A 258,966-nucleotide genomic window follows, 5' to 3' on the forward strand; every position below is an offset into this window, starting at 1 on the left:
CCAAATTCTAAGTAATTTATTTTATTTATTTATTTATTTATTTTCTTGTGTACATGTTTATATATTTAAAAAATATTTGATATTAAAACTTGAGAAGTTCTACAATAGTCTATATAATATTTAAATTTTTATAAGGCGTCAACAAATTTGAGTTTAGCGTCGATTTTATGATTTTGTTTTATGATATTCTGAATTTATATTTCGATTAATTTTAGTTCTAATTTATTTAAAATAATGTATATACATATATATAAACCATACTATTTTATATGTATATTAAAGTAATATGTAATATAAATGTATTTTTTTTTCTTCTTTATTTTTCCTTTTTTTGTAAGTCATCAATATAACATATATAAACGCTGATTTACTTATTTTCACACGCTCCACTTGTCAAATAAACCCAAAGCAATTTGAAAGGGTTAATGAACCATTAAGTATATCTGCAATATGTGACCCAAATGTGCCTTTTGACTAATTTCATTATGACAGTTATAAAGAAAACTCATGCGTCTCACACACACTCACATAGTGATAGATACGTGCTGTGGCATACTCGCTTTACGCAATACATTAAGGGACAAGGAACTGCCATCGGCATTGACTGTATCCTGTAGACAGTGACGACAACTTTGTGATATGTGAAATTGCGGCCTGGGCAAACATTTTATAATTTTGGTGCACGGCGCATAACATAAGTCAGCAGCAGCTGCAGCAGTAGCTACAGGCAGCGAGAGGCAGAGTGAGAGAGAGAGGGAGAGTGAAAGAGAGAGCTCTAAAGTGGCAGCACTTTGAGCTGCCATGTAAGCGGGCCCTGCAACATGTCAGGACACTGGGCACAACAGTCAGCCGCATCAGACAAGTCTGTCACTCAGCATGCTAGTCGCTTTACCCCCTCATCCCTCGCTCCTCTCTCTCTCTCTCTCTCTCTCTCTCTCTCACTCGATGACTGTTTCTCTAACTGTGACACTCGGACCGACCGCAAATGATTTTGCAGTTGACAGTTGTCTGTTGCCATTTGGGGAATTTAGTGTTAATTATGGTTGTAATAAACTATACAGCGTAAAGCCAGACACATGCCAGGCCATATCGAATGCCATTCCCTTTTCTGAATGGACTTCAAAATTGGAGAATTTGTCGCAACCATTCAAATAAGGCAGCATGATGTAAATTATGCCCTGTAGCTAATGTAATAGGGAATGCCTATAATAAGAGTCGAATTGACTATGCAAGTGTGATGTCATTTTTGATAAATGTTCTTAATATAATTATAAATAATTTGTATTAATTTGCTCAGGATTTTAAGAATATTTAGGTATTGAAATATTTAATTGGTTTTGATAGGTAATTAAAAATTATTTATATTTTTATATATATATAAAAGAAAAATAAAAAAAACAAAAAAATAAAAACAAAAAAACAAATATTAATTCCGATTAATATTATATAAACAAATAAAATTTAATTATATACAGTCGACTCGTTATTTCGAAATTCAAGGGACTCTTAAAATATTTCGAACTATCGAATGTTTGAAATATTAAATGGTTCGAAATTTTAAGAGAAAATAAATAAAGCTTCGAATTATCAAGGGTTTTTATTTAACGTAATGTACAAATGCTCAAATTAATTAAGCTTTATAAAGAACGCATTTATACAGGTTTGCTTCGAAGCACATTTCTTCTGCTTAGACTTTTCAATAATTTTGTTAAAGACAAAAAGTGCCTGATATGCTTTGTAAGTTATCCAATGAGGCTCTTGCTACCTTAACTGACACCGTTGCCAAAGGCTCTGATGTATCGTCTTCATCTTCATCGATGCTCTTTTCATTCGTATCTGTCGCAGATAAAATTTCATCATCGATTAGGGATCCTGAAATATCCACTTGAACATAGTCTTTTGCAACTTCGCTTTTCTTCTCACCTCCTTCTACTTTTCCAATCAGTTTGTTCTTTTCAGCAATCGTCAAACTTTTATACTTTTTAGGACTCATTTAATTAAAAATTTTAATATGTATACTAACGAAGCGATTCGTGCGGAAGCGAGCATCAAAATGTGCCTATGTTTTATGCGTAACACGCAACCACGCACAGTAAAGTTAGTTTCAGGGGAATCCCAAAATTCAAATTCAAAGTTCTTACTTCGAATTGTCGAGTGTTTAACCATATGAGTACGAATTACTGCGACTTAGCAATGATTTTTTAGTTTGAATTACTGAGTGCATAAAAATGTATGGACTTAATTCGAAATATAAAGAGATTTTGTAGGGGACTCGTGATAACTTTGAATTAATAAGAGGTTCGAAATACCGCAGGTTTGAAATAACAAGAGTCGACTGTATTTATATATTGTTAATATCTACATCAGATTAATATATTTTTTTTTTATGTGAGCAGGGGAAATATATATTAAAAAATATATTTTTAAATTATTTTCCAATATAAATATAAATATGTAAATATAAAAATAGAATTTTTTTTTCCATTTATTTTCCATTTTATTTCGCTTTGATTGTGCAAAGAAGCCTTAGGCATAAGAAATGGTAATATCTATGGCATCTTCCAGTCTGGTATGCTTTTCTATCACATTCCGAGTTGTTAATTAACTTATATGTAAATTACAAATAGCAGCTATTGAGAATATCAAAGCATTTCCAGTTGCCCTTCGCATGTAATGTTAATGAGTGAAATTTTGAGGCAAGCCAACTTGTATGGAACGCAAGGAGTTTTTCAATTATTTTTAAATGATTTTTTGACGAACAATTACATGTGGCAGAAGTTAATTAACATGTACATATGAAAAAGCACAATGAATCAGAGGAAATAATTTGTTAAATGTTTTCTCATTACTTTGAATATTGTTCAAATATTTTTAATTAGTGAATTTATGTATAAAAAATTTATATTTTAAAAAATAATTTAAGTATTCGAAAACAAATGTTAAGATTATTAAAATGTATATAATAATATTACTTAACAAAATTTAATATTTATTAAAAATTAATTGTTTTTCCGTAAGGTCGGAAACTATATATATATATATATATATATATATATATATATAATTTTCCCATAACTGTCTGCATAGTCTTTTCTATCTTTTTCTATTCCCTTTTCCTTGTATTCTTATTATCACATATTTACCCCTTTCTGTCTGCATTCCATTCTCCCTCTGCTTCTCCATCTCCTTCTGCTTCTACTTCTCTTCATGTCTATCCCAGCCTATTCATATTCCTATCCTATCACGCAATAGCTAATAGCCATTACACATTTACTCACTTTTCTAAATGCTCCACTCCATTATCTTCTCTAACCAGTTTTTCCTGATTCTTCATCTTCTCCTTCGGCCTTTAGGCCAACAATTATCACACAAAGCTCTAACAATTAACAATAGCTTTCGATTGCTTTACTACATAGTCTGGGAATGCGCTCTTATTCCACATTTAATGAGCAATAGCAATCAATAAATGTCTGGCAATGGACTGAACTACATTATCAATTGCAAATGTGTGTGTGTGTGTGTGTGTGTGAGTGTATACCAGGACAACGGACAAATGTTTTGCATCGTAATTATCAATTTCAAGTGCAGTCATCGTAGCTTTTGTTTGCAGCAATCATAAACGTCAGACAGTTTGTGAGTTTCCTTCGGCTTGCTGCTTGCAGCCTATTTGAAGTCCTGTTGCCACATCCTTGCCACATCTCCAGCTGCTTCTTAGCAGCTTGATGACTCAACCGGCTCCTGCTGCTGCTGCTGCTGTCTATTTGCGGTTACGTAACTCAAACTCAATTGCAATCTAAGCGTGTGTGTTGTCTGTGTGCACAGCACATGAAATTGGGCAATCCTTAGTTACCATTTCCTAGTCCCTTACTCACTCTCGCCCTCTCTCTGCCTCTCTCTCTCTCTCGCTCTCTCTCTCTCTCTCTTTCTCTTATACTTTGTCCACTTGTGCTGCTCAAGGAGCTCTGCGTAGCTGTCCCAGTTGCATTATTATTGATTTAGGAAACGTGAGTCATGGTATCCCCATTCCGTTTATACCCTTGTCATATCGTTATGCAATGCAGATTTGTGCCTTTAATTAGGACTGAATCGTGTTTACAAATGCTAGACTCGTAAATACATATACATACGTGTGCATATAGGACTAAGCACACACACACATACAAATATCTATGTGCTCTCAAAGACAAGCAATTAATGGAACGTCTTAGTTTCGGTTGGCTGTTGAGATGTAAACACAACCTGAATAACTGAGGCCATTTAAGAAAATTAGTTTTTGTAAAATAATTTAACTATTAAATGGAGAATACAAAAAAATGAAAGTTTTTATGGAACAATAATATAAATTATATAAAGTTAAATAAAATATCAATTACAAATTCTCTCCCTTAACTTTATGAGGTCAAACACGCCTCCTTTTGCCAGTTACATACATTTTATTAAAATCCATTGACCATGATATATATAAAAAAAAATATATATATATATCAATTATCAACACAATAATCAAGACGTTTCCAGTTATTAAAAAAATAGATAATCTCTACGATTATAATGTCTAATATTAGGTCTATGTATAAAACATTTATTAAAATTTTATTTCCTTGTAAAATATTTACAATTATTATTTTTCTTTTATTTACCAACATATTATTATTTATTAAATACAAGAAAATGATTTCCGATAGTCTAAGTAAATATTATATCATTTTATAATTGTTTAGTATAAATACGAAATAGTCATTCGTAATTCCTTTTATGTTTTCATATGAATATTTAATCCAGAAAAATAGACTAATTAAAAAAAAAATACTTTATTTCACAAATGATAAGGCAGTATTTTTAAGCTCGTACTGTACAGCTTTTACAACTGGTTATTTTTCACATCTTTTTTTTTTTTTTTTTTTTTTTTTAAACATAGTTTTATTGCAGCTTTTGTCTTAAACTCTGTAGCGCATTTATAAGGATACCTACGTTTACTAATTTAGGTCACTTCTCGGGTCCAGGGGGTGTAATCTTTTGGCTTATAAAATGCTCCACTTTAAGCTAAAAGTTTATATAAGTAATCCTCAATCATGTGAGCATTCATTGTAAACATTTTGCCAGACTTTGTAAAGATTTTTTCTCTGCTTGGGTTTTATGCTTAGCAGACTACCTTGAAAATACTTGCCAGTTACAATCTTGGTATATATAGATATAAAGTACAATATATTCGCCACTTTTGCTCCCTCTCTTTCTGTCTCTCTCTCTCTCTCTCTCTCTCTCTATCGCTCTGTCTCTTTCTTTCGTTTTTACTCTCTCAGTTTGTTTGCTAAATGCAAAGTTTTCAATATGCAACGGTTTGTCGCTATCTCAGTTCAGTTTCCCTGTATCTTTCTCTCTCTCTCTCTATCTCTCTCTATCCCACTCTCTCTGTTGTTTTGCTGTGGCCAGGTGTTTTATGGAGAAAAATATTTTCATACATAAAAGTTTTACGACAACAGCGACTACAACAACAACAACAACAACAACAACAGGAACAACTAGAATAGTTACATTGTCTACTTGGGCGCATTTTGTGACTTATGTGCTAGTTGCTTAAAGTAGAAGTATACGCAATGTTGCAAAGTTTCGTTTTTTGGCATTAAGTGGGCCTTGTAAATTGCTGCATTTTGCAGCACTGTAGACCACTTTATTTCAGAGCTATTCACTTTAACTAAGTGAAAAATGATGTGTGCCTGAAGCCAAGGAAAAAGTCAATTGTGAAAGCAAGCTTAATATATTTAGTGTTAAGTATTACGTATTATGCAACACAGGTTAAAAATAGTATTTTAAAAAATTTATGCAAATACAAATATTTATATTGCGTCGGCTAATGAAAGACAGATACCAAAATAAGTGAAGTAGTTTTATCTAAAAATCAAATATATTTTCCAATACTGATTGTTACAGCTTTTATAAGAATATGCCATAAATATATAAAATAGTATCAAATTTTCAAGACAAACCATTGGCGACTAAAAAAAATGTATTAGAATATATGAAATAGTAGAGTATATATAAAATAGTAGAATAGTCAATATTCGTTTTAAAACACTGAATTTTTTACAGCTGTTTTTAAACAAATATTAAATTTTGTTTAACAGCTAATAAGACGTCCGTATAATTGTTCATGATGCTACAGGAGGTTACTTGGAAATAATTATTTAAAAAAAAAAACAACGAACTTAGCGCTCAGAGTCGAAAGCATTTTACAACACTACGAGCTAATGTACTTTACAGCTATTCATTTACCCCACGAATTAGACATGCAAATTTCACACTAAGTGTAAGAAAGAGGCAGAGCGAGAGCGTAGGTATGTCTGAGCGAGCGCATATTGCAGTTGCTGTTCTCTTTGGTGCATTTTGCAGCACTTTCAAAAAATGCTCTTTAATTTAATGGCTATTCATTTAACAAATTGCACACCAAAAAGATGACAGTTCAGTCCAGTTCAGCTCAGCATTGTTCCGCCCATATACACCCCACCCCCTGCTGCCCCGCACCTTATGTTGCTCTCCTTTTTTCTGGCTATGGCGCCTCTCGCTTGTTAACTGAAACTAAACAGTACAAACACGACTGTCAACAACTGTAACGTTTACCGCATGTTACCGCTGCGCAACGTCCTGTGCTGCATGACAGGACATGTTGTGGCTTCTCGGGCTACCACACACACACACACGGGCATGGTAAGAGTATGCGAGAGATAGAGAGAGAAAGGGCACAGCAGCTTTTGCTTGGTTTTGTATGTTTGTTCCATGTGAGTGATAATGCATGTGTCCATATGGGACGCTCCTATCTGGGTTTGTCGTCGGTCAGCAGGCTCGGCTACGCCCTAGCTTCAATACCCTTCCCCCTCTCTGCCCGCCTTCTCAGCTGTCTAATTGTGGAAATGCATTTTGTATGCGCTGCATTCGTAACTGGGCCTTCGAATTGGCCTATTGCTAAATAGAACTCGAAGAATTTTGTATTTTTGTCTGTTTTTGTTTTTGTTTTTTTTTTTTTTTTTTTTTTGATTTCGGGTTTACTGCACGTGTCGTGCATATTTTTGGACTGCAATGGAATTTCATTGTTATCATTGAAGCATTCAAAATTGAGCTAGCTTATTTGAGGTGGCTGAAGACATGAATGTATGAAATATATGAAGGAAAATTAATTTATACTAAACTCTAGGCATTCTTATTGCATTAGTTAATAATTCGATTAAACTGAGGTCATAGTTCAATATACTTTAGACTTTTATTATTTTTTTGGTATTTTTGAAAACACTTAATAATACTAATTAAAAATAAAATAATGTTCACCCTACCAACTTTGCACAATCTTTCGCACACCCAAACTTCTACCAAGTTGACCTCTAGCAATTCAATTGCTGCCCCAAAAATGTGCCCAAAAGATAACTTCATATATCATGTGTTAAATGCCTTGGGTTACACCTCTCCGACTGCTAGTTGAACCATTAAATACATAAATTAGACTTTATATGCAACTCAACAATTTCTCTCTATCTCTCTCTCTCTCTCTCTCTCTCTCTCTCTCTCTCTCTCTCTCTCTCTCTCTCTCTGCCACTCACCTCTCATTCTCCCTCTCGTTTCCTTTCAGTGTGTTTGTCAGTTCTGCCGCATTGAGCACGCAATTTATGAGCGCCCAAATTTCATTTGGCACTAAAAAAAAATTTTTTTTTTAAATATTTCTATATATGAGAGAAGAGAAGATAAAAATATAACCTAGAGCATTACAAAAAATATAAGTCATATATGTTTTGGCAAATTTCTGGACGATTATCAAAAACGTACGCCATCTGAGTATGTGGGGCAATTTTTTTTTTGCTTTCCTCTCACAATTCATATTATTTTTGTCTGACTTTATAGAGCTGCATCAATAAATTCAATAATTTATGAGCGAACAATTTGTTGCAGTTGCTGCGATAACAGCTGCTAACAAATATTTAAATAAATGAAATAAAATGCCTTAATTTAAAGTTGAAATGAATGCAAAATAAAAAAAATTACAAAAAATGTTTGTAAAGTTGAATAATTGTCTGACTGCTGCTGCTGCTGCAGAAAAACGAAAAAAATGAAAACAAGTTCGACGAACGACGGGCAGACACAGACCCTCAGCCACGCCCCCTCAAAAGGGCATGCAAACTGTATTATCACCTCAAATATGTGTAATAAACTCCCCAGGGTTCCTGGCAGTGGCACAAAGCACAAAACACACACACACACACATGCAACTATACAAACATGACACAAAAAAAGAGAGAGAGAGAGAAATAAATAAAGAAAGGAGAGCCTTAAAAAACGCAGACGACTCTGTGTGGCATATGGCAACTGGGTAGCTGCCCGTGCCCCCGCCAATCCCTGAGCTCTCGAGTCCAAAGTCCCCTTTCGCTCGGGCCTAAACAGACTGCAACAAAAGGCGCTGCCAATGAAGTTATCAGCGTGTGCCAGACGGAGCTTGGGGAGCAGCCAAAAGCCAAGTAAACATTGAGACAAATAAATAAATTACATTTAAAGGGCCAACCAAAGGCAGCAGCAGCAGCCTGAAGCAGCTGATAGAGAGCAGTAGCATTCTAAGAGTTGAATGGCAGATAAATACGTGAAGTCTATATCAGAGATTTGAATACCGTGTTATATAACAGCAATTAACTGCTGCACATTAGCTGGGCCACGAAGAATAGAAGGGAGAATGTGGCCGGAGCTGCTCGTAGTCATAAAGTCATTCTTACTAGACTTACCCAGAGCAGGTATATCATTGGTGTATTGCACGTGCTTAGGCTTTCTCACTCTCTCTCTCTCTCTCTCGCTCTCTCCCTCTAAGCTTATGCTTTGCAAAAGTAAGCAGAGTAAAACTAAAGTGAACAATGAATGCCTTGAACTATTAAGACAGATGAGAAATATCGATAGCTCAACAATAGAGATAATAAAAAAAAAAAAAAAAAAAAAAAAAAAAAACAATTTCGTTATAAATTATATTCTGTTGAATTTTTATTTTATTTTATTTTATTTTTTATTTGTCTTAAATAATACTTGCATATACAAAAATATACACATTAAATATTCCTATTAAATGAACTATAATAAAATTCAAAATGATATATGACATAGGTAATTAAATCAAAAGAATGATAACTTTTTACTTTAGTTTCATTAAAACCATTTTCAATAATAAACCAAATAAAGTTCAATAATACATATTTATTTTTCATAATTATGTAACAGAAAAGATGCCAAAGAAAGGCCAGTAATTTAATATTTTTACAGTTGCATAAAAAGTAATATAAAAAGACATAATAACACAATATTACATGATATATATATATATATATATATATATATATATATATATATATATATATATATATAAACTTAATATAAATAATGTAAGCAAAATACATAAAATTACAGTAGAATTCCGACAATTCGAAATATCTTTGTTTTTCGATTTACACAGAAATTTAAATTATCGAGAATTATTGAAAACAAATTTCTTTCAAGCGGAAAGGATACAAATTTGTTCGATTTATCAGGAATTTTAACGGGGTACGAGTTGTCGACGCTCGACTGTTATTATATAAGTAATGGATAAAATAATATCATTGGGTAAATAGCTCAAGTTTTATTTTTGTAATGAGCGTACATTGATATACGTGTTTTATATTCATAAATAATATTATATTTTCAGTAAATTATTTTATTGATTAAAATTATTTAATTGAATTTTAACTTTTTAAATTTTAACTTTTTAAAAACAAAACCAATTGAAATTCAAATTTCATTTACTAAGTTAACATTTCATTTATAAATATATGATAAACTCCCGTAAGCCTTGACTTTTTTGTCCAAAAACTAGACTTGAAATTTCGATTCGACACTCGAAAAAACATTTCAATGAACATTTTAGAATTCAAGTATGTCCAAGCCGACAACAATTAAGGATGCCCTGGCGCGCTGGGAGGATCGCACCAAGATGGAGGCCGTAACGGCCCTGGATATTGGCCTGCAATTCCAGTATCCACCCATTGAGAAAATGGATGCGACTCTGAGTACCTTGGTGGAGTGCCAGAAGCTCAGTCTCTCCTCGAATATGATTGAGAAAATTGCTGGCATATCGGGAATGAAGAATTTACGTGTGCTCAGCCTCTCGCGCAATTATCTCAAAAATCTGAATGGCATCGAGGCGCTGGCCGAGACGCTGGAAGAGCTATGGGTTAGCTACAACAATATCGAGAAAATCAAACAGATCGAGCTGATGAAGGCCCTCAAGGTGTTCTACATATCGCACAATCTGGTCAAGGATTGGGCTGAGTTTGCGCGCATTGGCGTGCCGCCGAATCTATCGGACATAACTTTCATTGGCAATCCATTGAACGAGAACATGGATCCGGCTGCATTTGTAGCTGAGGCCATACGCCGTTTGCCCAATCTCAAGAAACTGGATGGCGAGCCCGTCATACGTTAGTTGGGATGTTTTTTCATTAATTTTCATTTTGTTGCATGCACACACAAAGAAGGCGAAAAATAAAAGCAGCAAACCACAGCAGCAGCAGCAGCAGCAGTAGAAGCAGTAGGAGCAGCAACATCACCTGCCACGCCCACACTGTGAACAATGAGCTATGGCAGGTGAGCTATTAGGTATTTGTCTGCTGTAGCAGGCATTGATTTCTGCCCTCTGTTTACGTGTGTGCGTGTGTTTGCTAGAACATTTTCTTTTCAATTCAATATTGCCATTTCTTTTGCATTGCTGAGCACTGAAGTTGCACGAGTGAAAGAGAGAGAGAGAGAGTGAGTGAGTGAAAGAGACGACGTCGGCACAGTTTGAGCATTTTCCAATTTTCATTGCGGTTCTGCTGATGAGCGCCATTGTTTTGCTGTGAGTATTGCCCCATACGGAGCCGGAGCAGGAGTCGGAGCCGCAGCCAGAGCCTCAGCTATGTTGTAGGTGAAAGGTTTTCGCCTTTGTTCTTGCCCATCTTGCTCAACTCGAACCCCATTCACAACTTTTCGTACAAGACAAGCAGAGATCCAATTTTTGTCTAGCATTGTTTGCATATTTTTAGCCTAGTCCAATGTAATGAGCACAGATTTTTGCATACACAAGGAAGGCGTGCCATGTTAACCGAAACACACACAAAAAAATCACACACACACATACAAAAAGTGTTCTCCTTTTGCCTGGCAAATGTCTACCTGTCGTTCACTGGTATTTAGCTGCAAGGGGTAGAGTGCATTACGACCCGAAGTCAATGAGGATTTGTTTAAAATATCCACTTTGTACTCGTACTCTAAAATACACATATACGCCAACAGGGAAACAATTTTAGCAGGCACTGTATGATGGGAACTTTTAAAACAATTTTTGAAGAATTTTAAATTTGCAAATCTTTAAATATTTGTACCTAAATATCTCTTTGCTACATATTTACATATTTATTTATTATTATTTTAATACACAATTGCTCCTGCTTTAAAATCAATATTTAGTGAACAGAAAAGAAGAGAAAAAAAAAAAAAAAACGAATCAATTCAAATCCAAAACAAATTTTTCTGTAAACACATAAAGAAAACATTAAATTTTCTGCTGTCTGATAATTTATGCCATTTCTTGTTTATTTTCATTCATTCTCCTTTTTTTATTTGTGTGTCGGCTGGCAGTGCTTTTATGTTTTTATTAAACGTTATTATCTATTGTACAGATTCACATGGCTATATAAAAGTATTTTAGTTTCGGTTTTGTTTGCCAAGTTGTCTGCTCTTTGCCAACAGCCCTTGGTTTGACCCACCCTTCCGCTGTCTGTGTTTCTTTGATTATTTATGCGCCAAAAACAAATAAAATTCTGGCTTATTGGCCATAGGCAGACAGTCTGAACGATCTGCAGATAGACGCTTGTTCAATGAAGCTGAAGTTTGGCAATTTTCTTTTTTTTTTATTACAAATCTGTCTAAAATATTTTTACTCCTTGCATGCAAACTAATTTCAGGCTATATTCTAAGGAATTAATAGAAATTCATATTTGTATATATGCATGTATAATAGACGGAGCGAAGTATATATACCCCAGCCTTTTTCTCCGGGAAAACTTTGAAATAGGGGAAAAAAATATTTATTTCTATGAATCAATATATTAGTTTATTAATAAAAATAAAAAAATAAAATAAAGTAAAAGAATATATAGATAATAAGCAGAACTATGTAAATTTGAATAAAAAATAAAATATGTTAAGCAAAAATATATACTTACTCGCTGAACAATAAATATACATGTAGAAAATTAAAATAAAATATTCAAAACAATTCTTTTCATTTTTCGTTTTTAAGCTGAATTCCTAAATTTATTACTCAAATTGCTTAGCAAAATATTCATATATATATATAAAATGCTGCTGCAGAGAGTTTATTTGCTTAGCTAAATAAACTGCTATGGAAAATATCTCAATTTATTTATTTATTACATTATTGTTAAGTAAATATTGTTTTCAGCTAGTCAAAATAAATTTGTTTGCAAGCAAAATTTTTGAGAAAAAATAAAGATAGATCTGGTATTTTTGGATATTTATTTTTTTAACACATCCTTTTAGTTTGTTACCTTTAAGCTCTGTTTCATTTGCGGCTGCCTGCTCTTATCATAGCTGCGGCATAAATCACGCGTTTAGCTGCCAAGTGGTTTTTAGAGCCCCGTTTTAGCCGCTTTTGCGTTTAACTGTCGTTTGGGCCACTTTCATGTGGACTGAGCTGCCAGCCAGCTTGGCTAGCCTGAATAGCCTGGGTAGCCTGGATAGCTGGGTCAGAGCGGGCAGCATGGCCAGCAAAGTGGCCGAAGCCAACTGGACAAGCTGCCGGCCAACATGTTTAGAATATATGGCAACACTTTGGCAACACCAGCACAACCCTTGACCACAGCATGTGCAGACATGGACATGGAAAAATAATAAAAACAAAAAGCAAAATAGTAAGCGTAAAACAAAACGAAAGAAGAAGCAAGCACAAACACAGACGATTGCGGGACCACAGCGCAAAAACCACTTCAGCTTGCATTGGGTGCACGCTCGCACGGCAAGTGTTTGTCGGGGCCTTGCCGTTGTCACGGCCAGAGAGTTGCCAGAGTATTGCCAGCAACAGCAACAACAGCAGCAACAACAACAGCAAGAGCACCAATGTTACAAGAGCTTCCAGCCGGCCACTACAAACTTGTAGTATACAATTTCTATAAGCCTTTACATACAATTTGGCATTTGGCATTTGGCATTTTTTAGATTTGTGCCACAATAATTTGTGCAGCTGCTCCTTGGTGTTAGGTGTGCCTGATAAGAGTTGACACTGCAGCAGCAAAAGGTGTTATTGACACGCTTTTGAGAGTCTATTGATTTTACAAGGGGCTGATATAGTTTAGATAAATGATATACTATAAATTGCTATTGAGGTATAGAGTATAATGGCATTGATATCGGTTAGGGATGTCCTATATACGAAAATAATACAAAGATTAACTTTAGAGTACACTATGCAAATTTATTTTGTTTATACATATTTATCAATAATATACATATATTAGTTAAATGAAAAGTCTGGTATGCATCTAACTAAAAATTCATTAAATATACCCAAATTTTAATCAATTACATACTGAATTACATACACAGCTTCAATAATTGTAATAAAAAAATAAAATAATAAATAAAATAAATTGAAAAAAAAAAAAAAAAAAAAATTATTCATCTTTATGCCTATTTTTATAAAAATTGTATCCAATGTATTTTATACATAAATATCTTTATAATAGACAATATTACAACAATATTATTACAGGTTATTCAATGTTTTGACCAGATTTTTTTTTTTTTCAAAGGTATTAGTGTTATTTTATGTATAATGATTTCTTTATTTATTAAATATATATGAATGGTGTTTATGTACGTTATATTACTTTAAATTCATTAAAAGTCTTTAGATTTTCTTTAACATAATGCTATTATGTAAATAGAACAAAAAATAATAATTCATTTAAAAAAATAATAAAAACATCTGTTCCATACAATAAATTTGTTAATTTTATATATTTATTTTTACCATAATTTTTTATTTATTTATTTTTATTTTACTGTTTCCATAATTTTTTATTTATTTATTTATATTTTATTTTTATTTTTTTAAATTTATTTAATTAGTTTTTTTTTTTTTTTTTTAATTTGTTTTTTGTTTTTGTTTTTTTTTTTTTTTTTTTGTTTGTTTTTTTTTTTTTTTTTTTTTTTTTTTTTTTGTTTTACAGAGCACTCTGAAGTCGTTTCCTATTATTTCGAGCATCTTCAGTTGGCCTTCTGAGGTCAAGAGAAACATCGTTTGAAGTTTTGAGCGTATCGCTAGCTAAGTTTTTGGCAGTGGCCGTATCTTTAAGATGCTTTAAGCTCAAACGAGCTAACACGAGTAACAAGCGGCACACATCTTGTGCCTGTCAAAGGCGCATAAATCTATTCAAAGACTTTACGAAAAATCCAGACAAATGCCAGAGATTACAAAAAGATTTTGGCCGCATGATGCATGAGCCTCAACCGAGCGCGTGTGACTGCCTCTCTATCTCCCCTCTCGCTCACTCTCACTCTCTCTATTTATCTGTCTGACTGTTTGCCCCACATACAAATGTAAGCAACAACACACACGTACACACACAGACACACATACACGCAAAACAATTAAAGCCTGATTAATAGTTGCAGGCGGGTCCAAATTCACATTTCTCGCTACCTTTCGCCAAAGTCTTGGCCCAGAGCTTCACTCCTCTCTCTCTCTTACTCTTACTCTTTCTCTTCCACTTACAGCAATTCGCTCCGTCTCGCTCTAGCTGAATTATGACTTTTGCTGGCTTCATTTGGGCTGTTTAGCATACTTTTGGGCGCAGCTATTGTGGGCTCCTTGGGAATGTGTATGTGAGTGTGCATGTCTGTGTCTGTTTGTGTGTGTGTGTGTGTCTGTATTTGTGTGTGTTGGCATTTACGCCCGCGCATAAGTCAAATTGTTGTTAATTTCGCAATGTTAACCCCTTAAAGCATAACGCAGCAGAGACATTACATAAATTCATTTGGCAAGCGGCTTTGCCCCAACGGTTTTCATAATATAAATCATTAAATTTTAATGCTTCCCAGGAGATCAATGAACATGACCGCAAATTATACTGAAGCGTGCTTTCAGCCGCATAAAAGATTTCGCTCTTCTGTACTTTTTTTTTTTTTTTTTTTACATACATATATATAAATATATATATATTTTTGCGCTCGCGTTTGAATATATACATATGTATATATATATTGCATGCATATATACTTTTATACATATGTATATTTAAATGCATTTATGTAGAGAATACACATATGCAAAGTGTTTGGTTTGAAGTTGCGTTTTATGAGTGTTGGCGCCTCGTTGGGCTTTGGCGGTATCGGGAGGGGAGGGCTTTAAGCGAGAGCTTGTTTAATGCAACTGCATGCCACAAAGTGTGTCTGTGCGCGGGCGTACATATGTGTGTGTGTGTGTGTGTGCATTTGTGTGTGTGTGTGTGCATTTGTGTTTGTGTATTTTGGTTGTTCGTCTGCAACGGTTCGAAATAAAAGCACATCAAACTCTTTAAATGCAATTGTAAACTCAAGCAGAATTTTATTGTAGTTTAATGTAGCTTAATACAACATTAGATAAGTTTAGTTTAGTGATATTTGTAAATATATATTTGTAAGTCCTTCTGGGTACATCAGAAGGTTAGGTTCTATATAAATAATCTAATTGTGTTGTTAAGGTATTATACTTGCATTGTACATATTCAGCGCTTAAAATAAATATAAATAAAAAAAAAAGCTTAATACAAAATAAATAATAAATTTAGCCTACTATATAGCCTATGCTACAATAGATATAGTTTTTAGTAATCCTTAGACATACTTAAATTTTCTATTTGAGCTGTCTTAATATATTAAATTGAGAGCGTAAAATCCGACCCCGAAAGGCCAATGCAAAGTGCTCTAATCTTTTCTCCCACGAGCAACTCACTGCAATTACAAAGTCGGTTTGACATACAACTGCATTGGCAATGCCATCTCTCACTCATTTCATTCATTTTCTCTCGCTTGATTGTTGTGCGTCTGAGTGCCCTCACTCAGACCAGCTCAATAAGCTGAATTAGTTTCGCATTCAATTTTCTTCGCTTTAATTTGAATGTGCTTTTTTTTAGCTATTCATGCAGCACCTCTAATGTATATAACTAAGACCCAATACAGCTTTCATATATTCTTAAAATTTTCTGAAAATATTCAGCAATATATGTAACTTTACTCTTGAAGAAATTCTTTCTCAAAATTTATAAGCATGCCAAGAAATGTTTTATGAAATGTATTTCAGCTCAAATATTGTAAAATAATTAAGCTAAATTAGGGGAAATTCCGACTTCCGCTTTATCACAATTTCTCGTACATGGCACACACATTCAAGTTTCAACATAAACAGTCAACACAAACACACTTGGCGCAATGTTTTAATAATCAACAAGAAGTTGCATATCCTTTGCATAAAATGCAGCATAAACTTGCACTTCCGGTTGGCCTTAAGGCGTGCAGCACACACACACACGCGCACTCACACATACATATAGACACGTATAACTGGAAGGGCGCACACAATGCCCAACACATACTCGCAGTAAATCAAAAAAGTTTTCTAGTGCCAAATAGGGGCGTGTCGCACTTGTAGATATTTCAACGGCTTCGGCAGTCGGACCCATTCGACAGCCGTGCCACGCCCACCCTGCCAAAAGGGAGGAGCATTCGCTGGCTGGCTTCAGTCGGCCACTTCTACACGTATTTGACATGAAATCATAAACAAGTTGTGCAAACTTTTCGCCATCTGCGCAACGCCAAGCATTCTGCAGCACAGGAAGTCACATAATCAGAGACACTAAAAAAAGATTTGTATAAATTAAAATATTCGCAGCGAGGCGACGCTTCTCGCATAGATTATGAATGCGACGAAGAGTTGAAGCTCGAGACGGAATGCAGTTGAAGAGAACTATTGTTATGATGCTAGGCGAAGGAGAGAAGTAAGAATAGGTATAGAAATATGAAGAGATATAGGGAGAGAAATAGAGAGAGAAAGACAGTGAGATGGAGAGAGAGAGAAAGGGTGAGACTTGAAGACAAGGAAAAATATAGGAAGAGAAGGATAGGGAGAGAGAGAGAGCGACTTGAAGACAAGGAGATGGAGAGATAGAGGGATAAGAGAGAAGAAGAAGAGAGTCAAGTCAGAAGTGAGGTAAAAGAGAGACAAACACATTAATAGGAAAAAGACACGGAAGAGAATAATAAAATAATAAATGCTGGCAGAGAAAAAGAGATAATGGCGATGTAGAAAGAGAAAGTGAGAGAGGGAGAGAGAGAGAGAGAGTGCGGGAAATCGCAATGAACAAATAAATTTGCGTTTTACTTATTCTTACTCAATCTGAATCTATATTAATTATAGCTCAATAATTACAGGGTATTCATAGGGATTCTCATTCTTCAATCTACAAACCATACCTCTTTTACAGGGTATTTCTGTGGCCACTCAAACACTTATCAACTCGCATGTTATTTTTGCTTGGCAATTATTTACTTCTTATTAAGCGTGAAGATCATATGTTGTTGTTGTTCTTTGAGCTGCTGCCGCTGCCGCTGCCGCTGTTGTTGTTGCTGTTGCTGTTGCCATCCTCATAAGCAGTTTTTCGCATTTAAATATTAAAATTTTGTTTTTCTGCCGAAAGGAGGAGCGTTCATCGTCTCAGCTGCCTGCCTCAGCTTTTACATTTGCTGCATAATAATAAACTTCCGTCTTGCTGTTGGCCTACATGGCGTATGTTTAATTTCCGGCATTGCGTATACGCAGCGCCCATGCCTCCAGTCTCAGGACCTGCCCATGCCCATGCCCATGGCTAGGGCCATCTAGACTACATTTAAATCTGGCAACAATAATTAATGCGCTCTCTGATTAATTGCGCTGCGACTGCGACGACAACAACAACAACAACAGCAGCAGCAGCGACTGTCGTCGAGCTAATAAATTTGAGAACTGAAGAAGCTTGAAATTAATTTGTTTGGGTTCGCTCAATTTTTTGTCTTTTGCTGTGGGAAAAAGGCTTAGACAATATTTGTGTTTGACTCTGCCTGCCGCAAAGTAAATACGGCTCAAGAGTAAGAAGAAGCAGATGTTGAGCTGGCTAAAGATGAACCAGCATCAGCTGGCTGGCAAACTCACTTAGCTCCCCGACACGCTTGCCACACAAATCTTTTGGAATAACAATCTTTTTGGGGGCTATCAAATTCAATTATGCATAGGGCAGGCACACACATATCTCTATCTTTCTCTCTCACTCTATCTCTCTTACACACATATGCACAGCTGTGCGCCATTTTGTTGGCTCGTTCGCCTTGCGGCTGGCCTTTGTGATTAGTGGGCAAGTTGCTTGATTTGCTTGTCTTGGCGTTTATGGCACGACTCACATAGCACAAAATATGTCCAGAATTCGCTCGCCTGAGCTGCACTTGATTTGCTTAGACGTTCACTTATGTAAGTGCAAGCGCACTGGCTCAACTTTACTTTGCTTTGTTGTTGCAGTTGGCAGCTCCCTCTCTCCCTCTCTCTCTCTCTCTCCCTCAATACTCTTGCATACTTGATTGCAAAAATAAAGGCTTTGTAGGCTTCCTTGTTCTCTCGTTAAGACTCTGTTGCTTAGGCCATATATAATCTTAGGACTTAGCTCCCAAGCGCTCTCTTGGTCCTTCATATATGTAAAATGAGGACCTGGCAAGGACTGTCCAAACAAGAGTAATACTATTTTCGTTAATTATAGTAAGGCAGCTGTTTATCATATCGATTGTCTGCATCTATTGGAGTGGCTACGAGGTTTTGCCATTTGATAATAAATTGTTATAAATGTGCTGAGCGTGTGGAAATATTTTGAAAATATTTTGAAAATATTTTGTATACAGCAAAACTTAATACATTTTAAATTTATTTTGCATATAAATAATAAAAAATAAAATAAATAATAATAACTAATAAAAAAATAATAAATAATAATAATAAGTAAATAATTTACGTATTTGTGCTCAGCTTACACTTAACAGTTTTAGGCGTAATCTCCAATAAAAAATATTATTTATTTGATTTTTATTTTCTGGACTTTTGTATTTTTATACTCTTCGCACTATTTTATTAACCTCCCTGAACTTTACATAAGCCATATCTAAACATTTTCTATTACATATAAAATATTTTATCTAAAATTATTTTATTTTTTATGAAAATGGGTATTCATGGTATAATGTTTTCTTATTATTTTTTTATTCTATTATTATTTTTAAATTAATTATAATATTTCTCATATTTGTTCTAATCTCCTTTCCTTGGCTTTTTCTATTTCACATATTCTTTTAGCATTATTCTACAATCTCTTTGTTACTTTGCGGCATTTTTCTTAAAAGCTCTAAATTTTATTATCTTTTCTTTTTTAGATACTTTTATTTAGTTAATATATATCTTATGGCCAGCCCCTCTTTTTATGACCCTTTTTATGCGCTTTGTCATCCGATCAGTCGCGCAGAGTGTCCTGCTGCGGTGTTCCCCATTCGCCTGCCTTCAAGTCCCGCAGGACTCGGTCGTCCTTTTGCGCTTCGCTGATGTGTAAATTAATGTCATTTTGTGCGGCTCGTTGAGAGTTTTGGGTCAGTTCTTTTTGTTGTCATTTTACTTGATTTTTTTTCCTACTGTTTTTATTTTATTTTATTTATTTTTGTTTTGGCTCGTCTGCTTTCTTCTCTTTTGGCGCTGTTTTTATTTTGTGTACTGATTGAATTTTTATTATGCCGCGCATATTCAAATTGCTTGCGGTGTGGCAGCAGAGTGCGGGAATGCGGTGAACGGATGTTAAGCGTAATTAAGGTGATTTTATGCATACTTTTTCATTATTATCGTTAGGCCAACTTCCGGTTTGTTGCCCAAATTGATTTAAATTAATTTTTTATGCGCCTCGACCAAAAAGTGAAGCAAAACCAGACCAAAAATGTTTGTGCATTAGCTGCTTGAGCTGCGAGTGTGTGCTGTATGTGTGTGTGTGTGCCACTCTCTCTCTCTCTCTCTGTGTCTGTGTGTGTGTGTTGTATATTTTCATGTTAATTGCGAAAACTTTGCCCATTCGGCAACGATGATGGCAGAAACTATTCAAGTACAATGAGCAGTGCCAATGCCACGCCCACAGAGCAGCATCCCAGTTGTTGTTGTTGCTGTTGTTGGAAATGCTGTGAGCGCACTCGAAAAACAATGAAATAAAATTTGTATACTCAAGTTTTACTGCGCAGACAAACAAGCGAAAATTTTCGTACACCAGAAACTCATTTAGTTGGAATAAAACAAAAGGAGGGCGGGTCACACTCCCACCCACAGTTGGTGTGCCTATAGGTGGAGCAGTGGGCTAGCGCGCTGCAGACGAGACGACGCCGAGGTGTTCGCAGAGGGGCTTGGGCAAAACTTAATAACCTACTAACAAACACACTAATTTGCACTTGAGCCTAATAATGAGTACGCTGACGAGTGTGCTATGCGAATGAATTGCAGATACTAAACAGAAACAGCGCGAGAGAAAGGGAAGAGGAGAGAGTGAGAGAGAGATGGAGAGAGAGTCGAGTGCATGACAGAGCTGGGCAGCTGCTGTATGGAAACGAGCTGCCTTGGCTAGAGCGTGCTCTGGGATCGGGGCTGGGTAAGAGCTAAGAGCCTAACCTCAAGTGGCTGCTCTAGATGAGTTGAGTCTGGAGAGCACTCGAATCTCGGACGCACTGGGCTGCTGTGCCTCTCTGTCTTTGGCTAATTTCTAATTTGAATGGTGATTTATGCAGTTTGAATGGCATTGTTAATGCGGTTTGTCTGTCAGTTAAGACCTGAGCAGACACAGACAACGACACCGAGACAGAGGAGCACATTAAACTTTGCGCTGCTTCAACAAGTGTTACCAGCCACTCAACTCGCCTCAGCTGAAGGCTCAAAAGGTAACTCTTTTTATAATTAAAATAAAGCAGACTAAAGCCCAAAGTCTATAAATGTATGGAGCCGATATTTATCGTTGGCCTCACAGTTGGGCATTAGAAAGGTGGCCAAGGTTAGTTGAAAGGGACTGCTGAGACTGAATATAGGCAATAGATGACGGCGGAATATGCTGTACATATACAGATACATATATTCTCTACTTGAGTTCTATATAAAGACAAACCGACTTCTGTCAAGGAAATATTTTAAAATTTATCAAATTTATTTTTAATATTTTTAATTGTATTTTTCTATCAAGAATTTTATAATTTATAAAATTTGCTTTATTTGTACTATTTTATTATTTTTATTTTTTGTTTTTATTATTTTTTATATCTTATTATATTTATTATTTTAATCATTTTATTTTATTTATATTATTATAATTATTATAGTTGTATTTTACCTTCAAAAATGCTTATAGTTTGTATGCATGTATATTTTATTAATTTAATTATTTTATTTTATTTATATTATTATTATTATTATTATAGCTGTATAAATAGTATTTTACCTTCAAAAAGTTTATAAATTAGTTGTATGTATATACGAATGCTCTTGAACAATATACCCATTCATAATCTAACCTTTTGCAACCTATAGGGTATTCAAGCAAGCCCATAGAATCTCAGTCAGTCGAATCGCATTTCAACCTTGAATGAATGCTATTCAAACTATATTCATGCCTGTGCATATATATACATATTTCATATACACACACATATATATATATATTTTTGATATACATTTATATGTATGTATATATATAATTTCGCATTGAGGGTGCGGCAGATTGCTTGGATTTTAAGCTTACCTCAAAATTAAATGATATACAGCTGAGCGACGTTGAAGGTTAATCTCTGACTCTGCCCGACTCAGCTACTACAGCTGCATTAAATATCCTTTTCCCCATATAAAACAAAAATTATGAAAGCAAGAAAATAAAGAGGAAAAAAAACAGAAACAACAAAAATTCTAACTCAAACCAACGTTTCCAAGCCGAGAGCTTGAATGTATATTATAAACGTAAGCCGTCAGGAATTAGTTGCATTTTCATCATTTTCATTTTCATTTAAGTTTTTTTTCTTTGGATTTTTGAAATGAAATGAAAGCGAAATGTGTTTTGTGGTTGGTTGAAAATGAAAAGGATAAAGGATACTCGCACAGGTTCCTTTTTGTGCTGCCGCAAGATTTTCATGGATAAATGAGATGGTTTTTGTGGTCATGCGCTGAAGGCGAAACTGAGACACAAAAACCAAGAGGCTCAACAGCCCGGCAGTCCGACAGCAGACCAAATGGCATGAAACTGGCAGCTGCTATGCTAAATTAGAAATTTTATGCCACAATCTACACAAGAATTCAAACAAAACTTAACCGCTCAGGATTCTTGATTCACATCGCCCCCAGAAATATTTGTGCGCACATTTAACTGGACATGAATGTTGGCAAAGGTAAAGGCAATTCGGACAGCTTCTTAAGTTGACAACTCATTTAAATAAATTCGAAAGTAAATAATAAAAATAAATATATAATAAAAATATGAAATGGTATATGTTTATATGTATATGTCATGTTTCAAGATCTAAGAACATTTTAAAAATTTAAATTAAATAAAATGAAAGATGCGAGATAATGATAAAGGTTTCAGCTTTGTATATTTGAAGCTTAGCGTTATTTGAGCTATATATAAAAAATATTCAAATTGCTGTTTCGAGCTAAGCTGAACTAGCCTCACTCGCCTCTATGTCTCTCTGATAGATCAGTGTATGTATAAATGCATTATGTGAACCTTTATGAGCTATAAACTTTACAAGTCGTTGACGCCAAACAGGTGAACATTCCTTATTTCCATGGATATGATAGACAATTCTTTACATTTGAGAATTTTAACTTCTTATGTGTTGTTTAATATTTAAAAATTGTTTGTTTCTTTGTGTTATATACGAGCCATAAATATTTATATCATACTCTGTATTTATTTGTTACTCACATATTTTTACATTTTTGTAAGAAAATACCCTGTATTTATTTGTTACTCATATATTTTTACATTTTTGTAAGAAAATATTTTTTCTATCATATTTTATTAAATTGAAATATTATTTTTATTTATTTATTTTTTTTTTTTATTTATATCTAAATTTTTTATACTTTTTATTAATATATAATTAATTCAATAATTAATATCGCATGAAATATGACCATACTAAACTAATTTTTATATAATTTTTACAGTTATATAAAATAAATATCAAAAACTTAGTTTTTATAATATATAAACAACAAACATGAATAAGGCAGATATGCAAGCCAATTAAAAATTGTACTTAAATATAAAAACATTTTATTTTGTCATAATTTTTATGCCGTTCACTGTCTTGTCTAAAATGCATTTCAAAAATTGATATACCTTAGTTTACTTAACGTTACGCTCAGATGCAATTACAAAATTATTTTAAATATACAAAATCAACTTGTTTATATACATATATGTATATACTTTAGTTATTCAAATTATATTTATTCTTTTCGCTTTAATTTATAGTTTCAAAAGCAAAAGAAACTGTCGCTTCTTCTGTTGCATGCAAATGAAACTTTAAACACAATTGTTGAGCAACAATTGCAATGGCAACTAGAGACATGAGATATATTAGTTACAAAAGTGCTCAAAAACAAAAGGTAAACAATATAATTTAGCTTCATGTTAAGTTTTTTGACTCATTTGAGTCTACAGCAAGCATCTTTTTTTTTTTTTTTTTTTTTTGTGTCTAGCCAGATAGCTTTCCAATTGGATATTCCATAGCTGTGGCTGCCCCGCAAATGACAGGATGCGTTACACCGCATGGAGTGCCGGCCCCTGCTCGTATGATCTCCATTTGCTCATTCCATTTGCTCTTGTATTTTGCACTGCAATTTAACAAATCGATTTGTTTTGCGTTCAGCGCCGTCATTCGATTTTTATGGCTTTCAAAAAGCCAACAGAGCAAATGACCCCGTTACGACGCTTGCCACGCCCCCAAAGTCCACGATGCTCTGCCCCTGCCCCAGACTCCATCTTCATGGTGGAGTGCAATGCAATAAAATGCGCAGACGACAGGCGGCCTATAGTGCAGAGTGCGGGCCATAAAAAAAAGAGAAGCTAAACGGCCATAATAAAGCCGGCGTTGGCAATAAAAATGCGATATGAATGTTTATCTATTGTAGGTGAAATTTAAAATACACTGAAATGCGATAGGAATATCATTTTCTAAGCACTTAAAAATGAAATACGATAGAGTATTAGTCGAATTAAAAGTGATTTAATTGGGCTTTGGGTTTTATTTGGATTGAAACTGAAAACTGCGAAATATTTGATATATTTGATGAAATGGCTTAGTGATTTGAAATTAGGCAGACAATTGAAACCTTAATCACATTTTGAATGGGTGTTTTTAGGGTTCTAATGAACAAATAATATAATATTCAAAACTCTTTGACTTAACTATATGTTAGCTTCATTTAAAATTATATTATATTTTATAATGTTTTATTATATAACAAACCATGCATATATTTTAAATTAAGCCGTATTTTCTTATATTTTTGTCCGTTTGTTAACACATTTTTTTATATGTTGTTAAAATCTTAAATTAATTTTTATCCTTGAAATATAATATAATTTCATACCAAATAAATTTATTACAATTTTTCAGATATAATAGAATATTATTTTTTTAAATTTAATTTTTTCTCATTTTTATTTACCTGCTACAAAAAAACATAAAGCCAACCACCCACTCCACAGGTTAGGCTATTACAAATTATCCGCCATGTTTGCTTGCGGTATCCTTTTCACGGCTTTGATGGCTAAAATTCACTTGTTGGCCAAAGCATTGCGTTCAATTGAAAGCGGTCGTGAATGGGAGGGGAAGCGAGCTAAACAGGGGTAAAAGAAGTTCAAGAGAAGCGCGAAGCGTGAAGAGACATGTCGCAAATTTGTGTGCGTGTGTGTGTGTGTGTGTGTGGGTGAATGAGCATTATTGTGTGTGTCTATGTGCGTGCGTGTGTGTGTGTGCCTTCCGTAACGAAACGAAGCATTGCATACTTTTTGGCGTCACCAGACACGTACGTTGAAAAGTTTGCCGGCTCTCATTTTGGCTGCAGATCAAAAGGCATTAATGCGAGAGTGTGTTTGAGGAGTGTGTGGGGCTGTGGGCACATAGACGGGTAGGGGGCTGCCTTGCCGCTTGAGGTGCTGCTTGAAGCGGGCGTCAAGGGTTCCGGGGCTGTTTGCACATTAGCGTCAGCCATTTTAAGCTAATTTCGCATGTGAAACAGGTAGAAACAGTTCCAGTTTGCAGCCAACGACACGCGCAATTATTGCCCGGCCATTTTCGTGATTGCAACCAAAACAGTTTCTGTGTGTGAATATATGTATGTATATGCATGTGTGTATATATATTTGCAGGTATATGTGCGTGTGTGTGTGTTTGTGTGTGTGTGTGTGTGCGGTAGTTTCGAACGTGGCTAGCATTTAGTTCGTTTGATCTAAACGCGGTGCCAATCAAACAAATTGAATTGAAATCGATTTTCGTGGTAATGCTTAAGTTGTGCAATTGCAAAATCATGTAGAGAATATTCAGCATTCAAAGTCTGCGTTTGAGATAGCTGCAGAATTAGCTCACGATATACTGATTAAATGATGTATATAAGATCTCAATTTAAAGCTCAAATATTATCAAAGAAATTAAGTATATAAAAATGGAAGAACTGCTTAAATTATATATATATATATATATAATTATATATATATATATAATTATATATATATATATATATATATATATATATATATATATATTTATTTATTAATATTAATAATTATTATTATGTAATAAAATAATTTAAGCAGTTCTTCCATTTTTATATACGTAATTTCTTTGATATATTTTTTTTTATAATGTATTAAAATTAAAAAAAAAAAAAATAAATTTGATATGATAGTCAGATTTAAAATCTTAATTTCAAAATTTTTATATTTATAAAAATCATTAATAAGTAAAAAGTTGGATTAAAATACATGAACAAAAATATAATCAAATTGTTAATTTAATTCAAAAGATTTTTTTTAAATATTCAGTTATTATTTTTCATTATTCTATTTTAATGTAATGTTGAAGCCAAAATTTTTTCTGTAGATAAATTTAATAAAATTAAATGCAATGTAAATATAAATAAAATTTTTTAATTTTAGACAAAAATTTATTGTATTGAATTTTTCATTAATTTATATTCCGGTTGTTGATTTAGATATATTAAATGTTATAAATAATTATAAAGAATTTGAAACGTTTAAATTAACAACGTACATATGTAAGTATTTAAGTATGAAATTACAGTTAAATTCAATTGAATTATTTTTATATTTGATATTGTTTTAACAATTTGAAGTTTTTTAAGTGACAAAATATTTGCACAATTTTTTATTTTTAAAAACCAAGCGTAGATATTATGATTAATTTATAAAAGTACATTTTGTTTATTTTTGCATATATGACTTTTTTATTTTATTTAATTATTTATTTTATTTTTTTCAATATTTTAAATGTCTCAAATTATTGACTTACAACGCTTCAGGCAAGAGCAGCTTTTATATAACAACACAAATTCATATTAATATTAATGAGTATTCAGGTTTATTTATATATAAGTAGATGCACATACACATAGCACATTTCCAACTCGTTAACCTCAGCTCTAATCACACTTGTCCTTCCCGCAATTCCCATTGGGCGCATTCTTGTCGAAGTGTAGGTTGATAGATAGGAACTATGACAACTGTTCCACATGACAGCTAACTGTCGCTTGGCCCAAATACACTGCAAATTAATCAACAGTCGAAACGAAGCCAAGCAAATTAGTTGAAAGCAAATGCAAATGTAGATGAAAAGTTGAGCATGAGCCGAGTCTGAATCTCTGAAGCTGAAGCTGAGCTGCGCCCGCCCAGTGGCACAGTTTGCATTCTGTTGAGGCTGACAGGCTGACAACTGACAGCTGACTTGCCTAATTAGAAGGCAAGTGTAATAAAAATATTACACATACGCCATGTATGTCAGATGCACACACATTTTTTTTCTAATTTCGCTGTGCGACAAACTTTGCCTGTTGCGGCCAACCTGCCCCCGTCTGCTCCTGCCCACCATGCTCGTTCTTCTAGCTGATTCTGTTGCATTTCAATTGACATAACAAACTGAAAAACTTGCTGTTGTTGTTGTTGTTGTTGTAATGCACATTCAAAACGAGCACACGCATATGGTAAGAATTGAGGGCGCATTAATGCACAAATCCTGGGCGCGAACGAATGTTAATTTAGACAGATCCGACCATACGACCGACCGACCAAAAACCGCCACCCGCGCACCACGCACCCCACCCCTCGCTGTACGGCCTCTCGCTGACCCGACCCTTCTTTAACCATTTTCCATAGAAATTTAGACTCGAAATGTGCATGCAACTGAGGCCTGGCTGGCAACCGCAGTATCTCTCAAAAGCCCTCGCGCGCATAAAAGCGAAAGCGGCTGCCGACTTTAGTCAGCGCCAGAGTCCGGGTCCGGGTCCGGGTTTGGGTCTGGGTCCTCATCAGTGCTGTGAAAATGCGCTGTAACTCTTTTCAAATAATAATTAACAATTTATTCCCCAAACAGAATACACACAGTGAATGTACATACACATACACACACACACACACGCACACACACACACACACACACACACACACATTATAACACCCCCGCTAACAGGCAATCTGAATGCGAATGACGTGCTGTCAACGTTAGTCATATCATTAGAGGCAACGTGTTGCTGACTTTTTGGGGTTTCGACGGCTCAACTGGAGAATCAACTCATACACTGCAAGAAACCAGGCGTATGCAAAGCAGATTTGAGAGATGCATTAAATCAAGAGATCTTTGAGTAATAACTTGAATTTTTTTCTTAATAAGCAAATAATTTATTTCAAATTTGTAATCAACATTTATTGCAATTCATTAGAATCTTATAAATTACCAGTTATTTATATACAATATTTTAATTGCAAAAGTCAATATGAAATGATTATATTTAAATTTAACACAAGTCAAAAATACCTATAATTAATCAAATTTTTTATATTATATAAATAATTATATTTAAAAGAAATTAAAAATATGTAGAAAATATAATTATTTATATATATAAAAAAAATTTGAAAGAATATATGAAAGGAAATATTTATTTTTGTATAAAATATGTTAAAAACATCTATAAAATATGTAGTAATTTATATAAATAAGAAAAGTTGAAAGTATGTATGAAATGAAAATGAAAATTATATAACTAAATATATATTATATATTTACACAAATTTAAGTTGAAAAGAAACCATTTTCTCTATTATATATTTTATATAATCTCTTATAATTATTTATTTAATCGAGACTTTCATTAAAAGCTATCAACTTTTGACAGCTACTCAGCCCTATCCCAGACTTTCATTGTTGAGCTGCCAAGTCGACAGAGCTACGTATACAATTGATTTGTCAAGCATGCTTAATGCCAAAATATTTACTTTTGTTTTTTTTTTTTTTTTTATTTATTTCAATTTTTTTCAATTTTAATGCAGCTTTTGTCGTTAAATCTATAGCGCATTAATATAATTACTTTTACACTATTTACTTTATGTTACACAAAATAATTAGCAATAAATATTTATTCACTCATATTGGCTTTTCTTCATATTTCCCACTCAATTTATTACCCATATACAATTGTCACTGATTTCAAATTTAAAGTAACATCTACTTTTTGCACAGTGTAAGTTTTAGAATAAATATTAGCAGTAGCTTTTGCCGCTGCCGTTGCCTTCGCTGTTGCTGCTATTGCTGATGCGCTGCCACTCGAGTTCATCTCGTTTTTCGCTGGGCTCGACTCGAATGCATTTGTGTGCAGGCGCTCGAAAGTATGCAACTATATTTGTGTTTTTGCGGTTTGCTTTTATATTTGTGCAGCGCGCGCACATACTCACACACACAGACAAACACACTCGCCTACACTCACACAAGCAGATGCATGTTCAGAACATTCCACAGCATGTCAAGCGGAAGTGAGTGTCTTTCATTTTTGTTTGCCCTGTCCCCACAGTTGGAGCATAATTCTTGCTCAGCTACCTCAATGCTCGTGTCCTTTCCTTTACCCTCCCGCTGTCCCCCTCCTCTATCCCGCTCGGCTTCTGCTGGTTGTCTTTTATTTTGCTGGCACTCATCGCTGGTCGCTTACTGTTAATTAAAAATGGGCGCCTGCGAGCAGCAGCTATGGCGAATGAGCGTGAGCATGGGCGTGGGCGTGCCCATGGGCGTAGCAGAAGATGCTGAGGAAGCAACAACAGCACTGAGATATCCAGGCGAACGCATCGTATGAGCATTTTAATTAGTTTGCATAATTATGTGCGCCTCATGCGCCTGCTCCACCCGCCCCCGCAATCCCTCATCCCCCAAACCCCTTCAGCTCGTGCGGCTTCCCTTTGACAGTTACACACACATAAATTTACAACAATTTCTTTAAGCTTTAACAACCGTCTGATACAAACCGAGTGCGTGAGTATTTGTGTGTGTCTGTCCTTCCGCTTTTTGCGTCCAAGGACATTGCGTTTTATGCATGCGTCTTCTCCATGTTGCAACTTCTTCATCTTCCTGCTGGCACGGGCCATGCATTTTATTGTTGAGTTTATTGATGTTTGTCATATAATTTCGACTTCCCACACTCCCTTCCATTGCATTTCCCCCTTTTTATTGCAGCTTTATGCGCACAGCTTCTCTCTCTCCCTCTCTCTGTCTCTCTCTCTTTCTCTCTCTCGCACTACTTTTCCTCAACTTGCCTTGCTGCATGCGTGCTCAATGGGGCATATGCATAACCTCGCTGCTTCGATACTTTCTTACAATTTTAGTAGCACAGCTCCCGCTCAGGCGCCTTACCCCCTCTCTCTATACTAAAGCCTTGGCAGCTGCAAGCCTCAGCAGCAAATGCAACAAATTGAATTTGAATAACGCGCCATAAAAAACGTTTTGCAATGCGAAACGTTGCGATTTGTCTGCCTCGCCGCTTGCCACATTACAAAGATGTAGATTATAAGAATGTTGGCGACTTTATAAGCGAAGGCGAACAACACTGAGATTTAAACAGGTATTGCAAATATTAAAATGAATAAATATTAAATATTTGGAAAAAAAAAAATTAATATTTATATCTTAAGGAACAGTAAATCGACAACTTTGAATCTTACCAGGCTCAGCCCGAGTCAGAAGCAGAAGCTGAGAGTAAGGTCGAGCCTGCTTCGGCTTCCGCTGAGTCAAAGGTAAAGGCAAGAATAGAGTCTGATGCTGAGCCAGAGTTAGAGACTACAGCTTAGGGACTATTTTGAACAAACAGTCTCGAATTCTAACACTTCTCGTTGCAATCCAAGCTTAGTTTATTATTCTTTTTATTTATTTATTTTTTTTTTTAATTTTTTTTTTTTTTGCGAATGAGCATTATATAATCCAAACACTGCAGTCATAAATAAGGGCATTTTATAGTCGCTAAATGTAACTAGTGAACATACGCCCACATTTTTATTATTCTACTGCTTTTATATGCAAACACATAATTTGTCAATATTATAAATTTAATGGCCATTTTTTTTACTAGCTAGATGACAACAAAGAGCTGATAAATATGTCTAAAACTCCCACATATGCCGCGCCACATAACACATGGCTTGTCAAGGGCCAACGACAACAGCAGCATTTGACAGCATATTAAATTTTCAAAGATTAAAAATAAAAAAAAATTAAAAAAACAAAAAAATCACAATGTTCAATACACACGAATGTAAAGAGAAAAAGTTATAGAGTGAAAAAATTAGATATTTACAATTTCAAATAGATAACGCTATGCAATCTGTTTTAATTATGCACAGCTCGATATGCCTGCGTGTGTATATATATTTATCGCAGGCAGTGTTAATAGAGCGCGCTGCAAATCTGTTTGTCTGTGTGCCACATAATTAATAGAGCATAAACAATGAAAATGGCGAAAAAACACGCGCAAAAAGAGTGGCACGCTTTAACATATCAATTGAGAGTGGATTAAAAACTAAGCAACAATTTGCATGATAAAATAATGTGTAATCAATATTTCAGCATTGTTAAGATTAATTGCAAAGCTCCCTGGAAATGACAGTGAATTCATTGTGTGGACGAATTGAATACTGAGAGGGTATTTACATATAAAAATATTTATGGATAAAATTATTATGAAAAAAAAAAAAAATTTATATATATATAAAATTAAAAAAAAATAAATAAAAAAAAAATACAAATATATATAATTAAATTTTAAAACATATTTCTAATTTAAGGACTAAATCTAAGAAATGATTTTTATTTATTTATTTTTTTTTGTATATATTATTATTAAATAGATCAGCTACCCCCCATTATCCAAAAATTATAGAAATATGCTGTAAATATGAAATTATAAAACCTCTCTAAGAATAAATAGCAAAAGCCGTGCTATTATTTATCCTGTTGCTTTAGTTTTTTATATAGGATACTTTGTGATTCTCAAAGATCTCTGCATTTGCTTAAAACACTAAACATATTATGTATATCATATAAAATATACTATATAATACTATATATTTAATCAGATAGATATATTATAGCTTAATGCAGTAATAATTATATTTTCGGTAATATTTTTATGCCCTGAACCCATTTTCAATGGGAAATCAGGGTATAATGGTTTTGTTGAAATGTATGTAACGGGCAGAAGGAGGCGTGGCAGACCCCACAAAGTATATGTATTCTTGATCGAGCTGAGTCGATTAGGCCCTGTCCGTCTGTCTGTCCGTCCGCCTGTCCGTATGTATGAACGCGTCGATTTCAGAAGATATAAGAGCTAGAGACTTCAAAATGTTTTTTGGAATGTGCGCATATTATGGTTCTAATTATGAAGGCTTCAGGGGATCTCGTAGTCGAGCACACTCGACTTGTTATACTAATCTTAATCAATTGAATAGCGAACTTGAACTTAACTTGAAAAATTAAAAATATTACTGAGCTGTATTTAGCTACCATCTATCTACTATCTTATTTCAGTCACATAGAAGAAACATGCAAGTAATAATTGAAATTTTTTCTATTGCTGGAAATTGAAAACTCTTCAATATGCATCTCAGCAAATAGCTACCTATTCAAGACTGTTGCATGCATATCCAGTCATCAATATCCATTCACTCTGCTAGTTGGTCAAAAATATCCAACAGCAAAAGAAAAGTTCATACTGAACTCACTCACAGCATTTGCCCACAATTTACAATCGAATTTCTCTCAAATATTTGCATTTTTAGCATTTCAATTTACAGCTGTTGCGAAACTATCACCGGACGTATGATAAATATTTGCTGTTGAAACATATTCACAATTTTCCTTTGCATATCTAATTCAATTCCACTCAGAATACACCCACACACACACACACATAAAATTCTTTTCATTAGATGCCAATCGACAAATTCACACAATCAACGAGCATTTTTGGTTACTTCGAGTTGATTATCAATTGTCAGGTGAATCGTCAATCGATTCCGCCTGGACAGAGACCGGCACTCGCTTTAGCACTGTGAATATGAATGATGCACAAGACATATTGAATGTGCCACAATGCGAACGAAATGAAAAATAATCAAAAATATATTACACAATAAAAAAAAAAATATAAAGTTGAAATAGAAATAGAAATAGATAAAGTGCAAAGAGAAAAGTTTGCCGCAAAACAATTTCTTCACATTTTTCTACTCGATTGCTGTCAATATTAAATGTATTGTCATTGCAACAATATTACTCAGTATATATACATACATACATATAGATATTTTGTGAGCAACTGGGCGTGGCATGTGCGTGCTTCACAGCTAAGCCAGCCAGTCGCCTTTGATCCCGATGACGTTGTCAATGTTGTTGATGCGCAATTTCTGTACAACATTTTTCGAACATCATCAATTTTTCTACTTTATTCATATATATATATATATATATATTTTTTTTTTTTATAGATATATTGTTGTCAACTGCTGCTGTTGCTTTTGTTATCATGGCCATCTATTTGTCAATTTTGCTGTAAGTATGTGCAAACACCCCAACACTCACAAGTACACACAAATTTGTCAATAGCTCAATGATGATAAAGGCATTTCATAGCTGTAGACAATACATTTTGATATAATAAAAGAGCAAAAATTTGTTATATACCTGAAAAAGATTGATGAAATTTGCTGTTGCTGAGTGTAAAATATTCCAATGGCATAATCCAATAAGAAATAAATAAATAAAAATTAAGCTTTAACAATGATTTAATTTGGAATCAAAATTAATGGCAATCATTTTATTTTCGCTTCTTTGAAATTTGAATTTGAATATAATATTGTATGTATGTAATACATACATACCTGAATGCATTATTATCTGTTACAAAATAAACTCGCTGAAGTGACACAAACATATCACATTCTCCTATGAACCAAATGTATAAGTCATGGCAATAAGAGCAAATGTTAATATATAAATAACACACAGTATTAAATATTTTAGCTTTGATCTCTTGAGCAAGCAAAAGGAATTTCTGCAATAAAGCAATGTCAAGCCAAAAAAAAAAAAAAAAATAAATAAAAATAAAAATAAAAATGAAAGACATATTATTTTACAAAATTATTAAATTCAATTTATAATTTTATTAAATTGAATTAATTTATTTAAATGGCTTTTATAGTTAATCTTGACTTATATGAAACCTATACAAACACATTTTTTGTAGTTTTTTTTTTCAGCCTCTTTACATACAATTCATGTCTTTAATATATTAATATTAATATATTCAATATATTTAGAGCAAAAACTAAAATTTTAGGAGAGGCGTTTTTATATATTATTGTAAGAATTCATTCATATAAATTTGTTTGTAAATTATTTAAGAACATTCTCTTTACTCTAAAATTTATTAATATTTTTAATATTATACTCTAATTAATAATAACTGTAATTATTAATTTTATGATTTTGTATTTAATCGAAATACTCACGCTAGGAAAATGGCCATAGTTAAAATGCAACTGGAACTAGATTTCAGTTATTTACATATTAAATTCAAAATACATATTACTATATAACTTAAAGTATCTAAATAAACTATAAACTGCTCTTATAGAACTTCTGTAACAAGCGGCCTTGATAGAAATTGCGTCCTAAGCAGCTCTTCTCTGTGACATATTTGAATAATTCAATTAAAAATATTAATTAACCATATCTGGTCTCAGTTAGCTAGTTAAACCTGCTATCCATATATGGGTATGCCTAGGTAACAGTAGCTTCGTTTCCATGGCCATGCCAACGCCCACGCCCACGCCCAAGTCGACGCCACTTCAAGTTGGTTAAAAACTTGCAGCGCGCATAAAAGTATGCAACATGTTTGCAGTTTTGTTGCAAGTGCTGCGACGATGTCGACGCGCAGAGAAGTTGCTCGTTTTAAGTTTCACTTTCGGGCCCAAGTGAATTTATGCGAATGTGTATATGTGTGCGAGGGCGTGTGTATGTGCGCGTGTGTATGCGTGTGCTGCCTTAAGGTGCACATAACAGTTAAGTAATGGTTAAAAACTTTGTCGGCTGCGTGGCAAGCGCGCCTTCCCACCAGGTAGACTTAATGTAGCACGCATATAACAAGCTATGCGATATAGAAAACTTACACGCACACACACACACACACGTACTTGCACTCTCGCCCAGCAATGTGCAAGCTGTGCATTTTGTGGGCGTGGCCTAAGCTGCTCGTTGCGCAACTTTATTAGTGGGAGCCACCTTTTGGCTTTGCTTAAAGCCCTGGGACTGAATGTTTCACCGAGTTGCGGCCCGACTTTTCTCTTCTTGATTATGAAAGCCCTCCGCCACATAACTGTAATCAATTTTCTTGCCACGGCCAGCAATTTAAATATTTAATGCTGCACGCTGCGAACTTTGCCAAGTTCTCTTCCTCGTCGTCTCCATTTTTATTTTTTATTTTTATCTTTTTCAACTACTTGTAATTAGCCAAAAAACTAAGCACTTAATTCTTTGGTCGACATAACAAAAAGTGAAAAGAAAATAAAGAACAAAAAAGCTATAGTCGAAAAATTTAATGAATGCAATTTGTAATAAAACGCATAAGAAACGAAAAGTCGAAAAGTTTTTTACTTACTTCATTAATGAGCTAATAAAAAAAAAAAAATTATAAAATAAAAATGGAGAGTCAAACTATTTGAAAGTGGAGCGCGAGCTGCGTAGCCGGCTAATAAAATAAATGTTCTGCACTTTCGGACACTACCAAACTTCGCTTTTTAAATAAAATAGGGTGTGAATAAATGAAGTGCCGACGAGACAGCACCCTACAGTACCCTACCAGTAGTAAATTCCATCGTGTAGAAAATGATTGAAAGGCCTATTATTTTTTTTTTTTTTATTTATTTTTTTTTTATGTATATTCCATTAGCTATACCATTGATGACATTTTGATTACTGCATAAAGTCTAGGTTATATTATTTTACACAGTTGATCAAGATTAGGCTTCCAAACTACTTTTTACAGGGTATACTTGCTTAAAGAAACTACTACTCATTTGCCTTTGACATACTGGAAGTTAACTTCTTCCTTTTTTGGCTAAAAAAAAAAAAAAAAAAAAATGTCGTGCGTGCTGCGAGAGCCAGCAAAAATAAATAATAGCGACGCAACTGGCAAACTTCTTTTCTAAGCAAAAGGTAACTAAAAAAATATATAAATAAATAATATATATTTAAAGATATGCTTAAAAAATGTGCGAGATGCTTATATTTTTGAGTTCGTTTTTTGTGCTCTGCTCTTAAAAAAAAAAAAACAACAAAAGTTACATATAAATAATATATATATATAAGTAACTATATATAACATAAAGAAAGTTGCAAAGGAAACAACTTTTGTTATAAAGCGTGTCCTGTGGCAAATTCTTCCTTTTCGCTCCGACCCAAACATACAGAAACAGAAAGAGAGGGTCAGCGAGCTAGAGAGAGAGAGAGAGGGAGAGAGAGCCGCGCCCCCTTTTTTTTTTTTTTTTTTTTTTGTTTTTGCATGGCTTCATCTTGGCATTTTCTTTCTATCTTCTTTTACTTTTTTTTTTTTGTATTACTTTTCATTCCTTTCCGCTTTCAGCGAATTAAATGGCATGAAATTAAAAGTTACTACGAGAATTTTTGTGCTGCATTTGCAGGAAAACGTGCGAAATTATAAGCACAAAAGGCGTAAAGGGGGCGTGTCATAGAGGGGACAGAAAAATGTTAAAAACGAAGCTGAAAAGGAAGCGCCAACATGCGAAAAAATGATAAAATATGAAGGGATATAGGGAATGCGAGGGCCGAGCAAGAGCGAGTTGTGTTGGAGCAAAAGGAAAAAAATAAAATAAAATAAAAATACAACAGTCAAATCTGCTTAACTGTCCTCGCCAAATGTAAGCCTTTCATTTGCCTTCCTTTGGCATAGCCATTCAGTGCTTGATGCTTGGCAGAATTCTTTTAAGTAACTGCTCTTTGTTTACTTGTAGCTCAACTGCCCTCTGTTAATATATATCTTTGTATACATACCTATTCCTAACCTTGTTGGCCGAAGTAGGAAAACAACAACAAATTGTGCTGCAAAATAAATTTATGACTTATTATTGTCGAGTAATGGCCAGCAATGGACTTTGGATTTAGGAATTGCAAAATTGTTTGGGGATTTGCCGAGGAACTCAGCCATTAAAGCTGACTGAAAATAGGAAAAACACAATGAAGAAACAAAATGCTTTGTTGGGCTTAAATTTATTTAAGTTGGTCGAAATTTGTGGTATTTAAATTAGATTGTGCTTTACTTAAAATCATTTTATTTATCGAAGGTTTCAAATGCTTAAAATAAATACAGATATTAGTTTGAATTGTTTTTATAATAAGTATAGTTATAATAAATAATAACTTTAAATATTCAAATGCTTGTGTAGCTCTGAATTTTTATATGAAATCATTGATACGAATTTCCTATTCAAATTAGGTGAGCAGCTTAAAAAGATTTCATCACAAGTAATATTTGCTCTTAAATTAATATCAATTGAATGTATATTCAGCTGTTTATTACTTAACTTAAGTCAGCGACTGCCAGTCAAATTTATCCATACTTCAACAACATTGACAGCTCCACAACCAGCCCCAACTCCCACGAACTTGCCCAGCCACTTTAAAAGAGCTCTAGGCTAACATTTGAAACTCCATTGACCGATTAACACCGCGCATATTGAGCCGAATCAGTCAAATTTGAACATTATGCTTGAAGCACCGATAGCACTTCAACATGCTGTCAATCCATTCGCAATATGATGCCAAATACAATGAGAAACAATGTAATATCAGAAATTGGTATGGGCTCTAGTGCAATAGCTTCATCTATTGTGGCTACTAGATATATGAGTGTTAAATATATGAATTATATATAAACTTTACTTATTACTAATATTTTATTATTATTTATATATAGATTTTATTTTATTTATTTAATAGTTTACAAGTACAATAAATTTAAAATTTTATATTTTAGTTAAAATCAGCTTTTTGTATTATTATGACTAACAATTATTTTCCACATTATATACTTTATATCTGTAATTTATAAACACATGTTCCTTATAAATAAAATTAATAAAATTAAACTTTTAATTTTAAATATTTTACTTATAAAATAAAATAAAAATAAAATTTTTTACATTATTAATAAATTCTTAATATATATATATATATATATATATTATAATAATTTATTTTTATTTTTATTTTTAGATAATACCTTAAAATCTCAAATAATTATATTCTTTATAAATTCGTAGTTGAATTCAACTATATTTATATTTAATAAAATAATATGTCACCCATATAAAAAATGTAACGCTTTAATCCACAACGATTTCCCTTTAAATATTCTCCATAATATTTTTCAAATTGTATTTGGGGCAAATGCAACATTTTATTGTCACGCGTTATGCCATTGTTTGGCAACTTCTTTTTAATCTGCCATTTTTTTGGATTTTGGTATTGTGTTTGTTTTTTGCCCCATCCCAAATCCTTTGGCAACTAAACGCTCCATGTAATATCCTGCATGATGTTCTTTTATTGTTTATTTTTTATCTATTGCGCGGGCCGAAAAATACATTTTTTTCAATCATTTACTGATAGATTTTTCGTTGTGGTTCTATTGCCGGATACTGGTCGAATGAGCTTGGACAGAGGTAGGCGTGAGGCGTGGCACACACACGCTCACTAGCTCACATCTATAGTTCAAAGTGTTGTAAATATTTGCTTTACAACGTTGTTTGCACTTGGTGAAATTTGCAACCATTTTTTATGCTCCAAAACTGACGTTCGTTCGAAATGCGTTTGAGTTGTGGCGCCGGGTTAGGGGTAAGAGATAATAGGGTTCGGGGATCGGGGTCAGGGGCTTTGATGCTCCGCTTGAATATAGGTCTGGCAACTGTTATTGAACTGGTTGGACGTCACGGGGGCTTGTTTATTTATTTTCGGCTGCATTTTGACGTGGATTTAGTGCGAGCTATTCTGTTAGCCATCTCACTAACATTTGATGAGCCTCGAACTGTCTATTTTCAGCTACTCTGTATGTATCCTAAGGGCGCTTGGAGGGTATAGTTGATATGGGAAGTGAAGCTGCTGCATCATAAGGAAAAGAGAGTATGAAGCGTAAGTGAACGATCCAAGAAAAGAAATTATTGTTTTAATAAAAAAGTTTACGTAAGAAAATGTTGCATAAAATATAAATTTTTCATTTCCTAAATATATATTAAATATTACATGAACATAAATATATTTTTAATCTATTTTAAGTTTTTAATTGTACATATAAAAATAATATAAAAATAGGAAATATTTAAAATAAATATATAATTTATTATTTTTTTAAAGGAAGAATTGTTTAAAATTAGCATTAAAACATTAATAGCAAAACTTAATAAATTGCAATTAAAATCAATAATTCAGATGTAAATAAAGAGGTATTATCACGTAAAATTATTTAGAAATTAAAAATAAAGAAATGAAGTTAATGTAAAACAGGGATGTAATATGTTTTTCTTTTTTTTTTTTAATTTTCTTTTTATTATTATTCCTATTCTTGTTGTTATTATTATTTTTAGCTATAAAAAAGGCCTGGCAAGAGTTTGATTTGTTGTATTTTTTTTATTTATTTTTTTTTTATTATTATTATATTTATTATTATTATTATTATTTTTTTTTTAACTCCATTTGAAATTGTCAATGGCATTATATAATTTTTTTCTTGGTTATATTTCTACAATACATTATTATTGTTAAATTAATTTATTTTTTAAATTAAATTTGATTTTATAACACATATTTTTTATCTTATTATAATTTTTATTTTATTTGAATGTATGCAATAAATTTCTACATTTACAATTTACAGAACATTTCCTAGCCGTGCATTATAAAACAAATCGAGAAATCATTCGCAACTATCTTTTTAAAATTCATTTATTTGATTGGCGAACATTTCAAAAGTAATTGAACTCAAATGCATACAGCATGGTAATGTTGTAAAGGTTAAAGCTGGCCCCCGACTAAAGTGTGCAGAGCCGGGCTAGCCACGCCCACCTTGGGCTGAGCTCGTCAAAAACCCCTTGCTCACTGCTAATGGTTGCTGGGGCAATTTGATAATGCGCTGAGTCCACACAGTTTAATTGAGTTGGGGGTGCAGCAGCACAGATGGCAAGCACCGAGCTGGCTAAGCGAGTGAGTGAGTGAGTAGGTAGACTGTCTTAGTGCCCTGGCCAAGAGCTGTCAGGCGAGCAAGGCTAAGGCAACGTTTGCCTGCGCCTAATTGCATTTACGCTAATCCAATAGATTAAGACGCAGCTGGGCTCGTCGACTGTAGCCAGTTGCCTGTTGCCTGTTGCAGCCCAGCTTGTTGACTGTTGCCTTTTGCTGCTGCCTCCACTACAGCTGCTGATGCTGTAATGCAATGCAAAACAATAACAAAATTATGCTACCAGCAGCTGACAAGCTGCCACTCGCATTGAACTTCAAAAGGAGCGAAAACTAAATGAAAATCCTGTCCGTCTTGATATTTGTCTTAACAGTTTCCAGCAAAGTTTTCGTCCGTTGTTTTCTTTTTTCTCTTCTTTTTTATTATTCATACATTTTTGCTTTTAATTTTCTCATTTAATTAGCGTCATGCATAAATTATTAAATGCATATCATCTGGGCTGACTGGCCGCCCATTTTCACCACTCAGCTTCATTCACGGCGCTCGTATTCTCACATTTTGGCCAACTAATTATATGTTGACATGACATTTATTTGACTTGCATAAATTAGCCAATTAGTTGAGTGCCGCAAATGAAGTTGGCTCACAGCTCTCCGCCAGGTGTGTGTAAGTCAAGTATATGAGTGTGTGAGTGTCTGCATATGTGTGTGTAAGTCATAAGTTATACGCTCAAGTCCTAAAGCAGCTTTGACGGAGTTCTACGTTCTGGGGCATAGCCAAAGTTCAAGTTTGTTTTGAATAATTTGCGCGGCTTGAGTTTAGAAGAAGATATATGTATGTATGTATATATATAAAGCTATGTGTACTTGCCACTCCCAATCAGGCAAAGCTTTCTATTTACTATGCCTGCGGAGTTGCACATATTCAACTATTCAGTCTAAATTGCTGTAGATAAAGCAGCTACTTTAAAATTATTAAATTAAATATATAATTAAAAAACCCTAACTGCCAGCTAGAGCAGCTAGGGGATTCACTATAAGTTTATGGCTTATGGTTCAAACAACAATTGATTCTATCGGCCGATTTATCAGTTAATGCTATTTGTTGTTAAGCATTTTTATATTGAAGAATAAATTAAAATCTAAAAACAACATATCAAAAATAATAAATAAATAAAATAAAAAATTCAACAATAAAAAATAAATATAAATAAAATAAATATACATATATAAGTATAATTGCTTAGCTTAAGGGATTCGAGTCATTTAAGTAATTTGGAATATCAGTTTACATTTTATCATTATCGAAATTTAAGCTGCATAATAATAATAAATAAGTAAATATAATTGATTAGTTTTAGTATATTGTCATTTAAATAATTTATTTAAATTTTATTCAATATTTTATATTGAATTTAGATATTAAACAATATTAAATATAAAAAAAATAAAAAAATAAATATAATTTATTAGTTTTAAAAAAATATGCCATTTAAATAGTTGTATTAGTTTTTCATTTACATAACTTAAAATTTTATTACTATCTGAAATTAAGCTACATAATATTTTAATGTAAAAAAATAAATATATATATATATATATATATATATATATATAGAACTATAAATATATAAGAACATTAAGGCACTTAAATAATTTATTGAAATGTTATTCAACTAAGTTTTATTTCTTATTACTATGTAAAATAGAGCTACTTAATGCCATTGTTTCCTTAAATAATTATTATTATTATTTTTTTTTTTTCTATTCTATGTATCTGTATTCTATATACACCAAACACTTCAAACATTTTTCAATAGGCATACACGCCTAAGTTATACCCACTTGGCCCCCACCTATATTATAGCCCATCTCCTCCACTAGGCCTTTTCACATTGCCTGCTTGGCTTGGCTGGCTGTCAACCGTCTGTCATGGCCTGACAAACAAGCTGGCAGTCTTTAACTGATGCGACGCCTACACACGCACACCCACACCCAGACCAACACCCACATCCACACATCTGCACCCACGCACACCCTCGCTCACACATATAAGTCGTTAGCTGGGGCGTTAGCTGGCAAGGTGGATGGCAGCAAACATTTTGGACACAAGTGCAACGCGGCGTATACGCAATGTAGCTGCCACGGCTGAGTGCAATAGCTAAGCGCACAGCCACGCCCACACAATTGCCAGACGACGCTTGTCATCATTAGATTAGAGTGCACACACACACACACACACATACTGAGACAAAAATTAAACTGTTGGGCAACTGCGTTTTGCTTGTCAGGATGTGCGTTAAATTGTAAAACAACACAAAACGATTGGTCTACTGTGGGTGTGGGTGTGGGTGTGGCTGGGGCGGGCTAGGGCTATGGCAGACAGTGTGCAGAGCTGATGGCTCACCTCCTCCCACCCCCTCTGCATCTCACCCTCTCTGTGTTGCTTTTGCTGTCATGCTGTGGCCGGCTTTCGTTTATTTTTGCGTATTAGACGCTGCTATTTTGTGCTTATTGTTTCCCAGCGTCCAACAACAGAGCACAGAACAGCACAGAGCAGAACTGAACGGAGCTGAGAGCAGACCAGTCTCACCACCTGCCCCTCTGTGATGCCTTTGCCAGTGCTCCTCTAAATATGCCACGCCCACCATGCGCCTTGGTGGCAATCCTCAAATTGTTAGCCCTGTTATTTTTCGGTTGTTTGGGCTCTTGGTTGTGTTCGCATTGTCAGCTCATTTGTAATTTTTGCGCAACGATTTCAAATTAAGCAACCGGAAATGAGCTGACATTTTGCCAGTGTTCTGTTGTTGTTGTTGCTGTTGCTGTTATTCTGGCATTGGTTTAACGACGCTTCGAGCTGCATTTAAAGCTGCTCAAAAGCACATTTGCTCTGTTTACATATTGTCCATTATGACAATATTAATATTTACATTCTGCCAGCCATTGTCCTGTCATAGAAACATATCCTTATGCATATGCTACTGTGCGTGTGAATGTCTGTGTTTTTACTGCACACATCTTCACTTCTCTTCTTGTCGCTTGTATTTTGTATTTTCTTGTTTATTATTGCTTCATTCCATGTGGCCTACTCTTTGCACCCACCATCGGCCCCTTGCCGCAATGTGTCAATATGCTTGCCATAATTATGCATCCATCTTTGGATCCTGCATACTTTAAGTTGCTTTCCTTATTGTTCTCAGCATTTCTTGATTAGGCATCTTCTCTCAAGTTTAAGTCGTTTACAAGCCAAGTTATTACTAATTTGTTTATTTACTTTGGTGTCGAGGATTATTAGAATTGATATGTGGATGCTTAAAATGTAATAAAGAGCTAATATGCAACTCAAATGAATTGACGCACTCATACGCAAATACCTAGTTTTGAATTTAGACAAATACCCAATTAAATTTAATCCAAACTCAATCATCTTCAAAGAGCAATCGATTTAAATTGGAAGCAATTTTCCGACAATTCGTAAGAATTGAACTGTAATAAACACACTCTAAGATAATAATTGATTTAATTAATTAATTGATCAATTTAAACGAGCAACAATTGAGTGAAAATTGCATACAAACGTGCTTATTTAAGAATTAAAAAAAAAAAAATGTAATATATATATATATATTATACATATATTATATTTGAGTTGAAAATAAAAAAGTTACACAATAAAATCTAACATAATTTGATTTGGAAATAATTTAATATGATATATTTAATCATTTTATATCTTATGTAATATAGTAGTAAATTAATGATAAATTAATACAGCTCGATAATAAATAATATAGTCAAATTATTTATAACTATAATATATTTAAAGTTTATTTTCTCTTTATTTGGTTTAACCATCATTTTTTCAAAAATGTAATTAACATGCACTCTCGCTGTTAACTTAACAGCTGCTTACACATAAAATTTCCCCAAAAGAAGCACAAATTCGAACTAGAGAGCTTTCGCCAATTTACACTACACAAACCTGACTGCTCTCTCGCACACAGTCACACAGAGTCAGCTGTTGGGACGCTCACCAAGCTATAAGAAATACCAGCACACACGAAGCGCGAGCTGAGTGGCGGCCGACAGTGAAGAGCCATCGGCAACGGCTTTCGTTAAGTGCCGAAGTGAGCGGGCGAGCGTGCGAGCGAACATCGCCAGGCTTCGTGAGAGCAGCACGAAGAGCAGCAATAGGGCGAGACAACAGCGTTGGCAACAGCGGCCCGCTGCCGGCGACTGAGACAGGCAGAGGACGACAGCTTCCTGCTGCTGCTGCTTCAGTTACGTTGATAATGTCAAAACGTTTGGTTCGCTGTGCTGCTGCTGCTCATGCTGTTGCTGCTGTCGCCGCCGCCGATGCTGCTGCTGCTGCCGCTGCTGCTACCAACGACGACGTCGTCAATACGCTAGGACAACAACACGAAAATAACATCAAAACAACAACAACAACAAAACAAACCGATGCACTGGTCGCTCCAGCAGCATAAATAAATAACAATAAACGAACCACAAGCACAACAATTGATAAACAATGCATAAAAAATAATTTATACACCAATAAAGTTTAACAACAAAATGCAGCCAATGGCAAAGTGTCAGAAATTTTGAGAATTAATATTTCACTAGAGATTTGTGTGCCAAAAAGCGAAACATTTTATGTTTTTTTTTCCCACAACTTTTGTGTGTTTTCGGAGCAAACACAGTTCTCATTGGTTATTCTTTACATTTTTTGCGTTGCGCGTAAAATGATGAAAAATATGTGAAAAATGCGCTACAACAACATTTGAGGCACTCACGTAGGTGAAACACGGTCCGGTCTCGCTCTCAATAACGTTCTGGCTCTGGATGCCGGTTCCCGGTCTCAAACCACAATCTCAAAGTTCAAATCCCACAACGACGTCAACGCTGTGTTTAACCCGTGTGTGCGAGTTTACAAGTGTGTGTGTGTATGTGCGGACTGTGTGTGTATTTTTATACAAGACTTCAACGTTGTGTAACACTGTAACGTGCTAAATTTATTAATTTATTGCCACTGACTGCAAATAAACAAAAGCAACAACAACAACTACAAAGAGCAACATAACATCTACAATTTGTTATGCCCCAAAGGTGAGCCACAATCAGAATAAGTTTCTTTTCCTCTTTTTTTTTTATTTGCTTTTGCTTTCTAGTTGGAATAGCATTGAACAAAAAGCAAATGAAAGCTTCAGGAAATAGTAACTGATTCGTAAATGATTCGAGCAAAACTGCACAACTTCTTGAAGTTTCCTAAGCTTCATTTAGTGCTGCGTTAGTTGAACTTTTTATTTAAAGAAGAAATGGGCAAGAAATAAAAGTTTATTTGATGTATATTTTTATTCCGAGAAAGAGTTTGCGGAATTAAAAAACTTTATATTTATTATTTGATCTTAACTAAATTAATTTTTCTTATCTTATTTTTTTAAATTTACATTTATAAGAGGGTGTATGTTAAAAAGTTTACTTTACTGAAGTTATGGAAATCTTATTAAAATGAAATGCAAAAGTTGTTCAAAATCTATGTACCTAGAAAAGACTTTGAGAATGAGCTCAGAAATCAATCAATCAATCAATGCTAAAGCACATACAAAATCCTTTGAAATTTATAAATTATGATATGCAAAATAAAAATTTCCAAATAGTAATTAATGTGAATTTGAAAAATGTATTTATAAATTATAAATAATATTAGTTAAACAGTTTAATTCACAAGTTTTCAAGCAATAATTAACTTTTCAAAATCGTGCTAATTCCTAAATAAAATTCACCGTTTCTTAAGAATCATAAAATATCTGTATATAAAATTAGTAAGTCCTTTCAAAATTTGTCAATCGATTATGGTGAATTCAATATTATTCCTAATGGAATAAAATAATTACGTTGCAGCTAAATACCAGCTCCTGGAGATCTCTGTGTGTCTGTGTGCGTGTCAAAGTGCTTAAATTAGATGCCAGAAACAGTGCGTATGAGTGATAAACAATGAGTGTGATTAATCTAAGCTGAATTGATTTGCAGTCCGAAATAGAGACCAACTTGTCGTATGCGTAATATGCAAGAAATTAATTTGATTAAATAATCATGCACAATCATTTGACAATTTCAGGCAAATTGAAATCATTTGTAGTAGAAAGAGAAATCAGACAATGATTATAGAATAATGTGTAGATGGACATTTGGACTTGGAGATTTATAGAGTGCTGTAGAATACAGTAAGATGGAGAAGTAATATGTGGTAGATATATAAATATGTATTTATATAAATTTTAGCTAAGAAGTGATGGAATGAAAATAATAATTAAATTTCTGAAGTAATTGTTTATTATACATTTAAAAATAAGTATTAAAACTAACATGACATGAAATAAAATTAAATTTGCATAATAAAAATACTCGAATTATTCTAAATATTTTTATGTTTTTTCTTTATTTATATTTATATTTATTATTTGTTTTTAGGATATTTTTACAACTTTTCTTTATTATTCAAACTTGTTTCAAAATATTTTATAATTTTGTTGACCTCTTATCAAATTGTGAGTAACGCTGCAATTTAATTTTTATATAATATTTTTATTCATTTTTAATAAAAACTTGTCAGCTTCCTCCATAGTGTGATTCAATCGATGCTTGGATTTTTAATCCATTCCTCTGCAAATGCCAGAAAGATCTTACAGGCCTCTTTACAGGCCGCCAGACTCTCGTAGACCTTTGGAAAACAAATGTCGCCAGGTCGCAGAGGCTCACAGGCGCCGTCGCCATAAATGAACTTCATTACGTTTTTATCATAGTCATGACAGACAGCTGGACGTGCATCATCGACTTCCGTAAAGCAGAAGCATTCATTGCACTCATAGTGGCCAAACACTTGAAATTTTCCAAAAACAAAATAAAACCAAAATTTGAATTATTTCTATTTATTGCAGTAATTTTGTATTGTAATTCACCCCTGGGCAAAGCAAACAGCAGCAACACTCTGAACATATTCAAATAGGCAACTGAGCGAGCGTAAGAGATGCCAATTACAACTGCATATAATCCAATTAGTTATGCATATAATAGAAGCTTAAATGTTTGTGTTACAGAGAATTTAGTTAGAAAAGTTCCCTGTTGAACTGCAGGTGTTTCAAATCTCGTACTATTGCGATAAATAGAAAAATTAGACAAATTATTAGTTGTTAACTATTAAAATTCAAATTTTACATATCAAACACTTGTCATGGGAATGAAATCAATATGACAGCTTAACTAAAAGCATGGAGACTATTTAAATAGTGCTTTTCAGAGCTAAAAGTCTTCAAGCTGAAAGTCGTAAAGAAATCTGTATATGCATAAAGGAAAAGGCAAGCATTTTCTCAGATGAATGTAATGTAATAACAGTTTGTTTGAGCAAAAAAAAAAAAAAATAATAATAATAATAATGAAAAATACATTTTAAATTGATATTAAAATGCACAAGCAAGACAAAGGCTTATCATTTATAATAAAGTTTGTATTAGTTTCAGGCATTTTATTTACATCAAATATTAGTAAATCAATTTAAAAGCTAGATAAAGCACAGCTTTACCTTTATTAAATTTCATTTCATCTGTAAACTTACCGTGCTGATATGTTAGTTATATAGCTAACACGTTGTTTCTTTCGAAAAAATTACATTGCATAAAATGCACCGACTGAAGCTCCTGACCCAGTTTAAACTACAAAATATTTTTCTGTCCATTTGAAAAAGAAAACAAATGCGTTTACAGTTCATTTGATATCCTATATATATACCTATATATATATATATATATATATGCGTGTTTATACATATATATCAAATTTTTTTACACATATATTTATATAATTTGAATAGCCGCTCTTTGCTTTCGCATAGTTTTTTCCTATTATCCTCCCAGTGTTTGCTTTTCATTTTATTTTATTTTATTTTATTTATTTATTTATTTATTTATTTTTTGTATTTCGGGGTTAACCTGAAAATAATCAATTTATGCTTCAACAGCGTTTGGAATTGTTTTTGCTCGTTATATGTATAGCTTTCTATTATGCTCGAAACAAAGTTCATAGACTGAAAAATTTTTTACTTTACAATATTGGCACAGGGCTGCCAAAACGCCGTAAAAATAAAACTAGAAAATTTATCCGAATCTAAATTACCATGACACAATATACAAATTTATTGAACTCAAAAGAAATTGTTGTCAAAATGCTGATTGAACTTCACGAAGAAACCAAACGCTGCAATTTCGTTCCGCCCGGATCTAATAGTACGGACCGCAGCAGCCCCACTCCCAGCAGCAGGCGCACCTGTTGGCCACAAAATAAAATGGCGGATAGCAGCCGCACTGGCAGCACCCGCACCGATCCAGGCTGGGCAGCACTGGGCCACAGGGGCTGCTTGTCAGGCGATAGGAGACCATGCCGCAGGGCTTTTGGCCGCAGCTGCACGATCCGCTGGGACAGCAGCAGTTGCCACATGGCCCGCATGGTCCGCATAGTCCGCATGGTCCGCAGCAGCTGCCACAGGATCCACACGGACCACCCGAACCACACGGACCACATGACCCGCAAGGTCCACAAGGTCCGCAGCCAGGTCTGCATGTGTTGGGGCAAGGCATTAATAGGTATTCTTCTATATGCTTCTCTCTATCCCTCGATCTCTACACTTTTTGCTAATAAGCCACGCAAAAAATGTGCCAAATAGGCCAAGCAGTTGTGGCAACTGCCTTTGGTATTATTTAGCACCTTTTTTGGTCTCGATTGGCAAAACACTTGGATTTTGGGTACGATATTATTATTTTTTTTTCCAGCAATTCGAAAATTTATAGATATGACACCAGACACCTGACACTTGACACCAGGTTAACTTGAGCAAGACTTTCACCTGCCGCAGCCGCAGAGGTAGACGACAAACCTTAATAGCTGTCATCCGAAACCTCAAAAGCTGCAGGCAGTCAGCTAGGCAACCTCAAAAGCTGCTGCATTCGCTAGCAAACTGTTAAATTTGATTTAAATTTCTATTTGCCTTGCGGTCGCCTATTTGGCTGTGTCAAGACAACTGCCACGCCCTTAACTACTGTATCCACACCAGCCCTCCTAGGCCAACGGCAACCACACGAGTGGGTCGTGCGAGCCGCATTCAAAGGTGCCCAACTCGGTTTTGGGGCATGCCGCTGCGGTTGGTTGGGTCAGTGGGGCTAATGTAATTGATTGTCTGGGCTCGGCTGAGCACCACCTGAAAGTGCACTGCACGAGTGTAGTGCGAAAAAGAAGAAAAGAAGAAATGTAACATAGATTGTCTAGTGGTGGTTCTGAGTGCAGGTGCATGTGTGTGTGTGTGTGTGTGTGTTAGGGATTTTTGCATGCCAACTGCGTGCAGACTGCACAGTGGTTGCTAATCGATTTATTCAGAGCAGATTTTCATTGCTTCTAATATGAAGACGTATAGATAAGCGGCTAAAGGAGTCTTTAGATATAATATAATATCTATATTATTTTAATTAATATTAAAATTTTTTATATGCATCACAGTATTTTAGTTTAGTTCTAGAAACCATTTGTTTTTTTATTTTTATTTATTTATTTTTATTTATATTAAAGGAATATAAATGTTTAAACAATTCATTTTCTCAATTTTTATTTTTTATTTTTTAAATTCATTTAAATATTTACGTATTTTTAATAGTTAAATTTTTTTAAAGAAATTCATTAAAAATCATATTTTTTATATTGTTTTATTTGAATTAAATGTGATAGATATATAGTTTTACCTTTAAACTTTTAAATTTTAATAAAACAAAAAACAAAACAAAATTCAATAAAATAAATACAAAAAATAAATGAAATACAAATATAGCATGCCTCAAAATCATTTACATAAACCCAAAAAAAAAAATAAAAAAAAAAAAAAACTGCATCAAAAGAACTTGTGAGATTCCAAAGGCAATCAATCAATATCTCACAAGCTTCTTGAGCGCAAATCAACACTAAATAATCCTCAAATTTCTGCTCAATAATCTATAATTGCAACCACTGTGCGTATGGCTGTAGCTGTTGGATTAATTTCACTTTAGCTGCCACTGTTTTTAGCATATTTTTCCGTTTTTTTCCTCCGAGATTTTCGTGGATTTCAACAGGACTTGGCAAGATTTACGAAATGGTCTGTCCCAGCCTGTCCGGCCCTTTGCTGGCCCGGCCTGCCTGCTTCAGTGCTCGCTCGGCCGGATCGGCCTGCTCTCGACCTGTCGCTGAGATTTCAATTGTCCAAGTTGGCGGCGCTGGACATGTCAACAGCTGTCAGTCGGAGTTACGCTGCCGGCAACGGCAACGAGCTCTGTCTATGAAAATGGATGCTCATTCGTATTCCCCATTCGGTGCGGGCAACACCAAAACTTTAGCTAGACTCAAATTTTTTTCGGCACACGCTTTAGCTCCGTGTTCGTTAGCTTTTCAAACAAAATTTCCGAAAACGAAAAAAAATCGTCAGCTCTTAAGTTTCACAGCTTAAAATAATAACACGCGAGAATATCAACCAGACCAACGAGACTCCAGCAATTACAGAGATGTGCGGCGGTTGGGCGTGTGCTTCATATGCGATTGCCTGCAACACTCATCGTTTGTCCAATGTGCGGTATACGGGCCGCTGCTTTGCGCCCACGCCCTGCGGCATCTGTGACAATTGCTCCGCATGCGGCTGTGGCGGCGGCTGCTGCGGTGGCGGTTGCTGCGGTGGTTGCGGCTGGTAACAAATGTACAAGCTAACGCCAGAACTAACATGGACGGCTAGCCGCCAACTGATAACTGGGTAAGAAGATGCTCAACTCCTTTAGAGTGTGAATGAGAATACTACACATTCAATGCCCACACAGATGCTGTAAAAATTTGAACAAAGCTGGCCTTGAATTTATTGGAATATGATTCAAGTCAACAAAATGTTGTCAGGCCTACAAAAATGAGCAGTCTGGTCTTGTGTTGTGGGCCGAACGCTCACTTCAAAATTTTTAAGTTTCAAGAGTAAGCATATATAAATATATACATATAAAAAAAAGTGTTTATTCATAACACTTCCTTCACCCAGCTAGAACAAAAATCTATTGACCAGGATGTGTGGCGGCTGGGCTTGTGCCTCGTACTGTCTGGCATGTAATAATCCGCCCTTGTCCACTTTGCGGTTTACGGGTCGTGATTTTATACCCACGCCGTGTGGCCCGCACGACAAATGCTATGCCAAGGACACGAGCTGCAGTCGAGGCAATTGCATGCGTCACCAGAAGATCACAATTGAAGTGACGCCATGCATGGACCTGGCCACATTAACTAAGTCGAAGTCCGACCACTTCCAGCACGCCAAGGAAAATTGGCAAATGGTGTACGACAAAGTGAAGTGTACGTCGGAACTAGCTGCCAAAAAGGATTGATCAAACACACGCCACACATCCCAAGCAATAAACAATAGATTTCAATGTTTTATTATAGAATATAAGTAAAACATTTTAAAGCATGCGTGTTTCACTCTAATTTCAGTATTCTAGGAAAAACAAAGGATAATTTCAGTACAGCTCCATCTATATATTTTTATTCTAAATCTCTGAGATTTCCATGAAAAATTGCATATTTCTGTAATTCTATTTGTATGCATTCTTATAAATATTTGTAAAAATTTTTAAGATGATTCTAGATTTTCTTTATTTTATTTTATTTTATTTTTTTAATTTTATTTTTTAATACTAGTTGCTTTTATGAATTTACTTTATATATCAGTTATTTATATAAAAAAAATTTCACTACACATATTTACAAAATGGACATTTTTTATTAACAAAAAAAATAAATAAAAATGCAATTGTAAAACCTAATCATTTCTGCTTTCGAGCATGAAGAAATTACAACCGCACAAGTTACGTACTATAAAATATATAAAAAACATAGCCAACTTTTTTTTTCTTTTTTTTTTCTATTTATTGACGAAACATTGAACTTGTTAAAGTTTTACAATATGCCAAAAACTTGTTACAAACTTCCGTCGCCCTCTCACGCAAGCACAGGCAATAATTTGATGTGAACGATTCATTCGATTCGGGGTTAGATGGGGCCAGAAGCGGATTAGTAGAATGGTCCAAAACAACCACATTCACCGCAACAGCAGCATCTATTGGGCGGACAGGTCCAAGGACCACACGGCGGGCAAGGGCCGCAGCAGCAATTATTGTAGTTCATGGCAGGCAGAGCTGGACCAACCGGGCCATAGGCCAGAGCATAGGAAACGCTTCCACAGGGACCACAGCACATCTTCCTTCAAAAGAAAATTCAACTGAAACTATATCGGGGAAACAATTAAAGAATATATAAAGCCGGAAAAACAGCTTCGACCTACCCGAATAAAATTGCTTGCGTGAGTAAAACGACCGAAATTTTTAGTTTCGGATCGAAAAAGTTTTTCGATGGTGCTGTTAAGGCGAGAGACGAAAATGGAATAGCTTATGTAGCTAGCACATAGCTCAATCACACATTCCTATAAGGAGTTTCAATTCAATGCCAACCTGATTTCCGCTTAACACAAACCAAAAACTTACTAAAAAAAAAAAGAAAATATATATATATATTCTAAGAGCAAATGCAACGAAATATCGATCAAAAGTTTCACATGTCGAAGACCTTCCTTTTTTCGTTTTTTGCACAAATTTCACACATCAATGATTTAACACCGAGACAAGCGACAAATAAAAAAATTGAGAAAAAACAACAACAAAAGTGGGTAAAAAACATGACAGCAAAGAAATGTGGTAAAGTGTTGGCAGTTGAAATACCCTCTGGAAAATAAATAGAGAAAAAATAAATAGAAAAAGAATACTTAGACTGATAGTGATTGATACTTCTCTTAGAAATATGATATATACATAAATATAATAATTAATTAATGACTTGATTTGATTTGCTTAAATAATAAATTTTCTTAAAAATCTGCTCTTATGCAGAAATAACTTTTTGTCGTTAATCCATGGTTATACATATATATGTGAGCATATTATATATATATTATTTTTTTTTTATATTTATATAAAATGTTTTAAAAATTTATAAAACATTAATTACATATTAACTATTTTCATTTTTGTCATTTTTATATTACATATTTTTTTATATTATATATTATGTATTAGTTATTACATATTATTATATGTTATATGTTTAATATATTTTTTTTTTTTTTTTTTATACTTATATTGTAAAAGTAGATATAGTTTACAGTTACACTTTTCATATTATATTTTTCATATTATATCTTTATTATTATTATTACAAAACCACTCACTTAATTTTTATATATATATATTTTTTACTTATAGCATTCGAAAGCCAAAATACCCTTTTGTTTAGTATAGTGTATAGAAATTGAATTTCTCTAAACGAGAAAATGGCGCAACAGTTTCATCCCATGGCAAAAATAAGAAATCATTGAAACATGTCTGCGAAAAATAAAAGCAAGTAAAAAAGGCAAAGGCGAGCAGAGCAAGCTCTATAAAATGCCGGAGCAAAGTGGATGGCAAAAGGATTTCGCTTACCGTGCGCCTGCAGCTTAGTGAGCCACAGGACCTCGCCCTGAGGCGTCTCTAAAACTGGTTGAAACTGGGGCAAAGTCGAAGTCAACTCACACAGTTGGCTGCCATGAAAGTCTATTAGACTCAACGAAGCAACCTTAACGTCATTTCAGCTCGATGGGAGTTAATGTCTATGTGTGAGTGTCTGTGTGTGTGTGTGTGTGTGTGTGTGTGTGTGTGTGGACACGACAAGCTACCTAACTTGTCTGTGTGTGAGTGTGCGAGTGTCTGTGTGGGTATGTTGTGATTCACAAAAGCTGACAAGCTCATCGATGCCTGAACATTAGCTAAACATAAATTACACAGATGACTGCACAACAATTGAGGCGTTTATTATAATGTGTGTTCACACTTGAAGCTTTCCGTTGCGGAGCATAGGTAAATTAAGAGCGTGAAGGGTATGTGACGAAGTGAACGTGGGATGGAATGGGATGGGATGGAAAAGGATGGGAAAGGGAAAGTGCTACCCCAAAAATTGCAGACTACAGATAAAAAAATATTTTACTTTGCCTTCAATCAAAGAAAACAATATGTCTGGGCGCGTAGATAAGGTAAGGGCAGGTTTAAGTGGAAGAAACAGGCATTGCTATGAGGAGGAGTGGGGTTCGAAGAATGTTAATGTGTGTGTGGGAAAGTATAGTGAAAATATAAAACAATCGAATTTAATTCGAGGAACTAGTAGAGGTATTTAAAAATCAAAATTGGACCCTGCTCTTTTAATATTTAAAAATTAAATTTCACGAACTTTTTCTTTATTATTTAAAAATTCATATTTTTTTTATAATTTTATGACTTTATTTAATTAAGATTGTTTATATCGAAATCGCTTAAATGAATTATACAAATTTACTTTAAATACATTACGTTAATTTCAATGTTTGCAAGGCAGCGCTAATTTAAGACTTATATATAAAGAGAATTTTATGTACTTAGTCGGGAGATCAGCTGGGCTTCTTTACTGTTAATTCTTACGGATTAGTTCATTGATTAACAATGAACAATTTTATAAATATTTATTTACCTATTTTTTCTCAATTTTAAAACATTGTCAATCCTTACTAAATATTATAAATGTACTTATTTTCTAAATTTCTTTGAATCAAATCCCTATTTTGTACCTCTCTCTCTCTCTCTCTCTCTCTCTCTCTCTCTCTCTCTCTCATTCTCACTCTCACTCTTTTGTTGATTTTTTTGGTTTCGCTGCTGTCCGTAGAAAAATGGTTGCCCACTTAAGATAATCTCATTGGTGGCATGCCAAAAAGTTTGCGGCGCGCCGAGTGAAAACACACAAACCATATAAAAATGTCACCAAAGCGAAGAAAAATATACAACAACAAAAAATAATATGAGACCACAAAAAGGTAAATGAAATACCAGCAGAAGCAACAACTGCTGCTACTTCTCTAAAAGAAAAAGGTATTTCGTTTTAAATCAAATAGATGTACAAAAATTTGAGCTCAACTTTTTTCGTATTTGTTGCCTTTTTGCTCCCTCTGGTCGTGTTCTTCAGAAGTGGCCACAGAATCCGCAGCAGCAGCAGGAGCCGCAGGAGCCGCATGAGCCGCAGCATTTTGGACACTTCATTTCATAGCAGAAACATATTGAGCCACTGGTAGTTGAGTGTGCGCCAAGAGATAAGCGCAATTATAGGGATTCAAGTGGATACGACTGATGACCGCACACACACACAAACACAGACACCCACACACATACAGCTGTATAAATTAGGTAAAAATGGTAACTTATGTGACGTTTGGCTTCATCGAGACAAATGATTGGGGCAAAGCTTTAAGTGGACTCTCTCTCTCTCTTTCGCTCTATGGTCGAGTAGTTTAAATCTATATATATATACTACATACATATATATATACCTAGCGCTGCTATTGAAAAGGTATCCTTCCAAAATGCCTCTGAACTTTCTGCCATGTCACATTTGTCTTCAAGTGCTCGTTATGGGCAATTTTTGGCAACTGCCTTTGAGCTTTTGGCTTTTGTTTTCTCACCGCATGCTGTGAGTGTGCGTGTGTGTGTGTGTGGACGTAGTTTGTTGTGTGCGCTGCCTCAGATTCAAGTGCTCTTTGAGTTAGCCAGCGGCCATGTCGAGCCCTGAGCCATGTCAAGCAAATTATAGCCAAGAAGTGAAACGTTGACAAGTGCCCATTGAAAATGAGACACTCAAGCGCTCAATATTGTGGCTGAAATGTTACAGAGGACGGGCTCACGGTCTGTGACTGGATTAAGAAATTTAGGCAGAAAAATCGCCAGAAATGACCAACCCAAAAAAATAAATAAATAAATAAATAAATTAAGGCAATGGAATGAAACACGCGCCGCTTTTATTAAGTGAAAGTTTCAAGCACTTTGACTACGTAAAAAAAAGTTTTAGAGGGAAAAGTTATTGTTGAACTATTTTTAGCTTAAATATATTTGTATGATATGGTCATCCCATTGTATGATATGGTCATCCCATAATTATTTAACTATGGTAAATATTCATCAAATCAATTCAATAAAAATTTCGTATATTTATTGAAATTTTATATTATGATGTTTATACATATATTTTTTGTAAAATGTGTGTTATTATTATAATTTTTTTTCTATTTATTTCGTATTTTATTGAAACTATTATAAGCTGAACTAAATTAATATGATATGAAATATGTATATTATTTTCTATTTATTTTTTATTTTTATTGAAATCTCATAGTATCATGTTATTTAGTTATTAGTTATTATGTTATTTATTAAATCTATATTATTTTCTATTTATTATCTTTCACATATTTGAAGCACCCAGCTCAAAGAGCACTCACAGTTACCTCTAGCCGTAATCCTTTGACCACGTCAAATCCAGTTCATATTAGCTCAAGCGTTTTTCATTTTGATTTTATTTTTGTATTTTTCATTATTATTTTCAGCACTTTGTGATTTATCAGACCATTCTAAAATTATGAAGTATTTTATTTTATTTATTTTTTTATTTTACCTTTACAATATTTTCCATACTGCACGTTGAATTGTCGGCGTTTTCTTCTTCTACTATGCAAATCAAATATATAGCATTCCCTTCGATTTTGTTTTTTTTTTGCTCACAATATATTCGAGGCCCAGAAATATTATTCGTTTATTTGCACAGCCCTCGCCTTGTCGTCTACTTGGCACCGGCGTCGTCTGTCCCACGTCCCAGCGTCCCGCCCCGCTCAGCATCCGTCCACCATTTGCTACTTGGTTAGTTCGTCTAGATTCCATTTGGTTTTCGGGGTCTTTTTTTGTGCGTTTGCCAGACGCGCCACGCTTCTCGCTTCTGCCCTTTGTGCGTGGGTGCGTATGAGTGATATTTTTTTCTATCGTTTTCGTTTTTTTTTTCTGTCTTCTTTTTTTTCGTAAATGCTGGCAAACATAAAACATCAAATGTAAATTGAAAGTCGTTCGTGTGTGAAACTGAATGTGTCATCAGTTGAAGCGTTTATCATTTTTTACAGCTTTTGACTTCGGCTCGCTTTAAGAAGTTCCCGTTTTTCTCTCGCGCTCCCTTAAAAAAAAAAAAGGCGTATCTAAGCTGTTTGCTGTGCTGCTCTTGCTCAAGCATTGACTGTGCAATGTTTTGTAAAATCTTTTATTTCCGCACCAGCCTCCGCATCACATGTGGCAGGAGCAGCAGCAGGAGCCGTAGCTTTCTTTTGCTGTTTGAGTTTGGAGTTTTCTTGCTGCCATGTAAATATGAATCCAAAGTACTTGAGCGTAAACAACAGCGAAATTTCAAGATTCACATATGGCTCATTGAAATTGTAAACAAGAGTACAAAAAGTGAAAGTTGACTCCAGAAATTGGCAAATAGAATTCTACAAATAAGTAAATATGTTGACAACGGCTTTGAAGAAGTTGCATAAATGAAACTCTTTTAGTAGAAAGAATGTTGTATAAAAAATAATTTATGCATTCAGAATATAGCGAAAGTTTAATTCATTTAGCTAATACTCAAATATCTCCATTGAACACTTATAAATTACAAATTTATTTCTAATCTTTAATCTCTTTCATCAAAATCCAAAATTTAAAATGCATTTCGAATAATCGCATTTATGCTTGCCACAGCAGCAAACTTTTGAGTTTATTTTATCAAAAATCTAAAATCGAATATATAAAATATTATATTGAAATTGCTTCTATATTGTCATTTACTAATTAGACGGCGCGCCAGCAATAAATGCAAATGCCAAATTTCATTAATTTGCTGCATTTGCAACATAAACAAACACAAATGAAACAGTGACAGTTTGATAGTTGAAAACTGACAAGCATATACTATATAGTATATGTATATATGTATATTTATATAAATGCGTGTGTCTAGCAATTTGATGTTGTATTTGTTGTTGTTGTCAAGTGTTTACAAATTATTTACAAATTAATTGAAAATTACGCAATTAACAGACGTTCTCTCACTCTACCTCTCTCTAGCACCCACTCAGCTGCTCTCTCACTCTGTCTTTAGTCCTTCCTCTGTCTCACACTCTTTCAATATTTGTTTGTGCTGCAAATGTCAAACTTAAATGCAAACAATAACAAAAATTCTAAAATGCATTGCAGCTGTCAACTGCAGCAGTAAAAGCTGCTGCTGCTGCTGCTATTGCTGCTGCTGCTGCTACAGTGCCTGCTAAAACAGCTCTTGTTGTTGTTGTTGTTGTTGTTATAGCTTCTGGCTGCTGGCTGCTGGCTGCCGTGGCACTAACTTCATGTCAATCCTTTGCGGCTTTGCCAGTCGTTTAATTTGAATTTTAAATGTTACTTTTACGTTTGTTGTTTAGCACATGCCACGCCCACTCGCCCGCCGCCGCCGTTGCTGCCCGCACTCATTTTCCACCTATTTACAATTACCACATTTTATTATCCCCACTTGCACCTCGTTCTGCATCCGCTCCCCTCTCGCTCTCGCACCGTCATTTACATTTAGCCATTTTATTTACACTCCTGTTTATATTTGTCACACTTTTGTCTTTCGCTGTGCCCCTCTGTCCATTGTCCTTCCCCCTTCTGCCACATTTTTAACTGCATTTTTGTGTATTTGTCAAGGCCCTGAACCTTTAACCACAATGTTCTCGCCCCCCTCTCTTTCTCTCTCTCTCTAGCGTTCAGTCTCCTGCTGCCCTGCAAGTAGATTTTGATTGTATTTTTGTTGATTTTGTTGCAATTTTAATTACTTTAATGAAAGTTTTAATTGCAAAATAGCAAAAACTCAGATACAGCGCGTGAAAGAGAGCGCATGAAGAGAGCGAAAGAGAACGCGTTCAGGTTCGTAATGAGATTCTGTGGTCTAAGAAAGGTTGGCAGCTCCGACAGCTACGACAAGGACAACGACAACGACAACGACAGCGCCAGCGACAACTAACTACAACAGCAGAGAAAACACCGAAACATGCCACGCACACAAAATCACTTCAGTTTTCGAAATTGTTAATGAAAGGTATTTTTGAAAAAATGCAATTGATTAATAGAGAAATCTGTATAATGACATTCGTCAGCTAAGAAAAATCTTGAAAAGTCGGAGTGAAATTTGAAATGCTTTAAATTAAAACTCCAGGCAATGAGAATATCTATTGAACAGATTTTGCTGAGACAATCAAGAAGAAATTTACATGAGTGAGAGAGAGAGAGAGAGAGAGAGAGAGAGACAGGGAAAGAGAGAGAGAGAGAGAGAGAGATAGAGAGGGAGAGGGAGAGAAACCTCAAAATAAGCAAGGAACGTTTAGACAACATCAATAAATAATTTTAAATTTATATTGTTTAAAAAAAGTCTGCAACTATTATAGTTGACTGCAAATTCCTTTGAATAAAAAGATGCATTTTTTTTTAAATAAAAATAAAAAAATAATATAAAAAAATATGTATATAAAATATCAAATATAGTTCAAGCGAAAAGAAATATATATACTCTAATGTGCTTCACTTTCATTGGACGCATTTAATATGCAGCTAGTCTAGCCTATCGTACTAGAAGAAAATCAAATTGAATCTATTTTGTATACATCGATGGCAATTCCACTCTGAATGCCTTGAAATGTGCATATGGAATAATCTGGGTAAAAAGCTTAATTTAAATGTTATCCAAATCAATTTGCAAACATATTTGCTATAAATAAAATCCCTCACGTTCAGCCAGATACAGCTGAATGTTCACTCAATATAACATATGCACACATGTAATTGCTGTTAGAGTGTCCTCTGCGTCATCCCGATGCTGAAGCGGGGGGTGGGGTATGGGGGCTTAGGACACAACAACATCAAAAACATTTCACCCAAAGCTTGACCCACAAAGTCAAGCAAGCAAATCAGAACAGAAAAAAAAAAATGGAAATAAAAATAAAAATAAATAAAAAAGCAGCATAGGAAATTGTGGAAAAAACCAATGTCATACATGCCGTACTATCGTTGTCTCTACAAACAGTGACAGAGAGAGAGAGAGTGAGGGAGAGGGAGTGAGAGAGAAATCGTTTAAATAAAATATGCACACAATTGTGAGACCGCAAGGCACTGGGAAATGAAATAAGTGAGCCGTGGCAACCAGGCAAAGAAATAAATACAAACTCATGGATATAAAAACCAAAAACCCCAAACAACAACAACTGCAACAACAACAGCAGCGCCAAGCAACATCAACTGCAAAGTCAATGAACTGCAACAGATAGATGCAAGATGCAACAAAAAAGACGAAGACGCAAAAACCATAAACAACAACTACTACTAAATATATATTTGAGCTGATGCTGCCCCTGCCCCTGCCCCTGCCCCTGCCACGGCTGCTGCTGAAGTTTTGTGTGACTTTGATGACGTCGTTTTGAGTGTTGTTCGGCACTCAGTTGTGCACTGAGCTATTATTTTGTTATTTATATGCATAAAAAAAGAAAATATAGATTTGTTTATGCGCGTGTGTGTGTGTGCGTATGATATGACAGCGGAAATGCACTGAATATGCGATAAGAGCAGCGAAATGAAACGAAAAAGATGTGTAAAGCATTCAAGTCTAACGGAGATTACGCATACGCAGTGTTGCACTGCGATAGACAGGCACAACAAGTGCAGCTGGCGGGGGGCAAGTCTTGTTAGCATTGCTGGTGCAGCTGTTACAATTTGCAATAAATTATGCAATTCGATGTTGTTTTGCTTCTGTTTTTTTTTTTTTTTTTTTTTTTTTTTTTTTTTTTTTTTTAAATAAGCATTACATGATTTTAATACTATTATAGTAAAGTACTATTATAGCAAGCTTTTAATTAAAATGAAATATATATTAATTTTTTTTTAATCATAATTGAAGCTATGTTGTTCTTAACTTTAAACTATTTTTAAAAATCACTTCACTACTTTATTGCAATGATTAGGATTTAAATGGTTTTAACTCTTTATTTTTATGGTTTTCATTAATAATTTTGTTTTCCCAATTCATCATAATGTATTTTTATATAGATTTAATTTATATATATTTATACATTTTCTATATTTATTTTATTTTATTATTATTGATTTATTTATTTAATTTTTTATTTATTTATTTTATATACATACATCAGTATATATATTTAATTCTTTTTGATTACGTAATCCGTAACATAAATATGTAATTTAATTATTACAGATATAAACACATAATGCTCTAACGTATTTGTTTTATTTCTGCAAATAAATTAAAAAATTCAACATAATTTCCATGATACAATCTTTTAATTTCTTAGCAATTCCTAATTGTATTTCTTAATCTCTTTCTTCGTTTCTTTTATTTGCAACCTCTTATTTGGGACTTTTTGTGCAGTTCTTTGTTTGTAGTTTGTCTCGGCACTTAACTGGGTTCATGCTGGGCGGCTCGTTAAATGCATGCGCCGTCGACTTTGGCCATAAAGCGCATTAATGCCGCTTGCATACTTTGCAACTGGCTTCGGCACAAAAAGACGAAGCGCAGCGCGTGTTGAAAGCTACCAAACGAAAGCAAAGCACGAAAAAAAAAGCTCGAAATGTAACGAAACTATAATACACTCACCTAACTTATTTATATATTGATATAAATAAATTTTTTTTTTCAATTTTTTGTTTTTTTAATGCAGTTTGTGGTACTTTTATATACAGAAATATGAGCTGTATGAGTTTATTTTTACCTTCATCAATTACCTCTACTAGAAGCAATAATAAGACCTATAACTGCTAACAAACGGCATGTTACAGCTGATAATATCCTTTGGCGGCGAGTGCAAAAGAAATATGCGGAAAACTGCATTTTTGGCAACAAGCTTTTAATTGCACTTTGTATGTGCTCATTACCTTAAATTGAGAGCGAGGCAGACAGCGACAGCTACTGTCTCTTTTCCGCACTGGCAGCCATTTTAATGCGAAACTTGGCTGGCCAAGCCAGAAAAAAAAAAATAGGAAATAAGAAATTCAGCATTTAAATGCATAAAAAAGTCAATGCAAGAAAAGAACAACAAACAAAGAGTTGAAAGCAAAAGCGAGAGATGGAGTAAAGAGTTCAAATGGCTATATACATCTGTGTGTATATGTATATGTTTATGTATGTGTGTCTCTCACGTTTTGTTGTAATTGCGAATGGAAAATTGTTGAAATGGGCATGAGGACGAATGAAAATGATATTGCCAAAAGCGTTTCGGGAAACTTTTTAACGACAAAAACAAGCCGAGTAAGGGGCCGCCTGGGAGGGTGTGGCATAAAGGCAAACACACACACATACACACACCCATATGTGTGTCTGTGTTTATTCCTCTTATTTAAATGTGTAAAGTCTGACAAAAATAATTAAAGTGTGGATTGAAATTTGTTTTTTTTTTTTCTTGTTCTTTTGCAAAAGACAATTAGGAAATGGTACTTGAGCAAGAGAGAGAGAGAGGGAGAGAGGCGTAAGGATATGCATGTGGGCCGTAGATATGCGTAATTTCAATTAATTGCTAGCATAGTGACTACCCCTAATAGCAACTGTCATTTGCAGCTTTTTTCCGCTATTTCTGTAATTTACATTTTTTTTTTAAGTTTCCTTTGCGCTTTTTCCTTTTGTATTTTCCTCTTTTGTGTACCTTTGTTCGCCGCTGGCTGTTAATACTATTATATTTTCATTTGCACGCGGATTAGTGTTGAAATGGAATCGAATTGGGATGTCTGTATGTGTGTGAGTGTGTATGTGTGAGTATGGAGCAGAGTGTGTCGACTGCATGTGTGCATTTGCTTTTGGAGTGATTTTTAATTAAAGTGCAGCGTTAATTGCATTAATCTCAGTGTTTACTTGGGCATTAGGTTTAGCAAAGATAGCTAAAAGAAGAGAAAGAGAGAGACAGATAGAGGGAGAGAGAGAGAGACAGAGAGAGATAGAGAGAATGGGAATGAAAAACAGCATAAGTCTCACCATATAGAATCACTGTAGCATCGATTCAATGAAAACAGAAATGAATGAAGCATTTTTGAAATTAATTCGATGATTCGATACTTTTTGACCAAATTAAAAGCAAAATTGCAACAGCAACTTTTAGCTGTTTGGCCAGTTGCTATTTTTCGTTTTAGCGAAATAAAATACAAATTGAATATAAATAGCTAATGAGCAGTTGAATCAGTGGATTGGATTGGGTATTTTATTGATTGTATATTTTATTTTTATTTGCATTTATCTACTCTACATAAATATTATTCCACTTTAAGCATATAAATGTGGTTTCATTGAGTTTTACTTGACTCAACTCGTCTATAAAAACAGAAAAAACTTAACCCATGCTTAACCTCTATATAATTGCAGTTGGTTTCGCTGACTCGATATAAATCGGAAATATAGACAGCCAGACAACGTTGGCCCACAAAGTGGCTCAAATACAATTGACATTTATTGGCCAATATATATTTATAAGGCTTTCGCCCAAAGGAAGCGCCCGCCGCTACGCCAGACACAATACAACGCGCAACTGAGTGAACTATAAAAAATACATATATACATATACTTATACAAATATATTTATATATATAGTGAAAGAAAAACTAGGTTTATTGTATGGCGATGATGTTGTCAATGCTGCATAAGAACTGGCAGCAGGCTCGCATGCAAATGCTAAGCAGAAGGACGAACAGGACAACAGCCAGCACAATGCCATCATCCTGTGGGCAACGTGGGCGTGCCCAGACAACAAAAACAACAGCAACAACAACAGCAGGCAGCAGCTGCATATGCTGGCTGGCTATGCTGCTACTCTTGCTGTTCGTGCCGGGTAAGTAAATGATAAAAAAAAATCAAAATAAAGAAAAATCGAAAGGAAAATAGAATAAAAAGTCCAAAAATCGAAGTTAATTTCGTAGAAGATTTACGCAAAGTCCGGCAAGAACTTTTTGACAAAATATTTACAAAACTTGCCAACAAACGATGAAAAAGAAAATATAAATATAAATTAATATATATATATATATATATATATCAGCGTATATATAAAGATGAAAAATAAATGACAACAGAGCTGGGCAGAGCTTGACAGAGACCGGCGATAATTAATTTTTAAGCTGCACAAAATGAAGCGCGGACAAGTGACAGGCAAAAGATACAGAATGAACGCAATCACTGTGTGGGTAGCACTCTGGAACGTTCGCCGTTCTATAGTGGGAGAGGAGAGAGATCGGGAAAATCAATCGTTCGTAAAATAAACAAATCTTATTTTTCCGCAAACATTATTTCTCATCAGTAGCAAGTGAAAACAGTAACAACAACAACAACAGCTACAACAATAATCAGCGAATTGAGCGATGACAACAAAATTTTTCATAAATGCGCGCATTCATCTGCATAAAACATTGGAGAGCAGCACACAGGGTAGCTGAGCTTAGCGGGGCAAAGAGTTTGTCAGAGAGAGAGAGAGAGTGGTGATAGTAAGGGAGACAGAGAGAGAAAGAGTAGAAACACTGAGGCAGTGGCTATACAGCATAATAATAATTGACGAGGGCTGTCACATACATAAATGAAACATGATGGGGCAAAAAGAATGTTTTAATAGAGTTTAAATACACATAAAAGATAGGCATTATAAAACTATAACAAAATTAAAAATAAAAAATTAAGTGACTTTTAAAAAAATATTAACAAATAATATAATAATAAATAATAATAATAAATCTATAACAAAATAAGAATATTTAAAATTAAAAAAAAATGTAAATAAATATAATAATAATATATATAAAATATTAACAAATAATATAATAATAAATAATAATAATAAATCTATAACAAAATAAGAATATTTAAAATTAAAAAAAATGTAAATAAATATAATAATAATATATATAAAATATTAAAAATGAAAATAAAAATAAAAATATGAGGAATAAATTTGAAAATGTTTAACACAAAAAAAAGTTCACACTATTGAAAAAAAATATATATTAAAGCACTATACATATAACAACAAATTAAAAGGTCATTTATAAATAGACAAAAAATGGGCATAATATATAAATGAATATAGTAGTACAAAATATATTAAAATTATATTGTATGTTAAATAAAAAAAAAAATGTTGCATAAATCCATAATTATTTATTTAGCATACTCAATGCCACCTAACTGAAACTCTCCATCCCCTTCTAAAAGCAATAGAAAACATGTAACACACCCTCATTTTTATATCTTTAAAAAAAAAAAAAAGAAAAAGACAATTGTTAATTGCATCTATCACAATTCAAGCTATTAACAGCGCAATTTTCTAGACAGTTTTCTCCCTTTTCCTTTGTTGTCTTTGGTTAACCCTCGCGTCTTAATAACAATAAATGCGAAATAGCATAGCAGGCCATTGCGTTGTGCTCAGGGCACTCGATGAAAACCCCAAAAATGATGATGTTGCTAAAAGGGAACTATGAGTTACTCAATATCCAAGCAAACTCTGACTGCCATTTGCTATTTTATTTCTTGCCGTACTTGGTTTTCTATGAATACTGCCAAAAGGCAAGCGGCAAAGAAACGGCAGACAGCTATAGCAGCCACAGCAGCAGAAGTGTAAACAAGCGGAAAAGCAACAACAGCAACAACAACAACAACAATAAAGTCGAAGAACAAGCAATCGCTGTTTCGTGAATATTTCATAATTTTTTGCGTGATAAAGTCGCATTTGCTGGGATTAAATAGGATTTTCTTGCAATTACCCAAGTAGAGTGGAGAATCGCTTTTCCATCCAGCTGGCATTCTTTAAACGGAAACAATTTGAACTTTTGAGCAACTCCAATGGCGAATCCAGCCACAGCTCAATCGATAGTTTTGCAATTTATGTCCATATACAGTACATTGCTTGAAATGTTTGGAGCTCTTTGTGTTGTTGCTGTTGTGTTTTTAACTGCATGCATGAATATGAAAGAATAATAGTAGTTGGGCAGGGAATGTTAGTTCCTTCGTCTGACATGGGGCAGCGTGTGCAGACCGACATAAAGTTGGCTCAACTAAAACATCAACTTAAACGCTTGCTTTTGATGAATATGCATGTATATAAACATTTGCTGTAACCTTTAGAGCTTATGGCAAAGTCTATATACGCTTTTCAATTGTATTCGCATATATTAGAATACAATTAATTAATTATATGATTTTAAATTCACAATAATTATAATTATAATTAAAATACATGTACTCAGCCTTTGAAGACCGAGTGAAACAATTTTTATGTTGTCGTCTAAATATTCAAAAAAAAAAAAATAAATAAATAAATAATAATAAAAAATTAAAATAAATGAATAAATAAATAAAAATAAAAAATTAAAATAAATGAATAAGTAAATAAAAATAAATAAAAATATAAAGTAATATAATGGCTTCTGCCTTAGGTCATTCTTTGACAACATGTGATCAAATTATAAAATGTTCTTTCAAGTACTGAGCATGTTTTCAATTGGGGTCATTTTTATGCTCCGTTTTTAAGCTCAAAGACTCACAATGACTGTAATATATAAATAATATATGCTATCTGTCTAAATCAACTCCAAATCTATCTATATTACCCACTATAAAACAAATTTAGTCTATTTGACTATTTTTAATATTTCATTGACAAATTCGTTTCAATTTGAATCAATTTTTATATAGGGATTTATGTAGACTCCACACTTCGCTCTTAAAATTTACATGTATCAATTTTAATTTTATTTCAAATGTTACTCAGTGCATAACACATTTCAAAGGTTGATTATTGGCACTGTATCAATAATAATTTTAAATTAATTTTTATTTTACTTATGTATTTTTTTTTTATTTTTATTTTTTTTTTCAATTAATAAAATGGAATTTCTCAACAAACTCTTTGCAATTTTAACACATTATTAAGCAGCTGAGTGTGATAGCTCTTAATTAGCTTCTCACTTTAAATGTCACACAATGCATAGCATATTTAAAATACCCTCAATTACACACGAAACTTCGCTCAGCTTTCGTTATTGCCAGTTGCCTTGCCACTTGCCTCTGCTCATCGCTCTCACATCGCACATACGCACTGTTGTGCTGTGCTTTGTTTTACCAGCATCTTAGACTATGTGCGTTATGCATGCACTCGCCCTGCACACACACATACACACACACACGCACTTCATCCACTCGCTGGCCAGTCACTAGCATCGCTCCCACTTTGCATTGCACACGAACTTGCACTTTGCAGCTGCCATTTCCTTTCACTTCTGTCATTTTTTCTTCTTTTTTGTTTATTTGTTTTTTTGCTATTGTAGTTTGGTATGTCCTCAGGTGGATTCTGTGGGTGTTTGTCTTTTGTCTGGCAGACATTTGCCGTTTACTGTTTTGACATGCCAACTTGGTGCAGCTAATGGGGAGCCCCTACGCAGCACACATACACACACACACATAAACACACACACAGTTGACAGCACATTTTGTCATCGTCTTCAGTTATCGTGGGCGCTGGCTGTCAGATTCTGTCTAGTTACCCATTCAATGGATGCATTCCAAGTGGTAGCTCCCAACATATATGTAGATATGCATATATGTAATATGGCCCGGCCTGCAATGCAAATGACTTTGCTTTGGGTATGACAAATTGTAATTAAAGTACAGCTATAGATATATATATATTTGTATAAGTATATGAGTGTCCATTTGTGGGAGAATATGTTATGAATATCGTCTTCGGCTAGTTCCGCTATTCACACAGCTATGTCATAGCTAATTTGAGCTACAATTTGTTGAATTTTTATTGAAAAATGTAAGAGATAGAGTAAGAGAGAAAGAGAGAGAGAGAGAGAAACACATGATGCTTCATAATTAATAAAATTTCGAGCTTTTGTTGAAGTTAAAGTCCCTAGGTCTAAAAGTGTTCAAATTCGGCGGAAAAAACTAAATCAATTTTTCGATTATTCTCGATAAAAAACTTATCTGATGATTTATCGAAGAAATATGATAAACTTGTACTACGTATGATAAACACGCCAAATTTCAAGTCTCTAGCTCTTATAACTTCTGAGATCGACGCACTCATACGAACGGACGGACAGACGAACAGAGCTATATCGATTCAGCTCTTCGTGCTGATCAAGAATATATATACTTTATGGGGTCTGCGATGACCAATGGGATCAGGGTTTAAAAAACAATTAAATTTTGCGTACATATACATATATATGTAAATTATTATGATTTTTAAATTATGCCTCGAATTATATATTTTTTATCTTTTTTATATTTTTAAAAGCTTAGAAATTTTGTTTTTTTTTTATATATATTTATTTATTTAATTTAATAACATTTATTTATTTATTTATTTTTTCATTTAACATTTGTAAGATAACCAATAATCATCTTTGAGCTTGCATATTTTTCAATAAATAAATGCAGATCCAAAAAACTCAATCAACTACAAATTGAACCACTTTATTTATCAGTCAATAATTGATAATGTCACTTTTGAATATTTGTGACTGTCGGGTTTTTTTTTTTATTTTCAACATTTTGGAAAATCCTTTAATGTGTGTGTATCAGTCGTAAGAGGCTTGGCGATGTCAGCTGTGTGCTGAGCTGCACTTAAAATGTTATTTTGATAGTGCCAGAAGGATAAAGTTGAAAAAAAATTGTTGGAAAATTTGCATTTAATTTGCACAATCGAGAAATAATAAAATAAAAACTTGAGTTGCATTAAAATATGAAATGCATTTCCAATGTTTTTTTTTTTTTTTTGTTGTTGTTGTTATTTTTTGTTTTTATTTTATTTTATTTTATTTTTTTTTTTCTTGCTTTAGTTTTGCTTGCTGCTGGAAAGCCTTGGAATGTGCTAGTTGATGAAATATAATAAAATAGCAACACGCAACAGCTGAAAAACGGGCTTAAAGAGTAGTATATCTTCTCTCATTCTCGCTCTTTCTCTCTCCCTCTCTTTCTGTTTCCGTGTGTATGAATATGCGGGTATTTTTTTCGTGCCAACAGCAACAACAATAGCACCAGCAAATAATTGCAACAGCAACAAGATGGTCAATGTACCCGAGTTGTTGTGCTTCTTGTTGTTGTTGTTGTTGCTGCTCGTGTTGTTGCGTTTTATTTTGGTTATGAAATATGAGTCAAGTTTTCAATGCATGCCGGATGCATTCATTACCGTTGACGACTGAGTGCGGTGCGTGTGCGTCAGAGTGGGACAAAAAGAGCGTGGGAGAGTGAGCGAGACGGACAGAGAGAGAGAGCTAGAATGAGCGGTAGTAAGAGTTGGTAAAGGAAGCGACGAAACTGCATGCATACACATGTATGAATGTGTGGGTGCGTTTGTTTGCCACTCCCACTCAGCTTGGGCTATTTTTTTGCATTTACAACAAATGTACTACGACGCACACACAGAAAGAGAGAGAGAGAGCGAGAGAGAGAGAGAGACGCTGGCACACACCAACTTTATGATCTCATGCATATGTATGCGCTTATAAAAGCAAGCTCACAAACACACTCAAAATAAGAAAACAAAAATGCTGGCATGTGAGTTAAGCAATGAAAATGCCATAAAAGACTTAAAACCCAAACAAGTTTTGGATGTTGTGAAAAGTTCATATGAAAAGAGATCCGAAAAAAGAAAGGAGACTATATGAAATATGTAAACGCATTAATACAACATTAGAATAATGCAAAATGTTTAGCAATTTAAATTTTGCATTACAAATTTACGAAACAAAAAGAAAATTTCTTTTCAAATGATTTAAAAATAGTTATTACATAATTATTATCTTTAAAAGTATAATTATTTTATTTTTTATTTTTATTTTATGTATACCTATTTATTTTAAGATTTATTTCTTTTTTTGTTAAATTATTTAATTTAAAAATATTTTTTTTTAATTTTTAAAGCATAAGCCTTTCTTTTTGTTGACATTTCCAGTCATCAAATTGATTTCTAGCTCAGTTCAACTTTTCTATCTCTATCAATGATTAACAAAGCGATAACAACAAATCATTCCTTAATAATCGAGAAAAGTTTCTTGGACTGATTGTTTAGCAATCTTTTACCCTTGTTTATGGCAAACGAAAAAAAGAAAAAGAAAACATACCATAATTTCTAAATCTACATCAAATGTTGACAGTTTTATTAAACAAAAAAATAGAGAGGGAAACCAAAACCAAAACTTCGCAGCTGACATGCGAAATGTGAACAAATGAACAGGAAACGGAAGTTGTATGACAAACGTCTGGAGTGGGAAAGCGAAAAGCAAATTCGAGGCGGGGAAGAAGAATCCGCCCAAGAAACAGAGAACTAAACAACCAAAAAATGTGTAAATTTGTTCGCGTCCGCTTAGTTCAGTCGAGTTCAGAGCAAGTGCCAAATGTCACTCGGCAAGAAAGTGAGACAAAAACCTGCAGGAAAAAAGAAAAATTAGGAGAGACGAAAAAAAAACAAATAAGTAGAGGAAAACCCCAGGAATATGTTTCAAGTTGCCAGAGGTCGCCTGATTGTATTGATGTTGCTTGAAGTAGAAATGAGAAAAGTTTTCGGCCAGCAAAAGAGCAAATCCCCGACAAGGGGTAACACGATAAAGAGGGAGGAAATTCGGTAAGAGCGATAGCGCTTTTTTTTTTTATATATTTGTACCCACTTTGAATTACAGGGGCGATGGCGGTGTGTAGACAGGGCGGGGCTGGAGCAGGCGACCAAAAAAATTTAGTTTAGTAATCAAAGCAAAATGCGTGGGCGAATTTTCGTCGAATTTGTTTGTTTTTCGTGCGCAGGCATAAAGCACATTTCACAGCCGACAAGGGAGCGGAGTGGAGCAGCAAAACTAATGTAATGGAAATTTGAAATTATTGAAAATAAATGAAAACAAATAAATATTCCCTGAGCATTTTTTATTACATGCCAAAGGGAAAGAAGAAGCTCCTTTATCGGAATTTTCGGTTTCCTTTTTGGGGGTGACGAAGCGAAGCGTTCGCCGTTTACCACTTGAGGCTGAATATGCCTCTTGAGTGACGATGGCCATGGGGCAAGAGGAGGGGCAGCAGAGAAGTTGGATTGTAAGATGATATTCGTAAAGTGTGCCGCATGTGTGCTGTCTGCCTTAAAAGAAGTACGTGGGTAGCTAATAAGAGCTCTTTAGAAATATGCTCGGTAAAAGATTTTTAATATAATCCAAGGGCTGAACACTTAAGTCCAATTTTAACAATTCGATGAGGGAAACATTGGGATAATTGAGCTGCGAATGAATTAATGTGGATTTAGGACACATTTTCGGGGACAAAAATACTTTCAAAAAGGTTTGTCTTGTGAGATGTATTATAGAAATTATATTTTTATATATATTTGTAAATTTATTGACACATTTTCCATATATACAGTTTTCAACTTTAAAGGTATATTAAATGAAGCTTTGTATATCTAAAAACTTAATATAAATTAAATAAATCAGTATTTAAAAAAATATATATATATAAATAAACTGATAACTTGACAATAATAATGATTTGATATTATTAAAAATAAAATAATACTTTTAATATTACGAATTCCTAAATTCATATTTTTAATAAAAATAAACCGAAAAAAAATAAATTAATACATTTTTGATTAAAAAATAACAAATAAAACAAACAACAACAAAATCTGAAGAACTTTAAAATAAATAAAATAATATATTTTTAAGTATATAAATATATATTTAATAAAATATATTAGTAAGTTCAAGCTCATAAATATATGTCTTTATTAAAATTAAAATATATAAACAAAGACAAAGATAAACTGTCATTAAAATTATTCAATTATATATATTTATATGTCGAGATCTAGACTCAAACACTCTATATATAAATCTGAATATATGGGAAATCACTTTTACAAAACTTACGTGAATTTCTTTAAAAAAATCCCTAAACTTATTTGATTATCTAAAAAAAATATTAAAATACCTATTCGCCTGAATAATTTCTCTGCCATTAAAGAAGCAAACAAAGCCCGCTTAGCTGATATAAAATATTTTCTTAAAAATATATTTTCATTTGCTGTCTAACATATAATAATTATTATTTAATACAAACCGTTATATATTATTTTATTCCTCAATTACTACTTCTGCCTTAACCAATAAGACCAAGTTTCGTTACGACTTCTTGAAGAGTATCTTAGCATCGAGGTGTCGCAGAGCGTATTTTGACTTGTTTTCTTTGGGATAAGTTGGTCGTCGTCCCGCTTAATGGCGTGTAAGTGTACAAATTGCCTAGATTAGTGCCTAAATTAAAAGTGAAATTGAAATAAATTAAATATTTGCTCACACTCCAAACGTAATCCAAGTTGTCGAGCCTCTTGCCCCGGCATTGTTTTCATTTTCATTTTAATTTTTGCTTCATTTTGTGTTTTTTGGCTTTTTTTTTTCTTGGTTCGCTTTCATTTGCTTTTGGAATTTATGTGCTTGTGCTTTTTGGGGATGGTTTCTTGCCTAGCAGCTCGAGCTGTGGCAGACAAGTGTTTATTATTGGCATGGAAAATCAATTAGCCTAAAGTGGAATGCTTATTATGATGATATGTGCGGGGCTGGGTGTTTTCCTTTGGACAAAGCATGGGCTCTACGCTAAGTAGCTAATTAAATGCCAAAGCATTTTTTACACAGCGCAAAAATTATGCGTTGGCTTTGGCAAATAAATTGCTCGACTGTTGGGGCGGTTCGAATTTTTTGCAGCTCAATGTAAAGCTTCATTAATTAATAGAAATTTTTAGCAGAATATAAAGTCCAGCCAGATGAAGTTGAAATGAATGTAAATGAATTTTTTTAATTGAAAATGAATTTGCAGTTTATGTTCAGCAAAAACACTGTGATTTAATGAGATTTCATATTCTATCGATTTCAATCCGAAATGCCCTTTAAATTCTAGTCTTATATAGTTTACACACGCATACATTCAAACATGATTTTCGTTTATGCAACGTCATAAGATAAGCATTGCGGCTCTGACCGAACCGCAGCCAAGGATAATCTATACACCTGTCCTGGCCGTCGACGTCGCCAATGCATTGGCGTCAGGATAAATGTTTATGTTATGACATCTTTAAATTTTAAGGTGCATTAGTGTAAAGTGCTTTTTTCGCCAAAAGATGTAAAAGAATGACGCTGAAAAATGTGCAGAACGAGTGCAGAAAATGCTCTTAACACTTTCATTTTTGGTCTACTCTGCTGGTGTGTCTCCGTATCTATGTGTGCGTGTAAGTGGGCATGGGTGTGTGTTAGTGTGCATGGTTTTGTGTGTTGCCTTTTAGATTATCCACCGACACTAAAAGAAAAAATAATTTTCTGAAACCAATAAAAAATTGAATTTTATTTAGATTTGTCAATTAGAAAACAACTTTAGACTGAAATAAATAAATTTAATTGGGAAAAGTTATGAAAAGAGTTAGAAAAATTCTAATAAATAAGAAATACTTGTAAGTTTCAGAATAATTTTGAAACCAGTTTTTTGTACTGTTTTAGATAAAAATATATTATGTTTATATATACTTTATATATATATATTTTTTTTTTTTTGCTCGTATTATTATTGACAATTAAGTCAATTCTGTAAACTAATTAATAACCTAAAAATATAACCTATTTGAAATTTAATTTAAAATCAAAAATAATAACATAATTTTTCTTCTGTATTTATAAGTAAACAATTAAAAAAAAATAATACTATTTTTTATTATAATTTTGTTTTTTTTTTTTTTTCAGAATTAAGACAATAATAATATTAGAACAATATATAAATAAAAGTAACTAAAATACTTTGCGAAATAAGAATATAAATATTAATAATGCGTAACCTACTTCAAAATTGCAATGCTTTCTGACAACTTTGTCGCCTGTATTTAACCAGCGCAGGTGTCTAGCTTTGTTGAGGTAGTTTCCTCCTATTTTTTTTTTTTTAATACTTTTTTTTGCAGATGTGCGTGTATGCTTGGGATAAATCTAGCACAACATCCTCCAGCTGTAGTTTCCACTTAGCTCAGCTTCTGCTGCTTCTGCTGCACCACCAACTCTGTTTCTCCACTTCGCCACAAAATGCAATTTATACATTTCCGTTAAGCAAGCGAAATAAATTTTTCACACATATTTCGCTGCATACCCCTGCGTCATCCCCACGTCCCTTGCAACTCATTTGCAGCCTGCTCTTTACAACAAGTTTTTGCTTTTAGTGAATTACATTAACTTGCATATGTGTGCGTCTGAGTGCATGTGTGTGTGTGTGTGTGTGTTTGTCATTTACTTCTTACTTCAGTTTACTTGTTGGAACATTTTCTATCAATAGCTAATTAAAATGTGCCGGAAATTTCATAGGCAAACACAAATATGTGCGAGGCAGCGACAAATCACGATGTTAATTTATGGGCCGCGACTTTTGGCACGCGCCCGAAAGAAAAATATTTAATTTTCCAAATCAATAAACACGCTGATTGCATTGGGGCGACAATTGGCAGATGCCACTCGAGGCAATAAATCTGCAAAAGAAAGAACAAGTGGCAATGCCAAATGGGAGAAGATGACTGACCCTGATATACCCTATACAAGTGCAAAAATATTTAGTAATTTACAAATTTTATTTTAATGAATAGAATTGGTTTAGAAAAATTATAAAGAATAAAAAATAAAAATATTTAAAAGATTTTGTAAAGCTTTATGGTAATCTCTTAGTATGAACTCGTAGATTCTCATTATATCATTGCATATTTTTTCAAAAATATAATCGGAATAATGCTAAAGTATGGCATTAAGAGGTTTGAAAGCTTTAAATTAAAAAAGTAATTTATATAAAAATCAATTTACCCCACATTCCATTCTGCTTCTTCTTCGACCTATGCTACCCACTTCACTGCCATCAGCAATTGCAGGGCATACAAAATTTGCTGCAAATGATGCGCTGGCACTTTGTCTTCGCTTTCCTTTTGGCCGCTCTCTCTCTCTCTCTCTCTCTCTCTCTCTTTCTCTCTCTCTCTTTTTTCGATAGACGGCGCGCAAATCGAATCGCTGCAAAATTCTAGTTATTGACCACACACAGCAACTGACTAAGAAGAAGAAGCAAAAGAAGAAGAGAGAGAATCAACTGTCAATGTCAACTCGCATGACCATGAAGTAAGCGAGAAAAGAAATAATTGAATTCCCCAAACGCCAAAGTGGAATTTTAATTTGCGCCTCTGCCCCACCCACTACCCCCACCAAAACCTTTAGACACCCACAAGACCACGCCCCCTCCCGAGACGGCCGAGCAACCCTCGCTGATTGCTGCTGATCAGTATGCAAAATGTGTGCGTGCCAAAATCAGCGTAAACTTTGCTGAAAACTGAGCACAAAAGGGGCGAAACGGAGGCGTGGCTGGCTTCGCTTGAATATGAATATCGAGAAGCTGGCACATTGTCACACGTACTTTGAGCTTCACTACGAATTGATGTCTGTGAAAATTAGCTGACTGTGTGGACAAATGGCAAGTCAAGGAATTCCAATCCCCCCATACACCCCACTTGCTACAATCTGTACCTTTGCTTCTTCTTGTTCTCTTTTTTGTTAAGAAATTGAAAAACAATTTGGCCGTACCTGAAAGTATGCAATGCAATTTGTATGCACACACAAATGGCTTGCAATGGATTTTATAGCTAATTCACAAATATTTTCAACGGCAAACAACAAAATGACGAATAAAGAGAAAATTAAATCAATTTGGCAACGTGATAACTGATTTTTTGTTTGGCACCTGTTGGCATTTGCGACTTGGAATTTGAGAGAAATTCTAATGAACAATTTTTATTGCGATATGGCAGAGAATTTGTATGAGGATAAAGTGCTTAAAATATAAAAGGCATGGGTTAATATTATATATAAAATATTGATGTGATTAATTTTATCAAAGGTATTAAAAAATAATAAAAAAAAAAATAGATTAATAGTTTTTTAACTATAAAATAATATTTTAAAAAAAATAAAAACAAATGTATTTAAATATAAAAAATATAAAAATAAAATTACTTTAAAAGTAATATAATATATCTATATAAAGTCAAAATTGTTGATTGAATTTGAATTGAATTGAATTACATTTTTTGACTCTATATTTATATCATTTATTTCTGATCAAGCGTGCTCCAAGAGCGAACCGGAATAACTAAAATATCTTTAATAAGATTACCCTCTCATAACTGTGTTTTCATATGTTCCAATATCCCAGTAGACATAAAAATTGCATGAATTTCTCCAATATTCTCTAATTAGTTCGACTGCTGGACAAACTCTTGAAATGCAGAGCTGTGTGTGGCCATTGAGGCTGGCAAACGATTTGCCAATGCCATTGTCTGTGTTTCTGTGGCACATAGACCAATTTGATTCGGCACTTATTGCATTTTGATGAGGATGCTTTCTTTGAGGCAGCTTTTGAGGTGCTTAGCTGAAATTTCTGCTCTACTTTATGGTCATACGCGCCAGACTCTAAACGGCACAATGCAGTATGTGTGTGGGTGTGTGTGACCTGGACACGCTTCGTGTAGCCCATTTACCGTGTGCATTGAGCCGTTAGCTTTCGATTTTGCTCAGCCATTGCGTCAAAATCATGCATAACTGCATTTTTTAATTGCTATGAATGAGGCACTCGGCTCTGCAGTGCAGTGTGGCCAAACGTCAATTAGCTGAACACATATACACACACACAAGCATAGAGCTGGCTGGCTGCTAATGAATGAGCGGCTTAGACTATGACCAAGTCAATGTGAATTTCAGTTTAACTAAAGTTGAGCAGAGTTTGGAAGACATTTGCTGGAATGTATTTGAAATGGAAAATGAGATATAAAATATTTTGCAAAAATTACACTTGAAGCCCCTGAAGTCCTTTAATATCATTTATAATATAATATAATTTATCAAATTCATGTTTGCTGGAAATCTTATCTATGACGCTGGCATGCTGAAAGCCTCATTCAATATTATTGAATATCTCTGAAAGCAAAAATCCTTTAATGCATGTGTAAATATTTGTATATAGGTATATGTATTGTATATGTGGTGATAATGTCAACAGCTTTATGTGCATTAATTGACCAATTGCACTTGCATTTGGCATGCAAATTATTAACCACACTTTCTGCTTCTTCTGGCCCTCATTTTAATTACACATTTGATTTATAACGCACACACACACACACACTTAAATTCGCTTGTGATTTATTGTGCGACCTGTGAATCTTTTCTAATTGTGTAAATATTTGGCTTTGTCTTAGTCAAAGATCATCGATTGGCCATATATCATTTAGTTTGGCTGACAGCTCGTTTTGAGCCCACACTTTTGCTTGGCCCAAAACAGAGCATAAAGGGCGGAGCTGTCAAAGGCACGGCTAAATAGGCGTATGCACATTACGTATACGACTCTTTGTCAACACAAAATTGTACTTTCGATTTCAAAGGGTTTTCTTTTCTTAATTTTCATTTTCATTTTGCTGTTGTTCTTTGTATTAATTGTTGTGACACATTATTTAAGTTGAAGATTTTACTGTACGCTGTCAGAGCCATGTTTGTAAGCTTCGGGCTAAACTTTTCTACGGCCGCTGCGAAGTCCTTTGTCTGACCAAAATTGATTGAACTTAGTGCTTAAAGCCAACTGGATTGGTCAAGCCATAAAGACGTTGTTGTGTGCGTGAGAGAGTGCGCGTGTGTGTGTGTGAGTGTGTGAGTGTGTGTGGAAGTAGTCATTTCATTTCAAATCCCAGCTAGGATTTGTAATGAAGATATATATACACACACACACGTACACACACACACTCACACGCATACGCACACGCACAGCAAATCACTTAGTTTCACATTACAAAGCTATGCTGTAGAAAACGTGGCCAAAGACAACTCCTTCGGCTAGAATGCTTGACTGCCCGCCTGCCCGCCTGCCTGGCTGGTGGCCATGGAACATATAAATTAATGAATTCGATGCTTATCAATAGCAACAACCAACAGCAGCAACAACAACAAAGGATCCTAGAACATGTTACAACAATCTGTGTGTCCATCTATTAGTTCGTTAGCTTTGTTTTTCGGCTTGTCGTGTGATTATGTTGAAGTGACTCGACTTAAGATTTCTGTACAACACATAGACAATCTATGCGTGTGTGTGAGTGTGTGGCTGTGTGTGTGCCTGTTGTGCGTGCTGCTTATATCCAGCTTAAAGTCAACAACAAGTCTGCTAGAGTTCGCCTCTTTCTTCCTTCATCTATTTTTTTCTCCTCTATTTCTACATTTATTATGGCACATTCATTTGATAAAAGATTGGGCCCTCAATCATGCTTTTGTGCTTTGTGGCCGATGCCATATCCTCCTGTGGGCTCCTCATGTTGTTGTTTGTTCTCTCTTCTTTTTTTTTTTTTTTGTTTTTTTTTTTTTTTTTTTTTTTTTTTTTTGTGCTTTGGATTTGTAATTTGTATTTGATAAGCAGCTCTTCAAGTGCCGCCTGTGCGTGGCTTTGGCTGCTTGTCTATGGCATTTGGTAGCTTTTGGTCTTTATTACTGCATTAGACGTATTTGTATAAATCTGATTAGCTCTAGCCAAAGTCGTCTAAGCCGGCATCGGCTAGACCAGACCGGATTAGGCACTGATGTATGTAGCTCAGTAGATGTATACGATAATAATCTTCTAAGAGTGTACGGCTTTAAGAAAAATAGAGCTGCTTTATGTAGAATCATATATGGGAATAGTTTGACTGAAATAATTAAAAAAAAAAGTAACAAAATAAATATTCTTATCACAAAGATAAATACTAATAATAATTTTTAAATAACTCAAATATAAATTAATAAATTAAAATAACTTAAATATAAAGAACTTAATCGATGAGCACATTTGATTCATTAATAAATATAATAATAATATAATAATAAATCTAATATTTTTGTTCAATAAAATCTGTTCCAATTTTGTCTTATCTCTGAATGATAAATTCAAAAAATTTTCAGATAGATTTTAAAATTTTCTGATGATCTCTAATTAATCTATAATTATTATATTTTCTAAATGAAATATCTCTGAAAGATACATTCAAAATTTGTGACTAAATATAAATATTTCTAAGCTGACGATCTTCTGCAATTTTTCTATTATTATAAAATTCTTCTATTATAAGCTAATAAATTTTTTCTTTCTGGTACATCAATAGCTAGCCAATATACCAAATATTCTCATTTCGATTGAGTGCTTTATCTACAATTGCATCAACTCCACTCGCCAGTTTTCACTTTCTCTTCTAATTAGCTATTAATAGAACTATCAATGAGCACTCCAATTAGACCGATTTAAGTTACTAGCCAATTGCAACTCTTTAAGCTCTCCGCTGTCGATGTCGCTGTAGCTGACAATTGCGATTCCAATTGGTTAAATAACATGCCCTCCAATTGGAACGTTGTTAATTGGAATGCTGTTAGCTGCACCTCGATGCGGCTTCATGCCATTTGACAGTACGAACGTTCCCCAAAGTTATTAAGCAAGAGCTCCATGGAGTGCACATCAAATGGAAAGCTATATAAATGCGTAATTTCATTTTTGTTCTATCAGGGCGTTGCAGAGGTTTCTCGCTTTATATATTGTATGTATATATGTCTGTATGTATAATATACAGCGTAGGAGTCCGTATAGAATTTGTGCAGACATTGTTCCATCAAACAAACCAGTTTTCGGTGTTTTTGCAATAACGTGCCACGTATATTCTGTTGCCTGCTGCTGTTAACTGTAAACTGCAAATTGTCGGTTTGCATTTCCTTTGTTTTTTTCTCCCAGCCAAGGTAGTAAACCGGTTCATTTTTTTTTTTTTTTTTTTTTTCTGGCAAGAGTGAGTTGCAATGAGACAGCTGCACAGTTTACTGAACTGTCTGCAAAAGTCGGAACGTTCTTAATTAAGGCATTCTGATAGCCAATGAACAATAAAAGGATTGCAGCTTTGGCAGATGGGTTCAGCTTCTTTTTTTTTTTTTTTTTTTTTTTTTTTGTATGTATACATGCCCTGCGAACAATCGAATGGACTGAAAAGTTGACAAATTAAGGAATTTTTGCTTCTTTTTTTTTCAAGAGAACCGAATTGTGCTCGAGTTTATCAAACTAAATTGATTAATATGGTTGGAAACATTTTTAAAAATTGTAAAAAATATTTGAATTTTATGTAAATTAATAAAATGATATTTCCAGGTTTTATAGTAGTTTAAAATAATATTTTATTTATGTAAATAAATGAATTTATCTTAATAATTTAAAATAATAATTTTAATTTTATGTGAATTAATGATTTTATATTTGATTTACATTCTATAATTTATATATACACATTTTAAAATACTTGATTCATAAATTCTTTTGTATTTTATATAAATAAATATTATTGCTGACTGCAAAATTTTTTAATTATTATACATTTTTTATAGCTTGATATCTGTCCCTTATAACCATTTTATAAATTTCCTTATGCTAATAACGATAATAATACTAGCCAATATCAAAATATTATATCTGCATCTCAATAAAGTATAAGGTAGCTGCATCTTCACTTTATTATTGCAGCTCGATTTTTATTTTCGTTTTTCCACTTTGCATTTTTTCTGGCTTAAATATCAACGGACAGTTTACAGTATGCGCATTGGCCATAAAGTAAATACTATCCTTTGCAGTCTCAAAATATCAATTTATCTTTCAACTTTCAACTCCCACCGAAACTTCGGCTGCAGCTCAGGACGGTTCATGCTTTGCATACGAAATGCAAAGGACGTTCGTTCATCTGTTCGTACGTTGGTTCCTCCATCGTTGTCCTGGGCCAGCAGCATGCAGCACGTAGCTCGGCAATTTTTCAGCCTAGAGTTTTGAGTTCGAGTAGCTGCTGCAATGACGATGCATAAGTAGCAACAATAAATACAATAACAACAATCACAATAACAACAGCAAACAGTTTGGATGATAAAGAAGTGGACGAGATGGGGCATCAGTTTCGGTAGATATGGGAAAAACTGTCTGTGAAATAAAATAAATTACTAAACAATGTTTTGGCCACAGCGAGAAAGGCATAGAGAGAGAGAGAGAGAGAGAGAGAGAGAGCGTATCGCTGCCACCTTGGAGCAGCTGTCATTGCTGCCTCTCTCTCTCGACCAGCATTTTGTGGCTCTTGACGTGCTGGCACTTTTCGGCAGCCCAAGCACTTTAATCCAAATGTGAATTGCACATTGGCTGAGACGACTCCTGACACTCGACAGATAGCAATATATGTGTATGTATCTGGCTGTGTGTGTGTGTGTTTATGCACAACATTTTATATTTTGTTTATGGCACTCAAATGGTATTGTAATGTGCGAGCTTGGCAGTAGAAAGCGAGAAGGAGAAAGATAGAGAGGCGTATACCTTGGGACCATTCGCATATTGATTGCCCCAGTTGATTGTTTTGACATTAACATTATATTCTCGTTTCAATATGGCACAACTACCAAAGTTCTTATCAAACATTCGCTGCGGAACAATCAGTAAATTTCAAATGTTAAATTTATAAATAAATAATAAATAAATATATATTTTTTATAATTTGGCTATTAATAAAAATCTATACATAAATATTAAATACTCTTCTAAAATGTATAATATTTTGCTTTAATTCTTGGAGCACTTTATAATTAATTTAACATTATATAATTTATTATTTATATATTTTTTTATTTATTTTCTATTTCTTACATTTTTTAATAAAGAGTTTACTTTTATTTATCAATTTTCTGAGCTATCTATTTCTATATATTTATATAAAATATGTATATAATATATATATTCGTTTAAATATATTGAAAATAAGCGAAAATTCATTGAGAATCTATCAAACAAAAAAGCAATGATGCTGATGCAGAAGCTGAAGAAGAAGAAGACGACGGCGAAGAAGCAGCAGAAGTAAATCCAACGACTATTTGTTCATGCATTTGACATGTCATCTCCATTGAGCGAGAGGAATACAAAAGAACAGACTTGACTCAGGACAGTTTGTGTGTGTTGGGTTGGGGGCTGAAGCTGTAGACTGAGTAATTCAGTGCATGCCATTCATGAGCGTGGATATATACATATATATTTATGTGTGTGTGTGTATGTGTGTGTATTTGTTAGCGGCCGCCAAAGCGTCGCCAACAGCATCATCAGCGCATGGCGACACCTCATCCCCAGTGAAACCAAAAACCCACCCACTCAACGAGCAAAGTCTGAGGAACTTTTGGTAAAAACTCATTTCCATTGATATGCAATGAACAAGGCAATGAAAAACGCGCGGGTCATTCCCTGTTGATGGTTATTCAGTTCGGTTTTTTTTTCCTTTTGGGTATTTTTTTTTGTTTACTTTATTTGTACAATGGCGATTATTTTAGGTCTTATTTGGAGCGCACCTATAAAAAATGTGATTCATTTATGAAAGGATTGAAAAATAAGTTAAGTTTATATTTTACTCCTTTTTTTTTTTTTTGATAAATTTTTTTTAATAAATAAAATATTGAACAACATACTAAAATACAAATTTATCAGTAATTTTAATATAAAAACAAATATTTTAGTAAATTTTTTATATGAATTTGGCATTTGGAATTGACTCTGAAGTTACCATTATTCGTATAAAAAAAAAATAAATAAATAAATAAAATAATAATAAATAAGGAAGAATTGTTTAAACAAATATAAAGATAAAGTTAACTGGGCATATCATAGTCAGCTTTCTTTAAACAAATTCATCTTAGCTAGTGTAATACTTAACTTGATATTTTATTTTCTTCTTTTTTTTTCACCGCATTTTCAAAAACATTTTTTAAAATCCCCTCAAAACTCAACTATTCAGCTCTGTTTTTTCTCCATTAACACAGGCTTCAAAGTGGGCGACAGTTAGGTAAATGGAGTTACGAAATAACGAATACCAGAAAAAAAGGGCAACACACTGAGTTCGTCATACGCAGTAGTTGCACCTGAGTGACAACAGTTTCTGAAAACTCGCATACAAAAAGCATTCGAAACATATTCATTTGCTTACGTTTTCTCCCCCCTCTCTGGGTCACTGTATAAATATATTCTGCACGTCTTCCATTTAAAGTGTTGTATAGCTGCATTTGATGGCTCGATTTACGGCTCGACGTATGCGAGAAATGGATTGTTGCATAAATTAAAATTGTATTTTGCATGTAAATATTGACAGAAAAAGACATGCGAAATTCACATAAAAAATGTGTATTCCTTTTGGGGGTTTTTAAAGCTTTTAACTCGATGCATACAAGAGATGAATCCCTAAGAAAGTAAAGGCTATTTGAGATATAAAATCAATTGAGATATGAATAAATAAATTGCTGTTTAAATCACACTTAGTCTGAAGCTAAGAGAATTTCTTTAGAATTTTAAATATAAATATAAGATTCCAATTTATGTATGAAGCTAAAACTCTCTGTTTTGCTCTTTTTATTATTTTTTGATAATTGTCGAAAGCATAGAAAACATGACAACAAACAAGTGTCAAACGAGAAATTGCAGATTTTCATTTTTGCATAAGCTTCAAAAAAAAAAAAAAAAAAAAAAAACACACACATGTTCAATGTTGTTGTTGTTGTTATTGTTAGCATTGTCACGGCATTGCCAGCGATTCAATACAAATATGTACAATAATAATAAAATTTGTATGCAAAATAGGCGTTGAGTGTTAAATGCATGCATTGAATGGCTGCATGAGTGTGAGTGTGAGTGTGCGTGTGAGTGCGAATGCGAGTGGCTAGAGGGCCACAGTGGGCATTTACATACACAAATATGCAGGCAGACGCTGTTGTTGTTAACATTGTTGTTGCTGTTCTTGCTGTTGATGCTGCCTGTTGAAAAATTGTAATCAAAAATTGCGCAATAATTTGCATGTTTATTTAATAGTCGAGCGCAACGCAGGCAACCAAAAACTCCAAAAGAACCCCAACGCCTCCTGCCACCAGCCCAACAAAAAATACAATTCACAAAAGGACGACATCGGTGTGCTTGTGCATGCGTGTTAGTATGAATCTCTGTGTGTGTGTGTGTGAATCGCATTTTGCATTGCAGTGACAAACATTTTGTGAATGCGGCGTGCGTTGCTGTGTTTGTTTTTAGCTTTTCGTACATTTCGGGTTACTCACACAGCAGCCGCCGCACAATGCTCATTATTGTGCGCATGTATGTGTGCCTATGTGTGCCTGTGTGTTCAGTATATGTACTTTTAATTTTTTACTTTATACGCTAATGAAATTGTCTGCGGGTTGCGCTCCTCCCATATGACATGATCCCGCTTTGCTAACCTCCTCTGCGAACCCCTCTCCTCTGCTGCTTTGACTGTGTTTAGCATTGCGGCAAAAATTTGCCACACAGATTTTGATGATTGACCCCCCCGAATATTATCAGAGGCTTATATAACGAAATGTTTTGAGGTTTGGCATAAAACCCAATGCCAAATGCACTTAGAGAATCCTATTAGAGTGGCTTTTGATTAAACTATGTTATCTCATATATAACAATTTTGTTTTTAATTTGTTGCCCGTTTCATAGTCACAAAGCATTTGACTTGATAACTAATTAAAAATTGTTCATGGCTCGACTCAAAGCAGAATCGAATTTCGTTTATGTGCAAAAGCCATTCCCAATGATAATCTTGCATAATCCAATGAACTATTTGACATATGCCAAAGCATTGGACTGCATTTTCTAATATTAAGTATCTATATTGAAAATAGGTGGATATTATATCAGAAACTTTTAGCTATGGAGCGTAAGCTTAGCATCATTGCTTACCATTGTGATTCTCACCTGCTTTTGTCTTAATGAGCAGTTTATATTAACATTTACTCGCTCACGATTTAACAAAAAGTCTTCGGTTCTTTTCTTTTCTGTTTTCTGTGGAGAGCCTTGAGTTGATCTATTCGTGTGAATAGAACATCGCTTAGAGATATACGATACGATTGACCTTCGTCCAAAGAGACTTAGTAATTGAGCAACTAGCTCGTCCGATCACAAACGAACTAATTAAAGAACCGACGCTCTCTAAGCATTTTTTTCTCAAAGTGTGAGTGAAGACATCGAGAAACAGTAAATGGTTATTTTTAAAATATTAAAAATATATATATATATATATATATATATATATATATATATATATATATATATTCTTGAAGTCGGAAAGCTAAAACATAAAATAAATAAAAATTTCAATTAACACTGCTTAAAAGTGTTTACAAAAATTCTGCAAAATTTTAGATAATAATTATATTATTTTAAACCTTGCAAAAAAAAAAAAATAATAATAATAAAAAAAAGAAGAAGAAAATTAAATAAAAAAAACCTATCTAGAAAGTATTCTATATTTTCGATCCAAAAATCTGTTTTGTTTTCAGGCATAAAATTCCAATCAATTCAAGCGTATAAAGTTGACACGCGACTGTGCTACAGTGTGTACTCGCAGCACGGCCAACTAACTATGTGTATATACATACATATATAAACATATAACCTTATCGTCATAAATGACTTCACACACATACACCGACAGGGAGCGTAACACACAGATGCCACAATATTTTGACTGTTTTGTAATTTATTTGACATATTTATGGGGTTCATAAATACAGATATATATATAAAAGCGTTTATTTCGATTTGCTATATTTTTCTTCTTTTAGCTTACTTTTTTATTTTTTTTTTTATTTTTTGAAGTTTTATGGCGAAATACAAACAAAAATAGAAGCTGTAGCAGCAACAACACCAACCTTACTGCCACAAACCCAGTTGTAGTTGCTATTTGAAAGTTTGGAATACTTCCAATACGAGAGCTAGCCCTTCACAGCAACAACAACCACAACAACAACATATTGTGTGTGTGTGTGTGTGTGCTGCTCATACGCCGCCTGGTCAAAGTTGCAAAAGCAAAACATAAAACACTTTTTATGTAATGATTTTCACTGTTTTTCTTTGCCCATTCGTTTGTCCACTCCTCTGGCCAGCTGCATGAACTATTGACAGCTGATGATAAAAAATTGTTTGGAAAATAGAGAAAAATTGAGAGACGACGACAACAATTTTTGGGTTCAATGATAGAGGCTACCAAAAATAAAAAATGAACAATAATACAATAAATTTAGTTACATTTATTAAACGAAGAGAGTCTCGTTGAGCAATAGAAAATTTAGTGAGATGCAATTAAATCAAGTCTGTAAGCCATTTATCTTTTTAGGTTAATTCTGTAGATAATATATAATTGGCTAAATTTCACTTTGTAATAAATACAATTTTTTCCCCAATAAATATATACAATTTCTTGAATCCTCGACATACGGCTGTTATATTTTAAAATAATAATATATGAAAATATAATAAATAAAAAATAATAAGTAGGCTATATATATGAAACATTAAAAAATTTAAAATATAATTTATATAATTAAATCGAATGTTTTAAATTCCAATAATAGCATATTTTAAAATAATAATTTATAAAAATATTATAGAAAGCATACAATAAATAAATAATAATAAATTATCTATATATATGATAAATTAAAAATGTGTAATATAATTAATAACGTAACATTTTCTCAAGTGCTTTTCTAGCAGCTATTGATAACAATTAAATTATTAACTTAACTTTAGCCATTTAAATTGTCAACATTAAATATGCCGAACGGTGGATTTTCAATTGTGGAATGAAAACTGTGCTGCCTGACGCTATTTAACTCAAATATTCAGTTGTTAAGCAAACAATTCCATTGAATTCACGCATTGAACATTACGCGCCTTAACACGTTTAATTTATGTATTTACTTTTTGGCTTATTTGCTTTACTTTTACATTTCCCGCTGCTCACTGCCCGCTACTCGCCCCCCGCTGCCCACTGTGACCCTTTTATGCCTACCAGCACCTGCGGCATTTGTGCTCGACTACATCCAGAACCTTATTGAAATTCCAAAGTTGAAATGGCTGCAAGACAAGGATGGCCAGTCAAAAAGTGAACAGAGTGGGTCCAGGGTCCACTCGGATCGCCTGTTGGTGTTGGTTGCGGTGTTGACAGTTGCCAGTCGCCAGTCACCAGTCGCCAGTCGTCCTCCAGTCATCAGCTGGCGAGCAGTTTTTCTGGTCAGGTCATTGCGGTCCTGCCGGCGGTCGCGTGTCTCGGTCTGAAGTGGTACTCCAGCTCAGTCGCCCACTTACACACACACACACACACACTCTCTCTCTCTCTCCCTCTCTCTCACTCTGTGTATGCGTGTCTGGTTGTCACTTCTGTGGCAACACTCATAAGGCAACACTCTCAGTGGCACCCTCGTTATTTGGCAACACTTTGGCCACACCAACACAAGAGCCACCCCAAACCCATCTCAGCATCCTCCCTCCGTTTAGCCAGCGGGTTTTGTTTGTTTGTTTTTTCTTTTTTTGCCAGAGTTTTGCACAATACTTTGAGGTGTTTGGCCCGCAGTTTTCGATTTGGCTGCTTAACTTTTGATCAGCTTTTAATGTCACATTCAAATGCATTTCGTCTACAAAGTTTTGCTGTCAAAATGAGCCAACTTATCAAAGTCAATGACTGAGAACGAAACCAAATCGAGAAAGCAAATTTAACTCAAAATTTGTGTGCGTCTATAAATTCAACAAAAGAATATATCTATGTATATATATTATTCTAAAGGTCTAAACCGATGAGCTGTTTACAAATTATTCGGTAACTAAAAATAAAAAACAAAAAAACTAATCAACGTATTTATGTGCAAGGAAGCCACAAAGAAGATAGCAAAATAAAATCCCTGCAATATATGTCAAAAGTTTTGGGGGTTTTAGTTGCTGCAAATTGTGGAGCGCTTGTACCATTAATACTGATCCAACTTTTTGGCTTATAGCAAAATCAAAGAGTGCAAAATATCAACAGAGCTGAGAAATTATACATGAAATAAATAATAAATTACAGAGCTTGAAAATTGAATAAATAAATATTAAGATACAGAACTTAAAAAGCAGCATAACAAACATATTTTACTAATTTTAATAGCACTTAAATGGAAGGTCATGACTATACATATTTATAAAAATCTTAAAATTCTTATATAGGAAAAAATGAAAAGAAAACTTAAAATTTTTAGGAAAAATTTTTAAAGTAAATTTATGAAAATCACATAGAAAGGCGAAAGTTAACCAAGAAAGAAAGCTATATATATATATATATATATATATATATATATATATATATATATATTTCTTGCATCTGTTTTAAACTTAACAATAATATCTTTAAATAATAACTATCAATTACCGGATGGTTTGCATTCTAACGAGATCAATCCATATACTTACATATTTACATATTAACAGCTAAGTCTACTCTCTATTTGGCAAGAAAGATGCTGTTAACGATAGTAGAATAGAGTCACATAAGAAAAATCATAAGTCGATGAGGTTAAGTTGGAAAATATAGCTGATTAGTACCAAGCATTTTGAAAACTTTGACTATAACAAGTTTTCAGATATGAGTTTAGTTCAACAAACTCAAATGAAGAAAATCCGAACTCAATTTATAAATGTATTTATTTTATTGTACGATTTCTCTCAGTTCTCAGCTCAGCCTCTATAGTGGGCACAGCATATGCGCAAATTACAAGTCTGAACACACGAGTTGTAGAAATGGAAATAGAAGTCAAAGCTCGGAGTTCGCTTAACTGAACGCATTCAACACCCACTGTCCACGTTGCTGCAGCTTTGATAAGCAAGTTGCAAGTTTCTAACCCGAGCACACACACACTCACACACTGTTAGTACGTGCCCCCTTTCATTTTGTTCAGTTTTCCGCAGTGCGTTTCATGTGACAACAAATGCAGCACTAAATAGCGCCATATACGACCAATAGGTGTGCCCTCTTCCGCTTCATGCGCTCTCACTCGCACGCACAGCTTCAATTGCAAGCTATCATTAAAGTTCGATGTTATTCTTTTTTTCTTAACTGTAATACCCTGTAACTTGCACGAGTGAAGGGTTTATCTGAGTATATAGCTTTATTGATACTTAAGCTAATATAGACAGCCTGAGCTCATCTAGCAAGTTCTAATGGAACTAAAGAAGTCTGAACGAACTCATCTTGGAAACTTCAAGATCCTTAATAATAGAAGCTTACTCCATATAATTTCTGAACATAAAATCTAGATAACATACCTACTATTTCATGTATTCCATATATGTCCTGTTTTATTTTTAAAGCTAATATCTTCTTTCCTTGTTATCATATTGGCTTACAGGATACATTTGCTAGTCAGGCTGGGTTTTTATTGTCTCTTGCTTGTTTTATTTTTTACTCTCATGGATGCTCACAATACTTTTTGTTTCATATTGACCCATATATAGGGAGCGTGTGTTTTGTTTTTGCTCTAGCTGCACATATCGTATCGCCATATTCCACAATTGTATCCTCTCGGTCCTCGCTCATCCCCAACGTTTCTCATTGCAGTTGTTGGCGAGTTAAATTGTCCTTCAGCAGAGGTTGCATTTGTTGCTGTTGCTACTGCTACTGCTGCTGTTCTTGTTGTTGTTATTGTTTCTGTTCCGATTGCTGTGGTTGCGGAACGTATAACAACAACAACTTTTTGCCTGGCATTTTATATTGTTGTAAAAAACTTTTACAATCTACGTTTGTTAAGTATTTTAACGGCTTTCTCTAGCTGGGCATGCGGCACTCACAGGTAATATAAACCAATGAAAATTGCAAGGGCAACTTATTGTCCAACCGTGCCCCCTTCACATCCCCCATCCAGCATGTGGGATTGCATTTAAAGTTTCGTTGGGTGTTTATCTGTCAGTTTATGTTTACAAATGTCCACTTTTAATGGTTCTCCATTTAGCTGGTTGCCAACAGCAACAGCAACAACAACAACAACAACAGCAATGGCAACGGCAACGGCAGCAACGTGAGTGGGAGCTGGACCCCAGCTTTATCATACTCGAATGCTGCTTGTAAAATTCTATTGTAAGTTTGGTTTTCCGTTTTTCATACGGCGCTTCTATCTATCTATCTGTCTGCATTTTTGTATGTCCGTCTGTCTCTCGTTTGTCCGTTTCCCTGTTTATTCTACCACTCCACCCACCCTCCACTCTGCCGTCCTGCTGCTGGTCATTTTGCAGTTTTCAGTTTATTTTTTAAGCCAGATAGCAAACATGTTAAGCTTTGACTTTTCTATGCCATCTGCACTGTCTTCTCGTAATGTGTGCTCATAAAAAAATAAAAATAAATAAATAAATAAAATGGCACGGCGATCTCATAAGATACATTAACAGGTATATCGCATTTTTATGTGATTCCTTTCAAAGTCATTTACACTTGGAATTATGAAGGTGTGCTTAAAATTAGACAGATTAACTTTAGATTATCTCGTGGTGTTTTTGCCTTATTTATGCGGCAGCTCTTCTATGCAATTCTTATAATAATAATAATAATAAATATTTAATGAATATATAATCATTATTTTAAATTTAATTCCCTTTCTCCCTTGTCTTTCTTCTATCATCTGTCTTTCTCAATCTGTCTCAAAATCAAACATTTTTTATTTCTCCATCTCTTTATTTCGCCTTTACTAATAATAATTAATTTTCTTTGTAATATTTAAGAATTTAATAATTAATATATGTATACACGATAATTTGAAGATTACACAAAGGCTCAGGTATATAAATATTTGTAAAAGAAACCACACTTAAACTCTGTCTGGCTTACAAAGTCACGTTAAGCCATTGTAATGATAATATAAACAAGCCCACAGCTCAATTCGTCTGCCCTTAAATTCTTGATAGGGTATTAACAAATTATACTAAATGCGCAACACTCTCTAACCACCCACCCGAGCCAGCCCAGCCACCAGACGAAATCTGTAACATAAGACTCATCACAGCTCGTCGACTGTGCTTAATTTCATTTAGCGAAACGCATAAAATTATATTCTTATATAGTCTCAGTTAACGCCCCAACTCTATCATGGTGTTTTGTGTTTGTTATTCTTTGCAGATTTTATTGTGGCGCTCAAGGATGTTTCGGTTAGGATACCGCAGGCGGTTAAACGTGGCAGCAACGCCTTGTTCACCTGTAATTATGATATGGAAAACGATACGCTTTATTCGGTTAAATGGTATAAAGGCAAGCGTGAGTTTTATCGCTACACACCCAAAGAGAATCCGGCAATGAAAGTGTTTGCCATGACAAGTGGCCTCAATGTTGAGGTGAGTATAAAGACTAAAGACTATGTATATGGATATTATATATATATATACATATATAGTAAAGTATATATATGTAGCTTGCCAGAGCGTTTGGCTCACAGCTGCTGCAGCTGCGTGTCATAAAATAACAAACGCACTGTAAATTATGCCCATAATGGCTGATTGCATTAAGCCAGGAAAAATCTCATTCGTATCCAACGTGTTCCAATCTCCACCACCTGCCCCGCTCGCTCTCCCCTATAGCCACTCTTAAGCATTTGCACAACAGTCTCTGAAATTCAGAATGTCGTAATTATACACAACAACAACAACAATAATAAGAGCTGACTGCACAGCCAGTGAGTTCCATCGCCCAATTAGTTGGCAACGCGATTGACTTGCGGCTCATTAAAAAACAATATATGTAAATTGCAAAAAAAAAAAAAAAAAAAAAAATTATATATAAATATATATATAAGTACTCCATGAAAGTCGAACGCTCGAGAGAAGTTTTCAGCTTTATTATTACGTTGAAATGTAGGAGGGCCAATTAGTTTGGCGACCGGACACAAATTGGGTTAAATATCGAATGTAAACCAATCCAGTTCACTTCAATCCCATCGACTCCCGGAGCGAAGTGTCATATTTTTGCATATTAAAGTCGGTCTTTAAATGCAATTTATTAAAATTTAATTTTGTATTAAGTGGATTGCTGCAATGGGGTTACAGCTCGTCGTGTCAAAGATTAAATTTCGCGTAAACAATTGCATACAGCTCGAGTGGCTGACGAGAGGCCGTCATGAGTGGATGCACTCGACAAACAGCAACTGTAATAGCAATAAAAAAATATTAAAAAAAAAAATAAATTAAAAAGAAAAAAAAACACTCCCAATTAAATGAGCAGCTAATAATTTGTTTTCATCGAAGTCGATTTAAACGAGAGAAAACACCATTATTTATTTCAACTATTTTTTTATACATATGACAAACAGACAGACAGCTATTATCATAGCTCCACTGTAAGCTACCTGAACTGATAAAGCTAAAATGAGAACAGTTATCGATTTTCTGAAACAGACTCGATCTTTGCGTGCTATATAGGGACTTGCCAAAAAGATTTCTAGTCTCTAGCTTTTATAGGCTCTGAGATCCTCGCGCTCACCCATATGAACAGATAGTCAAATTTCGCTTAATCGACTCAACTCATCGCTCTGATCTAGAATATATATAAATTATACCCTCTGCCATGCCTTCTTCTGGCTGTTACAAACATTTAAACAAACCCATTCAACTTTAAATAAAAAAGAGATTTCAATATTTTCGATAGCATTTTAGTTGCTTTTGTGCATAAATATATTTGAGCTGCCTTAAATATGGTTTTATTAGCTACAATATATATTCCTAGAATATGGCATTGCGCAGTTATTGTTTGAGATGGTTACTCATAAATAAAAGATCTGCCAGCCACATCATTTCATTCGGCTCATAACGGACTCAGTCTTTTCTTCCTCTTTTTTTTTTTAATATCACAAATCAACAGCAGAGCCAAAAGGCGAAATTGCTTTGACTCAAAGCAATCAAAATGGGGGGCAGGTCGACTTAAAATGCAAGCTCCATCCATAACTGTATATGGCTCCATGACTCTTTGGCTGCCTGGGTCAATTTTCGCCCGAGTATCTTTCATCAACAACATCTGGTGCGATGCTTCGCTGTGTGGACTCGACATTATTTGTTCCCTTGCTTTATATTTGGTTCACTTTGGCATTGCGTTATATTCAATTTCTATGCAGCGCATTCTGTCAATTTTTCAACTAATTTTTATTGCTCTCACTCTCTCTCACTCACTCGCACATTTGTACCCACTCTTACTATCTCTTTCTCTCTCCTTCTCTTTCTGTAGCGCAACCTCTCGAATCAAAGTCATGTCGTGCTGCAGTCGGTGCCGCTGAATATTTCGGGCAAATTTACATGCGAAATATCTGTGGAGGCGCCCACATTTCAAACAGCTATGGTCTCCGGCGAAATGGAGGTGGTGGGTAAGTAAAATGAAAAAATACCAAAAAAAAAAAAAAAAAAAAAGAAATAGTAGAGAAAGTAGTAAAAAAAACTCCAATAAAAATACTATCAGCACCTAGCGCAAATGGCAAAGGCAGCCCTGCCTTGCCCCGGTCTTGCCTTACTGCGATACCGAAAGCAAATTAATTAGACAAATGGGCGCCAGCCTTTGCCATTTCTTTTTTTTTTTGCTTTTGCGAGTGCTGGTCAGCTAATTTTACATTTCCATTATGCAGCCTAAAGGTAATTCCATCTCTTTTACTCTCCCTCTCTCACTCACTCTCTCACTCTCGCACTCTGTCTGTACGGCAGAGTTACCGGAAGAGCATACAGTGGTTACCGGCATACAGGCACGTTATCGCATTGGCGATTTGGTCGACGGCAATTGCTCAATTAAATACTCGAAACCGGCTGCTAATTTGACATGGACTATTAATGGTATTGTGGTAAGTTTTGGTTTCGGTTTCCATTTCCATACCCATTCCCATTGCCATTGCCATTGCCATTGCGATCCGCCATTCAATTAGTGAACGGAGTGGAGTCAACTGTCTGCGTGTGTGTGTGTGTGTGCGTGTGCGCTTCGAGGCAATTTCCAATTGATAGCCCCGCAATTTTTCAATTAGTCGCCAGTGCAGCCAATTCGGCTAAAAGTTTCCTTTTCAGCACTTAGTTTACACTTCAATTGCCCAATTGTTGGCCGGAAAAGTGGCAAATTTAAGAGATCTTTGTCGGGCATTTCGGATTGAAGGCACTTTGGCAAGAGAAGTGATTTTGAAAATGATTTATGAAGTAATTGAAAGATGATGTTAGAGTAACAATTTAAAAAAATTTATTTGATTATATTTTATGAATTCTTGGCAAAATACATAACTTTTTTAATAAACAAAAAAACAAAAAAAAGAAATAAATAAACCTAAAAAAAAATTTTTGGTCTGCATAAAACTAAAAAAAAAAACTGCTGTGGGATTACTTTAATTGTTCTTAATACTCACTAAAAAAGTATATTAGTAGCAAATTATATAGTAGAGCATATTAGTTTTTTAATGTCCATTCATCTGTATGTAGATTTACTATAAATTATTCAATATTTTTTCTTTTTCTTCTGTATTAATTCTTCTAGCTATTTTCTATTTATTTATTTATTTTTATATATGGGTTATATTCCCTCTGGGTTATATTCCCCTGCAGCCAATTTAGTTGGCAGCTTCAACTCTTGATTGTGTATGAGCCCATAGGCTTTTAGAGTATAAATGAAATAGTCATATTGGTACATTTCATTGGGCTTGACGTAGTGAAAGGATATTGCCGTATTTGCGACACAGCTGAAACACTAAATAATACTCCGATTAGTTGTTTTGGACAGAATGTCACACACTTACGTCTGTCGTATTATAGAATGCATAATTCCAGTACCAAAACGTTTTATTGTCTGGTGGATGTAAATGAAATGCGGGATACAGTGGATACATGCGACCGTGTCCATTGGCATCGCGTGAATCGCCAGCTGTTACATTCAGATTCTGCATGCATAGTCCAATCATGAGGTCCTCAGCCCCGTCAGGGCCAGACTTGCAAATCTTAGGATTGGACAGGCCCTCGACCACAAATCGACGCAAGGCCTCGCGGCTCAGGATGTACCCAGCACCGCCCGACATGAAGCCCTGCTTGAAGTACTTTTTGAACTTGCAGCCAAAGTAGACGGGCGTCTCGGAATTATATCGATATAGCATATATCGCATGTTTTCGATCACCGCAAACGTGTCATCGTCCGCCTTGAAGAACCAATCGGAATCGTTATAGTAATTATTGTAGACATACTTGAAGGCGCTCTTTGTCTTCATCCAGAGATAGTTTCGCCCCTCAGTCAAATTCAATTTTACTGTCGGCAGCTCATCATCCAATTGAGAGCTCATGAACAGCAGAATATTACACCGCTTGCCCCAGGTGCGCTTGACGTGCAGTGCCCTCAGCTTGTGATTACCTGGATGGGTCATTACCCAGCACAGCACGCGCACCTCTTTCTTCAGCTGTTCCGCTAGCGACGGTTGCTCCATTGGCCTTGCCGCCCTATAGGAGAGGATCTCTGTCAAAATATATCCCGCGATTGTGCCCACAATGAGTGCCCAAAGCAGACGAGCTTCGTAGATGCTGTTGTTCGACATTTCAAATACAACTGAGACTTTTTTTCCTCTCTTAACAAAAAAGTCTCACCAAAATATATCGCTTTAACAACCGTGTCAAATGGCATTTAAATAAACTCTGCAACAAATTTAAGATTAGCTGAATTATTATTGTAATATTTTGCATATTAACAATTTTTTCTAATTTTTGTTTTCTTTATTTTTTTTTTGTTTACTTTGCTTTTATTTTATAATTTATATTATTTATTTTTTATTTTATATTTTATATTTTATATTTAATTTTTTATATTTTATGTTTTATATTTTATATTTCATTTTTTATATTTTATATTTAATATACTTTAACTTTGTATCTTCTGCGCCTCTGATCTCGCTTAATTCCTTGCTCATCTCTAGATCTGCTGCAATCATTCCCAAGCGCTTAACTTTCTAGAAGCCCCCATCGTTTCCCTCCACATTGTTCAGTTGCATCGCTTGGCAATCTTTTGGCGTTTAGTGTGTGATTTTTCATTTCACACACACGTATACACACTTTTTGGCACCTGCGTGCTGCTGGCCTCTCTCTTTTTTCGCTTTGGTTTTCCGCCTAGACTTCCCCTACATATATACCATATCATTTTTGATAGGCAGTCACTTTTTATGCCTTTTACTTTGGCTGGCTGTTTTATGGCCGCAACCACAGCAGGTAGTTTCCACATATTCCGGCAGCTGAACTGCCTGATGTGGGCAAAGGTGCTCAGGGGTGCTTCACCTGGCTGCTGTCATAGTTCCGCATGATTTCACAGAGTTTTGGAGTTTTGGGGCTTACACGGCCGAGGCATGTGACATGGACCGACATTTTTTTCACTGCTTTGCTTTTTTGCTGCGTTTGTTTTAAGAAACGTTTCGGTTGTCAGCAAACTTTTTGTTGTATTTTTGTCCGTTGCGCCCACTGCCCGCTAAGACATTCGACGTAGGACGGCATTACGTCTACGTTCTATGCTATTGTTGCAATAAATTATTTGTGTGTGCATGCGCGCATTAAACTGGGCCGAGACCTAGATACTCTAGGAAAGTAATTAAATGGGTTTACAATATTTTTAATCATTTATATATTTCTATTGAAATATTAATATAAAGCTAACCAATTTTTCAGATATAGAATAGATTGCAAGTAAATGCAATCGACAACAAATAAATAATATTTTGTCAATAAAGCAAGCATATTATATATATATATATATATATATATTAATTTTTTTTTTTTTTTTTTTAATAGACAGTCTGACTATTACAGACCATCGCTGAAGATAAAATATATTTGTATGCTTGTTTATTATAATTCTATTCGTGTAATTTGATTACCTATCTAGGTGTTATCTCTTTTAAAGCTTCTGGATTTCTGCCAAGTGTTCAGTTCCCTTTACTACCTAAAAGTATCCCCTATAAAAGTTTTGCAATGAAAAATGAGAATAGTGAGTGACCGTTCGTTTGAGTTCGATGTGAGTCATATTTCACTTAGTTTGAGCTTTTTATGCTTCTACAAGTTGTTAGGTTTGGCAAGGGAACTTGGATTGTGTTGTACTCTGGAAGCGAAATAGGTGAGTTCCACTGTGAATTGTTGACGCAAATAGTATGAGTAAATATAATGAATGTCTATCGAAGAAGATTGTAAAACAAATAAAATTTTCAATTATTTTTATATTACTCTGCTAAAACTAAACTTGAAAGAAAATATTTTTTCAATAAAAATTATAATAATGATCAAAATATCGTATTGCTTTTCTGTTTTTACATTATTTCTATCTTCACCCAACGAAATGTAGCTTTTTATTTCAATTAAATAATTTACAGTGATGATAAAAAAATAAATAAATAAATAAAAAATAATAATAAAACAATTTTTTAATTTAAAAATTGTCCGCGTTTCTTATACTTTACTAAAACGTTTAAACATTTTTTTTTATTCTGTTATTATTTCTATTATTTGGTTCAAATTAAAAATGTAATGCTAACATTTACTAGCTAATCGCGCTGCCTTTCAACTAATTAATAAAGTTAAAAATATATGAAATAAAAATTAAATGGAAATAGCAAAAAAAAAAAAAATATTTTGATATATATATATAAATGCGAACTGGAATAAAAGTTTTCTGTTATATTTGTATTTGTTGGTAGGTAGGTACTTGGAAACTTAAAAAAAATGGGCGGGCCCTGCTGGCATTAAGTGAAAGGACCAAGAGAACAACTGAGAAAGTTGCAGTTAGAGAACGTTTTATACATATATATCTGAGAATATATATATATAATATTTTTATATCATTATCAAACAAGCAATTCAGCAAAAACTAACACAAACAACTCTCAAGTGTGGTCTGGTGCGTGTGTGTGTGTGTGTGTTGGTGTGTGCGCTGGTCCGCCACTTGATCTTTTAGCTAACGAGCGCTTTTCAACAGGACCGGCTGCTGCTGCTGCTCCTGCTGCTGCTGCTGCTGCTGCTGCTGCTGCTGCAACTACACCCAGCACATGTGTGAGGGGTGCGAGGGTCTGGGGGTCTTGGGGGCTTGGGTCCGCCTGTCAGGCTGGCAACGTTATCTGCAGGCACTTCAAACTAAACTCACCGCAAACAAAGTGGCCTCGTCCTGGCTCGACTGCCTTCGTGCCTGAGCCACCCTCCGCCCGGCCATCGTGGCCCACTCCATCGCTTTGCTCCACTTAATCACTCAAGCGTGAATCTATTCATCATTCATAAGTTATAAATTTGCCTGCTGTGGCATGTTTTTTGGCCGTAAGAAGTGGCAGAGGCCTCCGCCGAGGACCACCACACAGATGAGAGAACAGGACACGGCACAGTTTCCACTTGTGCATTGTGCATTGTATGGTGGTGCTACAACATAGTGGTTGAGTGCTTCATGTCGCATATCTGTAAGATGCAGCCCCCTCGTCTCTGTTCCGCTCTGGTCCGCTCTTGAACTCTCTGGCTCGCTCTATCTGCTTTTGATAAATATTTATAAATTGATTTGCAAGCGTTGCCAGCCCTTTGAACTGATGTATTGAAGCGCGCATTCCTTTCATTCATCCTTCATCCACTTGACACACATCCCAATTCACGTTTGCTTCCATTCGCAGGTGCCGCCGCATCACATCAAGACTTATCAGATTGAGAAACAAGAGAATAGCACACTGGAATCGGTGACAAGTGCCATACACTTTATGGTAACCACACAGCATTTTCTCAAGGGTCAAATGAGGGTAAGCCAAACGGATATACTAAATCTATATAAATCGAGTGGTTCCACGTGTCAAGGGTCCCGCTGAAAGTGCAAATAGGTTTGAAGCCTTGCTTGGAATCAATATTTATTAGAGTTTCTAGCTATATAGTTTCAAGAATTAATTAATCACATATCAAATTCCACAGCTGAAATGCACGGCCAACATATTTGACATATTTAAAGAGGAAATCGAGAGCATTATCGAAGAGGATCGACCCAGAATTATGGCCTCGGGCCGATCATATGATATCAACAATTACCCAATGGAAGATCATGGCAACAGGCATGGCGATCGGGAGCGGGGCGGCTATGAGGAGCATAATGAGTCATATCTGACCTACTCATCGAGTAAGTATAAATTTAAAATTAATTAAATATATTTATAATATGTATATATGTACATATGTAGTATTAAAAGTTTACAAAACTGAAAGGCAGAGAATCACTGTTTTTTTTTATAATTTTAAATACATGTTTTAGCTATAATCATATCATCATTTAAAGATCAGAGTTTTCTATTAATACTTTTAATTTTTTTTTTTTTTATTTTAATAAATAAATTATTTTCCATTTTTATTATATTTTTACTTTTTATTGATATTTTTGTTAAGTATAATATTTAGTTCAGTTTGAATTTTAATCACCAATATTTTTTTTTTTTAATATATATTTTATATTCATTTGAATTTTATTTATAACAAATTTTCATTTATTTTATTATTAATGGTTTTTATCATCTCATAAAAAACACCTTATAAATCCCTTAGATCCGAAATCATTCATTTATTTATATATAATTATATATACATATTATTATAATATTATTCATATTTACTATTTATATTATTATCTTAAAATTTCTATGTATCAAGTTCCCATCTATCAACAACTTTCTTTTATTTACAATTTGTGAATTATTTAAGTTTTGTAACTTAAGTGAAATGCAGTTGAAACTCGCAAACAATAAAAAAAAAATTGAATAGGTTTTTCGATGGAATTTGCTTAGCAGCGCATCGAGCTCTAATGCCGCCTCAAGTACATTTTAAAACTGAACTGCAAAACCTTTTAACAAGTGTTTGCCAGCCTGATCCAAGCTGCACACAAACTGCAGCTGAGAACTGGCTAGGGGAGAGGGGGAGAGTGGGAGTGGCTAAATTTTTGAGCATCTGCAATGTCAACTTTCAATAGTTGCCCATCAAGGCACTCGGTGTTCTCCTCGCTTTCCTGCTCGAACATACAACGTAAATTATGCAAATAACATTTGCCAGCATAAACATTCAGGCAAAAGCAGCAGCAGGAGCAGCTGTTGGTGGTGGTGCTGCTCCTGGCAAGTGGCAGCAGGATAACCGACTCGCTTATCGAATCAAATGCCGGGTCAAATCAAATTGGTATAAACTTCGTTTCAGACAGTGAAAGATTGTCGCGGCACATCCTTTGCCGACTGCCAGCTGATTTTCTCTAGTTTCTGTTTATGTTGCGGCCCAGAGGCAATATTACATGTCCTTGCCATTGGGAATGTTATTTGCATACCCTGTACTTATTTGAAGTAAAAGGGAAGCTTACGTTGTTGATGAATGTAACGCCATATAGGATGAATTTTCTGAATAGACGGAGTCACACCGTATAGATAAGATAAGAAAAGATGGTAAAAACTTTATGATTATTTCGTTTCGGAATTTATATTTTATATATAGTATAGTTTATATTTTATAATAATATATTTTATAGTGTACTTAAAACAATAATATATGTATACTTAAATGATTATAATTCAAATACACGTTAGTCATCTGCATACTTGCGAGGTATCTGCTAGTCGATCATTCTACTAAACTACACTCTACTATGCATACTTGTTTCTCTAATTTACGCTGTGGAAAAGCAACTTGATTGCTCTGTAGCTTATGCTTATAAAGCCCCTTCCACGCTCTTTCACTCACTCTCTCTCTCTCTTCTACTATTTGCTAGAGTTGCCACTTACTTGCGGCAACATTTACTTAACACCAAAATGCAACAGCAGCAGCAGCAGCGTCAGCAACAACAACAACAACAACATTGTAAACGCATTGAGCTGCAAATTGTATTTAAAATTGCATCGACTTCAAAAAGAAGTACGGAAAATATGTGTGTATATTGAGTGGAGACTGTATATTCAACGGGCGCATAAAAGTATGCAACATTCTTAGCTGGAGCGCGTTACCCATGCGAAATGAACTCGATTTTCAGTGGGGTTTTGCAGTTTACTGTGTGCTCACAGTTTCGATTCAAACGAATTCGATTTTTGTGAACTTTATGCAAATGCAATGTTGACATGCAACCCTCTCACACACACAACCACACTAAGAAGTGTATTCTTTTTTCTTTTTTTTGGAAGATTTATCGGATATTTTTCAGCAGGCAGCAGCTCAATGGAGTGCAAGCGAGTTGCAAATAAAATATAAAGCTGCACCATATCTGAATCGATGCAAAAGATCAGAGGAATTTAACTTAAGCTCTGCTTATGCAAAACATCAAAGTGTAAATGTTTTGTATGAGGAGATCATCTAAGTAGCGTCGTTCATATAAATATGACCCTTAGTAACGTTGGTTTTATGAAAGGAGTAAGAACTTTTATCTAGACGATGCTTTGCTCTTTCATAAAGCTGCTTGAACGTAGCTTTTGTAAAACATAAAAGAGTAAATATCCCATAGCGAAGAAGTATTTCATTGCCATTAAGATTAATATACGAATTTAGTTTTAGTAAATAAAGGAATTTTCGCTCTTTTGTATAATAAATTTGTGTCCGAAAAATAAGCTCACTGAAAATCAACTTAAAGTCATCTCAGTCTTTGCTCAGTGTAAACTTAAGCTACAAACTCTCTTTTAGTGTGTGCCTATGAAATCTCTTTGCTAATGCACACGCCTCCCACCAGATATGGTCAAATGCGCACTTTATATTCACTCTCTCTTTTGCTTTGTGTCTATTTTACAGCGGATAACGGTGCGTCGGGCGCTTCGAGCGCTGCTCAGGCATTCTTTTGGCACGTTTGGTTATTGAAGCTTATGGAGGCGTTGCCATTGCAGCACATGGCAAAGCTGCACCGACACATCAACAGGCATCTGGCAAAGTGGGCGTGTCACTTTGATGCGTACACCACATGGCTAAGCGTTGCACTCGCACTGCCGCCCCTCTGCCGGCTGTGGATGGGCCATCAAATTAACAACTGTCAATATGCCAGCGACAGTGCAGCGACGCAACAGACGGCTAGCGACGGCGACGGTGGCAGAGATGGCAGCAACGATGGCGACGGCGACGGCGACGTTGCCAATGTGACAATGTCAAAGACAGCGCCAAGTGAGAGCGACAAATGCTTTTATAATTGTCAAATGGCATTGGCAACACTTTTGCAACGTAATAATGATGATTACGACGTTGATGATGATGATGATGTTGACGATAGTGCTATCGCTGATGTTGCTGATACTGATGATGTTGATGATGATGATGATGAGGGCAATTCTGGCGTTGATTTAACTGCAGCTGCAGACCGAGCAACACTAAAGCGCCAACATCAACAGCTGTCAGCGACACTTGCTAAAGTGGGCGCGGCCTCGCAGCCGGATCAACGATTATTGATGACATGCCCAAAGCTAGCAGCGGCAGCGCCATGCTGATGCTAAATTGATGATGAAATGCATTTCGAAAAGTAGCTTAAGGTGCTGCCATGCGAACGAATGGGCACATTTCTCTTAACCATATTTGTTTCTTTCTCTTATTTGTTTTTACACGCGCAATAATTAATGTCACAAGCGGCAAACAGCAAAACAAAACAAAAATAAAAAAGGAAATTTACAGTTCGCCCTGGCTAAAACGCACCTAAGACGTTGTGAAGCCAATTTTGGGAGAAGCAAAACAAAGAAAAGCAAAGAGAAGCTTAAGTATATTATAGTATATTAAGAGAGTGTAACTGGTAATATGTTAATATATGGTATACATAAATGTAATGAGAGTAAATGTAAAAACTTTACAATAAAAGTATATAACTAAATAAATAAATAATCTAATTATATAAATATATACAACATATGTACGCAAACAATTAACAGGTGAAGCTCATAGAAATAGAGTTAATTATTATAAGTATTACACAAAATATATTTCAATGCATAATTAAAATGCATTAGAAATTAGTTAAGATTATCTCTACATTATTTTATTCCATTTTTAGTTTTGATAGCAGTTTGTGAGTTATTGTGTGTTCTCTTCAGTTAAATTCCCTTGAAATGTCCGAATGTGAATTTTAATTTCCCATTACTCATGCCGAATTAAGAGAGATATTCACTACTCTTTAGATCACAACACAAAGCAAAAGCAAATAAAAAAGCATAAAACAAAACAAACATTTGTACGAACTAGTATAAGCACTAGCCCTATTTTAATTTCTGTTCTAATTTCCCTAATTTCACAGAAAGTCGATGCCGACACACAGCTGCATGAATGCAAATGAAGATAAAATCCCTTTTTTTTTGTTTCATTTAATTGCAGATATTCGTTAAGACAGCAACAGCTACACTCATATTTTAAGTTACAAAAACATATTCAATCAGAAATTCTGATCTCTCGTTGTTTACATCCCATACATACATATGTATGTATGCTATAAAGAACAGCGAAAAGCTTTGACTGCGCTTTGAATTTGCACTTGAGCTTAGCTTTTATATGTATATCGTAGTGCAATTTAAAGTACAGTAAGAAGCGTAAACCACAACAGAAGCAGCTCTCTCGCTCACTCACCCGCTCACCATGGATTTTGTAAATAAAGTTCTGCTTATCAGTAGAATAAGATAAGGAATCGATATATATAAGAAAGAGCATAATAACAGCGTAATATATAGAAAGGAACTTTTTACGGTTTTGGAAGTATGCAAAATTAATTACAAAAAACTTTTTCATTTGTAGACGCAAAAATTAAAATTAAATAACAGCTAAATCGACAAAAAAAAAAAAAAAAACATTTGTTAAGTAATAAAAATCAAAATTCTGTTTTCAGCAAACTAAACATTACAATTATTTGAAAATTTTTGGCAAACAAAAATCCAACGGTAAATAGTTCCTTTGCCTTATAAATAACAACGGAAGTGGATGGAAAACGCAATATGTAAATGAAAGAAAAATTATTTAAAAATTTTGATTGAACACAGAATAGGTTGAAAACAGAAAGTTTTGGAATTTTCTAGGAAGATAAATAAACATGAAATTTAATTAATAAATAATATTATAATCTAAAATTTAAATAATTGTATATAGCTAAATATACTAAGAAGTTGTCAAAAAGAAAAAAAAATCAATCGTGAATTTATGGTTAGTAAGTTTTTATGCGTAAATGTTAAATAATATATATAGTATAATATATATATAACAGCTATAAATGCATGCTAATCAAAAAAAGTGTTGTGAAAGTTGTCTTCCCTGATTTTTTGTTTGTTTTTTACTCAATATTTCTGCAAAAATTGTTTTATAATTTCATATATTTTCAGTTCTCTGCTAAGCTTTATAAACATATAAGAAGAAAAACAAACATTAATATGTAAAAGTTATTTATAAACCGTTAGTGTATATAGAAAAGCGTAGAGAGAAAGATAACAAATTTTTGTTGTTTTAATTATTCTTAATTATTCAAAAAATTGAAAACACTAAAAAAATTAAAATGAAATTGAAACATAAATGTTGATTAAATAGATTTAGAATTATATACATATATATTATGAATATTAAAAAATAATTAAATGCAAAAGCTTACATTGAATATAACAAAACATATTCATATCCCTAAAAACAAAAACCAAAATGTCAAAAAAAAAAAAAAAAAAAAAAAAATAATGATAATAATAATAGTAATAATAATAATACAAAATAGAAACAATACAATATTGTAAAAAGTAAACGTATATAAAGTATATATTTAATAAATAAGCATACATGTAAAAAGTAAATTAAACAACTGGCAAGCATTAGTATAAATGGCTATACATTAAATATATATATAAATATATATGAACATAAATAAACAATAATAAATTATAAATAATGAAGTAACTCAAACTTTTCTTACTACAGCAGGAATATGTTTATGTAAAGCACTGTAAAGGCGATGCTAGATTTGGTTAACGCCATCTATCGGGTTGGCTGAGAGCTTTTAAGCTTACGCCGCTTACTGGCAGCTGTCTAATCTGCGAAAAATGCTTTTAAGAAAAGCTTTTAGTCAAGTGCCGTTGCTGCAGCTGCACTCGCGTTGCCCATGCACGTGTTGTGATCTGCGAGCTTTTTCTATTAACACTGCAAGCCCTGCCTCAGTTGGCCAAAGCTCCGCCTGAAGGTCAGACGGGACAAGAACTCCGCCTCGCGCTCTGCAGTCAACGCGCTTCAATGACGACGAAAGCACCGTCCAAGTCCCTTTCCATTTACTACGACGCGTTGTGTTTCGAATTAATAAAAAAAATCATTTAATTTAAGTGTTTAAAAAGAAACGAAATTTGAAAAAAATTCTGCGCTTTACTCTACTTGACCCTGACTTTAATTATTCTCTTTGCTTCGCAATAATTTCCCAAATTTTTGTATTTTTTCACGCACGTGTCTATCATTCTTTTTTTTTTTTTTTTGTACCCCTGTCTTCGGTAGTGATTATTTTTTTTCTCATTATAAAAAATAAAACGACTGCCAACAATTTAATTAACTGCAAATTTAACCAATTGACGTAATTACGCCTAAAAATTTCACTTTTTTAATAAATAAAGCGTCTTTTCTTTGGCTAAATTCGAATTTTGTGCCTATTTATGATTTTATAAATATTTATTTTGTTAACTAAATTATTCAATTCATCTGTGTAAATTGTTCCATTAAAAAACTCTTTGGATTTACGGTAAGTTTTTTTCGTACTTTTTGTTTTGGCGGGAAAAAATGTGTGCGTAAAACTGTAGATCATTTTTTTTTTTCTTTCAAAATTTGCTTTTACATGATATTCTTGTAATATGTTAACAGACTGTTAGCAGCGCTAACAGCAGTAGTCTGTTAAAGCTTAGCAACATTTTCCAATGAAAATTGCATGCTGCACTATACTTAAATTGGAAAAGATTTATGGAATAAAACCAAATTTACGTTAAATTATAATTTAAAATTCAAAATTCTTATATAATATGAAATAATTATAGGTGCTTATAAATCATATGATTCCTCAGCTCAAGCCTTAAAGCCTTCAAGATTTTATGCTTTGTTCGTCTTAAGCAAAAAAGGAAATTTCTCTTCTCGAAATGTCCCTAAAGAGCGAGAGAGAGCTGCGACCGTGCGCTCACGCAATCTGTCCACAAATTCAGCTCTCTGTGCGTTTGTTTTGCTTGCTAGAATCTAAATTCGTTTTCTCCTACACTCTCTGTGAGCGGTTCGTTGACCCAGCTGGTCCTCTTAAATGCATTTCTCCAGGCGCCGCGAGCCACATTTTTCCGATTGGCTAAACGCTGTTTACCGTTCTGCAGCAACTTTTTGTCGTTCAGCTCGATCCCTGTGAATGCTCCCAAAGGCGACAACAGTACGTTCAATTGGCTTTGAGTCGTTCAAGCGGTAGCAGCAAAAAGTTCCTAGTTGGAAAAAAAAGATTTAAAATAAATTGCTTGCAATTTAAAAAAAATAAAAAATAATAAAGAACACAAAAAGCGAAATATCCTATTATTTCATAATTGTAATATATATATTTATATATATGTATAAAATAAATAAATTTATAATAATCATTAAAGACTCAATACTCTATATACTGATATAGACACGACAAAAAATCCAAACCAGTATAAATGCCTTTCGTCGAAAGATTCGTACAAATTCGTAATTTTGTTATGAACGTTTGTCTCGTCGAGGCCATACAATTCGTCCAGGACCTAACCCATGCTATTTGTTTGGACTTTCAAGGCCTCTTCAATCTCAAATAGAGCTGGCGAACTGGTTCGGTAAGTGAGTGCCACGTGTGTGTGCGTGTTTGAGTGTGAAAGTGCCATAGAGAAGTGAAAGTCTAGCTGTAAATTTATGTGTATCCCTAATTTTTTGGCGTGTTCTTTGCTTTTTCGTTTCTGAAAATGGATCAAGACATAAGCAAGAAACCTCATGGCTGTCTTAAATCTCACATAGAGGTTATGGTTGTGCTCTAGAAATGTTGCAATAAGATAAATGAGTATATAAAAATAAGGAATATTTAACAATAAAATAAATCAAATACCTGAAGATATGTACCAAATAATTCATATATCAAATAATTATATTTGAATATAATGAAAATAAATGCAGGCCAAAGGTGGAGATTCTTTTTTATAAAATTAGAAATTTTTGTTTAATTATTGCGTTTATTAGAGCTTTTTTATTTTAAATATTCTAAAATTATTGGAGGATCAAAACAATTAAATGACATTTTATGTCATTTTCATATATAAACTTAATTAGAAAACAAATTAAATTCTTTAGGCATAAATGCATTAGAAAGCAAAAAGTTCTTAAATCCTATAGCCAATTAATACATGAGAATAATAAATAAATTAAAATATGGGATGGTAAATGTTCATACAATTTTTAAAACTGTTAATATTAAAATTCAAATTTAAATAATAAGTAAAATTTAACTTTAAGTATCATAAATATATTCTTGCGTATAAAACAAAATTTGAATACCTTCACCTAATATTAATAGGATTAATATTGTCCCTAATAATATATGTTGTCAATTCGATTTAACTATATTTTCTTTCTGTTTACTAATAAATAATACTAGAAACACTGATAGCATATCTATGAATATTTTTCCTCTCATTTAATGAGGGACTAGAAATAAATTAGAAATTATTAATAAATTGAAATATTATAAGTGTTTTTAGAGAATAAAAATAAAAAAATAAAAAAAATTTAATTGCTTATATTTGTCAATAAACCATCATGCTTGAATTATATGTAGAATTTCTTTCAGTTTCAGTTATCCACTTATGCTAATTTAATCTCATTCGTTTCATGCTCATATTTGGCTTTCATCTTCTGTCCACAGCTCATCTCATCAATCGCAGTGTTGCTCAGGAGCAACACACCCCCACACACACACATACGCACACACGAACACCCAAACACATACACACGAACACACACTCACCCACTAAAACTCAAGCACTCACATACACACAGGAAGACAAATTCCTGCACAACCTCCCGACGGACAGCCACTAAAAGACCTTTTTGCTTGGTTTTAAAAACTAAACGACCATTCGATAAACAAATTGAACAAGTTGATAACCGAACAACAAGAACAGCAGTCGTTAAGCGATAAGCGATAACTGATAACCGACAACCGATAGCCGATAATCAACAAGATGCTCTCCTGTGCGTCATTCAATAAATTGATTTACCCAACGGCCGCCGAGGTCACCGCCATGGCCAGTGGCAAGACAACTCCAGTTGGGGCCAATCTCAACTCCTTGCCACTGCCCCGCGCACCGAGTGAGACCCAAAGCGAGATCTCGTCGGTGGACAGCGATTGGAGTGACATTCGCGCGATTGCACTCAAGTTGGGCGTACAGAATGTGGACGATCTGCATACGGAGCGCTTCAAGGTTGATCGACAGAAGCTAGAGCAGTTGCTAAAGGGTGAGCTGGCTAATTAAATCTTATATTTATACAAATGGACATAGATATGCGTTTATCTAAATATAAATCTACCTAAAAAAAAAAAAAAAAAAAAAAAAAAAAAAAATCTAAACATTAATGAAAACAAAAATAGCACAGCTTTAGTTTTCTTTTTTATTGTATAACAGAAAAGTGAATTTTCATGCTATTATTGTTTGTTATTGTTATGTTGCATATAAAATATATATTAGTATATAAAAATAATATATATATTTTTATATATCTTTAAATTTTAAAATATATTTCTTGCTATTCATAAATATTAATAATAATAATAATTTCATTTCACAGCGGACAGCGCCATTGAAGGCATGAATGGTGCAGAATATTTCTTTGATAATGTAAGTTGGGAACTAAAATATATTTATAAGAAACATATATATATATACTATTAATTATTAATCAATTAAATAATAAAATGCAAATCTTAATATACAATATTCTTATATTCTACTTGATGGTCATAAGATTTCTTATACTTACTTGATTCAGAGAGACCTGGCTTTCTATTATTCTTTTCTATATATTATTTTATAATTCGTTATTTAATATCGAAAGCTTTTGATTATATTTCGGTAATTGATATAAGCTCATATTTTAGCGTATCGACATCATTTGTTTTGAGTTTTCATTCATTTGTTGTTTTGCATTTGAGAAGTGTGAACTGTTCATTATCTCAGTAGGTATTGGAATTTTTGTACATTACAGACGCATATCACTAAAATAAAAACTGTTTAAACGTTACTGCAAAATTTACGTTTAATCATTTAGCCGACAAATTACAAATTTTAGTGAAGAAACCATAAATGTTTAGCTAAATCCAATTACTAATACAAAATTCAAGTGTATTATACAAAGACGCATATATACACCCACTATATATGCATATATACTTATTGTCTTTCAGATCATGAGCACCACTGATACATATGTAAGCTGGCCTTGCAGACTGAAGATTGGCGCCAAGAGCAAGAAGGGTGAGTTCCGATCTCTGAAATATGAGCTCCCTAAATAGCACTCTATACAAATATATCTTTATGCTATAGATCCCCATGTACGTATTGTGGGTAAGGTGGATCAGGTGCAACGCGCCAAAGATCATATTCTAGGCAGTCTTGACTCCAGGGTAAGTCCAAACAACATCCGAAAAAATCCTCTACAGATGGAACTTGACTTATCTCTATATTTGGGTTGCTAGGGCACTCGTGTTATTATGAAAATGGATGTTAGCTATACGGATCATTCATATATCATTGGACGTGGCGGCAACAATATAAAACGCATCATGGACGACACACACACGCACATACATTTCCCGGACTCGAACCGTTCGAATCCGACAGAGAAATCGAATCAGGTGTCGCTGTGCGGCAGCCTCGAGGGTGTGGAGCGTGCCAGAGCTTTGGTCCGTCTATCCACCCCATTGCTCATCTCGTTCGAGATGCCCGTCATGGGACCGGGCAAAACACAGCCGGACCACGAGACGCCATACATCAAAATGATTGAGAGCAAATTCAATGTGCAGGTAAATTGATGGTAGGAAAGTATTTAGGAATCTAAAAAGAAAAAGAAATCGAATTTTTAGTTAAAGCCATGAAGCATAAGGCTTCATTAAGTTGGAATATAATCACACGTGATTATATTCTCTTCTCTAGAACTTTTAATCAAACTATTTAAGATTCGATATCTATGCTCCAAATAAATTAACTAAATCTAAATTTTGTGGGTAGTTCTAACTTATTTCTTTTCTGGCCATAGCTTCTCCTTTTTTTTTCAACTTGTAATAACTGTATTCAAATCAATTTCAGGTCATATTTTCATCCCGTCCTAAGCTACATACGTCTCTGGTACTGGTCAAAGGCTCTGAAAAGGAATCAGCTCAGGTGCGCGATGCCACCCAATTGCTGATCAACTTTGCTTTCGAGAGCATTGCGGTAAGTACTCAAGAGAATAATTGAAAATACATCTTACACCAATTCCTGATTCTCTGTATCTCTTATCCTATGCTCTCATCAATTCAGAGTCAAATCCTTGTGAATGTTCAAATGGAGATCTCGCCACAACATCATGAGATTGTTAAGGGCAAGAATAATGTGAATCTATTGAGCATTATGGAACGCACCCAGACCAAAATCATATTTCCTGATCTGTCTGATATGAATGTGAAGCCGTTGAAAAAATCGCAGGTGACTATCAGTGGACGCATCGATGATGTTTATAGGGCCCGACAGCAATTGCTCGGCAATATGCCCGTAGCATTGATATTTGATTTTCCGGACAATCAGACTGATGCCTCCGAAATAATGGGCCTGAATATCAAGCACGGCGTCTATATAACTTTACGTCAAAAGCAACGACAAAGCACATTAGCCATTGTAATCAAGGGCATTGAGAAATTTATCGGTAAGTGAATTTATATGTATATCGGGGTTTTTTATATTGTTGTGTGTTTTTAATGCGCATAAAAATACGAATTTATACACATAATATAGTATGTGTATAAATTATTTGTATTTTGTATGCCCCTTAAACAAGGTATTCATAAATTTGTTATCTAATTAATATTTATTTATATTCACTCTTAGTGAGTAAACTATAATACTCTACATTGAGTAATATAGGGTATAATTATTTAAGCACGTCTGTTTGTCTGTATAGCTGTCTCTCTGTCTCCCTGTCCAGTCCATCTCTCCGTCCGTCTGCCTAATGAAGGAGAACTACAGAAGATCGTCTGAGTTATCCTACGTATCCACTAGTATTCATTTGGTATTTATATTTGAGTAAAACGAAGCTAGAATGCCTGAAGCAGCAGAGAGTGTTCCCATTGGTCACTTCAGCTCGACTGCAACGATCCCCTGACGATCTGACGTCGGGCGCAACATTTGAGAGCGACTTCGTGTTTGAGTGAGAGTCACCCTATATAAAGCGCGGCAGCTACCGCATTTCTTCAGTGTTCCTCTTGGAGGTCAGTAGTGCAGTTCAGTAAAGTGAAAGGAAGAGTGTGTGTATATGTAATGATCGGTCAGCTAAGCATTAAAAAGGAAAGAGGAACACTTTGAAGAAATACTTAGAGGAAACACTGAGAGGAAGCACTTAGAGGAAATACTTAGAGGAAATGCCGACTTCTTACTTTGAGGAAATAGAGGAATGATTTAGAAGAAATATTAAGAGGAAATAGAGGAATTGAGAGCGACTTCGTATTTAAGTGAGAGTCGCCCTATATAAAGCGCGGCAGCTGAAACATTTCTTCAGTCGCCCAGACCTGGTGGAGGTCAGTAGTGCAGTAGTGCAGTGCAGTAAAGTGAAGGGAAGTGTATGATCGTTCAGCTTTGCATTAAAGACTTGAAGGTAATACTTAGAGGAAATTCTTAAAAGAATACTTTGAGTTGGAGAAAATACTGAGAAGCAATATTTAGTAGACTTAGATGAGAAATCTTAGAAGAAATACTGAGAAGAAATACTTAGAGAAAATAATTAGTACCAATTGTTAGAGAGGTAATACTTAGAGGTAATACTTCGAAATAATGCTGAAAACAAGTAAGGAGAACAAATACTTATAAGAATACTTCGAGAAAATACTTGGTGGTTGAGGAAATACTTTTGGGAAATACTGAAAAGATATAATGAGAAAAAATACTGAGAAGAAAGACTTGGAAGAAAACTTAGAGGAAGTACGTGCGCTCTAATTAGACAGTGCGAGTGTTAGAGCTATTACTCGTTATTGTTTTAGTATTAGTGTAGCTAGCTTAACTTAGACTAGCAAAAACAACAAAAGGCATGTTGTGAGCGTCAGCCGCCGGCTTACAGTAGATAGTGTGAATGTGAGTGTTATATTTACATATGTTTGGGTGTGTATAGCCGGTGGCCTCGTAAGCTATTATAGTATTAGTGCGACTTGTTGCATGGCGTAGACAGCGTTTTAGGTTGTGTCTGAATTTGGGTGGATGGGTTCGTTTCTTGTTGTATTCCTTAGCATTTAACAGCTACAATTAAAGTGAATAAATCGTATGTTATCTATTAAAATAGTAATTTGTATTAATCTATTATAATAATCAAAATGGAACAATTTGCTCATCTGAAAAGGCACGGGAGACAGTGAACAAGAGAAAATATATATTTTAATATGTATTTATATGATTATCTAATATCTATATGCATATACAAATTAATTAACAAAGTGTTCCATTTTTGCAGATAAAATCTATGAGGCGCGCCAGGAGATTCTCCACCTGACTACGCCCGCCATCAAGCCAGATATACCCGATTATTATTTCATGCCAAAGGATAGTGATGTTAATCTGGCGTATCGATCCCAATTGACTGCGCTATTGGCCGGTTATCCGGATAGTCCCAAGACGCCATCGCTGTTGCCGCCCACAATGGGCGGACAGTTGACGCCGTATGACAACAATGGCAAGGGTCACATGCTGCTCGGTGCAGCTGGCCTGGCCACGCCCACCGGCATATGTGCGCCCACACAGAAGTATATGCAGTTGCATAACAACAATTATCAGCCTCGTCCGCTGTCAGCCATCAACAACAACAACAACAACAGCAGTAGCAACAACAATAATAATACAACTACTACGAGTAATAACATTAGCAACAACAATAATAATAACAACAACAACATCAATAATAATAATAACAACTATTTGCAAGTGCCCGGAGCTGGCTTACTGAAGCCCCCCGCAAATTTGCCGCCCACCATCAGCGTAACGGGATCCATCAATCTATCGCCTCGCAATAGCTGCAGCCAAAACACAAGCGGCTATCAGAGCTTCAGCAGCAGCACCACATCATTGGAGCAATCGTATCCGCCGTATGGCCAAGTACAGACGACCGTCTCCTCAACATCATCGTCGTCGGGCGCCAATCGGGCGCACTACTCGCCGGACTCCACCTACAACAGCGAGGTGGGAGGCAGCATTGTGGGCGCCGCTCGACTCGGCCGCCGTCTCAGCGATGGCGTCTTGCTTGGACTGAGCAATGCGAATAACGGCATCAACAGCGGCGGAGCACATCTGTTGCCTGGCAGCGCCGAGAGCTATCGTAATTTGCACTACGATTTAGCAGCGGTTGCTGGCAAACAGCAACAACATCAGCAGCAACAGCAGCAACATCAACAACAACAACAACAACAGCAGCAGCAACAACAGCGCGCATTTGATTTTGATATGAAACGCGCACTTGGATTTAAAGCCATGGAACGAACTCCGGTGGCAGGTGAGCTGCGCACCCCAACCCCCGCCTGGCTGGGCATGGGTCTAAGCCGCACCTCACCGGCCCCTCTCGAAACGGTCGATGACGGGATCGGTGGTGTGAATGGCTGGCGAATGCCTCTTCCCCCACCCGGTCTGGGCTCACCCTACGGACTGAGCGCCACCACGGGCCTGCTGGACGCAACGCCCGTCAGTCGTCGAGTGCAACTCTCGCAGCACAAGGATATACACACCTTATTGACAAGCCTCGGTCTGGAGCATTACATAAGTGAGTCAATCATTCACATTCCTTCTATCTTCCTTACTTGCAATACTTCTATCATCATTTCTATCTCGAAAACTTCTCAAATGTTGCGCATATATATTTATTTCATCATTAGGAAATTCGTTGGACTTTTGTTGTTTATTATTATTTTTTGTATTATTATTTTATATTATTTGTTATATCTATTGCAACATTTTTCTGAACTTTGAATCTGCTTTTTTCATTTACTTTTTTAAATCCAAGCAGACCATAGGAAATTTTCTTAATAGTTTGTCTTGTTGGGTTTGGTATTAAAATATAAAGATAATTATTATTAGTTATAAAAAGGCAAATTTTCTGTTTCTTTTGTATTTTTATTATCATTAAGCTTTTATTCTAGTTTAATGTATCTACAGTTGTTTTTTACATAGTTTATGCTAACATTCAATCAAGCTCTTAAATAACTAAAAAAAAACTATTTTTACAATTATTTTACTCTTAAATTCCTTATATATTAATATCTACATTTTTCCGTATTTAATGTTCCATATTTAGTATTCTTTTTTTTTTTTCTTTTTTTTTGTTTGTTTGTTTGTTTCTTAATAATTTACTATCAATTCGTCTTAGGATTTACAGATTATTTATTGAAGTATTTATTGAAATTGATTATTTATAGAATATTTCTAATTGCTAAAAATACCAATTTTTTTTTTTTTTTTCTTTACTTTTTTTTTTTTTTTTTTTTTTTTGTAAAAGTCACTGTATTGTATTATAAACTGGAAATTATTCTTTTTATTTTATTTTTATTATTATTTCTTTATTGTTTAGTTTTTATTTATATTTATTTATTTTAATTTATTTGTTTGTTTGTTTTTTTATTGTTTTTTTTTTTTTTTTTTATACTTTTTGTTTGAAATTTTTTTTTTTTTTATATATATTTTACATTTTTATTTTTTCATTTTTTCTTTGTCAATATTTGTAGGAAAATAATTTGTTATAGAAATAGGGTTTCGGATAAGGATCAAAGGATTGGGATTTTAAATGGATGTGATATGTGTACGATGGTCCATTTGATTTGCTATATTTTTAATATTTAGCTTGATTGCCTATTTTATGGATTTTTATTGCAGTGAGGTCTGTAGAGTGATGAATTGAATAGACGAATCCAGAAGAGTTAGAAGAGAATGTTTGACGATAGAGTTTATTATATTCCTTCCTTGAAGACGTTTGCAGTACGACTCTTAGTCAGCTTTTGATGAGATTTCTTTCTTATAATTTCCCACGAAATTCGAATTAGGAGATTTCTAGGCGTTAATCCATTCAGTCTTTTGTTATCATTTGTTGTATTTGTATCAATTGGTTCCAATGCCATAGTTTGCGAAGAGTAGTGCATGTAGTTGGGGGAGGTAGGTTAGGGAATGGAAGAAGATGGTTTTTTTTTTTTAATTTTACATGTAAATAATTTTTTTTATTTATTTTTTTTTTTGTTATAGCCAGAAGCTAAAGTCAGTTTTTGTTTCTTGTTATGATTTGTACTTTTATGGCAGTGACATATTGAAGATATTTGCTAGTTGCAAATTATATTTGCTAGTTCATTTAATTATCTAGGTTTTTTTCTTTTGTATTTATAGTATTTTTATTATATAGTGGAAATATTTTTACTACAAATTTTTTCTTGTTTGTAATTTTTCCTTTTTTGAGTTTTATTTTTTTTTTTGCTAAGCTTTTTAATTGCTATTTTATATATATATACTTTTTTTTTATATGTATATGTATATATATTTTGTTCATAAATATTCTTTCTTTTTTATATTTGCCATATTTTGCCATATTTTTATTTACTTTTTGCTTTTGTTTTCTTTCTCTTTGTAGAAATTTTCGTTTTGAACGAAATCGATTTGGAAATGTTTCCAACACTGACAGAGGAGAATCTCATGGAGCTGGGCATAACGGCGTTCGGAGCTCGCAAGAAGCTGCTGGCGGCCATTCATACGCTTCTGGCTACCGAAGCCGCCTGTAGTAGTTTGCCCAGCAGCAGCTCCTCGCAGAGCTCCTCGCCGCGATTCTCCGGCAGCGCTGCGCCCGGAGCTGAGCGTCGCCCCTCGAATCAGTGGTAAATGGAGAATGCTGGGGAATGGTGCTGTTATTATTCATGCTGCTGAGAAACTGCAGAAAACTAACAACAAAACCCAAAAAAAAAAAAAAAAAAAACAAAAACAAAACAATCTATAAAAAAAAATCAAAAGTACTACAGAGAAAAACAAAAAACAAACAAAAAAGCAAAAAGCAAAAAAAGAAAAATACGATAGAAGTTACATAACATTTAGAAAATAACGTTCTCCTATATATATATATACACACTCTCAAACTCATTTATTTATTCAACGTAATTATTAAGGTCGCCAAAGGCATTGAAGTATTTAACAGATGCGAGACCAGAACATTTACACGAAAAATATGATCAAAACTCACACAAACAAAACAGAAGAAGAAACACAGTCTAAAAAGTACACAAAACAAAATAAAAACAATGCGTAATATTTTCAGTAGTTTGTACACAGCAAAATTTTTGATTTCCTGTTTGGCTTGACTCTCAATACTCGCATATGTTGTACCCAAACGAAATTTATTATATGAACTATTTATGAAGATAATCAAACGTATTTATAATGTATATTGTAAAGAAATGAATTTAACCGATGGAAAAAAATAAAATAAAAAAGTTAAGAAGTCGCGCAGAACTCACATGTTACAATGCAAAAAATAGAAAATAACAAAAAATATAATAAAAACACAATTTAATCTGAATTTAAAAAAGAAAAGCAAAGCAAAGAAAATCTGGTCAAATTGTTATTGTTTTTATCTATTCGATATTGAATTTGAATCTACATGTTTTTAATTAAGTACATTTTAAATTATGTTTTATGCCTTTGCTGTTTTTGTTTTCAGTTAGCCGGAGCTGCTACTGTTTTATTTGTATCTCACATAGAACTTGTTAATTTTCTATATTTTAGATTATGGATAGAGAAAGAATTGACATAAAAAGGAATAAAACCAACTTAAGGAACAAAAAGGAAAATTTTTAACATAGTAGTAAAAGCGAGCATAAAAAGAAAGAAAGTCGAAAATATATAAAGGAAAAATATTCAAGTATGAAAATAAAGATTTGATAATGGAAAAACTAGAATTTTCTAGAGGCATGCATGGGAAGAGTTTTAGTAAGTCAAAAATATATTGACATCAGTAATACAATAATTTTCTTAGGGAAAAATAGAAAATAGATATTATTAAGAAAAAAAGAAACAAGTAAAATGTTTTACGAAGTTGAAAATATATGCTCACTAGTAATATTATTGAATTGAAAAACAGAAAGTAGATTTATCGAATTGTAAAGTCAAGTCAAGATATGTGTATATACAGAAAATCTTAAAATATCTAAGTATATTCGAGAAATAGAGAAAGTTTAGTTCGAATTTGTATACGGACGGACGGACCCATGTCGACTCAGTGTATGAAATATTTGGGAGTTTGATTTTATCACAAATTCAACTTGAATAGAGATCCAAATCTAAGCCCACTGCACTTGATATAAATGGACAACTTTTTTTTAACAAATTATTGAAACTGAGTCGACACTTCACCACGGAACAAAGGTTTGCACTGAACTGAACTGGCGATCCTAGTTGCGGCAGTCTATTTATAGGGCAAACATACTCAAAAATTATCCTTTAATCCTACCTGAATCCTTGGAATTCCAAGGAATTCGTCGTGCAGCTGCCTGTCTTAAAGTTTGACCTTCGCGTAGAGCTGACCTCAGCAAATGGGATTAGCATGCAAAGTTGAGCAATTCAGGTAGTCATTTCTTGATCTACCTAACTATGGATGGCCGAAAGACATATGTTCGCGACTTTCCATTATTTCGAGATTGTAATTAACATATGCTAAAATTTGTATTTTAACACGGAAGGTAAACGTAAGTGAACATAGAGCTAGGAGTATTTTATGGAATAATAATAATAATATTTAAAAAATTTTTATTTTATTTTTTTTTTTTTAAATCATTGTATTATTTAATTTTTTTTCTTAATTATACAAAACAATAATTTTCCTATGCTGCTCATTTGCAATATGATAATATGGATACAAATTTATATTGTTTATACTTTTTACTACATGTACATATATAAATATATCAATATACGAATATAATATGTATATATGAATAACTTATATTGCTCTAACTTAGCCAGCAGTATATTTATATATATAGTAATATATATTACAAAACACATTCCATTCAGGCCAACAAATAATTGTACACTAAATAATTGTTTGTACATTAATAATTTTCCACATACTTATTTTTTAAGGATGGAATACATTTGTTAATAACTCATTTTTATATACATATTTATTTTTATTTTAGTTGTTTTTATTTTTTATTTTTAGTAGTTATTCGATTATTATAATATTTATATTTGCTTTATTTTAACGATATAATTATAGAAATCTACTTTAAGTTGATTCGTAAAACTACATAGATGAAAAAGCCATTAACTGAATACGTATACTACCGTAAAAACGTATATATATCGCCAAGACGTATATCCCATAAATCACTAAGCCTGAATCTTTCCATTTAAGCAACTATTTCAACAGCCTCAACTCGATTCATTGCCAAAATATTTTGACCCGGCGACTTTTTGGCTGTCCAAAAAAATAAGAAAAGAGAAAAAATATAAACTAAAACTCTGCTGCATAATTGTAAATCAAATGAAGGTAGAAGAAGCAGTCGCCGCATTTGCAGGGCCTTTATCACAATCAAAGGACGAAAAGGACGCGGAAATTGATTGCCATTGGCCAAGAGGAACTCCAGTCGAGACTCCAGGCAAAGTGTCATAATCATAAAAATTGCAATTATGCTGATGTGAGTGGAGCAACTGGAACAACACATTTCCAGTTCATTAGCCTGCCACGCCCACAGCCGCACAGCCGTCCACAGCCTCCGCACGCACGCAGTTGGCAAGCGATTTGTCGTGCTCTAAAAATAATACAATTTATGCAGACAACTGGAGACGATAAAGTCATTAGCCAACGTCATAGGCCAACTACATATACATACATACATACATATGTGTGTGTGTGTGTATTGGTATGTATATGGAACAAGGATAATAACTTGAGCTACTCGAGTTCAGCGACTTCAATGCGAAACTTTACAACACTGCAAAATGATGGGACCAAATGTGGCACACAAAATGCGATTTATGAGATTATCTGAATGAGCCAAGAAAATGGGCTGCAAATTGGGAACTAATGTAATGCACATAAATATACACAAATTTATATATGGATGGATATATGTACATGTATGTAGAATTATTTTATTTTTTGTTATAATCCCATGAAATATTTTCAAATTTATTTAATTATTCGTTGATATTTGATTCGTTTACTTATTATTTATTTCTCATTTTTTATTTATACGTTATTATTTTTTAATTTCGTTAAATTTTTTTGTAAGTAATTTCGTATTTTTTTTTTATATATATATCAATTTTTTAATTTATATTCATTTAAAAATATGCTTATATAATAATAAACTTTTTTTTTTAATTTTTATATATAATTAATTATTATAGCAGTTCCATTATCGGTACTGCTTTCAAGCAGTTTACGGTAGTTGTACAAGCAGTTTATAGTTTAACAACTTCACAGGCGAACTAAACGTAATGAGGAGAAGTGTGGTGAGAATGTTTGGTTTGGAGGGGAAATGTGTTGAGTTTGCGAAGCAGCTCAGGAGTGAAGCCTACTCCTGTTTATAGCAAGCAGTACAAAATTGGTTTATGCAAATTCTAGTTGGAATAAGTTATAATTATGCTGAAGTCAACTTCAGAGAGAATAGAGGGAATACAATCCAGAAAATCTAAAGTAAATATAAATGATAAAATAAAAATTAATGATTAAATCGTTTGAAAATAGTCTATAAGTTATTAAATCGGCAAATCAATTGGTATTATTAACATTGCTAAAAATTATTATTTAGGTTATAATATTGATTTGAACATCTTATTTATAAAAGAAATTTTAATATAGTTTTATTTTATCCACATATCCACATGTTTAATAAATAATGATGAGTCTGAATATTAATAAAGTATCTGATGTCCGAAATGCCTACATTGTATTATTATTATTAAAACAATCTAGCTTAATACGATATACGCAATATGTTTCCATATATCTTATAATAAGCATACAATTGTCATTTTAAGCAAACTTGAATTTTAATCAGAATATTTTCTTATTAGCTATAAATGTCAAATTAAATAATTCGAATTGTTTATGAACGTTAACACAAGCAGTTGAATTGCTTATTCACCACTTACACATCAGCAGTCCCCTCACGCGTGACACAGTTAAAAGGCAAAGTTCTCCATTCAAAGCCAACACTAGCTCTCTCTTCCCCTCTCTCTGTCTGTCTGACGCCAATCCACCCACCAGTTGGTTGCTCTCGTTGGATGCGTTTTGCTAAGAAGCAAACCGAATGCAGCTTCGTGCACGACTTCGTGCCGCTAGCCGAAGCTCGCATTGGCACTTCGTGTCTCGGTTGGCGTTGTGTGCAAAATCAGTGCAAAGGACCCGAAGCGAACGCGACTCGGCAAACAGAACGCGAGTTCTTGGCTCAGTTTTCATTGCGTTGCCTCTGCGTGAGGATTGTTTTGCGTGCGAGCGCTCCGAAGCCGTTAGATTTTTTGCTAGAGAACAGCAGCAAAAAGCCAAAAGCGAAAAGCGAATAACGAATCCCGAATCCCGAAAACAAAAACAAAAAAACGAAGCAACAAACTGCAGCTAACAATTACGCGAATTGAAACATACGTTGCTACGCAGTATTGCAGTGTATGAATGTGTGTGTGCGAGTTAGTTAGTTGGTGTCTTGTGTGTGTGTGACTCTCTTTGTGTGCTTGTGTGTGTGTGCATTAGTGTATGCACATATTTGCAATTTCCCGCAGCGAGTCGTGTGCAGATTTTTGTTTTTGACATTGCACCTGAGCGGGCAGAGCAGCAGCAACAACAACAGCAGCAGCAGCAGCAACAACAGCAGCTGAATTAGGAAAAACAACGAACCGGCGATCGACCTAACGGCACCTTTTTGCATTTTGCTGCCATCACTTAGCTGAGCGTGTGTATGTGTGCGACGCTGTTGCTTCACAGCCCTGTCTGCATGTGTGTGTGTGCATGTGACTGCGTGTGTGTCTGCGTGTGTTTACTTGTGCATGACGTGCAGTCACGTGTTCTAAGGTGATTTTAACGAGTTCCGTGATACGCGAAATAAGATAAGCAACAGCGAATAAAAGTCACTAGCAACGACAAACGACGTAAAAGATATATATAAATAAAAACAAAAAGTTCAAGAAGAAACCGAAATAATAAAGAGAAAAAGTTAAAAGTAAAACAACAAAAAAACAACAACTACAGTTACTCACTCCGCGACGCACGCACCCATACATGCTCTGTCTCGTTCTAACGCAGTTGAATGCAAATCAGCAACAAATTGCACTAGATTTGTTTACCTGAGCAAAGCGAAATATCCAAACAAAATAAACTTCAAATATTCACGGAAAATGGTGTAAAAATAGTGTGTTAAATATATTGAAGCAAAAGCTAATGAAAAAATATTATTTACACGCAACTAAAACATATTGCTAATTGCATTTATTTGAACATCGTAAAGGTGAGCGCGCAAAAATGCAATAAAATAAACATTAGAACTTATTACGCTTCGAATTCTCATTAGATTTTGTTTAGGTTTAACTTGCTGAACTATAAGGATAGGAATTAAATCCATGTTGAATATAGAGTAGATTTAAGAATAGGAATTTATAACGTATAGCATTCGTATTAACTGCCGATTCGATTTGTAACAAGAAACTAAGCACCAACTGACAGTTTTATTGGATTCTAATCAGACTTTCATCACCCTTAATATAAATAGGTGAAACAAATAAAATTATTCACATACAGAATTATTTTTTCCTATCGGTCAAGTAGAACTTGCAAAATAACAAAATTAATAAGAATGTGGGCGTATCTTATTAGATATTTAGTTTGGTTTCTTATCAGAGTTTCGCCCGTAGAAAGGAGAAACTTTTCCAGCAAGATATCAAAATTGGCTTATTGACTTTTTTGTAAACTTTAACTTGCAGAATATAAAGTGGAAATAAGAATCAGAACTCTTCAGAGTGAATTCTTCGTAAATTCTTTAACTTATTGCTCAGTTTTGAGCATATAATTTAATTTATTTTCAGCATACATATTTTTATTTAATTTAATAATTTATGATTGCAAAATATGTTGTTTGAAATAAAATTTGTATTAAATTTTGATTATTTATTTATGTAAATTTGCATTACAAAATAGAGTTAATACTGTTTATTTATTTATTTTATTTTTCTAAAAATTAAAAACAATTTTTTAAATAATTTTATACCTCAAAAAATTTCATTTTTTTTATTTTTTTTTTATTAATTATATATATTTTAATGAAACTAAAAATCTCCTAAACTTATTTTGTCATCCTTCCATTATCATATAATTTTTATAATTATACATATATTCGTTATAAATAATTCATTACATTTAAGAAAGAAGTATAAAATTTTATTTTGATTCTACCTGCAATTAATTTAGTTTTGATTTATATAAACAAAAATATAAAATTTTAATAAATGCAAATTTTACATAGCTCAATTTTACATTAATATTAATTTCATAATTTATTAAATTCTTTAATTTCATTGCTAATTGATTTGGATCAAATTCTTCTACTCGAGTATCTACTTATATTTGAGTTTTGGCTTATCACTAAATACATTTCAATCAAGCACTTTAGGCAATTTCGTGGCCAATTTCCTATTGTGTGGGTGTGTGTGAGAGTGTGTGTGTGTGGGCGACGCTTCAAGGAAAAAGTCCGCCAAGGAAAACTTGTCAGCTGCACAAAAGTTGAGAATTGGTAGACAACTGAGAAATGGTGGGCAGGGGCAGAGCACTCTCTGGCCTATGCAACAATGTTTCATAGCTATATATATGTATTTTTTTTTTCCTACCGCATGTCTTGCTGTGCTCCTTAGTTCTTCCCTTTTTTCTGCTTATATCATTGACGAAGAATGTCAAATGCATAGCATAGTTTTTCTCTCTTCTCTTTTGCCAAAAAATGCCGAGTCAGGCATATATTGTTGCTGTTCCTGCTGCTGCCGTTGTTGTTGTTGTTGTTGATTTGGTGGGGGCACAATCAATATGTGGACAAGTTTTCTAGGGCATGTTTGATTGACTGATTGATATGCGTCATGATTTATTATAGCTCGACTAAGGCCAGGGACCTTTAAAGCGCCCCTAAACTAGTTTCCATAAGGGTGATTCGGTTGGGTATGTCTGACTGATAGATGCTGTTGGATTTTATATATTTATGAGCTATCTTATCTATTATATCAATCTATTAGTACCTTGAGGAAGAAATAAAATATTATAAATTTTATTCAAGTTGGCCAACCTATAAACACTAGAATTCATTTTCTTGGAAAAAACAGTTTCTGCCGAAAAAAAAAAAAAAAACTTAATATAATTAATATGTTGGTACAAGGTATAAAAGCTAGCTTGATTTGCAAGCTACGCATATTTTGAAAAGATATTACAGAGTATAAACCTAACATTATAATGCAAGATATTTTAATATATGTAAATTCATATTTAGTTTTACTACTTCCTCAATCATACCCGATTTTCTACACTTCACTGGGTATATGGGCATAATAACTGAGAATATTTTACACTAGAGTTTAAACAGGCGAAACGCTGTGAAATAACATTTATATGCACTCTCTATATATCTCACTCGCATTTTATTTCTGTCCTTCTATCTCTATCTCTGTGTCGTTTGCTGTCTCTTTTTATTTCTTACTTGCATTTTGTGCTTTTGGCCGTAAAAATGCCAAAAGTTCTTCTTAACGTTGCCGCTGTCTTTCTTGTTGTTGTTGTTGTTGTTTATCGTTGCGCTTTATGCGAAAAATAAAGTAAATAATGAAAGCTATTTAGCACGGCCAAGGGGCGCATTAAGTTGTTCCAGGATTATCCCGAGCTGTGCCACGCCTACCCCACCAAAAACTCCATCAACTGCAGCAACAACAACAAGAGCGGCTGGGGGTTTCTCCAAATGGGGTTGACAAGCGTTTAATGAGCTGCGAGCAGGCGCCCGGCGTCCAGTCCGGCCCGGAATTTCAACAATTTTTTACTGCCACCTGCAAGGACAACGCATTCTTCTTCTACTCCAGACATTTCTCTGCTATTTTTTGCCCCGCGTTCTCTGCTCTGCTCTCTGCTGTGGTTTATGCACGAAGATTTTTCAAAAATTTTCCAACGCACCGCGCTCAGCTCACCTGGCAGCTGCGTTAATTAGCTTAAGGTGCGTCCTTCTGAGAATATTTTCCAGAAATATTGCCAAGCCTTTTGCGCAATAATATTGCCTTAAGTTTTGTTTTTTTTTGTTTTTTAATTCATATTTTTTGCCTACCCTGATAAAGTTTCGTAATTAATTTGCATTTAATTAAAATGAAATTTAATGCTGATAAAGTGAATGTGAGCTCAAGCACAACTGCCAGAGCGCTGCATTTTTTATTGAGACTGCTGATGGAGCTGAAAGTGCACGGCCAGAAGAAGAAGAAGCAAATGAAGAAGAAGAAGAACTGGCATATGTTTTTTTTTTTTTTTTTTTTTTTTTGCTTTACACTAATTTGTTGGTAACAGAAATTTTCAAGATTCTTTTTGGATAATTTTTCGGAAGCATTCCCCTAATATCTTAGTTTTGACATCTTCATTTTTTTTTCTTCTTCCGAATTTAGTTAATTTGGATTATTAATGGTTATCAATAGTCTAAAAAATCTGTGATTGTAATTTTTCCAAATATAAGAAAACTGTTTCCAAAATATAAAATTTTTGTAGATTGATAATAAAAAAATTTAGTATTTAAATATTTTATATTTAATATGAATTTAAGCAATAATAATTTAATTTTTATTTCCTTGCAATGTGCAGTTTAGTGAATTTGCAATATTCGATGTGAAATTGATTCAACTCCGTTTTCAATTTTCCCCATAATAACGCCTTACATCAACAGCAAACAAATTTTCCATACTCATATGGCCTCTGAGAAAAAATGGAAAGCTGAAAAAGCAAGAGAGAGATGAAAATCCCACACACCCACACACACACACACGCACGCTTCATTGAACTTCGAAGAGAGGCTTAGCTAGTTGCACTTTGCTCTTATTTTTATCTCGCTGGCCATATATTGTATATACATATATATATTGAAAATGGCAATGGGAAAAAGTTTACAAATTTTCAGCGTAAATGGAGAAAAGAGAGAAACAGAGAAAGAGAAAGAGAGAGAGAGAGAGAGAGAGCGAAATAGTCAAACCAAGTGTGGAACTTTCTGTGTGAAAACTTTAGCCATGGGATCCACATATCAAAAGTACTTTTGGCCAAATAGAACAACAGGCAGACCTTTGGGCGATTGAAAAATATTTTCATATGTAAATTTATAATATGTTTTCTTTTACGTCTCTTATGCTGTGCTGTAGGATACCCAGTAAAGAGGGGAATTTGATTAAAATAAATGGAGTTGCATGAGTTGTAATATAGCTGAAAGTGAATGCAATTAAAATTATAATAGATCTCATACAAAATTCCTGAAATTATGATGAATAATAGCCCCTACTTATAAAATATCATATAGAGTATCTGCTAGTCATGCCGATTAGCTCACTCTTACGGCTCTTACAGCAGCATATATATCGATATATATACTGCCTGCTTGCATCTCAAGTGCAACAATGACAACAACAACAACTAGGCTAGCAATCCCTTGCACTGTTGAAGGGCCAAAACTCTACCTAGAAATTGTGATCCTTTATTTTTGTTGTTATTGCTGAATTTTTCGGCTGCGGTTGGCAGAGCGCCGTCGCCTGCGAAATTTTGTGGCATGTGGAAATTTATTTCATAATCTCAGCAGCAACAAGAACCGCAGCAACAACTGCAGTCGAAGCGCTGTAAAAAAAAAGAAAGAGCAGGAGGCGGAAGAGAAGCAGGAGCAGGAGGTGGATGAGGAGGGCAACAACTTTTTGCATATGAGCAGCACCTCGAGTAGCTAAGCATGTAATTTATATCCTTGAACGACGCACGCTCTCTCACTCACTCTAACAGTGTCGTACAATCTCTCACTCTCTCTCTCTCTCCTTCAGCTAGCTGCAATCGTAGCCCTTTGCTTCTGTGGAGCTGCAATAAATTTGCTTTTGTTGCGGCTGCTTTTCGCCTTCTTCTTCTTCTACTTTTGCTATTTGCAATTTTTGTTGCTGCTCTGCAATTTTATTTGACCACATAAATTGTTTACCAATTTTCACAAGTTTGTCTGCTAAATCTATATGTGTCCTTGTGTGTGTGTGTGTATTGGGTAAGTCCTTGTTTGTTCTGAATGCTAAAAGCGGTTTAATAGCACTCGAGCAACCTTTTGATTTAGCGCCCAAGTGCTGCCAATGTATCGACTCTTCACATTTTTGCCTCTAAATATTTTCTAATTGGAACAATTGCGTTAGCCAAAGAGTACTAGAAAGAGTGAGATGGAGAGAAACTTTAGTCAAGTCTTTGTAGTTTATATATAATAAATGCCATTTTTATGAGCTGCCAATAGCATTTGTAAGCCTATTATATGCATTGTACACACGCATAAATAAATTTTGTTCTGCCATAAATACAGTTATTTGTTTATTTATATTTTGTTTTCTTTTTAATTTTGCTCAGATTGGCCAAATTCAATATTTACTATGAATTGAGTAGTTTCGTTGTTTCTTATGAATTTGAAGCCGCTGTTTCATGCTGTATATATATATGCTGAATACTCAATAGTAAATAGTCGATAGTAGACACTAGATACAAAGATAGATATAGATACATAGATACATAGATACCTAGATACCTAGATACCTAGATACCTAGATACCTAGATACCTAGATACCTAGATACCTAGATACATAGATACATAGATACATAGATACATAGATACATAGATACATAGATACATAGATACATAGATACATAGATACATAGATACATAGATACATAGATACATAGATACATAGATACATAGATACATAGAGATACATAGATACAAAGAGATACATAGATATATAGATACATAGATACATTGATACATAGATACATAGATACATAGATACATAGATACATAGATGCATAGATACATAGATACATAGATACATAGATACATAAATACATAGATACATAGATACATAGATACATAGATACATAGATACATAGATACATAGATACATAGATACATAGATACATAGATACATAGATACATAGATACATAGATACATAGATACATAGATACATAGATACATAGATACATAGATACATAGATACATAGATACATAGATACATAGATACATAGATACATAGATACATAGATACATAGATACATAGATACATAGATACATAGATACATAGATACATAGATACATAGATACATAGATACATAGATACATAGATACATAGATACATAGATACATAGATACATAGATACATAGATACATAGATACATAGATACATAGATACATAGATACATAGATACATAGATACATAGATACATAGATACATAGATACATAGATACATAGATACATAGAAAGATAGATACATAGATACATAGATACATAGATACATAGATACATAGATACATAGATACATAGATACATAGATACATAGATACATAGATACATAGATACATAGATACATAGATACATAGATACATAGATACATAGATACATAGATACATAGATAAATAGATACATAGATAGATAGATAGATAGATAGATAGATAAATAGATAAATAGATACATAGATACATAGATACATAGATACATAGATACATAGATACATAGATACATAGATACATAGATACATAGATACATAGATACATAGATACATAGATACATAGATACATAGATACATAGATGCATAGATACATAGATACATAGATATATAGATATATAGATATATAGACATATAGACATATAGACATATAGACATAGACACAGACATAGACATAGACATAGACATAGACATAGACATAGACCTAGACATAGACATAGACATAGACATAGACCTAGACATAGATACATAGAGTATAGAAATGTTTACTGAAATGCTACGTCTTCACTACCCGTGTTACTCAACACTGGCACAGCTTAAAGAGATCAGGACTCAGTGCTAGTTACTAAAGGGAGTAAAGTGGCTGCCCGAAAGTCAAGTGGAACAAATGCTTTAAGGAAAAATCTGCAGTTGTTTTCTCTTCATTTCTTCTTCCCTTTCTTATTTCATTGCACTGTTTGACCGAAAACCAATTAAAAGGATGCTGCGCTTTTGCCTTGCATGCAATTTCGGTTCGCCTTTTGCGACCAGGACTTAACCCCCTTAACCCTCTTAACACACTTAAGCCCCCTTAACGCCCGGCGTGGAATTCTTGTGTCTGGATTGCAGTTTTGCGGCTTATCTCGCACTGCCCAGGGCCCAGAGCCCAGACCCGATTCTGGTTGTTGCTGTTGTTGTTGTTGTTGTTTTTGTTTGTCTTAACCCATTGACCACTTAGAATGTGCTTCCTTTTTTTTTTCTTTTTTTTTTTGCTTTTGGCTTTTTGCTTTTTTGTTTGGGTGCCGAAAGTTTGTCAATGCATAAATTAAAAAGTTCTTTCTTCTTCTGCCCTTCGCTGTTAATGAAGCCCAAGCAATTAAAAGCGTCTACAGCCAAGCTTAATGTGCCAAAAAAATACTGGAAATCTTCTTTAATATGGGCCATGCGCTAAAACAATTTGCTGCCACAAAAGATTACATGTCGTGTGGCGTGTTGTTCAGATAGGCAAAAGAAAAGGAGAGAGAAGGAGTGAAACGTGTGTGTGTGTGTGAGAGAGAGAGAGATAGTGAGGACGCTGCTGCCTCAGTGCGCCTTCGCTAAGGGGATTATTATAATCCGATTTTCAACTTTAAATGTGGAATATTTCCCATATGAACGCACTGAGTGCAGTATTTTCTTTTATTTAATCTTTTTTTTTTTTTTGCATACAAAAATATAGGTGTTAGGCGTGGGGTATATTGTACTTGACCTTAAATATGGGACCATCAATAGTAGATTTTAAAGAGCAGATGGAAAAGCAATAACACTGAACGAGAAACTCTCAGATAGAAGTGCAAGAGACAACGATAACGAGAGAGAGAGAGAGAGAGAGAGAGAGAGAGAGAAAGAAAGAGAGAGAGAGAAAGGAGAGTGAGGAAGAGGAAGTGTAAGAGAGATTTGGAAGGTTTGAAGATCGGAAGTAGACTACAAGATTCGAGTATATCCTGTAATAATGCATCTCATTGCCATTTAAAAGGTATCTACTAGTCACTTAGTCGAACTCAAAACCCTTCCACTTGGAAGTTTTTTAACCAGCCATTTTGTGGTTCGTTTAGTAAAACCTCAGCCCTGTTTTCACTCTAAAATGGTAAACTTTTTGACTCAAGTGTGTGTGAGTATGCTTGTGAGCAAGAGTTTCGTATGTATGTGTGTGTGTATTTTTGGGTGCTTGCTAAATCGCTGCAGTTTTCTTTATAGTTATTACTTTATAAAGCTTTCTTCTTCTGCCGGTTCGTTCGCTTTTTATTTTTTCTGTTTTTGATTACAAAATTGCTTTCAATATTTTGTGGAAGAACAACAAACTCGCTTTTGGCGCACCTGTCCTGGTGCTCTTGCTCAGCTGGCCATATACATATAAATATATATGTGCATATATACATACACATATCTATATATATATGTCTATATATATAGTCCCATTTGGGCAGCAGCAACTGCAGCCTAACTTGAGTTACGTGTTGCAGCAAAAGTTTAACGCATTAAGCAACTCATTTCTTGCTATTGTTGTTGTTGGTGCTTTTATTGTTCTTTGTGCAAAGTTTAACAGTTAGGTCTAGGCGAAAAGCATTTCCAACTACCTGGCCATATCAGAGTTGCTTGTTGCAATAGCCGGAAATATAAATTATCATATTATGTGGGGTAACCACAGTTTAAGCGTAGATGAGCAAAAACTTGGCCAGATTTGGAGTGTAAAGCTGAAATATTTCTGAATTCATGCATACTTTCGTATTGTATATTCAAATAGTCATTTTGAGTTTATTAAATGAAATCTGTATCCATACCAATCAACAACCAAAACAAATATGGCTTTGATTATGAGCCATGTGATGAGCCATGTCTTATTCAATTCAATTAAAATTGCTGTTAAAAAATATTGAAACATACATTTATTTGCTTCTTCCTCTTCGCTCTTTTACAGACTTAAAATCGAAAAAATATCAACATGCGGTTTCTACACGTTTTTTACCAACTGGCTTTCCTGCTTGCAATATTAATTGGTAAGTTATATTTGTTAGATACTAAGAGCATGGAAATTGTATAGATTGAATTGCATGTTCAAAAACTAAAAGCAAGGAACAAAATTCAAAGAAATATAAAAAGCAATAAATATTAAAACTAAAAACATATATCTCTATATTTAATTTATAACAAATAAACAAACAAAAAAATGTGCAATTTGTATTCAATAAACAAATTATGAAAACTAAGCCAAGCTACATATATGTATGTGGGAGGAGCAGCTCCAGTTGATGGAATCTGACATTAAAACATCCCCAAATAAGGAAACATTTTGTTACGAAACACGTAAATCTGTAACATACATATATATGTGAACAAAACACAATATATAACTATGTTATATTCTCTTATTTAAATAAATTCTCTGCAATTAATTTCAATTAGCAAACACTTATTTGAGTGTTGACAAATTTGATGGACAGTGCAAATAGTCATTTGCAATAAAAAAGGGGTCAACAGCTGTGACACATCAATCGAAATAAATTGATAGCGAGCAAGACTCCGCAGGCTAAACTCTGATTAAGTCAACAAATAAATAAAAATCAGTTTGAGTTAAATGCAAAATTAATTAATTAAATGTTATGCCAAACACGGAGTCGAAAAATAAATGCACTCTATAAATATTATAACTAAAAAAATTACAAAAATAATGATTAACCGCAAAAGATAAAAACATTATGCATGCACATATATTGACCGATTTTTATTAAAAACATACAACAACAACAACTTTAAACTCTTTTGTTTTTTGCTAATTAGCGTTAATTAAATTTTATGGCATTTATTAACATTCATGCGATTTGACAAATAGGAATGCCAATGAAAAAAGCATTACATATATTATTAAAATTTTTTATAAAGGCCAAAAGCTTAAAAGTTAAGGGCTATAAAAGGTCAAGCGTGTGCGCAGCATAACAATCAAAATAACGCGAAATATTTTAAGCTCCGGAACAAGTTAAGGTTTTTGCTTAAAATCAATTATGCAATTTGTTGATGCCAGATTTGTTGTTTAATTACAAATAAAACTAAAACATAATTGTAATATTCTGAATAGCTTAAAACTAGGCTTAAGATAAGCTGAAGTCATGCAAAATTGGTGGCAAGAGAAGGGTTTATGTAAATGTCTGTAATGGGCGGGAGTAGGCGTGGTAGCGCTTCTATATATAGACAATACTCTTGACAAATAGTTTATCTAGGCTCTGAGAATATTAAAGTAGTAGCAAGTAGTAAGTTAAAGTATTATAAAGTATCTCAAATTTAATTATAGACAGATATTAAATTATTAAAAATATTATAAATAAAAATGATGAAATATATTAAATTATTTAAATTATAAAGCATAAAAGAGAATAAAATAAACTAAAACAATTTAACATAATTACAATACATTTGAATTTAATTTAAAATATAATAAATATATAAACAATTATAATATAATGCATTTAAATATTATTAAAAATATATGTAATAATTTAACAAAATCATATGGTATATTTATAAATTTATAAAATGACTTCAAATTAATAAATCCTAATTAATTAAAATACAAGTTATGATAACAATATAAGAGAATTCAATACCTTTTAATTTAATTTAAAATATAATACATAAATACAAATTAAAATTTAAAAAATCCTAATTTCATTTAATACATTTTATTAAAAAAAATTTATAAATGAATAAATGAAATTAAATCAGCATAATTCAAGCACCTATTTAAATCCTGCTGTGGCATATCTTCATGCATGTCGTAGACATGCTGAAGCAGATCACCTTCCTATCTGCCAACTAACCCGCTTAGGACTCCGTTTAATCCAGGCAACTAATCTGAAATATTCGCATCTAAATGACTGAATTTCTATCGACATGCCTCAAGCTGGTGTCTCAAGTGAGTGCACTTGATTTTTATACCCTGAACCCATTTTCAATGGGAAATCAGGGTATAATGGTTTTGTTGAAATGTATGTAACAGGGAGAAGGAGGCGTGGCAGACCCCACAAAGTATATATATTCTTGATCAGGGTGACGAGCTGAGTTGATTTGGCCCTGTCCGTCTGTCTGTCCGTCGGTCCGTCTGTCCGGCTGTCCGTCTGTCCGTATGTATGAACGCGTCGATTTCAGAAGATATAAGAGCTAGAGACTTCAATTTTTTTTTAAAATGTCCGTAATTACAGCGCGCATATCAAGTTTATCATTAAAAATCGATAACTCATCTCGATCTTTTTTTATCGATAAAAAACCTTATCGAAACCCAGTTATAAAATTATATCTTCTACACCTTTATTGCTAGAGTCTCCAAATTTTTAATGTATGCTTATATGCAATTTATACAATTTCGGTTTTTGTTAAAATTTACCCCCCACCTCTAAATTCACCCCCTCACCCTCACTTTTGTAAAAAGCGTATTTCAAATACTAGAGACTTGTGCTTTGGCAATTACATGCATATTCATGTTATAATCATAATCTAAAAGTTTCATGAAGATCGTACGTCCATAAAAAAAGTTATTAAACAATTAAGTTCTCATAGTAAGCGCACACTGCAGCCCATGCGTGTTTATGCTTGTGTGTGTATATGTATGTAATTGTTTGTGTAGTGTGTGTGTGTGTGTGTGTGTGTGTGTGTGTGTGTGTGTGTGTGTATGTATGTATGTGTGTGTATGTATGCCTGTGTGCATGCGTGCGTGTGTGTGTGTGTGTGTGTGTGCGTGTTTCTTGTGTAAGCTGAAAGACGCGAAAAATTATTGAAATAGCTATTACTCCAAGGGTTCAGGGGATCTCGTAGTCGAGCAGTCTCGAATAGAGCTTTCTTACTTGTTCTTCTTTTTTTTCAGACGCGCTCTTAAATGTGTGCAAATAAATTTTGTGTGCGCAAGTTAAGAAATAGGAGGAAGAATGTAAATGTTCATCTTTAACGTTTAACACACTTTTCGCGGCGTTATCTTATATATTTTATTGGCTCATCTTGCGGCTTTCAGCAGGTCTGCGGAGGCCCATTCTATTTACTAGTGCACATAAATTTAAAAACCACACGTACATACACACACACACACACACACAAACAGACAGCGTATCCCGCACACAGATGCACTGATAAATATTTGAGGAGCTTGTGAAGTGGAACGCCCCCCTGATTTATTCAATAAATCACAAGTTCTCCACCTGGAGCAGACGGCGCAGATTTAAATTTTATCTCACGTGTAACTGCACACATACATACAAATATGTATATGTAGGTGAGTTTATGTGTGTGGGCGTGCGTGTATATATAATTGACTTGCTACGACAACTAACGGATAAGTCTGGCAGCCAGGACACATGTCAATAAGGCACACGCACACAAAAAAAGCAAAAGGATAAGGACTCCTAGTGCCAACGTCCTTGTCAGTTAAATGCATTTAACTTGGGTTTATCTACGGCTCCAGCATATGCACAGCACTGAAAGCGTTTGCTTGTGTAGTTATATTGGCAGGGCCATAGCCCCATCGATTCAATTCAATATCAATCGACATATATACATATATACGTACATCTGTGTATATCTATCTATCAGTCACTTTATCAGTTCGCCAACTTAAATGACAGTGAATACATCAAATGACTTTCAATCCTTTCGCGTGACTGAAATTTTCGACTCTTTGTCAACACAGGCGACAGGCTCATCTCCCACACTCTCTCTCATTGAGCCCCTGTGTATGTGTGTGTGTGTGTGAAGGTGTGCCAGCTGTTGTTGTTCTTGTTAGCACACACGACTCTTGTATGTGTGTCTCGCTTGATAAATGTGAGCAACGTGCCTGGCATTTGTTTTTACTTCATTTTTTATGCAGCGTCGCATTCGAATTTATTTAGTGCTGTAAAATACGTTTCTTTTTTTTTTTTTTTGCCTATTCTGTATAGTGTTATGTTAAGCATTTCTTTGCTATGTTTTTTAGGCCGTGACAAGCGGCCTGAGTATGGCTTTATTTTCCGCATTTGTAAAACTTTAAAATGTCTGCAGACTTGAGATCAGCTTAGGCATTGCGAAATGATGAGCCATAGAAACTGCTACAAACTGAGAATGTGTGCTAGAAAATGTGCGATTTAATAGATAACCTCTTTTTATTAGCAAACCCTGAAAATATACACAAAAAGCTGTTAATTGACAGCAAAATAAAAATGTCAATCGAAACTATTTTTCCAATTTTTTTTGTATTTCTCTTAAATAAATAAAATAATAGTATATTTAGCCTATTGCTGAAATTTAAATCAAGTGAAAATCTCTTCCACTTACAGTCAACAATCTAAGCCAGAATTTCTCTGGGCCAACGACCTGTGGGTTGCTCAAACTGGCACGAGCAATCGTGGCTTTCCCTTATCACTTTTTCTGACTGATTTTCTATGCAACTCGTATCCACCCTCCCCGCCCGCCCACCACTCTCTACACCTTTTTGTCACACACCTTTGCCTTTAATTAAATCTGAAACTATGCTGAGAGAGCTTGGCGTGAAATAAAAAAACGGAAAAAAAAAATCAATCGCTGTATTTATTATCGAACCAATTACACAGCATGCCAAAGCAAGCTGCAGCCACGCCCCCTGTCGCCCTGGCTGCCTTCGTGGCGCACTCGAGACGTTGGTGATCCCGGTGCTGCTAAAAGGGGAAAGCTATCGGTATCGGTGCTTGAGTTGGCTTCTCATTCGTTTGGCATACTTAAAACTAACGGGCAAATACAGAAATATGAATAACGTGCAGCAGCAGCCGAGATGCTGGCAGGGGTAGCTAATGGGATGGCAAGAGGGGTAAGGAGGGTACGAAGCGCACCAGTATTATTGAATTTGCAATTCGATGCAGTTTTTCAACGTGTGATACAAACACACACACACAGCACAGCAACACCCCTGGAGCTGGGGGGCGGTGTGTTGGCGGGGCAAATCGTTACATAAAATTCATGAAAATCTCGCAACGAGCTAAAAGCCAAAAACGACAAACAAATTGAAGCCTGACAAACTGCAGCTGTAACAGCCGGAAGTTTGGGGCCATTTTTCCATTTGTCAAGTGCCAAATGGTGGGCGGCAGGGGGCGTCGTCTGATGAGCGATGAGAGTTGTGAGCGGTGGGGGGTAGCTTAAAAATTTTTATGCGGATTTTAGGGTAAGCGCGAGGAAGCGAGCGGCAGCGTGTGGGACTTGGCTTACTTGCCAAGTGCTCGTTGGGAGCATGGCTCTGACCAAAAAGGGTTAAGCGGCTTAATTGCTGTTAAGGTCAATTCTCTGAGCTGTGAGTGCCGCTCTCTCTCTCTCTCTCTCTCGCTCTCTCTCACTCGCTCTATATATTTGCAGTTTCGCAAAATAAAAAAAATAAAAAATAAAAAAAAAAATAAAGAAAAACAGTTTTCATTTACGCTTTACATTTTCCATTGTAAGAATGCAGAACGCAGCAGCAACCTGCTATGACATTTACATAATTACAGGAAACAATTTCTATGCACATTTATGTTACAGAGTGCGTGCTGTGAACGGATCGAGAGAGAGAAAGAGAGAGAGAGAGAGGGGAGCTAAGCAATGGCCAGGCTAAGCGGAGGAGGCTAGCCTGCATGCACCGGAAAATGATGTGTTAGTTTGACAAAATGCAACATGGCAGCATGTGAAACGATTGTGAATATGGAAAATTTGCGGTTTAAATGGAAATTGGTTTGGCAATTGCAAAAACAAATTGCTTAGACGAAGCCCTGCATTCGAGATTGCTTACATTTAAATTGCAGAGAGACAGAAAGAGTCGAAATCAAATTATCTCTCTTGATTTGATGGAGAAATGCTGAGCTTGAGCTCTTGGTATAGATGCAAAATATTTTTGTATATTCAATTTTTGTAAATGCTAAAGCAGCTGCAACCAGTATGTGAGTTTAATGAACTGTTTCAGTATTTTAGTGCAGTTCCAGCAATGAAACCCAAAATATATAGCAAAAAAAAATGTACCTTATAAAATTACAGTAATTATAATTTTTTAGGCTATCTTAACAAAAAAAAAAAAAAAATTAAACAAAAGTTCATTAATCTCATCAAGGGAATTTATAAATCTTTATATAAATTCAAATCTATAAGAAATGTTTTTAAAGAGAAAGTGTTCCATATCAATAAATAAAAATAATAATAATATTAATAATAAAATAAATAAAATAATATACTTAAATAAAGCAACTTTTAGATTTTTTTTTTATTTTTTACAAACCATTTTTATCTCTTGGTAAAAAGAATAAGTCCACTTTAAACAGTTGTTGACCTAATTTACCCCATCAGCCAAATACTTTCCTCTGCTGGTGCTTCCTTTTCAACTACATATGCAATTTGCTATCTAAGGTATACCAAATTTGACTAACTGAATGTTTCTACTTATGTCTCCACTATGGTAGATGCTCCTCCATTAGTTAAAGTAGTCTCATAACCTCTAGCAATGCCCCATCACAAAAGGGTTGAAAAGAGTTTAAAGGTCATCTAGATCTTGTTCGCACACTTAACCTAATTGAAGCTAGCCTAACTATCTGGAGGGTCATGTGTGTGTAAGGCCATATAAATTTCATGTAGGCATAATCTATTCCCCTCTAGCCTCTTCTACTCTTACGAAATATTATCAGAGAACATTTTGGCTTAATAAAACTCAATTAGCTCGCCTTACATTAAAAATTATGCATTAAAAGCTAACACGTGTTTGTTCAAATGCCACGTATACTTACTTGAATGTATGTGCACCAGAGTATGGGTGTGTATGTGTGTGTGTGTGTCGCTAAATAACGTTTATTAACCTGCCATTAACGTTTGAGCCCAATGCACCCAACGGTATTTGCTTGTCAGGCAATCGTCTGGTAGCTGCACAATTTACACGCACCGATAAAAATCTTCAGCACGCACCAAACAACAAAACGTAATTTGTATTTGCAGTGTCTGGCCCCTATTGAGGGTGTGGGGGTGGGGCTGCCGCAGAGTGGGTGGGGGTGCGGTCCTTCCAACGCATACCCTAATTCAGAGCCAACTCGAACTTCTCCGCCCGCTTCTGCCTGCTTGGCGTGGCAACCAAATTAGTCTGGCCCTGTTTTTGGTGCTCTGATTTATTTATACTCTCTTCGAAGGTATTTTCATTTGTTATGAAATTGTCACAATATATGTAAATTTTTCATTAATATATAAGTATTGAAGTTGTTGGTGTATATGTACCTATGTATATATATCTACTACTATGAAGCTACTCTCAAGATACTTTGTATAGTTCTGGATCGGCTGCGATATGAAGAGATCTTCAAGAAACTTTTTTGATATCAAAATAGGTCGAATTGTATGACTGTAAAATTTATGCATGTATTTATTATAGAAATTAAATGGACTAAAATCGATTGTGTATTCATTACTCTTCTTAGTAGTCTCAATTGAAGCCTCTATTTTATCGATGTATGTGTTATGTTTTGCCCTGATTCATCGTAAAATTTATAACTTAGCTTTAATCTTAATAAAACAAATAAATATTTTTAATATCATTAAAATTTTTTTTTTTTTTTTTTTTTTTTTTTTTTTAAATTGAATTATGCTTTTGGCCAAGAGCAATCTGAAACACCAATTTACACAATATTTTTGGGAGCGTATTTTGATTGTGTTTTTTATTCATATATCTATATAGCATAAATCAAGTTGTTTTCATAGAAAATGAAAACGAAAATCGATATCTAAGCAGGTTATCAAAAATACTATATTGGTCTATTTATGTATGTGTTTATTATGCATATGTATACACATCATAAATAAAGTTTTTTAATTTAGGGTATCAAAACTTCCTTCGTATATATATATATATATATTCCACAAGTTCTTCCACTCAGTAGCTGTGGCAAGTGTCGCAAATTGTTCGTGAACCGTAATTTTATTATAATAGCTAACCAAAGTCTTGGCTCAGACGCCAAATATGCCAGGCACTCATACATATACAGGTGAGGTGAGGGCCCACCACACTCGCTCCATTCTCTAACTATTGTTATCAAAGAAAACGATTTTCATGCTTTTTTTTTTTTTTTTACTTTCAATACATTTGATACGTTGCTTTTTCGTTTTCGTTTTTAGCTTTTTTTATGTGAAGCCATTGCTAATGTCTTAATGCCTTTTGTTGCGATGTTTGGAAATTGACATTTAATTACAAGTTAACCTCCCGCCCACGTCGACCGACATTAGTTGCTATCAGACACGAAAATACTATGGTGTTTGAGTATATACTACATATACTACTGTGTGCATAGGGCAATAGCTGTACAGATTTCTATTACTCATAATGTATATTAAATTGCAATCGAAACGTTGATAATTCATTGATTTTCTGTATGCCCAATGGGAGCAACACTTAAATATTATATTGAATTAGCCTTCAATAACGACGACGAAGGTGTTCACATTTAAGAATTATAATATGTGTGAATATGCTTTGGGAGTAAGTTGAATATGAGTAATATATATTGTTTATTGTATTAGGCAATTTACTTTTTTTTTTTATCTACATATTTTACTTCATTCAAAGTTATTCTTTTCACACTTTATAGTTGGGCTAAAGATTGCATATAATGCCATATATGTATGTATAGAGAAGAGCAAATCATTATATGGTTCGCATCAAGTAGAATGTTGAGCGTCTCAGTTCCATCAAATCATAGCTGACAGAGTTGTTTAATTTCCAATTTTCAAATTTCCGCACTGCAATGCTCTACTAGTAAATCTTTATTTTGCGATAACCTAAAAGATTGTAAATTAACATTCTCAATAGCTTCTATAAAAGCATGAATATAGTTATCAGAAATAGTTTCGCTCTCAACTTGGCTTTGCCTCTCTCAACCTGCAGCTGACATTCTCTCTTTGCCTTGCATTTTATTATGTTCAGCAATATAGAAGTTTGTGAATGTTGAGCGTATCTGTCGAGCTGTGTATGTGTGTGTTCATGTAGGTGAAGGTAGCGTTATCTGCAGCAAGCATCAGACAAATAGTTAATAATCATTATTAACAGTTTACGTGGCAAACTTCTGCTGCATAATAACAAAACGTTGTGTGCACGCAAATGCTAGAGCACAAAACACACACAGACAAGCACACACATCCACATCCACACACACACACACACGCACACCCACACTCACCTACAGACAACAATTACGCCTTCATGTTGCAACTGCTCTACACTTTGCTCACAAGCGAACATTTTCCTTGTCGCAATTTGTATGGGAAATTGAATTTTCCCTAGCGCGATTTAATTTAATCATTTAAATAATTTCAGTTTAAATGTTTAATTACAAGTGCAGTAAAGTGCATTAACGCATTACTAAATGTATTAATTTGTGCATACTTAATATATTATTATATTAAAATGTAAATAAATAATTGAAATTCTTATTAATATTAATTTCTGTTATATTAACATTAACATTAACATTTATTTGTAATGAATGAGTGTATTTATTTATTATAAAATATGCGCAAAAATGCTTTACATGAAATATTTTCACACACACACACCTGCATAATGGCATAAATAAAAGCACTTAAAATGAAAATGGAAATTTTATTCATTAATTTTGCAGTTTGATATGAAAATGAAAAGTTCGTGCAAGTTTCTGAGCAGCTGAAATAAATATTTGTTTTCTCTTTTAATTTATATTGTTGTATTTATTTATTTATTTTTATTTTTTATATATAATTAAAAACCGTTTGTATACTTAATATATATATATGTATATGCGTTAGCTGCCAACTCAATTAACACGAATTTATCGAGAAAAATGCATCGTCCTGAATTAATTTATGGACAACTGCAAAAATGACAACTGCAATATCTTCTTGCCAATAATTAAATGCAATTTATTATCATATTTGATGTTATGCTTAATTTTAATTGAACAACTGAAGGTGATTTGCCATTTACATGGACTTATATTATGTGGGAGAAAAGGCAAATTAAATTGGATTATTTATTTAATTATTTATTGTTTTCGTCTTGGCCCAAGGCTATCAATGTGAATGGTATTGAAGGCTGTTTGCTTGCGTCTACATAAATAATTAATTATTATTATTATTATTTTTTTTTTTTTTTTGAAAAAAAAAGTATATTTATATAAATGGATATCATTTTAAACTTTATTTCAATTGACTATAATTTTTCTAGAGAACTTTTAGCTTTGATCAAGCTTACACTTGTTCACAAAGTGAATGGAGTATATCTATTTCTAATAAATGTCAATAGGTCGATCTATAGGTCGACTATAGATCCATTTCAACGGTTATAAGAGCTAGAGTGATTAAATTTAATGTAAGTAAAGTCTCTTCCACTTTTATATAAAAATGAGCAATATTTTCATTGCTTATATAGGATAAGGATTATAGAACGTTTCTCAGTCAGCCACACCCAGCTAAAACCTCTTTAACTGCATTTGTGTTTTTCCTGTTTTTCTTGTTTTCTACTATACTACAATTTCAAATGCCTTCGTGTATCCTCTGCCACTGGCAAATGCATGCAGGTGTAGCTTCCTATCTCCCTATCTCTCTCTCTCTCTCTCTCTCTCTCGTCGCGTTGCATATTAAATAACAATATCAGCGTTATCACATATGAATGCCAACATTTGCAGGCGTCGCAGCAATAAAAACATAATGAAAGCATTTGCCATGCATATTCAGCTATTAAAAAATTTACGAGACGCCGCAGAAACGAAACGCGACAGACAACAGCAACAATAATGGCGGTTGAGTTGCAACAAAAAGGAGCAAAAGCAAAACATTTGCCGCAAAAGGTGCAGCAAATATTATTTGTTTTTTTTTTTTTTTTTAATTTAATTTTTTTTTTTTGCTATTCGATTTCAGTTGCAGCGGAAATTTAATCAACTTGTTGGCATTTTGTCCAAGTTTTCAGAATAGTAATCAAAATTATTGATTACAAATTTCTGTTGCAGTTGTTGTTGTTGTTGCTGTTGGTATTTTGCCTGAATCGAAGTTTGACGTTGCATTTGGTAAACTTTTCGTACCTGTGCCAAAAATTCGGTGAAACATTTCGTTTTCGGTTTCGTTTGGTGACCTCAAATGACGAATGTGTTTGCCAGTGTTGCCAATAAGCACGTACATCACAAATCTATATATATATATATATATATATATCGAATATACGTATATCGAATGGCAGTAATAGGTCAAACAGCCACTCACTTTTCTTTATTCTTTGAGGTTTGGCATTGGATTTGCCGCTGATTGGCAGTGCAGGTGGTGCAGCAGGTGTGGTTGAACTGGCAGGGAGGTGTGTGCGTGCGATGAACAGTTGAACAGAGAAGTGGAAGTGTGGAAGTACAACACTTAGGGCTAAGTAAGCGATTGGTTAATGAGATATTTTATTGAAAACCACTTTTAGTATAAGTATAGTTATATATGAAATGATTAAGTTCTGATTTTGATAGCTGACTTTTGATATTTAATCAAATTTTAGAGAGTATTATAAGTATTTGGGTGAGGGTCTATAATCAACCTATGCACTATAGGAGCTGAGCGTGTGTGTAAACCTTATCAAAATTAAACAGAAGTCTTATTGTTTGTGAAAAGACGCATGAAAAATAAAAAAAAAAAAAAAAAAAAAAAAAAAAATTTTACTTGTGGCCAACATTTTCTCTAGCTCTAAGTATAATAATAAAATTAGTAATAATAATAAATAAATAATAATAATAGTAATAATAATTAAACTCTTGCCTTCTTTTACTTCATTAACTGTTATCAAAATAGCTTAACATAAAAACTGTAGAGCTACAGAGAAATTAAAAGTTTTTGGACTTTACGTAATTTAATGCAGTTGTCTTTCTAATCTCTTCGAAATGCATGTAATATAGACAATACTCATAAATGAGCAGAGATGTTCCTCTGACGAACATATGGACTCTCTTATCGAATTAGCATGATCAAACCGATGAGAGCTGTGAGACTGAACGCAAAGAAAGACTAGGAAATGAAACTTCTCTCTCTCTGGCTACTGGCACGAGCAGCTAGTTTAAAAATGGCTTGGATTCTATTATAACAGCAATTTAAAAAAATCATCAATACTTATGTGCAATGCCTAGCGATAACTATCGATAACTATCGATAGTCACTGTACACAATATTATCAGAAAATAAATAGGCATGACCACCTGTCTATCCTGTTGGACGCTTTAAGTCCTTTAGTTTGTAATCATATGTGAACTAATTGTGAATAGCTTTAATCCTGTAATATGAAGGCCATTTACAGTCCTGTTGATAGGCCAAAAGTCTCGACTGCACGGCTTGGCACACACACGAGCAAATCAATGAATAAATACAAAATTGCACACAAAACTCAATTTTCAGCAACTTTTTGGGGCATTCGTAACGCACATTTTTCTTTTTCGCCCCGTGCTATAAAACGTGGCCAACAACAACAATTTGGCGGCTGAGGCGACAACGTGGCAACTGCCACAAGGCTCGAGAAATTAAGGCCAAGACGTCAAGATAAAGTAAAAAGAAATGGAAAAAAAAACAACTTTTGCTGAACTGTTGTTGTTGTAGTTGTTGTTGTTGTTGAACTTGACGCATGTTTGTTGGCAAACAAAACTGTGGGTGATGAGGGCGTCGAGGACGTGCCGGGCACACTTGGCTCATTAAAATGCGAGGCGTTAAGCCAAAGTTGCGGAAAGCGAACGAGAATGTGAGTGAGAAAGGGAGGGCATGAGGGGAAGTGTGAGGCAGCAAGAGCTCTGACCTGTGCGCCCGAGTCACATCTTGAATGGCAGCCAAACAAATCTTATTTAATTTGGCTTTGGCGCTTTTCACGCGGCTGCTGCCAACAAGTTTACACACACACACACATACAGCCGCACACATACATACAGACACTCGCACACTTAGCCAACTCGTTTAGCAGGTCGCAGCTGTTGCTTCAAGAATTTCAAGTGCATTTGAATAGCCCCATGGAATGGCAGCATATCGCTCGCCTGTTTGCCAAAGTGTTAAATGTCATGAGGGCGTGGCTAAAAGCGAGCGAAAGGAATGAGTTGCCTGGTTGACTGGTTGGCTGGTTGGCTGGTTGGCTGACTCGTTGTGGGTGTTGCCAACTAGCATTACACAGCTGGGCCTTTTGAATTGATGTGAATTTCAGTTCGCATTTACATTTACTACATGCCATATTTATTATTTATGCACGCGCTTGATGAGATGGGGTTGGGGCTTGGGTTGGGGCTTGGGGTTGGGGTTGATGGCGCGCTACCGGTCCAAACTCAATGGCCAATAAAACAGACAAAACGCATTTCCGACTAGACGACCCGCCGGAAACGCGCGTCCATCCGATTTCCGTTTGACATTAGCAAGAGTCAAAGTCAAAGCCAAAGCCAGAGCCAAAGCCAGAGCAAAAGCCAGAGCCAAAGCCAGAGCCAAAGTCAGAGCCAGAGTCAAAGCCAAAGCCGGAGCCAGAGCCAAAGCCACAGCCAAAGCCAGAGCCGGAGCCGGAGCCAGAGCCAGACCTCGCTGCACTTTTATTTATGCAGACAGAGAGCATGAGGCTTACAGCAGAAAAAAAAAAAAAAAAAAAAAACCGAAAATTAATATGCGCACACGTGTGCACTTGTTGAAAAAGTCTAAATTGAATTGACGCCCAAAATTATGCAGCTTTATTTTTCTGTATTTCTTCTTCCATTGAATGCCCGAAGCGCACAACTCTGGCATATTAATTCCATTTAAACTGATTTTCGTGCGAGTGCCTTACGTGAGAGTGTAGCGTCGGCCTGTCGACCCACCCGACCCACACGACCCACTCGAAGCACTCGAGCGAGGGGGTGTTTGTATATCATCAATTAACAGTCATGTTGTATGCTGATTGATAGCGATGCGTGTACAGCGGGAAGGGGGGCTCAGATTTCACTGGAAGAAGTGGGTAAACAGTACAGCTGTCAGCTGCGTTAAAACAGAAAAAAACAAAAATATTAAAAAAAAAACAACCGCAGACACTCTGACAGCTCTTTAAATTTTGTGGAGTCGTCTTTGAATTGAATTTTACTTTTCATGCCAAACGCAATTAATTTATCACGTGCTTTTTGCAATTTTTTAGGCAACCTCTCAGCATGTGGATGTGCTTTTTAAAGCTTTTAGCTACAAGTTACATAATTAAAGCTTACATCATTGAGAACTTTAGTTTAATCCTATTTGTTAAGCAGCTTTATTAGCTTGTACTTAAACTTTACCTAAGCAGTATTGCTAACACAGATATTTAATAAAAAAAATCAAACTTAGGAAGATTTGATTTGTTTGAGCTTAAAGCTTAAGCGAAATTTAAGGCAATGTCTCACTACTGATCCATAAGCTTGGCTAGGAGTTCAATATTGGAATTTAAATGTGAATGTATGTCAATACTATACTAAATGTATAGTATATATACTATATATGAATTCATATACTATATATTATATAATAATTATATTTACTTAAACTGCAGTACATTTATCCTATTGTAATAATACTGATTGAAGGCTGCGAGTCCAACAAAAAGCTCTTCTTTTAACTTCAATTTAGCGTATAATGAATTCACTGAGAATATTCAATGATAATTCCTAACTATAATTCAGCCAACCCATCTTTCATATGCTTTGCAAATCTTTTTGGTAAATGGGTTCAGAATTGTAAACTTTTGATTTTTGGCCTGCGCACATAAAAGATTAATTAACATACAGCATGTGAGCATATGCTTTAAAAGTAGCATAACATCCTGTTATTAACATACTCTCAAATACTTCCAAATTCATTCAGTGAAGCTGTCAGCATTCGATACAATGCAATTTTATTAATTTTAAAAATGCTCATTTATATTTATATGCTTTAATGTGCTACAGTTCATTTCAGAATGATTATGTATTTCATTAAACAAATGTTTAATATATTTAATCATCCGCCTCAGCCAGCATTCATGTGCTTTAAAAAACTGACTAAAGTGCACTGAATAGAGCTCTCTGCCTATGGCTGCTCTGAGACTGAGTCCGACTTCTGTATGTCCCTGTGCTATTGGGTATATCCTCGCCATTCATCTGGGAGACCTTTCACGTTACCCCTTTGACAAGCTCAAAGGCAACTGCAATGCACTTCCCTTACGCTGTAAGCTCTTTGACTGCTTAAGAAATATGCTAAGCATTTCCTTGTCACGACTTGGCTGGGCATTTGCTTTGACCGAATCCCATTTGATAACTTGTTGCGTAAGCAGCTTCTCTGTAAAATCCTATTAATTCGCATTGCGAGCCACTGTGCGTCGCAATCGCCGTGGACAGTTGCCCTTTTAGCTAGCCGTCCTCCCCGCTCCCCGCTCCCCACTCCCCACTCCCCACTCCACGCTGTGTGGCTGCCAACATTTTTGTCAGAGCTTAGCCAGAGCGCGTTTCACTTAGCTGCGTGCTGCTAATGGCGCAAATTTCAAGCACAATTGAAGCCAGTTTAAATGTCCTCATCGGCCCAACGAGCTGACAAAGGGGCTGAGGTGTGGCGGGCCAAGAAAAGCCGCAAAAAAAAAGAGAAAGAGGAGAAGAGAACTCGACACCTTTACCTGCGTCGACTCTCAGCTGCACTTAATTAACTTTGGCTTTATTGGCCAATCGAATTAAGCTAATTGACCAAGCGACACCTGACGTCTCCATCTCATCTTCATTTACTGCAGCAGCTGCGGCTGCCACTTCTGCTGCCACTGCTGCTGCCACGATATCTTTAGTCTTGTCTGTCAAATAAATTTTGTTTTGAATTCCCCAATGCGAAGCCCGCTCGACAATTGCTAATGTCTTTGGGTTGAGTACGACGTCTGCTCTGCAGAATTTTTCTTTGAAAAGATTGCTCTTCGCTTTTCACAATAATTCTATTGTTGCTTGTCACCACAAAAATAGCAACAGCTATAAGAGCAACAACAACAGTTTTCAATTGTCAAGTCTGGCTGAGTACAGCAACGTAGCGAGCCATGCCCCCCAAGGACCTTAACCAAATATTTCAATTACTTTAGCTAATTCATTAATTTTGCTGAAATGTTTTCAGATCTTCAATGCAAATTGTAGATATACAAACATAATATAAATGTAAATATATATTTACTTGGCAAATTTTAGGCAATTTCTGGAAACTTTGTGACAAGTATTTGTATATAATTACAGAGAAGAAATAGTTGACATAACTTCTGTAAATAAAGTATTTGATAACGTTTTGTGGGCAATAAAATTCAATTCAATTTATATTGAGCTTTTCGTCAAAAATTTAATACAAACTAAATATAATAATAAATAATATACAATAATAAAATAATATGATATTAAAGATGTTTAATATTCGCATATATTAATTTATTTATTTTTCGTTTCTTTTATTTATAATATTGCATTCACTTATTTATTTCTTTGTTTGTTTTTTTTTCTTTCTTTCTTTCTTTCTTTTTTTTTAAGAATTACAGAAAAAGAAGATGCATGTTAGGTTTCATGCTTAAATTTCATTGATATGGTATGACCGAATTATATTATTCAAATTCAGTTAAAAAACCTCAGAATTATTCTATAATAATATAATATATATAATAAATAATAAATAAAATGTATTATTAAAATATTATAAAAATAATATAAAATATATAATTATATATATAAAGCTGAACTAACATACAGATGCTTAAATATTCAGTAATAATAGGAAAAAAAAAGTAAAAAGATCTAAGGCTAATTTTGTCTCAATTTTTAATAGAAGCGAGATAAGACAGCAATTAGTGAATTCGTGTAGAAAACTTTGAGAACTCGGTATCTTTAAGCGAATGATCTTCAATTAGTATGATTTTGTGAACCCTATCTAATGTCTATCTAATCTAAATCCTATCAAAACAAATAAAACTTTCTTACTGACACAGCATAAAGCTGGACAATGAAGTTGACTTTTATTTGAGATTGGCATTTGGCCAATTTCGCTTCTTATTTCGAATAATTTCTATGGGTTTTTATTTTATCAATTTTTTCATGTTTTATCCTACGTAGGTTGCCGTTAGTTGGCTGGTTTATCTGCAACCAAGCAGACAATGAGCCAGTTCACAGTTTAGCTTTTGTTCTCGCACACAATTACCGCCATTAACATTTATGGTGTCGACCTAAAAAAAAAAAAAAAAAAAAAACGGAGAAAACCGGCCAAAACAAGCGGCTGAGGAAATTAAGTAGAAAATTGCAAAAATTAACAGCAGGCAAGAAAAACCACAAAAAAAAAAAATTATATATATGGGAAAAATGCAAAGGGAAAAAAGCTCCAGTTTTTCTTTCGCCTGCCTCGCCTCTAAGGCTTAGACTGCTTAAGGAAAATTAATTAAAAATAAACATGGCACACGCTTGTTCTTTAGGAATTCCAAACCAAAATAGACCTGTGGCAACAAGAAGAAAAACAAACAAAGAAAAAAAAAAAAAAAAAAAAAGGCGAGCCAGGAAGTTGGAGAGAGCGAGTGAGAGGAAATGAAATGAAAGCCAGGCAGACAAATAAGAAAAATAACAGCTAGTCGAGACCAAATTCCAACAAAAGCGCACGAACATTTTGTGGCCACAAATCCGAGACGATAAGAAAATAAGTAACACAAGCGTAGCATGGCGAGAGAGTAGAAATAAAATACAGACACACACACACACACACACACACAGTCACACTGAGACAAAGACTAGCACGAAAGACAAAAGAAAATAGCTGAACGATTACTGGAAAGCTACGAAAGCCGAAGACTAAAGTCTGGACAGCGTCAGCAGCAAAAGTATTTAGTAATTACGTCAAGTGAGGGCCGACGGGGCGTGGTGTGGGCCGAAGTGGAGATGGTATGTGTATGTGTATGTATGTGGAGCAGAGCCAGGTGAAAATTGCATTAGGTCAAATTTTGTGTTTTCGTTTTGGCCCCGCACTTCAGTTAGAACCGTGACGTTGTTGCTGTTAGTGCTGTTTTTTGGCTTGTAATATTGTAAGCATGCGAGGCTTTAATAGCAAAAATACCAGAGCTCATAAGCTGAGCTAGAGAGCATTAAATGAGGGAGGGGGTGGAACGGGGTGTTATGGCGCACATCTGGGCGGTAAAAAAACCTAAACATATGTGAAAGCATAGTTAAGAAAGGGCTGAAATATGGAATATGCTATCCTTATATGTATGTAGGCGAATTTGTGTAAATACAAATATATATATATATATATTTGTATTCACACAATATATATATATATATATATATATATATATATATATATATATATATATATATATATATATATATATTTATATATATACATATGTATATATATATATTTATTGTCTGAAATATATTGTCTAAAATTTTAATATAAATAATGTCTGTGTATATGGTAAGACTAAAAATAGGTTGGCCATGATATGAGGGTCATGCACCTGTTGAGCTCAAATTTTGCGACAGTTCTTGACTTGCCTTAGGCATAAAAAAACACATTCAAGGACTAATTTAGTAAATTGGAAATTTATTTTAAGAAATAATAATAAATAAATATTAAATTAATTTAAAAATAAATAAAATAATAATAATAAAAGAAAAAATTAATAAAATTGTAATATTTTACCATGCTTCAATTATTAAAAGTGAGGTTTAAGATTTTTTTTAAACCATTATGTGTGCAACTAAATTTGAGGCATATTTCCATTATTCCAATATTTTATTCCATTGAAAGAAAAATAAGCCTACCCCACAAGCTTAAACCTTAAGTAAAAGAGTAATGAGGAATGCACAGCTTTTCATAAATAACTCGCAATTTGCCAAAGCGTAATTCCATTTCAAGTGAAGCACTTCGTATTATGCAACTTTGCTTGGGTCGAGCATTGCGTAACCTTTCTCCACTAGCAGCATCTAGTCCAGGCAGCTAAATAGCGTTAGCTTGGGCTAACACTCACCCCAATCCGCATATGAAAAACGTAATTTTATTAAAACAATAAAGCAAAAGCATAGTAACTGATAAGCTTTTCATATGCTCCGTTTTCTTATATTTTTTTTATTTCTTATATTTTATTTTTTTTATTTATATACTTTTTATACCCTGAACCCATTTTCAATGGGAAATCAGGGTATAATGGTTTTGTTGAAATGTATGTAACAGGGAGAAGGAGGCGTGGCAGACCCCACAAAGTATATATATTCTTGATCAGGGTGACGAGTTGAGTTGATTTGGCCCTGTCCGTCTGTCTGTCCGTCTGTCCGTCTGTCCGTATGTATGAACGCGTCGATTTCAGAAGATATAAGAGCTAGAGACTTCAAATTTTTTTTAAAATGTCCGTAATTACAGCGCGCATATCAAGTTTATCATTAAAAATCGATAACTCATCTCGATCTTTTTTTATCGATAAAAACCTTATCGAAACCCAGTTATAAAATTATATCTTCTACACCTTTATTGCTAGAGTCTCCAAATTTTTAATGTATGCTTATATGCAATTTATACAATTTCGGTTTTTGTTAAAATTTACCCCCACCCTTAAATTCACCCCCTCACCCTCACTTTTGTAAAAAGCGTATTTCAAATACTAGAGACTTGTGCTTTGGCAATTACATGCATGTTCATGTTATAATCATAATCTAAAAGTTTCATGAAGATCGTACGTCCATAAAAAAAGTTATTAAACAATTAAGTTCTCATAGTAAGCGCACACTGCATCCCATGCGTGTTTATGCGTGGTTGCTTGTATGTGTATGTGTGTGTGTATGTGTGTGTGTGTATGAGTTTGTGTCTGTATGCGTGTGTGTGTGTATGTGTGTCTGTATGCGTGTGTGTGTATGTATACCTGTGTGTGCGTACGTGCGTGTGTGTGTGTGTGTGTGTTTCTTGTGTAAGCTGAAAGTCGCGAAAAAGTATTGAAATATCTATTGCTCCAAGGGTTCAGGGGATCTCGTAGTCGAGCAGTCTCGACTAGAGCTTTCTTACTTGTTTTTTTTGGTGTGGTTGGATTAGGGAGGGATGGAAGCTGAACTTTATGCTATTAAGCAGTATTTTGTATAGAATATGAAACTGGGCTGTTATATATTATAGAGGGTAATATGAGATATGAATCGCAATCCAAGTGATGTCATTTAACTAAAAAGTCTATATAGATATAGATATATTTATATGGCTTATATACATTGGCTACATTAGCTATATTCACAAATTTATAAATTCTTTAATATATATAAATTTGTATATATTCTTAAATTCTATTAAATATTCATTCTAAATTATTGACTATAAAATTTATATATTATTTATCAATTAAATTATGAAAATTGATCTAAAAATCGCCTCTTTACAAATCCAGTCTTAGCACCTGCTCATATCAATCCCAATTAACAAAAATTTCTGTCTGTGAGGGTATAAACACCTCGACTTCTGTTCGTTTTGTAATTCGTTCTTACTTTTTCCCTGTTGTATTTTTAATATTTTATTACAAGCTTACTTTTGTTTAATATATAAATGTATTTTGGCTTTTTGTTTCAGCTATTGCTCTTATTTAAGATAATGCCCTTAAATGAAAAATAAAGAAAAATCAAAACCGTTTTTTTTTTTGTATATACATATATATTTATATAAATTTAAATGTTTATGCAAATATTTATCTTGCTTATTTCTTTGCTTTTTTCGAATTAAATAACATAAAAATGGAATTTACCATAGTCAGCTTATCAATTAAATGCATTTTGGCTGACTCTCCTAAAAGCTTAGACTAAGAAACTCAAGTCTGAAGGTAAAATAAAATGCAAATATAAACAAAACCCAAAATAAAAAAAATAAAAAACTATAATAAAAAAATATATATATATATATTTTTTTTATATGTTTTTCTATTTTTGTTAAAGAGCAATTTATACAGAATTTAAACGTGCTTCAAAATCTTGTATAAATTTAATATTTTAATTCAATTAAATAAAAAGCATATCGAAAAGAAAAGCTTAGATATGTCAAAACCAATGCGAATAGAAAATCCATGAATATTTTGCCTGTGACTGCAATGAAATCTATTTCAATTCATTTCTTGTTGTTATTGTGCCTTGTGTCGCCGTGCAGACATGTCTGCTCTTTGGCCACACTGGCTGACATTGTGATAGCCCAATGACAGCTATTTGCAAATCAAACATGAGCGAACGAGCGCCGATTTCGTATGAATCAATTGATTGCCAATGCGTTTTGATTGCCAGCCAAAATGCCAAACTGCCAACACACACACATACATAGAGGCCAAAAGAATAAAGTATAGAAAAATGAATAAAAAACAATTTGGCTCTGGCACGCGACGACAAGTTGATTTGAGCCCGCGCAGGAGTTGGCAGCAGAAGCGGCTTAAGCCCAACTAGCTTGGCATTGATTTTGCTGCTGTGGGCGTCATCGAAATTTGCCTCATTTAATATATTAATGCCCGACATGCACTCAAATGTATTTTATTGCCTACAAATCGACGGGGCTTTAATCGACTTGAACTTTTTGCCAAACAAAAGGAATAAATCGAAAACCCAATTTGGATCAATTTAAGTTGGAAATTAACAAAAGTTTGACAAATTTGAACTGATAATTTCTTTCTAACTGAAATTGAATTCAATGGGAAAGAATTTTAATTGATATATGTTTTATTTTATGTGTAAACGTGATGAAAAAATTTAATAAGAATTAATATAATTTTAAAGAAAAAAAGAAAAAAAAAAACAGTCTTACCTTTTATCAAATTTTTGAGTATAGTTTTATATTTATATATGTATATAATACTAAAGCTATTCATTCATGAGATTCCTATTAATGCTTTAAACTATTGATAAATATAGATAGATAGATAAAATTGCAAGTTAAAATCAGCATAAGCCACATATCTCATATGTTCTTTAAAGTTAATGTCATTTCCTAATGCTCTTATCGGGTCACCCAAAACTATAACTTAAATTTTTAAATAAATATATAAATAAATAATAAATAATATCTGAATATTAAATATCTGAAAATTCAGTGTAATATTTAAACAGATTTCCAGCCCATGAAAACACTTTAGAGGCCCAAGTATTTAGGCCATATATCATAACGATAAAAACTATTACACAGCACAGATTGGCGGCACTTGGGCCACACAGCCTATCTCTCTCTCTCTCTCTCTCTCGCTCTCCAGCTCGCCCCCCCTCTCTCTGGCTCACTGTCTCCCTAAGTGCTGGCAGTGTTATGCCAGTATTACCCCAATTTACTTTATTATCTCGGTTGCCACCTCCAACCTCTGCGAGCTGTGCTCGGGCATTAAGCGACAGGCAGCACGCGTAATTTTTAATTTACCATGGCATAAATCGCATAAAACTGTCACAGTCACTAAAAGCAAAGAGCAACAGCCCCCGATCTGCATGGGCCCCTGCCAGCTCACAAATTATGTTGCCACACAGCGCTCAGGGTGTCGCCAGTCAATGGGGAGCCCCGAAAAACCAGCTCAAGAAGGAAGCTGACAAGGAGGCGAGCGTGACCCGTGCGCACCCTTGCCAAACAAAACTTCAAAACAAAACAAAGTAACGCAGCGGGTGGTAATACGCGAGCCCTGCAGCCACACCCGCTCCCAGTCCCGTCAGCCAGCCTGTCTGTCTGTGTGTCCCTTTTGCCAGGATGTCATTCAGGCTGGTATTAATAAGTAAATCTTCAGCATGTGACGGCTATCAGTGGCACTTCCGCAACAATCCAGCGACACACACATACATATATCTATATACATTACATATATGTGTATACATACATAGTCAAGCACAACATCCTCGCCCACAATTCAAGCTATTTATATTTTATCTTGTCGTCGTTGAAGGCAAAGTTCTCTAAAGTTCCGCTGCGCCGTTCAAATGAAGTTCTAGCTTGGGTATCTCTAGCTCTAAGTTTACCATGTCTGGATGCCATAGCCAGCAGCGTGTGTGTTGTTGTTGTTGTTGCTGTTGTTACTGTTGCTGTTGCTGTGGCAACCGGAAGCTGCAATTCCTGACTCAATGCCTATAAATTTAACTTAGCCTTTTGCTGAGAGCACAAGATTTGTGCGCTCTTCTTGTCGCATTTGCGGTTTGTTCCTCTAGCCAGGACACGCCAACTCCTTTGCCCGAGCACTCAACAGTTGAGCGAAAATCTCTCAAGCTGTGTATTAGTTTAATTAGATGAGTGCTATATAATCAATTATTAACAAGATTTGCTTAATTTTCATTTGGTTTTTTTTATTTATTTATTTATTTTTGTTTTTTTTTTTTAAGAGTTAAGTTGAAATTAAGTATCTTATTCGAAGACGGAGGAGAGAGAAAAATTAATGACGCTAAGCTTTATTCCCTACTCTTAGCACACTTTATATATATACTTTATAATCTCAACCCCTAGCAACTAACTCTTTCCATCTCCCCCTTCAATGGCTCCCCTACAGTTGAGCTCAACTACTACTACAACTATCCGTATGTCAAGTTGTTAAAATTTTCATATATATGCATTTATATTTTTTATTAAAAAATAAAAAATAAAATAAAATAAAATAAAACCCAACATAAAATTGCGCAATTTTAACAAATCCGCAAATAAGTTGAACGTCTAGGACAAGTGCCAAGTGGGCGGCCTTTTACAAATGGTAGGCGTGACCGCTGGCTGAGTCGTAGTACCTGTTCAGGATATAAATTTACAGCCGAAAAACCTGCTGCCATTGCAGAATCCACATTGAAAAGGAATGCAAAAAAAGTGTAAAATGCAGAAAGCATTGCATACACATAAAACGAAAGTGTGTGTGTGTCTGTGTGTTTGTGCATGTGGGTTGAAAATGGATAATAAAAAGCTCATTGCAACAAATTCTTGCTCAATTTTCAGTGTTAGATTAGAAACGCTTTACCTTGTACTGGTGGCAGAGGGCTAAAAGAGTGCGAAGTGGGCGTGGCAGGTGGATGCCAGGTGAAGCAACGAACAGCGCAGCACAGCGCAATGCGAAGCGATGTTCACTTACTACAGCGTTAGCTCTACACAGGCTGTCCTTCGTTTTGATACACTACCCAAGGGTATTCAGATATTGGCAGGCAGTGTAAAGTACATATAGAGTGGGAGAGAATTAGTAAACTGATAAATAATAAACAGTAGTATTAGTAGTAAAAGTGTTATAAGTTTAGTACAAACAGTAATTGTATTAGCATTATAATTGGAAGAAAATAAAATTTTGTCATAGTATTAATTTCGCATAAATAGAATACATAATACAAATAGTAGTAGAAGTCCAAAAAGTAGTTGTATAAACCGTAGTAGAACTAGTGGTAGGAGCAGTAGAAAAACAAGTATTACAAAATAATAAAAGAAATAGTACCAACAATTTCTGTACAAATAGTAGTAGAACTAGAAGTAGTATTAAAAATAGTAGCAGAAAGAGTTGAAATTGTAGTAGAAATGCTTGCTAAAATCCATGCACTTGTTCATATAGTCTCGTTCTCTCGTTTTATCTACATAGCTCACATCTCACACTCATAAATTCTTAATCAATTTTACTTGATAATAATTATAAATAAATAATTTTTAAAGAGTGTTTCATCTTCTACAACTCCTGAATACAAGTTTTATTCAGTATTTTATTTTTTGTGGGTCATGTTTAGTGTCTCTTGCTTGGAGTTGTTTGATTCCTTGCACTTTTTCACAGTCCTCTCTCCTATATATATATATATATGTATTTTCCCCCATTTTAACTCGTTTTTTTTTTTCATTCACTTTTTCACTTTGGGTTAACATTTCCAACGTTGCTTTACACGTTGCTCGCCACTTGTGTGCGTTTGTGTGGGTATGTGTGTGGGTATGTGTGTGTGTATGTGTCTGTGTGTGCTGCGGGGTTTTATGAGCTTAGTTGGCGATTTAGCGATGCTTGTCTTATTTAGTCTTATATAAATGGCCAGCACTGTAGCCGGGCACCCCTTGAGAGCATCCTGTAAATACACAAGCGTTTATTTCGGTGTAAATGAGAGAAAAATTGTGGCCAGCATTTTTAATGAAAGGCTTTCGCAAATGTTTAATAATAGCATGGATTGCAGTTACTATTTTATATCTAAATTTGTACGTAATACGGAACAAAGGGAGCAATAGCTAGCGCGGACAGACTATCTTTAAGATACTTTGTGAATCACTTTTAGATAAGCCAAATGTAAAGAGTCGCAATGAAGGGATTGACTCAATGTTTATTAATTTTATAATAACAGTTACTATAGTTGTTATTTACATTAACAATATTTTAATAAATCAATTTATAGTTGTATATATATTAATAATTAATATATCTTAAAATATATAAATGGAATATCCTAGAGATCTAAATTAACCAAATGTGAACTTGCCTTCTTATATACTTACTATATACTCTACTATATATCTACTATATATCCATACATCCACAACAAATGCCCCACAAAAATGTGCGAAGCAGCTGCGAAATCTTTTTGCAATTAAAAACAAAATGCATAAAATTTAATGAAACAAGCAGCAGCAGTAGCAGTTGGCAGTTGTGACTCGTTCTGTTGGCTCCGATGCTCAGCTCAGCTGTCAGTCATGGGAAAACCCGGAAAATGTGCCATTAAATAGCAAACAACAACAATAAGAACAGCAGCAACAACATGAGCAACTCACACTTAAGGAAACCAACACACACAAAAAGTCACGATGTTTTTGTGCTTAAATTTCATAATCCGCACAAAGCAATGAGTCAGGACATCGAATGTCCCGGCCCCAAGCTAAAGCCAAAGTAGAAGGAGCTATCCCCCAGCTGCTGCTGCCGGCGGCAGCAAATGCGTCAACTTTAGCTTTATTCCTGCGGCTGCCGCTTTCAATGGCTCCAACGAGGCGGCAAAGACATGGGTGGAGAGGACCGCATGGGGGCAAAAGAGAGCGAGACTCATCAACTTGTTCGCAATTTCGAGCAGCGCTAAAAATGCATGAAATGAATGAATACCCCGTGTGTGTGTGTATGTATGTGTGAGTGCATGAGTGTGTTTGAGAAGCGCAAACAAACTGTGGAGAAAGCTCACAAAATGAACCTGCAGTCGCAGCCGCAGTCGCAGTCGCAGCCAAGGAGCGCCGTCGCCGTCACCAAAAAAAACTGACATCCAAATGCATTAAGCAAAAATTGTCAACAATTTTTCAGTCACCCTCACAGCCGTGCCCTATCCCCTTCTCTCTCACTCACTCCCGTCGTCGCCTTCACCCTTGGACAGTGGCTGTAGCTTCCAGACGCGACGGCGTCAAGTCTGCCTGAATAAACAGTTACGGGAAGCTGAGAGAGGCGACCGACGGCAGATAAAGTCAGTGAGTCAGCAGCAATAACGGAAGGTTGCTGCAAAGAGATGAGCACACGGCCATAAAAGAGTTACTACCAAAAATAAATAGCTCAGAAATATAGTAAATAAAAACATACCAAACCGTAAACAACATAAAATATTAAATCAACTAAAAATAGTATTAAAAACATCTAATTTAATTAAAAGTTTTCAATCTGTATAGTTAGATTTTTGTCAAAACAAAGATCATCAGCTTTTCCTTTTGATTTGTTCTATTTCTAAAAGCTGCATACTGACATTACTCTGCTCTCCTCCTATTTGCTAAGAGTATAAAATCCACTAAATGGCACACAGAAAGCATAAAGTGAGTGAAATTGAGTGCACTCAGAATTAGAAACGGTCATAAAAGCTCCTCTCAGAGCGTAACTGTGCTATTTAAAAAAAAAAAAAAAAAAAGTTCACTCTTCTGAGAATTGTTATACGCCAGAGTGGAAGGCGAAACTCATATGCAAATTTCGTTTATTGCTTGATCCCATTGCTTTGGTCAACAGGGCAGCTGAGAGCGTTTATATTGTGCGAGCAGTGCAAATAGAGTGCGCATAACAAATATCTTACTTATCTGCTCTAATTTGTTATTGTATTGGTGGGAGTGGTCGCGGTTGAGAAATACTGAGCGTAGATCCTTGCATGTGTGAGAGAGCATGAGTGGAAGCAGTAGAAAAAGTTGAGTGCGTTAACTTTTAAATGTATTAGTGCAAGTGCAGAGCTTAGCACAGCTAGCATAGTAATAAATAAAAATTCAACTTATAATTGTGTTATATCTCTGTGTTGGTTTGGTTTGATTAATATTTTATTTTTATTTATTATTTACATATCACACAACATTTTCTTTAATATTAAACAACGGACTAATAGGTTCATTTTAAACAATAACAGCTGAACAGCAACGTCACACGCGCTCATCTCTATTGTTTACAGTTCAATCTGATTGAATAATGACTGCTTCACAAAGTGAGAGGCTGTCAGCTGCTGACACTAATAGTGTTGGTAAATGCAGCAGACTGGGGTGCTTTGTCTTTTTTATGGGGTGGCTATGGCTGGGGCTCTGGCTGTGGCTGCCCATAATCTACAGCACCCGCATCGAGTTACACTTTGATGCGATTTTACATTTTTAATGGCTCAAATGTCACGACAAATTATGATGTATTTGGCGCCAGTGGGAGCTAGCGTCGCCAGACGCCAAAAAGCCAACCTCCTACACAAGTGTGAAATGGCAGCTGCCGATAAGAGCGCAAATGCCCTTGCCACACTCCTTCTCCTTCTCTTTCTCCTCGCCTTCACACTCTGCGCAATGAATTTTGGCCATTGCACCTGCTCGCTGACTGCACTCGGAGTTATGCTCGAAGGGGCAGTTGGCTGCTAGCTAATAGAAAATTTAAATGCCATCTCCCGGCAGCTGGGAAACTGTGAAACTTGACGTGCTGTAACAATCTAAGCAAAGTTCATAAACTTGGCCGGGCCAAAAGTTTTGAAAACTTATAGTTGCTTTAATTATTATTTTGCTTTTCTTTTATTTAGGTGCACTGAGAATATGCTTTTACATATTTATGCATAAATGTGTGTGTATATATATATATATACATTTGTTGCAAGTTCGTTGCAGGTCATTGAGGCAAATGTTTATTCCTAAGAGTTCATGTGGAACAAAATTATGTGGCTGCTGTGGACAGATTTGCCATAGAGAGAAGGAGAGAATGTAAAAGAATGAGAGAAGTCCTATATTAAGACTCTGGCTGCAGGTCAAGTTGGTTCGCTTAACCCAGAGGTTTAGCTTCTAGTTTGTTTCCTTTGTTATATCAAGTTTCAATTAGCTGTGGAAAATTTGCCTTAAGAGTTTTAACTTCAAACTGAGCTGCAAAATTAGAAGTTGAGTGGCAAAAATCATCATTTTGGTCCAAAGAAAATTTTAAATGTGGGAAAAATATTTATTTATATATGTATATACTTTCAGTAGTTTTGAAGAAATAAATTTTGAAGTTCTAAAGTTATATGGAAGGTTTGGAGCAATATGTTTCTGGCAGAAACTTTCTGTTAATAAAGAATTAGTCAATATAAAGGAAACACAAAATCCTTTCTATATATTTGTTCAGAATTAATTCAATATTTTTTTATTAATTTAAAATTTTTTATTATTTATATTTTTAATTTTTCTTTGTATATATGTTTATCTAAAAAAATTTTGTTTTCCTTAAATTCTTTTTTTTTTTTATTATATTTATTTATTTATTTATTTTTGTATATACCCTGAATCCAATGTGAAAACAGCGTGTAATGGTTTTGTATATTATTAAAATTATCAAAACTATCAATTTATTATTATTATAATATATATACATTATTTATCTTAAACCTATCTTTTCTAATATTCTTCAAAGTGATTTACATATAAACTAATTTTTAATAATACTTATTTTATTAATTGATTCATTTGTTCGAATTATATCCTCTACAACTCATTCATCGAGTATTCGCCCAGCATTCACTCAATTAGCTGTTGACTTCTACTGCTCTGCTCCCACTCTGTGGAGCAGCCAATCATTTGGTATTTCGGTTCACACTTGCAACTCCGTATTTCGCTTATCAAACTCTGAGCTACGGCATCGCATTCGAACACCTTGTGCTGTGGCTGGTATAAATCACGCTTCTAGCTGGACGTTAGTTTGACACAGACACAGCTTGAGTATCTGTGGCATGGTAGGTGGCTTGCATGTTGCATAAACAAGGATTAAACAAAAGAAGTCACTGGTCCAACGGTTGGCCCACACTCGAATGCTGCGACCCTCAGCAGTGCAGCAGCAACACAAGGCAAATATTTGCCGTCGTGTGCCGCCTCGACAAGGACATCAGTCGAGGGACGCCATTTCCCTGCCAGAGTGTCTCTCTGACTGAGTGCGTGTGTGTGTGTGTGTGTGTGTGTGAGTGTGTGTGCTGCTTTTTACTTTGTGTGCCACTCACGTTGTGCTCGTTATTCATATTTATTGTACACGTTGCCAGTGCCACCGAGAAGGACCCCTTCATGAGTCCTGGACGAGTTGCATGTGCATTGCTTTTGCTTCTCCTGCTGCTGTTGGTGTTGTTGTAGGCGTGCGTTCGTGTCTAGCAGCAAAAACTTTGCAATTACAGTTATTTGATGGGATTTACACCCACTCATACATCCACATACACACACACACACACACACATATGTATATAGAAAAACACCTCGAATCCTTTCGCCTGGGTTATACAATGCGGGCGCTGCCTGTTTGGACATTCATTTGCTGCCTCAATTTTACAGTCTTGACGCGCACGAAGCAAGTGAGCGAGCGTACGGGGTACGGGTAGCTGGAGGCGCTGGCAAGCAGGAAGCGTAAAGTGGTGTTAAATGACAGGGAATTATAAAAGAGGATAAAGTAGTTTTATAGGTCCTTAACGGAAAAGTACGAAAATAAATTTGCACTTGTAGAGAAAGCCAATAATGCAAAGTTAGTTAATGAATCTTTAGAGAAATAATAGAGAATGTCTGAATGAGAAAGAGAAAGAGAAGTAGAGAGAGAAAGGGTGCGGAAGAGAAAGAAAGGGGGTGAGAGAGAGTAGGAGTGAGAAGAGGAGTGTGAGAGAGAGTGCAAGTAAAGGGAATCAAATAAAGAACGCTGTAGAGATGGAAAGACAATTAAGGTGAAAAGGAAGATAGAGCTATAGATGTCAGTAAAGGAAATTTATTTTATAATAATTTATATAACTTTAAATTTATATTTATTTAAATTTTTGATTATCAGTAAACTTTACTGTCAAATAAATACAAATGATCTTTTTAATAAAGTGCATAATAATTTCATAATTTAAATATTTGCATGTATATTTAAGGACTAAATTAAATAACAAAACTTAAATAATAATCCAAATGCTGCATCCCGATTCACAATTTCGTGCGTGCACATTTAATATAAATCCCCTTGGACAGTTGCGACAATTGCGTATTTTATTAAACAATTTCGATGACACTCAAACAGCGAGGTGAGATATTCACTTTTTATATTTTTAATCTCATCGCACTTAATCAGACGCAAATCAGAAATAATTTTATATTTGTTATTGCATATTTTATGGCCCGCTGGCAGTAAACAAAATGGGGCGCTGCTGGGGGTCGCAGGGGGCGGTCGCCCTTGTAATATGCTGATTTATAATGTTGCGACAGGGCAGTTAAATTGATGGCCTAAAAATGCGCTGACAATAAACCAACGGCGTTACGACGGGGGCGGCGGGGCGTAGCGGAGCCACTCGCGACATGTGTACAAATTTCAACAGCAGACATTTCACAAGTGCATAAATAAAATATATGATAAATACATGTTTTTATCAATGCTATGTATATGATAATTATAATTTGAATATTTGTCAATTCGTGATATGATTGAATCATAGGGCAAGAGCTTAACGGAAGCAAAGAGTTGGATATGCATGAAATTCAAGGCGGCATAAATTATGGGATTAATGTGATACAACTATAGATTTTTGTTGTAATAAAAATTTAATAAATTAAATATAGATTAATTGTTGTATATGGGAATACTTTTACATGGGAAAACTGAAGAATTCGAACAGAATGCACGAGTATAAGCTCCAAAGTGGGTTAAACAATACAGATGCACAGACATTGCACAAAAACCAATATACTCATTTGACTATCGTGAATGAGTTTAAAATTGTGTAATGGCATTAACAAACAAGTAAGAAGACTCTAGTCGAGACTGCTCGACTAGGAGATACCCTGAACCCTCTAATCTGATATTCTAATCAGTCTGCATTTCTTTTCGACACACATACATACACATACACGTATTAGAACGCGCTCTGCAAACAGCGCAGTAAGCAGCGACTGCGCTTGGGCTGCGCTGTAGTGTAGGTAACATTATAAGAATTTATTTGTTGAATAATTTAATTTCTATACGTACAATCTTAATAAAAGTTTCAGGGCGTAATTATATGGTGAAAATGTATGTACATTCCAAAGCACATGTCTCTAGTACTTGAAATACGCTTTTTACAAAGGTGAGGGTGAGGGGGTGGATATAGGGGTGGGGGGTAAATTACAACAAAAATCGAAATTATATAAAATACATATAAGTCTATATTAAAAATTTGGAAGCTCTAGTTTTAAAGGTTTAGGAGATATAATTAAAAAACTAGCTTTCGATAAGGTTTTTGATCGATAATAAAATATCGGGAGTAGTTATCGATATATAAAGAAAAACTTGATATGCGCGTGATATACACGGACCTAGGAAAAAAAATTTGAAGTCTCTAGCTCTTATATCTTCTGAAATCGACGCGTTCATACATACGGACGGACAGACAGACGGACAGGGCCAAATCGACTTAGCTCGTCGCCCTGATCAAGAATATATATACTTTGTGGGGTCTGCCACGCCTCCTCCTGCCTGTTACATACTTTTAACAAAACCATTATACCCTGATTTCCCATTTTCAATGGGTTCAGGGTATAAAAAAATAATAAATAAGTAAATAACCAGCAGTATTTATATTAATAATAATAAATAAAATCAATGGAAAACGAAGTGCAAAGTAAAATTCATATATTTTTATTATATTTTTAACATAATAATATCAAATTTAATATTTATATATTTAAGCACATAATTGTATGTTATATATTAATAATAATAAATATAATCAAGTAATTCAATGGAAAACGAAGCGAAAAGTAAAATACATATATTTCAATTATATATTTAACATAATAATATCAAATTTAATATTTATATACATATTTAAGCACATACTTGCTTTTAGCCAATTTCGCATTATAATCAGTCAACAGCTGCAGTTAAAAAAGGGTATATACATACACACATACATACATTGATATATATGTGTGTGCGTCTACACATGTCCCCTCGGGCTCACGTCAGACGTGCTTTGGGGATTGAACGTCCATAAAATGCTGCTGGGATTTATTTAATAAAGCGCACAAATAAAATATTAAATTCCCATCATAAATAATTCGCCATGTCGTTAAAAGAAAAACAAAATTGATAATAAAATGCAAATTGTAAAAAAAAGTAAATTTTAATATGAGAAATACGCGCGATTCCCTTTTAATGCACCCTAGGGATTTGTTTGCTTAGCTTGCTCGGCTTTTAATTTGCTCTCTTTTTTTAATGCTGTCTGTCATCAAAAAGATTTGAAATACAATTCATATTTCACATTTATAATTAACATAATTTCATATGTGGTTTTTTCTCTTGCAGAACTATCGATTGCACTGCGGGATGTGCGTGTGCGAGTGCCGCATGCAGTGAGGCGTGGCGAGAAGGCGGTGCTGAAATGCTTCTACGACATCGAGGATGACAGCCTGTACTCGGTCAAGTGGTATAAGGGACGCAGAGAGTTCTACAGATATACGCCCAAAGAGACGCCACCGATGAAGGTGTTTCATTTTCCAGGTGTTAAAGTTCGGGTAAGTTGAGATTGACATTTAAAAAAAAAGCTATAAAATATTTCAAACGAATATTTCAATAAAATAATTACAAATATTAAAAAAAAAAAAAAAGTTTATTTAACTAATATTATCATCATCTTATATATAGTAAATAAAATGAAAGGTAAAACATTATTTCGGTCAGATTTTCTGTCAGGTGTTATATAATAGTATTCTATTGAATTTGCTGACAATTGCTAAATCGAAAAATGTCTCTAAAAATAGCTTCAATTAGAATTTAAATTCATGTAAAGTTTCTCCATGATATAGCAAATCGAAATAAATTAAACGAAACGTGAATCTAACAATGTGAAACATTTGCATTGAAATGCTTCACTTAACACGGGGTTGGGTCATGGCAAAGAATGCGGCGGGGCGGTGCATAGTTCAATAGATACACACACACACACACACACACACAAATAGCAAATATTTCAATGCACAATCAAATCAAAACACGGTTTTTAACTTCCGCTTGATGGCAGTTACGAGCTATACGAAAAAAAAAGCCAGAAAACAGAAAAAAAATCTATCCCCCGCCTTCTGCCTGGCGCATCCTATTTGTAGCTCTTGAGTTTTACTCCCTTTTCGGTTTTGTTTTTCAGTTTTGCTTTTTGCAAATGAAATTCGCAATATTTTTCGATAAATATTGGCATTTTTAGCTTGCAGCACACAATTTTCGAAATTATTCAGGCATATGAAAGAAATACATGGACATTTTATTTATTTTCATTTACATTTACATTTCTATGCCAAGCGACAATAGTCAAATAAAACAAAAACAAAGAAAAGCAACGCAAAATATAAAAATATGCAAACTAAAATAAATATAAACAAATGTGAAAAGACTACAAATTTGCAGTCTGCTGCAATGGAAATGTGTGTGCTTCAAAATATCTGAAAAACAATTCGAATACTTAGAAAAAAAGAGAAAGCGAGAGTAAACTAAATTGCTGTGAATTTTATTCAGAATTTTATTCAGAATTTTATGTAGCTAACATCCTTTTAGTTTTTATTTATTTATTTTTCATATATTATATTAAATGAAATAGTTGATGCAGTTGTTCGGCCATGTCATCAGCTGGTCTTAAATATTTATTAATATAGAAAGCCCGCTGTGCAGAGTCTGGGATTTTGCTTTGGGATTTCCATATGGCCTGAAAACATTTGCATTTTTTTCTCATTTTTGTGAAAAATAAAAAAAAAATCGAATAAAATATTTAATAATTCATTTAACAACGCAGTCGACACTATCGCCATTTGTTATTGCGCGGACTTTATATATATTTTATATATACATATATATATTTGACAAACATGTCACAAGCGCAGTTTTTATTATTTACCACACTGATGATTTTGAAAACAACTGCATACTGTAGAAATATGCAATATATATAGAGAGATATATGTATATATAAATGGCATATAAGCTGCTGGCTTATAAAATGCACAAAATAAAAAACGGGCCAAACATTCGTCGAGATCCGCATAAAGTTGACCAGCTTCAGCAATTCTGCAGCCAGAACCAATGTAGTTTGTGTGCTCGCTCAGGCAGTGTTCAAAGAGTATATAGGGATTGTCTAAGATATGAGGAGTGTGAAGAAAAAACTAAATTGTAGATAAAATGTTATATAGGTAGATCTTGGGTTACATTTTGCATTTTATATTTTATATTTAATATATATATTTTTCATTTTATATATTTTCCATTTTATATTTCATAGTCAATATATATGTTTTGAATTTAATATTTTATGTGTGGCTTAAAATACAAAATATAAAAATGTAATTAAATATTAATTATTTATTACTATTAATTTTATTTTGGATTCTCTGTATTAGTTATTTTTATTTTATTTTATTATTTATTATTTAATATTAATTATTTATTATTTATTAAGTATTTGTTAACTTTTTCATTAATTTAAATTATTAATTATTTCTCTTTATTAAATTTTTGCATTTGAGCTGCAAAGATTAATTGAATATTTCTGTAGTTTTGCTTTCTTGATCACTTCCAATAGCTTTGCTCTTTCTTTGGAATCTTGATGAGCGCGCATTAAGCAGTCGTTTACACTCATCCACATTGCGTCTTGCTTGCTGTTTTGCTGTCCACCCGCTCAATTATTGAGGAGCTCAACGCGAAGCCAGCAGCAATGCACGAGATACGTTTGCAGTGCAATTTTTCACATGCAGCGACGCCCGCACTTTCCCACTCTTCCACTCTCTCTCACTCTTTCTCTTTATACTATATACATATATATAAAGTTGTGTATGGCAAATATAGTTATGCTCTGTGTATTTTTTTAAGCAAATGTATTTCGCTTTTATGTCAGGCACTTCCCATATTCATTTGAAGCTCTTTCTCTACATCCCCCTATCTCTCTCTCTCTCTCTCTCTCTCTCTCTCTCTCTCTCTCTCTCACACACTCTCTGTCTCTTCTCTCTTGTTGCAGCGCACTTCGTCGAACGAAAGCCAAGTGGTGCTCGATTCGGTAACAATGTCCACATCCGGTAAATACAGTTGCGAAGTATCTGCGGATGCGCCCTCATTTCATACATTAATAGCGGCCGCCGAATTGGAAGTTATTGGTAAGTAAAATAAATACAAAAGCCAAACAATTGTTCAACATGGCCAAAAGGCCGACAAAAAAATATTTGCATATACATATGTAAAATAATATTTAAAGTAAAGAAATTAAATCAAATGCCAGATTTTTACTCCAATTGGCTTGCAATGAGTTAATATTTTATTGATTGCGCACATATAAAGTTTGACCGATTTTGGTCAGAAAAAGGCTTTTAATATCTGCATATTAAGCTATCGAACTTTTCCAAGCTATTTCTCTCTGTGTTATCAGATTTTGAGAACTCAAAAATAGTTACTAAGCAAACTAACTAATGAATCTGATTTAAACAAATTTTTTTTAATTTACAACATTTTACTGATAAAATTTCCAAAAAAAAAATAAAAAAAATAAAAAAATAAATGATAAAACTATTAAAACAAAATGCAGTAAATAAAATATATATATCTCTATATATTTTTTTTTTCTTTTTAAATAATATTACTCAAAATAACACCAATTTATATTTCTTTTGTATAAAAGAAATGCAAATTAATAATTGCATTCAAAATTAATATATATATATATGTATATATATTTAATATTAATATTATTTTAATATTATTTTATTTCATTTACTTATTATGTTTTTTTATTTTTTAGAATATGTTTTGAATTACTCTCGATTTCGCTTTGTTTATTGATAACTATAGTTAAAGCATTCTTTTATTGTAATATACTTATAGCAAACAAATTCAAGACAGTTTATGATAAATAAGCAGACAAATTACATTATACAGCTAAATAAAGACGGCTATTCTCATTCATAACAAATGATGTTTATCAAGAATCAGCTAGAGTGACATGTGCTAAGGCCCAACAATAAAGTGTTTAAGCCCAAAGACAAAAGCTTAAGTTATAAAAATGAAGAAGTTAAATGAAAAACTCTAACCCGGGTGAGGTTAAAATAAATTCGTATCTTCGTAATACATTGAAATATTCAGAAATTTCCATACAAATTTTCTTGTGAAGAAGATAAGCTGTTGCTTGTCTTGGATTATAAGCAAGTCTATGATTATTGCTCATGCTTTTAATTGTTTTATATATGCCAGAAGATTCTTGTTGACTATAAAATGTTTCCCGCTCGTGCGTCAAGTCCCTAAAAAACTTCTCATACTTTATCTTATTAGCTCTAATTAACAATGTGTTTGCCCTTATAATAAATGTTTTATGATGTGTCAATTTTCTTGTTTAGTTGACTCTTGCTCTATCGGCACGCACAGCTGTTTTTGCCATAAATGTTGGGCTATTAAACAATATTTTAATAATTAATTATACGATCTATAGAAACGTTGCGATAAACCTTTGGAGCATTTAATGATGCATGCCACAAATGTTTAGCCATAAACAGAAAACAAGATAATGTGGGGCTCCACAGTGTTTGGCTGCGTTTGTTGGCTTGCGGTTGGTCCAATTGCCGCACACAAACCAATTGCTTCCAATTGGAAATGTACACAGACAGGCAAATATACAGACATACAGATCTATATATCCATATATGTATGTATTTATATGTGTATATGGTCATATAAACATGAAATAGACACGAGTAAAGTTTACCAAGGCGGGCGAGCAGCCAATTTGAGCCGCTACTTTGGCAAAGCTTCTAAACCAATCATCCGTACACACACAGTTACACACACAGACAGACACATACACAGTCAGACACCACTCACACTTGGTTCGAAAAGTTTATTGACCATCTCAAACGTTTTGCGAGTGCTTTTTCTATACATTTCTTAGTTTTGTTTGGCTGCTTAAATATCCTCAGCTTCATCTGGAGCCAGTAAATTTGTTTGTGTTTTGTCTGCTTGAATACAACCGCACATACGAGCGGGAAGTTTATTTTTAAGTTACGCCCCTCACACACACACACACACACACACACAGGCAGACAGACGGACAGACAGACAGAGTAAACTTTGGCATTCGTTGGGTCTCTAACCTCTTGACTCTTGACATCGGCTCAAGTCCTGAGTCCCTTTTGGCCCGTCCAACTGAACTCTGTCGGACCATGTCCTGTTCGCATATGACAGCCTTGCTCTGGAATTAGACAGCTGCTTGGCTCTCGTCTTTCTGTTTGACTTGCTGCAGCTCGATGCAAAAATAGAAAAATACTTATTTATTTTTATAGTTGAGTTTGTTGCATCAACTGCATTGAATTGTCGTTTGGGTGAATCATCAGCATCATCATCATCATCATCGTCATCATCATCATCATACGTGATATCCTACTTACTTACCATACTCAGGTTATTTGAATGCACAAATACGAGGAGGCATTTGATGGCCTCAAATTGTTGACTTTGACTGGAGCTGACTCGATTTTGGCTAAAGTGGATTTCCCATTGTATGAAATTTATGAACTGAACCGGTGTGAGCTGCGGAAACTTAACTGATTCAGGGTACAGTGAACTTGGGAACCAATGTGAACTTATTTGATTGAGATTTAGCTTCAGAACATGAACGGAATACTTTTTAGCTTTTATTTGCAATTATTTAAATACTCACTTTATTAAAATACTCACAATTTCATTTTAAACTCGTACGAACTGTTTTGTTCTCCTAGTTCTTTTAACATTATATATAGTAAAACTATTTCCAGCTACATTAAACTTTTTATTTGGTTTTTTACTTTTGTTTTAAATTCATTTCACTTTGAATTCGTATTAGCTCACAGTTTAGTAAGTTCCACAAAAATAAATACTAATCCCAATAAATTCAAGATTGATTAAGAAAACGCTTTTAATGTTTAATCAAAATTTATTTTTGGGCGTAGCCCATGTTTCTAAAATGGTTAATTTATGATATAAGACTGGTTATATTTAAAAAAATTATACATATTTTAATATTTATTTGTAATATATATTTTTTATAATATATTTTATTTATATATATGATATATTTTAAATATTTATTAATATGTTATACAATATTATATATTATTCACCTTATTAAGATAAAATAAAATATAAAAAATTCTCTAGTGATTTTAAACTAGTTCTAAGCAAAACTTCTTAAAAAAAAAAAAAAAAAAGACCGAAAATTAACAGCAGTTAGTTTGTTAGAGACTTGCTGTTCCGAGAACTACGGTAAAAATCATTGATAACGGAACGATTTCTGTCATGTTCACAATCGAACAGCATTCGTGGATCCATCACGTTGGCTTGGCAGGGCTGAGTGCGTTTAGGCTTTCAAAAGCATTTCAATTATAAACTGCGAAACCACAGAGATTTGACCCCGACTGTCATTACACACGCAGACATAGTCACACACACACGTACACAGCAAAAAATAAAAATGAACTGAAATGGAAGGCCTTCAAAATAGCCAGACATGAAGACCTTTGGGGCGCATGGACAATGGCTGGATTTGAGCAACGTGACAGTCGATGGTCGTTTGTGTGTTTTGTGTGTGTGTGTGTGTGTGTGTGTGTGTGTGTTTGTAGGCGGCCAAAGTCTGGCCACATGACAAGTTCCGTGAAAAAAAAAATACAAAATACAACAGAACTTACAGCCATCTCTCATTTTGCATTGCATTTACAGAGACGCCGCACAATGCGCCATTCATAACCGGAATCCGGCCCCGATATCGGGTCGGCGACATATTGCGTGGCAATTGCACATCGCGGCACTCCCGGCCGGCGGCCAATCTCACATGGACGGTGAATAATGAAGAGGTGAGTCCCAAATTATGCAAAAACGCAATTTTCTTGTTTTTAAGCAGCAGCTATCTCCCTCCCTCTGTCTCTCTCTCTCTCTCTCTCTCTCTCTCTTTGACTGTGTGTTTGTAATTTATGCAAGAGTGTGTGAATGAGTGTGCATAAGTGTGTGTGCCCTGTAATTACCAGGCAAACATACTCACATAGTCAACGGTTCGTTGTCTGTTGTGCCACGCCCCATCCATTACGCCCTATTTTACGGCTCAAATAATTTAGTGGAATTTTATGCACGCATCGGACATGAAAATGCGGCTAAAAATGACATCGGTGAAAACTCTTCACTTACACACGCACACACATACACCCACACAGTTTTCAACCACGCCCACCCCTCCTGCAGACACACACACACAACAAGTGCATTGGGGCGTAACTCACACATTTGGCTTTCGGCCTTCGGTTTGGCTTTCGGTTTTTCTGGGCTCAACTAATTTGCCAAAATGTATGCAGCGATATTTTTGTCATGATTCGCACAATTCGACGCACTTGTTTATTGAAGCTCATTAAAATAACTTCAGCCAAGTCCTGTGCATAATGAACTGCATATCTGTGGCAGATATGCATGCATGTGGCTCATCTGCATTTGAGGTGGATAGTGGAATGGCATTTTGAGCGGATTGCATTGGTTCTGTCTGTGGCTGTAGTTGCGAAAAAATGCCTGGGAAGCTCAAACTTTTAAAGAAGCATTTCGCGATATGGCAGAGATAAGAGATGGGAGATAAAAGATTGAAAAGTGGAGGTGGGAGATATGAGATAGGAAATAGAAGATAGGAGATAGGTTATAGGAGATAGGAGATGAGAAATATGAAATATGAGGTTTGAAATATGATATATAAAATATGAAATATGAAAAATGAAATATAAAATATAAAATATAAAAAATAAAATATAAAATATAAAGTATAAAATATAAAATATGAAAAATGAAATATAAAATATAAAATATAAAATATAAAGTATAAAATATATAATATAAAATATAAAATATAAAATATAAAATATAAAATATAAAATATAAAATATAAAATATAAAATATAAAATATAAAATATAAAATATAAAATATAAAATATAAAATATAAAATATAAAATATAAAATATAAAATATAAAATATAAAATATAAAATATAAAATATATAATATATAATCTGAGATAGGGGATCAGAAATAGATGGAATATGGAAGGCGGGAAAGAGAAATTAAAAATTAAAAAACTGAAACATTTAAAACAATATAGAAAGAAAATCGGTTATTAATTGGAGAAATAGCAAATTGAACAAATATTATAATAGTGAAATATGGAATATACACCGAACTCTTCCATTCCTCAATTTCTCTTCATGACATCAAGCTTGAAACAGCATCAAAGACTGGGCTGTAGCTTAATAAATGCACAACTCTCTGTATAAGTTGCTCATTTGAGTCCTTTGTCTTCATGCTCTAACTATGATTTCAATAGATTAAATTGCTTTACAGTAAGCTCGAGCATCTCATTATGCATAGACCCAAACAAATACACTGACCGAAAGAGTATGAATATTAGCCGAAACGAAACCAGAGTTGATTTGACAAATAAATACAATTTAAAGAAAACAATGATAGTAATAGAAATAATGGTAATAGTTATTTATTTTACTTTACGAAAATCCATAACTTTCAAATCGACTTCCAGTTGAAATTTAGTACAGTTTTCTGTCAGTGTAATCAATATTATATTGCAATTTACTATTTAATTGTTTGTGGGTTACTTGTGGTAAGGGCTGCGGATCTAAAGGAAGAGTGCATTGGGATTTCACGAATCGAGCTGCATTTCCAATCAATCGACGAGGGCGAACATCAAATGCAGTCAATTCAAAAGGCAAGAGCAGGAGCAAGAAGCAGCAGAGGCAGAAGCAGAAGCAGAAGCAGAGGCAGAGGCAGAAGCTGAAGCTGAAGCGAAAGCAACTCAATCCGGAACCAAGAAATTCATGTGAAACCCCATTTTAGCAGCCAACGCGCAATTGCGGTTAGTCTTTGAGTGTATGTGTGTGTATATAGGTGAGCGTATGTGTGTGTGTGTGTATGGGTAGGTGTCTTCGTGTGTGTGCTTGCGCTTTGTTTTGTTGGCCACGATTCCGTTGTTGTTGTTGTTGTTGTTGCTTCCGCTATTATGCGCCATCAATGAGCATTGTTTGCCATGGACTGAAGCTTAAATTGCCTCAACTGTAAAAGGTGTGCATGTATGTGTATAAGTGTGCATGTGTGCGTGTGTGTAAGCTAATTATTTAGCTGGCTGCGTTTATTATGCGATTTGCCATGCGTTGCGCCACGTAGCAGAACTTTATGCCAAATTAAACATTAGGTTAACTGTTTAGGCAAAGAAATAAGATCCTTGACTTATAAGCTGCTTATGTTAGGCATAAGATTCGCTATAAAGTGGAATTTTAATAGAAGCAACCCAAGAAGTTAGAAATGAAAATTCGAATGGAAATTCTTGATATCTAACATTGTTGAGAATATAATATGAATGTTGTCTAGTTAAAGCTAAAATGTTTATTGACGATAGTTGTGTGAGAATATTTGCATAGTAAATAAATTTATTGGCATATATTTGTTTACAAATCAAATGAAAATACTTTTGCTTGAATATATTTGATTAAATTTTATAGTTTGAAAAAATAAATGAACAGTGTTTGTGTGTGTTTATTTAAACTTTTGGATATTAATATTTATTTAATAAAAATTAGATATCCTTGTTAATAATAAAATATACAAAGTATAAAATAAAATAAATAGGTAAATTTGTTATACATAGATAATAAAAAAAGTTTCTGCTGAATAACTGAGTTGAGTATTATATACAGGAATTCATTGATCTGAATTGTTTGATATGTTTATTTATATAAACAACAACAGTCCTGCTGGCTTATCATCACATTACTCTTCTTGATATTTGCCTTGAGCATAGAGTTAAGAGTAACAAAGAATTTCATATTTATAAAGGATAATATTGAAACATTTTTGTTTATATTGAAAATAAATATATGTATTTATTTTCACTCGCTTCCAGGTGAATCCTTCGCACGTGCGACACCATAAAATACTGCGGGACACGCGCAACGAGATGGAGACCTCCATAGTGGGCATACACTTCGTGGTGACGGATCAGCACTTTGAAAATGGCAAATTGAAGGTAATTGAAGCGAGCATATTAATGTGCGAGTAGAGAATTGTATTTAACAATAAAAACATATATCAATAGCTGCGCTGCAGTGCCCAGCTGCATGATATCTACTGGAAGACGACGGAGAAGACCATATTGGAGGCGGATCCATTTGGCAAATATGGTGGCAACGGTGCCAGCGGGAATCGCGTGAGTGCCGATGAGATATATGACCAGTATACGCTGCACGAGGACGAGCAGTTCCACAACAAGAAGAACAGCTACCTGACCCAGCTGCAGGGTAAGTTCTTCTTTTAGTTTCCTTTCTTTTCTTTTTTTTCTTTTTTTGGTTCATTCAGTCAGCCAATTAGCACACACATGCACCTAGACAAAAGGCAGCAACAACAACTACATCCACATCTCCAACAATCACAACAACAAGAACAACAACAAAAGCAAAAGAGTACATGGCCTGCATTTCTCTATTTCTCGCTAGACTTTCTCTTTCATTTTGTACCCTCAGGCGAAGAAGATGACGGAGCGGATGGTTTAGAGGATGGCGGCGCCGCCTGGCGAGGCGTCAGCTCCGCCTCCTCCAGCTCAACGTTGTCGCTGGCGCCGAGTGGCCTGGCTGCCACGCTGCTGGCGCTGCTCAGCTGGTCGCTGGCCAGGCAATTAGTGTCGCAGCTGGCGCCGATTACAAAGCACAGGCCGATGCGGATGCGGGCGTTGCAACAGGACCGACAGAGCCAGAGCAAAGGCCTGCGGGCGCATTGCTGCACGGACAGCAGCAGCAACAGCAGCAGCAGCAGCAGCAGCAACAACAAAGGATGCAGCAAAGAATGCAGCAGATGCATCAGGCAATTAACATGATTCAATTGTCACGCAACTCTTGTGCCACACTTCAGGGAGGAACAGCGGAAGGAGACAATGCAACAGCAGCAGCAGCAGCAGCGGCAGCAGGCAGCAAAGTAGGCTTCAGCCCTAGGCAACAGCAAGCAACTGCTAAATGTATCTAAAATATTTAATCCTCAACACAAACAGACAACAGTTTCAGCTAGCTCAAACAAGAAAGAGGAGTCATTTCGAAGGCATTTAAAAACACACACACAAGCAACAAAGCAACAACTTTCTAATGAAAGCAGCAGCAACTACAACCTATCGCTAGGTTTCCTTAAATACAAGCTCATTTATTTCGTTTGCCCAGCCGAGCCAATAAAATGGAACCACTTGCGAACTGGTTCACTCTCTATGATTTTTACACTATGAAATTGAAAAGAAAAACTTATACAAAAAAGAAACCTAAAAAGAGAAAAAAAAAAGAAATGAAAACGAGTTGAAAAAATGTTGTGCTAAGCTTTTCACTTTGTTTCTCTACAATTAAAATATATATATAAATAAAAATATATATATATATATATAAATTTATATTTATATAACGAAAGTCAAAATGATTTATATACATACATAAATAAATGATTGATATTTATATGTAACATATAAAGTTATATGCAGACAGATACACATACATAGCTACATAAATACAATACATATATACATACATACATACATTACACAAATACATACAGAACACAATCCCCAAAGAGTAAAGTGAAAGAAGAAGAGCAATTAATTTGTAAGTCTATAAATACGCCTATATGTATGTAAAATCATATATGTAATTGTATATAATATGAAAAAAAACAAAAACAAAACAAAAACAAAAAAACTAAAAACCAAAATCATAAGAAACGTAAATTGTATAATTGATAAGTATTTACGGTAGATAATCAGAAATAAAAAAAAAACAAGCGAAACAAGAAGAGTTTGAAGAGACTTTTTAATGGGAGACTTGACTTAAAGTAAGTAAAATTTATTATTATAAAAATGATGCAAATATTCTTATTCATTCACTGATAATTAAAAATAATAGTGCTTCAAACTAAAAAATAAAAAACTAATTTTATTTAAAAAAAAATCTCTTTCTAACATATAAAAAATTGTTTCATTTTTATTTTTAAAATTGTTCGTAAATTATGTTTTTTTTTTATAATAATATTTATGCAAATCTTAATTCATGTTGAAGCTCCTCCACCTAATATAAATATATCATACGCTTTAAGCGCAAGTATCAAGTACGTCGAGGATGATAGTCCTGCTTATCCGGCTGCTCCATATAATTACGCAATTAATTATTTACATTCGGAGAACTCACGCCCGTTCCGGCCCGAAACGGACAGCTCGTTAATGATCCTTCGGCCGCAGCAGGACTCGAAATACTTATAAGAAATGACAACAATAAAGATGAGCTGCTGCTGCTGAGCCATAGTGGAGCAGTGGGGTAGTGTGGGTGGGCGAGTGCTCAGCGTTGCCTGCGGAGGCGGCTCCTACAATTAGCATAACTAAAACGCTCAATTAGACGCCCAAAACTCGCAGGACTCGCCAGCCTGGCCAGGCGGGGCAAGGACAACGCACAGGCTCAGCGTCCAGCTCGAACGACGTCTGCCTGTTGTGCAATGCAATTTTCACCTTTTATTACACATTTCTTTGTGGCTGTCTCTCTTCCTTTTGTTTCTTTAATTTCTTTTTGTGTCTGCCTGCTCGGCAGGCGATTTGGGGTATATTGGTTGGAGCTAGTTTGATGTGCTTTAGCTAGTCATTTGTTTGTTTGTGGAAACTGTGAAGAACGAGCAGATGAGCCTGGATTTTGCGGAACATGACATATTCACTCCATATCTTTCAACTCTTCCAAGCTACATCAAACTTCCCAAGCCCTCGAACTATTCCAAGAAATGCCGGAAATACATTTACCATTGAACCAACCTACAAATTATTAAAGTCTCTTATTTTTCTCTGTATATAATCCAAGTGAGCGAGTATCAGCCAGTCGATACATTGCATTCTCTTGCAATATACTTAATTGTTATAAACATGTACATATATATACTCATATATATGTATACATATATAAGTATATATATTTTTTTACTGCTCATTGTCTGTCACTGCGTAATGTTTATTTTTAATTATATTTTTTTGTTGTTTTGTTTTTGCGCACATTGTTTTTCTTTGATTGTTGTTGTTGTTGCTGTCCATTTCGCTCAGTGTATTGCTCTTTGCTTTTTGTGGACGATTTGAGGGTGTAATAAACGTTAATGACGGTTGACCACAAAGAGAAATTGCGAACACTTTGTTTTTCGGCCACGTTCCTTTTGTCGCACATTTTCCCACAGAGCATTTCACTGATTAGCGCACTTTTTCTTACATTTCTGTCATCTCCTTTCCTTTCTTTCCGCTTTTCTCTCGTCGTTTGATTATTTTCTGTGTGGCAGCAGCAGCAGAGCATTAGATTTAATTGGTTCTATTTAATTGATGATTTGTTATCAGCTGTTTAGTGCTTAATTATTTGCATTACTTATGCCATTAGACGTAAATAGTCGGATAGATATATAGTTGGGTCGACAAAGGACAACAACGGCCAACTTTATCAAGCGTATCAGCCAAGTTTTGCAGGCAAAGCGGCTAAAAGCATTTAGCTTGAAAAAAATATAAAAATAGAATGCAGTCCAAAAAAAAAAAAAAAAAAAAAAAAAAAAAAAAAAAAAAAAAAAAAAAAAAAAAAAAACGAAGCGAAGCGAAGAAGTCGATGTTCGTCAGAGTTTAGCTTCCTTCCGCCTTTTTCGTTGGCAAAAGTTTTCGACCAAGCGAAAGTTAAGTATTTACAAAAGTAAAGCGGCTTTTAAAAATGTTCAAGCAACTTGGCTTGGCTTTTCGCTTAGCGACAAACTGACGCTCAGCAGTAGCAGCAACAACAACAACAACAACAATGAGGCACACATCAAGTCAAGATGATGTCGCTACATATTCATAATGCTGATTGTCGTTGTTGTCCCCGTTGTCAGCAGGCAGATTGAAAATTTATTCAAAAGTCTGGCAAGTCTGCAAGTGGCTGCTGCCACGCCCCTTCCGTCGCCTCGGCACCAGCCCCGTCCGACTCGCCCTGGGATAATAACTTTAACTTGAAAAGTAGCTCACAAGCAGCTTTGTATTGTAGTTTTTCCTTTTCTCTCTTTTCTTCCACTTCTTCACTTTTTTTTTCTGTGTATTATTTTCGTTTCATTTTTTCATATTTTTCCTCAACTGCTTTTCATTTCAGTGAATGTCAGCGCATTTTCACATAACTAAAGGAATGCCAGTTACAAATTTAACTGCCAGTTAAGCTCTCGAATATTGTAAATGCAAAAATACGAAATTAAAGGCAGCTTTAATTGCATGCAAATGTTGGTCAACAAATTGGGATTTTATTCGAAGTTGAATTGAAATGGGCTAATAAAACATTACATTAACGGAATACAAGGATGATATTTGGAATATGAGGATGATTTTAATTGCAATGATTATATTTATATATTTTTTAAAGAGGGGTTTTTTGTACAGGCTTAAGACGATATGGCGGATCATAAAAAATATATACAGGGCTGTCCATATATTGTGCCCGTCTCTGTAAAAATATTTAGGGTTATCAGAATCAACACCCAGCTAAACCTAGCATCGCCTATAAGCCTACTTTACAGTAATATCACCTACAACAACGAGAAACTCACAGAAATAAATCTTTAAAAAGGATTTATGAGTATTGGAGGAAAAGAAGTGAGATAAAAAGAAAATTTAATTTAATCTAGGTTTGGGGTGGGCTAACTACATATGCATGTAACAATTATTCGTACTCTTTTAGTCACTTCAGCGGTTGAGCCCCCATGTAACAATTATGTTGTATATAATAGTATATTTATTAATTAGATTGAGTATTTGTGATTGAAATTAACAGAGTATTGAGACTTTAACAGCTTTAGGACACTGTGACTGCTTGACTTCTAATGACCAGCGTGTACGTCTTTCTTCTTTTAATGTCTTCTTAACAGCTTGTCTCTACACGTCTTCATTCATGCACGCCTACTCAATCACTGACTTCGTCTTTTAATGGAGTTGCCACCCTGTTGTTATTGTGTAACTACATAGGATGCCACACCGCTCGACAACGTTTCTCATGCCACATTACATACATACCTGTTGACAGTTATTCATTATTGTTAATAAACATTCATATTGATGATGATATATTATAATAGCCCATACAAGTGCATATGAGTGAGGAACATGCGAGCAATGAGCATCAACTACAAGCAAATGCACGTGCAGAGCAAGGTAAGCCATTTGAGTTGAGGGTCTGCCGCACACACAGAGCCACAATATATTCCCACAGACACACACACATTTCTCCACACTCGCATTTAAAGTCATAAATTTTTATTTGTATGATTACTTAAGTTCTACGTGCGTAACAACGACTCCACCTATACCTGGGCTACCCCACAGCTCACGCACACACACACACACGCACATAGCGAAGCTGGCTTTAGTTAAGTGCATGATTATGCTTTTAGTGGCATGTTGAGGTTTTGTCAGACAGTTGTGTGCTCTCAGCTTTTCAGCTACCCCCAGCAGCAGCAGCAACAAGAACCAACTTACAACGGGTCATTATTTTTATACCCTGAACCCATTTTCAATGGGAAATCAGGGTATAATGGTTTTGTTGAAATGTATGTAACAGGGAGAAGGAGGCGTGGCAGACCCCACAAAGTATATATATTCTTGATCAGGGTGACGAGCTGAGTTGATTTGGCCCTGTCCGTCTGTCTGTCCGTCTGTCCGTCTGTCCGTCTGTCCGTCTGTCCGTATGTATGAACGCGTCGATTTCAGAAGATATAAGAGCTAGAGACTTCAATTTTTTTTAAAATGTCCGTAATTACAGCGCGCATATCAAGTTTATCATTAAAAATCGATAACTCATCTCGATCTTTTTTTATCGATAAAAAACCTTATCGAAACCCAGTTATAAAATTATATCTTCTACACCTTTATTGCTAGAGTCTCCAAATTTTTAATGTATGCTTATATGCAATTTATACAATTTCGGTTTTTGTTAAAATTTACCCCCCACCTCTAAATTCACCCCCTCACCCTCACTTTTGTAAAAAGCGTATTTCAAATACTAGAGACTTGTGCTTTGGCAATTACATGCATATTCATGTTATAATCATAATCTAAAAGTTTCATGAAGATCGTACGTCCATAAAAAAAGTTATTAAACAATTAAGTTCTCATAGTAAGCGCACACTGCAGCCCATGCGTGTTTATGCTTGTGTGTGTATATGTATGTAATTGTTTGTGTATGTGTGTGTGTGTGTGTGTGTGTGTGTGTATGTGTGTGTGTGTGTATGTATGTATGTGTGTGTATGTATGCCTGTGTGCATGCGTGCGTGTGTGTGTGTGTGTGTGTGTGTGCGTGTTTCTTGTGTAAGCTGAAAGACGCGAAAAATTATTGAAATAGCTATTACTCCAAGGGTTCAGGGGATCTCGTAGTCGAGCAGTCTCGAATAGAGCTTTCTTACTTGTTTTTATTGCAAATACTTGAAACTGACATTGACTGTGTATGTGTGTAGGTGTGAGTGTGTGAAACAGCTGTTCCACACACGTACTTATATTGCCACCAACAACTTGCCACGCCCCCTTTTCGGCGCCCCTCTGTGCACACGCACATCCTGTGCAAACGTGCGTGAATAGAAAATTCTCTTTGGGCTTTCCCGGCCTGGCCGCCTGTCGCGCTTCAAAAGTGCTTCATGTAAGATTTTCATTACACTTTTCCAGAGCTATTCCAAAATTCATAACGGTAACTGTCCTCAAGAGTTGAAGTACTCAGCATTTCCCACATATTCACTTTGTCAATATGCAAGTCAAGTTTATTATATATTAAATAAGTATATATATTTAAACAAATTTTGAAAGATTCGTTTTTTAATTGCCAGAGCTTATTTATGAATATGTTATGTAAATCTTGGTTATAAATTATAAATTAATGTAAGTAAATAAATGTGCTTCATATTAACTCATTAAAAAAAAGATTACGTTTTTTTTTAAAGGGTTTTTGCTTAGAAAAAGTGTATTATATACCTTATCAATATTTAATATTATTCTTTAAATACAATTTAAATATTTTTATTCAATATTTTGCAGATTTTTATATTTTATACCCTTTTATAACCCTTATATGACCTGTTTTAGAAGCATACCAAATACCATTAACCGGACCATTTCTCGGATCGACACCTTCAACACCTTCTTCCATTCGGCTTGACTCAGTTCATTTGATTAAGGTGCTGCTCGTCTGTTCATGTCATTCACGTGAGCTGGAAAGGTTCTTCGTCTGCAACACGTCGTCTGACCTCATTTAAGATTTTATATCCCACATATATTCTAATATTTTTGAAAAGTTTTTGCTGTAATCTTTTTTATTATTTCATAACAAAAAAATATAAATATTTAATCGTATTTTATATATATAAACTAACCTCTACGATCTATCTTAATCATCATTATTGTATACAACAATTACTGTATTAAATCAAATATTCAATCAATTAAAATCTACATTGCATTAATGCATATTTTAGATTCTATAAATACAATTCCGTTTTATTTCCGAATTGAATTGAATGCATCATGCAATTTATGTGAATACTATCAAATAAATTTTCGTCATAAAAAGCCAAAAAGCAAAAAAAAAAATAAAATGAATGATGATTGTCTGTGAAATACAAAGGCTGCAGTCGAGATCTTCTTTTAGTGCGCATAAAAAACCGCAGAAAAGTATGCTATCAATTTTGATAGGCATATGCTAAGGCTGAAGCCAAAGCCATAGCTAAAGCATAAAAATTCAACTAGATATACTTTGTTAGCCGAAACTCTTCGGCCATAAAATACGAGGCATAATGAATGGCAAACATAAAAAACTGCTCGAAGCTTATAAATTTTAATAAGCCATATGAAAATAGTGCAGCACAGAGAAAGAGATAGATAGCCAGAGCGAGAGAGAGAGAGAGAGATGGCAACTAGTTAAATGCACTGCTCTATATAGATACTATGTATATACATATATATATATATATATCTATATGTATAAATGGAGATAATTATGTAGCTGGCAAACAAGTTGAACATGAATTTAATAGGCAGAACAAACGGCGCGACAGCTGTGAGTTATGCGAACTATTTTGCGCCTGCCTGTGAAATAAAATAGTGCAAAATTCTGGTAAGAAATTAAAACATTTTTGCAACCAGCCAGACAGGCAGTGGCACAGACAGACGGACGGATGGACGAATGGACAGCTGGCAGACAACAACTGTGTGAGTCATGCGACGCGTTGTCGTCTGCGATGCTTTGCCAAAATAATAAAAAGTACAAGAGGAGTGGTTCAACTTGACTGGACGACTACTAAATACCCTAGAAATGAGTACATAGATATAAAATGAAGAGATATTATTTCCTATTAGATATATATTGCTCTATGAAAAACCCGCCTCACATCCAACTAAAGAAACTTACCTGTATAGAAAATAATATATAAGTATACAAGTTTATGTCGAAGATATTTTTATTTTAAACTAATATGCCCTTCACAAGCGAAGGGCAAGCAAAAGCAAAAGAAACATCAACATAAATTTTAGTCAAACAAAGCGTAACGCTCATGTATTCCTTTCTTCCTCTTGGTTTATTTTTTTTTATGCACCAAGTGCGAACTTCAACTTCAGTTGCGTTCCTCTTGTAAGGAGGAGGAGGGGCGGAAGGGTATCTCAAAGGGGCAGAAAGGGTAATGGCAAGTTTGTGCCATTGCCAAATGCCGAGCTGGCTGCGATTCTAATGTCGTTGTCGCTGCATGGCTAAAAATGTTGCGTTTTATAAGGCGTAAACACTCACAATGTGGCTGTGGTTACGCACACACACACACACACACACACACACACAGACAGAGAGACACAATCACAGTCCCATACAAGCACAAGTACATTTGTAATAAGTGAGTCGGAGTGAGATGGCGCAGGCTGGCTTTTTGGCTTGCCGCTGAAAAGAATGCAGCAAAAAAATCACAGCCCCATGAAAAGCCAACAACAAGAGCAACAAAAACTCATGCGTTCGGAATGCGTTCTCTGTGCAGCTGGGGTAGCGGCAATGATTGAGAGGGGGAGAGAGACGCAGAGAGGCAGAGCGAGAGCTAGCGGTTTGTCGAGACATAGCTGTAGTGGGGTCTAGTCTAGCCCACACTCTCGCACGTTTGCCTGCTCGCTGTCGCTCCCGCTCTCACTCTAGCGCGTTCCCTCTCTCTCCAGCTGTGGCGAAATGATGCGACAAAGTATCAAATGAGGTTGCCCCAAAGCAACTGCTGCTGCTGCTGCTGCTGCTGTTTACTGCAACATAAATCAAAATCAAAGGCAAAACAGAGAAACCTACACACTTGGGTCATACTCTCCAGTCTCGAAAGAGTTGCACAGCAAGCGTGCGAGTGCGAGAGGGACAGAGAGAGGCAGAGGGAACGAGCTAGCGTCTTGTGTGCCAAGTGTGGAACGGAAATGCAGGCATGTAAGTGAGATAGTTAGATATGTTGAAATAAACAAATTTGGCTTGCTGCATGCAATGCAAACCAAACAAATACAATAACAAAACCAAGTAGGTGGACAGCTCCAGCAGCGGCGCATAGCTCAATGTTTGCCATGCTGATAAATATGTGAGGATGTGGCACTTTTTAAGCTACTGCTGTATGGGGGAAAAATCTACAAGTAAATAGAAATAAATTGTATTTAGGCCAAATATGACAAACTAGCCTGAGAGGGAGAGATAGAGAGAGAGAGAGAGAGAGAGTGAGAGAGTGAGAGAGTGAGAGAGAGAGAGAGAGAGTGAGAGAGTGACAGAGAAGGGGGGGAGACGAAAGTGAAAACAATAAATCATGAATTTGTTTACCTAAAACCGTTTTTATTCTATATCAGTTTCAAATATGTATATATTTTTGATATGCCAAGAAATATATGTATAATGAAGAGTATTTCATATGAACTGTAAATAAATTTATTTTGAGTTGATGAAAAACAAAAAATGATATAAAAATGTTATTAAATCTTAATTTGATTAAATAACAAGTAAATTGTTAGCCTAAAAATAATTTTATTTTTATTGTGATAAATATATTTATATTATAAATGAAATGAAATGCTTTCTAAAAATAAAAACGGATAAACGTTTTTTTTTTTTTTTTTTTTTGTATTGTAATCCCCATAAACCCATAAAGTAATTATATTTTGGATAAGGATGATAAGCGTAAGGCCAGCCTTTGTGTGTTGCTTGTGTGTCTACATGAAAAGTAGGATAATTAAAATAACAACTCTGTGTATGGTTCATGGTATCTTCTTTCACTTAGAGCAGTCGTATTCGCCAATTGCGTAAAATTTCCTACACTAAACAGCGATATTTCAAAAACTCTCATTACCCACTATCCGACATTATGGTCTTTAATTCTATAGCTTCTCATTTGAAAGACAATGCGGCAGGCGTAATTTTAATTTGTAAGCCAACAAAATAAATAAATAATCGAGCAGCTAAATATACATACATAATTGTAATTTTCATGAAAATACTGAGAATACAAATGCTTTCCTGCTCTTTGGCAAAAAAGCTACAAGTAGACACAGAGTACTCACACACTCGCACAAGAACTCATATACACAGCTCACACTCACTCGCTCAGTCTTCCCACGCACTTTTATTAATAAATGCAGAGCAGAGGAGAAAAAATCATAGCATACTTAGGCACGCAATGTAAACGAGATGAAAAGTGAAAAGGCGACAAGCAGAGGAAAAACAATTTTGTGTCAAAATTTGAAATGAGCAAAAATAAAAGAAACAATACAAACGAAAAAAAAAAAAAAAAAAAAAACAAGCACTTGAGGCGCTCTCCGAATTGTGACAAATAAACATAAATAAACAAATTAAATGTGCGACACACTCTTGAGCAGAAAAGCAAAAGAAGAAGCAGAAGGTAAGCTAAGCCATTTGTGGAAATTTGAAAATTCGCACCTGTTTAGCTGTTTGGCTCAAATAAATATTTGATTAGGCAGCTGTGCAGGCACGAAAATGCGTTTCATATGACGGCTGCCACAAATGTAACCGAATATGTTGATGACTATTGGCCATATATGCATGCATGCATGTGTGTGTATGTGTGTGTGTGTGTGTGTGTGTTTGCTTAGTCATAACTGTGAGCTGAGCTGCCTTCTGGCTTTGCAGAAATAACATTGGGCATAAAGCGGCAACAGACGTCGGGGCGTATGCGCAATGCGATGCTTGAGTGAATGGCGACTAATGAATGGACTCGACATTCTAAACGTGAGTAGGCGAATGCTCCCCCTCCCTCTCTCTTCCTGTCTATCTCTATATATATCTGTGTGCGTATTTGGGTTTGCACATATTTTCAATTCCATTTGGCATGCACAACACAGCTGCTGCAAAAAGTACAACAACTAGCTTGTCTCGAACACCTTTCTCTTTTAAGGCAACAATTTTTTTTCAGCTCCTCCCATTTTTTTCTGTTTTTTTTTTCTGTTTGTTTTGTATGTCGTTTGCCTTTTGTCTATCAGATTGCGATTCAATTTCAATGTTTGTTTCTGACTTGCATTTATTTGTGTGGGTATGTGTGTGTGGGCATGTGGGTGTGTCTGTGTGAATGACTGAGAATTCGTTTATAAATAAATTGGCTTAGCAGTCGGTCGCTTGAAAGATAAACGATAGAGTAACGCATCAGAAGAAAATTCAATAATAGAGTCGAAATGAATGTGGAATTTTTAAATAAATAACTAATAAAATCATGCATAAATATGCAGTTCAAGTGCTAATATAAAAATAATACTAAGCAGACATTCAAGTAGATCTAAAATTAGGTTAAGCTAAAGATCATATTTGGTGGGAATAATAAGAGCTTTGTATTCTCTCTTGCGAATGAAATTTTATATAATATTTTAATAGAAATAATCATTTAATATAAATATTTCCGTTTTCTATGCTTATATTAATTTTATTTTAATATAAATATATTCTTTTTTACAACAATCTTTTTACTATTATCCACATTAATTTAATGATCCCTGACATTATATACCTAACATATTTATTTAATATATAAGCACATATTTTGTTACATTTTCATAATTACTAACATTTCAATTATTATTATGCTGGAATATATTATATTATTTGATATTAATAACAAGCAATTGTGTTATATACCCTGCCTCTCACATTCTCAATACACTTCTGCATAATAAGCGCGTGTGTGGGTGTGTCCGACAATGTTTGTGTATAAGTGTATGTGTGCCACAGTGGTCAAATTCAGACAAAATGTTTACTATGCAAATCGAATGACAAGAGCCAAGGGGCAGCTGAAATAACGAGCACCGAGTAAACAAAAAAAGATTACGAGACAAGGAAATGGCCGACTGGGGTATACCCTACCCATAATCCGAACTTTATGCTGACAGAGAAGACTAAATGTAATAATCTGAATAAGCAGCTGAAGTCAGTTGGTAAAGACTTCAAATTTGATATTAAATGTTCGATGGAAAATGAGATGGAGGACAGACAGACGGACAACGCTAGCTTTACTCTGCTCGCTGATCATGCTGATCATGAATCAAGAATATATCGTTTATTTCCTGTTACATTTGCTAATGATATGCTTCTGCCTCCTTTTGCCTGTTACATATGCTTTAACAAAGTCAATATACCCTGAATTGCAATTTTCAATGCGTTCAGGGCACAAAAACAAAATGCAAAAGCATTAATTAATATTCAAGTGAGCAGCTGTTTTTCTACCTACCTCACTCTCTCTGCCTATCTCTCTCTCTCTCTCTCTCTCTCTCTCTGTCTCTCTCTCTCTCTTTCTTCGTCCCTTTTCATATGCGCCTCCCTTTTGTTATTTAATTTCAAGCAGGCAACATAAATGTGAAATAGCGGGAGTGGGACAGGGACACGGAGAGAGTGTGAGAGAGAGAGAGAGTTTCTCGGGGGAAACTTATCAGTGTCAACGTTGTGCCAATAAAAACTATACCAGCATGCAAATATGTCCACAATCAAACAAATAGCTGCTAACAGCAGCAGCAGCAGCACAATACAAGCAAGCCCGAGATGTTGGCCAACAAATTCTGAGGATCCCCACAGGACGAGCAACAACAACAACAACAAGAGCAGCACAAATGGAACATGCATAAGGCATGCGGAAATAATGGTAAAGAGCAAAGCGACAACCAACAAAGAAAAAGGCGCAGCACAGAAAGTGAAGCGCTCCAAGCTGAAGAAGAAGAAGAAGCAGCAGCAGCAGCAGCAGCAGCAGCTGCCTCACGTTTTCCTGTTTCGCCACAGGACAACGGCATAAGAGGACACACAACAGGCAGCAGGCAAGTTTGCTCTTCCTTAATACTGTGTACAGTGTGCGAAATGGGTATATTGATTCAATGATGAATTTCAGATCATGCATTATTCTATTCGATTTCGCTTTATATTACCTCCCTCTCGTTCTGAGCTTCTGAGGCTTCGGTTCCTTTCGATTTTGAGTTGAGCCAGGCCAATGCATGCAGCTGGATCTCTGAGCTCCACCTCGAACTCCAGGCTAGTGTAAGGCGTGGGGTCTCAGCTGCTGACTTCCACTCGAATTCTAGCCATCAATGAGCGCCTGCAATGTGATCTTAACTACAGATCTTCGCTCGCAAAGTCAATCAATTTGAAGCAATTTAATATTATAAATAATGCTATCAAGCAGAAGGCGCCAGTGCCAAACTCTAAGTTAGTTTTAAACTCCAATGCTTAATAAATAAATATGCAGATAAAAAAATGTTTTCTACAATAGCAAATAAATAAAAAAATAAATAAAACAATGCTATATTCGAAAATAGTAAATATCGGTCACATTAACCTTGAGGACCTTAAAGGGAGATAGAGAATTCCTTTCTGTTAATGCCAGATTCCACTAACAGGAATCGCGCAAGGAACCCACTAGAGCATATATGAAAATATTCAAAAATTCATTAGCTAGGCAATGGAGCCTACATGAACAATTCTGATCAATTTTTCTCTCTGGCTCATGAGCTAGTTCATTAGCTCATTCTAATGAGTCCATTAATGCAGCCACAAAGCTGTTGCACAAAATCTCTTTCTATATACATAAATAACTAAAATCTCTTCATAGAGAGTTCACTCGCAGCTCAGTAGTGCCTGAAGAGAGTATTACGTAGTCGTCTATAATTTTTTAAGCAAGATTTGTTCTCTTTCGCTATTCACTGTTCGCTCTTCGGATTCGTTCACTTTCCGCTTTCACTTGAGCATTGGCTTTGATTTACCCCAGCTGCAGTTCCTGCCTCGCCCTACCGCTTCCTCCCCGCTCTGGCTCTGGCCTCCTGCTATGCCATTCCCATTGCTGCAGACGCGACTAAAAAGCACAACAACAAATTTGCATAGCTCAGTGCAATTTTGCATTCTTTGTTTGTTTCAACTACAACAACAAAAGGAACAACATTAAGCACAAAATTCCCTCGTTCATTTCAGCTTTGTATTTTTTTCAGTATTTTTTTTTTTTTTTTTTCTTGTTGCGCCAACTTTCATACGCCATGTGGGACGCACTTTGTGCCCGGCTCTGTCGAAGCAAAGTCAGCCGAGAGAGACGACAGCGAAATACAAGTCGAAAGTAAAGTAGAAAGTCGAAAGTCGAAAGTTTTTCTCTCGGTAACCCCCAGATGACCCACTGCTATTCTCCAGCAACTACTTAAATGTAGCAGCTACTTTCCATTTTTATTCGACTGCGTTTATTTGCCACAGGGCGCAGCTTATGCATATTATTAGACAGATCGTCACATTAAATACATTTGTAACAATTGTTGTTGTTGTTTTCCTTCTTTTCTTTCATTGCTCAACTTATTTTCAATTGTTTTCGTTGGCGAACAATTGAATTTTCATTTGAAAGTGCTTTGCATTTATGTGTATAAATTATTAACAATAAATTATAAAAATTTTATTTAAGCATTCTCCGCTTTTTTTTTTTTGAAGGGAATAATAAATGTTTCAATTCATTTAGAAATTTGTTCAAGTATGGGGTATTTATTAAGATAAGGTTGACTCCAAGGGAAAGACTTTCCGGTCTTCACCCATCTCAAGGCAGAGGCTACGTTGCCTATCTACATATATTGATGTACATTTTCCTGAGTCACTTGATTAAATATATTATTTACTTTAAATTTGATTTGTTTTTCATATCACAATTTGCATAGTTTTCTTCGTTTTATTTTTGATAATTCAATTAGGTATTTGCTGCCTTTATAGCATAATTCATATAAATTGTGTTGTATTAAATGGCAGCTTATCAAATAGTTTCATCCTTGGCGGGACTCATAAAAATTCCAAAACAACTTCTCATTTGACCCGGTCTAGCAGGCAAGGACTTTCGAAATTGAGTGCCACGCCCATGCACATCGCCTCACGCGCCAGCCGCCCACGTTCTCTCTTAAATAACTTCATTTCACTTAACCTAGTCAAAAATGCTGCTTGACGCGGCTCGCAACTTGAAAGCCATAAAAGCCGCAACAAAGGCCAGGAATGCACAGATCCTCAGCATGCCCTCCTGCCACCCCCCACTCTCACGCACCACAACTCCAGCTCTATCGCCATGGCAGAACCTAACTAGCAAGCACCTACGCAGCTTATGCAAAACTTACGCATTTCGCATGCCTCGACTCTGTGGAGGGGGCGTTGGGGGCGTTGTTCTTGATAAACTATAAGCCACAAATTTGCATGAGGTAAAACGCCTGGCCGCCCACCGACTACAAATTGCCATTAAATGCAGCAAGCGCTGGGCGTGGGCGTGGGCGTGGGCGTGGCAAATAGCGAACCAGCACCGGCTGTAAACGAATCTATGTACTGTCCCTGTACTTAGCTCCTGCTCTACCTGAGTTCTAGCTGTAACAAAAACTGACACCAGTTGCTGGCGGCTCAGCGAAGACGAAGTGGCGGGTCGACGGGCGAAGGGCGAAGGGCGGTGAATGGGTGGGGTGGGGGTGCTCCACACTTTGTTGCAACAATTTGCGCGCCGCCCGAGGCGTGAGCAGCAAGGATGTGAGCAACAGGAGCGACAGGATGAGCAACAGCAGCAATGGAGGCAGTGGAGCCAATGGAGGCATTGCTGCTTCATTGCATTTAATTCATTTTTATTGCAAAAGCTTACAGACAGATAGAGCCACAGGATAGGATGGAACAGGACAGGACAGGACAGGACGGGACAGGACGGGACAGGACGGGACAGGACAGGACAGGACAGGACAGGAAGCCACTTGCCGCCGTGGCCTGCTCTTTAAAATTATATTGGCGAAATTTTATGCAGTTGCAGCCACTCTTCCTGCTGCTGCTGCTGCTGCTGCTTAGCCAAGAGCCTGTCGTAGCAGTGGAGCTCAGCTCAGCTCAGACCAGACCAGACCAGCCCCCACCCACCCACATTCCATGCAAAAGTTTTTACAAAGTAGCTGCGGCAACAGCTGCTGCAAGTTTGAACAGCAAAAAGGACTGAGCAGACACAAAGCGCAGGACCCAAGGACCCAAGACCTGGTTGAATGAGGCATTTTGATGAAGCTGCTCCATATTGGTTGCTCGGCTTGTCTGCTGGCTGTTGGCTGTTGGCTTCTTGCTGGAGCACTGGCAACATAATTTAAATAGCATGTAAATTAGACGGAAGTCTAAAATGAGTGCATAATGTCTGCTAAAACTGTTTTAAGTGATTGTAATTTAGGATAAGTTGCGAGCACCTCGAAATCTTAGCCCACTTTCGCCCAACTTGGCCATAATTTTCATCTGAACTTCGCTCGCAAAGTTAAGTGCGCCATTTAAGCGTCGAGCTGCTGCCTACGCTGTGGAATTGCCCGAGCGAGTGAGTGAGACAGCGAGAGATAGAGAGACAGGGAGAATGGTAGCTATTTAGCAGTCGGCATAGTAAATAATGTATAATGTAATGTATAATAATAGCAAACATTATTTTTAATTGAAATGTAGCCCCACTGTCCCGCATGCCAAAAAGCATATAGAGCAGCTTCACCGCTACCTCAAGACAAACACAATCCACAGTTGGCAGAGAGCAGCCCGATTTATGAGTAACTGCAAAAATTTAACACTCACACACGCATGTGCGTGTCATTACGTTGGGTTCAAAATTTGAGTTTTTGCAGAATTATTCTATATGTGAAAGAGCAAGAGAGACAACTATAACATCAGGATGATTAAGACACTGCAGTGCACTGTTCTAACAGTTGAGCTGAGAGCGCGTGCACACATGCACATCGACTGTGCATGCACACACACATGCATTTATATATGTAGCTGGTTGAGAGTGGTCGTGGTATCGCCATCTCGCTCGTGCGCATGCGTTTTATTCTTTTTTTTTTGGTTGGCGATCGAGCGTACTATTATATATGTATGAATGTGTTGCAGACCCACTCATTGGCTGGAGCTATTTGAGTAGCTAATCTTAAATTGTTATTGCATTGGCATCTGTGCAAAGAGATGTCGCACTCTCTCAGTTAAACACTTAGTATCACTCAATCGTGGCGAACGCACAGCAGAATTCCTTTTTTTTTTCAATTTTCTGTTTTCAGCTCTGTATTTTAATTAGGAAATATTCTGTATACTATAATTAATAATCTATTCTTTTATCTATTTATACTTTTTTCATTTAAATTACTATGTATGAACGTAACATAAGTATGAGGGGCAAAAGAAAAAGTCCCATATGTATAAACTTAACTTAACAACGCATACTTTAGAATGAAGATCTTTTAATTAGTTTAGTTGAGCCTATCGAATTTTTCAAGCCGTCAAATGCATTCAGTTCATGGTTGTCATTTTCCTTTTTTTTTAATTCATTCGATGTGGAAGAAAAAGTTCAATGGCTTTTTCTTTTCAAATATCCTTAGGTGAAACCAATTGCAATGGAAACGTAACAACAGTCTGAAGCAGTGGTGGAAAGGTAAAAATGTCGAAGATATTGGAAAATCGACCAGAACCCGAAAGCTAAAAGCATTGGGCAGAAACAAAGCGAAAGGTGAATGAAGTGAGACTAAGGCAGAGTGAAGTGAAAAGTGTTAAAGCCGAAGCAAATCCGCAGAGCCGCAGACTTTGAGCCAAGACTTAGTTAACGTAATGCTTCGGTGGCCTATTCGCAATTTGGACATTGCCTTTCCTTTTTTGTAAAAAAGCTTTTGGATCAGACGGTCTCAGTATGGCATCTGGCAAAAAGGATACGAAAAAAAGGATATCGCCTAAAGAGAACGGAATATAAATTTACTGCAAGTTTTTCTTTTTCTTTCAGTGACTTGAAACTGCTTGCCAATTGAAGTTTCCAAGCGACATTTTTCGTCGATGTTGTTGCAGTTGTTGTCTTTGCTTCACGAGTTGCTGCAGATGCGGAGGCCGCACGCAAATAAACTAAACTGCACCTGGCACAACCCGAGCCGAGTCTTTACTCATCTTAGATGAGCCCCGATTATGGCAACAATTGAGAGCATGCTCGTCAGCCCACTTTTGACCCCACAGTAACGACCCATTCTTAATCTATCAATAATATTATTCCCTGTTACGCCATGGCCCCAAGTAGTTGGCCAAACAGCTTGATTGGCTCTACAGTCACCGCCGTCATGCACCGTAATGCCGGGGAAAGTTTGGCGACGGCACCTGTGAACTCCATCAACTGCACTCAACGAGCTTGCATGATAATTACCGAGCTCTGGCTAAGATATTACAAAATGTTAAGCCAAACTTTAATTCATTTTCGCAATAGTAATATAATTTGTACAATCTTAAAATGGTTTTGTTAAGACATATGTAACAGGCAGAAGGTATATATTATCTAGATCAGGGTTATTTGACAAACAAACAAAACATGCTGTTCGATTATGAATCCATATAAATTCATTGTTCATTAAAAGATTATTAAAAGACATATTTAAACTACATTTATTTACATTTCTAACTTTCTGCTATGCACCCCCACTTACTGAGAGCATACTCAGACCTACACATATTGCCACAAGTATCCCTTGCAACGGCATAATATCAAGCATGCAAAGCAATGCCCATTTATATCGTCTGAATGGTTAGCAATCGCGTGAGAGCGACCGCCTGTATCACCTCTGCATACCACACCAAATAAAGTACCTAGGATACAAATGCATACAATAAAACAAAACATTTTCTATTGTGGGAAAGAAGTGCGCAGTTACCAACTATTTTTTTTTGTTTGCGGTTTGTCAAATGTGGACAATCTACACATCCTGCTTCACCAGTTACACCTGTAGAATTGAATTTGTAGTCATTCGAGACCAAAAATGTATGTTTTATTTGCTTTATTTCTTCTTTATAGTGACTTTCTGGAAACTAAATAAAGAAACGTCACGCTCGAATATATAAAAATTAAAATTGAAATTTTGAGTCCAGCCATCACTAATTTTTTTTTTTAAATGCTTGTCATAAGGCATGAAAATGAGTCAAAAATTTGGAAGCTGTTGGCTTAGATTTGTAAGTATCTCAAGTAGATATTTAGACGTTCAGATTGTCCTGATCGTGCGATTTTATACATTAAACGAATAAAATATAGAAATAAAAATACAGCTTCTAAAATCAATAATAGTATTTCATTCATTTGTTTACAAATAAAACAAGGAACAAAGCTCTTGTCGAGACTGCTCGACATCGAGATCACCTGAACCCTTCGAACAATCATTTTTCGCGTATTTCGAACAATCATTTTTCGCGTATTTATATTTTTGCAATTGTAATATAATTTGTATAATTTTCAAGTCATCTTAAAATGGTTTTGTTAAGACGTATGTAACAGGAAGAAGGTATATATTATCTAGATCAGGGTTGTTTGACAAACATTCTATTCGATTATTTATTAGAAATTCACTGTTGATTTAAAAGAAACATATTAACATATTTGAAATTTATTAAGCACCACTTGAGCTACTTTTCTTTTCATTTCTAGCTTTCAGCTATGCACCCCCACTTACTGAGTAGCAGATGAGTATAGTCCACAAATTGCTGTTAAGAAACTGTTATACCAGAATGTAAAATGCTGCTAGACATATGGCTACAAGTATAGCGGTTTCTCTTAGAACAGTTCCCTTGCAACGGCACATTATCTGGCACATTAAGCAATATGTAGCTTCGTCATACATTAAAACTGATTTCGATGCAATCGTGTGACAGATGCCGTCTGACCCACCACTGCATACAACACCATGTAAAGTACCTAAAATACAAATGCATACAATAAAACAAACTTCTAATATGGGAATGAAATGCGCAGTTACCGTTTACTTTTTTGTTTGGGCCAAGACATACATCCAATTCTGGGTTAGCAGGATCACTTGCTGTTTTGGCAATTATAGTTGGCTTATCTTCGTACTCAGAGATTATTAAAGAATTTGCAGGAGTCTTGCATTTTTTCAAATGTTTGCAATTTAAACAGTTTGCTTCACTGTTTACATCTGTAAAGTTTAAATTGTAGTCATGCGAGACCAAAAATGTACATATTTTATTTGCTTTATTTCTTCTTTATAGTGACTTACTGGGAATTAAATAAAGAAACGTCAAGCTCGAATATATGAAAATTAAAATTGAAATTTTGAGTACAGCCATCATAAAATTTGTTAACAATGTCCAATGAGAAAACAACTGAGAATGAGTCAAAAATTTGGAGTTCAAATTCTCTTCTAAATATTTTTGAACAGTTTGCTTAGATTTTTAAGTATTTCATTAAACCAATAAAATATAGAAATAAAAATACAGTTATTAAAATCAATATGTAAATAGTATTTCATTTATGCTTACAAATAAAAAAATGTCTTATGGTTATTGTAGATATATGAATGTTTATAACATATAATTATTTATTTACTTATAATATACTAGCTGGCCCGGCAAACGTTACATTGCCCTATCCATTATTTCTAGGTAAAAAATTGTTGAAAGCTATGTTGTTCAGGTTGGGATACACTCTGATTAATTTATTAATCGGATTTTCATTCAAGCACCTTGTGGTAAACGACATTCTTCGTTTTTTGGTCGGGTGCAAGAACAAATAATTCGGATGGTTTGCCAACACGTGAGCATGCCACGTACAATTGACCATGAGAAAAACACGCATTTTCTAGATTGAGGCCACAAATAGTCAAAGATTGGCCCTGTGATTTGTTGATCGTCATGGCGAAGGCAAGACGAAGCGGGAATTGAATTCGTTTAAATTCAAAGAGCATATCTGTTGAGATCATCGGAATCCTAGGAATAAGAACTTCATCTTTAAATTTTCCTTTGAGTATCGACGCGTGAATCACATTGCTCATCAGTTTTCTTATCACCAAACGCGTTCCATTGCACAGTTTTGGTTGCTTTAAATTTCTAAGCATGCAAATCTTGGAGAATTGCTCTTTTCATAGCTGTGTTGATTTCTTGACGCCGGTCAAGTTGTTCTTCCATGTTGCCCATGAAGTATATTTGCAAGAATTTGTGCTGTGCATCTTCAATAGGTTGCAATGATTCAATGCGATGGCAAATCTGGCCTTGAATCTTTAAATTCAAAGCCATAGTTATAGTTAGATTTACAAACACTTTTTACAAAAATCTAACAAACTACATTATTCCAAATATTTTTATTATTATTTTTTTTTTTACAATCACAGAAAATAAAATTTTTAACGTAAATTACCTTAAATGTCGGATTATATCCGTCTCCAATAATTTCAACCCCAAATGTCATTTGGAAACAGGCATTGTATTTTTGAGTGTTCGCTAGAAAATGTCGTGATTCTAGTGTTTCGCCATAAAGCAGGGAACGCAATGGCTCTGGTGGCGGTACCACTAATGGCAATGTAACTTTACCACTAAGGCAGCACAAACCGGGCGTTTCACCAGCAAACTTCAATGCGCCACAATGCTGGTAAACAACGTCCATTGGACCAATGCAAACTAAACGATTCAAGCTATAGTCAATGGTGCAATCATATCGAAACGCTTCTCGATTCAAATCAATCCTTGAACCATTTCTTATTGCCGTTTCACGGGCTGCCTCTCTTTGAGAAGCACGAATTAAGGCCCTTCTTTGCTGGGTACTAACGTGGCGCCTTTCTCGGGCAATTTCTCGTTCTTCGTCAGATAATTGATGCCTAATTGCATTATGGGTCCGCCGGGAAAGATTAGATCTTCTAGGACGCGGCATTTTTATTAATAGTAATACTGCCCTCGCACAAAACCACATTAAACAATCGAGAAATATGAATATAAATAATTTACACAAATTTATGTTTGAGACAAACAAATAAATACTATTGTATAATATGAGAGCAGGACCGAAAACTGACACTGTTATCAAGCCTACTGAGTATCAATGGAAATTTGAATCTTTAGGGAAAAAACCGCGTTTTTCAAGTATTCGTCAAATTTTTTCAGCATTTTTAAGATCTACTATCCTACTCGTGGCGGAGACAAATCCAACAAATCAAAAACTATGAAAATTGGTCCAGCACATATCAAGTTATAAGTCACGGTACACTTTTACACAACTCTCTTTTATATATATAATAGAATATAGAAGAAGAAGATATATATATATATATATATATATATCTTTATTTTTGTTTTTTTTTTTTTCCATTACACTATTACATAGTTATTAACTCCCTCGCCGTCTTGCTCTTCGGCTTAGATTTTTTTTTTTATATAGCCCTAACCTCTGCATATATGTATGTACATGTGGCCTTTGCTGGCCCAGAGGTTAGGAGTATAATATGGGCTGCAAAATACAAAAACCGAACTTAGTCTCTGGAAACTAAGATTGATTAATTTTGCTAATTTGCCAATATTTACCTGCGATTGCCTGGTCGCGCACTTCTTTTTGCCCACGGCAATTAAACGCGTGCGACTGCGCACATAAATGTCATTGACTGACCAGCTGGTGACAATGGGCCAGATTCGACAATGTAGTTTGTTTTTTTGTATGCCACAAAAAAAGATTTTTGATGAAAAAATTTGCATTAGATAGATATAAAAAATTTTAGAACACCACGCCGTGGGTGGTTTCTATGGAATGTAGGCCGGAAAAGGCTGAGCTGGCAATGTGGCCGCGTTTTATATGCCCACATTCCAGTGTTCTTCTGCTCATTTGTTTCGCTCTCAGCGATGCTTCGGGCAGCGGGATGCAATATAGCGGATTTCTCCCACTGTCTCCGCTAAAGCTCCGCTCTCTCTCTCTCTCTCTCTCTCTCTCTCTCTTGCATTGCAGCGCAGGCGACAATGTTATCGCAAACGATATGCGCTGCAATTTGCAATCTTAGAAATTCGCGACCATTACAAACTTCACTGTTCGTTTAAAAGAAACATATTTACATATTTAAAATTGATTAAGCACCGTTTGAACTACATTTATTTACATTTCAGCTATGCACCCCAATTTACTGAGAGCTCTAGACTCAGTGATAAATAATTATAAGAAGGTGTTATACCAGTATGTAAAATGCACTAGACATATTGGTACAAATATAGCGGCTTCTCGTAGAACACTTCCCTTGCTTTCCTTGCTTCCATTGCTTCCATTGCGTCTACCACTACAAGGGCACATTTCCTGGCACATCGCGCAATGTAGATTAAGAGTACGCATATTATTTGTTGCCATTGCAATCGCGTGACAGTAACCGTCTGTCCCACCACTGCATATAACATTTGTTAAAGTGCCTAAAATATAAACAATAAAATAAAAATTTTCTAATATGGGAAAGAAATGCGCAGTTACCAGATATTTTTTTCTTAGGTCCAAGACAAACATCCATTTTTCCGTCAGCAGGATCATTTGCTGCTTTGTCAACTAGTTTAGACTCATCGGCACTCTCAGCGAACGCTACAAAGTCTGCGGGAACTTTGCAGTCTTTCAAAGCTTTGCAATTTAAACATACTGCTCTATCATATTTAGCTGTAAAATTATATATATATATATATATATCTATATTATAAGGATTTTTTTTTTGTGTTTAGTTCATTGTGGCAACATTTTATTTGTTGGTTTTTCATATACATATATATACTTCACATGTTTTTTTATATATATATATATATATATATATATATTTAAATATAATTTGTATAACTTTCAGGCAAATCATCTTAAAACAAGTAAGAAGACTGTAGTCGAGACTGCTCGACTAGGAGATACCCTGAACCCTCTAATCTGATATACTAATCACTCTTCACTTCTTTTCGGCACACATACATACACACGCACGTATTATAACGAGCTCTGCTAACTGCGCAGTAAGCAGCGACTGCGCTTGGGCTGCGCTGCAGTGTGGGCAACATTATAAGAATTTATTTGTTGAATAATTTAATTTCTAGACGTACAATCTTAATGAAACTTTCAGAACATAATCATAATATTCAAAAGTATGTACATTCCAAAGCACAAGGTGATGGTGAGGGGGTGGAAAAAAAGGTGGGGGGTAAATTACAACGAACATCGAAATTATATAAAATGCATATAAGTATACATAAAAAATTTGGAGAGTCTAGCTCTAAAGGTGTAGGAGATATAATTAAATAACTAGCTTTCGATAAGGTTTTTGATCGATAATAAAATATCGGAAGTAGTTATCGAGAGAAAAACTTGATATGTGCGTGATATACACGGCCATAGGAAAAAAATTCTTGTACGGACGGACGTACGGACAGACGGACAGGGACAAATCGACTTAGCTCGTCGAACTGATCTAGAATGATATTGTTCAAATGTATGTTACAGGTAGAAGGTATGTATTACCCAGATCAGGGTTGTTTGACAAACATGTTCGATTATTGCTTAGAATTTCACTGTTCATGCAATGGAAATATATTATATACATATTTGAGATTCATTAAGCTCCGTTTGAACTACATTTATAAATATTTCTAGCTTTCAGCTATGCACCCCACTTACTGAGAGTACTATACTAACTATTAGATAATTATAAGAATCTGTTACCATAATGTAAAATGCTGGTAGACATATTGCTACAAGTAAAGCGGATTCTCTTAGAACAGTTCCCTTGTTGAAATTACCATTGCAAGGGCACTTTACCCAGCACCCACGGCAACTAGTATCATCATGCGCTAGATTGCTTTTCGAAATAATCGGGCGACAGAGACCGTCTGTCCCACCACTGCATATAGCTCCTTTTATAATACCTAAAATATAAATGCATACAATTAAACTAAACATTTTCTATTATGGGAAAGAAATGTGCAGTTACCAGATATTTTTTTTTTGGGGCTAAGACAATCATCCAATTCTTCGTCAGCAGGATCACTTGCTCTTTTGTCAATTACACGATGTTCATCTTCAAAATCAGCGTACGATAAAAAACCGACAGGAACTGAACATTTTCGAAAACTTTCGCAATTTAGACATACTGCATCACCAGCCATCACATCTGTAATTGAAGTTGTAGTCATTCGAGAACAAAAATATATTTGTTTTATTTGCTTTATTTTTATACCCTGAACCCATATTCAATGGGAAATCAGGGTATAATAGTTTTGTTAACAGGCAGAAGGAGGAGTGGCAGACCCCATAAAGTATATATACTCTTGATCAGGGCGACGAGCTGAGTCGATTTAGCTCTGTTCGTCTGTCCGTATGTTTGAACGCGTCGATCTCAGAAGATATAAGAGCTAGAGACTTGAAAATTTTTTTCCTAGGTCCGTGTACAGCACGGACGATAAGCTGCCCCGTTATTTTGTTATCGATTAAAAACATTATCGAAAGCCAGTAATAAATTTATATCTCCTACATCTTTAAAGCTATTGCTCGAAGGGTTCAGGGGATCTCGTAGTCGGGTAGTCTCGACTAGAGCTTCCTTACTTGTTTACTTACTAGGAACTAAATAAAGGAACTTCAGGCTCGAATATATGAAAATTAAAATTGAAATTTTGAGTACAGCCATCATAACATTTGTTAACAATGTCCAATGAGAAAACTACTGAGAATGAGTCAAAAATTTGGAGTTCAAATTCTCTTTTAAATATTTTTGAACAGTTTGCTTAGATTTTTAAGTATTTCAAGTGGTTATTTTCTATACGTTCAGATTGTCGTAATCGTGCGATTTTATACATTAAACCAAAAAAATATAGAAATAAAAATACAGTTATTAAAATCAATATGTAAATAGTATTTCATTTATGCTTACAAATAAAAAAATGTCTTATGGTTATTGTAGATATATGAAAGCTTATAACATATAATTATTTATTTGCTTATAATATATTAATATTGTATTATTTTATTAATATTTTAATTTTAATTTTAATTATATATATATATATATATATATATATATATATATATATATATATATATATATATATATATATTGGGATTTTTTTTTTTTTTGTGTCTATTGAATAATTTAATTTAACGAAAAATCTTGACTTGCTATTTGGGAAAGATCATTGTGGCAAAATTTTATTTGTTGGTTTTTCATATACATATATATACTTGACTAAAGTCTTCTTACTTGTTCTTATATCTATTTAAATATAATTTGTATGTATAACTTTCAGGCAAATCATCTTAAAATGATATTGTTCAAATGTATGTTACAGGTAGAAGGTATGTATTACCCAGATCAGGGTTGTTTGACAAACATGTTCGATTATTGCTTAGAATTTCACTGTTCATGCAATGGAAATATATTATATACATATTTGAGATTCATTAAGCTCCGTTTGAACTACATTTATTAATATTTCTAGCTTTCAGCTATGCACCCCACTTACTGAGAGTACTATGCTAGATAATTATAAGAATTTGTTACCATAATGTAAAATGCTGGTAGACATATTGCTACAAGTAAAGCGGATTCTCTTAGAACAGTTCCCTTGTTGAAATTACCATTGTAAGGGCACCTTAACCAGCACCCACGGCAACTACTATATTCATGCGCTAGACTGCTTTTCGAAATAATCGGGCGACAGAGACCGTCTGTCCCACCACTGCATATAACTCCTTTTATAATACCTAAAATATAAATGCATACAATTAAACTAAACATTTTCTATTATGGGAAAGAAATGTGCAGTTACCAGATATTTATTTTTGGGGCTAAGACCATCCAATTCTTCGTCAGCAGGATCACTTGCTGTTTTGTCAATTACACGATGATGATCTTCAAAATCAGCGTACGATAAAAGACCGACAGGAACTGAACATTTTCGCCAACCTTCGCATTTTATACATACGGCATCACCAGCCGTCACATCTGTAATTGAAGTTGTAGTCATTCGAGAACAAAAGTATATTTGTTTTATTTGCTTTATTGTTTACTTACTGGGAACTAAATAAAGATTCGTCAGGCTCGAATATATGAAAATTAAAATTTAAATTTTTGTCCAGCTGTCATACAATTTTTTAACAATGTCCAATAAGAAAAAAACTTAGAATGAGTCAAAAATTTTGACTTCATTTTCTTTTCTGAATACTTTTGAACAGTTTACTAAAATTTGCAAGGATTTTAAGTAGATATTTATACCTTCAGATTGTTCTGATCGTGCGATTTTATACTATTTTTTACTATATTTTTTATGAGCCAAATGAGGGTGGGATGGGGCTACGAAAACAAGGTTGCACTACGTTGCTCTTATAGAGACCTGGTATTTCAAGTTAACACACAGCCTCAACGATCGGCCTACTGGATAGCGATTGAGCTGCCGACCAATCGTGAACTAACGTGTGCAGGGGCCCTAGATGAATAGAAAAATGGAACTGACTAAATGAAATCTTCGACCGACCTCGGACTTTGAAGAAACATACGATTTTGGAAATGTTTGCTCCTGGGCTGACAGGTGCTGCATTCTAGGACCTCAGTGAGCGGAAATGACATCCTGCGGAAGTGGCTCTTAGGCTAATGCTGCAGCTGCTCGCGTCCCCTTAAAACCATGGCAGGCCTCCAAGTACGTTTGAGGATCATCACTTACTGCATTTTCGGTGGTGGCACAGGCTTAAGTTGATACACATCCTTAATTTGTGCAAGATCCTGGCTTTAAGCATTGGCTCCCATATCGACCAGCGTCAACCTTCGCTTCGCCTCCCAGCTATGCACAGATAACCATGAGGATCGCTTGAGTGACTGTACATCCGATCTGAGATAGTGGCTTGGAGTCGGGACCCCTAAACATGTATTTTACAGGTATATATTATCTAGATCAGGGTTGTTTGACAATCATGATGTTCGACTATTGATTAGAAATTCACTGTTCGTTTAAAAGAAACATATTTACATATTTAAAATTGATTAAGCACCGTTTGAACTTCATTTATTTACATTTCAGCTATGCACCCCAATTTACTGAGAGCTCTAGACTCAGTCATAAATAATGATAAGAATGTATTATACCAGTATGTAAAATGTTGCTAGACATATTGGTACAAATATAGCGGTTTCTCTAGCTCTAGTTCCCTTGCTGCGTCTACCTTCACAAGGGCACCTTCTCTGGCACATTGCGCAATATAGTTGACGAGTAAACTTATCAGATCCTGGATTTGCAATCGCGTGACAGTAACCGTCTGTCCCACCACTGCATATATAAGTTGTTAAAGTGCCTAAAATATAAGCAATAAAATAAAAATTTTCTAATATGGGAGAGAAATGCGCAGTTACCAGATATTTTTTTCTTAGGTCCAAGACAAACATCCATTTTTACGTCAGCTGGATCATCTGCTGCTTTGTCAACTAGTTTAGACTCTTCGTCGCCCTTAGCGTACGCTACAAAATCTGCGGGTACTTTGCAGTCTTTCAAAGCTTTGCAATTTAAACATACTGCATTGCCATTTACATCTGTAAAATTGAATTGAATTGTAGTCAAGACCAAAAATGTATATGTTTTATTTGCATTATTTTCACTTTATAGTGACTTACTGGGAAGTAAATAAAGAAACGTCAGGCTCGAATATATGAAAATAAATATTGAAATTTTGAGTCCATCCATCATTAAATTTTTTTAAAATGCCAAATGAGAGTGAGTCAAAAATTTGGAATTCAATATGAATTAACTTCTAAATATATTTGAGCAGTTTACTTAGTTTTGTAAGGATTTCAAGTAATATATTATTATATTATTAATATTATAATTTATTATTATTATTATTATAAAATTGGGGGTTGAATGAATTATTTAATTTAAGCAAACAGCTTGACTGGCTATTTGCCTCTACAGTCACCGCCGCCTTCAACTGCCGGGGAAAGTTCTGTGACGGCACCTGTGAACTCCTTCAACTGCACTCAAGGAGCTTGCGTAATTCCTTAGGTAAATTTATAATTACTGTAAGCAACTTGAACTAGTTACGCTAGCAATTGATGTTCCGTCTCTGCCTGTGCCTTCTCCTCGTTCTGTTGCTCCCACTGACTCCACTTGCCTCACTTCAGCAAGCAGCAATCAGCTAGCAAATAAGCACCTAGCAGATACCCTCTACCATAATTATAGATCTATAATTATATAATTTTTGCATTTTAATTTAAATCCAATCATTGATATAACAATAAATATCGACTTGAAAAATAAAACAGAGAAACATTTTCTAGTAATATTCTCTACAATATATTGGTTACTATATCTTTTGATCTTTTCATATTCTTATCTAAAATGTGCCCTAAACACCCTAAAATATCAAGAAATTGTATCGCTTTAATTCAAGTTATATAAGCTTTCTAAGATATAGATTCCAATGAGTTTTATCATGTCTCGACCTACATTGCAATCATTAATATTGCTCAAAATTGATTGTTATTGATATGCCAAGTAAAACGCTTTTCTTCACTCTACGTTCTAGTTCATATCCAGCCTGGGCACAGTTTAATCATTCTTTAAGAGTCCAGGGTATAATAATACAACAAAAATATAAAAAAAAAGAGAAAACGCAAGTAAACAAGAGGCAAGGTAAAAACTCGTATCAAGTTTTGTCTAGCAAACTGGCGTCGGGGCAATCTAATTTCCATTTGCACTGGCCACTGCACCCACAGTGCCCTACGATTGCCCTTTACAGCCTCGGCAGTTACTAGCATTTTCATTAGTTTTCCGTTTTCAAGCACTCGCACCTGGCCGACTGTAAAAGTTCTGTGCGCAATGAAGTGCCATTTTTGGGCGCCGGTTGCAAAAAGAGCACTTCCTCAGAGAGAGAGCGAGAGAGAGATAGAGAGAGAGAGAGAAAGAGAGACAGAGTGGGTGAATATACTTCGCGCATGTTTTGCATTTTATTGATTTTAATGAAAATGCAATTAAAATTTTAGCATTCGATAAGAATGCTCGCCCAGTACACAGCATTAACAAGCCGAGCCAGCAGTGCAGAGGACATGATTTATGCCATGTTTGACATTTTAATTATGCTCACAGCCAGCCATCAAAATATTTATAACAATATAAAAAAATGTGTATGTATAATATATGTAAATGTGTATATATTACATTATTTTTAATCAAATTTCATCAGAGTTCTTGTTTTTCATAAATTATACGGATCGTTTGTTTCTGCTGCTGCTGCTGCTGCTGCTGCTGCTGCAGTCAGTCGACTGCATTTTGTCTGTGCATTATTAATGTTCAATTAATTGCATTAAATTATGCTTGTAAAACATGCAGTTTATGCACTTAAAATGTACTCAATGGCGCTGACAACTGTCCATTACAGTTTGACTCTGTTTCTATATGCATATATACTCGATCATATATTGTGATCAGGTGTAGAAGTGTGTCTACTCATCTGTCCACTTGTCCTCTCTATCAATTCGTCAGACGCTCACTCTCTCTTCTCTGTTTTCTCTGTATATTTTCTTTGTTCATATATCTTTCTGTCTTTATCTACTTTTTTGCTGTTGTTACTTTAATATGGAATTCATCAGCCCCCACTCCATTCGCATTAAGTAATTGTCATCGCTCGCCGCATAAAAATCCAATTAATTTTTATATCGGACTCGTGTCAGTTTTTGCCATAATACAAAAGCAGCAGCAACAGCGGCATTGGGATCCTGGCGTGTGGGCCAGCTAGGCGCAGCGCACAGGACATTCGCAATTAGTCAACAAATTTAACACAGTTCATTGAACAAATTTCAACAAGGCAACCTAATGACATAATTTGCCAGGCTCTTCCACTCCCACACACACTCAGTATCAATCTCTCTCTCACTCTCTGTCTCTCTCTCTCTTTCTGTCCCTCTGCTCACATGTAGCGTTGCCTGGGTCAATTCGTGTAATTGTTATGGGTACTGACTGAGGATGAAAATTACAAGCTGCTAAAGATTAATGATAAGAAATTCATTAATGAAGAAATAAAATTTCATATAAATTCGGATTCATGATGTGTTGATTACGATAACCTGACCAAGCGCTTATCCCCTTCTCTTTCTCTCGCTCTCTCTCTCTCTATCTCTCTCTCTCTCTCTCTCTCTCTCTCTCTCGCCTTCTCTGACTTTTGCTTTTACAGAATGATCTCTCTTATTCATGAGCTGTTTAAATTTCTGCTCTTTTGCATATTTACCTTGTTATTTTATTACGTGGCGGATATGAGCGGAGCACAAGAAATAAAATAAAGATGAGACAGCAGATGAAACAGAGGCAAGTGGAGAGGCTGGCACATAAACAGCGCGAGGAACATTGTCACAGCAGGAAGTCAAAAGTCAAATGTTTTTTATATGCAAAAATATTTCATTTCCTACAGCGACAAAATGAAACGAAATGTTAAAAAATAATAAAAAGAAAGTATATATACAATATATATATATATATATATATATATATGAAAAAAATGCGACAAAGTAAATCCGGTGTAAGGGAAAAAGTATCGGGATCCCAGTACAAGAAATGCAAATAAAAAACTGCAATAAAAATCTGTTTAACATGAACCGAGGGGACGCACAAAAATCTACAGCTAGTCAGTCAGTCAGTCAGTCAGTCAGTCTGGCGTTCTGCTTGTCGCTTTGTCCTTGCTCCTTTGCCATAATACACTTTACAACTTATGAGTGCTAATAAAATTCACTCGCCATATCCTTGACAATTCACAAAAAGTGCGCCAAGGTGCGAGCAATGATAAAGACAGCAGCAGCAGCAGCAGCAACAGCAACAGCAGCAGCAGCAGCAGTAGCTGAGGCTAAGATAAGGTCGCCTTATGGACAGCATAAAATGCGATTTCATTTGTGTGTTCGCCTCTTCTTCGTTTTTTACATCTTTTCCAAGTGGAACACTTGCCCGCACAATTTCTGCAATAATTTCGCAAAGGATTATGCCTGTTCGTTCTGGATTTGCATTCGAAATGTTACTCTGAGCCAAGTCCAATGAATATTTCTTACCTCTTTTTTAATTTAAATGCCATTTTTAAAGTAAGAGCAACATTGTCCACTGAAAGCTTTTTTTTCAGCTTATAAATTGTATGCTGGAAAGTTGAGGCTGATGAAGCAAGCAAGGCTCCATTCGGGTATGACTAAGATTATACACTGAACACCGTCTGAACTACTTTTTAAAGAAAATTCGATGCGATGACTCGAATCATAATAGATGTTGATGCAAGTCCTCTACTGATATATGATTATTCACATTTTTTTTATTTCTTCTACTTAACTATTTAGTTATTATTGATTGTTTGATTGTGACGGTGATTGAATTTGGGTTTGTTTTATTTTATGCTTAATCCAAACTTTGGAGAGCGTACTTAGGAGATCTTCTAGTCGTCTGCCGCATCTAGAGTTTTCCTCCTTGTCATACTGATTTTATTTTCCTTTCTTTTTTTATGCGACAAGCTTTAGTTAATTTTTTCGCTTTAAATATAAAATAAAATCAATGTAAACCGTTTAGAAAATTAAAAAAAAAAAAACCAATAAAAACATTTTATTTTAGAGGCACGTATAGACAGGGCTAAATTGCCTTAATCCTCTGTAGAACCGAATTGGAAAATGTCAATAGCCTTCAAATTGTTGTCTAGGATTGTCTCACATCAGCATGTAAAATGCTGCTAGACATATAGTTATGACTATAGCGTCTTCTTTTAGTGCACTTTCTTCGTTGCGGCGGTCTTTGCGTAAGTGGCTTCTACGTGGACAGCCGCACAAGATCATGCACGATGCACAGTGCATACCGATTTTCAGCGGATCTTCTGTGTGCTCCGCTATCGTGTGGCACATGCTATCCTCGCCAGCAGAGCATATGGTATCCGAAATAGTGCCTTATATAGTGTAGTGTATAGTGTGCTTTTAGAATCAATTATATAATATTATGAATCAAATGCGCAGCTACCAGATATTGTGTGACCCGCTTTCAGGCATCTATCCATGTTGGGGTTAGCAGGATCATTTCCTGTCTTTTCAACTACCTTGTCCTTATCAACCTTCTTGGCGAACTTTTTAAAATTTGTGTGTACTTCACACTCTGCTAAAATTTCGCAGTTGAAACACCAAGCTTCGCCGTTTATATCTGTAGGATTGAATTTTTAATTAATTACTAATTATTTTATTATTATTCACTTTTTAGTTTCTTTACTTGTGCATCAATAAAACTTACTGGGAACTAAAAAGAGTAATACAAAGCTTAGATATATGAAAATGGAAACCAAAGTATGGAATCCAGCCATCCTTAAATTTGAATAAAATTAAATTTTGAGTAAACAATTTAAGCGACTATAAAAACCGAAATTTTATTAAAATATAATTTAATATCAGTTTGCTTAGATTTGTATAATTTCATCTTGACGGATGGAACTAAATCGACTCAGCTCAGCTCAGATCAGTTAAATACTATAGGCTATCTTAACAGATACGATTGAAATTTTATTAAATTATTAGATTAATTATATCCTATTTTATTATTATATTACGGTATTTTATCTAAATTTTTATTATAGCCAAATAGTGGGTTTTCAAGGAGAAATACACAGAGTAAAATATGTAATATTTTTTTAAATTAATAAAAAAAAGAATTTCAATAATTTATAAGCATATAAACAGTTCATAATATAATATTTATTGAATAATCTATATTTTATGTTATTATTATTATTTTGCTCCTATTTCTAATATTATAATTATATTATTATATATATTATAATGCATTTTTTTTTTTAAATTTTTTTCTTTTTTTTTTTGTAATATTCAGTCAATAATATATTATTGTTAGCAATATCTAATCTTAAGCTTCCGTTTAAAAAAGAAAAATTTTAGAATAATTCTACCTGCATAATTCTCTACATTTGGTATTTATATTATATTTAACGGTTAAACTGGCTTGCATGTAAAATTCCCATGACATTTTTATGTAAACTTACATTGAAAACTCAAAAGAGAATTTCGATTCAAATAAACAAGTTTGTAAAACAAAGTTCACCCTGAGAAAATCCACAATAAAGAAAATCCTGCAATAAGTCATATTTCTGTAAATATACATGTATATATATGCACCTGGACAATGCTAATCGCATGGCGACTCCTGCCGCTGATGCTGCTCGTACTGGCCCCACTGCAGCCGACACTGGCGATATGGTTTCCGTGGTACTTTCATCGCTATGGTTTCGAGCCGCACAGCAGTCGGCATGGCGCAGCTATAAACGTGCCACCGTCCGCTGGCTCAGAGAAAGCTGCCACTCCCGCAGCCACAGGCTCAGAGACATCCACAAGCAAGCCAATCCAGGGTAAGGGCGAATCGCATGTATGTCCGCCTGGGTATCAGCTGAAGGACAAGAGCTCCGCCACATGTCCGCCCGGCTATCGGTTGAGGGGCAAAGACTCTAGCGTTGGCCAGAAAACTCACCTGTGCGATGACAATCCGCTGGTTATGCAGCTGGCACGCCTCTACGTGATTAGTCCGGAGCGCATTGTCCTGCTGCTGGCGCAGCCGATGCTAGTCGAGTCCTGTGAAGAGATATCCGATGTGCTGGATCGCATCAGCAGCGCCACAAGCAATTGCATCGTTGCCGAGGACAACATCTATGGCAAGCTGGCTGATGGGCTGAGCTACTACAAGTCGGAGGTCTGCGACGGAGTCAACCGAAAGCGCCAGGCGCGACTTAACGAGGCCCACAACTGCCTCAAGGAGCTGCGCACCGACATGATCGAGTGCGAGGGCCCAGCCGATTGGTATGAGAAGCGCAATGCGACCAGGGTCTGCAGGGCCTTCAATGATGTGCTCGACTGCTACTACACGCGCAGCGCCATGCTGTGCGGCCGGGACGCAGCTCGGCTGCTCAGATCCTTTGCCGGCGACAGCATGAAGCGCGCGATGATCAATAACTGCGAGGTGAACAGGCGGCTTCCCCGTGTCGCAGATGCTATGCCCGCATTCAGTGTTGCGTGCCCAACTACGAATTCCTTAAACATTCTGTTGGCATTTACCTTTATCATTTTTCTTGCATTATAATACACACATACATTTACTTATATTTATATAACCGTATATAAGTTCATTCGACGGCGACACGCTGACCCTAGAAATCATTTATCAAATGCTTTGACTACAACTCGAGGGGCTTCTAATGCCAACTTAAGTGTTTCGCTACAGCGAGTAAATTTCAATAAATACCCAGCGGGCTTAAACTGTCGACAAAATAAGCCAATTTACCTACAACCCCAAGCGCACACACACACATTTGCTACGTGTGTATGTGTAGCAACCGCAGGACACATCTAGGATATATTCGGTTTTGGCTTGAAGGTTGCCTACAAGCAAAACTCATCAATTATGTTGACGCGGACTGCAAATACATGATTGTATGTGTGTGTGTGTGTGTGTGTGCGTGTGTGTGGTATGTGGCGTGCCACTATGTGTGAACGGGTGTGTGTGTGCGTCTGTAAGTGTTGTTTTTGCTAATGACCCTGCTCTTAAGCCATCAAGAACTTGCGGACAGTTATAGCCAGTTATCGGTCAGGCATTAGCCTTTAACAGCCCGACAGCTTATTAATCTATGGCTAAATATAATATAGAGACGTATCTTATTTTCTGAGCTGAGAATTAATATTCTATAGCGTTACTTCTCTTGACATTTATATTCATTGCATTGCAATCATAGGAAATAAGCTAAGTTTGAGTTTGTATATTATAATTATATTATATTATATTATAATTATATAATATAATTTTATTTGATTTTCATGTTTTATTTAGCACACCTAAATATATATATATATACATAAATATATATATATGTATATGTATATAGTATATATTCAAATAAATTCAATTTGTCAATTGTCTAATTCATTTATTTTATATGAATAATTATTTATATATATTGCATATGACATGTATTCCCTTAAATATAAAACAGATATTCAGGTGTAATAGAAAATTTAATTTGCGAATATACAATTCTGAATATAGAGATATTAGTGTTTGACAGCCGTCTGATCCATGACTCTTCTTTTCCGAGCTATTAGTATTGACAAAGATGCTGACCATGTTTAGCTGTGGTGGTAAGGGGGTGGTAAGGAAAGGGTTAGATAATATGAATGAATCAAGAATCGCGAATATACTCACAGTAACCTCTTCGCCAAAAGTCTAGTTGAGTATAGTAGAGTATAGTAGAGTATAGTAGAGTATGATTGGGTATAGTTGGGTATAGTTGGGTATAGTCGAGTGTAGTTGAGTATAGTTGAGTATAGTTGAGTATAGTTGAGTATAGTTGGGTATAGTCGAGTGTAGTTGAGTATAGTTGAGTATAGTTGAGTATAGTTGAGTATAGTTGAGTATAGTTGAGTATAGTTGAGTATAGTTGAGTATAGTTGAGTATAGTTGAGTATAGTTGAGTATAGTTGAGTATAGTTGAGTGTATTGAGTGTATTGAACCATTCAATTTGAGTGTATTGAGTGTACATTCATGGTGTGGCCAAGAATCAAACAGTTTGTGTGTAGTATAAGCTTTTTAGTGTAGTCAGTAGTGTTGTGTTGGTGTTGGTGTTAATGTGTGCGTGTAGCTGAATTGCGTATTGTAGTGTAAGAGACGGTGTGTACAGTGTATCTCTGGGAGCTCACCTCCCATGTTAGGGTTGCCGTTCCTTTCGAATTAAATAATTAAATTAATGTTATTTTTATTATACTTTGCGTACTTACATATAAGAAATTGCCAAGAAGTCCTTTTTGTATTATTTTTATTATTATTATCATTCTTTTTATGGTTTTTTTTTTTTTTTTTTTTTTTTTTAATAGTTCACTTTTCACTTATGCTAAAATATGCTTCAAGCAGGGATTATTTATTTTACTTATTCGCTCACAGCTCTTTTTTTTTCGTTTATAATTTTTTTTTTTTTTTTTTTTTATTAAAAAAAAAAGTTGGAATGTGTGTTACTGCTTGAAGCAGCAGTTGTGTACTGACGATATGTACGGAGTATGGAGACCCATATGCCGTTCAAATTTTCAAGATCCAGTCAAGGCCAGCTTTGATGTTACAAACTGTTCCATATGAATGATATATACAACTGTATACGAATAATTATAGCTTAATTTTGTTATAATAAATTTATGCTGAAATTTATTTCAATAAAACTAAACAAACGGTAAAATTATAATTATGGCTTTTCTTACCTATTCTATACAATATTAATTACTTAAATTTGTAAAGACTTCAAATTATTAAATTAAAGGCAGGAACGCTAATCGGACAGAAGGACATACGGACATGGCTAGAGCCACTCAGTTGATCATGCTGATCTACAATATATGTGTATGTATGTATGTATGTATATTTCTTTATTTTCAGCCGGTTTAGGGGATATATTTGGTTGCTAAATAAGCAATTCAAGTTAATTTTTTAATGATCAATTAAAATAGTTATCAAATTGTTTAACTTTGCCATGACTAATATGAAAGTTGTTTTTCAGAATTTTCGCATAAATTTCAAATATTTGCACAATTGGCGCTATGAAAGATTTTGTGGATGTCACAGCTAATAAAAGTTATGAACTCGATGCACAAATTTAATGGCATAATTATACAGCACCCACATACCCACACCCGCACACACACACACACTCACACTCCCACCTAGACAGCTGATAGCTGCAGCACATAAAGTGAACATGGAGACAAAAATGCTAGACACACGCATCGCAGTGGGACTGGGGCTAAGTGAGCTGAGGGCAACAGAAAGCCAACAGGGGTGGCAAAGGGGTAGCGCATGGCGCCTGTTTGTTGTCGCCAACGCAGTTGTTGTTGTTGCTGTTACTGTTGTTGTCTAGTCCATTAAAAGCGAGCGCTGCTTGGTTCGTTGGCGCCAACGAGACGCTCAAAATAAAAAGCAGATTGTTCGCAAACAAAACACGGGCACATTTCAATGCTTTTTACCTGTTAGCTCTTACCTGTAAATACATTGGGGCGACAGACAGACAGACAGGCAGCCAGATGGCTGACAGGCGGCTGCTGTCGCCTGGCATAGATAAAATATCTTTTTGTTTTCAGCCACATAAAAATAAGTGCTCAGAGGACAGAGAGCAGAGACCCTAAACCCGTACTCCAAGTACATTTCAACAACATCCCTTTAATGCGACTTCTCTGCTTCATGCCATTTCGTTCGCTCGGCAATTGATAATAAGCACGCTCTGGCCGAGCGATTGACCCCAAAAACTTGGTCAGGTAAATGTCATGCGAGTGTGTGTGTGTGTGTGTGAGTGTGCGTGTTAATTTGGCATTGAGGAATGCATGTTAAGCAAATTATATTTAAATTAATGTCAATTAAGCTATAAATGCACTGCATTGGTAATTATCAAATATTTGCAGTCGAGCGCATCGTGAATACATTAAGCGGATAGCTGTGCGTATACGTAATGCGTAATGCGCTCGATGCACCTGTACGTATGCAAAGCATTGAGACAATCAGTTTGATTAAACACTGTTTTCCCTTTTTATGGGGATCGTTAATAGCTCAGAGGTAAAAGTTTTTAAAATCGATTACGAATTTCTGGTGTTGTTCAAGTTAGGAAATGCAAACAGAATTTGCTTTATAAACAACATTATTAAGTTGTAATTTATTGCAGGTCACCCGACACTAAATCTGCACACTTTATTTTCAGTTTGCGCTGCGCTGGCAGCCACACCTTATAATTTAACCATCAATTCAGTTACCGCATCACGAGCTAAGCCTTTTCTTGGCATTCGCATTGACATTCAAATGCCACAGCACGTACGCGTTGGGCTCGACAAAAGGGAAGAGGCGGAAAGAAAGAAACGACGAAAGATTGAGCATATTTAATAAGTTGACAAAACATATTTCACACGCACAAATGCGTCAGCTTTTCGCTTCGTGCTGTTTCCTTTGCTACAGCATCTCCATACACACACACACACACACACACATACATATGTCAAGCATCATTATTAACAGATTTTTGGGTGCGACACGCACAGCGCACTTGGGCGGGTTGGCCTAACCCGATTGTGTGGGACAATGTTATTGACGTCTATTTCAATATTTATAAACAGGTCCAAAAACTGTATTATGCATGTCAAATAATAATAAATGGGATTGAGCATTGAGAACCAGCCAACGAAACGTGCTCGACTTTAAAAATTCACACAACGAAACAGAGAAGCGAACACCCATAACTACATCAAATTCAATTTTTCAACAACTGATTGTGTGTGTGTGTGTGTGGGTGTCGGCTCTGTGAGTGTTGACTGATTTTGTTCATTGCAATTCTTCGGCTTCTCTGGCATGCAATTTTCATAAAATATGCATCATTTAGCAGCAAGGGACAAACGCTGCAGCTGACAGGCGTAAATTCGAGGGGTCGATTTGGGCAAGGGGGGGGAGAAGCGTAGTGCGAGCATTGCATATGGTTTCAGCTATGTGGACATAAATGCCACCTCATTGGAACTGACACTAATACTCAACTAATAAGCGTGCTGCCGAGGTAAGCCACAGGGACTGGCGGGCAGACAAATGGCTGGATGCAAAGCTGGTCAGTATCTCAAGTGGGTTAGAGCCAGACTGCATTCAAGCAACTCGCTCTCTCGCACGCTCTCCCTGTCTCCCCCTCTCTCTCTATCTCACACAAACGGCTAACTACTGGCCAAAACGCAGGCAAATTAAACCCATATCTAACTAAGAGCATCAAACCTTGATAGGTCAAGCTACACAGCATCAATGGTTCTCCAAATACACTAAAATAGTCAAATAAAAGTGCGATTATAAATGCCATCTACACCACGAAATGAAAATTAAAACTCACGTTAAGAAGAACCCTAAGAATATTTTAAGAATGTTACAAACGATTAATTATTCACTAAACAGATACAAGGAATTCGAATTTTCATAAACATATATTTGTTTAAAACAAAACAGGAAATATTTATATAATATTCAGCTAATATCGATGAAATTTTATTGAATAATTTATATTTTTTATACACTTTAGCTTTAACAAAAAGTTAAAAATATTTGTTCTATATTTTTAGGGTTTTCAGCCCTGAGAACTCAGCCTGAACCCATTGAAAATGGAAAGCCAGGGTATAATAGTTTTGTAACAGACAGAAACAGGCGTGGCAGATGCCATAAAGTATTTAATTTTTTGGTCAGTCAGAATCAGAATATAGCCGTGTTCGACTGGCCGTCCGTCGAGATCTTAGACGACATAAGAGCAGGATTTCTACATGTATACCAACACAGTACAAGTTTATCATTCGATTTTCTTTTTCTCGAGTTGAATCGATAAATTGATTCCGTTTTTTTCAGCGTAATTTGAATATTATTGAACTGAGAAGCTTCAGATGCACGGTGTATATACATTTAATCAATACAGAGATTATGTAATTAACAGATTTTATATACCACGTCCCCTTTGCTCACAATTTGTAAAAAACGTATATAAAGTAAAAGAGACTTGTGCCTTGAAATATATAAATATTTAACATTATAATCACGTTCTGAAAGATTTACTACAAGAAAAATGATTCAACAAATACATTCACATAATATTGCCCACACTGCAGCGCTGCCCAAGCGAAGTCGCTGCTTACTGCGCAGTTAGCAGAATGGTTTTTTGCAGGGTTCACGGTATCTTTTCGTCGAGCAGTCTCGACTAATGCTCTTTTCTTGTCTTCGTTCAAATGTTTGTACGGCAAATGTCATGCATCAGAGACGATGAGCTGAGTCGATTTATTTTTGTTCTTAACGTCTAAAAGTCCACCTAAAATCTTGAGAAATCTTAGCAAACTGTTTCCGAATTTTTTGAAAAGTTAATATTACGAATTGTTGAGTTAAATTAAATTTTTTGTTCTCGTTAGGTATTGCTGAAAAATTGAATGATGGCTGGAGTCCCAACTAGTATATGTTTGTTCATATATTTGAGTTTTGCGCTTGTTTATTTGGCTCCCAGTAAGTTACCATAACGAAGAGTCAAAGCAAATAATTCTATGGCCTCGAATGACTGTAAATTACATTTGACAGATGTGAATGGAGAACCTTATTGTTATCGTTGCTACAATTTGAAATACTGCAGAGTCGACACAAGTTTTGTTAAATACGTCGACAGTCGCGATGATAGCAAAATAGTCCAGAAGGCGGACGGTGATCCTGACAACGCGAACATGGACGCATGCCTGAGTCCCGGCTACAAAATATCTGGTAAGTGCGCATCTGTTTCATATAGTATACTCTATAAGCTACTCTCTTGCATTACTGTATTGTATTTTAGATCCTATAGCAAGAACTATATGCTCTGGTAGCAGTGATGGGTTGTGTCATGCAATCGGTGAGAGAACATCAAATATAGAGGAAATAATTTTCCATTGCGGAGTTTGCCATAAATACTGCGGATGTAAAAGGACGAACAAAGAAAATGCTCTAAAAGATGACGCTTTAATTGTAACAATATGCCTAGCAATTTTCTATATTCTTATGTAATGAAATTTAAACAAATAAATTAAATGATCAATTTCCATTTCATTCATTTTAGCATATTTAGGATTGTCTCTACTTCTCTACCTCCATCTGATACTGTTTTAATATGTATAAAAGCAAAGCAATTAAGCCAAAAGAGGGGCGGGCACCCGGCTAAATCGACTCAGCGGATCGACCTACACAAGAATATATACCTTATGCGGACTGCCACACCTCCAATATACTCAGATTTCTCATTTTCATGATTCAGTGTTCAGGGTATACAAGTATAGAGCCATGTATAAAATGTATGCAAAAGCATATGAATGGCATATATATGAGTAACAAGAGCAAAAAAGACAGCGATGGCGAGACCGAAGGTTGGGCCTGGCAGACAGCAGCCAGCCAGGCAGTCGGGTTGCGGGCAACTTTTGTGGTTCAGTTGGGTGGTGGCTGCCATGGCACTTATTTAATTTATAATCAAATCAAAAAGCGGCCAAGTCAAGTCAATAAAAGTCAGGGCAAAGTGCGAGCACAAAAACTTGAAGCATTTCTGATTATTGGGCATTCAAATTGCCTCAAGCATGAATTATGTGCGGGTCCTAGAAGCACAAATGTTTGCACATTGTTGTTGTTGTTGTTGTTGTTGCTGATGCTGTTGTTGTTGCTGCTGCTGTTGTTGTTTGTCCTATTGAAATACTTGGAAATGAAAGTAAATAAGCGTAAAGATTCGCTTAGTGAGTCTCGATTCGTAATGCGAATGCCACAATTGTTTAATGATAAGTAAATTTAACTTTTGCTAAGCTCTCAAGTTTACATTTCTACGCATTTATTTTCAATATGCGAAGGCGAACATTTTGCGGTTTCGGCAATCTTAAATGAAACTTATTTTCTGTGTTTGCTTTTGGCCATAAATTAACAGTTGCGGCCAGGCCAAAGAATTATGGCATACAATTCTCTCGCAGTGGGTGCGTGTATGAGTGTGAGTGCGAGTGGTAGTAATTTAAAATATTCACGAGCTGTAAAGTAAATTCGAAACATAAAGGAAATATTATGAAGATTTTCAATTATATTTTGATATCACTGTCAATTTATTGCCCTTGAGAGGTTTTCGTGTTTCTAGTTAAAATGAAGCCCAAAATTAGACAGCAAAAACTCTTAAACTTTAAGCGAAAAATTTAACTTAAATCTAAAGATATTAAACTTTAAATTGAACTTGAATGATTGTACAAATCTAAGCAAACTGTTTCTAAACATTTTATAAAGGAATAGAATTCTGAATTTTACAAACAATTTTCTTATTAGGTATTATGTCAAATTCGACAGTGAATGGATTACAAATTCCGCTTTTTATTCTCATACATTTAAGCCTTGCATTTTTTTATTTAGCTCCCAGTAAGCTTCCATAGAGAACAAATAGACAAGCGAATCAACAACTGACTCTTACAGATGTCAATGGCGAAGCTTGGTGTTTCAAGTGCGATGAATTGGCAAATTGCAAAGTTCCCACGACTTTTCTAAAGTACGTTCATGAGGAGGACGAGGGCAAGATAGTTAGAAAGACAACTGGCGATTCCTCTATCCCAAAAATGGATAGATGCCTGAGTCCCGGTTACAAAATATCTGGTAACTGTGCATCTCCTTCATATAGCATATAACTTACTCTATTGCCTACCTCACTCCATTTCAGGCTCTGTACTAAATACTATATGCTCTGGCAGTGTAGATGGTATGTGTCACGCAATCGGCGCAAAGTCAAAAAACCCGAAGGCTGCAGTAGTGCATTGCAAACTCTGCGACAAACATTGTCAGTGTCGAGAAAAACGCGACGGCGGCGACGGCAAGGAAGACAAGGAACGCAAGAAAAGCAAGGAAGACAAGGGAAATGCTCTAAAAGAAAACGCTATAATTGTAGTAATATGTCTGGCGGCCTTTTATATTCTCGTATAATATACATCATTTTAAACCGCAATTTATTGGCTTAGTTTAACATTCGCGAAATAGGCCAAAGATTATTTAGCAATTTAAAAATCCATCTTATATTGAGTAGAGCCTTCATTTGCTTTCCCTAGTCACGTACTCTCCCCTTATTTGCTCTATCATATATACATTTTCCCATTGTGCTATATAATATATCTTATATGAATATATAAATAAAAATATCATAAATAAATTCATAAATTAGAAGCAAATTTTTAATTTAATTAAAATTCTTAATTTTCCTTAAGAAAAAATTAAATTAAAACAAATATTTGTTTGGTCATACATATTTTAATATTCTTTATAACAAAATATTATTGATTTAATTTGTATTATTCAAATCAAATTTCAAAGTCGCAGACATTACAAAAATAAAATAGGAATAAAAAAAATAAAAAAAATACAAATACATTTGTATATTTGCTTCCATCCATCAAAATCAATAATTAACAAACTAAAATGCAGCTAAAAGCAGCTGCACTTGGCATTCATTAAAATGGATTCGGCTCAGAGCGTGTCAAAAGCCAAATGTAAAATAGTGTCCAAAAACCAAGTGACTTGTTGCACTTAACCAGCAGCTGAGCAAAAGAGCAGGCCGACAGTCATAGAGATAGAGATAGAGACAGAGAGAGAGAGAGAGAGAGAGAGAGAGAGAGAGAGAGAGAGAGAGAGAGAAAGAGATGGGAATATGTGACTTGATGAGGAGACACAGAGTCTTCGCCCACTTGAGGCAAAATGCTTGAGCGTCTGCCAGACAAGTTTTTTGCGAACTATCCTAATGATGTGCCACACACACAGCCACACACACACACACAGACACATCAAATATTTAAGACAAACTGTATATATGCATGTATAGTATACTATATAGTGCATGTTATTTTTCTGCGCCTCTCTAAATGGCGCCTACAACTATGTCAAGCCTGCAGACTCGACTGTGTAATGTGTCAATGTCATTATGCAAGGAATGTCCCCGACTCTGCAAATGCATTTGTTCACTTTAACCTACAAAAGTACAACAATAAGTGCAACACACATTGTACGTATATAAATGCATATACAGCTATAAATATATTGTTTATACCGTGCTGCACTTCGACATGCGTGTGTGTGTGCGTCTGAATTTGTAAAACAATTTTTATGCTCCAATTTCCAATCAAGACACGCACCAGAAATTCATTGCCACCTGAAGCATACAAAGTTGGACGCGACATTAATGTTGGAGCCACAGCATATTTTGTTTTACATTCTTTTGCATTTCCTTCTGGCTTTTATTTATTTTATTTATTTTTTATTTTTACTGTGCTGGAATTCTTGTGGCTGACGGCAGTTGAGGCAACAAAAATATAAGCAAGGTTTTTGCGAATATCATATTACAAACTGAGGCCTGCCGAAGAATTTAAAAATTCAATGTCGAAGCTCAACTATTCATAGGCAAGACTAAAATTGTATTTAAGCTATAACAGAGTAAAAAAAAAAAAAAAAAAAAAATTGTATTTATTAATATAATTATTTTATTATTATTATTTTTATTTTATTATTTTCTTTATTTATTTTAATATGTTTTTTATTGAAAAATTTTGTTTACAAATCAAATGGTTGAGCTCATTTTGCTTGTTATAAGAAATTCCAAACGAAAACAATTATTTATTAAAATAAAAAAGCATATATATATAATTTCATACAAAGATAAAAAGTGAGAAAAAAAAAACAACAACAAAAAGGAACCCAGTGCTGACACACTTTACGGGTGACATTTTTCACTTTTGCTGTTGCCGCGTATGTTATCTGACTTGACTTCGGGCTGCTCATACAAATTTAATTAAAGAATTTTCCACTGTTTTTCCCTGACAAACAAAATAAATAAATAAATAAAACGGGCAAGGGAAAGGGAAAGGGAAGAAGCAGCAGCAGCAACAGCGAAATCAAAAAGATTTATTTACCAAGTGCAAATTTATTTTCATTTCCCCCACTTAATGACTTTATGCAGGCGAAACCCGCGAGCAGACAGCATCGGAGACATAACATGTGTCGTAAGTCCAACCTCATTCCACTGGGCGTATCAGCTTTCCTACCTCCTACCCCCTACCCCCTTCTGGTGCAGCAGAGCCAAGGCCTGACGTTGAGACGTCCCTTAAATAAAGGTGCAGCCGGCTTCACTTTCAGTTGCACAGCTTCTGCTCTTCTCGACTTGCAACGGGCCATGTGAGATGTGCTAGTATAATGTCCCATTCTCTACATTACTGTTCTTGAAGTGTACGTTAAATGCATTCAACAACTTCCCAACATCTCCTCTTCCCTATCGCCCTATTGCCCCTCTTTCGTATAAATATCTGTAGACGGCAACACGTATTAGCAAAAGATATTTAAGCTCCATGTAATACGTGTAGTTGAGAGTTTTCCTCTCTAACTTTCTCTGTTTCCCTCTCAATTTATTCGCTCTTTTCTGAGAACTACTTGCCTGCTTTTCTTCCACATTTGAAAAATGTAATTTCCACCTTATTTTGTTCCATGTAATTATTTCCCTGCTTCTCCATTTTTTTTTCTTCTTCTTCTTTTGCTACAGCGCGCAACAGTTGTTGTGGCTGCTTCTTCTTTTCTGCTTTTTCGAAATACAATTTTGTTAGAATTAATTTCCTAATGGGTCGAAAATTGTATTAAAGATCTAACTGTGCCCCTCACAGTGAGCAGCCACTGAAGACTTGAGAACTTTCTCTGCGACTTGGCTTAAAGTTGCGCTCTTCACTTTATATTTTATAATCAGCTGCAGCTGCAGCTGCAGCTACTGCCTCAAATAAGTACGCTCTCATCACCTGTAGCAGCAGCAGCAACGTAAACATTTCACGTAATCGCTCAACACCTAATCAACATTCAGGCAAAACCCTTGCGAGAACTCTCACGGCCAACCCTTCTACACACACACACACACTCGCATACGCACATACACAATGCAACAAAGTTTTTGTAGTGAGTCGGCCACGCCCACACTGCCAGAAAAGTTGCTGCAAAAGGAAACGAGCTGAACGTTTATCGCAGTTTTTGGTAAGCAGATGAGCAGATGAGCAGATGAGAAGATGAGTATATGAGCATAAAGGATATACGCTGTAAATTTTCATTTTTATGAAGTTGCACAAAGTACGAAAATGTGGTTACATTTTGGATTAAACTAGTTGCTGTTGTTGTTGTTGTTGCTGCTGTTAACGGCAGTAGCCGTATAGCATATATACTATGAGCCAACAAACGAGCCGAGTAAATGTCAAGCGAAGAAAGCGAAAAGTCGTTTTCTTTTTCCATTCCTCTCTGTTTGCCTCGCTTTTGGCATATGAAAATGTTGTTAAAAAAATGGGGTAAAATATGAAAAATAACTGACAGCAGGTGCCAGATATATTTCAAGGCTAATAATGGCAGCAAACTGTGTGCAGCGAGAGAAACAGTGACAGAGAGAGGGAGAGCAAGAGCGAAAGCGAGAGAGAAGCAGAGTATGACAGATAAGCAGCGGTGTTAAGGGCATTTCTGAGTGCTTTCATAATAATCTCATATTTATACCAGCACCAACTAAAGCGAAAACTTATTTTTATATATCTTTATCGTGTCACATTTAAGTATTAATAAACATGTTGAAATTTTGTTTTCATGAAGCATCACATATTAATATTACAATGGCAAGAGCTTGACTGAGACATTAATGGCAACTTAAAAGCGCTTCAACTGACTTTTATAACATATAAATTTCAATTATTGCATATTTCATGATACAACTAGAATATATATACATAAGCTAACGACTTGTAAGGCAACATTTACAAGTATATATAGATATATATTTATATTTATTTCACACAGTGAAGTGCTATGAAGATAATTTAAGCAAAATTTCGTTAGTTTATACAACTATTTTACCATATTCTTTCTTTAAATTCAAATTTACATTGGCCAAGCCGAAGTTAACGACTCGCTTGATGCTCAAAAAATGTTTAAAAGAAATGTATTATAAATTTATATTAAATTATATAAATTTAAATGTCTTTGTATACAAGATAAAAATATGTTAATATTTGATTTGCTGTCAATATATACACTAATTATATTACGCTTCATGCACAAATTTCTATCTAAATAATATATGCCAAGACCTCACTCTATAAATTAGTTTTAATTTTATATCTCTATCTCTCATTTTAATAAATAATAGAAGAAAAATAAATTTTAAATGAAACTAACATCTTTTTACCCCACATTGTGCTGCTATCTTATAATAACTTATTTCTAATATTCCTAATAAATATTTTTCATGTTGTATAAATACTTTCTAGTCCTTTATTCCCTATCTAAATTTTATATTATCTCTAACTTTTAAATAAATATATAAAATGAATAAAATAAATAAACAATTCGGTGTGAAATATACCTCTACACATTTCGCTGCTATGCCCTAATCGTTTATTTATAATCCTCACTATAAATACTTTTCATGCTCTATAAATACTCTGCTTTTACTCCACTCTCATTGCATCAAAGTCAAGAAGTCTCGCAGATCACAGCTCGAGCCTCAGCCGTTTTCAATTTCAATGTCAATCAGTGTCTCGCGAGAGAGAGAGAGACAGATAGAGAGAGAGCATCTCTCTGTCCGCCGCCTTTTTGCTTGTAGCTTCACCCCTTTGCAACCGCAAGAATTCTTTAGTCTGTTCTGCACACATGTTAACCTCAAATTCGCTGCGTTTTCCTTACGCACAGCTGGGGCACATGGAGCACTCCTCGTGCTCCATGCTTGATTTATTTTACATGTCACGACATAAGCGAACTTTTCCCTCCAATAGCCACGCCCCCTGCCCCATTGCCTTGCGATGGTTGCAAATGCGACACGTTTGTGTGTTTTCGTGCGTGTAATAAATTTTTTATATGCATCGAACAAAAAACAGCAACAACAACAAATATGGCTAAATTCTTAATCGACACCTGTCAATAAAGCACTTTTTTCCTTGCCTTCATCTCTGTTCAGTGGAGACTTCTCTGGATGGATGGATGGATGGGTCTATCTCTGGAGTGTTTGGCACTCTCTATTTTTAATATGCCATCCTTGTGCGTTGGCTGAAGCGCTTAGCACACAATACTTTGCATACAAGCGGACGGGGTTAAAGCGGTATAGGAGGTGGCGAAGGAGGAGGAGGCGCTCGACATGCCACAATGGATGCAGGCCAGACACTTCTGATTAATATCTGGTTGTATTGACAGCTGAGATTTGCCACACACACACACACACACACATGCACACGGCACCCCATTGAGTTAATAAAATGCCAAGTGACATGTTTGAGTCGCTGGGACGTGTATGAAATTCTCAAATTTAGCGCCAAGAGAAGTTGGAAAATGAGCAAAGCCAAAGGACTTTCATAACATTTCATTGCGACTTACCAGTGTGTGTGTGTGTGTGTGAGCCCCTGAATTATTGTCAGGTTTTTATTAAATGCGTTGCTCTGCGCCTCACAACACTAGCAACAAGAACAACAGCAACGAGAGCGCTGACATAACTCATACGCCATGGAGTGCAGAGCCAACCGCAAGGACTGGCAGTGGACCCATCCACGGCTTGACCTGGCTAACGGTAAACTGGGCAACTACACCAACGACGATTGCCCAACAAACAAAGTCTAATGACAGAGATTTATGCTGTAATTGCATTTACTCGCACTACGTACAAGGCCGGCGCTGGGAAAGCTTGGATACGCCAGATACGCCAGGTATACGACAGGTACGCCAGGCATGAGGTAAGAGGTAAGAGCTAAGAGGTACATACTACACGGTACTCAACGAGCACCGCAGCTTAAGCTCCACATAAAAAAATAACGACGAGTTTATACGCTCACCAAGGGATTATGCAGGGGATCAGAGGGAAGGGTAAATATAAATAAATGCAAAATATTCTGTAATGCAAAAATATTATAATTAAATACAGTCAAAGATGGACAAGCTTCTACATCGAGTTTTAAATATGAAGATATGCAGATATAGAAACAGTAGCATTTCTTGTTAAAAATTTATGTATCATAAATAGTATGTTCATTTATATTATTTATGAATAAACATTTTAGTCATTTCTAGAATTATTGCTGCTTTCTACAAAATTTATATGAAAAAAAAGAACAGCTGAAAATTGATGCTGAGTTTAAAGTATAGTTTGTCTTTTACATTTTTTTAATAGAACATATTTTTAAATGTATTGATTTAATAATATTAATTTTATATATTAAAACATATACAAAATTATAATATATTTCATTAATTTTTAATTTAATTTAATTTATTTTTGTTGTATATATAATTAATATGTTGTATTTAATAAATACAATTAAATTTAATTTAATGATTTTAATAGATGAATATATGATATATTCATTTTAATATTTAATAAAGAATAGACAAAATGTTTATAAATATATACATTATATTTTTGGATTATTATTTGTATTTTAAAATATAACTAAAATTAGTCGAATAAATTACAAAAAAAAAAATATATATATATATTTATTTAATATTACATTCTTGTTACTTCTTTTCTTTTTATACAAATTTATAATACATAATACAAATTTATATATACATTCTTCTTAACTGCCATAACTTTAATCTATAAGCTGTAAAATTATTTTTAAATTTTATTAAATAAATATTTTATATATGTATATCTTAGAGTCAAAATACTGAAGCAAATATCATGTAAAAAAAAAATGAAAATCAATTTAGATTGGCAACATTCAAATTCTTAAAAAATTGAAAACTTATTACTCGACTACAGAATTTTGTAGATTTTTTTTAATGAAATTCCTGCACTACTTTTTCTGTTCACTGCCATAAATCTTCATGAATTTTTCATACCCTTGATCTGCTTTAGGGTATTTGTGTAAAAGAAATGCGGCATAAATAAGCACTAAAACCAATTATAAGTTTTGTTTTGCTGCCTGCAATTGGAGATTGCAATTGCACATTGCACGTTGACATCCGGCAAAATGGCCAAGCACAAAGTTTAATGAAATTGAAAATAAATGAGAAAAACATTTTACACACCTCTTACAATGCTCTCCCATTTTCTTTCTCGATTTCTCTCTCGCTCTGTCTCAGTTTGTGTCTCTGTGTGACATGGGGATTTGTTCTGGGTTTCAGTATTTTAATTGCAACGCGGGTTCGTTCAAGTTAAGCTCAAGTTTGAGGGGGAGAGGAGCTCAAAGCAAGTGCCATTCGCAATTCTCATCAGCTGCAGTGGAAGCAGCTGCAGCCAAACAAATGGACAAATTAGCATGTAACCAAGCTAACGCCCTCCCCGCCCCGTTTTGAATGTCTACACAGGCAGGCGCTCACACGTGCGCACTTGACTTGGACTTCATTGCACTCACGAAGCACGTGGAGCATACTTGTGGAGTTTATGGGTCAAGTGTTTATTACGCCCGCGGGCGTGGCCCCAAGCAAAAGCATTGCTAAATTGTAGCACATTGTAGCTGAAAACAACTGCAAACGAGTGCCAGAGTGAGAGAGAGAGAGAGAGAGAGAGAGAAAGAGAGGGAGGGAGAGAGAGAGTGCCCAAAGTGTTTGTTTACTTATGTAATTGTGACGCCTCATATGCTCAAGACTCCCGAGTTGGGCGCCATGCCAAGCGAATGTAGGCGAGAGCAGATTCATTCATGCTTTCCGTAGTGTTATTTGTGTAGCTGCGAGTTAAATTTAATTGAAAGCTAATTGCGCTGAAATGCGAGTCTTTTAATACAGCCATCGGCATGGGCAATCAATCTATCAGTACATCATTTGCTCCATTTGACCAAAATTATTGAATGCTGTTGCTTCATTTGCCATGCAACTAATTGAGTGCAGCCAAGCGATGTTTGCATGCCAATTTTCTTCATTAGTCTATCTCACTCTCTTTATAGCAGCTCTCTTTGTCGCTCTGTTTGCCTGGCTGTCTATCTTTTTGTACCTTTCTCTTTTGGGCAAGGCCTTTTAATTGCAGTTAATTGAACGAAATTGTTGTTTGGCATATGAACAGACAAATAGTTGCCAAAAATCTTCCTCAACTATCTCGATTTTGCACACATAAGTCACTCGATTAGAGCTGAGCGCGTGTCGTCGTGACTGAGCACGAGGCACGAGAAACACAACATGTCAAGGCTCAACAGGCCAATATTTACAATAAGAGAAATCATAAATCAATTTGTATTATATTCTAGTCCATTCTATTCTAGTCTATACTGGAAGCAAGTCAGCTCAAGATAAATTATTATATCAGATTTATGCAAAGCAATGCAATGATTGTTTTCGGCTCTCGCACGAGCTCAGCCCAAAATAGTAAATGTGTATTTTGTCTTGAAAAATATTTTGTAATGAATTGATAGCTCACAAATGGCTTGAACTGTAATTGAAATTTGCGTCTGTGACAGCAAACAGCAGAGAAGAAGCAAGTGCTGGCCATGAAGATAATTGATGGTAGAATAGGACGAAATCTATGATAAACTTAGAGTCGAACAAATTACTTTGACAGACGAGCACACTGAGTGCTAAATGAAGTATAGGCCAAAATCAAGTTGCACACAAAATATATCATCAAGTGGGCCTATAGAAAGCGCACCTTACATGCATGCCACACATATGTATATACAGATAAACTTGTATATGTATATGTATATGTATATGTATATGTATATGTATATGTATATGTATATGTATATGTATATGTATATGTATATGTATATGTATATGTATATGTATATGTATATGTATATGTATATGTATATGTATATGTATATGTATATGTATATGTATATGTATATGTATATGTATATGTATATGTATATGTATATGTATATGTATATGTATATGTATATGTATATGTATATGTATATATGAGCTGAGTGAATAAATTCAGCCTCCTAGCCACTTGGAAAATCGCTTAGAATAAATCCCATTTAAGCTTTTTCTTTCATTATGACTGCACAGATTAACGCCATAAACATAATTAACTAATTAATTAACGGCCTGATTAACGGTAAAGGGCCAATGTAATGCCTGTAGTAGCGAACTCAATTTTTAATGCATTTCAGCGCTTGCCACGGCTTTCAATTTGATAATTTCACTCAGTCGACTTTAAAGTTTAAGCAGCCATGAAATGACTGACGCACTGCGTCCTGCGTCCTGCGTCCTACATCCTGCATCCTGCATCCTGTTGCCTGTCACCCGTGTTAGCTGCGTTAGCTGTTGCCTGTTTAAGCCAGCGAACCGAATAAATAGAAAATTGTGTTGACACAGGCACAGAACAAGGCTGGCTTAGGGCGCTGAGAGTGGCAGGCAGGCAATTAACAGATGAAATATGAAATGTGTATCAAATAAATATTAGAAATAAGTTCTGCTGCTCTGTTTTAAGACATCTGTAAATGTATTTATTACGTCATTCAAATAGATATGATGTTAGAGACGAAATAAACAACAAAACAAATATGCCTTCTGTAGCACTCTATGCTGAATTTGTTTAGTAGTAATGGAAAACGAATAGATTTTTAAGTCAGTCTAAATTATATTTGTATGTTAGCTTTAGTTTTTAAATTTTAAGATGGGCGTATTTCGTATTAGGGTTTTTATTCTTTATATATATTTTTGCTGCTCCTTTCTATATTCAGTTCCCAGTAAGCGTCCATTATACTTATAAGGGTATTGAATGACTGCCAACTAAATCTTACAGATGTCAGCGGCCAAGATAATAAGTGCTTCAACTGCACCGAGCTGGTAAATTGCAAAGCCTCCCAGTATTTTCTAAAGTACGTAGATTCAGCGGATAAGAACAAGGTAGTTTTAAAGACACCAGCCGATAAAGCTGATCCAATCCTGGAGAAGTGTCTGGATGAAGGCTTCAGAATAAATGGTATCGGTGCACTTCATTCATAATCTGCATCATTCATTCTCTTGTGTACATCACTGTATTTCAGATACGCTAAAGGGCACTTTATGCTCCGGCAGCACAGATGGCCTATGTCACGCAATTGGCCAGGCCACTGGCAGTCAGAGCGTTCTCTTTAGTCATTGCGGAAATTGCTACAAAGAATGCGATTGCTACAACCAAAATGGAATCGATCGAACAGAAGGCGCTATTATATTAACAATGTCCCTGGCCGCTTTTTACACTCTGATACAATAGAATTTTAAACAGCAAATGAAATTGTCATTTTTCTTTTCTACATAGAGTGATGAGTCTATAGCCCTGTCTCTGCTTCTATATCATCCATCTTTTACTGAGTATGAGTATGCTCAGTGTACTCATATGTGAGTGTGTAACTGAAAAATACTTTACTTTAAGCAGTAGTTGAGGGTACACTGGTTTTTTATTTTATTCATGTATTTCTGATGTACCTTTCTATATTCAGTTTCCAGCAAACATCAATTAGAATGAAACCTATATAATAAACGCATTTAATGACTAAGCTAAAGAAACAAGATCTTTCAGATGTAAGCGGCAAAGATGTCTGCTTCAATTGCACCGAGTTAACGAGTTAATGTAGAGCTGCCAAGCATTATCTAAAGTGCGTACAGTCAGCGGATATGGGCAAGGTAGTTATAAAGCAGCCATCCGATAAAGCTGACCCTTTGATGGATAGATTTTTAGATGACGGCTACACAATCAAAGGCGGTTCATTTGTTTCATATATCATTTTGTCAGTCTATACATTATTGTATTTTAGAGACACTAAAGGGTATGCTCTGGTAGCTCAGATGGCTTCTGTCACGCTATGGTTGGGGCCACGACCAATGACAGCCTGTACTATTTACATTGCGGAAACTGCTATATCGAATGTGATTGCTATAACCAACAGAATGGAAATGATCGAAGAGAAGGCCCTATCATTTTAACAATGTGTCTGGCAGCTTTTTACACTCTGATACAATAGAATTTTAAACAGCCACAACTTCATTGTCGTATACCATTCATCTTATACTGAGTATGGGACTCATAGTACACATATGTATTCTGGGTATACACTAGTCGCATCTTGAGCTAAATTTCTAAAAGTGAACTACAAAACTTTTTGGTTCTCAAAATATATATCCATCAAAGCATGCCTTTTATAGGAATCTCAGGAACATTTGATTAGTATCAATGGAAAAACAATACAATTCATAGATTTTTAGTCAGTCTAAATTATTTTGTATGTATTTTTAGTTTTTAAATTTTTAAATTTTAAGATGGGTGTATTTCGAATTGGGTTTTTTAATCTTTTTATATATTTCTGCTGTGCATTTCTATATTCAGTTCCAAGTGAGCGTCAATTATATTTATAAGTATTGAATGACTGCAGACTAAATTTTACAGATGTAAGCGGCCAAAATAATATGTGTTTCAATTGCACCGATTTGATGGACTGCCGAGCTTCCAAGCATTATCTAAAGTACGGACATAAAGAGGATACGGGCAAGGTAGTTCGAAAGAAACCAGGTGATGCATCTGACCCATTGATAAGTAAATGTCTAGATGACGGCTATACAATAAAAGGTAACGGTGCATTTGTTTCACATATCACTGGGTCTGCAATTTATTCCGTTGTATTTTAGAGACACTAAAGGGTACTATATGCTCTGGCAGCCCAGATGGCTTTTGTCACGCAATTGGTGAGGCCACTACTAATTTCTCCATTTCTTACTCACATTGCGGAAATTGCTATATCGAATGTGATTGCTACAACCAAGAGAGTGGCAATGGAACTGGAAGAGAAGGCCCTATAATTTTAACAATGATTCTGGCGGCTTTTTACACTCTGATACAATAGAATTTTAAACAGCAAATTAAGGAGTCTATATGGCTATTCTTCCATCTACATATATATTCTATTTGATACTAAATACGTAACTGAATGCTATTTCGCGCTAAAGTCTAAAGACTATATCTTACCTCTTAAGAATAAGTGGGAGCAAAGCAGATAATAGTGATATCGTAAAATCATTCATGTATATATATCTTATATGGACTGCCACAACTCCTTCTGCCTGTTAGTGTAGTAACGGCATCATTTCTCATTTCTCAGTTCAACATTCACTTGTTCCCTCACTCTCTGCGACCAAGCAGACTACAATCAGATTACATCATTTGCATTATTCGCTCTCCAAAAGATGTGAAAGTTGATTAACAGTTAGTTGCTTGCCATATCGTACTTCTTTTTGATTATCGGTTGGATTTGCACATACATACATATATTCTTTTGGGTTTATATATGTATGTATGTAATTATATTTGAATTTGTCAGATGACTTCCACTCAAAGCAAGCATATATGTATATGTACATATGTTTATTTGTGTGCTTGCAGTTGTACTTAAACAATAACATAGATACCATATAGCTGCACTACTCGCACTTTCTTGTGTTGCTTTGGCTCCGTGATAGCAAAACGAAATATACCCCTCCTGCTCTGATCATATGACTTTACTCTTTGCTGTTACGAGAGTGAATGAGCTGCAATCTTGAGTTCATTGTTATGAGAAGAGGGAAAAGGAATTCGAGTATTTTGAGTATTTAGTTTAGCACAGCTTTAAGAGAGTGCAACTTGTGCGTGAATATGTATTGATCTCTGATGAATGTGTATGTATGAGGGAATAGCATCAGAATGAACAGAGCGAGCAGTCTCAGATACAGATTTTCATACATACATCTGTATACATACATATATATTACATAATTCTACCAACTGCCTAAATCTATTAAAGTAAATACCAAGCCGAAAATCAACATTCTTTGTTTATGTTTGACATTAGGAAAAACTTTTTTGCTACATACTTTTGCCGTTAAAGCTACGCACAGATAGAGAGCAAAGGAATGCTCCCCTGACAGCATCGCCAAAGTGGCTAATTACCTAGTAGAGCAAACTCTAAGAGCAACATACAAATGTAGGTATGTATGTGGGTGTATGTGTGCATGTGTGTGAGTGTGTGTAGTAGTAGTAGTAGTAGCTGCCCCAAGGCTATTCAACGCTAACAAGGACATCACAGCTTGTATCTCCTCATGTGTGTCTGTGTGTGTGTGTGTGTGCGAGGAGGAGGAACAGAAGGAGAAGTAGGCGTGGCAACTGATTCAGTAACTAATGACAATAATTTGGCAAACTCTCGTCGCTAAAATAAATATACTCTGGCAATTGCCACTTTAGTCATTGAAACGACTCATTCGAACTTTGCAAATTGTCTTTCTCCCTGGATGCGGAGCTCCATAATATAAACATAAAACTCACGTGTGTGAGAGTATGTTGTGGATGCGATAGGAGCGGAGGCTGAGTGAACTCTTTCGGCACAAAGCTGTGAAAATGAGTGCATCCAAATTGTTGCATTATTTGTCACGTTTGCCATCATCAGCGAATACGTGATTTTATTTTTGTTTGCCAACGGAAGCCGATGCGACGTCGCGGAAGCGATCACATTCAACATTATTGTTTCACAAATCGAATTCATTTGTATTTGCATTCATATACACACACACGCACACACTCATGCGTACCTCAACTTTAGTTTATTTTATAAAATTTTGTGTTGGCTTAATTTACACAATTTCGCCTAAACAAAACCAAAATGTTAATGAACTCTGCGGTTGTCAGAGAGCATTTTGGATTACTATTAAAAATATTTACTTTATATCAAAATATATAAATACTGCTGTTGCTTGTGTGTTTTATAATGGAATTATTGGTTAGCATGTTGAGGTTGATTTTTGGTGCGAAAATATATTTTAGTTTACGTAATAAAAAACCACGCAGATGTATATGTGTATATAATAAATATATATACTAAGTATATGTGTGTATAAGCTGGGTTCATATTTAAAGTTTCGTTCAGTCAGTTTAGCTTGAATACGAATTACTCGCAATAGAATCTACTGTTCCGATTTTCCAATACACACGCTAGGGGCGTGGCAAATTTTATAGTATACATTCAAAATTCAAAACTAGTGGAATACACATTTCGAATGATCTCTGTAGGCCTTTTTCTCAAAGTGCAAACTTAGTTGAGCCTTAAACAACCTTTCGCATAAGTATATCAAATCACTTTTCGTATTAATTTTATATACATGTAATTTAAAATCTATTTATGACTACAAAGTATTTCCGCTTGGAGATTTTAGCTCCTATTTCCTATTGTCCTCGAACATTATCAAATTTCAATTTTTGGCTTAAATCGAAATGCCCAGAGCAAGGCAAACACTGGCCATAATGATTGATTAACCCTCGACAGAGTCTATTTAATGCTGATGAAAATAACCTACAGGAATTTCTTCACAAAAGTTAATACGCCATATCGTGATGTCACACAGCAAAAATGCCCTAATAAACATGCTCAATTTTCGTTATTATTACTGTTTTTTACAGATGCCCTGTAGCCTTCCTTTGAGTGGTCGAGTTGCAGGGGGTATATGGATTTGATGGCTGGGTACTTAACAAGTTTGTGGATATTTTTATTGAGTGTGAGAAACATATAAGAGAGGTTTTTAAATAAATATTAATATATGTTTTATAATTTTAATATAATATATTTAAATATTATTATTATTAAATATTATTTCCGCAAAGTTTTTGAAGGAGCTTTTGCCAAAAACATAAATTAGGTTAGAGCAAGTTTATATAATTTTTATTCAGTTCATCATGAAATATAGGGAATTTATTAGCCTGTCTACAGTTTTAGCTATTCCCCATTTTTTCTAAATCAGTTCAAATTACATTACGCGCTGCTCAAAAATGAAAGCAAGGCATACATATATATTAAAAAAGAGTAAGAGAGAAAGCTAGTATGTGTGAGAGAGAGAGAGAGAGAGAGAGAGAGAGAGAGAGATAGAGCGAGATAGAACTCGCATGCCTTTCGACTCAGTTAGTCTTCGTTATAGTAGCCCTAATTGGTTGACGGCTGACTGACCTGCCCCTCACCCACCCACGCCCAGTCCAACTTCCACTGCGCGTTGTCCTTTGTCCACATTTCCCGGCAACTGGGCAGTTGGCATTGTGCGGCCGACTTTGACCTCCCCAGCCAACCATACTCGTCCACTTCCCCATCCCCCCATCCTTAGTTCTGCTTGCAGCTTCAATGGAATATTGAATTACGTCTAATGGCCAGCCACTGCACAATGGACAGCCACAAAGGTCCACGTAATAACAGTAGCTGCCGCAACAAAAAGAGAAGGGCATAAAATAAAAGCGAAAAAAAAAAAAAAAATGAAGTAAAAAAGAAAAATATATATATATAATAAAAAATCTGTGGAAGGACAGAGGAAAATAATGTCTTACAAAATTGAGAAATATTTTAAATATTTGCCAACCTTAAATATGTTTGGCACACACGCGCCGCTAAGGGAGCCCAACTACCCCAACTGAAGCCAACTGTTTCAAAATGCCAACTAGTATACGGAGCCGTGGAAGTCCACTCGATATTTTATTTACTTAAAGCGCACGGAAAGAGAAAATATACGCAGTTGAAAAATGTGAAGAACACTGAATACTTTTTTAATAGAATAACATGATCATAGAAACAAAATAATTTTAATTGAAATACGTAATACGTAATATAAAATACTAAAAAATATACATATGTATACAAAGTGTATATAATAATAAAATTTAAAAAAAATAAATAAAAATAGTTTACGAATTTTTAATGAAAAAAAAAAAAAAAAAAAAAAAAAAATTAATAAATGTAAAGCTATGCAGTCAAAAAACACAAACATATACATACGAAAATTTTAAAATATAATATAGTATAAAAATATAAACAGTAATAATAACAAAATAATAATATTAAATATGTAAAATAATATAATGAAGTCAATCAATTATAATAAATACGTAATAATTGAAAATACCTTAATAATACTACAAAAAAATTTAAATTTAAAAAAATTATTATAATTTTGATAGCTTTGATGTTTAATATATAAATGTATGTATATATATTTTTTTTTAATTTAATTTATTTTATTTTCTATAAATTAGCATTTTTAGAAACTATAAGTTTGTATTGTATCAAATCATTTATTAATGAATTATAATTTTTATTAAGTAGACTTTTCAGTACATATTTTTGGCTATACAACTTTAAAATTATATTTTCAAGTAAAAGTACTAATTACTTATCATATATATATATATATATTATAAATATCACATATTATCAATAATATGGAAAATAAGTTTTCAATTTACTCTTCAACTTGTGTAGAATCTATTCTAATCTAAACATTCACTTATCTGCCATAGCCGTAACCAGTCTAATCAAAAAGCCCTAATACTCCTATTTCCAGCTGCCAATCCAACGTTTATACGTCTATAAATGTATGCGTAAAGGATGCAGCAGGAAGTTTATGTGCTGCTGCTGATGCTCCTGCTGCTCCTGCTCCTGCAGCTGATGTGGTCAAACGGATGGGAGCAAAGCTCATTGAGTGAAGCGCCTTGGCTTTTGCCATTTGATGGCATAATAAATATTTCGCCTGCCCAGGATAAACAGCGAAGACAATGAAGGCGGGCGACTGGAGCCAACTGTAGCCGGCCCCGCCCACACGAGCGGAAGTTCAATATGTTTGCATAGGCACAAGCCCAAAAGGAAAAGACCTAGACAAAAGGACTGCAGAGCGGAAGGTGGAGCGATTTGTGGCACATTTTCCGGGATACGCTTTTCATTCATTCTTTATTTTGCTCTCTCTCTATTTTTGTCAAGGAACTTGAAGACAAGTTGAAATCGGTTTTTTATGCCAAGAGTTTGCTTTCAGTTTGTTTGCGCACACACACACACACAGAGGATGAGAGAGTTTGCCTTTGTGTTGGCCCGAACTATTGGCATTTGGCATTACTTGGATCTGGTCGAGCGATAGCGATAAGGCCAAAGATCCAACGGCCTCAAAGAATAAACCACTTAATGGCAATCAATTAGCGCAGATTGAGTTGCAACTTAGTCAACTCACGAGCGGGACCATCAATAGCCCTGCTCCACCTGCTGCTGCCAGGACACGCTTCAATAAGCCATATCATTGCGCACTTTGGGGCGTGTTTATTGTTGCCCCCCATGCCACAGTGCCACATTGTAAATACAGCTGCCACGTTGCGTAAAAGGTGCAAAAGCTAAATAACAAACTTGTTTGGGTATTGCTTTTTTTATGCTCGCCGAACGCCCTTCGCCCTTCGCCCCACGCCCTTTGCCGATTCCCAGTCCACTGCCCGTTTCAAGTTTTCAATGACAATGGCCGAGGAAAATGGCTGAGAGAGAAAAGTGCAAAAGAAAAGGCGCCCCACGCACACAAGGAAGTTACCTTTCATTGGGTTTTCTTAAGTTTTTCTTTCAACAAACATTTTTTTCCCTTGTTTATTCTTTTTTCCTTAAATATTTTTGTGTTGAAAAGTAAATGAAGCCGTATTTGCTGAAGGGCTTAGGTCATAATAAAGATAAATGATAAGCAAGTGATAAGACGTTTTTTTTTTTCACGTTCAGCTGCTTCTTCTTGAATAACAAACAATGTATAGGTAGCTAAAGAGGCGGGCAGCACAGTGGTGCAAAACTGGTAAAAAAAATATTATGAGGGAAATTACCTTGCTAGATTCGCATTTAATATTTCCCACTTGAAATAGAAATATTAAAATAGTGAATACAAATATTGTCACAGAAGGGAAAATAATATGTCTGATCCATTTTAGTAATACGATCTCCTGATGATATACAAAGATTTTTGAAACATTTCTAAGGAGTATTAATAGGAGAATAAAGGAAGAATAAGCTTACTTCAATTATCTATCTCGTCCTTGCTTTATCTTTCTGAATTGATCCCCTTCTTCTCTTTTCTACCGAAGCTACTATCGCCTATTCTCTCCCATATCATGATAACTATAATGTATGAATAGTTTGAGGTAACTCCTATCGACAGTCAACCAAAATATTATTAATTAAAAGTCTAGACCTATTTTGCAACCTCGATATTTTAATGTAATATTTTATTGGTCAATTGAATCGAATTGAATTGAATTGAAATTGAATTTATTGAACATTTCATATGTTTCAATGCCTGTAAAAATTAGTAAATTTAATTTTTTATGAAACTGATAATTGAGGAAATTTATAAGCCTATTATTTATATATTGACAAATATTAAAATAGTTTTCGCTATTATTCAGTTACCTATGGAATTTTAAAAAATGTTTATTTATTTTTTACATTCTATATATCAAATTTCCAACAGTTTTTGTTATGCAGGACAAACTGTGCATTATCATTATTATATTTTATTTTATTTTCTTTGGCAACCACAGACGTTAATCCTTTGACCTTTTTAGTCATAAACTGTGCGAGCTCAACGGCAAAACAAAAATTCGATTATGAAAGACGCGGAAATGCAGCATAAAAAAAGTAAGGTCTATTCGGAAATGCCCAACTAGAATATACCTTGAACACCGACCGAACTAATTTCTAAGTTGAACAAGAACATCAATATTTTAAATAATAAATATAATACAATATGCAGAAATTTAGAATTTAGTAAATTAATATTCAATGTACGACGAAAGTACAGTTGGACGGACGGACTGACAGTCAGTATTAAGTCGAATCAGCCCGTTGTCCTGAAGTCCTTCCCACAAGTTACATACATTTTAGCAAATCCCTTATACCTTTCCATTTTCAATGAGTTCAGGGTATCATAAAAAAAAGTGGCAAATAAAAATGACCGGAAGTAAGCGTCGTGTAAACAACAAATTGATATAAATGCTGAAAAATGAGCAACAGCATAGGCTCCAAGTGAAACGGTGAGGAGGCGCAGAAATTTGTTAATAAACCGAATGCTGCTGCCACGGCAATTAAATGTAGGCCGTAAAGCCCCGACAAGGGTTGGAGTTGAGGCCTCGGGCCGGGGTTGGGGTAGGGTTTATCAGTGAGGGTTAGACTAAGACAATACCCGGGGCATGAAACATTGTTCTATGGCCGACTTACTGACAGTCAAATATTTGCCAAATAAATATTAAGGATTGCCCCAACCTCTCAGCAAAGCAACCCCGCACCACCCCGCAGCGATGAAACTGCTTGACAGTTTTGTATAAATCAATTGATTGCCGTTGTTACGATTTAAGTTTCCATTGAGACACAAATGCGGCCTAGGGGGCTCAGTTACAACAGCGACGCCTCCCACGCAACACACCCACCCCACCCCATCCCATCCTACAGCCAGCAACCCTCACACCCGCACAATGCCTGCTGCGTTGGCACGCGCCGTTCTTGATGTCTCGAAATACTTTCTAGCTAAATTATGTGCAACTTTCGACCTCGTCATCCTCAGCACTCTGTTGGCAGATATCTAATGTATTAATTCTGGGGGTTGGCATGCCAAAGAAAGAGAGACGGTCGGGGGTCGATCTAATAAAATTGCAAATTTTGTCCATGCGCTGCTTTAAGATATTTGTGCAAAGTCGTTGGCCAAATGTCAAAATTTGCGGCCATCGATTGGAGCCAAAATGCCAAGAGGGTGGCTCTGCTTTATTGATTTGCAATTGGACTTAGGGTGCCCGGGCTGGGGGATGACCTCTGCTTATAAAGACATATCTATTGAATCGAACAAATTAGGGCAACGCATTTGTCAGCTGCGCGGATATCTGAGCGTGTGTGTGTGTGTGTGCATAAAATGCATTTTAATTTAGAGATAGTCAAACTCATAAGGGTGACTCTCTGAAGAGGGCTGTGAGTGAGTGAGTGTGAGTGTGAATGTGAGTGTATTATACGAGGGTGCTAATGCCTGAGTGCCCAATGCATTAGGTCTGCAATAAATTGCACGGAAGCAAAAGAAAAGTTGTGGAAAATGCTTTTTTCTTTTCTCTGCGGCTGTGGGGAGAAAAAAACTGTTGAAATATTTATTAATAAACAACGCTTGGGGAGCCCAAGTAATGTTGAGCTTGAAGTGAATATTACAAATTGAAAAAAAAAAAAAAAAAAAAAAAAAAACATTTCAATGAGCGCTTAAAAATCTCATAAATTATAATATTAAATGCATAATAAAGTGTTGAAGGCAGTAAATGTAATCAGCAACAAAAAATGAATTATGAAAGAAAGTACAAATTATTATAAACAATTATTGAACCAGAAGCGTAAAGACTTTTGCTAAAATGTGCTTTGACTTATTTCTAAGATTCGTTATATATTTTTATATGGTATATGGTGTGATATATTATAGCACATCGTATGGCTTCTCTGAATATGGATGTTCGTCAATTGTGTGCCTTATTTCTGATAGCCCGAACACTTTGATAATGAGAACTCAAACTCAACAAATTGCACGTAAAAGGCAGAAGGCCGCGTGTTAGACCTCAAGTACAAGCATTTTAGATCCAGACAAGCTGATGCAATCTAGCCTAAACATAGTAGAGACTTTTGATTCGCCAAATACACACAGTCTGAAAATTCATTAGGAAAGTGCATCTACAATCAAAACTATTCAATAATTAATTTCCCGTAGCAGTAAGCAGAGTGATTGACTATGGGTGTGAGTACAGGTAAATTTGTGTGTGTGTAGTTGATTATGAAGAGAAAACCGTAGAATGATTGGAATGTCAGCTCAGAGTATCTACTAGTCGGCACAATTTGTCACACTTTTTTTTACAGTCAGTCAGTGAATACAATATACAACATTTTTTTTGCCTAGGCATAGGGTACAAGGTTATTTTATTTATAAATATTAAATTATCAATCTAATTACAGGTGAGCAACAAAATATTTTTATATTATTTGGCAAAATTAAAGAAATATATATATATTTATCAAAATAAGGCAAAATAATAAAAAATCTTAAATATTAAATATTATAATACTACAATTCTATAATTTTGTATAGTATTTAATAATCATAATTAAAACTAATTTATTCATATATCAGAATTGGGATTAAAATATGCTAAATATTCAGTCATTAAAATATTTTGTGCAGTATTCTTAAAAAGATATATATTCAAACTATATCAAATATTTATAATTCTAATATAATAAGCAGTAGCTCAGTATTTATTATATTATAATAATAAATATTTGACATAGTTTATTATATATATATTTATTTGGAATGCCTTATAAAATTATTTTAGTGACTACTTTTTAGTGATTTGTTTAAATGAATTAAAAGTTCTCATAGATATATGTGGCTTAATAATTTCAGAATAATGATAAAAATAATTTTAGTAATTTTTATAGCCCATTCAATCTGCATATCTGACCACATAATATCATTCATTTATTTATTGAGGATTGGGCACATCTTTAATCTTAGATCATTTACCTTGTATATCCAACATCTGCAGATTACAGCTCTCCCATTTCCTCTTGGTATCCCAAGCAAGTAACTGAGACCTCTTTGGCTCAAATTGATAGCTGCTTCTTATTTGTAGCCCAACTCAAGGCAACTCTGTATGTTATCTGAAAAAACAACAACTGCCACGCCCATTGCAATGCAGCGTAATTGTGACGCTGGCAAAGCAATTGCGCTGTGTCACGACATGTTGCAAGGCTTCAAAGTGTCAACTATTTTACGGTTCTAATCCATTTCCGCCCAACAGCTCGGTTATAAATCAATGAAGCAATGTTAAACGCTGTCCGCCCAAAAAATCTGCGCACACTTTAAAATTCAAAGTGAATGGTCAAATGCAAGAGACCCACAGAGAGACAGAGAGAGGGAGATAGAGAGTGAGTGAGAGAGAGAGAGAGACACATTCACAAAGTAAACACTTTAAATGCGATTGCTGTCACACTTGATGACTGGCACGGGCGGTAAACAACAATGGCGCTGCAGACAAGGGGTTAGCAGAGTGCTGCGGGAGAAGGGAGAGCGGGGCTGGAGTGTTGCACGTGGGACACTTCGGTGGGGCGGACAGCACCTACTCGCTCGCTTGCCCGCCCGCTGGCCACGCAGCACTGTCACCAATGCGATTTACGACCATTATTCAATCAGTATGACTGTTTGTCACTTTGTGTGCAACATACCAACAACGCAGCCACGCCTGCCGCCCCCGCTGCCCCAACCACCAAGCACCTCCCGTGGGGGCCGCAAGGATTGGCTGCAAGTTGTTGGCGGGATCGGCGCTGGGGAAGTCAACATGACGCCGTCGCGTCTGTGCTATTGTAGGAAAAGCATTTGCCAGTCAGCCAGCGAAAGCAGCAGGTGGAGCTGAAGAGGGTTAGAGAGTGTGGCTGGTGCAGGGGTGGGGGCGAGGGGCGAGGGGGCAAGGGGTGGCGTCGTAGTCAGTCAACGTTGACGCGCGCGGTTTTAATGCATTCTTATGTCATTTTTTGCACTACGCTGCACTCGAATGTCACTTCTTTTGTATGGCGTGTGCGAGAGTGTGTGCGTGTGTGTGTGTGCGTATATTTGTCCTGGCCAACATTATTTTTCTAGACTCCTGCTAGCTGCTGTTGCTGCTGCTGTTTCACTTTTCATTGATTTTATACTTTCAGCACGCTGAACGCATTGCCAAAGGGGGTGGAAGGGGACGCGACGCGACTTAACAGTTGGGTATATAGATGGGGGGACACGACGCGCCTGTATGGCATGCGAATGCGTCGTCAAACTTGAAATTGTGGGCGCATTTCATTTATGTTGACAAAAGGGGTTTTTGTGCTCCCCAATTTGAGCGCAACTCACCACGGCCATACTACAACACATATACAAATACATATACATATATATGTGTATGTACATGCATGTATATCTAGTATGTTTTTTCTTTCAGCTCTGTTTTGTTTTGTTTTTTTTTTTTTTTTTTTTTTTTTTTTTTTTTTTTTTTGTTGCTCTGCACTTCTGGCTTCAATTTGAGAAGCTGAGGCTTGTGCTTTTGTTGCCAGCCATTGTTCGTGGCTAGAAACAACATATGACACGATATATACAAGCTCTGCACATAAGTATGGCTGCCACTCAGCAAATGTACCTCTCTGTGTGTGTGTGTGTGTGTGTATTTGCGTTAAGACCCGTTTGCGAAATGAAATGGCAACAGGCTTTGGGATTAACTCGATGCCTTAATACGTTTTGATTGCGTTTTTGGCTGCTCACATCATCCCACATTGCCTCATATGAGAAAAGGTATTCATTTGGCATAGAAATCATAAGCGCAGAAGCCACTCAAGTCTTCACTTTGCTAGATAATGATAATGCATTCATTTCGTCAAAGGCATAACGTTTTTAATCTTTAATTAGGGAACTGAAACTTTAATGCACAACTATAAATTAAAATTTTGGGTTTTTTACTTACCAATAATTTAAATAGCACTTTTTCTTTTGCTTAGAATATTTTTGATAGATTTCTGTAAAGAATAATAAAAGCAGAGCTAATAATTAAATTAAAAATATTAATATAAATGTATTTCTAGCATAATTTGTTATTGGACAGGTTGGCAAATAAATACAATTAAAATTAAAATTGAGAACCTATTTAAAAACTTGTATTTTTAATAATACAAAATTATTTGTATTAATTTTTATTTATTTATTTTTTTTTTTAATTTTTTATTTGTTTATTTATTTATCAAGATATTTAATATTACTAATCAATTAATTAATTTTTTTATTAATTAATTTAAATTTTTTTTTTTTTTTTTTTTTTTTTTAGGTACCCAAATTAATAAGTATAAGTTAGATTTAGATTTGTTTTAAATTGAACATAAATTTGAGAATTGTTTTTGTTTTCTATATTTTTTACATTGACATTATTATTATAATAATTTAATTAAAAAATGGAATATACATGAAAGTAATGATATTGAATATTATCCTTATCTTGCTTAACATTAATCGGCTGCTGCAATTAATGCAAAATTGCAATGGAAATATGCACTCATCAGAATATGTATATATATGAAAATGAAGAGCCCTCGATCCACTGTATCGCTGCAACAGATCAAGAGATCATGCACTTTGGGGGTCATTTCCATCTCTTCTCTTTTTCCCTCTCGTTTTGCAAACTCTAATTTCACACGTTTCCTTCACTCATGTACTCATACAAAAAAATTCATGCATGAATGATCCACAATCCACTCTCTCTCTCTGAATAGATCCACTCTCTCGTTGCAACTGATAAACGGGGTCGACTACACGTTTATATATCTATTCCAATTATTCTCTTTTTTTAGACTACAGTTTACACCGCTCACAAGGCCCCCAAGACCGAAGCGCCTAGAAAGGAGACAAACGCTCCAAACAATTGCACTTAAGCAAGAAAACATTTAGCACAATTTGCCTTGCGGTCTTGCCTTGCACGATTTCAGCTTGAGGCAATTATGTGCGCAGCTTTTAATTAAAAACTAGCGACAAAAAAAAGGAGAATATATATTCTTATATATTATATTATATATTGGGCATACATATAAATTTCGTAGAGAAAGGAAAAAATGGGAAATAATTATTATGGCAAATTGTCAGAGCATTTTTCAAGTGTGTTTAAAAATGCATTTGCGAGTAAATGATGTGCGGCATTTTAATTAGCTGGCAAACTAATTGAATTTGCGCAAGAGGAACCGGCTGAAGAGACTCTACAAAAAAGTAAACCAACTCAACTGAACTGAACTTCAAAGGCGACTTCTTGATTCACAGCGAAAAAGAGATAGCGAAATGAAGTGAGAGACAGAGAGAGAGAGGGAGAGAGAGACGTAGAGAATGAGCGAAGAAGTCGCACGAGCAAACGACTTTTGAGTGCCTGGCATACGAAATTAGTTCTTGTGGCAGCGAGCGACGAAATTTGACAAAAAGATGCTGCCAAGATGTCGTCGCAAATTTGCAGCAAACTTTCGGTTAACCGAAAAAATTAAAACATCATCATTTCGTGCATTGAGCCACACACAAAAGCCAAAAGCTCGACGAGTTGTCAGAGAGCTGAGCACGCTCACTCAGTCCTACTGCTTGTCTAACTGTCGACGTCGCCTAGTTATGCCCGGTCTATGTCTGTTGAATTTCAATTTGTGAGCCCATGCGCCTGCCCAGGCCAGCCTGGCTGCCTGGCTGCCAATCTGCCAGGTTGCCTGCCTGTCAGTTAAAGGCCAACGAGTTCATATGAAAAACATTACGCATACGCACGGTTGCACAATTTTAAATGGCACGCGTAAGAGTCGCCGCCCATAACTACCTCAGCATCAGCTGCCCACATTTTTTGACTAACCAGCCGTGTCTTTTCAGCTCCAGCATTGGCTTCGACTTTTGGCTGTGGCTTTGGATTTTGGCAAGTTCGTGCGTATTAGGCGCCTACTTGACATCCCTTTGACCCAAAGTTTGGCCAAGCCATTTGGCCCCCGGGGTGCGCAACGAATCTCCCCTGACTTTGTTTAAAAACACGGAAGCCAATTCACTTGTTGTTCTGCTTTACTTCAGTTTGTTGTTGTTGTTCTTTTAGGTAATTCGCAAATAATCAAGAAAGTTTTCGTATTAATTTGTTCAGCGCCTTTTCTCTCACTTCAATTTATGCAGAACACGTCAATTTGTTTGGTTTATACGAGATTTCTTTTATATCAGTGCTCGCCTGAGTTATTCAAGACTCGTAGCATGGACAAAGTTGAAGATCAACGTGCAACTAAAATTAAATTTTGGTAACATATTAAATTGGAGCCTGCATAAAATTTAAAAATACTTTTCCAGCTTTCAAGTTGAAGGAACTAACAAATCAGGTATATTCTATGTTGTATTTATTTTTATTTAATTAAAAAACATTTAATGTTTAGCAATATAGTCTGTTAATTTAAATTAACATAAATTTCTTAATCAAAATAAATAAAATAAGGGAATTGTTAATTACTCTTTTACACAATTTTTTCAAAATGTGTAAAATGGTCTGTTAATTTAAATTAACATAAATTTCTTAATCAATATAAATAAAATACGGGAATTGTTAATTACTCTTTTACACAATTTTTTCAAAATGTTTTTTTGTTTTTTATGAAATGGTAGTCAGAAAGAAAAAACTCAGAGAGTTACATATGTCGTCTACTCTGTAATGAGGTCGTTCGCGATCGTTTAGAGTCCGCTCTAGGTTTTCCTCGACCTTTTACTCTGTGTGTATGTGTGCGGAGATTCATCACATCAAACACATTTATAGCGTTTGTGAACTAAGTGTGTGCATGTATATGTAACGACCGATTGCATTGACTTATGCTCACTAAATGAGTCTCATTCTTCGATCGTCTATCGTATCGCTCCCCAAGCGACATTCGTTAAAAGAGCGTCACACGAATAGTTCAACTCAAGACGCTCAACAGAAAACCAACCCGAAAAGAACCGAAGACTCTTGCTCAGAGAGAGAAAAATTGATATTATATTTGTCGGTTGGCTTGGAAAACAGATCGAAAAGAATAAACTAATAAGCTGTGTAGTGTTTTTCATTTTTCATTTTTGGTTATAGTTTGTAAGAAGTATCAGAGCTACTCTTTGCTTTATAATCTCTCTTGAGTCTGATTAATAATGCTACGTGTTACGTTATATATAAAATTAATATAATATTAATTTTAATTAAATTGTAATAAAAAAAAAAAAAATGAAAACATTTTTTAAACTATTATTAATTTATTTTATTTTTATTTTTTTTTTTTTTATTAATTTTTGTGTGTTCATTTTTAGAAAAATATATGAATTGTTCTGTATTAAAAAAAAATATTTGTATAAAGAAGCTATAAATTTATTATCTGTCATCTATAACAAGATTTTAATATGCACAGCATATTCCATTCCCTCTGTTTTTTTCTTATATTTGAAGGCATAATAAAATCGTGTAAGTAGCTAAATTTAAATTCTTGCTCTCAGTCACATCTCTCAGAGTATTTGCACATCAATTAAAATTATGCAAATAATACGCCGAGCTCCACGGATATATGCAAATGAGTCAATACATATTTAATATACTCTCGCGCATTTTGACAATTAGCTTACAAATCATATGCGAGAGCAGTAAAAAATGAACCTAAGGCTGCACCCTAAGCAGATTTGCAGAGCTTGAAAAAAAAGGCAGAGCAAATTGTATTATTTATTTTGTTACTCTGCTCAATTTGTGCCGCTTGCCTGTGCTGGAATCAAAGTCCTAATGCCAGGAGCACCACCAGCTTCCGCTCTTCCAATTTATCGCTCTCTCGTTCCCTCTCCCTCCCTAGTTCACTGTGTGTGCCCCCAAATTGTGGCGCCATCATCCAATCTTGGCAATATTTTGCTTGTGAGCATATGCCCCCATATATACGCAATCGTATACAAATGCTTTGCGTGTCCTTTGCAATTTGCTCATACATCAATTTTCATATTCCCATACACACACACTAACATACACACACACTAACATACACACACACATACATATTCGCATATTGTGCAATATTCTCTGGCATATTTGCATTCCTTTTGTGCAAATTTTACGCACGATTTCATTTACATTTGTTCGGCTTACGTTGGTTTATTGCATTCTTTTTCTTTTTATTTTCTCTTTGTCTTTTCTTTTATTTATATCTTTATCAGTTTTAATAAAAACGAATTAAATCTGAGCTGCAAACATTCTTATTGTGCGCTTTGTATTTATGAATTGATTGACAAGCGATTTGGCTTTGCCAACATATGCATGGCTTTTAGCTGGAAGGGTATTAGTAATTTGTATATCCTATTTATGTGTGAGTGGATGTGTGTGCTTAAATTAGGCAAACTTTAAATTAATGTGAAAAACTTGTAAGGAAACTTATTTATAAAAATTATATTATTTTATTTTTTCAGTTTTGGATTCAAACTATAGCAAATAAAATAAAAAAATGAAATGAAAAAATATGAATGAAAAAATATAAAATAAAATATGTATTATGATAAATTTAATTAGAACAATATATATATTATATATATATATATATATATATATATATATATATATATATATATATATATATATATATATATATATATATATATATATATATATATATAAATATTTCAAAATACATGAATCTTTAATTGAAATGGCTTCGTTGAAAAAATTCAAATAATCCCATCTGTGTCCTTTAATGTAAATAGATTCACAGCTGTAAAGCCCTTGAAAAATATTAAGTTAATTATTAATTTTTTAATTAATTTTTCTGGATAATCCATTCCGAAAAGTAACTTAAACTTAACTTATATGAACATTTTGACATAAATCTAAGCTAGTTTTATTTTATTATTTATGGCCTACAGAGTCAGACTCTCTTCATTATTAAAAATTACGGGAACTGCTTTGAGTTTCACCTGAATTTCTTCAAAGAGACTTTTTCATGTGAATGTGCTTGAGTCAGCTGTTCGCACTGCCGACTTAAATTAATTCAACTTGCTATCAAATTTTTCATATATTCACCTGCTTTTCAGGGCATTTTATATTCGTTTTGAGCGCTGCTCCTCTTGACATCATATTTTAGCAGAGCTGCCGACGCTTGCCCTTTATATTATTTATGGCACGAATATCTTATGCCACATGCTGCGCTTCAAGCATTCCGAGTGTGAAGATGAGGATGCTGGGGAGCAGCAGCAAGAGAAGTAGCACCACTTTTTTTTTTTGGTCTCTTCGCACGTGCTACGGGGCATCTTCCCATTTTAGTTCTCGTTTCCCCCCCTTTTAATAAAATGTATTCACACTGACGTGACATCAGATTATTACACACATAAGAAGCGTTCGATGGAAACAAATTAGTCATAAATTAGTGCTGATTATCAAATGAAATTTTTGCCGAGCACAAATTATTCAATTAGCTCGCAATTAGAGTTCAATGAAATTTCAGTGCTGTGCCAAATGAAAACACAAACTGAAAACCAATATTTAGCCAAAAATATCGGAAACCGTCCCGGGACGGTATTTGCGTAGCATTCCGCACTAGAATAGCATTTAGAAATGATTGAAAAATATTATTCCATCATTGACAGCTGCGGCAATGCATATTAATTTGCATATATAGATCAGAAATATATGCATACTTACATATATTGTATACAATATATGTATATATGTGGATGTACAGCATGCAAACAATTGACCACATTTGGCCTGCGTTGGTCGGGCTCGTTTCACTTGAATGGAAATGGAGCTTGTCTATAATTTAGTTATGCGGTAAACGAAAATGCATTCAACTTTATTTATGACAGTTAAATTGGTAAAATGCATAACAATTATTTTTGTATGTGCCAACAAATTATGGAATTCTGTACAGCTATTTGCATTATTTTCAAACTGAGCGATGCCCAAAATGATATATAGAAATCTATGAGTGTGTGTGTGTGTGGGAAAATGCGGTTATTGTAACGCGAGCTCACATTTATGTTGGCCAAAATTTAAAATAAAATGTGGAGTAGTTAATGGAAATCATAAAAATATTATTGCAATTTAATTCTTGTTCTAAATACACAGTGAACCATGATACCATATTAATCTAAATATATAACAAGCATTAAATATATTAATTATCGAAAGTTTTTTAATGTGTTGAAGCGAAAAGAATTAAATTTAATTAAGCTAAGAGTGCACGAGACTTTTTTTTTATTTTTATTTATTTATTTTTTTGTTAAGTTAATTCTATATACAATTTAAATTTGATATTAAATAAAGCAAGAAAATAATATTAAATGCTTAAATTAATATGTATGTATGTTGTACTTAAATATATTGTACAAAATATAAAAATATAATATAATAAATATAAATTGTAAAAATATTTATAGCTGATAATAATCATTATTTTTATTTCATCTAGCTAAAAGGTATCTGGGCCAAGCTACCACAGCAGAAAAAATATTCAACCAAGTTCACGAGCTATAAAAAAAAAAAGAAAATATTCTCTCACAAATAATTGTACAATTCAGCTCAACAAATATAAATCTCGCTGGCTCATATATCTTGAGCATAACTTTTAACATAACTTTAATTACCAACAAGTTAACAACAAACTGTTTCACTTTTCCTCATTTCACTCTCTCTCCCTCTCTCGCTCTCACCATCTCTCTCTGTCTCTTTGCAGCCACCTGACTGCTATTATCTGCAGCTGTATTTAGAAAGTGATCTCTGTGCGGCGGCATTCATTACCTTTGCTGTTAGCGACAATCATAATGAAAAACCAGTTAAAACTTGGTCGAATCTCGCCCACAGCTAGGCGAGCCATAAAAACCCTCTCTGCAGGCAGCGTCGCGGCGCACAAGGACAATCGCAATGGTTGGCAAACAATAACGAAACGCGTTCAACCCCAATGACCCCAATAGAAATAAAACGCATCCTTTGCAGCATTTGGACTAAACCAAAGCAGCGCAGTTCGCTGCTAAATGGACATTCGCTGCAAGTGTCGCATGCTGCATTTATTTCTGATCCCTTAGGGAACGCCCACACACCAACTGACAAGGCTTCGCCTCACTCCTCACCTCTCCCCTTGCCATTGCACTCTTTGGACTTGAAACTGTGGACAATGCGCGCTCTGGCCGCAACAGACATTCCACTCTTCTATATATATAAATTTTTTTTTGCTTTTGTTGTTGGTCGCGTTTTTATTGTTGTTGGCTGGTTATCCTTTTGACTATGTTGTTTTCATAGTCCTTTATTGCTGCTGTTGCTGCTACTGCCACGCTCAGCCCCTTTAATGTCCTTGCTGGACATTGTTTCTGCTTTTACTTGGACCATTGATTGTGCGGTTGCGTTTTTGGCCTTCGGCTGCCAGCTCAGCGCTTCAAACTCGCCCAATGCCAATGCCTTTTGTCTATGATTTTAACACCAAATGTTGGTTTGGCTTTGTTATCACACATACACACACACACATACACTTACATAGTTGAAATGTGGGTAATTCAATTTGTTGTCTGGAGACAATTGCAGTTGTCTGTGTTGCTGGGGCTGCTGCTGCTGCAATTGCAAATGCAATTGTAATGCTGGCTAACAAATTGGCCAACCTATAAATTATAAGCAATGCCACATACCAACACAGTCGGCCAGTCCTTCGCACACACACGTACACATACACACATATGCACTCTCGAATTGTCATATCAACGGCTGCAGCAATCGAATCGAGCCACAGCAACAACTCGAAGCCTCTCCACAGCTGGTTGGCTCTCAGCTGTCCGGCTTGGTCTTACGTTAATTGCATCAAATGGAGGCCAGGTCGAAGCACCTCCCAGCCAGCTAGCACTCTGTCTAATATGCTAATTACACTGCAGCAGGCTGTATGGGTGTGTGTTTGTGCTCTGTCTGCCTGCAATGCGTTAGCTCGATTCATTTTTGTTGGGATTTGTTGTGAGCCAGGCAGCAGCTGGGAGGCGTGACTGCGTCCATGTTTGGCCCTAAGCCGCTTTTGTAAAGTGTCATGCCCCGTGCGCCCCACTCTCACCTGCCTCACCTGCCCCACCTCCTGCTACACTCGTCTGTTGGCCCTGTCTGCGTTCTGTCTAATTAATTATACTTTTCAATTGTGTCGCAAACAATGACAATGACATTCCCTCTCACCATCACACACACGCACACAGACACACAGACAGCATTACCCATTTCCACTCTGAGACGGGCTTATCGCTGTGGCATACTTTTTGGGCGCTGCAGTCGAAACTTTTGCGCCCCAAGCCCCACCCGAAACGGAATTTGCATGCGACTGCGATAAATGTTTGTCTAACCTGCTTATCGGCAAATTGAGGCCACACGAAATTCAAGTGTGAAGCCGAATTCCTTCCTCTTTTACTTTTTCCTACAGTAGATAAACGTTTGCTGGTGAGGTAAGCTAAATGAAGTATTTGTTGTTGAGTTTCAACTACCGGCAAATTAATATTAAACAATCATTTATTCAATCTGCAAAAGTCAATTTCGTTAAAAGCTTCACCAAATATAGATTTATAAGGAATATCTGAACTAAAAGTATTTAAATATTATTTGCAGCTCAAAGACTTTTCTTAAATTTAAAAATTGTGCTAAATTAGTACTGAAGTGGATAAAAATATTTAAAATTATATTTATGCATACTTACACAATTTAAAAAAAATATAAAATATATAAATAAAGTTAATTATACTAACATTTAAAATTTTAAGTAAATAACATAAAAATAATAAAAAATTTGTAATGATTTTTTAGGCATTGAAAAAAAAAAATAAAATAAATAAAAGGAAAAGCTTATAAATAAATTTATAGATATATAAAAACATATGTAAATATGAATATTATATATATATATTAAAACTATATTTCAAATATCTTAGCAGAAAAGGCCTATGTATTAGCCTAAACTCTTGAATTCTCAAAATCCTGTTCTTATAACAAAGAGTGAAATAAATTGAAATGAAAATGAAATGAAAATTATATTTCAAAATTTAAAACACAACTTTAATTTATGGTTTAAATTTATGAATTATATCACTTAATTTTAACAAAATATCAATATACTCATTTATTGAACGAAATAAATGAATTATTACTAATATTCGCTCGTTCCAAGTAACAAAGCAAACACGCTGAGAGCCCTTAATAACGCTGAACAATGCCCTCATATACAATATACATATAACCAACAAATAGCCAACAGCAGACAAACACAGACAAATAGCAAGAACAACAACAACTAGCTATAAGCAACTACAACAACAACGACAACATTAATAATAATAATAATAATAATAAACTGTCTATGCCTAATTACGCACAGATAGATAGATCTCATCGCATAAAAGCAATAAATATTATATTGACAAATCAAGATGTTTTTATCAGCTTATTGTTGGCTGGCCGTTGGCAACACTTGAGACACGCCCACCATCGCTCACCCCTCCCAATAGCCCACAGCAAACATAATGCACAAAGCATAACAAAAGAAAGCCGAAATCAGTTCATTATATACTTATATATATACATATATATATATGTGGACGTATGAATGTATGGATGTATGTTTATAGTATATCATTAATCATTGAGTTTAGTTGGGAACAGGACTAAGGACAGGAAAACAACTTCATTCAGCGTCGAGCCTAATAAATGTATTTGTGGGCATTGGCCAAACGCTAACTAATAACTAATCCAAAAACATAATTGTGATTTACGCTACAAGCCGTATCAATTTTCATTAGCCAAAAGCGTGACTTTCGCATTTCCAGAAAAACACAAAAAATAAATATATATTTATACATGTATATACATAAATTAATGCATGGTTGCTCAAGTACATTCGTTATGTATCTGACGTCATTGGGAGCCATTCTTTTGAGCAAAGCAAGCGTGTAGTTGAAAAAGTGAGCAAAATGTTTATTTGATTTATATTAAATTTAAATTATATTTCTGAAGAAACAGGAGTATATTAGGTAGAGAGAAGGAGTAGTGCAAGGAATAGTGAGCAGCAATAGCCAGAGCAAATTATTTGTGTCTGCCTTTTACTTACATTTTGAAAGAGTCAGAACCCAGCCGATTGCGTTGGCTCTTCAACAAGTTCGTTCGCGATCGGCCAGTAATATAGTTTTCTATTTCCGCTCTGTTTTTCAGACGACCTTTTGATTGAGTTGAAGGAAGGTGAAATCAGGTTTTAATTGTTTCTAATAGATTTATAATAATTAAAATAAATTGTTTTCCAAATTATTTCTCCTTTATCATAAAAACTTATTAAACTGTATATTTTATTCATTTATTTATTTTTTTTTTTATACTTTTTTATATGGAATATATAATTGAATTTTCATATAAAAACTCTCAAACTCACATTGCCTTCTCCCTGTTCATTTTCGCCATTCAAAGTTAATTTTCAACTTGATTTATGCAACACTTAAGAGCTTTTCACCTTAAGGTCCAGCAGAGCTGCAACAAAGTGCACGAGAATTGATGAAAATAAATGCACGTAAAGATTTATGTAGCTGCTGCACTTAACACGATTTAAAATATTCACTGCTTACAACAGGCTAAGTGGAAAAGTTAATAAATACAGAAAATATATAATTAATTGAAAAGTATAATCCTGATGATCCAATCGTACATAATACTATATATTACAAGTACCCTACAAGTTACATTCAACAGGGAACCAATATTGTTGTTAAGCTGAAATTTAAATAAATTAAGTCATCTACTCGCGCCCTGGCGAATGAATGAAAGCCCAACTGATTAAATTGTAAAATTGTAAATTAAATTGCTTTGCTTGCCAAGCTGCATTTCCTACACAGTGCCAGTGCCATACGCCTCCCCTTGGCCGGCATTCCCTTTCTCCACCCCTCATACCAGTCAATGGCAGAACTATTAAAAATTATTCATTAAATGTGCAGCACAACAAGAAAATTTCAGAGACTGAATAAAAATGAGTTGCAAAAGGCTGGGGCCAACAATAGTACGGCTCTCGTTCGCCCACTATGCCGTCGCGTCGTGGGCGTGGCTGCTCACAAAAGTATGCAACGAAATTACAAAATGTACAAGGGTGCCAGCCAGCCAAGCAGCCAGAAAAAGGGATTCCTTTGGGGTAGGGCGAGCAGTGAAGTCAACGTGAGCTGAGAGGCAGCCAAAACTAACTAGACTTTCACTTTATTATTCATGAAAAGTGAAAAGCGCACAGCAGCAGCAGCAGCTGAAGCTGTTGGAGCTATTGCAACAGCAGCAGCGGTAAAAGCAGCAGCAGCTGAGTTTTGGGATTGTCGAAATGACTAGCGAGAAATGATGTGATGCGGATTCTGGCTGAAAATTAAATGAAATTAAATGCAGTGAACGGTAGCTCAATGCCGCACACAAACACCAGAGATCTGCAGAAATTATATTCAAATGAAATTGCATTTTTCTACACACACACACACACACACATATATACACAAATACATATCGCTCATACAGCTGCACATGTCTTTAATAAATTTTAATTAATTTCGTATATAATTTTTATAAATACGCAACACTAATCGCTCGCAATACAAAGCCTCACCTCGCACAGACACACACACAAACACACCCACACCGACGCCCACACACATCTACAGCCACACGAAAACAATTTGTTTCTATTAACGAAGCTGCGCCTACAAATTGCGTTTCATTTATCAAGCTGCAAAAGCAACGGACACACCTGAACAATTGATGATGGTGACGGCATTTACTATAAACAAAAGCTGAACTTGAGCTCAATCGTAGTCGACGAGTGAATGACCTGTAAATAAGTTTCTCTTCAAATACATATTATATATAAATTAAAATAGTAGTTAAATCTTAAAGATAATAAAATTTAGCTATGCTGATTATTATAATAAAAACAGATTTAGATAGTTATTTTTGTCTATTTTAAAAAAAAAAAAAAAAAAAAAAAAAAAAAAAAAACCAACACTGTAAAATAAAATTATTATTATTATAAAATTAATGGTAATTTCCTTTATAATGAAATATTTTATTGCTATAAAATAAAAAAATTTTAACTAATTCATAAGCATGTATTTTCGACTGTATTAGATATTTCAGTTTACTAGGGAAAAGCATGCTTCACCTGAAGCTATCATAATGAAACTGGAAATCAACATCAAGATATCGAAGCAAATGTACACAGCTCTGCAACAGACAGAGAAAGAGTGAGTGAGAGAGAGAGAGGCAAGCAGTAATATTGAGAGAGATACGGCACAGGTAAATATGGTTCGAGTGAGACATACACATGTGTTTTGGCATTGTAAACGCTCCACCGAATACACGTAGGTCCGTCATCAACGATGGCCAATTTGAAGTCATCTTTCTGCGCTGACAAACAAGCAGCCAAAGGCGAAAGCCAGACTCAAAGCAAGACCAAATTGCTAGATGAGAGAGAAAGAGAAAGACACAAAGACCTACATCCACGTCCCCTTTAACGGACGCGCCGATAAGCTGGGCAGTGGCAGCGGCCTCAGGGGCAGCTAAAGACAGACAGAGAGAGAGAGAGAGAGAGAGAGATAGAGAGAGCGAGAGAGAGGGAAGGTTAATGGCACTGGCTTTGGCAAAAGTTGGCAAGTCAGCGGGCAGGCATTCGAACCGCCCCCGCCTCCCGAAAAAAGCTTGCCATTACTCACAAAAACACATCAATTATGCGCTACTACATATGTGTGTGTGGGGGTGTGTGTGTGAAGGTGTGGGTGTGTGTATGTGTGTGAGTGCCAGCTCTTTATTAATGACAGTTAAACTGTCAGAGGTGTGTGCGTGCCATTGCAGGTGCCAAAAGCAACGGCTACGGCTTTCGCATACTGCTCCTCTGACACGCCTACTTCCCTCCTCTGTAACCAACTCCTTCTGCTCACTGAACTGACCCGCTACGCCATTTCAGCGTGCACAATTTGAGTAATGCTCGCTTGTCAAATTTGACCAAAACGGACAGCCATAAGTCAAGTATTGGCCGCATTGGCCACCAGCAGCAACCGAGCCAAGACCCGAGCCAAGACCCGAGCCAAGACCCGAGCCAAGCAACGAGTGTGTTTGGCCGTCAACTGAGTTTTCAGACCAACTTAAGTGCAATGTGAAAGTGCAAGGCAGAATTCAGAATCGACTCCTGGAATTGGAATTCCAATTGCAATATCCATGTCGACTCGACTGGTTAAACTAAAGTACTGGCAGCATATGATAATATGCATTGGCTGTGCTAGTTTATTAAGAGAGCTTCTGAAATAATTTTATAATAAATTATCCCTTTGATCAAGCACTTTAACCACCTTTTTTTTACGAAAGAGACTTGAATTCAAATGCTGTCCTGATTAGTTTTATAAAATATTTTTTATGTTTAAAGTTGCTGTTGATGTAAATAGATTTAATTTTGTACTTTAATTAATTTTAATTTAAATTTGAATTTTTTTTTTTTTCAAATTGAGTTTGAGTTTTTTTTTTTCAAAGTTTATATTGCATATTTAAATAATCTTTTTTTATAATATTTTATTTTTATTTTCCTAAATATGTAGTAAGTGAAAATATATATATTTTCTTAAATATAACTTAAAATATATTTTGTTTATTAAAATAAATATAAATTAGTTCATTTTATTTTGTCTATTGCACATATTTCTTTCTTTTTTTTTTCATAAATTAATGTTAATAAATTTTTTAATTGCTGTCAAACATTTTCTGTTATTTTTAATTATTACGTCAAATGATTTGTATCAAAATTGGGTTCACTGCTTCGTCTAACGGCCTTGATCGATATTTGGCATCTGTTGTGTTCACTCTCACCTTTAACAATGCATTAAAGCCCAACAAACGATAGATGTAGCATCAGAATGTTTTGTCTCTAGGGTGACTTGTATAATACAACTTGTATTTCCATTTCGTTTTTCGTTTGCTTTCTAAAAAGAACGTAAATAAACCGAAGCATTTTATCTATGTATCTGGCATATTGAAACAATGCAAATGCCATTCACATTAATTACTATCGCAGGAGTGGAACAACAGCTTACACTTACTCCCACGCACACACACGCATAAGAGAACTGCGCACGCTTGAGAGTGTGCTATAAATTGGATGCCTAGCGAATTCCGTGAATGGGATACATTGAAAACCGAACGTATGAATGACTTTCATTAAGATTTTGATGAGAAATGCTTTAGCAGTTCTGCCGTGCCCTCCAACACTCTATGAAATGGAATGAAAGCAAAACAACGACAACAACAACAACGAACAAGAAAAAAGTGAGGAAACAAACAACAGCATGTTTATCTATTCTTATGTAATCAATAGCCGAGTATGAGGCTGTGTATCTTCCTGGTTTGCATGTCTGCCTGCAATTCGTAGCAAGGATGTTGCTGCTATCATTGAAAATAAATGATGACATTATTCTGATTTGATGTTTGCTTTGATTGCTTCTATCTCAAATGATGTTGAGGTAGTTGCAATACACACTCACACACACACGCACGCTCAGAGTTGTTGGCTTTTGTTTTGGTTGGTTGACTGATTTGGCTTGTCGTTCAATTTCATGGTCAGTGGATTTCACTTGAAAAATGAGAAATCCGCTCGACAAAAACTCGATTACAACTGGGAATACTTTACGGCCCACTGTGCGCAAGCTGTGCTCACGCCTAAAACTATGCAACAGTTATTCTCGTCCGCCCGCATAAATGTGCACAACAACAAAAGCACCAACATCAACACCAACAGCAGCAACAGCACACAAATCCTTGGTGTAAACACTGAGCGCCACTCAACGACGCCGACGCCGACGTCGACGCCACCAACTGCGCGCTAACAACAGCAAAATGGCAAACAAAACGCGGCCATAACCCGTTTGCCACGCCCACCCTTTAACACCCGCCGGCGCTGCAGTTGTAACTAATTTGAAGAGTTTATGACGGTGCTTCACCAAGTGTTTGTACAGCATTTTGATGGAAGTTAAACTGCGAAGAAACAAATACGTAAAGCGCAACGCCGATGGCAGCCAAGTTTTGGCTCATAGAAGAAGAAACTGAGTTTTATTAATTAATAATAAAACCCTATTTTGTAGCGAAGCAATCATTTTTATTATTCTATATTAAAAGTAAGATACTAAACTAAACTATCCGCTAAGGTAGATGTAAGCTAGATCCAAGACCTTAACTACTTTCTTCCCAACTGTAAAGCTTTTCTCATTGAAGGAAACAACAAACTTACATATAATATATTAATTTATAAAGTAATCAACGTATATAATAATTTAGTATTTTTGTATAATGAGTTTACTTAAGTGTATAATAATATTTATATATTAATTTATATAAATCTAATATAAACAATCATAAGAAATACAAAATATAAAGATAAAAATAACAAAAAGTTTTTAAATTATTTCTGAGCTTTGAATCAATTAATAATTAATATAATAAAAAAATAACAATATATATATAATAGTAAATAATAAATTAAAAACAAATAATAATAATAATAATAATATAATATAATTAATACTAAATTTACTGTGACTTGGAATGCCACGACTCATTAAATAATGGGGTTCAACTTTGAGCTTAAGTGAAATGAAGGCTACATTATTTGTATAGGGCTGCCAGATTATATTTTTGCTTATGCAAATGCCAGCCAAAATTACATTTTAAACAAAAAGAACAAAAACTTAAAGACAAAATGAACAGGAAATATGCAACATGAAATAAGAATATTTTAATAATCATTTTACATTTCTAAGTCTCTTTGAAAAGCGAAGCGGAAGTCAATAAAAGTGAAGCATATTTTTTTCACAAAAAGAATTGCGTATATTTAGAATTATTTTTGTATATGTATGTATGTTCCCTGTCAGTTAGCTGAAGCTGATTTGCGATACTTATTCAAAAGTATTTAAATATGTACATATAATTATATTATTTATATATCTACAGCTTGAACAAAACTCAAATTTTTCATAAATAATAGAAAAAATAAACCATGAAAAATGATTAAATACAAACAAAATTCAAAAATTGAGTTAAATCCTGAAAGTGAAAAAGTTTTAATGAACTTTTATTGCATATTTGCGAAAACTTTAATTTATTCTAACAGCTGGCACTGAAATGCTGAGTGAGTAAAGTAGATTGTAGAAAACTTCTTTTGTATAAATACTTCTTTTATTTATGTATATATAGATATATTAAAAAAAAAAAAAATAAATAAATAAATAAAAAAAATTGGTATGGCCTTGCTGTTTTACATAAAGTTATATACGGTTTATTTTACTACGCCAGACTCGATATTAAATATTATATGCATATGATATGGAAAAATAAGTCTTCCGGATATAATTTTAATTGAAAAACAAGAGAACAAATGTATTTATAATAAAATAAAATAAAATGTGCATATTAAATGTTGTAAAATGTCCTGCACACTTTATACCCCATGTGAGCTGTGGCCATAATGCCTCACATACAGCCCTCACGCACACTTCCCGCACACACACACGCATGTGCACACCGTTAACAGCTAATAAACGGCAAATATTGAAACATTTACGCGCACGCAACGCAGGTGGCAGACGAAAGAAGCAGACAATTGAAGCTCAGTGCTCTCAAGTGTGCCAACACTCACACACCCGCACACACAGACAACACTTGGCGGCAGCTCAAGTGTAATTTCCATTGTTTGCACACATACACACTCACACACAGTGAGACACTTGGACAGAGTGTAAAAACAATCTATTACAACAGCAGCGAGTCAGGCGATGAACGACACGCACGCGGACAAGACAGGACAAGCAGCTCCGAGGGAGAGGGAGATGGAAGCGAGTGAGTGAGATGGCAGATGCGACAACAATCAGCGGCGTCGTCGACAATCGTCAATTATAGCAGCTGGAAAACAGTTAACTGACAAACTGCAGTGGAACACATAGAATATATTTAGCATAAGCAGCAGGGCCTGAAGGTAGGCAACACAAAGTTCTAAACGCGTCAGCACGCCCGCACACACACACACACCAACGCACACATTCACACACACACACACACACACACATACACTCTCTCCACGCTCAAGTATGCAATTAAGTGCTTAATGTGTTTATTAAAAGTGAAATGCCAAACAACTTTTCATGCCACGCTACCCTATCAATTTGTGCTCGTGTTGGTTGCTGCGTTGTCTGTGTCTCTATGTGAGTGTGTGCGTAATGTTGTTGTTGTTGTTGGAGTTGTTGTTGCTGCATTTACTGCCCGCAGCGACTGCTGCTGTGTAAAGTCACTCAACGTGCGGTCGCTGCGCTGTGTGCAAATGCTGTTCACTTTTGTTGCTGTTGCTTGTTGCTGTTGCTGTTGCAATTTCGCAGTTGTTTCATTGTTGTTTATGTGTTACTAAAGTGGGAAGCTAGTGCGGGTAGCTGACGACAGGCTTTGGTCGCATGTCAGCGCTGCGGCTTGCTACGGCTTGCTAGTTTTTAAGCCAGAGTTTTGGCTTTATTAATTAAACAATTAAACAGAGCTATAAATATGTGAATAGGTTATATTCATTAAATATCAACATATTTAAAATTGCATATTATTTTTTTCTGGAAAGTTTCGCCTTAAATATTTTTGATAAAGTTAAGAGTAATAATTAATAACAAATTAATAAAATAGTTTAATACAGTTAAAAATATGTAATAAATTAAAATAAATATGTAATAAAAAAAATAATAATAATAAATTTAAAAAATGCTTTAATATAATTCGTTATTAAATTTATGGTAAGGTAGTTATTAAATGTAATATTATTTAATGTATTTAATATTCGCCTCTAGCTTCTTAAATAAATATTTTTGTATTTATTGTAATTTAAAATATTTAATACAATATTTAATACATATTAATATTATTATATTTGTAGTTGAAAAATTCATCGGAAACATAATATTCTATATTTATTATTTCCTTTATTTATTTTCATACATTAAAAAAAAAAAATAGAATAAAATTATATAAAGTATGAGTTGAAAACTGAGCGCAGCTAAGGAGTTCCTTTATACTTTGGAGCTGCAATCAGGGCTACCTGAGAGCTGGCAGTATAAAGATCAAGTAAGTAAGAAACAAGAAATGAATACTCTTAATTATAAATCCCTTCTTATAATACTCTAAATTCCTTCGCTTTTCATGTTGATTTTATATACATTAAATTACATTAAATTTCAATCAAACTCACTTTCACTGCTCAAACAAGTCTGCCTTAAGAATGCTCGATCTCAATTAAAATGCTTAAATTTGTTGTATGCTAAAAGTTATAAAATAAATGGAATAGTTTGGCAGCCAAGCCTGACTCACATGCATCAAGTATACAAGCCTTTGGCCAAAGTTCAAGGGAAACAACAGCATAGCATACGGACGAGTGGGATATGACTATAGGAGCAGTGAGGTGCAGTGTTTTTATCGTTTGTTTAGCCGTTCATGTCCTGTTACAAAAGTTAAATATGTTTGCTGGCCAGAAATCTGTTTCTAGCTAACGCAGCCAAAGTCATTTCCTTTGAGACGCTCTCTGTCTATGTGTGTGTGTGTGCGTGTGTGTGTAATAGCATTAAATGCAGCTCTGTATTGTATCCATGTGTGTGTGTGTGTGTGAAAAGTTTTGTTGTTTCCGCTTGAGTCTTGACTTTGGCTACACATCTATATATGCAACAGTTTGGCCAACAAAATTTTTCCTGCACGTCGCAATTTAAATTGCCAGAAAATTATTTTTGCCCTCTGTGTGAATGAGGCTTATAAAAGAATATGGCCGAAATGATAAAAATTTATTCGAACATAAGGATTAGGTCAAGATGAAGGATCAAACAGACATAAAATCTAGGCAGCCGTAATTGGGAGTGAATGTGTGTCTATCTCCCTCTTTCTCTCTCTCTGTCTTCCATAATATATGTTTTATAGTTAGTATAGCATAACTATCTAACTTTACTAAACTGAATAGAAAAGTATGTTGAATTATTACTAAAAATTTTTTTTTTTTTTTGTAATGCCGAAGTTGAAGCCTCGAAATGTCTGTAAACTTTTGCATGGTCAAAGCTAACAGAAGGAGTCAAAATTATTAATAAACCACATAAGCGCCGCAGATAGTAAAATATCAACCTGTCTCACACTACAG

At 34.9% G+C, this 258,966-nt stretch overlaps 17 protein-coding genes and 3 long non-coding RNA genes across 30 annotated transcripts; 13 read left to right on the plus strand and 7 right to left on the minus strand.

Moving 5' to 3' along the window:
- The first annotated feature begins 9,835 nt into the window (after positions 1 to 9,835).
- LOC6576415 (dynein axonemal light chain 1) lies at positions 9,836 to 10,737 on the plus strand. Its single transcript, XM_002002369.4, has one exon. It carries the CDS (start codon positions 9,929 to 9,931, stop codon positions 10,475 to 10,477), a length of 549 nt encoding a protein of 182 aa, XP_002002405.1. The 5' UTR covers positions 9,836 to 9,928; the 3' UTR covers positions 10,478 to 10,737.
- Positions 10,738 to 44,252: 33,515 nt separating this feature from the next.
- Positions 44,253 to 102,667, plus strand: LOC6576418. Its single transcript, XM_002002372.4, has 8 exons — positions 44,253 to 45,078; positions 63,367 to 63,829; positions 91,070 to 91,281; positions 93,161 to 93,296; positions 93,628 to 93,761; positions 98,565 to 98,687; positions 98,854 to 99,055; positions 101,680 to 102,667. Exons 2-8 carry the CDS (start codon positions 63,616 to 63,618, stop codon positions 102,360 to 102,362), a joined length of 1,704 nt encoding a protein of 567 aa, XP_002002408.2. The 5' UTR covers positions 44,253 to 45,078; positions 63,367 to 63,615; the 3' UTR covers positions 102,363 to 102,667.
- On the plus strand, positions 50,322 to 50,997 carry LOC26527151 (chorion class high-cysteine HCB protein 13). Its single transcript, XM_015165162.3, has 2 exons — positions 50,322 to 50,788; positions 50,853 to 50,997. The coding sequence occupies exon 1, from the start codon at positions 50,547 to 50,549 to the stop codon at positions 50,727 to 50,729; it is 183 nt and encodes a 60-aa protein (XP_015020648.1). The 5' UTR covers positions 50,322 to 50,546; the 3' UTR covers positions 50,730 to 50,788; positions 50,853 to 50,997.
- LOC6576416 lies at positions 50,905 to 51,481 on the plus strand. 2 transcript variants are annotated; one of them, XM_015165163.3, is made up of 2 exons: positions 50,905 to 50,997; positions 51,062 to 51,481. In XM_015165163.3, exon 2 carries the CDS (start codon positions 51,087 to 51,089, stop codon positions 51,399 to 51,401), a length of 315 nt encoding a protein of 104 aa, XP_015020649.1. In that variant the 5' UTR covers positions 50,905 to 50,997; positions 51,062 to 51,086; the 3' UTR covers positions 51,402 to 51,481. The 2 variants fall into 2 exon arrangements, with proteins under 2 accessions (XP_015020649.1, XP_002002406.1); XM_002002370.4 differs by having other exon boundaries at positions 50,907 to 50,997; positions 51,066 to 51,481.
- Positions 51,922 to 52,468, minus strand: LOC6576417 (male-specific sperm protein Mst84Dc). Of its 2 annotated transcripts, none has more exons than XM_002002371.4 (2): positions 52,358 to 52,465; positions 51,922 to 52,276 (listed from the first exon to the last, which is right to left on the minus strand). In XM_002002371.4, the coding sequence occupies exon 2, from the start codon at positions 52,270 to 52,272 to the stop codon at positions 52,087 to 52,089; it is 186 nt and encodes a 61-aa protein (XP_002002407.1). In that variant the 5' UTR covers positions 52,273 to 52,276; positions 52,358 to 52,465; the 3' UTR covers positions 51,922 to 52,086. The 2 variants fall into 2 exon arrangements, with proteins under 2 accessions (XP_002002407.1, XP_015020650.1); XM_015165164.3 differs by having other exon boundaries at positions 51,929 to 52,300; positions 52,358 to 52,468.
- LOC6576419 (glycoprotein-N-acetylgalactosamine 3-beta-galactosyltransferase 1) lies at positions 94,242 to 95,614 on the minus strand. Its single transcript, XM_002002373.4, has 2 exons — positions 94,695 to 95,614; positions 94,242 to 94,645 (listed from the first exon to the last, which is right to left on the minus strand). Exons 1-2 carry the CDS (start codon positions 95,475 to 95,477, stop codon positions 94,472 to 94,474), a joined length of 957 nt encoding a protein of 318 aa, XP_002002409.4. The 5' UTR covers positions 95,478 to 95,614; the 3' UTR covers positions 94,242 to 94,471.
- A 2,850-nt stretch (positions 102,668 to 105,517) lies between the features above and the next one.
- On the plus strand, positions 105,518 to 108,040 carry LOC116803879. Its single transcript, XM_032728935.2, has 3 exons — positions 105,518 to 105,607; positions 106,505 to 106,685; positions 107,765 to 108,040. The coding sequence occupies exon 2, from the start codon at positions 106,533 to 106,535 to the stop codon at positions 106,665 to 106,667; it is 135 nt and encodes a 44-aa protein (XP_032584826.1). The 5' UTR covers positions 105,518 to 105,607; positions 106,505 to 106,532; the 3' UTR covers positions 106,668 to 106,685; positions 107,765 to 108,040.
- A 43-nt stretch (positions 108,041 to 108,083) lies between these two features.
- LOC6576420 (protein bicaudal C) lies at positions 108,084 to 116,670 on the plus strand. Its single transcript, XM_032728934.2, has 9 exons — positions 108,084 to 108,357; positions 108,688 to 108,737; positions 109,304 to 109,373; positions 109,443 to 109,522; positions 109,595 to 109,921; positions 110,205 to 110,330; positions 110,418 to 110,799; positions 112,591 to 113,886; positions 115,735 to 116,670. The coding sequence occupies exons 1-9, from the start codon at positions 108,084 to 108,086 to the stop codon at positions 115,977 to 115,979; spliced, it is 2,850 nt and encodes a 949-aa protein (XP_032584825.1). The 3' UTR covers positions 115,980 to 116,670.
- A 3,876-nt stretch (positions 116,671 to 120,546) lies between these two features.
- LOC6576421 lies at positions 120,547 to 173,733 on the plus strand. 2 transcript variants are annotated; one of them, XM_015165166.3, is made up of 8 exons: positions 120,547 to 121,597; positions 130,300 to 130,378; positions 162,979 to 163,187; positions 165,668 to 165,803; positions 169,384 to 169,517; positions 172,608 to 172,730; positions 172,800 to 173,001; positions 173,197 to 173,733. In XM_015165166.3, the coding sequence occupies exons 2-8, from the start codon at positions 130,324 to 130,326 to the stop codon at positions 173,571 to 173,573; spliced, it is 1,236 nt and encodes a 411-aa protein (XP_015020652.1). In that variant the 5' UTR covers positions 120,547 to 121,597; positions 130,300 to 130,323; the 3' UTR covers positions 173,574 to 173,733. The 2 variants fall into 2 exon arrangements, with proteins under 2 accessions (XP_015020652.1, XP_002002411.1); XM_002002375.4 differs by having other exon boundaries at positions 173,224 to 173,733.
- Positions 173,734 to 183,507: 9,774 nt separating this feature from the next.
- Positions 183,508 to 192,531, plus strand: LOC6576422. Of its 5 annotated transcripts, none has more exons than XR_006357182.1 (4): positions 183,508 to 183,625; positions 183,701 to 183,972; positions 190,584 to 191,504; positions 192,510 to 192,531. It is a non-coding gene; the product is annotated as an uncharacterized LOC6576422 (long non-coding RNA). The 5 variants fall into 5 exon arrangements; XR_004364010.2 differs by lacking the exon at positions 192,510 to 192,531 and having other exon boundaries at positions 190,584 to 190,711; positions 190,979 to 191,610; XR_001449385.3 differs by lacking the exon at positions 192,510 to 192,531 and having other exon boundaries at positions 190,584 to 191,610.
- Positions 192,532 to 193,515, minus strand: LOC26528395. Its single transcript, XR_001449386.3, has 4 exons — positions 193,501 to 193,515; positions 193,239 to 193,404; positions 192,981 to 193,157; positions 192,532 to 192,919 (listed from the first exon to the last, which is right to left on the minus strand). It is a non-coding gene; the product is annotated as an uncharacterized LOC26528395 (long non-coding RNA).
- Positions 193,516 to 196,053: 2,538 nt separating this feature from the next.
- Positions 196,054 to 200,120, minus strand: LOC26527807. Of its 3 annotated transcripts, XM_032729334.2 has the most exons (6): positions 198,563 to 198,689; positions 197,940 to 198,119; positions 197,749 to 197,874; positions 196,454 to 196,630; positions 196,273 to 196,395; positions 196,054 to 196,242 (listed from the first exon to the last, which is right to left on the minus strand). In XM_032729334.2, the coding sequence occupies exons 1-6, from the start codon at positions 198,633 to 198,635 to the stop codon at positions 196,148 to 196,150; spliced, it is 774 nt and encodes a 257-aa protein (XP_032585225.1). In that variant the 5' UTR covers positions 198,636 to 198,689; the 3' UTR covers positions 196,054 to 196,147. The 3 variants fall into 3 exon arrangements, with proteins under 3 accessions (XP_032585225.1, XP_043864742.1, XP_015020653.1); XM_044008807.1 differs by lacking the exon at positions 198,563 to 198,689 and adding an exon at positions 200,016 to 200,120 and having other exon boundaries at positions 196,054 to 196,395; XM_015165167.3 differs by having other exon boundaries at positions 196,054 to 196,395.
- An 847-nt stretch (positions 200,121 to 200,967) lies between these two features.
- Positions 200,968 to 201,736, minus strand: LOC26528618. Its single transcript, XM_015165168.2, has 3 exons — positions 201,603 to 201,736; positions 201,345 to 201,521; positions 200,968 to 201,286 (listed from the first exon to the last, which is right to left on the minus strand). Exons 1-3 carry the CDS (start codon positions 201,673 to 201,675, stop codon positions 201,075 to 201,077), a joined length of 462 nt encoding a protein of 153 aa, XP_015020654.1. The 5' UTR covers positions 201,676 to 201,736; the 3' UTR covers positions 200,968 to 201,074.
- Positions 201,737 to 205,250: 3,514 nt separating this feature from the next.
- Positions 205,251 to 206,427, minus strand: LOC26527821. Of its 2 annotated transcripts, none has more exons than XR_006357130.1 (3): positions 206,203 to 206,427; positions 205,960 to 206,136; positions 205,251 to 205,888 (listed from the first exon to the last, which is right to left on the minus strand). XR_006357130.1 is itself a non-coding variant. In XM_015165169.3 (3 exons), exons 1-3 carry the CDS (start codon positions 206,291 to 206,293, stop codon positions 205,656 to 205,658), a joined length of 480 nt encoding a protein of 159 aa, XP_015020655.1. In that variant the 5' UTR covers positions 206,294 to 206,425; the 3' UTR covers positions 205,251 to 205,655. The 2 variants fall into 2 exon arrangements, 1 of the variants encoding a protein (XP_015020655.1); XM_015165169.3 differs by having other exon boundaries at positions 206,224 to 206,425.
- Positions 206,428 to 207,008: 581 nt separating this feature from the next.
- Positions 207,009 to 208,097, plus strand: LOC6576423. Its single transcript, XM_002002377.4, has one exon. The coding sequence runs from the start codon at positions 207,124 to 207,126 to the stop codon at positions 208,069 to 208,071; it is 948 nt and encodes a 315-aa protein (XP_002002413.2). The 5' UTR covers positions 207,009 to 207,123; the 3' UTR covers positions 208,072 to 208,097.
- An 884-nt stretch (positions 208,098 to 208,981) lies between these two features.
- On the minus strand, positions 208,982 to 210,013 carry LOC116803895. The gene is made up of 3 exons (XR_004363908.2): positions 209,761 to 210,013; positions 209,188 to 209,705; positions 208,982 to 209,115 (listed from the first exon to the last, which is right to left on the minus strand). It is a non-coding gene; the product is annotated as an uncharacterized LOC116803895 (long non-coding RNA).
- A 3,791-nt stretch (positions 210,014 to 213,804) lies between these two features.
- LOC26528155 lies at positions 213,805 to 214,583 on the plus strand. Its single transcript, XM_015165170.3, has 3 exons — positions 213,805 to 214,018; positions 214,091 to 214,267; positions 214,338 to 214,583. Exons 1-3 carry the CDS (start codon positions 213,946 to 213,948, stop codon positions 214,544 to 214,546), a joined length of 459 nt encoding a protein of 152 aa, XP_015020656.1. The 5' UTR covers positions 213,805 to 213,945; the 3' UTR covers positions 214,547 to 214,583.
- Positions 214,584 to 215,781: 1,198 nt separating this feature from the next.
- LOC26527694 lies at positions 215,782 to 216,494 on the plus strand. The gene is made up of 3 exons (XM_032729009.2): positions 215,782 to 215,917; positions 215,972 to 216,148; positions 216,213 to 216,494. Exons 1-3 carry the CDS (start codon positions 215,833 to 215,835, stop codon positions 216,470 to 216,472), a joined length of 522 nt encoding a protein of 173 aa, XP_032584900.1. The 5' UTR covers positions 215,782 to 215,832; the 3' UTR covers positions 216,473 to 216,494.
- A 9,489-nt stretch (positions 216,495 to 225,983) lies between these two features.
- Positions 225,984 to 226,692, plus strand: LOC6576424. The gene is made up of 3 exons (XM_002002378.4): positions 225,984 to 226,167; positions 226,224 to 226,403; positions 226,468 to 226,692. The coding sequence occupies exons 1-3, from the start codon at positions 226,095 to 226,097 to the stop codon at positions 226,674 to 226,676; spliced, it is 462 nt and encodes a 153-aa protein (XP_002002414.2). The 5' UTR covers positions 225,984 to 226,094; the 3' UTR covers positions 226,677 to 226,692.
- A 918-nt stretch (positions 226,693 to 227,610) lies between these two features.
- LOC26528016 lies at positions 227,611 to 228,402 on the plus strand. Its single transcript, XM_015165172.3, has 3 exons — positions 227,611 to 227,792; positions 227,847 to 228,026; positions 228,086 to 228,402. The coding sequence occupies exons 1-3, from the start codon at positions 227,720 to 227,722 to the stop codon at positions 228,298 to 228,300; spliced, it is 468 nt and encodes a 155-aa protein (XP_015020658.1). The 5' UTR covers positions 227,611 to 227,719; the 3' UTR covers positions 228,301 to 228,402.
- The last annotated feature ends 30,564 nt before the right edge of the window (positions 228,403 to 258,966 follow it).

This window comes from Drosophila mojavensis, unplaced genomic scaffold (assembly GCF_018153725.1).
Source record: "Drosophila mojavensis isolate 15081-1352.22 unplaced genomic scaffold, ASM1815372v1 contig_36, whole genome shotgun sequence".
Lineage (NCBI taxonomy): Eukaryota > Metazoa > Arthropoda > Insecta > Diptera > Drosophilidae > Drosophila > Drosophila mojavensis.

Bases quoted from the DNA above. Each gene is read 5' to 3' on its own strand.
- LOC6576421 (XM_015165166.3), top strand. From the start codon at position 130,324: ATGCGGTTTCTACACGTTTTTTACCAACTGGCTTTCCTGCTTGCAATA. The intron at 163,188-165,667 runs GTAAGTTGAGAT...CTCTTGTTGCAG, and splicing joins TTCCAGGTGTTAAAGTTCGG to CGCACTTCGTCGAACGAAAG. The intron at 169,518-172,607 runs GTGAGTCCCAAA...ACTCGCTTCCAG, and splicing joins GGACGGTGAATAATGAAGAG to GTGAATCCTTCGCACGTGCG.
- LOC6576419 (XM_002002373.4), bottom strand. From the start codon at position 95,477: ATGTCGAACAACAGCATCTACGAAGCTCGTCTGCTTTGGGCACTCATT. The intron at 94,646-94,694 runs GTAAGTGTGTGA...AGTATTATTTAG, and splicing joins CATTCTATAATACGACAGAC to TGTTTCAGCTGTGTCGCAAA.
- LOC6576415 (XM_002002369.4), top strand. From the start codon at position 9,929: ATGTCCAAGCCGACAACAATTAAGGATGCCCTGGCGCGCTGGGAGGAT.
- LOC6576423 (XM_002002377.4), top strand. From the start codon at position 207,124: ATGCTAATCGCATGGCGACTCCTGCCGCTGATGCTGCTCGTACTGGCC.
- LOC6576416 (XM_015165163.3), top strand. From the start codon at position 51,087: ATGTGTGGCGGCTGGGCTTGTGCCTCGTACTGTCTGGCATGTAATAAT.
- LOC26527694 (XM_032729009.2), top strand. From the start codon at position 215,833: ATGTCAAATTCGACAGTGAATGGATTACAAATTCCGCTTTTTATTCTC. The intron at 215,918-215,971 runs GTAAGCTTCCAT...TGACTCTTACAG, and splicing joins ATTTTTTTATTTAGCTCCCA to ATGTCAATGGCGAAGCTTGG. The intron at 216,149-216,212 runs GTAACTGTGCAT...ACTCCATTTCAG, and splicing joins TCCCGGTTACAAAATATCTG to GCTCTGTACTAAATACTATA.
- LOC26528618 (XM_015165168.2), bottom strand. From the start codon at position 201,675: ATGATGGATGGACTCAAAATTTCAATATTTATTTTCATATATTCGAGC. The intron at 201,522-201,602 runs GTAAGTCACTAT...TCAATTTTACAG, and splicing joins GTTTCTTTATTTACTTCCCA to ATGTAAATGGCAATGCAGTA. The intron at 201,287-201,344 runs GTAACTGCGCAT...CTTATATTTTAG, and splicing joins ACCTAAGAAAAAAATATCTG to GCACTTTAACAACTTATATA.
- LOC26527151 (XM_015165162.3), top strand. From the start codon at position 50,547: ATGTGCGGCGGTTGGGCGTGTGCTTCATATGCGATTGCCTGCAACACT.
- LOC26527807 (XM_015165167.3), bottom strand. From the start codon at position 198,635: ATGATGGCTGTACTCAAAATTTCAATTTTAATTTTCATATATTCGAGC. The intron at 198,120-198,562 runs GTAAGTAAACAA...CTTCAATTACAG, and splicing joins GTTCCTTTATTTAGTTCCTA to ATGTGATGGCTGGTGATGCA. The intron at 196,631-197,748 runs GTAATTTCAACA...ATAATTTTACAG, and splicing joins GGTAAAGTGCCCTTGCAATG to CTAAATATGATAGAGCAGTA.
- LOC26528016 (XM_015165172.3), top strand. From the start codon at position 227,720: ATGGGTGTATTTCGAATTGGGTTTTTTAATCTTTTTATATATTTCTGC. The intron at 227,793-227,846 runs GTGAGCGTCAAT...TAAATTTTACAG, and splicing joins ATTTCTATATTCAGTTCCAA to ATGTAAGCGGCCAAAATAAT. The intron at 228,027-228,085 runs GTAACGGTGCAT...GTTGTATTTTAG, and splicing joins TGACGGCTATACAATAAAAG to AGACACTAAAGGGTACTATA.
- LOC116803879 (XM_032728935.2), top strand. From the start codon at position 106,533: ATGCCTTTCGTCGAAAGATTCGTACAAATTCGTAATTTTGTTATGAAC.
- LOC6576418 (XM_002002372.4), top strand. From the start codon at position 63,616: ATGGCGATGATGTTGTCAATGCTGCATAAGAACTGGCAGCAGGCTCGC. The intron at 93,297-93,627 runs GTAAGTAAAATG...TCTGTACGGCAG, and splicing joins CGGCGAAATGGAGGTGGTGG to AGTTACCGGAAGAGCATACA. The intron at 93,762-98,564 runs GTAAGTTTTGGT...TTCCATTCGCAG, and splicing joins GGACTATTAATGGTATTGTG to GTGCCGCCGCATCACATCAA.
- LOC26528155 (XM_015165170.3), top strand. From the start codon at position 213,946: ATGATGGCTGGAGTCCCAACTAGTATATGTTTGTTCATATATTTGAGT. The intron at 214,019-214,090 runs GTAAGTTACCAT...TACATTTGACAG, and splicing joins GCTTGTTTATTTGGCTCCCA to ATGTGAATGGAGAACCTTAT. The intron at 214,268-214,337 runs GTAAGTGCGCAT...ATTGTATTTTAG, and splicing joins TCCCGGCTACAAAATATCTG to ATCCTATAGCAAGAACTATA.
- LOC26527821 (XM_015165169.3), bottom strand. From the start codon at position 206,293: ATGGCTGGATTCCATACTTTGGTTTCCATTTTCATATATCTAAGCTTT. The intron at 206,137-206,223 runs GTAAGTTTTATT...TCAATCCTACAG, and splicing joins ATTACTCTTTTTAGTTCCCA to ATATAAACGGCGAAGCTTGG. The intron at 205,889-205,959 runs GTAGCTGCGCAT...ACACTATATAAG, and splicing joins AGCGGGTCACACAATATCTG to GCACTATTTCGGATACCATA.
- LOC6576417 (XM_002002371.4), bottom strand. From the start codon at position 52,272: ATGTGCTGTGGTCCCTGTGGAAGCGTTTCCTATGCTCTGGCCTATGGC.
- LOC6576420 (XM_032728934.2), top strand. From the start codon at position 108,084: ATGCTCTCCTGTGCGTCATTCAATAAATTGATTTACCCAACGGCCGCC. The intron at 109,374-109,442 runs GTGAGTTCCGAT...TTTATGCTATAG, and splicing joins TGGCGCCAAGAGCAAGAAGG to ATCCCCATGTACGTATTGTG. The intron at 110,800-112,590 runs GTAAGTGAATTT...CCATTTTTGCAG, and splicing joins GGGCATTGAGAAATTTATCG to ATAAAATCTATGAGGCGCGC.
- LOC6576424 (XM_002002378.4), top strand. From the start codon at position 226,095: ATGGGCGTATTTCGTATTAGGGTTTTTATTCTTTATATATATTTTTGC. The intron at 226,168-226,223 runs GTAAGCGTCCAT...TAAATCTTACAG, and splicing joins CTTTCTATATTCAGTTCCCA to ATGTCAGCGGCCAAGATAAT. The intron at 226,404-226,467 runs GTATCGGTGCAC...ACTGTATTTCAG, and splicing joins TGAAGGCTTCAGAATAAATG to ATACGCTAAAGGGCACTTTA.